Source organism: Suncus etruscus, chromosome 1, assembly GCF_024139225.1.
Source record: "Suncus etruscus isolate mSunEtr1 chromosome 1, mSunEtr1.pri.cur, whole genome shotgun sequence".
Taxonomy (NCBI): Eukaryota; Metazoa; Chordata; class Mammalia; order Eulipotyphla; family Soricidae; genus Suncus; species Suncus etruscus.
The window spans coordinates 154049423-154314586 of record NC_064848.1 but is presented as its reverse complement, the minus strand read 5'-3'; the positions used below and the strand labels follow the sequence as shown (position 1 = coordinate 154314586).

The following is a 265164-nucleotide window of genomic DNA, read 5'->3' as shown; positions in this document are numbered from 1 at the left end:
TCCCAGCTGTTTCAGGGGCTTTCACTTCTTTGCAGTACTTCAGGAAGTATGTAATGCTAGGAATTAAACCAAGACCTGCTGCATTCAAGACAAGCATCTTTTTTTTTTTTTTTTTGGTTTTTGGTTTTTGGGTCACACCCGGCGGTGCTCAGGGGTAACTCCTGGCTGTCTGCTCAGAAATAGCTCCTGGCAGGCACGGGGGGACCATATGGGACACCGGGATTCGAACCAACCACCTTTGGTCCTGGATCGGCTGCTCACAAGGCAAATGCCACTGTGCTATCTCTCCGGGCCCCAAGACAAGCATCTTAACTTATTTTCTATCTCTCTGGCCCTACCATATTATTATCAATTCCTAAAACATATACTGATACTATATATATTATAAAAGACTGTATACTGATAAGAAAATTCAGATGTGTGTGTGTGTGTGTGTGTGTGTGTGAGAGAGAGAGAGAGAGAGAGAGAGAGAGAGAGAGAGAGAGAGAGAGAGAGAGAGACAGAAAGAGGTGCCTGCCCCAGAAGGAGGTTGGAGGGCAAGAGGTTGGGAGGACTTGCAAAGCTATAAATTTTCCTCTCAGTACCGCTTTTGCTGTGTCCCATACGTTCTGATAGTTTGTGTTTTCATTGTCGTTTGTTTCCAGGAAATTTTTTATTTCTTCTTTGATTTCATCTCGGACCCACTGGTTGTTCAGTAGTAGACTGTTTAATTTCCAGGTGTTAAATTTTTCTTCTATGTCCCTTTGTAGTTCACATCTAACTTCAGAGCCTTGTGGTCAGCAAAGGTAGCCTGCAAAATTTCTATCTTCTTGCTTTTATGGAGGTATGTTTTATGTGCCAGCATGTGGTCTATTCCTGGAGAATGACCCATGTACTTTGGAAAAGAATGTGTATCCAGGTTTCTGAGGATGGAGTGTCCTATATATATCTACTAGGCCTCTTTCTTCCACTTCTCTTTTCAGGTCTAGTATATTTTTGTTGGGTTTCAATTTGGTTGACCTATCAAGTGTTGACAGGCCCGTGTTGAGGTCTCCCATAATTATTGTGTTATTATTGATATCCTTTTCAGAAGGTTGGGTTCAGTTTTTTGATCCATTTCGCCACTCTGTGCATCTTAACGGGTGCATTTAGTCCATTGACATTGAGAGAAATAATTGTTATGGGATGTATTGCCAGCTTTTATGTTGAAAAAAGGCTTTTGCTCTGCCTTTGGTGTATCCCACAGAAACAGACAGTAGCAGGTTAACACTGTTCATAGTTCCAGCTATGTAACTTCAAGACCCTTCCCAGAAAGTGCCATAGGTTTGAAGCTTTTTTTTTTTTTTCTTTTTGGGCCACACCTAGTGACGCTCACAGATTCACTCCTGGCTATGTGCTCAGAAATCACTCCTGGCTTGAGGGACCATATGGGACACTGGGGAATCACACTGTGGTCCATTCTAGGTTAGAATGTGCAAGACAAACGCCCTACCACTGGGCCACTGCTCTGGCCCCCTGAAGCACTTCTTTTTTTGGTGTGTGTGTGTGTGTGTGTGTGTGTGTGTGTGTGTGTCCACACTCAGCAGTGCTCAGCTTTGACTTCTGACTCTGAATGTACACTCCTGTATGTACACGGAGATCACTTCTGGAGCATCATATAGAATGTCAAGAATTGAACCGAGGTCAGCCACATGCAGGTCAAGAGGCTTATTTGCTGTACTATCACTCTGGCCTTTGAGGCACCATTTTTTTTTTTTTTTTTTTTTTGGTTTTTGGGTCACACCTGGCAGTGCTCAGGGGTTATTCCTGGCTCCAGGCTCAGAAATTGCTCCTGGCAGGCACAGGGGACCATATGGGGCGCCGGGATTCGAACCGATGACCTCCTGCATGAAAGGCAAACGCCTTACCTCCATGCTATCTCTCCGGCCCCTGAGGCACCATTTTTAAGAATGGTCAAAAATGCACCTCTCTCTCTCTAGGTATGTGTGTCTCCTTGGCTTGGAGAAATTAAAGCAATCTATACAGTTACAGAATCCTGCTTTGCTGTTAAATTAGATTTTGCTTCAAGAGCTCTAATTCAGAATATTTTTTTTTCTAATAATATTGGTATCTGCAGCTGCAAGTGACTTAGGAAAAATGGGAAAAGGAGAGGTGGCAGGTACTTTCCACTTTACTAACCTTGGTCACGAAGGAAGGGCTTGGGAGGTTTAGGACTGATTAAAGTCTGCGTTGAGCACCTGTGTGGCACAGACCTTACATCTCATTAGCTTTAAATGACAGTCATTAAACCATATCCACTTTATACCTGATCTACATTGCATGGAATTTATCAAGGCCACCTGCTTTTTTTTTTTTTTTTTTTTTTTGGGGGGGGTCACACCCGGCAGCGCTCAGGGGTTACTCCTGGTTCTATACTCAGAAATAGCTCCTGGTAGGCTCAGGGGACCATATGGGATGCCGGGATTCGAACCACCAACCTTTTGCATGAAAGGCAAACGCCTTACCTCCATGCTATCTCTCCAGCCCCCAAAATTTGGTTGGTTGGTTTGTTTGTTTTTGGTTTAGCCACCTGCTTTTTTAAGGTGTTATGAAACTCAGGCTGAGGTAGGAATTAAATCTTTAGACTTTCCTCCCAGTTCCTTCTCCAATTGGTCACTGAAAGGAATTTTAGGATGGAGACAAATAGTGAATAAGGGGGGCCGGAGAGATAGCATGGAGGTAAGGCGTTTGCCTCTCATGCAAAAGGTCATCGGTTCGAATCCCGGCGTCCCCCATATGGTTCCCCCCCGTGCTCGCCAGGAGCGACTTCTGAGCATGGAGCCAGGAGTAACTCCTGAGCACTGCGGGGTGAGACCCAAAAACCAAAAAAAAAAAAAAAAAAAAATAGTGAATAGGTAACTTTATTTCTAAATATGAAGGCAAGAGTGTTTTTGTGCTCAGGAGAGAACACAGGCTTTTCCAAAAATGGAGAAAGCCAATCACACATCCCAGGTAGAGCTAAGGTGAAACCCCCAGGGTGGAGAACATATCATAAATTAAAAGAATTATTTTATATAGACACAGATCAGACTTTGGGCAACCAAAAAACCCACACAGGATGGGGAAATGCATGTTTCCCAAATGCAACCCCTCATTATCAGCCCTCAAAGTCTTTTGCTAGAGTTGGGGTGTTTGTCAAAGGAAAAAGGATAGACTTTTATTAATTTTATTTTGCGATTTCCTTTTTTTTTTTTGTGCCACACCCTGTGATGCTCAGGAGTTACTCCTGGCTATGCGCTCAAAAATCGCTCCCTGGCTTGGAGGACATTTGGAACGCCAGGGTTGGAACTGAGCTCCATCTTGGGTCAGCTGCACGCAAGGCTAACACCCTACTGCTGGCCCCTGCTGTTCTCAATGTGACATTTGCTCCTGTAGTGGGTTAGCTTCATCCAGGGATTACAGCCATGCTCGGGGCCTGGACGTGTGCATTGACAGACTCCTTAGTTGGATCCTGTGCTTTTTTTGTTTGTTTTGTTTTTTGTGCCACAACAGGTGGTGCTCAGGGTTTTCTCTCTCTCTCTTTTTTTTTGTTTGTTTGTTTGTTTTTTGGGCCACACCCGGTGACGCTCAGGGTTACTCCTGGCTTGGGGAACCATATGGGACCGCCGGGGGATTGAACCACGGTCCTTCCTAGGCTAGTGCTGGATTAGGCAGACACCTTACCTCTAGCGCCACCACTCCGGCCCCAGGGTTTTCTCTTGACTCTGCAACTCTGCTGGCGAGCTTGGCGTGCCCTATGGAGATGCCAAGGATTGAAACCTCTGGGTCAGCCGCATGCAGGCAAATGCCCTACCACACTGTTACTATATCATTCTGGGCCCCATTTGTAGGGTCCTGTATTTCAAAGAAGGCCCTTTGGGACCTTTGGATTGGTTTAGGTTCCAGTGTCTTTCCAATACACAAAAGCCAGCGTCAGCCTATCTGCCTGTATACTACTATCAATACAAATTGTTTGAGGATCACAATTTGTTTCATGTTGTGTGTACTTAACTGACTCTAAAATACTGGCCTTGATGAGTCAGAGGCATTATGAACAGGAAGAAACAGTGCACGCTGGAGAAAAAAAAAGTGGAAACAGGGTCTGCGTAGTTTTACAGCGGTTGAGGGAGCTAGCCTTGCACACAGTGGATATGAGTTCAACTCCCCCAACTTCCTATCTGTTCCCCTCACCGGCCCTCTCCTCCCACCATGCGCAGTGCCAGGAACAGTTCTAGAATGTCGAGCCAGGAGTGACCCTCTTAGCATCACTGGATATGTAATCAAAACACAAACCAATAAACAAAAAACCCAAACAAGCAAAAAGAAATATAAAAGAGTAATGACTATTTATTGTCTGAACCCACTGTTTAAAATTCAGGGAACCATAAGTTCTTTAGTTTTAATTTTGTTTTTTTTGACAACACCCAGGTTGCAGCTCAGGGGTTACTCCTGGCTATGCACTCAGAAATCGCTCCTGGCTTGATGGAACCATATGGGACGGCAGGGAAATCGAACTGCGGTGTCCTGTCCTAGACTAGCGCGCCTTAACTCCCTGCTCCACGCTCTTTGGCCCAGAAAAAAATCTTAAATTCCTGCAAGGGGCACATGGTCTCCCTCTGGGGCCGCTCAAGCCCTTTTACACCGCTCGCCCCGCCCCTCCGGAAAGTAGAAAATTTCCCGGAACCCAGGAGCATGCTTGGGAGATGTAGTCTTTCCCGTTAAAGCCAGACGGGGGGTTGCGGACTTCATCAGTGCTCGTCGGGGTCGTCCGCACGTGGCTGAAGAGGCGGCGTCTGCAAGCCTGGTGATTGCGCCCTCTTTGCAAGGCGCTCTCCCCCCACCATGCCCGAAGGGCTGGTGGGTTCTCGCCGGCTGACAGGGTCCCGTCTGGATTCTGGGCTCCCGAGGTGCTCCGGGCTCTCCGCGCCCAGTAAGCGAGAGGAGATGCTGCTCTCCTGCGGGCAGTGGCGGCCGGCAGCGGCAGGAGGGGCAGCAGGGGCCCCTGGGAGCATCCTGCGGCCAGCCCTTACCACCGAGGCCGTGGAGCTGCAGCGCCGAAGTCTGCCCATCTTCCAGGCGCGGCGTCAACTGCTGGTGCAGCTCCGGAGCCTGGACAGCGCTGTCCTCATCGGTGAGCGGCGGGGCCTTCTTGCTTCGCCTTGCCTCAGTCCCGGAGAAGAGCTTGGACCCCGCCGCTTCTCACTCTGTTCGTCCGCAACGACCGACCTGATCAACCTTAGCTGTGATGCATGCATCCCTTGAGAGGCCCCGTGGGGGGGCAAGTCAGGCCAGTCAGCCGCCCCTTCCAGCCCAGAAGGCCATGACCGAGGTGTCAGGCAAGAGATTCCTCTGACATCGAAAGAGCAGAGGGAACTCGGGGGGCTTTGGAGTCTAGAAGGGTGGAGCTGTGTTTGGGAGAAGGCAGCGTGCAAAGTGGTCCCCCACAGGAGGAAAACTACAGCTTTCCTAATATATACGAGCCCAATAAAAATATAAGCTAGGGTTGAAAGGTAAGAGCTGAAATGTCAGTGGGGTCAAAGATGTCAATGAGAGATAGATTAAACGCAATCAGTGAGAGGAAAAGGAGAGGCTGAGAAATGGACAGATAGTCCCACGCAGAGGGGAGTAGTCGTGGAGGAGATTGAGAATGGAAAGCAGACTATAACGGTGTAGGAGAGGGGACCAAGAGATAGAGTTGGCCAGGAACAGAAAAAACCTAGAGTCAGGGGTTTCTCCTGGCTCCACGCTCAGAAATCGCTCCTGGCACGCTCGGGGACCATATGGGATGCCCGGATTCAACCATATACATTCTGCATGAAAGGCAAACACCTTACTTCCATGCTCTCTCTCTGGCCCCGAGGGATCACTTTTTGGGTTTTGTTTGTTTTGTCACACTCTCAGGAGTTACTTCTGGCTGTGCTCAGAAATCGCTCCTGGCTGGCAGGACCAGACCATTTGGGATGCCCGGATTCTTTTTTTTTTTTTTTTTTTTTTTTGGGGGGGGGGGGGGGGGCCACACCCGGTGGTGCTCAGGAGTTACTCCTGGCTGTCTGCTCAGAAACAGCAGCTCCTGGCAGGCACGGGGGACCATATGGGACGCCGGGATTCGAACCAACCACCTTTGGTCCTGGATCGGCTGCTTGCAAGGCAAACGCCGCTATGCTATCTCTCCCGGCCCGGGATGCCCGGATTCTAACCATCTCAGGCCCAAGAGGGGTCTCTACTGGGAGTTGTAGAACTTCAGATAGGCCCATGGGGAGATGGGTACAGATGATAAAGTGCAAAAGAAAGAATATGGATTGATGATAGTGCTGATGATCTGGAACATTTTGTCCTCACTGCACGATTGGGTTATTTTGCTTTAGGCAGAAGAGAAAAGTGCTGAGAGACATTGATCCAAGTTTGGGGTTTTGCCTGCTGGGTTCATCAGGACAAATGCATAATAGTTAAATTTTCAGTCTAAATTCTGGCTAGGTCAGGAAGGATGAGCAGTCAGGATTTTTTAATGAGAGAGGGGTGGTAGCAAGGGAGGGAAAGCATGTTCAGTGTTTTTTTTTTTTTTTTTCATTTTGGTGTTTGAGCCACACCCGCTGAAGCTCAGGGGTTATCTCTTACTATGTACTCCTGCCTTGGGGGACCATAAGGGACATGCGTGCAAGTCAAATGCCCTACCTCTGTGCAATTGCTCTGGCCCTTAGCATGTTTAAAATAACTGAGTTCTCTGTTCTAATTAGGTAGTAGGGAATAATATAGGATGATCACTGTATGCATGATGTTTAAGTACGTGGAAGAGACAATTAGATACCTGTCCACCAGGATTTAAATATTGCGATATATTGGTTCTTTTCTTTTCTTTCTTTTTTTTTTTTTTTGGTTTTTGGGTCACACCCTGCTGCAGCACTCTGGGGTTATTCCTGGTTCTTTTTTCTGTTGTTTTTTTTTTTCTTTTTGTGTCACACCCAGCAGCACTCGGATTACTCCTGGGTCTATGCTCAGAAATCGCTACTGGCAGGCTCCAGGGATCATATGGGATGCCGGGATTCGAACCACCGTCCTGCATGCAAGGCAAATGCCTTACCTCCATGCTACTCTTTGGCCCCAGGTTACTCCTGGTTCTAAGCTCAGAAATTGCTCCTGGCAGGCTCGGGGACCGTATGAGATGCCAGGATTCAAACCACCATCCTTCTGCACGCAAGGCAAATGCCCTACCTCCATGCTATCTCTTGGCCCCACTTACATTGTTTCTAATGGTTTTTTTTTGTTTGTTTGTTTTTGTGGTTTTTAGGTCACACCCGGCAGTGCTCAGGGGTTATTACTGGCTCCAGGCTCAGAAATTGCTCCTGGCAGGCACGGGGGACCATATGGGACACCGGGATTCAAACCGATGACCTGCATGAAAGGCAAACGCCTTACCTCCATGCTATCTCTCCTGCCCCTGTTTCTAATGTTTTGCTTTTAGGAAGAAAGTTGAATACTGTGTGTTTTCTGGGGATCAAAACCAGGATTCACACATACAGGGTATGTGCTGCTATACTATTAAGCCACATCCCTGTCTCAAAAACATCTTTGAAGCTATATATGTTTTTACTATATCCTTGATATCAATTTCTTCAAAGGGAGCAAGTCTTTTCAAGATTTTTTTTCTTTTTTTTCCTTTCTTTTGTTTTTGGTTTCTGGGCCACACCCGGCAGTGCTCAGGGGTTATTTTTGGCTCTGTGCTCAGAAATCTCTCCTGACAGGCTCGAGGGACCATATGGGATTCTGGTCTGTCCCAGGTTCACCACATGTAAGGCAAATGCCCTACCATTGTGCTTTCTCTCTGTACCCAAGATTTTTTTCTAATAAAATTTGACCTTTTGAGAAACAATTCCAATTGATTTTCCACCAGTAACATATATCATCACTACCATTATTCTGTGTCTTTGTCAACTTATCTTTTTCTTCCGCTTTTCTTTTGTGGTGAGGGGGGAAGTGGCTACTAGGAATCGTATCACAGGGCTCTTGTGATACCAGGGACTGAATCCTACAAAGCATGTATACCAGTACTTTCAGACATCTCTCTGGTTCCATTCCTCCTGGCTGTTATTTTTTTGGTGAAATGTGTTTTGCTTGCAATGAAATGAAGTATTTTTTGTTTTTTTTTTTCTAGGGGAAACTGGCTCTGGGAAGACGACTCAGATTCCTCAATACCTCTATGAAGGAGGCATCAGCCGCCAGGGCATCATTGCTGTGACCCAGCCTCGTCGTGTAGCTGCTATCTCTCTTGCTACTAGAGTTTCAGATGAGAAAAAAACTGAACTTGGGAAACTGGTATTTAATCTACTTTGCTAACATTCCCCTTCCTGCCCCTTACTTTACTTTTGTCTATATTTTTGCTTCTCTTTTTTGGGGGGTCCATACAGGTGGTGCTCAGGGATTACTCTTGGTTATTTGCTCAGGAATTACTTCTGGCTGCTTCAGGGGACTGTATGGGATACTGGGGAATGAAACCCCAGTTAATGCATGCAAGGCAACTGCTCTATCTGCTGTACTATTGGCTCTCGTCCCAGCCCCCTACTTTTTATATACATACAAGCTGCTTTCTTTTTCTTTTTCTTTTTTCTTTTTTTTGGTTTTTGGGTCACACTCGGCAGCGCTCCTGGCTCTATGCTCAGAAATTGCTCTTGGGGGCCGGGCGGTGGCGCTAAAGGTAAGGTGCCTGCCTTGCCTGCGCTAGCCTTGGACGGACCGCGGTTCAATCCCCCGGTGTCCCATATGGTCCCCCAAGCCAGGAGCAACTTCTGAGCACATAGCCAGGAGTAACCCCTGAGCGTTACCGGGTGTGGCCCAAAAAACAAAAAAAAAAAAAAAAAGAAAAAAGAAATTGCTCCTGGCAGGCTCAGGGGACCACATGGGATGCCGGGATTTGAACCACCGACCTTCTGCATGAAAGGCAAACACTTTACCTCCATGCTATCTCTCCGGCCCCTAGAATGCATGTTTCTGAGGGAACAGATCAACATCAGTGTTGGTCTTGTTCACTATGATAATGCAAGTGCCAAGCATGGTGCTGGATACTTAGTTGGTGCACAGCAAGTATGTGAAGAATGAATAATTTCTTCTCAAAGGTCGGCTATACGGTACGCTTTGATGATGTCACTTCAGAAGATACCAGGATCAAGTTCCTGACAGATGGTATGCTTCTTCGTGAAGCAATCTCAGACTCCTTGCTTCGGAAGTACAGCTGTGTCATTTTAGATGAAGCCCATGAACGGACAATTCACACAGATGTGCTCTTTGGCGTGGTGAAAGCTGCACAGAAAAGGCGAAAGGAACTGGGGAAACTACCTCTCAAAGTAGGTAGAGCTCTGCTTAAGAACATAGCCTTGTGTTTCCTTCTCAGTGTTTTCTTCTTTACCTACTCTGTTTTAGGGTTATGAAGAAAGATAACTGGGATGGTAGTAGCACAGGCCTCTTCCTCTGCTATTACTAGGATGTGAGAGAAGCACAGAAAGTCTGGTCCCAAGTTTTCTGACCCATCTTCCCTAAATCTCTTTATAGGTGATTGTGATGTCAGCTACGATGGATGTAGACCTATTCTCTCAGTATTTCAATGGTGCCCCTGTCCTCTACCTGGAGGGTCGGCAACATCCAATCCAGATTTTTTACACCAAACAGCCTCAGCACGATTACCTGCATGCTGCACTTGTTTCAGTCTTTCAGATCCATCAGGTATGGAATGGGGGTACAAATGCATGAAAGGTTTGTTCAGTTGACATTGCTGTTGGTAGAATATTCAGCTCTGAAAAGAAAAGCTACTGTATGAAATTACTTTGTAAACTCTCTTTTGAAGATCTGAGGAGGTGAGTTTATTTAACATGCCAAGTTGTTTTGTTTTATTTTGTTTTGTTTTTTTTTTATTTTTTTGGGCCACACCCGTTTGATGCTCAGGGGTTACTCCTGGCTAAGTGCTCAAAAATCGCCCCTGGCTTGGGGGGACCATATGGGACACCGGGGGATCGAACCGCGGTCCTTCCTTTGCTAGCACTTGCAAGGCAGACACCTTACCTCTAGCGCCACCTCTCCTGCCCCCCATGCCAAGTTTTTAATCCATATTTATAATATCTCAAATTTCCTTAAAAAAAAAAAAAAAAAGAGGGCCCGGAGAGATAGCACAGCGGCGAGATGCGGCGTTTGCCTTGCAAGCAGCCGATCCAGGACCAAAGGTGGTTGGTTCGAATCCCGGTGTCCCATATGGTCCCTCGTGCCTGCCAGGAGCTATTTCTGAGCAGACAGCCAGGAAGTAACCCCTGAGCACCGCCGGGTGTGGCCCAAAAACCAAAAAAAAAAAAAAAAAAAAAAAAAAGAAACATAGAACCTGGGAGATTACTTACAGGGTTGAAATGCATGTATTAGAACCTCAAGTGGAATTTCCAGTACTCTGTAAACCTGTAAGCACCTCTGAAAGTGACCCCATCTTTACTACTGAGCTGAGAGTAGCTCCTAAGTGTGGTAGTTGTAGCACTGTAAAAACAGAAAGTAAAAAAATTGAGAAAAATAATTGAACCCTCCAGACCCTTTTCTCAGCTTAACGAAAAAAAAATTACGCATGTTAGAGCTGTGGCTTTTGTAGTTTTTAATTATAAACTCCAGAAAGAAACATTCTTTTCTATTTATTTGTACTATTGCTCCAACTCTAAGAAGCAAATTTTATATTGCAACCAATACAATAGATATATAACCATATGTTTTGCAGGTGTCAGAGCCTGAGTTCAGTCCTGACACTGCATGGCCACCAAGCACTGTGGGCCTGAGTAATGTACTGTTTGACGCATCTCTTATAAGACAATGAAGCCAATTAACTTTTAGTCTCAAATGGTTCTCTAGCCACAGTGTATTTTTTAGTGAGTTTTTGGGCTTGGAAGCATGCCTTGTTGTGCTTAGAATTTACCGTATTTTTTGTACCGTAAGATGCACTCTACCCCACTCCCCCAAATGGGGGGAAATGTCTGTGAGTCTTATGGAACGGATGCCGCCTGGAGCTGAAGCCTGAATGCAGGGTCCCCCGTGCCTGCCAGGAGTGATTTTTGAGTGCAGAGCCAGGAGTAACCCCTGAGCACCACCAGGTATGCCTCAAAAACCAAAAAACAAACAGAAAACAAACTGCATCTTATGAGCAGGTGCATCTTATAGAGTGAAAAATATGGCACTTCTATCTCTGTGCTCAGGAATCACTCTTGGCATGGCTAAACCATATGGGGTTCTGAGAATCAAACCCAGGTTGTTCATGTATAAAGTAAGCATCCTACCCATTTTATTTTTACTCCATCCTGAAACTACTTTTGTATGTATCATTTAATAAAGTCTTCTTTATCTGCATAATGACATTTTTGCTTTTGGGCCACACTCAGCAGTACTCAGGGGTCACTCTTGGCTCTACACTCAGAAATCACTCCTGGCAGGCTAGGGTGGGTTGCCAGAGATTGAATCTGGGTTGGCCAGATGGCCAGATACAAGGTAAATGCCCTACCTACTCTCTGGCCCCCTTATTGGCTGTTTTTTTATGTGTGTTTTTTTTTTTTTTGGTTTTGGTTTTTGGGTCACACCTGGCAGCACTCAGGGGTTACTCCTGGCTCTAGGCTCAGAAATCACTCCTGGCAGGCTTGGGAGATCATCTGAGATGCTAGGATTTGAATCACTATCCATCTGCATTCAAAGCAAACGCCCTACCTCCATGCTATCTCCCCAGCCCTTTATTTGTTTTTTTTTTTTTTGGTTTTTGGGTCATACCCAGCAACGCTCAGGGGTTACTTATGGCTCTATGCTCAGAAATCGCTCCTGGCAGGCTCAGGGGACCATATGGGATGCCAGGATTCGAACCACTGACCTTCTGCATGCAAAGCAAACGCATTACCTCCATGCTATCTCTCCGGCCTCTATTTGATTATATTTTGGGGACCACACCCATTGATGCTCAGGGGTTACTCCTGGCTATGCACTCAGAAATCGCTCCTGGCTCGGGTACCACATGGAATGCTGGGGGATCAATTGCGGTCCGTCCTAGGTCAGCGCATACAAGGCAAACATCCACTGTTGTGCCACCACTCCGGCCCCCCCTTACTGTATTTTTTATATTTTCTTGTTGCTAAAGTAAGTTGGTGAATTTCCGTAAAAATTTTCTTAGTTGGGGTCAGAAAGATAATTCAACAGACTGAGCTTATGTTTTGCATGCAGGAAGCCCATCTTCAAATCCTTGGTACTGCATGGTTCCCTGAGCACCACCTAGAGTCATCTAAATACAGAAGAATAAACAAAATTTTCTTTATTGATACATTTTGTGGGTACACACCCAAGGAGGTATATAGGACTAAGGACTGAACACAATGGCACACATACAAGATGTTTTTTTTGGGGGGGCAGGGTTGTCACACCCAGCGGTGCTCAGGGGTTACTCCTGGCTCTGTGCTCAGAAATTGCCCCTGGCAGGCTAGGGGGACCACATGCGATGCCTGGATTTGAACCACCATTTGTTCTGGGTTGACCGTCTGCAAGGCAAATGGTCTATCACTGAGCTGTCTCTCCAGCCCCACTGGCAAGATTTTTGATCTATTCTTTTTTTTTTTTTTTTTTTTTTTTTTTTTGGTTTTTGGGCCACACCCGTTTGACGCTCAGGGGTTACTCCTGGCTATGTGCTCAGAAATCGCCCCTGGCTTGGGGGAACCATATGGGACGCCGGGGGATCGAACCGCTGTCCGTTCCTTGGCTAGCGCTTGTAAGGCAGGCACCTTACCTCCAGCGCCACCGCCCGGCCCCTGATCTATTCTTTGAGCCACATCCCTCACCTTTTAATTGTTTTAGGTGGGCTGTCACAGTATTCAAGGTTTACTCCCTATATGGTACTCTGGAGTTACTCCTAGTAGTACTTAGGGGCTTATGCAGTGTTGAGAGGGCTTACCTTATATTTGGTAATTCTTGGGGCTTACCCCTGATTCTCTGCTTAAGGATCACTTCTGGCAGTCCTTGGGGGACCAAACATGGTGCTAAGGATCTAACCAGGATTTACACATGCAAGATGAGCACTTGAACCTCTGTACTGTTTCTAACTCGTTTTTCTAAAATTGCTGACTTGGGCTAGAGAAATAGTGTCGTGAGTAAGGTGCTTGCCTTTATGTGGCTGGCTGGGTATGATCTTTGACAACCCATAAGGTCCCCCGAGTCTTGCTAATAGTGATCCCTATGTGCAGAGTCAGGAGTAAGCCCTGGGCACTATTGTATGTGCCACCAAAACAAAACAGAACAAGCAAAAAAATAAATAAACATAGCTGACCAGAGTTAGAGAGAGCTTAGTGAACTCAGGTTAATTTTTTTGCACACAAGGGACCTGAATTCAATCCCCTACACCTCAATCATCACCATAAAACAAACAAACAAACAAAAAATCGTATCTAACTCATCGAAGAAATACATTGTGTATTACTTGGGTAGCTATTTTTCCAAAGGGGACATTAATGTTCAGTTGCATGTGCATCTCTGCATTTATGCAGTTAAGATAAATAATTTTGGGGTCAAGGAGATAGCTCAGAGGGCTATTTTTAAAATGCATTCTTTACGGGGCCGGAGAGATAGCATGGAGGTAAGGCGTTTGCCTTTCATGCAGGAGGTCATCGGTTCGAATCCCGGCACCCCATATGGTCCCCCATGCCTGCCAGGAGCAATTTCTGAGCCTGGAGCCAGGAATAACCCCTGAGCACTGCCGGGTGTGACCCAAAAACCACACACACAAAAATAATAAATAAATAAATAAATAAATAAATAAATAAATAAAATGCATGCTTTATACTCAAGAGTTGATATAGTGAATTAAGCACTTGCCTATCAGCTGACCTGGATTCGATCTTTGGCATCCCATATGATCCTCTGAGCACTGCCAGAGTGATTACTGCATATAAACCTAGGAGTAGTGACACTGAGCATCACAGGTGTGACCAAAAAACAATAAATAAAAAATAATTAAATGGGGCCCGGAGAGATAGCACAGTGGTGTTTGCCTTGCAAGCAGCCGATCCAGGACCTAAGGTGGTTGGTTCAAATCCCGGTGTCCCATATGGTCCCCCGTGCTTGCCAGGAGCTATTTCTGAGCAGACAGCCAGGAGTAACCCCTGAGCAACGCCGGGTGTGACCCAAACCCCCCCAAATAAATAAAATAAAATAATTAAATGAAATACATTCTTTACTTGCAGGAGGCCTGGGTTCAGTCCTTGGCACTGCATGTTCCGTGGAGTGCTGCTGGGCATAGTTCTGAAACATCAAACCTGTAAGTCCTGAGCACTACCTGGTGTGGCCCAAACTGGTCACTAGGAATGATCCCAAAGGACCATCCAAGTAGAAAACCCTAAACGGGGCCAGAATGGTGGTGCTAGAGGTAAGGCATCTGCCTTGCACGTGCTAGCCTAGGACGGACAGTGGTTCAGTCCTTGTGTCCCCTAATCCAGGAGCTATTTCTGGGCTCATAGCCCAGAGTAACCCCTGAGTGTCACTGGGTGTGGCTCAAAAAAACCAGAAAAAAAAAAAAAAGAAAACCCTAAACACTGCTACTGCCCTATCCTCCACCCCTTCAAAATAAAAAGGAGGAAGAAAGAAAAAGAACTCTGGGAAACGGCCAATGATCATTGTTTTGTTCTGTGCAATCTGTTGACATTTGCTAATAAAACTTTGCCATTTTCATAGGAAGCCCCTTCTTCTCAGGATATCTTGGTGTTCCTTACTGGTCAGGAGGAGATTGAAGCAATGAGCAAGACATGCCGGGACATTGCAAAGCACCTCCCAGATGGCTGTCCTTCAATGCTGGTTCTTCCTCTCTATGCATCCCTACCCTATGCACAACAGCTTCGTGTCTTCCAAGTGGCCCCAAAGGTGAGTGTACTACCTCATCTCTCCATCCCTGACCCTGGAAATGGAAATCAGTGGGACTTAACTTAAACTGGACTATAACTCTGCCTATCCATATAATGTCCACAGGATAAAAAGGTCAAGTATCAGATGCTTTGACCAAAAAGCTGCCAAAATATAATGTATAACTACAGATAAACCTCTTCTATAGTAAGAAAAGGTAAGTAGTGGTAAGGGAAAGAGAAAGAATAAAATGCAAACACTGAATGCTAAATGAGTAACATTTCTAAGGTTTCATGTCAACAAACTTTATCAGTAATACCAGTTATTTGGTGTCCTTGCTAGGCCAGGTACTTTGCTAGTAACTTTTAACATCTTTTGTCTTTCATCCTCTTTTTTTTTTTTTTTTTTTTGGTTTTTGGGTCACACCCAGCAGCACTCAGGGGTTACTCCTGGCTCTGGGCTCAAAAATTGCTCCTGGCAGGCTTGGGGGACCATATGGGATGCCGGGATTCGAATTACTATCCTTCTGCATGCAAGGCAAATGCTCTCTGGCCAACTTTCCATCCTCTTAAGAATAGATGTAGTTTTCATTTTGTAGACATTGGTATCCTGAGTAGTAAAGAAATAGCTGCTCCAGTACAGTAAATAACAGACAGGGCCAGGATTCTAACCTATATCTGTTTCTGAATCATGTGCTTAATCTTCTATATTTCATTGTTTCAAAATAAGCTTTATAGATTAGATGGGATGGGTCCAGAGCACAGCTGTAGGGTATTTTTGACCTGGGTCAGACCCAGGTATGATCCCCAGCATCCCATATGGTTCCCTGAGTCTGCCAGGAGCTATTTCTGAATCCAGAGCAAGGAGTAACCTCTGAGCACCCCTGCATGTGCCCCAAAAACAAACAAAAGCTTCTGAATTATATGCATTTCATATGGATTTTTGTTTTTGTTTTTTACTCTCTTTTTAGGGCTATCGCAAAGTGATCATTTCAACCAACATTGCTGAAACCTCCATAACCATTACAGGAATAAAATACGTAGTTGACACAGGCATGGTTAAAGCAAAGAAGTATAATCCTGGTGAGAATTTGTAGCTCATGAATGCCTTTTTGTTTGTTTGTTTTTGTTTTTTGTGTCACACTCGCAGCACTCAGGTCCTGGATAGGCTGCTTGCAAGGCACCTTACCGCCTGTCTCTCTGGCCCCATGAATGCCCTTTTTTATGTATACCAAGCACCATTGGATTTCCTAAAGTTCTAGTTTCTCAAATGAACATTTCATTTTTATAACAGATTTGGGTGACAGGCTTCATACTTGAGGATATTCAGATATTAGGCTAAGATAAAATGACTTGGGCACAAGAGGCAAGCTGGAAAGGGTTCAGGGTAGCAAATTTTGCAACTGAGGGTATGGAACTCCCTAGAAGTTGAGAATATATTATCTCTAAAGAAAAGGTCAGTCTGAACCACATCAAAGGCTTCATCAGAAATATTGAAGCATGACTGACTGAACCTCTCTCTTCTATCTTAGGAAAGAAACATCCCCTAGGCTAGACTAATACATTATTTTCTGAGGATAAACTGAGGGGGTCTTGCTTTACATTCATGTTTCTTTTTTTTTTTTTTTTTTTTTTTTTTTTTAGCTTTTTGGGTCACACCCAGTGGTGCTCAGGGGTTACTCCTGGCTGTCTGCTCAGAAATAGCTCCTGGCAGGCACGGGGGACCATATGGGACACCGGGATTTGAACCAACCACCTTTGGTCCTGGATCGGCTGCTTGCAAGGCAAACACCGCTGTGCTATCTCTCCGGGCCCTACATTCATGTTTCTTATCTTCACTCTTTTGTTTTGTTTTCGGGTCACACCCAGTGGCATTTGGGTTACTCCTGGCTCTGTGCTCAGAAATCACCCCAAGCAGGCTCAGGGAACCATATGGGATGCCAGGAATCGATCTACTATCTTGGGTTGGCCGCGTGCAAGGCAAATGTCCTACCACTGCACTATCTCTCCGGCCCCATACCTTCACTTTATTCTACAGAGGATCTGATTGCTCCAGGATATATTTAATTGAAATGCACTTCTGAACATTCGAGAGTGTTTACTTTTACTATGTGTCTCTTGGTGTTACAGCATAGAAGGGACTTATTGAGTGCCTGGAACAGAACCCTCCTTTTTCAGGACAGTCTTGACAAGTGTACTTCCTGGACTCATTTGTCAAAGTTGTGCCCATGTGTGCTACTAGCCCAAGCACATGGCGCCTACATCTCTCTTCTTGAGATGTGAACTTTTCTGCTTTCATGTTGGGTTGTATACCAAAGCTCTCTCCACCTTCAGAGATGCCCACACTCTCTCCTGAATGTATTACTGTTTCCCCTTCTTCTCTTCTCATCCCCTTTAGCCTATCCCCTAACCCCATTTACTTCTATAAAATAGGAGAGTAGGTATATCGTACAAGGGATTACTTTATTAGTCACTCATTGGTCAACCATCTTGTTGCACACTTGCCTGGTTTTAGAACAGAAAATTTTGAGTCCTGGGAAACACTTCAGTGCAGCAAGCAAGATAAGCAAGCAGGAAATGGAGACTTAGGGGACAAATGGCAAGGATGCCCACTTCGGTGTTGGGCAAAGTGGAGTGGCTTTCACTCTATGATCTAATTCCATGCCTCTACTGGCCCCTGATACAAGCTGATTTTTTTGCTTTTATTAATAGATTTCACACAATATTTATTGTAAGCCTTTTTGTTTTACTAAAGAGTTGTTGGGGGGGGGGGCGGAGAGGTAGCCTGGAGGTAGGGCTTTTGCCTTGCATCCAGAAGAATGGTGGTTCGAATCCTGGCATCCCATATGGTCCCTCAAGCTTGCCAGGAGCGATTTCTGAGTATAGCGCCAGGAGTAACCCCTGAGCACAGCCAGGTGTGACCCAAAAACCAAAAAAAAGAAAAAGAGTTGTCTGATCTTGAGATTTTTAATTTAGTCTTGAGATTTTATGGATTCATATGTTGTGGAAAGAATCACTGGTGAACACATAAAGAATGCTCTATTGATCCACTTTGTTCACTGTTTCGGTGATGAGCAGATTACTAACATGGGCTCTTTTCCTTCCAGATAGTGGCCTGGAGGTATTAGCTGTGCAACGGGTGTCTAAAACTCAGGCCTGGCAACGCACAGGACGGGCTGGTAGAGAGGAAAGTGGCATTTGTTATCGGCTCTACACAGAGGATGAGTTTGAGAAGTTTGAGAAGATGACTGTACCGGAGATACAAAGGTCGGCCTTAGAAGCATCCGTGCACTTGCCATTTGTCCCTATATCTCCTTTTCCTGCTTGCTTATCTTACTTGCTGCATTTTTGCTAAAACTCCCCCCTCTCCCTGCCAGTGGACAAGCTGCCTTATGGACGGGGAATCAGGGACAAGTGAATGATTCACTTCTTTCACGTTTTGTAGGTGTAACCTAGCAAGTGTGCTGCTGCAGCTCCTAGCAATGAAAGTCCCAAATGTCCTCACCTTTGACTTCATGTCGAAACCCTCTCCAGGTAAAGGAATCTTCGGTGCTGTGGCAGACATGTGAATAGGCAAAAACAGCAAATGACAGTTCAAAAAAAGTGCTAATTTCCTTTTGCTTAATTTTTATTTAGTGGATACTTGAACTAAACATCCCATAATCATAAAAGGATGAATTCCTTTTTTGTTTTGTTTTTGTTTTGTTTTGTTTTGTTCATAATACTCTAACAATCTCAGGAACTATATAGGGTGCTGAGGATCAAATCTGAATCAGCCATGTACAGGGTAAGCGCCCTGTCTTCTGTACTATCACTGTGTACCCTATGTAAGGTGAGTTTTGCTATTTGCACCATCCCCCTATAGAAATAATAGCTTCTATAGAAACTCATAATTGGAGTTCTTGACTACAGGAGACAATGAAGATGGTAGAAGTTGAGAGGCCCAATAGGATTTTAGACAACAGACGTTACCAAAACTTTACTTTTGCTAATAAAATACGAAAAGATTAAATTTCTTTGCTTTGGGCTGAATATGATTGGTTCCTGTTCTTTAGTTATGGGGTGTGTGTGTGTGTGTGTGTGTGTGTGTGTGTGTGTGTGTGTGTGTGTCTGTGTGTGCAGAAAAAATAATGGGTTTTTTTTGGGGGGTGCCACATCCAGTGTGTGTGTGTGTGTGTGTGTGTGTGTGTGTGTGTGTGTGTGCAGAAAAAATAATGTTTTTTTTGGGGGGGTGCCACATCCAGTGGTGCTCAGGAGTACTTCTGGCACTCTGCTCAGTGATCACTCCTGGCAGGATAGGGGAACCATGTAGGATGCCAGGAATTGAACCTAGCCAGGCCACATTCAAGACAAGCACCTTATCTACTGTAGTATCTCTTGGCTTGCCTGCTTTATTTTCTAGCTTTTGGGCCACACCTGGCAGTACTTTGTGCTTTACTTCTGACTCTGCTCAGTGATCATGCCTGGTGGGCTTGGGGGACAATATGGAGACTGAACTTGGGTCAGCTGCATGCAGGGCAAGCTTCCTACTTTCTGTACTATTATTCTGGCCTCTTCTATACTTTATTTTTTCTTTTAGTTACTAAGTTCCTGCATACATGGAAAAATATTTATATACATACAAACACATACTATATATGTATGGTAGTGAAACCAGCAATATGTACCCATTAGCAGTGCATTTGACTCCCTTCCAGCTGTCCTCTGATTTACAACCTCCACATCTTTTTTTTTTTTTTTTTTTTGGTTTTGGGACACACTCGGTGGTGCTCAGGGGTTACTCCTGGCTGTCTGCTCAGAAATAGCTCCTGGCAGGCACGGGGGACCATATGGGACACCGGGATTCGAACCAACCACCTTAGGTCCTGGATCAGCTGCTTGCAAGGCAAACACTGCTGTGCTATCTCTCCAGGCCCCAATCTCCACATCTTGATTGTTATTCTTTTGCTTTTCTCTAATGTTTATTTTATGCCTGTGTATTCCTAAACTATGTATTGTGTTAGTTCTTTTTGGCGAGGGAGGTCACACCCGGCAGCACTCAGGGGTTACTCCAGGCTCTATGCTCAGAAATCACTCCTGGCAGGCTCTGGGGACCATATGGGATGCCGGGATTCGAACCACTGCCGGGATTCGAACCACTGTCCTGCATGCAAGGCAAATGTCCTACCTCCATGCTATCTCACCTGTCCCTTGTGTTAGTTTTTCTTTGTCTTTTTTTTGGTCTCTTTTTTTTTTTTTTTTTAAGTTTTTGGGTCACACCCGGCAGTGCTCAGGGGTTACTCCTGGCTGTCTGCTCAGAAATAGCTCCTGGCAGGCACGGGGGACCATATGGGACACCGGGATTCGAACCAACCACCTTTGGTCCTGGATCGGCTGCTTGCAAGGCAAACGCCGCTGTGCTATCTCTCCGGGCCCATTGGTCTCTTTTTTTTAACCACACCCGGCGATGCTCAGGGGCTACTCCTAACTTTGCTCAGGATGCCTTCCTGGCATGCTCAGGGGGCCATGTGGGATGCCAGTGACCGAACTCAGGTCGAACGCGTGCAAGGCAAGTGCCCTACCCGCTGTTCTATCGCTCCAGCCTCTTTATCTTTGTCTTAATTTTTTAGTAGCCTTCTCTCCCTTCATGGTTTATCTTTATTTGTGTGTGTGTGGTGGGGAAAGGTTTGGGCCATACCTGGCTGTGCTCAGCAATCACTCCTGGCAGTGCTAATGGGACTGTATGTATTACCAGGGAATGAACTCAGGTTTGCTGCATGCAAAGCAAATTATCTCTCCAGCCCTCATCTTGTTTTCTGAGGTTTATTTGTTTTGATACAGTTTTCAGCACTAAATACTATTTCAGTATCTTTCATTTAATATATATTACAGATCATTTCCTTTTAGTATGTACATATTTATTATGCCCAGAAGAATATTTTTTTATCCTTTAGTAGATACTGCATTTGCATGTTTAAAACACAAAGGGTTTGGAGCCTTTTTTTTTTTTTTTCAGACATGCCTTGCACATGTCTGACCTAGGACGGACCTGGGTTTGATTCCTGGCATCCCATATGGTCCCTCAAGCCTGCCAGGATCAATTTCTGAGCACTGCCAGGTGTGGTTCAAAAAAACAAACAATAAAACCCTCAAAGGATATGGGGAAAAACACCTTCTCACCAGGTGCCTTTGAGATACCCGCTGTTTCCACCGTTGTTTGTATGCGTCTGGAGATACTAGTGCCTGTGACATTCATAATATACATTCATAGGGGCCGGTGAGGTGGTGCTAGAGGTAAGGTGTCTGCCTTGCAAGCGCTAGCTAACCGCGGTTTGATCCCCCAGTGTCCCATATGGTCCCCCCAAGCCAGGGGCGATTTCTGAGCCCTTAGCCAGGAGTAACCCCTGAGCATCAAATGAGTGTGGCCCAAAAAACTAAAAAAAAAAAATATATATATATATATATATATATATATGTGTGTGTATATATATATATATATACACACATTCATAAATTACTGGGTTTATGTAATTTACATTTGCCCAATTTATAGGTCATTATTTCAAATGAGAATAGAAGATCAGGGAGATAGATAGCTGAAAAAGTTGAATGACTGGGCCAAATTGAATCCCTAGTATTCACATGTAAGGCTTAACAGAGCTGGGCCCAGGATTTAAGTACTCAACTCTCAGATTGGCAGGCCAAGGCATTCTAGAAGTGACCAAGGCTCTCTGGGAACTGCTTGCATAATCTCCCCCACTTCCTCTCAAATAAATAAAAGGGAGTTGAACAGAATACAGTGATATTATTAACCACTTTGTGAGTATATCATGGAAGAGTGTGGTTTTGATCTTTGCTGTTTAGAATGATAAGAAATCCCTCTAAAGTATTGGACTAATTTCATCTTCTTCCATTGTTGGTTTTGGCTCCTTGTGTTTCTTTTTCTTTAGATCATATGCAGGCGGCCATTGCCCAACTGGACCTGTTAGGTGCTCTTGAACATAAGGATGAACAACTTACCCTGACTCCAATTGGAAGAAAGATGGCGGCTTTTCCCTTAGAACCCAGATTTGCCAAAGTAAATGATGCCCTCCCCTCACTTTCCTTTATGTATATACAGGTTAGCAATCCCAAAGTAGATGGTGAAGCCCAGTGCTTCTAGATTAATCTTCTTTTATGTAATATCTAGTATTATTTTATGTTGTATGTGGGATTCAAACTCATAAAACAGTGAGCCTGACCTAAAAGGAATTTAGCAGGCACCTATGTGTTATACAAAAAATAAAATCATGTGGGGACCCGAGTGGTAGTGCAGCAATAGGGCATTTGCCTTGCACGCAGCTGGCCCAGCATGGAACTCAGTTCAATCCTCGATGTCCCATATGGTCCCGCAAGCCAGGAGTGATTTTTGAGTGCATAGCCAAGAGTAACCTCTGAGTATTACCGGGTGTGGCTCCAAAACCTAAATAAATAAATAAATAAATAAATAAATAAAACAGAATCATAGTTACATATACAGTGAAGATTTTAGAAATACCTGTACAACTCCTTAGATGAAAGTTGCAAAAGCAATGTAGTATTCAGAGCCAGAAAAAAACTTGACTTACATGGTTGTAAATTTTGATTTGCAGACTATCCTCCTGTCCCCCAAATTCCACTGTACGGAGGAGATACTGACCATTGTATCCCTACTATCTGTGGACAGTGTTCTCTATAACCCTCCTTCCCGGCGGGATGAAGTACAGGGTGTTCGGAAGAAGTTCATATCCAGTGAGGGGGATCATATCACCTTGCTGAACATCTACCGGACCTTCAAAAACACGGGCGGGAATAAGGTAAAATGTGTCCTTGTTTTACTTTCCTCAAATGATAAACTCCTTTTAGGCAGGTGATATAAATGCACCTTTGTGACTGGAGCCTCTAAGCAATGACAAAATAAAAGCCTAATGTCATTTCAGAAATGTATGTAGAGAGGGAACTGTTCAAGAAAGTTAAATATTTGGTGAGCCAATTTCTTAGCTGCAAAATGACTTCCTCCCTACTGGCAGTTTTTTAACTACAAAAAGACACCCCCCCCTTCCCTCTTTTATTTTTTTTTTTTGTTGTAGTAGTTTTTGCTGGTGAACTAGGATAATAATGGAAGTATATTTTTTCATTTAAGTCAATGCCTTTGAGCATACCCGGTAGCTACCGCTCAGGGGTTACTTCTGGCTCTACACTCTCAGAAATCACTTCTGCAGGTTTAGGGGACCATGGATACTGGGGATGAACTTAGGTTGGTCAAGTGCAAGGTAAATGCTCTATTCACTGTACTATTGCCCCGGCCCTTCAGTTCCACTTTTAGAAGTTGTGAGCATTTTGTTTTATTTGCCCCAATTTATGATTTTTTGGTGCTGTTGTTTGGATTATTGGGGGCCATCCAGTAATGCTCAGGGCTTATTCCTGAGTCTGTACTCAAGGATCCCTCCTCTAGGAATTGAGGGACCATATGGAGTACCAGGAATTGACTGCTAGTCTCTGTCCCAATTTAAGAAATTTTAGATGGGGTCTCCTTAGCAGCAGTACTCAAAGACTTGAAATCCTTTGATAGCAATAGTCAGCTCAATGATACACAGGCTTATTGGTTCTTTTTCTTTTTTTTAAGGCTTATTGGTTCTTTTTTTTTTTTTTTTTTAATTTTTTTTTTTAATTATGAGAACAAGGATGCAAAGAAAGAGGACAAGGTAAAGTTACAGTGGAAGGACAATCCATAACGTAATTCTCAGAAGTCCCCTTGCTGATATCTTAACTTTGAAATTTCATCCAAAGAACATTAAGATAAATAAAACAGAATCCATGTACAATTACTTTGTCCCTCAAGTCCCCAGATTGTAACACACTATAATATTTCTTTTTTTTTTTTTTTTTTTTTTTTTTTTGGTTTTTGGGCCACACCCGTTTGACGCTCAGGGGTTACTCCTGGCTATGTGCTCAGAAATCGCCCCTGGCTTGGGGGGACCATATGGGACGCCGGGGGATCGAACCTCGGTCCTTCCTTGGCTAGCGCTTGCAAGGCAGACACCTTACCTCCAGCGCCACCTACCCGGCCCCATCACACTATAATATTTCTTAACAGCACACAAGGCAATCTAAAGCCATAAAACTTACATAACTCCTTAAACATTACAGGCATAGCATTTTTTTACATTTCCATATTCATGCATATTAGCTTAAGTTAACCTCAAATCTTAAGTGGGTTCTTTTTTTTTTTTTTTTTTTTTTTTTGGTTTTTGGGTCACACCCAGCAGTGCTCAGGGGTTATTCCTGGCTCCAGGCTCAGAAATTGCTCCTGGCAGGCACAGGGGACCATATGGGGCGCAGGGATTTGAACCGATGACCTCCTGCATGAAAGGCAAACACTTTACCTCCATGCTATCTCTCCAGCCCCCCTTAAGTGGGTTCTTTTTAAGGATTAGAGTCAAAGGAGCACAGTAAAAATGGTGTTAGAGTGGCAATTGTTGTTTGCATAGGCCCACCAAAATATGAGGGACATGGAAAGAAATAACCTTGGCCTAAATACAAAAAGACCCGACCCCTGAAGGTTCCTGGCACAAGACCAACTCTAGGCTCCAGGCAAGCTAGATCATCCAATCCAAGACATTGTCTGTAGTGCCAACACACTTTTATTTTTCACACAGTCTCTGTTGTTGGTATCAAGCTTCTGTATTAAAGATCCTGGAATCTGTATATCCTACATTGAAGTCAGGATGTGGAGCGTCCTCTGGTTTCACCTCACAATCAAAGGGAAATGCAGGGAGCCCTGTCCTGTAAGCAGGTCGTTGTTGTTGTTAAGTCTTCTCAGTGTTAATGGAAGTCTCTTTTGAGCAGAACAATGTCTGAGCAGTGTAGAGTCTTCCTTGGTAGAGGATTGCTTCCAGGTGATGCTATAGACCAGCCTGGATGTTTTGTGGATGGCTTCCCTGGTTCAGGAAAATGCCCTTTCTTCTGAGGTCTGTGCCAGGTCGTTATGTCAATGTTCAGGGTGTAAGGTCCCTTTGCACTATAAGATTTGTCTGTTCCAATCTCTATTAGATAGGATCTTATTTGTATGTATAGTATTTTCCCATTTTTATGTGCCTATGCAAAAAAGGAGCGATGCCACGTGGCGTTCTTGGCGCATATGGGGGTGATAAGAACAATTCCAACGATTCCCATGATATGGTTCAATCATAAGCATTAATCTGGGGGACTCTTTCTCTAAGATTCCTTGTTAAACAGCTCAAAAAGAGAAGATAAAAAGTGGTTAGAATCGTCACTATATAAGACAACATTTAGTAAGAATTATAGCTGTCAGAGAAAAAAGACAAAATATTCTAAAGAAATACGTGTCCATTTTATGTATCTTGAAACAGTTTGGGGTTGTTACACACAATACACGGCTTTGGTCTGTGATAAGGCTTGTACACTATTGAAGTTAAAAAGAGTAATGTAGGGGCCGGAGAGATAGCATGGAGGTAAGGCGTTTGCCTTTCATGCAGGAGGTCATCGGTTCGAATCCCGGCGTCCCATATGGTCCCCCGTGCCTGCCAGGAGCAATTTCTGAGCCTGGAGCCAGGAATAACCCCTGAGCACTGCCGGGTGTGACCCAAAAACCACAAAAAAAAAAAAAAAAGAGTAATGTAGATTAGAGAAGTTTGGGGGGGTTAGAGAGTAAATGAATAAAAAAGAGCTTTGTAGGAAAGGGCACAATACAAAATGAAGATTCTGGATACTTAAAACATAACATAAGAATAAGGAATACTCTTAATACATGAAGTACACGCGGGGGCTCTCGGTTCTGTAGTTTTTGGATGCATAGGGAGGAATTTCTCCCCCCCTCCCCCCAGGGCCCAATTAACCAGGCATGGCCTTGAAGACCCACCAGGTTTGGGGGGATCTTGGTCCCCTGGACTAGGTGGTCAGCCCAGGGGGCCTGTGGCTAGCTGTCCTGCCCAGAGCCCCCAACATACCAGTCAAAGACCCAGAAATCCTGGCATGCGGAGTGTTCTGAGCCCAGCCATGCCTCTGTAGTTTTTGGATGCATAGGGAGGAATTTCTCCCCCCCTCCCCCCAGGGCCCGATTAACCAGGCATGGCCTTGAAGACCCACCAGGTTTGGGGGGATCTTGGTCCCCTGGACTAGGTGGTCAGCCCAGGGGGCCTGTGACTAGCTGTCCTGCCCAGAGCCCCCAACATACCAGTCAAAGACCCAGAAATCCTGGCATGCGGAGTGTTCTGAGCCCAGCTGTGCCTCTGTAGTTTTTGGATGCATAGGGAGGAATTTCTCCCCCCCCTCCCCCCAGGGCCCGATTAACCAGGCGTGGCCTTGAAGACCCACCAGGTTTGGGGGGATCTTGGTCCCCTGGACTAGGTGGTCAGCCCAGGGGGCCTGTGGCTAGCTGTCCTGCCCAGAGCCCCCAACATACCAGTCAAAGACCCAGAAATCCTGGCATCGGCTTATTGGTTCTTAAGAGTATCAGTACAAATTTGGTGGAGTACAGGGCCCTATAGATCTGCAGGCCTTGTGTATGCATGTGCTGTACCACCTGCTTATATATACAACAGTTTGACATCCTTCCTCCCTTATATAACCACAATCCTTGAGTTGATGCCTGTTTCCATGGGTCATCGCATGCTTTTATTTCGCATCTATAAATATTACATACTATAGGGGCCGGGAAGGTGGTGCTGGAGATTAGGTGTCTGCCTTGTAAGCGCTACCAAGGAACGGACCGCGGTTCGATCCCCCGGCGTCCCATATGGTCCCCCCAAGCCAGGGGCAATTTCTGAGCACATAGCCAGGAGTAACCCCTGAGCGTCAAATGGGTGTGGCCCAAAAACCAAAAAAAAAAAAAAAAAAAAAAATATTACATACTATAATCAAATATTTTTTATACTACCTATTCTTTGCAACTTGTTCTACTTCCAGAACTGTAAAAAACATATGTATGGGTGCCATTATGCACAAGGGAGAATTTCTCAGGACCCATTTCCCTGCAGTTCTTTAGGTCTTTGGGATGCTGCATCCTGCTTTACTGGGTTGACACTTGGCTCCCCAAAGTTGTAAACACCTCTTTTTTCTCCTAATGATATATATAAATTTCCATTTCTACCAACCTTCCCAGTTTTTTGTTAAATGCCTTTGATTTTTTTTTTTTGCCAAATTGATGATGTAAAATAGTCTTTCTTTGGACTACACTGGAACCAGAAGACTAACACAGAGGCTTAAATACAAGCTTTAAATGTATATGGTTAAGCGTACAAATTTTTAGTGTTTCACATGTGCTCAGATTGATCCTGGAAGTTCTGCTTTTGAGCCTGGAAGCTCTGTAGTTGACATCTTTTTTTTTAAATAGTATCTTTATTTAATCACCATGATTACAAACATGTTTGTAATTGGGTTTCAGTAATAAAAAGAATGCCCCCCTTCACCAGTGCCACATTCCCACCACCAATACCTCCATCTCCCTTCTCTCCCAGTGTAGTTGACATCTCTGATTTTGACTACACTACAGCCGGTTGTTTGTAAGCACCATAGAAAGTGGTGTGATCTCCTGTAAGTCCTGCAGTTAGATACAGCGTGCCATGGCCAGGAAATGTGACCTTTGATAAACACATGTGTAGCATCGAAATCATAATTTGTGTGCTTCAGCTAATAGTGTCAAGCAATTGTGTGCAAGAACTTCAGCTAAAAGAGTGCAAACCTTGATGAATGAACACTGGCCAAGAGTGCAGTTACCCCACTGCAAGCGCCACTGCTGAATATGTATATGTACTATTGCCAGGTGTGTGCGATCTTTTGTCCTTACAACATCATGAACAAAATCAAGTTCATAAAGGGGAGAATCTAAAAATTTAAAAATGAATAAAGTGAATCTTTAATAAATAAACTACATTGTCATGATGTCTTAAAAATCTTTTTTTAGGGGGATCAGGCCAAACCCAGCTGTATTCAGGGCTTCTGCCTGGCTCTGTGCTCAAGGATCATGCTTGGTAGTGTTTGGAAGGTCATATGCAGTGCCAGGAATTGAAATGAGGTTAGCTACATGAAAGGCAAGTGCCTTATCCCCTGTACTATCTCCTTAGACCTACTCAAGAATCTTTATATATTAGGCTGGGAATGATAGAAAAACCAGTAGGGCATTTACCCTGCACGTGGCCAAACCAGGTTAGATTCCGTTCATCCTACATGGTCCTGAGCCTTCCAGAAATAATTTCTGAGCACAGCCAGGACCCTGAGCGCCACCAGATGTGGCCCAAATACCCCCTCCTAATCTTTATTTAGTCCATTAGTCACCTTTTATGAGTTTTCCTTTTTCTTTGTCTCTTCTCCCCTCCAATACTAGATTGTTGTACTTTTCCCAGAGATTCATAGCTTTTTTTTTTTTTTTTTTTTTTTGGTTTTTGGGCCACACCCGGCGGTGCTCAGGGGTTACTCCTGGCTGTCTGCTCAGAAATAGCTCTTGGCAGGCACGGGGGACCATATGGGACACCGGGATTCGAACCAACCACCTTTGGTCCTGAACCGGCTGCTTGCAAGGCAAACACCGCTGTGATATCTCTCTGGGCCCTCATAGCTTTTTTTTTCCCATAAGGACTATTCCTCAAAACAGTCAGTGCAGGGATGCTGGACTGAAGGTTTGCTGCTCAGGCCATCATCAAGGTGCTTGGGCTCAGAATGCTCAGAGGCTTCCAGGAACACAGTTGATGGTACTCTGGAAACCATGCAGAGCCAGGAATCAAACTCAGGGCCTTACAGATGTGAGACATGTGTGAGTTATCTCCTTAATTCACGCATGTAATAATAGTAGTAATAGGACTATATATATTTTTTTTTTATTTTGGTTTTTTTGGGGTCACATCCGGCGGTGCTCAGGGGTTACTCCTGGCTGTCTGCTCAGAAATAGCTCCTGGCAGACACGGGGGACCATATGGGACACCGGGATTCAAACCAACCACCTTTGGTCCTGGATCGGCTGCTTGCAAGGCAAACGCCGCTGTGCTATCTCTCTGGGCCCAGTAATAGGACTATAATAGGACTTTTCTTTTTTGCCACACCCAGCAAGAACTTACAAGTTACTCCATGGCTCTATAAGGTGGACATGCTCCCAACAGTACTGGGGGAACCATGTTGTGCCAGGGATTGAAGTTGGACTGGTCACATGCAAGGCAAGCACCTTAATTCCTGTACCAACTCTCTGGCCTTTGGAGAATACTTCTTCATTGGGTGTAATAATTCAAATATCCTAGCCTGTAGGTAATAATAAAGAAAAATTTTAGCTAAATTATTACAATTCATGGGTCCAGAGATATAGCATGGAGGTAAGGCATTTGCCTTGCTTGCAGAAGGTCAGTGATTCGAATCCCGGCATCCCATATGGTCCCCTGAGCCTGCCAGGAATGATTTCTGAGCTTAGAGCCAGGAGTAACCCCTGAGGGCTGCCGGGTATGACCAAAAAAACAAAACAAAAAATAAATTATTACAATTCATGATTTTTTTAAAGCATGTTTCATTTCTCGTGCCAACTGAAGTTTCCTTTTGACATCAAATATACATCCTAGAAATTAATTTTTTCATGGAAATGAGAGGATTGTAATACCTTTGTTTGTTGGGTTGGCCACACTTGGTATGTTTCACGACAGGCTATTACTCTTGGGCTGAGTTCCAAAAGTGCTCAGAGAACCACATGATACTGGTGATGAACCCAGACCTTTTGCATTTCAAAGCAGGTAGTCTACTCTTTGAGCTATCTTGCCAGCCCTAATACTAATTTTCTCTTATTCAGGATTGGTGCAAAGAGAATTTTGTTAACAGCAAAAATATGATGCTGGTAGCTGAAGTTAGAGCACAATTGAGGGACATCTGCCTAAAGGTAATTATTTTTTGTGTTCTGTGGGAAAGGACTAAACTGCCATGTTTTTCTAGGTGAATTTTGTTTGTTTTTGTTTTGGTCCAAATCTGGCAATGCTGAAGGCTTATTCCTGGCTCTGCACTCACAGTTTACTCCTGTTAGGGATTGGGGGCCATATGGGAGGCTGCATGCAAGGTAAGCCTCTTATCTAGTCTTCTATCTCTCTAGCCCTTAGGTGAAAATGTTTTAATTATCTTGCTTTGGGGTTCACTCCTCATGGAATTTTGGGAATTGAGCCTAGGTCTCTTGCATGTATAGTAGTTTTTTATGTGCTCAGCCCCTTGGAGCTATTTCTCTGAACTTATTTTCTTTTTATTTTATTATTTTTGCAGTGACAGGTGAAGAATTCAAAATCTATACAGATATGCCTAAGATCTAATATATTCAGAAAAAATCAGGAGGGGAGATATAGCATCTGTTCAGATGAGTAACAATTTGAATAGCTAGTAATAATTATAGCAATCAAAATAATTGATGAGACAATTATAAAAACACTTTATATTTTTAAATATGAAAATATAATTTGCCTTTACAAAATTAATTATTATTTTCCACTTTACTAATGAAACTAGAGATTAAGAAAGTTAACTGGTAGTTTGTCCTGGGATATAACTAGTGAATGCTGAACATGGCAGCTGGAAGGAGTCAGACCACTAGTTAGCAATAGGACTCCAGGACTTACTGGTGGTGGTAAAAACTGAACTACATCTTATCTCCTCTCACTTTTCCTTACTTCCATTACCCTCTTTTATGTTTAGGAAATATGAAGAGGGGGAGAGAGTTCTAAATATGAAAGGAGAGAGAGAAAGATTTCTTTAAAAAAAATTATAAAGAATTGAGGCTGGAGTGATAACACAGTGGTAGAGCATTTACCTCGCACGTACCTGACCCAGGAGGGATCTCGATTGATTCCCGGTGTCCCATATGATCCCCCAAGCCAGGAGCGATTTCTGAGCATCACTGGGTGTGGCTGAAAAACAACAACAACAACAACAACAATAAAAACCAGAAAAAATTAAAAAGAATTAAGAAAAATTAACGGGCCCGGAGAGATAGCACAGTGGTGTTTGCCTTGCAAGCAGCTGATCCAGGACCAAAGGTGGTTGGTTCGAATCCCGGTGTCCCATATGGTCCCCTGTGCCTGCCAGGAGCTATTTCTGAGCAGACAGCCAGGAGTAACCCCTGAGCAATGCCGGGTGTGGCCCAAAAACCAAAAAAAAAAAAAAAAAAAGAAAAGAAAAATTAAGAAGAATTACATATTGAGACTGGGCAAACTTCAGAATATAATGCTCAGCTACATCTTGATGAAATCAAAAGCATTTAAAATTTTTATTTAAACCACTGTGATTTACAAAGTTATTTGTAGTTGGGTTTTAGATATATTATGATGTTTTAGACCTATTCCCACCACCAGTGTCAACTTCCCTTCAGCAATGTTCCCAGAATAACTCCCATGCCACCCCAAGCCTGTCAGCATAAAAGGCCTGTTTTAAATTTTGGATGTTAAAGTTTAGGTCGTTCAATTTCTTTCCTTCACCTCCCTATCCTCTGGGGCCTACAGTGTTCCCGACAATCCCTATTTAAACCATTGCATTTGAGGGGCCAGAGAGATAGCGCAGTAGGGTGTTTGCCTTGCACGCAGCTGACCCTGGACCAAAGGTAGTTCAATTCTCAGCATGCCATATGGTTCCCTGAGACTGGCAGGGGCAATTTCTGAGTGCAGAGCCAGGAGTTAAACCCTGAGTGTCACCGGGTATGACCCAAAAACAAACAAAAAAATCCCAAAATAAATAAACCATAGCAGTTGAGATGAAAAGCATTTATCAGTCCAGGCATAGCTAATTGCAAACATCATATATACTTAAATATAAGCCGACCTCCCCTAATTTTACCCTAAAAACTCAAGTATATATAGTAATAAAATCCCTTGTTCCATCTTAAAGGAAAAGGGTTAGAGATAGATTTGGGACCTCTGAACAGGAAGTAGTCAAGCCTAGGGACCAGAAGAAGCTTTTCAAAGCCAGGAAAATTGGGTATGCTCATCCTCTTGTTTTGACTCTCCTCTATGCTTCCTTTTCTTTTCACCTTCTGCCTCAGCTTGCAAGACTATTTTTTCCTTCCTTCCCATCCAAGAGACTAACTGAGATTAGTAAGACTTCCCATGTTGGGCCACTAAGTAGTGGGAAGAGAGTATCTGGCCCAGCATGGATCATGCATGTATCCTACACCCATCTGCAAGGCCATCGAAGCAAGGGTCTGGAGCATGCAGAGTGACTGCTGACTTCTCAGCTCTAGTGCTGAGGATGTTAATTCTCCTAGGAGCATACAGGCAGAGGTAGAGCCTTGCACAGACCTGGGGGAGAAAAGGCAGCCTATTTTGGAGGGCCTCAGGATGGTGAGAGTGGCTCATTCATTGCCGGACAATTTGAAGTTTACATTATTTTGTCAGGGCTGGTAGAGACAGTTAGTACTTTGTTTTCCCTTTTCCATCTCTCTGCTGGATTTTTATTGCCACGACCAGAGTTGTGGTGCTCTAACATTTACAGATTTCACCAGGGATCAGCATCATTTAGTCGTGGTTCTTGAATACAACTGACTCTGGTACAACTGGAAATCTCATGTGGGCTAGGATAGCAGTAGGATAGCACTTAATACTATGTGGCACTGAAATTGAACTCAAGGCTTCATATTCACAAGGCTTCCACACTTTTGGCCACAATGCCATCTCCTAGCTTGCTAGAGGGTTTTTGTTTTGTTTTGTTTTGTTTTGGGGCCACACTGGGTGGCCCTCATGGGTTACATCTTACTCTGCACTAAGAAATTACTCCTGGCAGAGGACTATATGATGCTGGGGATTGAACCTAGGTTGGCCACATACAAGACAAACACCTTACCCGCTGTCTTATCACTCTGACCTCATTGCTAAAGGTTTTTTGATGGATGAAGAGTGATTGGGGTTGTGCTTAGGAAGATTAATTTGGCAGCAGTGCATGAGATGAATTGGGGGTAAAGGGGAAAATGAAGTACTGTCAAAGTGGGAGAGTAAGCTCTTCCTTCTTCTGAGGATGGTGTACATTTCGATGAAAAAATAGGATATCGGGCCCGGAGAGATAGCACAACGGGTTTGCCTTGCAAGCAGCCGATCCAGGACCAAAGGTGGTTGGTTCGAATCCCCGTGTCCCATATGGTCCCCCGTGCCTGCCAGGAGCTATTTCTGAGCAGACAGCCAGGAGTAACCCCTGAGCATCGTCGGGTGTGGCCCAAAAACCAAAAAAAAAAAAAAAAAACAAAAAGAAAAAAGAAAAAATAGGATATCAGAGCCGGGGAGATAGCATGGAGGTAAGGCATTTGCCTTTCATGCAGAAGGTCATTAGTTCAAATCCCAGCATCCCATATGTTCCCCTGAGCCTGCCAGGAGTGATTTCTGAGCATGGAGTCAGGAGTAACCCCTGAGCGCTGCCAGGTGTGACTTAAAAACCAAAAAAAGAAAAAGAAAAAAATAGGATATCAGGTCACCCAACTTACATGAGGTTTAATAGTTGATATAATGTACTCTATCCTGTTTCTTTCTTGCCCTAAGTATTCTTTCCCTATTTTTAATTGCCCTTCTTAAACAAGAAGTGTCTCTTACTCCGCTCATTCTCATCCCTAAGGCTTTTGAGGTAGTACCTGTGAGTATCAATATTCATTTTATTGGGATTGGGCTGGCATTATGGGTTGCCTTCTAACTACAGTTGCTCTAAATATTATATAGATACAGTTGCTCCAAATAAGTTACGGTGCTGAGAAATGTTTATGACGGGGGTATTTTTTATTTCTCCTGTAACAGATGTCATTACCAATCATGTCATCCCGGGGAGACACAGAAAATATTCGCCGCTGCCTGGCACACAGCCTCTTCATGAGCACTGCTGAGCTTCAGCCAGATGGCACCTATGCCACCACAGACACCCACCAGCCAGTGACCATCCACCCCTCGTCTGTCCTTTTCCACTGCAAGCCAGCCTGCGTGGTGTACACTGAGCTGCTCTATACTAACAAATGCTACATGCGAGACCTCTGTGTTGTGGACGCTGAGTGGCTATATGAGGCTGCCCCCGAGTACTTTAGGAGAAAGTTGAAGAACACCAGAACCTGAGCCATTCCAAAATGCTGCCAGAATTGTGGGTGCCTGGACATTGAGACTACAGCTGTCTTTGTATCAAATTTTCAGGTTGGCAATTAGAGAAATCCGACTAAATTATAAATTCCTAAAACCAAATTATATAGATGTAACTTAACATTTATATCTTGGAACCTAAAATTATGCTGCTTCTGCAAGTGGGAGAGCATGCTTTGCATCCTCTAGAGATCCAGAATCAGTACCTTGCATCATTTGGCCCTCGGGGCACTAATGGGAGTAATCCTTGAGCATGGAGCTGTGAGTTATCCCTGAGTACTACCAGTTGTCTCCCCCCCCCCCAAAAAAAAAAAAAAAAAAACTAAAATAGATGAACATTATTTTTGGTTCTCTTTGGGTGACTCATTGTTTGAGTCTGTTTCCACATCTGCAAAATAAGGGTAATAATACCTAAAGTGTTGGGGTGATGGGGCTAGTGATATATTGCAGCAGGAAGGGCACTTGCCTTGCATGTGGTCAACCTGGTTAGATGTCCAGTATTTCATGTGTTCCCCCTGAACCCTGCTGGGAGTTAATTCCCTTTTTGTTTTTGTTTTTTTTTGGGGGGGGGGGAGGTCACACCTGTTGGCACTCAGGTTATTCCTGAATGCGCACAGAATTTGCTCCTGGCAGGCTCAGAGGACCGACCATATAGGATGCCAGGAATCGAACCTCTGTTCCCAGTTGGCAGAATGCAAAGCAAACATCCTATCACTGTGTATTGCTCTAGCCCCAGGGAGTTATTTCCTTAAATAGCCAAGAGTAAGCACTGGGTGTGGCCCAAAACCCAACCCCCCAAACAAAGGGTTGGAGTGATGCCGTTTAGAGAACCCAGTGGAAAATGACCAGTGCTACGTATATATAACCGATATAAATAAATATATATATAAATAAATAAAATAAGTATAAATATATATGTGTGTGTATATATATACATATATATATGTTTTTGGGCCACACCCGGTTATGCTCAGAGGTTACTCCTGGCTATGTGCTCAGAAATTGCTCCTGGCTTGGGGGACCATATGGGATGCTGGGGGATCGAACTGCAGTCCATCCTAGGTTAGTGCTTGCAAGGCAAATGCCCTACAGCTTGCACCATCACTCCAGCCCCCCAGTAACTCAAGATAAACATACAATGAATTCTGAGCCTTTATACTGAATACTAAGCTTCCTATATATTGAGAATCGAGAACAGCAAACGCCTCTGAATTCTTTTTTTTGTGGGGGGAGGGCCAACACTCGTTTGACGCTCAGGGGTTACTCCTGACTATGTGCTCAGATATTGCTCCTGGCTTGGGGGGACCATATGGGACGCCGGGGGATCGAACCTTGGTCTGTCCTAGGCTAGCACTTGCAAGGCAGATGTCTTACCTCTAACGCCACTGCTCCAGCCCCTGAATTCTTTTTTTTTAAACTTCATTGATTGGTTGCTGGCCCACACTATTGGCGCTCAGGGATTACTTCTGGTTCTGTACTCAGAAATCAACCCTGCCATGGTGGGGACCATATGGGATGTTGGGGAATCGAACCCTGTTCTCTCCCTGGTCTGCTGCATGCAAGACAAATGCCCATCTGTCTCTCTGGCCCCATCCTGAGAATTCTTAAAGTTAGAGGATTTTTGTCTGGTTTTGTTTTGGGATCACACCCAGTGGCACTTGGGTTACTCCTGGCTCTGCACTCAGAAATCGCTCCTGGCAGGCTAGGGGACCATATGTGATGCCGCGATTTGAACCGCAGCCCCTCCTGGGTTGGCTGCATGCAAGGCTAATGCCCTACCACTGTGCTATCTCTCTGGCTCTATAAAATTAAAGTTAGAGGATTTTTTTTAAAGGGACCATAGGAGGTCACAGGGCTCAGACAGTGTCCTTTCATCTATTTTTTATGTATATCTGTATGTTTTTTAAATAGAAAATATGAGAAATTTTGATAACAAGCAAAAGAGATTTTTAAAATAGAGAATATTTACCCTATATATAGAAAATTTAAAAACTCTGACAACCCCACAACATACCTTGTAAGCAGGAAGCAGCTTGAAAACTTCATCGACCTGGTAACCTAAAGGATCAGTTTTTTACTTTCTTGATGTAGGTATAGATTTTATAGACTTAAGAAATAACTATGTTCCCGATATAAGTTGTTTTATTTGGAACTTTCAAACTAGCACTCAAGAGAAGCAGAAATGCAGCTGGCTTGAAGACTTGCAGAAGACAGTCAACTGAGGTCTAGCTGAGGATAGCTCTAGACTGGACTTATATAGGACTTAGATGAACAATACTGAAGATAATTCTCCAGATCGGAGTTATTCAAACAATGCTACTTTGTTTAGATAATATTTTAAAAATTATTTTAATAAATACAAAAGGAAGAAATTTTATAATGTATTTAAGGGGATTACTGTCAATGCATCTTTAAGGGTTGATTATACCCCCCCCCATAATCACAGTTGGATTGGGACACCCACTCACTCCCACCACCTTAACAGATAACTGTCCAGATATAAAAAGAAAAGCCCAGCAGTTAAAATGGGAGTGGGCCAAGGAGGAGAGCCTGCAGTCCAGGCTTAATCCACAGCTCCCAGCCTCCCTGCCCTGACCTGGCTTAATACACAGACTAAGCAACATGCTTGCTCCGCCTTTTCTCTTTCCCTCTGCATGAAATAAAACAGTTTGGACCTTCAGCTATTGGCCTCCTCCAGGCATTCACTCTCGATCCCCACCCACCCCAAACTTCAAGAGATGCATTGCATTAAAAAGCAACTTTAGGGCCCAGAGAGATAGCACAGCGGTGTTTGCCTTGCAAGCAGCCGATCCAGGACCAAAGGTGGTTGGTTCAAATCCCGGTGTCCCATATGGTCCCCCGTGCCTGCCAGGAGCTATTTCTGAGCAGACAGCCAGGAGTAACCCTGAGCACCGCCGGGTGTGGCCCAAAAACCAAAAAAAAAAAAAAAAAGCAACTTTATTACTTCTCTCTGTGTATCTTTCCTTGGGGGGGGAGGGTTTAGGACCACACCTAGTGGCGCTCAGGGATTACGCCTGGCTCAGCACTCTAATCTCAGAAAACCCTCCTGAGATAGCACAGCAGGGTAGGGTGTTTGCCTTGCAAGCAAGCATCCTATCCAGGATGGATGGTGGTTCGATTCCCAGCATCTCCTATAGTCCCCGAGCCTACCAAGAGTGATTTTTTTTTTTGTTTGTTTTTTGTTTTTTGTTTTTGGGCCACACAGGCGTTGCTCAGGGGTTACGCCTGGCTGTCTGCTCAGAAATAGCTCCTGACAGGCACAGGGGACCACATGGGACACTGGGATTTGAACCAACCACCTTTGGTCCTGGATCAGCTGCTTGCAAGGCAAACGCCACTGTGCTATCTCTCCGGGCCCCACCAGAAGTGATTTTTTTATAATTATCTTTATTTGTTTTTTGTTTTGTTTTGTTTTTGAGGCCACACCCATTTGATGCTCAGGGGTTACTCCTGGCTAAGCACTCAGAAATTGTCCCTGGCTTGGGGGGACCATATGGGACGCCAGGGGATCAAACCGCAGTCCTTCCTTGGCTAGCGCTTGCAAGGCAGACACCTTACCTTTAGCGCCATCTCGCCGGCCCCATAATTATCTTTATTTAAACACCGTGATTACAAATATGATTATAGTTGTATGATTATAGTCATGTAAAGAGCACCCCCCTTCACCAGTGCAACGTTCCCACCACCAATTTCCCAGATCTCCCTCCTCCCCACCCCCCCACACCTGTACTCGAGACAGGCTTTCTACTTCCCTCATTCATTCACATTGTTATGATAGTTTTCAGTGTAGTCATCTCTCCAACTGCACTCATCACTATGTGATGAGCTTCATGTTATGAGCTGCACCTACCAGCCCTCATTTCTCTTGTTTCTGAGATACTGTTAAAAATGTCTTTCATTTTTCTTAAAGCCCATAGATGTGTGAAATCATTCTGCATCTTTCTCTCTCCCTCTGACTTACTTCACTCAGCATAATAGATTCCATGTACATCCTTCTATAGGAAAATTTCATGACTTCATCTCTCCTGACGGCTGCATAGTATTCCATTGTGTATATGTACCACAGTTTCTTTAGCCACTCATCTGTTGAAGGGTATCTTGGTTGTTTCCAAAGTCTGGCTATTGTAAATAGCACTGCAATGAATATAAGTGTAAGGAAGGGATTTTTGTATTGTATTTTTGTGTTCCTCGGGTATATTCCTAGGAGTGGTATAGCTGGGTCGTATGGGAGCTCAATTTCCAGTTTGTGAAGGAATCTCCATTATCGCTTTCCATAAAGGTTGTACTAGACGGCATTCCCACCAGCAGTGAAAAAGCGTTCCTTTCTCTCCACATCCCCACCAGCACTGCTTGTTTTCCTTTTTTTGTGATGTGTGCCAATCTCAGTGGCATGAGGTGGTACCTCATAGTAGTTTTGATTTGCATCTCCCTGACGATTAGTGATGTTGAGCATCTTTTCATGTGCCTTTTGGCCATTTGCCTTTCTTTTTCAAAGTGTCTGTTCATTTCTTCTCCCCATTTCTTGATGGGGTTAGTTGTTTTTTTCTTGTATAGTTCTGTCAGTACCTTGTAAATTTTAGATATTAGTCCTTTATCTGATGAGTATTGGGTGAATAATTTCTCCCACTCAGTGGGTGGCCTTTGTATTCTGGACACTATTTCCTTTGAGATGCAGAAGCTTCTCAGCTTAATATATACTAGACCTGAAAAGAGAAATGGAAGAAAGAGGCCTAGTAGATATATATAGGACACTCCATCCTCAGAAACCTGGATACACATTCTTTTCCAACGTACATGGGTCATTCTCCAGGATAGACCACGTGCTGGCACATAAAACATACCTCCATAAAATCAAAAAGATAGAAATTTTGCAGGCTACCTTTGCTGACCACAAGGCTCTGAAGTTAGATGTGAACTACAAAGGGACACAGAAGATAAAATTTAACACCTGGAAATTAAACAGCCTACTACTGAACAACCAGTGGGTCTGAGATGAAATCAAAGAAGAAATCAAAAATTTCCTGGAAACAAACGACAATGAAAACACAAACTATCAGAACATATGGGACACAGCAAAAGCGGTCCTGAGAGGAAAATTTATAGCTTTGCAAGCACACATCAGGAAGGAAGAAGGAGCATACATGGATAGCTTAATGACGCAGCTTATAGAATTAGAAAATGATCAACAAAAGAAACTAAAAATAGGGAGACAGAAGGAAATAACAAAGCTGAGAGCAGAAATCTATGAAATGGAAACCCAAAAAACAATCCGAAAGATCAACGAAAGCAGAAGTTGGTTCTTTGAAAAAATAAACAACGGTTCGATCCCCCGGTGTCCCATATGGTCCCCCCAAGCCAGGAGCGATTTCTGAGCGCATAGCCAGGAGTAACCCCTGAGCGTCAAACGGATGTGGCCCAAAAATCAAAAACCAAAACAAAACAAAAAAAAAAAGAAAAAATAAACAAGATTGATAGACCATTGGCAAAATTCACAAAGCAAAAGAGAGAAACTTGATAACGCATATTAGAAATGAAAAGGGGGAGATCACTACAGATACTGCAGAGATTCAAAGGGTATTCAGAAAATACTTTGAGAAACTCTATGCCACTAAATATGAGAACCTGGACGAAATGGATAAATTTTTGAACTTATATAACCTTCCACGGTTGAATAAAGAAGATGTAGCATATCTAAACACCCCCATCACTATATCACTATTGAGGAAATTAAAACCGTAATCAAAAATTTGCCCAAAAACAAAAGCCCAGGCCCTGATGGATTCATGAATGAATTCTTTTAAACCTTTCTTTTTTTTTTTTTGTTTTTTTTTTTTTTTTTTTTGGCCACACCCGTTTGACGCTCAGAGGTTACTCCTGGCTATGCGCTCAGAAATCGCCCCTGCCTTGGGGGGACCATATGGGACGCCCGGGGATCGAACCGCGGTCCGTCCTACGCTAGCGCTTGCAAGGCGCTCAGGGGTTACTCCTGGCTATGCGCTCAGAAATCGCCCCTGGCTTGGGGGGACCATATGGGACGCCGGGGGATCGAACCGCTGTCCGTCCTACGCTAGCGCTTGCAAGGCAGAAACCTTACCTCTAGCGCCACCTTCCCGGCCCCTCTTTTAAACCTTTCAAGAGGAACTACTACCAATCCTGGCCAGGCTCTGTTTTTTGTTTGTTTGTTTTTGGTTTTGGGGCCACACCGGCTTGCTCGGGTTATTCCTGGCTGTCTGCTCAGAAATAGCTCCTGGCAGGCACGGGGGACCATATGGGACACCGGGATTCAAACCAACCACCTTTGGTCCTGGATCGGCTGCTTGCAAGGCAAACACCGCTGTGCTATCTCTCCGGGCCATGGCCAGGCTCTTTTATCAAATCGAAAAAACAGGAACACTTCCAAATAGCTTTTATGAAGCCAACATCACCTTAATACCAAAACCAGATAGAGATGCTGCCAAAAAAGAAAATTACAAACCAATATCCCTGATGAACACAGATGCAAAGATCCTAAACAAAATCCTGGTGAACAGGATCCAGTGCCTCATCAAGAAGATCATTCACTTTCATTAAGTAGGTTTCATCCCAGGAATGCAAGGATGGTTTAACATCCATAAATCTATCAACATAATACACAGCATAAACAACAAGAACAATAAAAATCACACGGTCTTGTTGTTAGTCCCGCCGTATCAAGACTGTCCCGGATAAAGTTTGTTTCCTGCAGCTGTTGTGAAGAGCTGTGCCGTTTCTATGTCGGGGATCAAGGGTTCAAGGCTGAATGAATGGTATCTAATCACCTGAGGTCTAAGTTGATTCCACATGACATATTTTCAAGGCAGGAGATATCCCCATATTGTAAACAACTATGAGTTCCTATCTCTAGTAGATAGGAGCTCTTTTTTTTTTTTATATGTAAGATTTCCCCTTTACTTAGTGTGCCTTTGCAGGGGGAAGTGGTGCTACATTATAATGTCTGTATATTTGTGGGTGGATTGATGGGATAACCGAAACAGGTCACATACCCAAAAATGAGGGGAAAAAAAAAAAAGGGAATTAAAAATGTATGTGCTCACCAATATATATGTAGGACAATCATTTAAAAAAAGATAAATAAATTAAAAACAAAACAAAACAAAAACAAAAAACAAAACAAAACAAAAAAAAATAAAAAATAAAAAAAATAAAATAAGTTAGCGAAGTTTTTAAGGAACCAAAGTGGTGCAGAGGACTACCTTACATTTGGGGGAGAGCAGGTAAAGAGGTGGTGTATTACAGGTTTTATGCCTATGTTGGAAGTACAGTTTTTCCCATTGTCTTTTGGGTTTTTCTTGTGGTGTGTGGGTTCCCAGGCATCTTCCTAACACATCCCCTGACCTTCTTCAGATTGTTAAAAATTTGCAGCAGGGAGGTCTTGGAAGAGTTCTTGCATTAGGGATACTTTTGAACCTAGGCCCAGTTTCAAGGAACAGTCTGCGTTAGGGAGAGTTAGTAGGGAGGGCCTCGCAGCATGAGTCCACAGGGGAGTTGGCTGTCTTTTCTTTCAGGAGACGAGGTGTGGGTTTATCTGGGTGTCCCCTCGCCTGGGTGCAGGGTACTGGTTCGTTGGGTAGGAGGTCGATCTTGATGCCTAATAGAATAAGGACTGAGGGTGAAGAGTTTTAATATGGTGGGAGAGCTGGATGGGATTGAGGGGTAAAGGGATAGTTGGATTTCCGGAGGGGAGAAAGGGGAAGGTATATGGGAAGGGTATGAAGGAAGAGAAAATACCTTAGAGAGAAAGGGGGAAGAGAAAGGCCCAGCTCTAACATGTTATCCTGACAACGAGGAAAATGCGAACATCTTGACCTTAGAGCAGATTAGCCTACCTTACCAACTAACGACAAGACAAAACCAGAAGTCTTGGCACTCTTTGGTAAGTCCAAAAACCAAGATCGGGATTTGCAGGTGACTGGCTGCAAGAACCACGACCAGACTGTATACATCTTGGGACCAATAAAAAAGCCCTAGTTTAGGGCTTGAACTATGACCTGCACAATAATCATGATCCCCAGTCCCAAAGGTCCGGCAGAGACAATTGTAACGGAATGGGGCTTTTGGAAGCACAAAGAAAGACGCTATCCTAGGTGCCACCCTAGGTTCAGTGCAAAGACCAAGATCACCAACCACAGAAGATGGATTAAAATGACACTGAGGTAACAGAACCTCTAGAACCACAAAGACTGACTTCATCATAAGTCCCACCTCAGGATCTGTGCAGATACTGAGACCTCTAAACATAGAGCAGAAGTCTTCCACACACCAAAAAAAAAAAAAAAAAAAAAAAAAAAAACACCATCGGGAAAGTAAAGGATCCTGATCACGAGCAAAGTCTAGAGTTGATCCCATGACAGTATGCTCCAAGGACAGAGAAACCCCATATCTCTTAGGCCAAGTGAATTCCTTTTCGAATGACCCCAATATTTACTGTGCCTGGGCAGGAGGGAAAAAACAAATACAAAAAGCACAAAATCTTGGTTATTTTTTATATAAATATATATATTACCTTTATTTATTATTGTTATTATTATTTTTGATTTATTTATCTATTTTGGTCGATTTTTCTGTTTGAGTGCGATTATTGAAAGTGTTGTCCCCAATTATATTTATTTTTTTTTCTTTCTTCCTTTCTTCTCTTTTGTTATGTGCTATACCATGTTTCTTAATGCAAGACCATGGCGTGATTTTTTTTTTTTTTTGGGTCACACCCGGCAGTGCTCAGGGGTTATTCCTGGCTCCAGGCTCAGAAATTGCTCCTGGCAGGCACGGGGGACCATATGGGGCGCCGGGATTTGAACCGATGACCTCCTGCATGAAAGGCAAACGCCTTACCTCCATGCTATCTCTCCGGCCCCTCATGGCGTGATTTTTGTTTGTTTGTTTTAGTTTTAGTTTTTTTTTTTTTTTTTGATTGTTTGTTTTGTCTGTTCTTTGAGGTGCTTATCGAGATAGCTGGAGCCCTCAATTCATGGGAGGACTGCCCTGGTTTGTCTCTAAGGAGGCGAGATTGGGGAACAGGTGACTGGGCTGCTAGAGCAGTTCACATGATCTGTGGTGGTTATTCATTGAAAATGTACCTCATTATATCTGCTTTTGCTTTTCTTGGGCAGCCCTGTCAGCCAACCCACCAGCTGTTAAGCAGTTTACAAGTAAATGCAATTTTTTTTTGTTAAAAAAAAATCACACGGTCATATCAATAGACGCAGAAAAAGCATTTGATAAGGTTCAACACCCATTCTTGATCAGGAGTGATTTTTAAGCACAGAGCTAGAGTACCAAAGGTGTGACCCTAAAAGAAAAAGAATAAAAGAAATCGCTCAGGACAGGCTCGGGGCGATCATCTGGGATGCAAGGAATCGAACTTGGATCCTTCCAGGGTTGGCAGCATGCAAGGCAAATGCCCTAGCGCTGTGCTATCACTCCAGCCCCTGTCTCTCCATGTAGTAAATTTCAGTTAGCTACTTTGGGGTCCCTTGGTGGGCCCTAACAAATTAACTACTGTAGAAGTTTTGGGTGGGAGGTTACATTGTTTTTACCTCCTGGGCTGGTTTCCTCTGTTAAGCTTCATTTCCACTATGTGGACTCTCTTGCCATCTCTAATGAGAGGTTCGTAAAGAAGCACTCACCTAAAGATTGCTGTGCTTCTCAGCACAGTTCTCTACCCGTGTTTTCAGGAGACATGAAATTTTCTTTGTACATATTGATTTCTATCTTCTGATTCTTTAGATTGAAGACTCAGGAAACTGTCCTACTGGCTTCCCTAATAACTGTACCGTTTTTCTTTCAAATGTAAGGAATAAATGTTGCCTCATTAGCCATTCCTTGGCAGGACCTCTTGTTAGAGACCTGTTGGGGGTGGGTGAGGGGTGAGACAGTTGGTCCTAGAGAGCATTGTCTTCATGCTTCCACCATATTCTTGCATCTTATTTCTTCTCTGATCTATTTTTCCTTTGGGAGTTGGAGGTCAACCTGATTTTGTTTTGTTTTTTGTTTGGTTTGGTTTTGGGGCCACACCTAGTGGCGCTTGGGGGCAGGCCTCTGGTAGGCATCATATGGGATGCCAAGAATTGAACCAGTTGCCTTCCTGGGTCAGCTGCATACAAGGCAAACACCCTACTGTTGTGCTACTTCTCCAGCCCCATTTTATTCCTTCTTAACTTCAGTTAACTTTTTCCAGACTTCAGTTTCCATATTAATCAGAGGGAATTAGAATATATCTAGAGTCTTTTTCCTGTTCCCACATTTTGTGAAAACACACATTTTTTTCTTGACTATTATAAAAATATTTCCGGAGGGCCAGAGAGATAGCATGGAGGTAAGGCGTTTGCCTTGCATGCAGGACAGTGGTTTGAATCCTGGCATCCTATATGGTCCCCTGAGCCTGCCAGGAGTGATTTCTGAGCCTAGAGCCAGGAGTAACTCCTGAGTGCTGCCGGGTGTGACCCAAAACAAAACAAAATTTCCCCAGAAAAAAATTGGAAGAGGGGTTGGGGTCACACCCGGCAATGCTCAGAGCTTACTTCTGGCTCTGTGCTCAGAAATCACTCCTGGCAGTCTCAGGAGTGACATATGGGATGCTGGGAATCTAACCAAGATGCATCTTGGGTTGGCCGCATGAAGGCAAACACCCTACCACTGTGCTATTGCTCTGGCCCCAGAAAATGTTTAAGAAAAATAATTTAGGGGCGGGCCGGGCGGTGGCGCTGGAGGTAAGGTGCCTGCCTTGCCTGCGCTAGCCTAGGACGGACCGCGGTTCGATCCCCCGGCGTCCCATATGGTCCCCCAAGAAGCCAGGAGCAACTTCTGAGCGCATAGCCAGGAGTAACCCCTGAGCGTCACAGGGTGTGGCCCAAAAACCAAAAAAAAAAAAAAAAAAAAAAAAATAATTTAGGGGCCAGAGAGATAGCACAGCGGCATTTGCCTTGCAAGCAGCCGACCCAGGACCTAAGGTGGTTGGTTCGAATCCTGGTGTCCCATATTGTTATTAATTATTTAACACAAGACCATATGGTCCCCCGTGCCTGCCAGGAGCTATTTCTGAGCAGATAGCCAGGAGTAACCCCTGAGCACTGCCGGGTGTGGCCCAAAAACAAAACAAAACAAACAAAAAAAAATTTGAGAAATGGCGATTATGTGCCTCAATAAATTTTCTAAATGTTTTCTTCGTCAAGTAAAACTAACTTTGGAATAACATATGATCCCCTTTAGTTACTGAACAGTTTATGACTATGTGTATTTTCTTTCTTTCTTTTTTTTGGGGGGGGGGATTTTTGGGTCACACCCAGCAGTGCTCAGGGGCCACTAGTAGCTCCACGCTCAAAAATCGCTCCTGGCAGGCTCGCGGGACCATATGGGATGCCGGGATTCGAACCACCATCCTTCTTCATGCAAACACCTTACCTCCATGCTATTTCTCCAGCCCCATTGTGTGTATTTTTTGAGAAGATAAATGTGACTGATTTAAATATAAAGCATCTAAGTAGCTGTAATGCTTCTGAACAGCAATGTATTTATCATTATCACATGATAGAATTTTAATATGATAATATTTAGTTGAGCTTTTTCAAAAGTTATTCGAAATATAGGTGCTCAGGGATTGAATCAGATTGGAAAACTCATTCTAATTCTATGTATTACTTAAATAGAAATATATATATATACCAGTAAGCATTTGAATACATATATTTAACAACCATGCTTACAAACATGTTTGTAGTTGTGTTTCCGTCATAAAAAAGAACACCCCCCCCTTTACCAATGCAACCTTCCCAACACCAATGCCCTCTTCCATCTCCCTCCTCCACCACCCCTTGCCTGCATTCCAGACAGGCATTCTATATCTCTTACTACCATTGTCATGTTAGTTGTCAGTGTAGTCATTTCTCCAATCTGTAGCAAGCTTTATATTGTGGGCCGGACCTTCCAGCCCTCATCTCTATTGTTTCTGTGTATTATTACAATAATTTTTTTTTAGTTTTTTTTTTGGGGGGGGTCACACCCAGCAGCACTCAGGAGTTACTCCTGGCTCTACACTCAGAAATCGCTCCTTGCAGGCTCGGGATTCGAACCAATGACCTTCTGCATGAAAGGCAAACGCCTTACCTTCATGCTGTCTCTCCAGCCCTGAACCTTTTTTTAATATATAAACATGTTATAGATAAACAACTGCAGAGGATATACTTTATACTTTAAAGTATATATGCTTTAAATTTAAATTTTATTAAAGTTCAGTATAGGCTGGGGAGATGGCACGAAGTGCATGTTTTTGCATGAGGGAATCCCCAGATTCAATCCCTGGCACTGTTATGGTTCTCCAAGCATTCTGGGTGTGCTCCCTTTCCTCCTAAAAGTAGAGTGCTTCAAGATACTACAGTATAATCTTTTTTTTTTTTTTTTTTTTTTTTTTTTTTTTTTTTTGGTGTTTGGGTCCACCCGGCGGTGCTCAGAAATAGCTCCTGGCAGGCACGGGGGACCATATGGGACACCGGGATTCGAACCAACCACCTTAGGTTCTGGATCGGCTGCTTGCAAGGCAAGCACCGCTGCGCTATCTCTCCAGGCCCTACAGTATAATCTTGAGCTACTCTTTTTTTGTTGTGTTGTTTTGTTTTGGGGGACCATATCTGGCAGTGCTCAGGAGCTCCTGAGTTCAGGAGTTTTCAAGTAGAAATTACTCCTGGCAGGCCTGGGGGACCATATGAATTAAACCAGAATTGAACATGTCCAACGTAAGCCCCCCTCCACTACTATCACTCTGGCCTAGAGCTATTCTTTTGTCAGTTGGTGAAATCTCTGATGGTGTAATACTTGTTTTTTTGTTTGTTTGTTTGGTTGGTTGGTTTTTGGGTTTTGGGCCACACCCAGCGGCACTCAGGGGTTATTCCTGGCTATCTGCTCAGAAATAGCTCCTGGCAGGCATGGGGGACCACATGGGACACCGGATTCAAACCAACCACCTTTGGTCCTGGATCGGCTGCTTGCAAGACAAACGCCGCTGTGCTATCTCTCAGGACCCGTAATACTTGTTTTTTATTTTTTTTTATTTTTTTTTTTTGGTTTTTTTTTTTTTTTGGGGCCACACCCTGTGACGCTCAGGGGTTACTCCTGGCTATGCGCTCAGAAGTTGCTCCTGGCTTCTTGGGGGACCATATGGGATGCCGGGGATCGAACCGCGGTCCGTCCTAGGCTAGCGCAGGCAAGGCAGGCACCTTACCTCCAGCGCCACCACCCGGCCCCATACTTGTTTTTTAATCTGTAAATTCCTTACCTGAGTGGATCACTAGCTTCCGTAGCAGCTTTGTGTAAATAAATATATGCACTTCAATCAGATTAATGCTGCAATGTTTGTCTTAACTATGATAAGGAATTTGAAATATGCAAAGCAACATAGATTTAACAAAAAGGGGAAGAACTTCCAAAACTTAGAGTTTTTTTGTTTGGTTTTTGGTTTTTGAGTCACACCAGGCAGCGCTCAGGACTTACTCCTGGGTCTACATTCAGAAATTGCTTCTGGCAGGCTCGGGGGACCATATGGGATGCCAGGATTCAAATCACCGTCCTTCTGCATCCAAGGCAAATGCCCTACCTCCATGCTATCTCTCCAGCCCCAATACACTTAGAGTTCTTGAAATAAAATATTCTCTATTTCATGGACTGCTCTAATAGTATAGTGGGTAGGGTGTTTGCCATGCACACGACTGACCCTCAGATCCCAGAAACCTCATATAGTCCTTATGCCCACCAGGAGTGATCCCAGAGCACAGCCAGGAGAAAGCCCAGAAGAAAACACTTTCCCCTTACTTTGTACCAAAACCATAACTGTCAAGCAACAGTGTGTGTGAGGGGGGGGGGTGATAGGTGGGAGGAAAAGAAGGACCAGAGGTGACAGGGACAGGGATGGAGGGTCATAAGTACTTTGGTGGTAGTGATACACAGTAACTTAATTTTTTTATTTTGGCCATATCCAGTGATGCTCAAGAGTTACTCCTGTCTCTGTGCTCAGGGGTTACTCCTTAATTCTGCACTCAGAAATTACTCTTGTCAGATGCGGGGGACCATATAGGATATTGGAGCTAAAATCTGGATTGGTCATGTTTAAAGGTCTAGCCCTGAACAGTAACTTTTTACATCAAAATTATAAATTTGAACATTATTTTATATTTTAAAGCACAAAATTGGGGAAGCTAAAAGTGGGGGTATCTCTTCATGTTGCATATCTACAAGGTAAGAGACTAATGGAAACAAGGTTTTTCCTTGTGGTGATTACTGATTATATACTATGATGTATAAATCTGTTTAATCCAATAATAATTGCTTGGGTCTGGGACAGCATTGAAATATATCTGTACCAGTTGGGAAGCAAGGCTTTTATATTTCTTTGATCAGAATATTGTAATTTACAGGAAGAAAAAGAATAATCAATTTGATATAGTTTTTATTATGAGTCTGTTCTTAGTGAAATAGACCTAGCTATAGATACATCAGCGCTTGTATTATGCTCAATTTGTACATGAGTGTCAAATCCATTAAAAAAGAAATCTTGGACATGATGTTTGTGGCTACTTTCTTGGGTCTCCTTTCCCTTGCTCACTGGAATGGTGTTTAGAATGTTTAAACTACATTAAATATTTTTTTTTATTTTTTCCATTTGAGGTGTGTTCTTGTTACCTTATTTATATATTATACATGTACTGGTAAGGCAAAAAATTTGTCTTTTTTGTTTGTTTTTTGTTTGTTTTTGGGTCACACCTGGCCATGCTGAGAGATTACTACTGGCTCTCAGAAATGGCTCAGAGGGCCATATGAGATACCGGGATTCGAACCACCGTTCATCCTGGATCAGCTGCTCGCAAGCCAAACGCCCTACTGCTGTGCTATCTCTCTGGCCCCCTTATTTCATTTTTTTGGAGGGTCACAGCCGGCAGCACTCAGGGGTTACTCCTGGCTCTACGCTCAGAAATTGCTCCTGGCAGGCTCTGGGGGCCATATGGGATGCAGGATTCGAACCACCATCCTTCTGAATGCAAGGCAAACGCCCTACCTCCATGCCATCTCTCCGGCCTCCCCTTATTTCATTTTTAATGGGGGGCATACAGTGATACTAGAGGACATTCTTAGTGCTGCTGGGGAGAGATGCCATGAAGAGAGAGCATCTGGTGATCAAATGGTGCTCCCTCATGCGAAGCATACCCACCAACCACTGAGTCATTTTCCAGACTTAGGAACTTGGCATTTTGTGGGGATGGGGTAAGGGTAAGGGGTGGGGAATATAAACAGGGACTTGACTTGCATTTCAAGATTAAATTCTATACCTGTGGCCTAGAACCTTGTCACCCCTTTTCTTCCCACTTCCCATTCCACTCCATTGATTCTTTGCAAAATTGATGTAGGCCACTTCTTGTTTCAGAAAAATGTCCTGGATAGACCCCCAGTCATCCCCTCTTCTGCCCCTGGCCTCCAAGCCTTCCCTGGGTGCCAGCCCAGGTGGCCAGAAAAGGTGGGTGTCAGGTGGTCCCTCATGGAGGGGCTCCCAAGCTTTCCCCACCCTTCCCCCAGCACTAGGGTGGGGAGAGCACAGGGAGGAGGGCGAGAGGATCCTGGCTTCTGGTTCTCTACCGAATCCTTTCTTGATCTGGAGGCTAGCTCTAGCTGGCATGGGGTTTGGGGAGACCCCATGTTGAAGGCTTTCTTTCTAGCTTGGGGTTGCTGTGAGCCTTGATAGGCTCCCAGCCGTCTCCTCTTCTGCCCCCGGCCTCCAGGCCTTCCCTGGGTGCCAGCCCAGGCAGCCAGAAATGGTGGGTCCTAACTTGGGGTGTGCTGAGATTTGCTCAGTTGTACTAAGGTAGTCACTGGCAATTTCTTACCAGTCTACATGTTCCAAACAGCGCAGGGGCTAGCGTTCCTGGTCGCACAGTATATATTAATAGTATTCCCTATCCTTAAGTTATGTTTTGTGTATGTAGAATGTCCATTTTGTATTCTGCCCTTTCACACACCACTACAAAGCTCATTTTTACTCCCTAACTCTCTCACCCCCAACCATCAGTACCCCACATTTACCCTTTTTAACTTCAGTACCACACAGTCCTAATCACAGACCAAAGTGTTGCACTGGATTTAACAACACCCAACTATTTCAAAAGACATAAAATGGACATGTATGTCGTTTGAATATTTTATGTGTATTTTCTTTGACAGCTATAACTCTTATTAAATATTCTCTTATACAGTGACGATTCTACCCACTTTTTATCTTTTCTTCTCTTTGTGAGCTTTTCAATAAGGAATTTTGGTGAAAGAGTCCCTCAGTTTAATGCTTATGTTTTATCCATGTCATGGGGTTGTTTTACTTGTTCTTGCGGCGCCCATATGCACTGATAACGCCATGTTGCATTGTTCCTTGTTTGCATAGGCACATTAAAATGGGAAAATACTATGCATACAAATAAGTCCTTATCTAATAGAGATTGGAACACACAAATCTTTTTTTTTTTTTTTTTTTTTTTTTTTTTTTTTTTTTTTTTTTTTTTTGGTTTTTGGGCCACACCCGGTAACGCTCAGGGGTTACTCCTGGCTATGCGCTCAGAAGTCGCTCCTGGCTTGGGGGACCATATGGGACGCCGGGGGATCGAACCGCGGTCCGTCTCCTAGGCTAGCGCAGGTAAGGCAGGCACCTTACCTCCAGCGCCACCGCCCGGCCCCGGAACACACAAATCTTGTAGTGCAACGGGACCTTACACCCTGAACATTGACATAATGACCTGGCACAGGCCTCAGAAGTATGGGTCGGGGCTGGGAAGGTGGCGCTAGAGGTGAGGTGTCTGCCTTGCAAGCGCTAGTGTAGGACGGACCGGACCGGACCGCGGTTCGATCCCCTGGTGTCCCATATGGTCCCCCCAAGCCAGGGGCAATTTCTGAGAGCATAGCCAGAAGTAACCCCTGAGCGTCAAACGGGTGTGGCCCAAAAACCAAAAAAAAAAAAAAAAAAGAAGTATGGGCATTCTCCATTCACCTCTGAACCAGGGAAGCTATCTACGAAATATCCGAGGTTGTTTATAACATCACCTGGAAGCAATCCTCTACCAGGAAAGACCCTACCGCTGCTCTGACATCGACCTGCTCAAAAGAGACTTCCCTTAACACTAAGAAGACTTGACAACAACAACGACCTGCTTACAGGACAGGGCTCTCTCATTGCCCTTTAATTGTGAGGTGAAATTAGAGGACTCTCCACATCCTGACTTCAATGTAGGATATGCAGATTCCAGGATCTTTAATACAGAAACATGATACCACAACAGAGACTGTGTGAAAAACACCACTTAAACGTTTTTTTTGTTTTGTTTTGTTTTGTTTTTGGGTCACACCCGGCGTTGCTCAGGGGCTACTCCTGGCTGTCTGCTCAGAAATAGCTCCTGGCAGGCACAGGGGACCATATGGGACACCGGGATTCGAACCAACCACCTTTGGTCTTGGATCGGCTGCTTGCAAAGCAAACACCACTGTGCTATCTCTCCGGGCCCACCACTTAAACTTTTGAGGTTAACTGACCAGGGGTCTCAAACTCGTGGCCCGCGGGCCGTTTGCGGCCCTCCGTACAACATTTTGTGGCCCTGCCCTAGAGGAATCTTTTTTTGTTTTTTTTTTGTTTTAATTGTTTGGGTCACACCCTCCAATGTTGAAGGCTTACTACTGACTTTGCACTCAAGGATCACCCCGACTTTGCCTCCTGCGGCCCCCAGGTAAATTGAGTTTGAGACCCCTGTATGGGAATGTAAAAAAATACTATGCCTTCAATGTTTAAGGAGTTACATAAGTTTTATGGCTTTAGATTGCTTTGTGTACTGCTAAGAAATATTAGAATGTACTACAATCTGGGGACTTGAGGGACAAAGTAATTGTACATGGATTCTATTTTCTTTTTCTTAATTTTTTTTGGGGGGGTTTTTGGGCCACACCCTGTGACGCTCAGGGGTTACTCCTGGCTATGCGCTCAGAAGCTGCTCCTGGCTTCTTGGGGGACCATATGGGACGCCGGGGGATCGAACCGCGGTCCGTCCTAGGCTAGCGCAGGTAAGGCAGGCACCTTACCTTCAGCGCCACCGCCCGGCCTTCTTAATGTTTTTTGACTGAAAGTTCAAAACTAAGGTATCAGCAAGGGGACTTCTGAAAATTCTGTTTATGGGTGATTGTCCTTCCACTGTCACTTTACCTTGTCCTCTTTCTTTGCATCTTTGTTCTCATAATTAAAAATTAAAAATTAAAAAAAAGAAAAAAAGAAAAATGCCCCAACAAATGTGAAAGGCTGTAGGATAAGAAGGTGCCCCTGTAATTTTAGCTCCTGCCTTTCAGGAATTCCTCTTCTGCTGGAGGTTAGATTACTGGGCGGCAGCCAGGTTGAAAACTAACTTTGTGCTGAGACAAAGAAGACTAGGACTCTACCTTGCTGAGTGAGCTAAGTGTATTGCACAGTAGAGAGGAAGGCCTCTTACAAGACTAAGGGATCAGTTGGGGCCAACCAAAGTTTTCCCAGGAGTGTCTGAAAGTCTGCTTATTTGGAAAGCATAAGACACTGGAGAGAACTGATCCCAATGTATAAGCCAGCATTGCCTGCCAAGTCTGGGCCACTTTGTCTCGGAACATCCGACATCAGCCCTTGAGACTTCGGGAGCCTAACCCGGAGCTACCAGCAGAGGGCGCGGCCCTCCATTCAAACCTCTCCCGGAAGCGCGGGCCCGGAAGCGCGTCGCTGGGGCGGGACTTCCGGCGGAGCTCCTTGTTCCCCCCCGTTCCGGCCAGTTTCGCCCTTCGCGCTCGCACGTGCTCCCGCCGCCGAGATGCAGGCTCTGCTCCGCTGGGGGCCCCGCGCCCTGGGCCCCGCCGCCCTCGGCCTCCGCGCCGCCGCGCCCTCCGCGCCCCTCCGGCAGCTGCTGCCGCCCGCGCCTCGGCTCTGCGTCCGGCCTTTCGGGCTGCTCGGGGCGCGCGCGGGGTCGGGGCGCAGGCTCGACCTCCTGCGGCCTCAAGGACCCTGCGGCTGCGGCTGCGGCTGCGGCTCGCTGCACACTGAAGGTGGGAGCCGGCCGGGGCCGGGTTAGGTGGGAGCGTGGGCCTATGGGACGCGAACCTGGGGGCCTGGCGGCTCGCCGGGCCTGGTTCTCTTGGGTGGGTTGTTGGCAGTGATCAGACGACTTGGGCGCTCACATGTTCACCTTCCCCAAAGGCTTCATTTGTGGGGACAGAGGCGATCAGGCCCCACGCCTTCTTTACCCGTAGTGTCTCGACGAGGAAACTCTAGGAGACACGGTCGTGCTTCTTGAAAGGAAGGCAGGCTCATGTCTGCATCCGATCAGTGATTCGATTGCTTGAATTTACTTAGCCGAAAATCAAGCTCCACTTACAGGAACGAATGAAACTGAAGCTTAAAAGAAATGAACTAAGGTTAAACTCCTAGAACAATGAATAGGATTAGAAAGCAGCCCAACCCTAGCTTTTGGGCTGTAGCATCTAAGGTCATTTGTCTTTTTCTGTGCCCTGTGGGATTTATGTTTTAGGAGATAAAGCTTTTGTTGAATTTTTGAACGATGAAATTAAGGAGGAAAAGAAGATACAGAAACACAAGTCCCTCCCCAAGATGTCGGGAGGATGGGAGCTGGAAGTGAATGGAACCGAAGCGAAATTAGTGCGGAAAGTTGCTGGAGAAAAGTAAGTACTGGATAGAGAGGGCCTGGGGACAAGGTGATCGTATTTGTGTGTTAAAGCAGGCACTTTCAGATATTCAAGAGAGAGCATTCATGTGGATCACTTCATTAGCACACTACTTGGTCATAGGTTGGTTACTAAGAAAATGGAAATAGAAACAAAAAAAAAAAAAGGAAGTAGCACAAAGGTATGTGCCTTCCTAAGGCAGCAGACCTTATGGGGTAGCCATGCCTACATAAATTAAAAGTAGGCATGCAAATTCAGAAATCCTAGGGGCTGGAGAATTAGCATGGAGGTAGGGCATTTGCTTTGCATGCAGAAAGATGGTGGTTCAAATTCCGGCATCCCATGTGGTCCCCCGAGCCTGCCAGGAGCGATTTCTGAGGACAAAGCCAGGAGAAACCCCTGAGCACCACCGGGTGTGACCCAAAAACAAAGAAATTTCAGAAATTTCTTATAGTACTAATACAGTCAGCTTGTTCTCTGGCTTTACCCCAGGCCTCTATCTTTATGGTAAAGCAAGCTGACTGGTCTCTGATGTTTAGGTAAAAATGAAAGATATGGAAGTCATGTAACAGGATACTGTTAGAATTTAGATAGGGATATAATAGGTTGACTTACATGTGTGAGGCTGGGTTCAGTCCTGAGCACTGCCAAGGAAAAATGTAAGATGGCACCAGAGTATAGCACAGTGGTTAGGGCGTCTGCCTTGCATGCAGCCAATCCAGGACGGACCCCTGCTTGATTCCTGCCATCCATATGGTCCCTGGAGCCTGCAGGAGCAATTTCTGAGTGCAGAGCCAGGAATAACCCCTGAGAGTGGCCAGGTTTAGTGACCGCCCCCGGAAAAAAAACCAAAACCACCAAAAAACATGGGGAGTTTGGGACCTATTTCAATTGTTTAAGTTTGTGAGTTGTACATTTTGTAAAATAGAGTTCTGACACTTTTCCCAGGAGTACAATTTTCTAGTATATAGTTGTGTATTCTAAAACTTTGCCTAAACTGTTTTTTAGGGTAAGCTATGTCCAGTTTCCAGGCAGATTGCTCAAGTAATATAGCACATGAAAAGCATATATTAGGGGCCGAGAGATAGCATGGAGGTAAGGTGTTTGCCTTTCATGCAGGAGGTCATCGGTTCGAATTCCTCCCATATGGTCCCCCGTGCCTGCCAGGAGCAATTTCTGAGCCTGGAGCCAGGAATAACCCCTGAGCCCTGCCGGGTGTGACCCAAAAACCACAAAAAAAAGAAAAGAAAAGAAAAGCATATATTAGGCCCTGAATTTTATTTCATATTGTGGAGTGTCTCCACCAGTCCCAATACTGCCTAGCTTAGCATGTCTGGAAGTGGCCCTTATTAAAAATTAAAAAAAATGTTTTTCATGAAATAACTACTTTTCAATGCAGGAATTTAGCTTATCTGTTGCAGATGAGGTAAACTTTGTGGCTGGATCACAAATCAGAAATCATTTTTCCTATGGGAAGATATAGAGGGCAACTGCTGAGAATACATGCTAGAGTAGCATAGCCCAGCAGTGCTAATTCCAAGTCTCACCTCACTAGAATTAAGACTTGAACTTTGGTTTTTTTTTTTTTGTTTTTTTTGGGCCACACCCGCTTGACGCTCAGGGGTTACTCCTGGCTAAGTGCTCAGAAATTGCCCCTGGCTTGGGGGGACCATATGGGACGCCGGGGGATCGAACCGCAGTCCGTTCCTTGGCTAGCGCTTACAAGGCAGACACCTTATCTCTAGCGCCACCTTCCCGGCCCCAAGACTTGAACTTTGGAATGTGGTTTGTCATATTGAGGATTCTTGTGCCAGTTATCATTGGTTGACATTTTTGGACTCCATTGTGATTATTCAACTTCCCATTAGTACTCTGAAGAATGAGTCTGTATCATATTGTGATAGTGATCTGTGGCATATTGTTTTTTGTGAAGTCTTTCCTGGGCCTTCCTCAACTGATCCTTCTTGTCATCTAATACTTAGTATTCCAGTGCTTTTCTTCCCTTCCCAGGGGTGACTTTCTTTTCTTTTTTCTTTTTTGGCCACTCCCATTGACGCTCAGGGGTTACTCCTGGCGATGCGCTCAGAAATCACTCCTGGCTTGGGGTGGGGGAGACCATATGGGACGCCAGGGGATCAAACTGCTGTCCATTTTATTCTAGCACTTGCAAGGCAGACACCTTACCTCTAGTGCCACTACTCCAGCCCCAAAGGGTGATTTTCTGATAATGTAATGGAGTCTTCTGTTTCATCACTGTCACAGAGGATGAAAAGACCAGGGTGATATTTGTGGTCATGCTCGGGAAAACTAATGGTTACAGGTTGACAGTGAGCCTAGTATGCTGATAGGAAAAGCTCAGTCTTAAGTATATTTAAGATGAATGAGTTTGACTTCCAGTGACTGGCAAATAGGCATTCTTTCAAGCCTAGTGGGTTGTAGGCACTATACTTTAGTGGAAACTGTCAGTAATTTAAACGTATGACTAGCCAGGAAAGAGACATTTTTTCCAACTAAGTGTTTTGCTTTTTGGGTCATATGCAGTAGTGCCAGGTATCCAACCTGGGTTTCCAGCATTGAAATATATTCATTAACTCTTCTAGCTATTTGCCAGCACCCTCATAATAAGCTTTGACTTTTGGGGGAGGGAATTAAGCCTCTGTGCTCAGGGATCATATCTGGCGGTGCTTGGAGTATTATCTGTGGTGCAGGGAATTAAACTTGGGCTGGTTATATGCAAGGAACGCTCCTTGCCTGGTGTAATATCTCTCTTGCTCTCCGATATGCTTTATTGGGGCTGGAGTGTTGCATGCTAGCTTTGGTCCCCCAAATCTTGAGGACTGACTGGTCCTTGGAGTCCAGCTGCAATAGAAGGCTTTGTTTGAGTCTCCTTTGAGGAGAGTGGATACACGGGTGGAGAAATATGAAATAAATGAAACCACACAAATGACTTGTGTGGGGACCCAGGCTCTGGCAAGGATGTGACAAATTTAATCTATAAACTAGGAGTTTTATAAGGAGTCAAAGCCAGTCATAGGTTTGAGAAGAATGTTTACAATTACAAAGCAGAGTTTGACAGTAAACTATACATTAAGCTATGGGTGTGAGCAGTAAGAATTCTGAGCTATGGGCCGGAGAGATAGCATGGAGGTAAGGCGTTTGCCTTTCATGCAGGAGGTCATCGGTTCGAATCCCGGCGCCCCATATGGTCCCCCGTGCCTGCCAGGAGTGATTTCTGAGCCTGGAGCCAGGAATAACCCCGAGCACTGCCGGGTGTGACCCAAAAACCACAAAAAAAAAAAAAAAAAAAGAATTCTGAGCTATGAAGGAAAGGGTCACAACTCAAGACAGCTCTTTGCAAACTAACTAGATGCAAAATAAGGGATTAGTCAGAAGTAGAAAAATCTAGGAATACTATCCTTACTAGGATGGGCTCTATTTTAGAGGTCAAGTGAAAGAAAGAGCTAAATCCACTACTAAGTCAATAACCCAGGCTACAAGGACATTTTGAAAAAGAGAAAAATACTGTCTTTAATTTGGTGATAAATTATCTAGGTAAGGGGGTTTTAATCAAAACTATGTTTTGCCAGTGAATATCAGTGAAAGGGATAATTCATTTTAAGGCCAAATAATTCGAAGGGAATATAATATCAGTATTATAACATGAATCAGAAATATCTCTTCAGAAATTCCTCAACTCTCCATGCAGGGGCACAAGCATCCGCAGTAGGCCTTTTGAGGAATCTTGAGAGATTTTCTCAGTTTTACGTTCCAGGGAAATCTGGCGATATGTCTGGTGGGTCTACTGAATCCCTCTTTAATAGAGTTGCCTATGCATGGCCCAATACTGGAGCTATCTGTAGGACATTTGCCTTGCACAAGGCTAACCTGGAATGGACACTGGTTCAATTCCTAGCGTCCCACATGATCCCCTGAGGCTATCCATATACTGTATTTGCCGTATTTCCTAAAAGTCGGGAGTCATATTATATGCTGAAACTTGTTCCAGCTTCAGGGACGAGTGATCCGCACCCCTCTTACTTTTAAGAAGTAACTTATTTTTAAGGCTTTTAGGAAGTTTTTCATGGGTTGAAGGGTCGTCTTATACACTGGCAAATACGGTATATATTTCCCAGTACAGAGCCAGGAGTAACCCCTGAGCATAGCTGGGTGTGGCCCAAAAACCTAAATTAATACATGTTTTTAAAAAATAGCCAATATACTTTATTTTGTTTGGGACCTTACCTGGCTTGGCCCTGGTTTTGGGCTTGCCCCTGGCTCTGTATTCAGGGATCATTCCTGGCAGCCTCAGGTAACCATTTAGGGTGTTAGGGATCAAATCTAGGCTGGCTGTATGCAAGAGGTCCTATCACCCAAGACCCCTGTTTAATCAATCATTTTTTAAAATAAATTAATACTTAAGTTTTTGTTTTAATCTGACTGTTGTATTTTTTGCCTTTTTAGGATCACTGTCACTTTCAACATTAACAATAGCATCCCGCCGACATTTGATGGAGAGGAGGAACCTTCCCAAGGACAGAAGGCAGAAGAACAAGAGGTTAAGTTTATACTAAGATTATTACTGGGGCCGGGCGGTGGCGCTGGAGGTAAGGTAAGCCTTACCTGCGCTAGCCTAGGAGACGGACCGCGGTTCGATCCCCCGGCGTCCCATATGGTCCCCCAAGCCAGGAGCGACTTCTGAGCGCATAGCCAGGAGTAACCCCTGAGCGTCACCGGGTGTGGCCCAAAAACCAAAAAAAAAAAAAAAAAAAAAAAAGATTATTACTATGTGGGGCCGGAGAGATAGCATGGAGGTAAGGCGTTTGCCTTTCATGCAGGAGGTCATTGGTTCGAATCCCGGCACCCCATATGGTCCTCCGTGCCTGCCAGGAGCAATTTCTGAGCCTGGAGCCAGGAATAACCCCTGAGCACTGCCGGGTGTAACCCAAAAACCACACACACACACACACACACACACACACACACACACACAATTACTATGTTTTATCAACTGGAAGGGAGAAAAGGCATTGTTACTTTATTTTATTTTTTTGGTTTTTGGGTCATACCCGGCAACACTGGTTACTCCTTTGCTCTGCGCTCAGAAATCACTCCTGGCAGTCTCGGGGGGCCTATGGGATGCCAGGAATTGAACCCGGGTCTGTCCTGGGTTAGCTGCATGCACGGCAAATGCCCTACTGCTGTGCTATCTCTCTGGCCCCTATTGTTATTTTTTCTTTTAAAAATTCCTCTAAAGGGGGCCGGGCGGTGGCGCTAAAGGTAAGGTGCCTGCCTTGCCTGCGCTAACCTTGGACGGACCGCGGTTCGATCCCCCGGTGTCCCATATGGTCCCCCAAGCCAGGAGCAACTTCTGAGCACATAGCCAGGAGTAACCCCTGAGCGTTACTGGGTGTGGCCCAAAAACCAAAAAAAAAAAAAAAAAATTCCTCTAAAGGAGCCCAGAGAGATAGCACAGCAGTGTTTGCCTTGCAAGCAGCTGATCCAGGACCAAAGGTGGTTGGTTCGAATCCTGGTGTCCCATATGGTCCCCCATGCCTGCCAGGAGCTATTTCTGAGCAGACAGCCAGGAGTAACCCCTGAGCACCACCAGGTGTGGCCCAAAAACCAAAAAAAAAAAAAAAAAAAAAAATTCCTCTAAAGGGCCAAGAGATAGCATGGAGGTAGGGTGTTTGCCTTGCATGCAGAAGGTTGTTGGTTCAAATCCCGGCATTCCATATGGTCCCCTGAGCACTGCCTGGTGTGACACAAAAACAAAAATTTCCTCTAATGGTACAGGAGAAAGAAGACAAAGGAGAACCATTCTTGGGAATTTACACCGAGAATATCTGCAGAACAATAATTTTGTCATCTTCAGTACCAGTATTGTGTGCTCTTCCCCCCCCCATGGTGTTGAATAAGTTCTTTTTTGGGGGGGGGGGGCCACACTTGTTTGATGCTCAGGGGTTACTCCTGGTTAAGCGCTCAGAAAGGGGATCGAACCGCGGTCCTTCCTTGGCTAACGCTTGCAAGGCAGACACCTTACCTCTAGCGCCACCTCACAGGCCCCAAAAGTCAGTTTGATAATTATATCACAGTTACTAAATGTTAAATTTCCTGGCATGGTTGGTACTTGTTAAACTTCCTGTGTTACTGTTATTCATTAAGCTTAGTGATCTTACTGTCACATCAGATTTGCTGTGGTCCTACTGGGCTAACAATACTATACAATTTGGAGGTGTTTGCTTACTTGGCTGCACTCCACTAACAATGGAGCTGGAACGATTTGATGGCTTAGCAGCTTCATAAGGTTCAGTTTCTGGAGCTGGGCTGTTTCTGTTAGAGGGTGTCCAGTTTTGCTAGGGGTGGGGAAGCTGTTGTAGAAAAGGGGAATCTGCGGTCAGAGTGGTAGCGCGGTGGTAGGGCACTTGCTTGCAGCCGCTGAGCCAGGATTGACTCCGTTCCATCCCCTGCATCCCATATGGTCTCCCAATTGAAGAGCGATTTCTGAGCACATAGCCAGGAGTAACCCCTGAGTGTCACTGGATGTGGCCCACCTCCCTCCCCAGATAAAAGAAAAGGGAAATCTGCTTCCATTCCAAGAAGGTCCCAGAGCCTAGACCAGTCTAGCTGGGAATGTTCAGTGGTATCATGTTCTTTTTGAGATTAGTTGTGGAGCTTGCTCCAGCCCACTATATCATTTCCCTGGTCTAGGAATATTAGCTACTAGCCATCTCCTGATCACTTGGTCTATGATTTCATAATGGAAAGGAATTCAACCTGACTTAGGTCTTTCTGTGATAGGCTGTTTGATATTGAAGATCATAATTTGGAATGTTCTAAAAATGTTCCTGACAGGTTGTTGTCTCGTGACTTGAGGATAGAAGGTAGCTTCTTGGTAGGTTTCTGTTAAAACCATTCCAAAAATCATCTCCCTCATATTAATCAGCTCACCATCAAATATGAACACTTTGGGACCGGAGAGATAGCATGGAGTTAAGGCATTTGCCTTGCATGCAGAAGAAGGATGGTGGTTCGAATCCCAGCATCCCATATGGTCCCCCAGACTGCCAGGCGTGATTTCTGAGCATAGAGCCAGGAGTAACCCCTGAGTGCTACCGAGTGTGACCCAAAAACCAAAAAAGAAAAAAAAAGAACACTTGTATTATTAGATAGAAGCACTGACCTTTAGTTCTGGGTTATATAGAGCTGGAAAGCTGGAAAGCTCTTGGAGCTTTGGGTGTTTTTAGGTGGGGGGGGCCTTTGGCTGTGCATGCAAATATGTGTGTCTGTACATATATTGGGTTTGGGGTCACACCCGGATGTACTCAAGGTTTGGTAATAATCACTCCTGAAGTACTCGGGTGACCATATGGATGACAGGGATTGAACTCAGGTCAGCAGTGTACAAGGCAAGTGATCTACCTGTTGTACTGTTATTCCCACCCTGGTAGGAAGCTATTTCAACACCCACCATTATCAACTTTCTGTCATAACCTAGGTTCAAACATACCATAAACTATTAAGTACAATAATGTTACTATTTATAGAACATTCACCATTTCAAGGTGGAGGGTCTTTGGACTTAAGGAGTTTGGGTACCATTTCTAGGATTCTTCACCAATCAGGTACAACTTGAGGATGCAGTGCTGCTTTGCCTTCTTGGTGCAAGGGGAATGCTCAATCCACCCAAACAGCACTTGAAAACCTCAAAGTGTGTCAAAGGATCTTGTGCCTCAACTACTTGTAAGGACCTTACCCCCTTTCCCCAACATATTCTGGCTTTTCAGATTAGGCCAGTTTTTTTTTGTTTCTGTTTTTGGTTTTTTTTTTTGTTGTTGTTTGTATTTTTGGGTCACACCCAGCAGCTCAGGGCTTACTTCTCGCTCAGAAATCATTCCTGGCAGGCTCAGGGGATCATATGGGATGCCAGGATTCGGACCACTGTCCTTGTGCATGCAAGCCAAATAAATGCCTTACCTCCATGCTATCTTTCTGGCCGCTAAGCCAATTTTTTATATGAGCTATTAAATGGCTTTAGTAATAGTAAAAAGATTTCTTTTGGGGGGGGTTTGGCCACACCCGGTGACATGTGGTGTGGGGTTGGCCACTTGCAAGGCAAGCACTCTACCTCCATTTGTCCTGCCTCTCCTGCCTTAAAGACTTTAAAAATCACGGAAAATGGGGCCAGAGAGATAGCATGGCGGTGTTTGCCTTGCAAGCAGCCGATTCAGGACCTAAGGTGGTTGGTTCGAATCCTGGCATCCCATATGGTCCCCCGTGCCTGCCAGGATCTATTTCTGATCAGATAGCCAGGAGTAACCCCTGAGCGCCACTGGGTGTGGCCCAAAAGTATTAAAAAAAAAATCACTGAATATGGGGCCAGAGAGGTAGCATGGAGGTAATCTGTTTGCCTTGCATGCAGAAGGACGGAGGTTCGAATCCCGGCATCCCATATAGCCCCCAAGCCAGCCAGGAGCGATTTCTGAGCCTACAGCCAGGAGTAACTCCATGCACTGCCAGGTGTGACCCAAAAAACAAACAAACAAAAAAATCACTGATTAGGGGCTTGAGCAATAGCACAGCCGTAGAGTGTTTGCCTTGCAGGTGGCCAACACTGAATGGACCCTAGTTCGAATCCTGGCATCCCATATGGGCCCCCAAGTCTGCCAGGAGTGACTTCTGAGCACCACTAGGTATAACCCATAACAACAACAAAATGACTGAATAATAATTGAATTGTGGTGACTGTCAGACTTCCAGAACAGAGATCTTAAGGCAGCTGAACTGTTAACATTGGCATATATTGATTTGCTCTTACTTTTCCAGCCTGAATTGACTTCTACTCCAAATTTTGTTGTTGAAGTTATGAAGAATGAGGGCAAGAAAGCCCTTGTGCTAGATTGTCACTATCCAGAGGATGAGGTATGTAGTGTGAATGCACTTAGCCCCTGGTACTCATAAAGATAAGGACTACTGGGAATTTTCCTGGTAGTTGATCCCAAAATTTTAACAACTAAAATTTTCAGAGAACTTAAAGTTGGGAAAGAAGTGGAGGAATGAAAGAGGAAGCCTAAAATCTGATGAAATCTAGGGGACGGAGTAGTGACCGGTAGGGTGTCTGCCTTGCCAACACTAAGCTAGGTCGGACCATGGTTCGATCATCTGGCATCCCATGTGGTCCTCCAAACTAGGGGCGATTTCTGAGCAAAGAGCTGGGAGTAACCTGAGTGTCACCAGGTGTGGCCCAAAAACCAAAATAAACTCATGTCTTTCTTTGCATGATTCTGGATTATCCTGGAAAAATTTATCTGTTTCACCAAATACTGTTGTTTTCAGGTGGGGCAAGAGGAGGAAGATGAGAGTGACATTTTTTCTATTAGAGAAGTGAGTTTTCAATCCACTGGTGAATCTGAATGGAAGGACACAAATTATACACTCAATACAGATTCCCTGGACTGGGTGAGTATTTGATAATGAAGTGCTTTGGGCAGGGGAAATGATTCAGTGCATGTAGGAAGCCTAGGTTTGATCCCTGGCCCCCTACTAGATGTGGCCCCAGAACAAAAAAGTGGGTGTGCTCTTGGGCTTTATGAGGCTGTCTTTTTTTGCTTGTTTGTTTTTGGGCCACACCCGGCATTGCTCATGGGTTACTCCTGGCTGTCTGCTCAGAAATAGCTCCTGGCAGATTTGGGGAACCATATGGGACACCAGGATTCCAACCAACCACCTTTGGTCCTGGATCAGCTAAGCTGCTGTGCTATCTCTCCAGGCCCGAGGCTGTCTTAACCTTAGAGACAAGCATTAGTGAATTAAATGTTGTAGCTTTCTTTAACTAGTAAAACTTTCTTTTTACAGACTCTGTATGACCATCTAATGGATTTCCTTGCTGACAGAGGAGTTGATAACACATTTGCAGATGAATTGGTGGAGCTTAGCACAGCCCTGGAGCACCAAGAATATATTTCTTTCCTTGAAGACCTCAAAGGTTTTGTCAAGAGCCAATAGAGCAAAGATGACACCTTAAGGGCTGGAGCAATAGCTGGAAGCCTTCCTCAAGGCTTAGGAACCCCAGCTGAACCCTGGCTTTCCATAGGATCACCTGAGCCTGCCAAGAGTGATTCCTGAGTGCAGAGCTAGGAGTAACCTGAGAGTCATTGGTTGTGGCTCAGAAGCAAAGAAAGATAATACCTTAACTTTATGGCTAGCTTTGGCCAGTGAACATGTAATTTGAAATGGTTTTCATCCTTATATCATGGAAAGTAATTGAAATTTAAATTATTTCTGTTCCCCTTTTATTTGCTATTCATTTGTTCTCTACCAGTCTTATTTCTAGATTTTTATATAGTGTAATTATGAACAATACAACTGAATTTTATTTCCTCCAAGATACTTGTCTTTTATTTTTCTTCATTCTTCCACTGTAATCTCTTACAAAACACAGATAGCAGAGAAGTTGGGAAATATTTTTTCTAGTTTTTAAGCCCAAGTTTTTTTTTTTTTAATTTAAAGGAAATATATTATATAGTTGACACAATTGATCATAATACATTTGGTTCAGGAAGAACAAAGGCAAAGTTATTTTTAAAAAGTTGACTGAGGGGGCTGGAGAGATAGCATGGAGGTAATGTGTTTGCCTTACAAGCAGAAGGTCGTTGGTTCAAATCCCCGGCATCCCATATGGTCTCCTGAGCCTGCCGGGGCGATTTCTGAACTTAGAGCCAGGAGTAGCCCCTGAGTGCTGCTGGGTGTGACCCAAAAAAACAAAAATAAAAAAAACTGACTGAAAGGTATTAAAAAAAAGTTGCGAAATTTTTATTGCAAGTTTATAGGGGTTGGAGAGTTTTTCAGTGGTAAAGTGCTTGCCATACATGCAGCCAATGTGGGTTTAATCCCCCGCAACACATCCCTGAAGCTCCACCAAGAGTGATCAGAGTGATCTCTGAGTGCAGAGACGTGAATAAGCTGAATATAACCCAAAAGCCAAAAAAGAAGTTTGTGGTGGTGGTTTATTTCTCAGATGGAAAGTTGTTTCCAAATCAGTAGAACCTTGTAAATCAGTGTTGGCTTTAGATGATAACAGACCAAATGTCACAAGCCTAGATTTAAATAGAAAGGAATTAAGTTGTATTCCATCATAAAATTAACAGTGAATGGTTAAAAACTAACCAATAACATTCATTAAATAGAATTTATATACTTACCTTGCACATTTCCAACCTATATTTGATTTCTAACACAAATATGGCCCTGAGCAGAGCTATCTATGTCCACCCTCCCAGGACTCTGCTTCTCCCCCAAAAGCCTACATACAAGATGATGCTTAATTCAGTTACGATTATAAAGTAATTCAGTGGTGGTGTCATGATCCATTGGCAAGCCTAGCTGCTCTTGGGCTTTTCTAGACCTTATCTTGTAGCCTCAGAATAACTGCCTTTGAAATGAGCAACAGCACTGTCTTCCAACTAAAGTCAAACCCCAGATATGAAATCAAATGTCCCCACCTCATAGGAAACCAATGATCAGAAAGACTAACTTTTTTCCTTTTACAATTTTGGAGGACCAAACTCAGATGGAATCAGAATTTAGAACCTGTTTTAGCATACATTCCTTTGTCATCCCAAAGTTAGCTAATTGGGGCTTTGAGGTCATACCCAGCAGTGCTCAAAGATCACTTAGCAGTGCTTCAGGGACCAACTTCGTGAAGTCTTGCACATTCCCAGTATCACTCATACAAATGTCCTTTGTTCCTAAACATTTCAGGTTTTTATTAACCCCCCAACAACTGCAGTGTTTAGGAGTTGGTTATTTCTGGCTCTGCACTCAGGAATCATTCCTGGTGGTGGGCTCAGATGACCATAATGGGATACCGGAGATAGGACCTGGATTGGCCATGTGCAAAGCAAGTGTCTTACTTACTGTACTATTTATTGTTCCAGCCTCAATAATCGAAGTTTTATGGAATATATCTTGTGTAGTCACACTTGTCTATCTCATCCTTGACTGAATTACCCTATTGTCTATCACTGAATCTTTATTTTTTTTATTTTTTATTTTTTTGGGTTTATGGTTTTTGGGTCATACCCAGCAGCCCTCAGGGGTTACTCCTGGCAGACTCGGGGGACCATATGGGACGCCGGGATTCAAACCAATGAATGACCTGCATGAAAGGCATGGCCATGCTATCTCTCTGGCCCCTATCTCAGTACATATTAACCTGATTCTGTGACTTGAATGAAACACTGGAACTCAATAGCATTACAAATGGCTACTTCTAAAGAACTGAAATGTGAGAACTTGCTGAATGTTTATTCTAGTTTTTTACCTTTGCCATGGTACCTCCTTGACCCCCAGTCTCCCATCCCATTCCATCCCCATATGGTCACTCAAGCCTGACGGAGTGATCCCTGAGCACAGAGCCAGGAGTAAATTTTAAGAGTACTGCCAGGTGTGGTCCCTAAATCAAAATAAAAAAAAAACCTTGTCCTTTTTTTTTTTTTTTTTTTTTTGGTTTTTTGGGTCACACCCAGCAGCACTCAGGGGTTATTCCTGCTCAGAAATCGCCCCTGGCAGGCACGGAGGATCATATGGGATGTCGGGATTCGAACCACAGTCTTGCATGGAAGGCAAACGCCTTATCTCCATGCTATCTCACCGGCCCCACAAACCTTGTCTTTTACAGATGGCCCAGCCACAACCCTAGTCATGAAATCTCTCCTCTGATTCCCCTAATACAGGTGCAGATTTTTCATCAATTCACTTTTTTAAATTTTCCCTTAGACCACACTTAAGCAGTAGTACTCAAGGTTTACTCCCAAATTCTGCACTTGGTTCCTGAATGCCCACACCAACAGACACACCTTTCCCCCATCCATCCTGCAGTGAGTGGTGGTGTGGCTTCGGGTTGGGGGAGTTTCTTCCTCGCCCTCCATGTTTCCCTCAGCCGGCCCCACATCCCACTTCCATTCCTGTGTCTGGATGTGAGGGGCCCTGGCTGGAACATCTTGCGTCACCTGATGGACGGACGGCGCTACGTCTTCACCTGGTGGCCGCCTTTCTTTTGGGGGGGGGGGCACAGGGAGGTGCTTAGGGCTCTGAGCTCAGAATCGCTCCTGGTGGGGCCAGAGAGAGATAGCATGGAGGTAAGGTGTTTGCCTTTCATGTCGAAGGACGGTGGTTCGAATCCCAGCATCCCATATGGTCGGTCCCCTGTGCCTGCCAGGGGCGATTTCTGAGCATGGAGCCAGGAGTGGCCCCTGAGCACTGCTGGGTGTGACCCAAAAACCAAAAAAAAAAAAAAAAAAAAAAATCGCTCCTGGCCGGTTCAGGGGACCATATGGGTGAGATGCTGGAGATCGAACCAGCATCCATCCAGGGTCAGCCATGAGCAAGGCAAACGCCTTACTGCTGTGCTACCACTCCGGCCTCATGTGGCAGCTATTTTTTTTTATGGCGCCCTGTTGCCGAAACTCCTCCGGTTGGCTGACGGCAGCGATGTGGTAGAGATGCCCACTCTGGCTAGACTAGAAGGTCAGCGTCACAGTCGACGTCGGTCCCGTTGTCATGACAGAGTCAACTGGGTTCAATGACGGGGACTTGTATCCGCAGGTAAAAGCTGGGCCTGTCCTTTTACTTTGGGAGCCTGCTGGCAGGGGGGTGGGGATAGGTGGGTCGATCAGCACTGCACTGGTTGGCCAATGGAGTTCGGGTCAGCAAGTCAAGTGTCCTATCCTCTGTACTATCTCCAGCCCATTAATTCATTTTCTAACATTCATTCTACTCACATCATCAGATTGTCACTGCCTGGGTTCAAGCCCTCAACTTTCCCCACAATATTAGGAACATCTCTAAAATGTTTCTTAATCAAGATCTCATTATTTCCAGCTACTGAACTAATCTGGGGTTCATAGATATAGAATACATGTTCCAATGCAACACTTTCTATATATACTATACTATTTTCTCTCCAGTTATTCCCCCCAAAATCATATCGACAGTATGAACCCTATTTTATACCTTACAGTCCACTTTAAAATTTTTTAAGGGGCCAGAGCATTAGGGCGTTTGCCTTGGAGGCAGCAGATTCAAGACTGTCCGATCCCTGCAGGTCCCCCAGCCAGGTGCGATTTCTGAGCGCATAACCAGGAGTAACAACCCCTGAGTGTCACCAGCTGTGCCCCAAGCCCCCCCCCAATTTTTTTTTTTTTTTGGGCCACACCCGGCGGTGCTCAGGGGTTACTCCTGGCTGTCTGCTCAGAAATAGCTCCTGGCGGGGCTGGAGAGATAGCATGGAGGTAAGGCGTTTGCCTTTCATGCAGGAGGTCATCGGTTTGAATCCCAGCGTCCCATATGGTCCTCCGTGCCTGCCAGGAGCAATTTCTGAGCATGGAGCCAGGAGTAACCCCTGAGAACTGCCGGGTGTGACCCAAAAATCACAAAAAAAAAAAAAAAAAAAAAAAAGAAAAAAGAAATAGCTCCTGGCAAGCACGGGGGAACCATATGGGACACCAGGATTCGAACCAACCACCTTTGGTCCTGGATCGGCTGCTTGCAAGGCAAACGCCGCTGTGCTATCTCTCCGGGCCCCCCAATTTTTTTTTTTTAAAGAAGTCAATATAGGGGCCGGGCGGTGGCGCTGGAGGTAAGGTGCCTGCCTTGCCTGCGCTAGCCTAGGACGGACCGCGGTTCGATCCCCCGGCGTCCCATATGGTCCCCCAAGAAGCCAGGAGCAACTTCTGAGCACATAGCCAGGAGTAACCCCTGAGCGTCACAGGGTGTGGCCCAAAAACCAAAAAAAAAAAAAAAAAGAAGTCAATATAAATGTCTACTTCAGAAAAATCCTACTGCAGAGGTGGAGTGGTGGTGCAAGCGGTAGGGCATTTGCCTTGCATGTGCTAACTTAGGATGGACCTCAGTTCGATTTCACTGGCTTCCCATATGGTCCCCCAAGCCAGGAGCGATTTCTGAGTGCATAGCCAGGAGTGGCCCCTAAGTGTCACTGGGTGTGGCCCAAAAAGCAAAAAAGCAAAAAAAATCCTACTACAAAAATATGACCTAAAGGACAACTAAAAAAATAAACAATCTTGATCTGCAAAGGAAATTCTCTTTTCTGAATTCTCAAGGGTCGTTTTCCTCTACAGCTCTTTAAGAGTGCTCATTACTTGTTTTCTGTATTTTTTCCAACACCAACTCTAGACTTGAGCTCTAAGAGATAAGGGATTTTTGTTTTGTTTTGTGATCACATGTGGCAGTACTCATATTCCTGGCTCTGTGTTCAGGAAGATAACCTAGGTTGGATATTTGCAAGGCCCTACCCTCTGTGCTATCGCTTTAGCCCCACTTCAAAACATTTCTTTTTAGGTAAGGAGCAAATTACACATTGAGAAAATGTAATAAATATAGAAATATTTTTTAAAATAATGACAATATTGCTTTAAAAAATATTTACAGGTAAACTGCATTTAAAAAGGACCACGAATGAACTCAGTAGGAAACCAGTTTTGAATTTCCCAAAGTACAATCTTTATAATTTCAAAGTTCCCTAAACCTTAGACATAGATGTTGTCTATAGCCTTTGTTTGGGGGACTATCCATGGTTTTATGCTTTGGGGATTGCTCCTTGTAGCACTTATGAAGCCTATGCAGTGCTAGGGATTATATTCCAATCTAGGTGAATTCCTTCTAGATATAGAGAATGTGTTCAGTTCAGTGGACCCATTTTCCTGATCCCATATTCTTTTTTTTTTTGGGGGGGCACATGCACCCTGTGACGCTCAGGGGCCACACCCTGGCTATACGCTCAGAAATCGTCCCTGGCTTGGGGGACCATATGGGACCACAGTACATCCTAGGTTAGTGCTTGCAAGGCAGATGCCCTACCTCTTTTTTTTTTTTTTTTTTTTTTTGGTTTTTGGGTCACACCCGGCAGTGCTCAGGGGTTACTCCTGGCTGTCTGCTCAGAAATAGCTCCTGGCAGGCACGGGGGACCATATGGGACACCGGGATTCGAACCAACCACCTTAGGTCCTGGATAGGCTGCTTGCAAGGCAAACGCCGCTGTGCTATCTCTCCGGGCCCGATGCCCTACCTCTTGTACCACCACTCTGGGCCCCATAGATTTTTCTGAATTACTAATATAGTTTTGTTTGTTTGATTTTGGTTTTTGGGCCACACCCAGTGATGCTCAGGGGTTACACCTGGCTATGTGCTCAGAAATCTTTCTTGGCTTGAGGGACCGTATGGGATGCCGGGGGATTGAACCGTGGTCTGTCCTAGGCTAGTGTGGGCAAGGCAGATGCTTTACTGCTTATGCCACACCACTCCGGCCCACTAATATAGGTTTAAGATTAATCTAGGATTGTTCTATATTAGTGCATGTGGTTCTGTTCTCTCGGGCCTGAATTGTCACTGGAGGGGCTAGAGACTAGCTTTTATTCTCTGATGTGTCATTGAAGAAGAGGCAAGTTGTATGTTGCTCTGCTTAGCTTCTTTTCCTGCATCCTGCAAAACTGATTACGAAATGATCTATTGGGATGTTATGAATATGAAAGGATTTGCTGAATCAAAGACCAATAATGCTAGTCAAACGAGTAGGTGGTACGGCAGTCTTCCTAATTCCAGATTAATGGTGCTTCTATGATCTTGTGCTTCTTTGATTCTTTTTTTTTTAATTTTTTTATTTTTAATTATGAGAACAATGATGCAAAGAGGACAAGGTAAAGTTACAGTGAAAGAACAATCGCTCATAAACAGAGTTCTCAGAAGAAATCCCCTTGCTGATGCCTAAATATTGAACTTACAGACAAAAAACATTAAGGGGCCCAGAGAGATAGCACAGTGGTGTTTGCCTTGCAAGCAGCCGATCCAGGACCTAAGGTGGTTGGTTCGAATCCCGGTGTCCCATATGGTCCCCCGTGCCTGCTAGGAGCTATTTCTGAGCAGACAGCCAGGAATAACCCCTGAGCACCGCCAGGTGTGGCCCAAAAACCAAAACCAAAACCAAAACAAACAAACGAAAAAAACCATTAAGAAAAATAAGGCAGAACCCATGTACAATTACTTTGTCCACAAGTCCCCAGATTGTAGGACATTATAACATTTCTTAGGAGTACACAAAGCAACCTAAAGCCATGAGATCTATGTGACTCCTTAACTTTGAAGGCATAGAATTTTTATATATTCATGCACATACATAGCTTCTTTGGTTCTTTCCTCTTTCAGAGATTGATAAGTCTTACTGTTGAACTCATGCATTCTTCACTTTTCTATGAAAGTTAATTTCCTCAGAAAGTGAACTTCTTACAATTCTTATTGTTTTTTGGTCATACCTGGCAGTGACTATTCCTGGTTCTGTTCAGAGTCATTCCTGGCAGACTCGGGGGACCATATGGAGTGCTGGGGATTGAACTCAGGTCAACTGCATACAAGGCAATTGCCTTTTCTGCTATACTATTGCTTTGCCTCCCAATAAACTTTTAAACACTTATATCTAACACTTATTTCTGTTCAGGTAGGAAAAACAAAAACTACTGAGTAACTCTTTTAGATTGAAATCTATTACTGCATTTCATAAGAGGCTTACCAAACAACTCATGAGAAGACAGGGTTTTCCTTCTGTTTCTTCAATGACAGAAAATTTTGGTATATGAGGACAGTGTGTACTGTGTTCACTTACAGTGTCCTCTAAATAGGCACGAAGTTTCTGTTCTGTCAGCTCTGGAGACTAAAAATAAGAAATTAAGTTATGGAGCCTGAGTGGTGGTGCAAGCCGTAAGGCATCTGCCTTGCCTGCACTAGCCTAAGACAGACCACAGTTCAATTCCCCCAGCATCCCATATGGTCCCCCAAGCCAGCCAGGGCCAGGAGCAATTTCTGAGTGCATAGCCAGGCCATGGAAATAATTCAAAGGGCTTGAGTGCATGCTCTTCATGTGGGAACCCAACGTTTGATTCTCCAGCACCATCTGGATCACAGGAAGCAAATTCTGAGCTCCCACCCCAAGTACTGCTGGTGTGACCCTTAACCCATCTCCCAAATAATAAACTAAGAAAAAACCAAAACAAAACAGAAAGGTACTTGGGTTCATGAATATGCTCCAATGATCAAACTCCATCTATCTTTCCACCTTAACAAACCCGCATTATATTTCTGCATAAAATGATTGCAGCAGGTACAGTCAAAGCTAGAGGTTACTTTCTCCCTCTTGTTTCTGCAAATATATTACCAAATACAACATTTCAGTCCTAGATCTGTTTGTGTTAACAATTTGTTAGCATAATTTAATCATCTGTTAATGGAGTGAAATAAGAGAATGAAAAGAATTAAAATCAAACATTTTGGTGAGTGTAGGGAGGGTGTCATACCTGGCAGTACTCAGGGTACTCCCTCTTAGCTCTATGCTCACGGCTCACTCCTGGTGGTGCAGGGGGATCATACATCGTGCCAGGATTCAAATCACAGTCAGCACTACAAGGCAAACGCCTTAACCCATGTATTTTCTCACTAGCCCTACTTTGCTATTTTGGAGTCACACATGGTAGTGGTGCTTGGGAAGGCCCTTAGTAGGCTTGGGAACCATGCAATGGTGGGAATAAAACCTGGAGTTCTCAGATGTAAAGCATGCACTCCAGACTTTTTTTTTTTTTTAATGTTAAGTAGATTACATAGGAAAATAAAACTTATTTAGTTTTATTTATTTATTTAGGGGCTACACCCAGCAGCACTCAGGGGTTACTACTGGCTTTGCTCTCAGAAATCACTCCTGACAGGAGTGGAGCAGGCTTGGAGGAGCATATCGGATGACAGTGATCGAATCCAGGTTGGTCCAGGTCAGCCTCGTAACAAGGCAAAAGCTCTACCTGTTGTGCTATTGCTATTACTTTTTTTTTTTTCTTCCGTAAAGCTAGCCATTCAAGTCAGAAAGATAGTACAGAGATAAGTTGCTAACCTTGCATATGGCCAACCTGGGTTCAATCCAAGCATCCCATATAGTTCTCAGGAATGGTTCCTGAGTGCAAATTCAAGAGTAACCGAGCATCAACAGGTATGGTCCAAACCAAAATAAAACTGTTGCATTATGTTAAAAAAAAAATGAAACCACTAGAATACTTAGCTCCTGAAGCACTTTTTGGTTGTTTTTTTTTTTTTTTTTTTTGTAGTGGAGGACCCCGCTAGTAGTGCTGAGACCCATCCTAGTGGTCCTAGGGAGAACGTGTGATGCTGGGACCAGATGTCCCAGGTTACTTACTCCTGGTGATGTTTTGGGATGCCAGGATTGAACCTGGTTGAGTGTGTACAAAGCAAATGCCCTACACACAGTACTATCACTCTATCCCCAGAAATTGTTCCTGGCAGGCTCGGGGGACCATATGGGATGCCGGGATTTGAACCACTGTCCTTCTGCATGCAAGGCAAGTGGCCTACCTCCATGCTATATCTCCGCCCCCCCCAATTTCTATATGTATGCATAAATACATATGAACATTTGTATATACATGTTTATTTTTATTTTTTTTTGAGGGGTTATACCAGACAGTCCTCATAGGCTGCTCCCAGTGGTGCATGCAGTTCCAGCGATCAGTTAAGTTCGAACCATTTAGTCCACTTTCTTTATCCAGTATTTTAACATCTCTAATACTGAAAGTATGAATAAGGAATGGAGCAATAATGCAGCAAATAGGTCACTCCTCTTGCATGTGGCCAACCTAAATTTTATCCCTGGCTTTACATACTGGTCCAGAGCCTGCCAAGAATGATCCCTGATTGCAGAATCAGGAATAAACCCGCTAGGTGTTATCCAAAAACAAAAAACAAAGACACCTGAGTAAGTGTCTTCCACATAGTTTCACACATGGAAAAGCTTTTGAAGATCAGAATCAAGCCATATAAATTCTAGATGAGTTTTCCATTAAAGAAAGTAAGTAGTGGTACATTAACAAGTTTATCAGGGGCCAGAACAATGGTACAGTGGTTAGGACATGTGGTTAACCTAGGTTTGACCCCTGATATCCTATATGGTCCCCTGAGTCCTCCAGGAGTATTCTTGAGTACAGAGGAGGTACACCCCTGGGCACTGCTAGGTGTATCCCCCAAACAAAACCTAAACAAAACACCAAGTTAAACAACTTGGATCTGGGAAGTTGGGTGAAGAATACCATAATTTTCATTATGTTGGCTTTAAAACCTAAAGCCAAAACCTAAAACACTAGGATATTTTAAAACTGTGAACTGAACAATTAATATCAAATGAATGCAAGGTTTGGAAGACATGCACAACATGCTACTGAAGGTTTAGAAAGATATATATAAAGATACAGAAATTTGAGGCCGGAGAGATAGCATGGAGGTAAGGCGTTTGCCTTTTATGCAGGAGGTCATCGGTTCGAATCCCGGTGCCCCATATGGTCCCCCATGCCTGCCAGGAGCAATTTCTGAGCCTGGAGCCAGGAATAACCCCTGAGCACTGCTGGGTGTGACCCAAAAACCAAAAAAAAAACAAAAAACAAAAAATGATACAGAAATTTTTTCATATAAAGAAATCTGTTGTTAAACACTTACATGAGAGGGGATGTATAAGCCACACTGACACATGACCACACCATTTGTTATCCTCAGGTTGTACCTAGAAGCAGAATTGCAATCACAAAACATCATGGGCAGGGCCTGGAGAGATAGCACAGCAGCGTTTGCCTTGCAAGCAGCCGATCCAGGACCAAAGGTGGTTGGTTGGAATCCCAGTGTCCCATATGGTGCCCCGTGCCTGCCAGGAGCTATTTCTGAGCAGACAGCCAGGAGTTGCCCCTAAGCACCGCCGGGTGTGACCCAAAAACTAAAACAAAAACAAAAACAAAAAAGAAAAACATCATGGGCAACAGACCTGGAGCCCCAAATCTTTTCAGCAACAATTTGTATTTTCTTTTGGTGGGGTAGGAATTCCACTCACCTTTGAGTGAGTGTGGGAACCAATAATGCTGAAAAGGTTTTGAAAAATTCTTACTTTGTACATACAGGACAGATGAGGGAATTTGTTTCCCACTCAATCATTATGATGTTGAAACACTTCTCATCAAACTGCAAGCTCTTTTCATATTCACTGATGATAGACTGTTCTGCAAGATAAAGGAGAGTTAGAATGCTTTACCATACTTCATCTTGACTGTTTTGTCTTCATCTGGACTGTCTTGTCAAAGGCAAGTGCCCTACCCTCTGTACTATCGCTCTGGCTCTGCTTTTCACTTTTAAAGACATTCTCCATGGAGGAGAAACATTTAAGCAAAAATCACTAAATATTCTTGTTTGGGGCCACACTTAGCTGTGCTAAGGGTTTACTCCTAGCTTATACTCAGGAATCACTCCAGGCAGGTTCGGGGAACTATATGGGATACTGGATATTGAAGCTGGGTTGACTGTGTGCAAGACAAGCAACTTACCCATTGTACTACCCATCTGGTCCCTAAAAATCGCTAAATAATTAAAGTGCTATAAGGCTAGCTTTACTTGGGGCTGGAAAAATGGTACAGGTATTGCATATTGTATATGGAAATCTGATCACTGCCAAAGGTCACTTCTAAGCACTGAATCGCTAAGCACTACTAGGTTTGCCCACACACCACTACGCCCCCCCCCCAATTAAAGGCTAGATTTATTTTAGATTCCACACTTCCTGTATTTCTTCTTTGTGTAATATAAGGGGTGACGCTGTAAGACAAAGATACAAGGAGACAATGTTCACAGATGTCTGGAGTAATAGGAATAGAGATATAGATATCTAGTTATGTACTCTATCCATAAGATGACAGGATTGCTATTACCTGATATTTGTCCCTTTGCTTTGTTGCTTTAACTATCATGATGTCTATGGTTCACAGATGCATGGCTGTGGTACTCACATATTTACTTGTGGTACTTGCATGGTCAGCTATGGTATTTATCAAGGGTTTCACATTTTATAGTGCTTGCACACAACTCACCAGGGATAAAACACATTTTGTTTTGAGGCCGTATCTGGTGATGCTCAGGGGTTACTTCTGGCTCTGTACTCAGGAATTACTCTGACAGTGCTCAGGGTACCATAGCCAGGAATCAACCCAGGTCATCTGTGTGCAAGGCATGTGCCCTACCCACTGTACTATTGTTCCAATTCCATTGGGTCAAACATGATACACCATTTTTTCCCCTTATTTATTTATTTTGGTTTTTGGGCCACACCTGGCAGTGCTCAGATGTTACACCTGGCTATCTGCTCAGAATAGCTCCTGGCAGGCACGGGGGACCATATGGGACGCCAGGATTCGAACCAACCACCTTAGGTCCTGGATTGGTTGCTTTGCAAGGCAAACACCGCTGTGCTATCTCTCCTTTTTTTCCTGTTGGTTTTTCAATGCCCACTGTAATGCCCTGAGATTATATCAGGTTGGCAGTGTACAAGGCAAGCACTTTATCTGCTATACTATACTCTAGCTTCACTTGTAAACATTCTATCTGAAGTAATTATCTGGGGTGCCTATGATACCCATGCATAGTGTTTTTTTTTTTTCTATTTAGATTATGTGCTCAGAGTACCATGTAGAACTGAACATGGGTTAGCTGTGTGCGAAGCAAGCACCCTGCCCACTGTACTATCGTTCTGGCCCCAACTCATGCATATTCTTGCTCAGGATGGCACTCTTGCCAAGTTGCCTCAACATCCTTAAATGTGGTGCTTCACACACAACTAGATGTAGTGCTCTGGAAATCACATGCATTGTCCTGGTGTCTGGAATTCCTGATAGTAGAGCTGTCAAGAATATACATGGTTCTTCTGGACAAAAAAAAAAAAAAAAAAAGAATATACATGGTGCATGTGAGTGGCATCAGAGATGGAATTCACATTAGCAAGGCAGGCACTTTTAGCTAATAAACTATCACCACAACTATTATTAAACTATTAATAAAGATGTACTATAGTACCCCATAAAATAAATATGGAAACTATATACACAGTATTTGTTTTGTTTTTTTTTGGTCACACCCGGTAGCACTCGGGGGTTACTCCTGGTTCTATGCTCAGAAATCGCTTCTGGCAGCTCGGGGACCATATGGGATGCCGGGATTCAAACCATTCTGCAAGGCAAACACCCTACCTCCATGCCATCTCTCCGGCCCCGACTTTCTTTTCTGGCCACATCTGTTGGTGACTGGGGGTCACTCTTGGCTTTGTGGCTGGAGAGATGAGGAGTTGTTCCTCCTTGAGCTCAGAAAACCCTGTGGTGCTGGGGATTTAATTCAGTTTCCTCTGCAAAGTATATACTCTGCCCATTGAGTTTATCTCCAGCCCCTCTACTAGTATCACAGAGTATTCATAAGAGGAAAGATCACTGAGTGAAATTTGAGAAGATTTGGCACACTTAGGACATCCAAAATATTACAGTAAAAATAGTCTTCTACTTTTTTTGGGGGGGGGCGGGGGGGGGGTCACACCTGGCAGTGCTCAGGGATTACTCCTGGCTCTATGCTTAGAAATCGCTCCTGGCAGGCTCGGGGGACCATAATGCAATGCTGGGATTCGAACCACCTTCCTTCTGCATGCAAGGCAAACACCCTACCTTCATGCTATCTCTCCGGCCTCTAGTCTTCTACTTTTTATTTTATTTTAATTGGCTGGATAAAACAAGGTCAAGGCCAATTTTGGTTCATATCTCTGGCATCCTAGATGGCCTCCTGAGCACCACCAGGAATAGCCTCTGAGCACTACACAAACAGCAGCAACAGCAAGAGCAACAACAACAACAACAACAACAACAACAGAGTTTGCAGTAATTCAATTTAAGATGGATATATTAAAAGGGAAACTAAAACTAAATCTGTTTAAATAAAGGTCAGCATTAGAGTAGTTATGATATAGGATGTAAGGATTACCCTAGTCACCTTGATCAAATAGTTCTTGTTGAATCTTCTCAAGCACAGTCAGATCCATTAGCTCCTCCAACTGCAAGGAAAAGTATGGACATTCGACTCTTAAACTTATAATCAGCCAAAATGTCTCCAATTATCCATACTTAAAGACTGGCTTGAAGAACCTAGATTTACTAGAGGTAAATCAGTTATTTTTTTGATAAAGGGGTTAATATGGTTATACTGAGTTAGCAAATGATTAAAGTACCAGTTACAAATTAATAGAAGCAAGTTTGGGGGATAAAGTAGTAGCTCAATATGTGGTTTTGATAAAGCTATATGTCCACTGAAAGTTCCTAATTTCTGTAAATTTTATTTTGGGTTTCTCTAAGTGGAAACAAAACTTACCTTGTCAGGCTTATGAACTCTAGTTGTGATTATATTATACAACATTTGATATATTATAGGTATATTGAAGGTATTACAACATTTTAGAGTGTCCCCTTTTTTGGGGGGGTCACACCCAGCAACGCTCAGGGGTTCCTCCTGGCTCTATGCTCAGAAATCACTCCTGGAAGGCTCGGGGGACCATATGGGATGCTGAGATTCGAATCACAAACATTCTGCACGCAAGGCAAACACCTTACCTCCATGCTATCTCCCCAGCCTCATTTTAGAGTGTCTTGATGTTTTCAAAGTAATTCCCATATTTCTTATTAACATTATTTTCTCCTTTTACCCATTTTATAAATGTAATAAGCAAAACAAAACCTCTAAGTGGCAGAAATGAATCAAGAGTCAATAGTGAAATGAGGACCAGAATACTTTTAATCTAGTCCCTATCCTGAAACACAGTAAATAGTTTTTCATCCACATCTACTTCCCAGCACTTAGTTTAGAGTCATTTTTAAAATTCTTAGCTTCTTTTTTTTTTTGCTCACACCCGGCAGTGCTCAGGGGTTCCTCCTGGCTCTATGCTCAGAAATCACTCCTGGCAGGCTCAGGAGACCATATGGGATGCAGGGATTCAAACCACCATCCTTCTGCATGCAAGGTAAACACTTTACTGCCATGCTATCTCTACGGCCCTCCTTTTTTTGTTGTTGTTTGCTTGTTGACGCTCAGGGGTTACTCCTGGCTATGTGCTCAGAAATTGCTCCTGGCTTGGGGGACCATATGGGTCATGGGGGATTGAACTGTGGTTCGTCGTAGGCTAGCACTTGCAAGGCAGATGCCTTACCTATAGTACCACTGCTCCAGTCCTGAATTAGCTCCTTTTTTAAAAAGAAAGATTCCTAATCATACCTAAGAAATAAAAATTTTCATGGGTTGACCCAGGAAGGAAAGTAACTTTCTCTTTCTTCATAAGTGATTATAAAGCAATAAGCCAATAATGTGGTATATAAGAGTCACTAACCTAGAAGACAGTCTAAACAAAAATAGGAGAACCAGGATTAAAGGTAGTCAGAATCAGGGCTGGAGAATAGATGAACTTAGGTTAGGGCTTCTTTTGTTCGTTTGTTTTGGACCTGGTGACACTCAGGGGTTACTACTGGCTACGAGCTCAGAAATCAGTCCTGGCTTGGGGTCCATATGGGGTGCCGGGGGAATTGAACCTCTGTTCATCCTAGGTCAGCTGCTTGGCAAGGCCCTACCGCTGTGCCATCGCTTTGGCCCCCAGATCAAGGCTTCTTAAATCTTTTTCCAGGCCAGAGAGACAGTACACTTTCCTTGCTGTGGCAGGTCCAACCTGGCAGTCCATATGGTCCTCCAAGCACCTTTAGGAATACCTTAAGTACTACTTGAGCATAAAGCTAGGAGCAAACTCTGAGAACCTCTGAGTACATCCCCCTTGCCTTCTCCCAAGGGAAAAAAAACTTTTCTACTCATGACCCTTTATTTCTGAGGAATGCAACATGGGCAATTGCTGCTAGAAGCACCTGGGATTCAGTATGTGACTGATCTTGAATTGACTTTTGTTAGTTGCACATTCAGAAATTTCCTACTTTTGTCAAATCTTCTACAACTGCCTCATTCAGTATGGGATCCCAAACAGTTTAAGAAGGGAGGGCTTAGAGGGGTTTGGTAACCAGATTTAGAGAGGATAAGAAGTAAGTATTCCTGGTGTTACAGAACCCTCACTAAAAATACATATCACAATCTGACCTGTGCCAAGGACTCAGGAGCACTCTCCATTGACTGCAAAGCCTTCCATTCTTCTTCCATCACCTCTTGCACTAGAAGAGCATCCTGCTTTCTCTCTGGCATATTGCCTCTAGCCTGGCGATAATGGCTCAGGAGCCTGTCCCGGCTGTTTTTCATTCTCTCCAGGCATCGCTTGGAATAAGGAGAAAAATGAGCTCTTTTTAAAAAAAGGTAATTTCATTAAAAAATAATACTCACACATTAGTTGTTAAATAGTTTTAGATTACTTCTTTAAAAGGTAATTCCATTAAAATATTCTTAGGCTGGGCTGGAGCGAAAGCACAGCGGTAGGGTGTTTGACCTGCATGCAGGTGACCCAGAATGGACCTGGGTTCGATCCCTGGTGTCCGATTTGGGTCTCCAAGCCAGGAGCGATTTCTGGTGCATAGCCAAGGGTAACTTTTGAGAGTCACCAGGTATGGTCCAAAAACAAGCAAACAAACAAAAAAACAAAACCAAAAATAAACATGAGCTATTTGTTAAAAAAATTAATAGAAACTTACACGCACAAAATTTCAACTGTATCTTTTATTTACTTTTTTTTTTGGTCACACCCGGTTGCTTTCTGGGGATACTCCTGGCTCTAGGCTCAGACACCACTCCTGGCAGACTTGGGGATGGTATGGGATGCCGAGATTCAAACCTCAGTCCTGGGTCGGGCACATGCAAGGCAAACACTCCACTGCTGTGTCATCTCTCTGGCCTCTCAACTTTATCCTTAATTAGTTATGTCTGTATATTCCCTCCAGTCCATATTCACATTGTAGATAGGATCATGCTTTATTACTATGTTTTCAGATGACCATATTTCATATTCTTTCTTAAGTGTCAATTTCCTTAACATCTGGGTGAAAACGTTCAAAGTCACCTGTGCAAATATGGGACATTTAGGTTGCTTAAAAATAATTGCTATTCTATAGTTATGGGTAAGTTCTCTTTCTATACAATGGTTCTCAATGTGGGGCAACTTTCTTCATTAGAGAACATTTATCAATGTCTGAGACAATTTTTGGGTTGTTAAACGTCTAGTTAACAGAATGAAGTAGGTAGAGAACAAGGATGGTGATAAATTCTAAGATGCGTTGGATAGTTTTTAGGGTAATTTTCCCTGCCCTCTTTTACTTTTTATTAATTATGTCATAGAGTTACTACTTCTGGGATTCTGGGAGTAGATTAATAATATATTTTGGGGGAGTGGGAGTTTGGGTCTCATCCAGGGATGCTCAGAGTCATTCCTGGTGGTGCTTGGATGTTCTGGTTTTTGGGTCACTCACACCTGGCTGTGCTCAGGGGTCACTCCTGGTTCTATGCCCAGAACTTGCTCCTGACAGGCTCGGGGGATCAATATGGGATGCAGGTATTCGAACCACTGTCCTACTGCATGTAAGGCAAATGCCTTACCTCCATGCTATCTCTCGGGCCCACAGGCAGGTAATATTTCTGAGGCTTTCAGGAACTACGCTGAGTTCAGTTCCGTTCAGAAGTGAAGTAGGAGGCAACACAGTTAGACTTACTGAGGCTCCTCTGGAGCTCAATAACATCTCTCTGTGACATATTTTCCTTTCATTTCCCCTTTTCCTTTTCTTTCTCCAATTCACCACCAAACCCTTCTTCTTTCTTTTCCGTCTGTGTCAGGATCGAACTTAGTCTCTCTCTTTTTTTTTTTTTTTTTTTTTGGTTTTTGGGCCACACCCTGTGACGCTCAGGGGTTACTCCTGGCTATGCGCTCAGAAGTTGCTCCTGGCTTCTTGGGGGACCATATGGAAGCCGGGGGATCGAACCGCGGTCCGTCCTAGGCTAGCGCAGGCAAGGCAGGCACCTTACCTCCAGCGCCACCGCCCGGCCCCAGTCTCTCTCTTTTTTCGTTTCTGGGCCACACCCGACGGTGCTCAGTTGTTACTCAGGGCTAACTCCTGGCTCTGCAGTCAGAAATTACTCCTGGCAGGTTTGGGGGACCTCATGGGATACCGGGAATAGAAACTGGGCCAACCCCGTACAAGGTAAACGCCCTACTTCTGTGCTATCTCTCCGGCCCAGGATCGAACTTCGTTGTAAAGTTATCTTGCATCAAGTTCGTCTATAAAGTGCTTCCAACAGGCGTGCTTGGAAGGCGCAGAGTAGTGGTCATCACCAGAGTACACATGACAAACAAACCCGAATGCAAAATCAAGGGTTCCTGGGCCAGCCCAAGCTAAAATAAACCCGAATCCAAAATTAAGGTCCAGCAGCTCTGGGAGGAGACAGGTTGGCGCCTGGGTTCCAGGTCTCGGCGAGGTGGACACCTGCGTGGAAGATAGCGGTCCCCGGGATGTAATAAGAGACGGACGAAAACCCAAGCACAGCTCCCCCAATTCCGCACTCACTCGTCTGAAAGTTTCTTTCCAAGGCGGCGAGTTCCCCGTTTTGTACAGCGAGCGATGCTGAGAGCCGGACGGTTCGACCATCTCTCACCGCTGGAGTGGACGACAGGAAGTCCCGCCTCGAGAATCGCAGAGAACTCTGGGAATTGTAGTTTCCGGGGGGGGAAAAAACACAAGAGCAGCTGCTGAGCCAAAAAATTTGTGAAGCGTGGACTTCCGGTTCGATGGTCCCACACAGGGATAAATTAAGGAAGCCGAACATGGCTCACTATAGTGGTGACATTTCTGAATGAAACCCAACCTGGATGAAGGAAGGTCAAGTGTTGTTTTGTCATCCGTGCTTGGGGGAAAACTATGTGGGAGTTCTCGCCCTAGTCAGGGGGAAGAAAGTTTGTTTTTTCGGGGGCAAGTTTGAGACTAGTTTTACCAACGGTTTTCTTTCAGGTCATAGCAGACTTTCACAGGCTAAGCCATTTTTTTTTTTTTTCGAAACAAGACACTCTGCGTTGATCTCCCGTCCCGAAGGCTGCACGACTAATTGAACACTTGCGAGGCTCAGCTCAGGCGAGGACCAGCCACAAGGAGGCCTCCGCTTCCCAACTTCCGTCAGGTCGGCCGCGCGCTTCCGGCCCCGCCGCTCGCTGATTGGTGGAGCTCGCCGCCGGCCGGCCGGTGATTGGCGGCGCGCAGGGCGGGGCGTGCCGAGCGTTCCGCGTGAGGCGCGCAGTGGCCAAGATGGCGGCCGCGGAGAGCGAGAGTACCGCTAGCGACGGCGAGGCCTGGCAGGCCTGGCTCCCCGACCACGTCGTGTTCTCGCGGCTGCGGGAGGGCCTGAGAAGCCGGAGCCCCGCCGAGGCCGACAATCCCGTTTCTTCCCCGCCGCCTTCGCCGTCCCCACCGACGCCGTCCCCGTTGCTGACCAAGAATCTGGTCTTGGGCCTGGGCGGGGAGCTGTTGCTATGGGACGAAGCGGGCGGCGCCTTCCTCGTCGTCCGCCTTCGGAGCCCGGGCGGCGGCTGTGACGAGCCTTCCCTCGCCCAGTACCAGGTACTTGCGGCGCCGAGACCGGGGAATGGGATGCTCCGCTGCTTGGCGGCTTCTTCGGCCGTTCTTTTCTTTGGGGATTGGGGTGACACCGGGAGACCGTTTGTGTTTGTTTTTTTTTTTTAATTTAATTTCATTTAATTTCATCTTGACTTTTGGGTCACACCCAGCAACGCTCAGGGGTTCCCAGGCTCTACGCTCAGAAATTGCTCCTGGCAGGCTTGGGGGACCACATGGGATGCCGGATTCGAACCGCCGTCCTTCTGCATGCAAGGCAAACACCCTACCTCCATGCTATCGGCCTCAGCTTAGCACAAATTTTAATTTTTGTTGTTTTTTGTTTTGTTTTGCTTTTGTTGTTGTTGTTTTTGTTTTTGGATCACACCCGGCTGCGCTCGGGTTCCTCCTGGCTCTATGCTCAGAAATCGCTCCTGGCAGGCTCGGGGACCATATGGGATGCCGGGATTAGAACCAATGACCTTCTGCATGAAAGGCAAACGCCTTTCCTCCAGGCTATGTCTCTGGCCCTATACTTTGTATTTTTAATCACAGCAACAACTTTCAAAATGCAACCTGTAGCTTGTTACAGGGAAGCAAAGACTATTCGCCTACTGGTCTATCAGTATCAGCTTTTGATTATTACTAGTGATCTAAAAAAAAGATTGAATATTTTTATATATCAAACCTGCGTGTTTTTTTTTTTGAGATACACTGTCAAAGTCAAGTAGAAATATGATGCAGCTTGAGAAGATAGATAAGAGCCACTGACAGAAGAAAAAAGTTTGATGAGAATCAGTGAAGAGCAGCAAAAAACAAACCACAAGCCAACTAACAAATACAGTACAGTCAGTAGAAGTTTAACATTTCAGAACCGTCTTTCAGAAAAGATTTAGCTTGGAGTGATACCCTATGCATAAAACCTGCCATTTTAGTATTCCTGAAAGTGCAAAGAAAAGGAAATAGTTACGAGAAAAATAAAGGGAACTGAGAATAGAAGTGTGATTTTTTTTTTTTTAGGGTTTAAAAAAATTTTTTTTAAGATTTTTAGACAAAGCTTTTCACAACTGCCTAATATTATTACTTTTTCATGCATAAAGCATTTTGCATACGTCTACATAGGTAAAGCTGCATTTATATGTTGCAGAAACTTTTGATATCATTTTCCACAATTTTTGGGAAGGGGATGAGGGACTTAAACCTGGTAGTGATAAGGGTTTACTCCTGAATCTGCTCAGGGATCTTCTCAGGCAATGCTCAGGCAGCCATCTCTGGTCCTGGGGATCATATCTAGGTTAGCTGTGTGCAAGGCAAGGTCCTTGCCCTCTGTACTTTTCTTTCCAGCTTCCTACTATACAATTTTTAATGTAACATTAAATATTTTGGGTTATTTATTTATTTATTTTTGGTTTTTGGGCCACACCCGGCAGTGCTCAGGGGTTACTCCTGGCTGTCTGCTCAGAAATAGCTCCTGGCAGGCACAGGGGACCACATGGGACACCGGGATTCGAACCAACCACCTTTGGTCCTGGATCGGTTGCTTGCAAGGCAAACACCATTGTGCTATCTCTCCGGGCCCTCTTATTTGTTAATTAAAACAGTCTGTAAGTTACCAGTTTGCTAATGCTAAAATGACCAAAATGATCTCAAGTAATTCACAGTTGTATATGAGGAGCATTTAAAAAAAGTACAACAGGAATAGTATTATCTAGAGTATTTTACAGAAAAATATTGAGTGTAATGCAGAAATGATTAGCCCTTGCCAGCAGATCAAATATATTTTATTAGGAAGGTGCAAAGAAGGTGAATCTCTCTCTCTCTCTCTCTCTCTCTCTTTTTTTTTTTTTTTTTTTTTGGTTTTTGGGTCACATCCAGCAGCACTCAGGGGTCACTCCTGGCTCTATGCTCAGAAATCGCTCCTGTCAGGCTCAGGGGACCATATGGGATGCTGGGATTCGAACCACCGACCTTCTGCATGAAAGGCAAATACCTTACCTCCATGTTATCTCTCCAGCCCCCCCCCCTTTTTTTTTTTATGATGGTGAATCTCTTAAGAGTAAGTTATTCTGGGGGCCAGAGTGATAGCATGCTTGCATGCTGCTGACCCAGGATGGACCCAAGTTCGATCTCTGGCATTCCATATGGTCCCCAAGCCTGCCAGGAGCAATTTCTGGGCACAGAGCCAGGAATAACCTCTGAGCACTACTGAGAGTGGTCCAAAAACCAAAAAGTGGGGTGGGGGGCAGACAGCATGCAGCTGACCTAGGACAGACTGCGGTTCGATCCCCTGGCATCCCTTATGGTCCCCAAAGCCAGGAGCGATTTCTGAGAGCATAGCCAGGAGTAATCCCTGAGCATCACCGGATGTGGCCCAAAAAAACCATACACACACACACACACACACACACACACACACACACACACACACACACACACACCAAAGAATATGTTATTCTGGGCCCGGAGAGATAGCACAGCTGCGTTTGCCTTGCAAGCAGCCGATCCAGGACCAAAGGTGGTTGGTTCGAATCCCGGTGTCCCATATGGTCCCCCATGCCTGCCAGGAGCTGTTTCTGAGCAGACAGCCAGGAGTAACCCCTGAGCACCACCGGGTGTGACCCCCCCCAAAAAAAACAAAAACAAAACAAAACAAAAAACCAAAGAATATGCTATTCTCACTCTGTGTCCAGTTATGGAGGGAGGTTGACACTGGTGGTTGGAAAGGCCCTATCTGAAATTCAACTATTAAGGACTCTGTAGAACACAACTGTTTCAATTAAAAAAAGAAAATAAAGAAAAAAATACATTATTCTCAACTTGTTACTACAGTGTTTAAATAAAGTAATTAAAGAAATGTTGAGGGGCCTGAGAGATAGCATAGCCATAGGGCATTTGCCTTGCATGCAGGACTGATGGTGGTTTGAATCTTGGCATCCCCTCCCCTATGGTTCCCTGTACCTGCCAGGAACAATTTCTGAGTGCAGAGCCAAGAGTAACCCTGAGCACTGCCAGGTGTGACACCCCCCCCCCCAAAAAAAAAATGTTGAGAGGTCAGAAAGGTAGTACAGAGGTTAAGGAGCTTGCCTTGCAAATATCAGCCCTGATTTAATTACTGTCATCACATCAAGTCACGTATGTCAGGAGTCATCTTTAAGTGTAGAGTCAGTAGTAAGGCCAGAACACATAGGGTATGTTCCTTCTAACACTAAAAATCAAAGACTAGGGGACCAGAGAGATAGCACAGCGGTAGGGTGTTTGCCTAGCATGCAACCAATCCAGGACTGATGGTGGTTTGAATCCTGGCATTGTATATAGTCCCCCATACCTGCCAGGAGTGATTTCTGAGCACAAAACCAGGAATAAACTGTGAGTGCTGCCAGGTGATCAGAAGCCAAAACAAAGAAACAGAAAAAAAAAAAACCCCAAAGAATATAAAATTGGTGAGCTGAAAAAGAAAATAAGGGCAGTGCAGGAAGAGTTATACAAAGATAAAAAGCATTATAAAGTATAACGCAAATTAGACTGATCAGAGTGTAAGCTATAGTGGGAATTTTTTTTGTTTGTTTATTTGTTTGTTTTTTTTGGTTACAACCCGGTGATGCTCAAGGGTTACTCCTGGCTATGTGCTCAGAAATCGGTCATGGCTTGGGGGACCATATGAGACACCTGGGAATCTAACTGTGGTCCTTCCTAGGTCAGCCACTTGCAAGGCAAATGCCCTACCGCCAGCGCCATTGCTTTGGCCCTTAAGTGGGAAATTTTGGGGGGTGGGGTGGGGTCACACCTAGCAGCACTCGGGTTACTCCCGACTCTACCCTCAGAAATCGCTCCTGGCAGGCTCTGGGGACCATATGGGATGCCGGGATTCGAACACCTTCCTTCTGCATGCAAGGCAAAGGCTTTACCTCCATGCTATCTCTCCAACTCCCAAGTGGGAAATTTTAAAGAATTGTTTGAATTACCTGGATGCATCCTAACCATAAAAAGAAAATTATATTTAATATTTATCAGGATAGATCCATCTCATGCATTTAAACAGTTCATTTTATTTTATTTTTATATATTTTTTGGTTTTTGGGCCACACCCGGCGGTGCTCAGGGGTTACTCCTGGCTGTCTGCTCAGAAATAGCTCCTGGCAGGCATGGGGGACCATATGGGATGCCGGGATTCCAACCAACCACCTTTGGTCCTGGATCGGCTGCTTGCAAGGCAAACACCGCTGTGCTATCTCTCCGGGCCCTCATTTTATTTTTTTAGTGAAGCAAGATAGTTTTATTTTATGAACAAAACTTAGAAAGAGGGAGAAAGAAAGGAATACATGTTCATGAGAGACTATATGAGTTTGATACAGTGAACAAGCAATGAGACAGATAAGTAAGATACACATTCAAGGGGGAATAAGGGCTTGAAGAAATAGCTTTAATGTTCAATTTTTTGTTTATATATTTGTGTGTGTATATATATATATATATATATATATATTTTTTTTTTTTTTTTTTTTTTTTTTTTTTTTTTTGTTTTTTGGTTTTTGGGCCACACCCGGCAGTGCTCAGGGGTTATTCCTGGCTCTCTGCTCAGAAATAGCTCCTGGCAGGCACGGGGACCATATGGGACGGGATTCGAAACAACCACCTTAGGTCCTGGATCTGTGCTTGCAAGGCAAACGCCGCTGTGCTATCTCTCCCGCCCCATGTGTATATATATTTTTAATTTTAATTGTTTTTTTGGGTGGGCTTATGCTTAGCAATGCTCAGGACTTGCTTCTGGCAGGCATGGAAGACCATATAGGGTGCCAGGGATTCAAATTCAGGTTGGTCACGTCCAAAGAAAGTCCCTTATCTGCTAGACTATCGATCTAGCCACTGAATGTCCCTTTTATTTTATTTTATATTATTTATTTTATTTTATTTTATTTGGGTGTTGGGCCACAACTGGTGGTGCTCATGGGTTATTCCTTGCTTTGAGCTCAGAAATTGCTTCTGGCTGGCTTGAGGACCATATGGGATACTGGGGATCAAACTTGGGTCAGCCATGTGCAAGGCAAACGTTTGCCCTACCCAACATGCTACCACTCCGGTCCCTACACTCCCTTTAAATAGTTAAAAATATTTCATTACACACCAAATCTAAAGCCAATGACAACAGAATCGATAACCCAATCTACAACAAGCTAGACAAAGAAGGGACCACTTATGCTAGCAGTATGGGGGGGTAAGGGAGGGGGATATGGGATGCATGCTGGGAACAGGTGGGAATGCCCTGGGTTCAATGCTGCTATGTACCTAAAATATTACTGTGAAAGATTTGTAATTCACTTTGGTCACAATAAAAATTATTAATAAAAATATTTTATTACAAGTGTTAGCACTTATCCAAGATGCTTCTTTATAGCAGTTATGGAAAACTAAAAATTCATTTTTTATTCAAGAAAAGTAACTCACAAATATTTACATTTTAGCATTTTAATCAGTTTATTTTAATTTCTAGAAATTGCTTTGCATAAATCCGCCTCTGTTTGAAATCTATCAAGTCTTGTTAAGTCCAACACAACATCATGTAGTACTTATAGGAATAAAAGGACTTATGGTATTGGAATTACCTAAAAGATGGGGGAAGAATTCTGAATTTGAAGGTGGAAAATCAACAGTAAATTGTAGGTAAGTTGCATTTTCCTTTAATCTTTATCTGTATATTTTGTACACATAATTGTCAAGATCAGTTTTTTTTTTTTTGGCCACACGGTGACCCTCAGGGGTTACTCCTAGCTATGCGCTCAGAAATCGCTCCTGGCTTGGGGAACCATATGGGTGGCAGGGGATCGAACCACAGTCCATCCTAGGCTTGCGAGTACAAGGCAGACACCTTACGACTTGCTATGGCCTCAAGATTTTGGGGGTTATGGCCACACCTAGCAATGCTCAGGAGTTATTCCTGGCTCTTCACTCAGAAATCTCTCCTGGCAGACTTGCAGGACATATAGGATGCTGGGGACTGAGCCCCAGGTAGGTCCCTAGTCAGCCATGTGCATGGCAAACACCTTACCCACTGTGTTATTGCTCTGGCCCCCAATTGGTGGTTCTTAAGGTATGTTTCTGTTAAAATAAGAGTACTTCAGAAGGGGCTGGAGCTATAGAACATTGGTAGGGCATTTGCCTTGCATGCAGCCAACCCATGACCAATCCAGGTTCGATCCCTGGCACCCCACATGGTTCGTTGAGCCTTCCAGGAGAGATTTCTGAGTGCAGAGTCAGGACTAACACCTGAGCGTTGCTAGGTGTGGCCCCTTAAAAAAAAAAAAAGAAAGTAAGAGTACTTCAGAAATATTCTTATTCAGAAGTACTTCAACAAATTGACTGCTTCTATTTTACTTCTCCTGGTTCTGGGAATTGAATTCGCTGTCTCACCACAGGCAAAAAAAGTGTTTCACTAATGAGCCTGAGCCATATTGGTTTCTTACAATGTTAATGTTTATTATATATGTGTGCTTTTACTTTTTTTTCTTTTTCCCCCCTAACACACTATACTTATTGATGGTTTTGAATCTAGTTCATTTGTACAATAATTAAAGTTCCCTGGAAATACATTTTTTTTTAAAATTTTGTTTTATTGAAACAATTGTGATATACAGAGCCCTTCATAGTTGAATTTCAGATATACAGTGAGTCAGGGCCAGTCCCTCCACCAATGGACCAGAGTGCATCCTACATCCTATATCATCACCCTTTGCCTTCTGGCCAGCCAGTATAAACAGGCCCCTTTAAGTTTAGATTGTTAAAATTTAAGTCCCTTGATTCTATAGTCATTGACTTTGGCTTGGATATTTAGTTCTGTCCTTATTTGTTTTCCCCAACAGTTTATTCGAAACCACTTGGCCCCTGGCCCCAGCCTTTTTTTATTCTTTTTTCTTAGTTTTACAGAAAAATGTGGGAATTTGTGGTAAAGCAAATCCCCCGTCCCATATGGTCCCCCCAAGCCAGGAGCGACTTCTGAGTGCATAGCCAGGAGTAACCCCTGAGCGTTACCAGGTGTGGTCCCCCCCCAAAAAAATAGACATTATTGTAATAATGCCCAAAGATACTAGAGATGAGGGCCGGAAGGACCGGCTCATGATATGAAGCTTACCACAAAGAGTGATGAATGCAATTAGAGAAATAACTATACTAACAACTATCATGACAGTGTTAAATGAGTGAGAGAAGTAGAATGTCTGTCTCGAATACAGGCAGGGATGGGGGAGGAGTGAGATGGGGAGCATTGGTGGTGGGAAGGTTGCACTGATAAATGGGAGGTGTTCTTTTTATGACTGTAATTCAACTATAATCACGTTTGTAATCATGGTGCTTAAAACAAGATACTATTTTAAAAAATTAAATTAAAAACAAAACGAAATGGAGATCCTTTCCATGAAGCATCTTGCCATAAGACCAACTACAGGCTTTGGGCATATTAAGTTGTCTAGTCTCAAAGTCTTTTTCTGTGGTTCCAGTAAAAGTTCTTCACAACCACAGTTATCGCAGTCAGGTTTCTGTAGTTAGAGATCCTGGTTTTTGTACAGATCCTATGTCGAAGTCAGGACCTAGAAAATACCTTTAATTAACATGTCTAATATGTTCTTTGTAGTCTCTTTTTAGTATCCTGAAATTTACATGTGGAATTAGGGTTGGAGTGATAGCACAGCAGGTAGGTCATTTACCTTGCATGTAGCCAACATCCCCCGAGCCTACCAGGAGCAATTTCTGAGTGCAGAGCCAGACGTAGTTCCTGAGTACCTCTGGTGTGATCCCAACACTCCCTCCTCCTAAGTTTACATGTGAATTAAAAAATTAGGGACCGGAGCCATAGTATATAGCTGGTAGATATTTGCTTTACATGCGACCAACCCAGGTTTGATCCCTGGCAACCCATATGGTCCCCCAAACACTGCCAGGAGAAATTCTTCAGTGCAGAGGCAGGAGTAACCCCTAGGAATTAGTGGCTGTGGTCCCCAAAGAAACAATTTTTTTTAGCAATAATTATTTCTAATTGTTACTTTAACACCATGATTTACTGAGTTCATAATATGATCATTTAAAGCACTAAACCAGGGGTCTCAAACTCGCGGCCCGCGGGCCGTTTGCGGCCCTCCGTACAACATTTTGTGGCCCTGCCTTAGAGGAATCTTTTTTTTTTGTTTTGTTTTGTTTTAGTTGTTTGGGTCACACACTTCAATGTTCAAGGCTTGCTATTGACTTTGCCTCCTGTGGCCCCCAGGTAAATTGAGTTTGAGACCCCTGCACTAAACGTTTAAAACACCAATCTCACCATTAGTATATCCTCCTCCACCAGTGTCCTCAATCTCCAACTCAGCCAATATCCTGCCTCTGTGCTGGCACAGATTTACTTGATATTGCTCATTACAACACAACGACAAAGTAGAATTACCGTATTTTTTGCGTATAAGACAACTCCCTAATTTTGCAGTTAAAACATAGGTTTAGGCCTATATTCGCTGTATCAGACAGAACGTTCCTGTGCTGCAACTGTATGTACCACAGTGAGCCAATTACAACAAGCAAAGGTTCAAAGGTTATACTGTAATAGACTTCCTCTCTGACTCTGGCCGATCTGAGCAGGCTTTTGATAGTGTAGATTCGGGTCCAGAACATTGTCTAATTTCCATGCATAAAAAGCCTGCTTGGATTGGCTGAGTTAGAAAGGTGGTCGAGCAGCCTTGCAGTGATTGGTCCCTTATCATAGGCACCTTTTCTGGCAATTCCCTGGTGGCGTCAGTTAATCTCCCTTACTACATGAACCAAACAACACCCCATCCTCGGACCCTAGCACTGATCCACCAACATGGTTAGCTGGGTTTTGCCAGAAGTGGCCCCCAGATCTCCTGAGTGTACTGTTTGGGAGCCCCCAAGAAAGAGATTTGGAAAATCTGCGGCCTGATTTATTTTTTTTCATTTAGCGGCATATTGAAACATTTTTCGGGATATATTCGGTGTATAAGATGACCCCCGATTTTTGGTTGACATTTTTTTGTTTCATAAGTCGTCTTATGGGCCCGGAGAGTTAGCACAGCGGTGTTTGCCTTGCAAGCAGCCGATCCAGGACCAAAGGTTCAAATCCCGGTGTCCCATATGGTCCCCAGTACCTGCCAGGAGCTATTTCTGAGCAGACAGCCAGGAGTAACCCCTGAGCACCGCCAGGTGTGGCCCAAAAACCAAACAAACAAAAAAAAAAGTCGTCTTATACGCCAGAAAATATGGTATCAAAATCTAGATCACACAGGTCACTTTGAAATGATTGTTCTCTCTCCATGGTGTTAATAAAGTCTAAGGATTTATTGGGCTGGTTGGTATTAGGTGAGGAGCTTCTGTAATACTGTTTAGGCTCCCTGAGCTTGGTAGATTACTATGTAAGATGGAGGTGATACACATTCTCCAGAGACAGTAAACAGAAGGTTTAGGCTCCATCCATAGGAAGGAAGGTTTTGAGCTAAACAAGCTCCCCATGCACAGTCTAAGGGCTTTTCAGTTCTTTTTCCAAGGCCTCAAAGCCAAAGATTCCTACAGCTTAAAGTCTCCTTCCAGGGCAGCTTCAAATACCCTGCTGGACACCTCCAGCTTTCTCATCTCCTTGCTGTAAAGAATGCATTTCATCTCCAACAAGTCTGTCCAGCAAGTGCTTTTCCAAGCATTGCTCCAACTATTCTCATTTTGGTCTGGCCATGATGATTTTGTAAAAGCCCAGGTCCAGACCCCAAATATCTGCTCTTTGAAACACAGTGGCAGCAGCAGGAGGGGCCAATGGCATCCTGCTTTTACTTATTTTCTTCGGATCTTTGGAATGTCATTGGAAGTCAGGCCATTTTTGTCAAGTAAGAAGGAATAAGAATTGGTGGGATGGGGGTGAGCCACACCTAGCTCTACACTAAAAGATTGTTCTTGGTGGGGCTCAGGAAGACCGTATGGGATGCCAGGGATCAAACCAGGGTTGGCCACGTGCAAGGCAAGTGCCCTACTCACTGTGCTATCTTTCCAGCCCAAGAAATAAGATTTTAGTATAGCTCTTCTTTTTTTTTGGGGGGGGGGTCACACCCGGCAGCGCTCAGGGGTTACTCCTGGCTCTACGCTCAGAAATCACTCCTGGCAGGCTCTGGGGACCATATGGGATGTTGGGATTCGAACCACTGACCTGCATGCAAGGCAAACACTTTACCTCCATGCTATCTCTCCGGCCCCTAGTATAGCTCTTCTGAAAAATTATTATTATTACTGAAGTAAAGCAGGTCTATTTAAAGAAACCAGAGAAAGGTGATAAGAGGGCTGTACATATTCAGAATAGAATATGGACTTCTTCAGATGGAAAAGGTGAGGTTATACATCCCAGGTTGAGATGTAGGCCAATTTCCAGCATAGAGAATGAGCCTTGTTATTTTTTAAATACTAGTCCTGGCTAGTAGTTGGGGGGTGGGGAAGCATGTGTTACTAGAGATTTAACTTGTTCATATCATGCACTCTATATTTGGGCCACATCCCCAGATAGTTTTCTCATAAATATAAGTTTACTTTTTAATTTCCCTTTTTGGAAGGGGTAGGGAGTCATGCCTGCTGGTACTCAGCACTTAAGGTTCACTCATTATGTTTTGTTGGATATTGAACTCTTGTCAGCTGCATGCAATGTAAGCCCTCTTGCTCTCTCCAGCTCTTTAGGCCCAGTCTTCTAAATGTACTTATTTTCAAAATAGGAATGGTAATGTCTGCTCTTATTGTTCCTTACAAGGTTACAAAAAGAATCAAATAAAATACTATATTGTGTAATACTAAATACTAAAATTGTGTAATTTGGTTAAAGGTATTCAAATTTAGAAAACAATTTTAATTTTTATTCTTGGATATTAGTTGAATAGATGGTTGAATATTAGCATATTTGAAATAAATTGGGGGTCTGGAGAGAGTACAGTAGGTAAGGGTGCTTGGCTTGCATGTTGCCAATTTGGGTTTGATCTCTGGCAACATATATAGTAGTCTGAAACCTGCCAGAAGTGATTCCTGAATATAGATGGGGGAAAAAGTATAGCTAGGCAAAGGGGCAGAAGAATGATGAATTGACAGGCTATAGATTTATTGTGATTACCATTGGTAAATAACAAGAAAAATATGATCACTTTGACCCAGAATCATGTAACTATGAATGTTTGGTTCCATTGCTACTTGAGGGCCAATTAAATGAGACATTGATGGGTTGAGAGGAAGCTTATTGTCAACACCAACAGTTTGGCAGATGCTGAGTTCATTCTCAAAAATACAATCTTATCCTCATGTTTAACAAGAAGGGTTTTCTTTTAGAAAGCAAAATGAAAAAAAAACAAAGGAAAGGAAAGTGAAGGAAAGGTGAACAGTGTTAAAATAGTATTTTCTTTAGGTTTTTATTGAACTTCAGCAAAGATGTTTTAGATAATTATTTTTATTTTTAGTACGACTCCAATTGCTGAGAGATTTTTCACCAGTTCTACCTCTCTGACTCTGAAGCATGCTGCCTGGTATCCAAGTGAAGTGCTGGATTCCCACATAGTGCTATTAACATCAGACAATGTAATAAGGTAATATTTTTTTTTCAAATTAAAAAAATATATTATTTGAGGCAGCACTGTTAATGATAGGGTTTCATGCATATGTTCTAACATCACAGAGTGTCCTAATTTTCTCCACCATTAAGAAAAGTTAATTTAAAGAAAAAATACACCTAAGAAAGGGGCCGGAGAGATAGCATAGCGGTGTTTGCCTTGCAAGCAGCCGATCCAGGACCAAAGGTGGTTGGTTCGAATCCCGGTGTCCCATATGGTCCCCTGTGCCTGCCAGGAGCTATTTCTGAGCAGATAGCCAGAAGTAACCCCTGAGCACCACTGGGTGTGACTCAAAAACAACAAACAAACAAAAAAACAAAAACAAAACAACAAAAAAGAAAAGTTAATGTTTATCTTTTATAGTTGTATGAGTAGGAAGATTGTTTTTTAGCTAACAAAACCTCTCCCATGCTTTCCAAAAGTTGAAAGGAATTTGTTATAAAGTTTTTGTTTCATCTTTTTTGGTTTGGGGCCACACCCAGCAGTGCCCAGAATCACTTTTGGCAGATTCAGGAAACCATATCTGATTGTGGAGATCAAACCTAGGTCAACTGTGCAAGGGCAGACCCTACTTATTGTACTGTCGCTTTAGCCCCAGAATTGGATATATATTCAATATATAAAAATATATTTTCCTTTAGGGTATATGGGAACGGGATTTTATGGGTTATACCTGCCTGTGCTGGGGACTACTCCTGGCTTTGTGCACAGAGGTCACTCCAGTAGTGCTTAAAAAACTCTGGGAAACAAACCCAAGTAAACTATGTGAAGGGTAAGCACTTTAACCACCTACTATCCAACCCAATTTCTTTCTTTTTCTTTTTCCTTTTTTTTTTGTTTTAGTATTGCCTGGCACAGAACCCAGGGCCTCATGCAGGCAGGTTTTCTACTTCTGAGCTGGTGCCCCATTTAGAACTTCTCAGTTAAATTTGTTCCATTATCAAAAAGATTGAAAAATATTTTAGCAAAAAAATATTATTTTGCAATTTTATGCTTCCCTTGTAAAAAGAAATATGAAACGGTAGTGTTTCTTTACAGAACAGAAACATGTATAGGTAATAGACTTCATGTTTCTTTTTTAATGTTCAGATGGTTGATATATAATGTAAGATTTTTTTCTCTAATGAAATAATAAGCAGAAGGATACTTATAATGAATGGAAAGGAAGCTGGCAAAATTAGTAGTAGTGGTGAGGTGACCAGGTAAAAATGAGTATGGCTAAGTATGTAAGAAGAAAAAAATGTGGGGCCAGAAAGATAGCCTGGAGGTAGAGCATTTGCCTTGCATGCAAAAGGACAGTGGTTCAAATCCCGGCATTCCATATGGTCTCCTGAGTGCTGCTGGGTGTGACCCCCACCCCCACACCCCAAAAAAAGAATTTTGAATGTGTGTGTGTGTGTGTGTGTGTGTGTGTGTGTGTGTGTGTGTGAGATCAGGGCAGAAAGTACAGTAAGCATGACACCTGCATTGTACATGGCAAACCCAGGATTGTTTTTTTTTTTTTGGTTTTTGGGCCATACCCATCAGTGCTCAGGGGTTCCTCCTGGCTGTCTGCTCAGAAATAGCTCCTGGCAGGCACGGGGGACCATATGGGACACCGGGATTCCAACCAACCACCTTTGGTCCTGGATCGGCTGCTTGCAAGGCAAACGCCGCTGTGCTATCTCTCTGGGCCCCACAAACCCAGGATTGATCCCCAGCATCCGTAGAATATAACCTGAGAGCACTGACGTGTGTGGCCTTACCTGCCTCAAAAGAAATCTGTCTAAATGGCTTGCCGTGTCTGGTTAACCTGAGTTCAGTGCTGGGATATACCACATAGGATATTTCTTTCAGTCTTCAAGAAAACCTTTCTGCTACTGTTAAAAAAACAAATGAAAATGAAGTAAGCTTCTTTGTTAGCAATAGGTACAGATCATTGGCAGACAAATCAGTTTGAAATTTTAGGTAGGAAAATTTTCAGCTGACTGTATGGAAAAGAAAGGGAAATGTGGAAAAAAGAGAATTTTAAGTGCTGCTTTTCTTTTCTTTGTTAGAATTTACTCTTTGCGTGAGCCCCAGACACCTGTGAAAGTCATTGCACTTTCAGAAGCAGAAGAGGAAAGTCTAATACTCAATAAACGGTACATTTTTATTTGTATTATGAAGCTTGGGTGTAGGGATTAGGGGAGTGTTTGGCCACATCCATTTTTCAGGGACTATTGTTTGCTCTGTGCTCAAGGGTCACGTCTAGATTTTGCTTTGGGCACCATATGCAGTGCCAGAGATGAAACCAGGGTTGACTGCATACAAGGCAAGAAACTTGCCCTCATACTATCTATTTGGCCCTGTATCATTAAATTATTTTAACATTTGCTTATTGAAATCATAGTGCAATGGACACCTGCTCTATACCCAGGAATCAGGTCCTTGGGGGTGTTTGGAATTGAACCTGGGTCATCTGTGTTTATAAGGCAAGCACCTTATCTACTGTATTATGTCTCCAGCTCTTGTTTAGTTTATTTTAAAATGTGGGCCGGATAGATAGCACAGTATTAGGGCGTTTTCCTTGCAAGCGGCCAACACAGGACTGATGTTGGTTCGAACCCAAGCATCCCATATGGTCCTCCATGCCTGCCAGGAGCGATTTCTGAGCACAGAGCCAGAACTAAATCCCTGACTGTCACTGTGAGTGGCCCAAAAATCCAAAGAAAAAAAAACCAAAAAACAAAAAACAGGAGGGAGAGGAATATTGATAGTCTGAACTGGAGCATGTTCCTCCACGGAGATTTTTATTTGTTTCAGCTAAGGACTCTACTTGAGGTTTTTTTCCCTCCCTTATTGCTTTAAAGAATTCATCTTTCTCTTTGTTGTTTGTCATTTGGATTACTATATGTCTTGGTGTTGGTCTGTTAGGGTCTATTTTATTAGGGACTCTTTTTTGACTTTTGGATTTGTACAGGTGTCTCAACACTTACCAGAGGGTGGGAGACTTTTCTGCTGTTATTTTCCTTACTACTTGTTCTTCCCCTTTCCCTTCTTCCCCTTCTGGTATTCCTACAATTCGTAGGTAGGTTATTTCTTTTGTCTTTGTTCATTAGATACCTGATATTTTTTTTCCAATGTTTTATCTCGTTTTCTTATTGATTTCCTTGTCATTGTTGGTTTGTAGTTTTTCTTCAAGTTCCTCTAGGTCTAGGTGTTTTTCCAACTGTGTTATTCTGCTATTATGGCTTACTACCATGTTTTTTATTTCCCTTAATTCCAATTGTTCGCATTCTCTTATCTTCTGTAAAAGTTCTTCTTTGAGTTGGTTGAATTGTTCATCTATAGATTTCTTGATTTTGCAAGCTAGTGATTCATTGATTTCTGTTGCTAAGCCATTCATTGCCACTTTTAGGTCCTCATCTATTGGGCTCTTGCGTTTTGGTGGACTTGGAAACTTACTAGGATTTCTCTTTATTTCCCCAGCTGCTAGTGTCTTCCTTAGTTTACCCATATTTCTTTACATTTGGTGGTTTTGAATGTTGAAATTTTGGGTTGTTTAATAATGTGATCTATGTACTGGTTGTATTAGAAGTGATTGAAGGTATATCCAATTTTGAGTTTATTTTTTCTACCTGAGTGAGCTTATCTATGTATGATAGAGGTATTACAGGCTACTTAATTGTTTTGCTGTTCTGTATTATGGACTGTGGATTATCTGAGGGAAATGAGTGTTAGGTCTGGGTTGCCTAGACCTATATGTTATAATTTAGAATGTCTCTACACATCCATGCGGTCTGGGGGTTTGTTGCTAGGGGGCGAAGCACAGACACTCTGGCCTGAGGTCTGGGAGTCCTGGGGGGAGTTCTTTTGGTCTAGTGGTAGGGGGCAGGGCGCAAATGAACCTGGCCTGCGGTCCGGGGGTCTGGGAGTGTTGCAGGAGTTTTCGAGGTCTGGGTGTAGGGGGCCTCTGCTAAGGACTCTAAAGTTGTCACATATTTTTTTCCCCCTTGGTGGGGGTTCTTGTTTTTAGGGACACACCTTGCGGTACTCAGGTTATTCCTGGCAGGCTCGGGGACCATATGGATTACTGAATATTGAACCCAGGTTGGCAATGTGGAAGGCAAATGCCCTACCTGCTATGCTTTTGTTCAGACCTGATATTTTTTATAATAATAATAATAAAGTAATAATAATAATTATTTTATTATTATTATTTTAGTATTTTTGAGTTGCTTTTCCTATCTTGATGCTGAGTTTGCTTCTGAGCTGAAGCATGAAATCAAACCCATGCAAAGCAGGTGTTCTACTGAGTTACATCCCCAGCCAGTTACTAAGTTCTAATCTCAGCTTCTCAACTTTACTATTTGTCTCTGTGGCATCTGGACCAGTTATTCAGTTATACTAAGCTTCATTTTTCATGACTTTATTTCTTTATAATACAAATAATGGTCCTGGGAATGGAGCAATATCACAGCTAGTAGAGTGTTTGCTTTGCACACTGACTCGGATTCAATCGCTGGCATCCTGGATAGTCCTTTGAGTCCGCCAGGAGTAATTTCTGAGCTCAAACCCAGGAGTAACATCTGAGTACCACTGGGTGTGGCTCAAAAACTAAACAAAAAATGAGCCTCATTTTAGCTCTTTTTCACAGAATAAATGAGATTTATTTCACAGACTAAATGCATAAAAAATGCTTGAAGGAGATGGCTCCAAGGGTTGGTGTACTTGCTTTACTGTTTAGAGTCCCTAATTACGTTCTCGGCACTGCATGATCCCATGAAAAACTTAGAGTGACCCCTGAGTATCATGCTGTAATACTACTAGATGTGGCCAACAAACAAAAGAACAGGAAAAACTTCCCATGTGTTTTGACACAAAGTAAGTACTCCTTAATTCAGGGGTCTTCAAACTACGGCCCGCAGGCCACATATTGTGTTTATTCCCATTTTGTTTCTTCACTTCTAAATAAGATATATGCAGTGTGCATAGAAATTTGTTCAGAATTTTTGTTTTTACTATAATCTGGCCCTCCAACAGTCTGAAGGACAGTGAACTGGCCCCCTGTTTAAAAAGTTTGAGGACCCCTGCTTAATTGATAGCTAATGATAGCCATTAAGTTCCAGTTAAATTCTTTTATTTTCATCATTTTTTTTCTTTTAGTTTCAGGGGTTCTTTTATTCTAGTTTGTTGTTGTTGTGTTTGCTTCTTTTTGGATCATACCCATTAGTGCTCAAGGGCTTACTTCTGCCTCTCCACTCAGGTATCCCTCCTGGTGGAGCTTGGGGAGGATCATCTAGGTTGCTGGGTATTGAACCCAGGTTAGTCGTGTTTGAGGTAAGCACCATATCTGCCTCTATTCTCTAGCATTTGAGATCCCTTGTTTTTTTTCTCTCTTGATACTATATATGGAAAAACAGATATGGTACATATCAGACCTCTTAATATTTGAATCTAATTTTATTTTAACTATATTCTTTAATTTTATTAAATTGATTAATATACCATTTTAGATAACAGTTATTGAAAATTTTATTTTGTTTATTTATTTATTAGGGGTTAATCCTGGCTTTGCGCGCTCAAAAATCACTCCTGGCAGGCTCATCAGGCGTGGGGACCATATAGGATGCGGGGAATCAAATCGGGGGCGGCTGCATACAAAGCAAACACCCTACCTGTTGTGCCATTGCTCTGTCCCTGGCCAATTTTAAAATATAAAATAGTGTTTTCTGGAGCTAGCAAGATAGAACAGTGGGTAAAAATTGCTTTCCTTTTATGTGGCTGACCCAGGTTCAGTCTTTGACTCCCCATATTAGTGTCTAAAGCACCACCAGGAGTGATTCTTGAGTGTAGAGCTTGGAGTAAGTCTTGAGCATTGTTGTCACACATCCTGGTGTGTGATAACACACCACCAATAACCCAGAACAAAATTGCATGTTCTGTCATTTGCCATTCCTGTTTATAAAGTAATCTATAATAAAGTTAGGAAAATTTAATGAAAAATTATTGGGAAAATGAAATATTTTGTAATTTCCTATCGTCTATCCTCAGTCTTGCTATTAGGCTAATACTGTCAGTATATCAAATTGTTCTACCTTCCTACTCTCCACATACCATCAGTTTTCAAAAAATCTTTACCATTGCCTAAAGAGCCTATCAGCCTGCCTCATCACTTTCATTTTTCCTCTTGTGTCCTAACTTTCTGAGCTCTAGCTCTGTCTGTTCCTCAGACATTTGTTGTGTTCCCATGTTAGAGCATCTGTCTTATTTCTTCCATCTCCCAAATATCATAGGCTTGTTTCTCCATTTCCTTCAGATATATGCTAAGATATCACCTGGCATTCCATGACTACTTAATATAGCATTTTGATCAATATCCTTTATTATTTATAAAAGTGGTTCCTTTTTTTTATTTTTTTCAAATTGTGGAGGCTAATTTTAGTAGGACAGGAATCTGACTGGCATGTGACACTGGGAATCAAACTCAGAACCTCACACATTAAAGACATGTGCTAGACATTTGATCATATCCTTATGCCTCTTATACTACTTTATTTTTCTTTATGACATCATTTTTGGATGTTTTGTTAGGTATTTATTCTGTTGTTAATGTCCTTTCATTGGATGGCAGGGCCGTTATCTGATTATATTCTTTATATCTAGAATTTAGAACTAGAACTGCTAGGCACAAATTAGAGTTTAGTAAATTCTCATGCATTCTACTGCTTGAGATAATTATTGATATGTGTCGGGGCCGGAGAGATAGCATGGAGGTAAGGCGTTTGCCTTTCATGCAGGAGGTCATCGGTTCGAATCCTGGTGTCCCATATGGTCCCCCGTGCCTGCCAGGAGCAATTTCTGAGCCTGGAGCCAGGAATAACCCCTGAGCACTGCCGGGTGTGACCCAAAAACCACACACACACACAAAAAAAATTATTGATATGTGTATACTTTCTCTTTTTTTTGGTGTATGTCGGTTTCTGTATTTGTATATTTAAATTATTTCATATTTAAGGGCTAGAATGGTAATATATAGCCAGTAGGGCTCTTGCAGATAACCTGGGTTAAAGCCCTGACATTCCATGTGGCCCCCTGTACATTATTACCAGAAGTAATTCTTGTGTGCAGAATCGATGATAAGCCATGAACACTGGTGGGTGTGACTTAAATAATTTAAAATAGTAACTTAAATAATGTGAAATAATTTCATATTTAAGTGCCATTTTAAACACTGGTGATGGGAATGATGCACTGGTGATGGGGGGTGTTATTTACATGACTGAAACCCAAACACAATCATGTTTGTAATCAAAATATATATTTTATAAAATATTTTATAAAATATATTTTATAAAATATAAAAAAGGTGCCATTTTAATTTTATGATTTCTTTTTATCAGAACTTCCCAGTGTCTTAATGATTTCATTATTGTAATGTTTTATATTTTTATTCCATTGAATACAAATTCCCATTCCTTTTGTTGGACACTTCATTTTCTGTTTAGTAAAGTTGGTTTTTAAATTTCTTTCCAGGAGGGCATATACTGCATCTATGGGAGAAACAGCAGTTGCATTTGACTTTGGGCCATTAGCAACCGTCTCAAAGAATATGTTTGGACAAAAAGGCAAAGAAGAAATAGTGGCATACCCATTATATATCTTATATGAGAATGGGGAGACTTTTCTTACATATGTTAGTCTGTTACACAGGTAAGTTAATGAGCTATCCCACTTAAGGTTGAAACCCGGCTTGAATTGCTGGTATTGTTATAGTTAAATTGAACTTTGTGTTTTTGAGTTTGTGGTATTTGATGCTTGGCTTAAGTGTTGAAGCGATAGTACAAGGGGTTGTACATTTACCTCACACGTGACCAGTCTTTACAATCTTTACACCTCATGTGGTCTTCCGCGTCTCACCAGAAGTGTTCTCTGAGTACAGAGCCAAAGGTAATACCACTGAGTGTTGCTGGATATGGTCCCAAAACAAGCAGAAAAATTGTGGAAAGTTGATAAAGATCATTTGATCTTTCTTTATATTATTTGCTTAGATAATTACTCAAGACGACTTAATTTCACAGTCAACTGAGAAATGTATTGTGTTTATGATATATAATTGATATGATTAAGGCACCTTGGGAATAGTTGGTTGCATTTTGTTAATTTGGTATCTTATATATGAGGAAAACTAGGTATATATATATATCGTGCTTGTAAGTATCCAAGAAAAGGTAATTTTTCATACCATATTGTGATACAAGACTTTCGAAACCAGGTCCAGAGCAGTAGAACAACAGGTAGGGTGCTTGCCTTGCCCGTGGCTGACCGGGGTTTGATTACCATATAGTCCCCTAGCCTTGTCAAGAATGGTTCTTGAACTATGAGCCAGCACCACTGTCTGTGGCCCGCCGTCTGTCCCTCCGTACTCCCAAATAAAACAGCAGAAACTCATTGGAAGAAGAGGTTCTAACTGAAGAAGTAAAGAAGTTGGGGCCCGAGAGATAGCATGGAGGTAAGGCATTTGCCTTTCAGGCAGAAGGGCGGTGGTTTGAATCCCGGCATTCCATATGGTACCCCGTGCCTGCCAGGAGCGATTTCTGAACATAGAGCCAGGAGTAACCCCTGAGCGCTGCTGGGTATGACCCCCAAACAAAAAAGAAGTAAAGAAGTTAAGAAAATGTTTATAAAGAGTCTAAGGTCATGTGGGATATAAAGTATAGAATGTTGGATTAAATGAAGCACCAAGAAAGATTAGGACTGCTTTCGATACAAGGGCAACATAAAAGAACATGAAAATAAGTTTCAGTTATCATTGATGTTCATTGTCTTGGCATTTGGGGCTAGAGTAGAGGATTCATTTAGGGAACATTGTGTGATAAAGCTTAGAGGAAGAAGAATTGAACATTAATTAAGGAATGGGAAGTCTTTGCTGTAGGAATATGGTAATAGAAAGCCAGTGATAGTTTCTAAAGAGGAAAACGATAAAGCCATGGGGACCAGAGAGACAGTACAATGGTAGTGTTTTCCTCACACGGGTTCAAGCCCTTGCACCACCTGTGGCCCCCCAACTATCGCCATGAGTAATTCTGTGTTTATTTTTTGGGGGGGGGGGTCACACCTGGCACGCTCAGGGGTTACTCCTGGCTCTATGCTCAGAAATAGTCCCTGGCAGGCATGGGGGACCATATGGGATGCCAGAATTCGAACCACCAACCTTGTGCATGAAAGGCAAACACCTTACCTCCATGCTATCTCTCCGGTTCAAATTCCGTGTTCTTGACTCCACTAAGGAATCACTTTCAGTAGTGCTTTGCGACCATATGAGATATTGGGGATCCAACTCTGATTGACTATGTACAAGGCAATTGCTCTACTTCCTGTACTATCTTCCCCCAACCCCCCATCCCCCATTTTTTTTTTTTTGGGTCACATCTGGCAGCGCTCAGGGGGTCACTCCAGGCTCTACACTCAGGAATCGCCCCTGGCAGGCTCGGGGGACCATATGGGATGCCAGGATTCGAACCACCGTCCTGGACACAAGGCAAATGCTGCCTTACCTCTTCCATGCTATCTCTCTGGCCCCTACCCCCATTTCTTTAGTGAAAAAGTACAACTGTGTTATGAGGAGGAAACTGGGGCAGAGACTTTTTTTTTTTTTTTTTTTTTTTGGTTTTTGGGCCACACCCAGCAGTGCTCAGGGGTCACTCCTGGCTGTCTGCTCAGAAATAGCTCCTGGCAGGCACAGGGAACCATTTGGACACCGGGATTCGAACCAACCACCTTAGGTCCTATATCGGCTGCTTGCAAGGCAAACACCGCTGTGCTATCTCTCCGGGCCCGGGGTGCAGAGACTTTTAAGGGAGCTGATGTGGAAATTTAGCCTAAGGTTTTGAACTTCAGTGATGTAATGCAAGAGGAGAGATGAATGTTAGACACTTTAAAGGAAGGATCATTAAGACTATTAAAACAGTTAATAAACTAGTTTGAAGATGTGACTCTATGGGAAAAGTACATGCCTTGCTTGCATAGGTCTGGTTTTGAGCTCTAGCACTGTAGGGGTCAAAAAAAGATAATTGCTGTTTGAATAAGAAAATTAACAGAAGGGCCGGAGCAGTAGTGGAGTGTTACGGCGTTTGCCTTGCACGCGATTGACCTAGGATGGACCACAGTTTGATACCCCGGCGTTCCATATGCCCCCACAAACCAGGAGCATTATCTGAGTGCAGAGCTAGGAGTAACCCCTGAACACCTGTGTGGCCCAAAAACCAAAAATAGAAAAGAAAAGAAAATTAACAGAGGGGTTGGAACAATAGCACAGCATGTAGGGCATATTTGTCTTGCATGCAGTTGACCTGGTTCAATCCCCAGCATCCCATATGGTCCTCTGAGCTCTGGAGTGATGTCTGAGCTCAACCAGGAGTAAGACCTGAGCACTGCTAGGTGTGGACTAAAAACCAAATAAATAATTTAACATAAATTTTGATCTCAGAAATAGCATCTCAGTTAGGGGGAACTCATTTATTTTTATTTATGCAACTCATTTATTTTTATTTATGCAAACTAAATTTAACATGATTGAGCCGGGGCCGGTGTCTGCCTTGCAAGCGCTAGCCAAGGAAGAACCATGGTTCGATCCCCCGGCGTCCCATATGGTCCCCCCAAGCCAGGGGCAATTTCTGAGCGCTTAGCCAGGAGTAACCCCTGAGCATCAAACGGGTGTGGCCCCAAAAACAAAAAACAAAAACAAAAAAATAACATGATTGAGCCAGTAATGTGAAAATATTTTTGAAATACAGTTGAATAAAAGCAATGGAAAGAAGATGATAGCAAAAATAAGTGGGGAAAGCACTTGTTTTGATGAAAAGTTAAGGTCGAGAACAAGATTTTGTGCTTATTATATGGGATTTGGTGCCATATCTTGCAGTGCTCACAAGCTATTCCTGGCTTTGTGCTTAAGGGATCACTCCTAGCTGGGGAAACCATATGCTATTCCAGGGATTAAACCAGGATTGATTGCATACAGGTAATATTTTTAATATCTTAATATCTTTAATAATTCCTTCAATAGCTCACTGGCTCTATGATTTTGTTTGGTATCATATTTTTTGTTTTGTTTTGTTTTTGGGCCACACCAGCAATACTCAGGGATTATCCTGGCTTGCACTCAGGAATAAATCCTGGTAGTGATCAAAGGACCATCTGAAATGACAGACACTGAGCCTGGGTTTGCCATATGCAAAGCAATCACTGTACCCTGCTTGCTATTTTTTTCTTTGTAACTAGAGAGGTATAAAGCCTCTCTGTATTATATATAATATATATTATCTTTATAAGTAAAGTAAGGCTAGAGAGAGAACATAGCGGAAGGGCATTTGCCTTGCACGTGGCCAACCGTGGGACCGAATTGGGTTTGATCCCAGGCATCCTATATGGCCCCCTAAGCTTGCCAGGAGTGCATTTTGAGCACAGAGCCAGAGGTAACCTGAGTCTGCCGGGTGTGCTTTCCCTCCAATAAATAAATTAGCTCAGCTGATATTACTCAAAGCCCACTCTGTCAAAAGATGGGTTGAAGGTAAATTTTGTGTTATACAGTTTCTTGTCTGCTTTAATGCCATTTAATAATAACTGTGGTATGGTATGATGTTCTCCAGGCCTGGGAATAGATACAATAAATATATACTTAGATCTGCTTGATTTAGAATCTTGATAGTAAAATAGTAATACTCAAGTTGGGACCTAAACAGTTCATTTGACAAAAAGAGTAGATAAGGTTCTAGGAAAGAGGAATAGGCAGAATGAGAAAGATGAAAGCTTTTGACAGGTCAAACATTGGTGAGTAGCCTCCTTGACAGAACTATTGCGTGCATTTCACATATGGTTTCTCAGAAGGCTGTTGTGGTACTATTACCTTCTTTATTCTCCTCCCCCTACCACTTGTCCCTGCTTTATGTCCATACTGATGTACCTGTAACCTTATTTACATCTTCATCCATCTTGATCCAAAAGTTTTATTTTACCTTGAGGTTTTCCTGAACATATATACCATTTTTCCTTGTCCTTATTTTAGTCCCTCATCATTGTATGCTTAGCTCATTCTCTTAAATCTTCAACTGAATCTTACTTGGTTCCCTCCATGTCATGCCACTATAGCCAGATTAGTTTTAGGCTTTGTGTCCCATTACCCTTGATTTAAACCTCTGGTGACAAATTGTCATTCAGCAGATAGACTTTGAGCATTTTAACATGACATGCTAGACTGCTTCATAATTCAATTTGTAACTTCACATCCCATTATACCCATGCATAATTCCCTTCCTGTATCATGTCTCTAATTCTGTTTTTTTTTTTTTTTCTTTTTGGGCCACACCCTGTGACACTCAGGTGTTACTCCTGGCTATGTGCTCAGAAATCGCTCCTGGCTCAGGGGACCATATGGGATGCCGGGGATCAAACCAAGGCTCGTCCTGGATCGGCCATGTGCAAGGCAAACGCCCTACCACTGTGCTAGTGCTCCTGCTCTCCATGACTTTAATTCTTTCAGGATATTATCTATATTCTTAATTTTGAGTGTTTATTTACCACCTTATCCCTATTGATACTGTTGAATAAAAAAAAATATTTTTTTGGATTTTTGGGCCACACCCAGTGACGCTCAGGGGTTACTCCTGGCTATTCACTCAGAAATTGCTCCTTGATTGGGGGACCAGATGGGATGCTGGGGATCGAACCATGGTCCCTCCTAGGCTAGCACATACAAGGCAAACACCTTACTGCTTGCACCAGCGCTCTGGCCCCTGAATAATATTTTTAAACATTACTTTTTAGTTTTCTGTGTTGCTTTGATTTTTGTTTATTTGGGCCACACCTGGCAGTGCTTGGGTTACTCCTGACTCTATTCAGAAATAGCTCTTGGCAGGTTCAGGAGACCATATAGGATGCTGAGGAATAGAACCCGGGTCCATTCTGGGTCGGTGGCATGCAAGGCAAATGCCCTACCACTGTGCTATTTTCTCCAGCTTCCTCAGTGTTGTTTTGTAACTCAGAGAATTTCTTAACATAGTATGGCTCCCCCAAACTAACAACTTTTAGATTTTGAGTCTTTTCACTAGACTAAATACATGTATTTATCTAATCTGATTAGATATGTGAGTTGAAATCCTGAAAACAGCTGTTTTTTTAGAAAAAAAATTTTTTTTTTTTTTTTTTGGTTTTTGGGCCACACCCAGCAGTGCTCAGGGGTTCCTCCTGGCTGTCTGCTCAGAAATAGCTCCTGGCAGGCACGGGGATCATATGGGACACCGCGATTCGAACCAACCACCTTTGGTACTGGATCGGCTGCTTGCAAGGCAAACGCCGCTGTGCTATCTCTCCAGGCCCTTTTTTAGAAAATTTAAAACTTGTCACAGTATAGGTAGTAGTTTCTATTGTAGTAAATTTCAACTACTGCACTGTTTTGTATATTTTATTTTTTAATTAACATTTTTTTAGTATTTGGTATTTCAGGTGAATAAATTCTTTGTTGAGCGGCCTCTGGGGGAATATTGGATTCACCTATTCAATAGAAGCCAGTATCCACTCTGAGCTGTAATAACCATATTGATCATCATATGTTGCAGTATCCCCTGAAGGGAAAATTTTATCTCTCTTATTTAGTTCTTGAAAGGTAGAAATCGAACAAAAATATGAAAAAGTGGAGACATTCAGAATTTATTGATTTTTAAATTTTGGGTTTGGTAGCTAGAAAGAGATGGTGGTTTTTTTTTGTAGGGGAGGGGGGTTAGGGTCACACCCGGCAACGCTCAGGGGTTACTCATGGCTCCATGCTCAGAAATCGCTCCTGGTAGGCTCGGGGGACCATATTAGATGCCGGGAGTCGAACCCCTGACCTTCTGCATGCACAGCAAAACGCCTTACCTCCATGCTATCTCTCCAGCCCCAGAGATGGTGTTAAAAAGATTTTTATGGGACAGTTATATGGCTTCATGTTAGAGCTAATGGAGGACCTTGTTCTGATTCCTGGAACTGCCAAAAAAAAATAGTTTTAGTATGATGAGCATGTTATTATTTTCCAAATATGTTTTTTTTTTTCTTTAGCTGTGGAAATATTGGAAAGTTGTTAGGACCATTGCCCATGCATCCTGCAGCTGACGATAACTATGGTTATGATGCTTGTGCTATACTCTGCTTACCTTGTGTCCCCAACATCTTAGTGATTGCTACTCAATCAGGAATCCTGTATCACTGTGTTGTATTGGAAGGGGAAGAAGAAGATGACCAAACAGTAAGTCAAACCATTTGTTTTTATCATCTAACACTTGTAGTTCTTGCTTCTTTACAGATGTATATTTCAGAGATCGCTCAATGAGCTGTGCATATAGTTTGCAGATCAGGTATGCGATTTTAATTTTTGCTACTGAGAACAACCCCAGAGCACCTCCAGGTATGGATGGCTTCACTTTCTTTTTGGGTTTTTGGGTCATACCTGGCAGCGCGCAGGAGTTATTCCTGGCTCCATACTCAGAAATCGCTCCTGGCAGGCTCAGGGGACCATGTGGGATGTCAGAATTCGAACCAATGACCTTCTGCATGAAAGGCAAACGCCTTACCTCCATGCTATCTCTCTGGCCCCATTTATTTATTTTTTTTATTTTTATTTTTATTTTTTTGGTTTTTGGGTCACACCAAGCAGCGCTCAGGGGTTATTCCTGGCTCCATGCTCAGAAATCGCTCCTGGCTGGCTCAGGGGACCATATGGGATGCTGGGATTCAAACCAATGATCTTCTGCATAAAAGGCAAATGCTTTACCTCCTTGCTATCTTTCATGCCCCTTTTTTATTTTTTATTTTATTTTATTTTATTTTTTTTTGGTTTTTGCTCTGGTCCTCCCCCCCCCCCTTTTATTTATTTTTTTTGATTTTTGGGTCACACCCGGCAGCGCGCAGGGGTTATTTCTGGCTCCACGCTCAGAAATCGTTCCTGGCAGGCTCTGACGACCATATGGGATGCTGGTATTCGAACCAATGACCTTCTGTATGAAAGGCAAACGCCTTACCTCCATGCTATCTCTCCGGCCTGGCTTCACTTTAAAAAAAAATTATAAAAGATTTAAATTGGGCCAAAGAGGTAATTCAGAGGGCTAATGTGTATGCTTAGCATGGTAGATACCATGGTTCAGTACCCAGCAACACATAGTCTCTTAAACACTGTTGAGAGCTGTCCTTGAACATATCGTCAGAAGTAGCCCCAGAGCACCACATAGTAATGCAACTAAATGGAAAGAAGTTAAAAGATGCCCTATTTACTTGGTTCGCCAAACTGCTCAATTCTTTTTTGAATTCTATATTGCAGTTTTTAGTGATAAAAGACCTTAAATTACAGACTTAGCTCATCTTTAAACTTGTTTATATTTTCCAAAAAGAAGTGTTATTTTCTCATTTGCATATAACCAGATATTTCCTCAGGATTAGATTGAGGGGAGTGAGGCACTGGGAAAATCATATTGTGTATAGTGTTAGAACATTGTATGCTTGAGACTCTATCATTAACAGTGTTATAGATCACAGTGCTTAAAGTAAAGGTAGGGGGAGGGGAAGGTTGGTTTGGGCAGAACTGTTAAGAGTACTAGATAGATCAAGAAGAATTTGAAAGCATTCTTATTAATCTTTTCTTTTGGATTTTGTTTTTGTTTGTTTTTTGGGGGCCACACCTGACTGTGCTCAGAGGTTACTCCTGTCTCTGTGCTCAGAAATCGCTCCTTGCAGATTCAGGGGACCATATGGGATACCAGGGATCGAACCAGGGTCTGCATACAAGGCAAACGCCCTACAATTGTGCTATCACTTCAGCCCCTTTTCTTTCGTTTTTAATTGTGCATGTTTTCAGATGAATGTGAAAGATCAAAATAACAGTGCTTTTTTTTGTTGTTTGCAGTCAGAAAAGTCTTGGGATTCCAAGGTTGACGTCATTCCTTCTTTGTATGTATTTGAATGTGTTGAGTTGGAGCTTGCCTTGAAGTTAACATCTGAGGAAGATGATTCCTTTGATTCTGACTTTTCTTGTCCAATTAAACTTCATGGGGGTAAGTATTCACATCCCATTATAGTTATACTAAAACTGTCATAGACTATTCTCATGTCATTGATTTGTTCTATGGTCAGCCTTTAAACAGTTGACAGAGTTCTTTTGTCCTTTCAATCACCACATTTGTGTCTAGGTCCAAGAAAGATGAGCATATTTCAAAAAACTGAAGTAGTAGATTTTGTTGGTTTTTTAACTTTGGCAGTGCTCAGAAGCTACTTCTGACTCACTGCTCAGTGGTAACCTCAAATAGTCTTTTTAAGACACTGTGTGGTGTGCTCGCTTCGGCAGCACATATACTAAAATTGGAACGATACAGAGAAGATTAGCATGGCCCCTGCGCAAGGATGACACGCAAATTCGTGAAGTTCCATATTTAAAAAAAAAAAAAAAAAAGACACTGTGTGGTGCTAATGATTTTAGCTGGAGCTCCAGCTCTTTTGAATTCTCTGGCTCCTTAAAAACTGTCTTTAATTTCATATTTTCTTGGATTTATAGAACTTGTATAACTTCATATTTTACATCTTACTTACTGTAACAAATATTCATTAATGAGGCCAGAGAGATAGTACAGTAAGTAGGGCATTTGCGCACTACCAAGCTGGGTTTGATCCTCATCATTCCGTGTGGCTTGTTGAGCCCACCAGAGTAATTCCTGAGTGCAGAGCCAGGAATAATGCCTGAGCACCACCAGGTGTGGCCCCAAAACAGAAATAAAAAATAAAACATATTGGCAATTATACTAAAGTCATTTTTAGTGTCTGTGCTGTAGGAATGCATATTTTTAACTTTTTTTGTTTCTGGTTTTTGGTATAATAACTAGCCATACTTGGGCTACTCGTAGCTCTGCACTCAGGAATTAGTCCTCGCAGTGTTATAGGGGAGGGGAGGTGTCATATGGGATGCCAGGGACTAAATCCAGATTGACTGCATTGACTTGCTGTACTATCTCTCTGGCCCGTATTTCAACAATTTTATGTAAAGAGATGTGTGCAAACATGTTTTTTAAAGAACTACTTATTTTTGGATGTGGGGATGGTGTCACATCCAGTGATGCTCAGGGGTTACTTGGGTTACTCCTGGCTTTGTGCTCAGAAATTACTCCTGATAGGCACGGGAGAACCATATAGGATGCCTAGGATCGAATCTAGTGGGCCACTTTCAAAGCAAACACTCTACACACTGCTATCGCTCCGTTCCTTTTTGATGTGTGTGCACGCGTGCGTGTGTGTGTGTGTGTGTGTGTGTGTGTGTGTGTGTGTGTGTCTGTGTGTGTGCGCGTGTGTCACAGTTCTACAACTTCTTTCTTTTATCCACAAATGTGTTTAGGGAATTAGGGTTGACGAATTCTTTGTTTTCTAATTACTACCTTTATATGACAATCTATTTTCAGATCCTAAGTGTCCTTCAAGATATCACTGTATTCATGAAGCTGGTGTACATAGTGTTGGGCTAACTTGGATTCATAAACTTCACAAATTTCTTGGATCAGGTGAATTAATTAAGTGTATTTATTAAGTGTATCACATATTAAAAAGTATTTTGGAAAAAAAATGTATTTTGGAGGGACCAGAGCGGTGGTGCAAGCCATAAGGCGTCTGCCTTGGCTATGCTAGCCTAGGATGGACTGTTTCAATTCCCCGGCGTCCCATGTAGTCCCCTAAGTCAGGAGCGATTTCTGAGCACATAGCCAGGAGTAACCCCTGAGCATCTCCCAAGTGTAGCCCAAGAAACCCCACCCCCAAAAAATAGTATTTTGGAGGCTGGAGTAATAATATAATGAGTAAGGCATTTATTTGCCTCGCACATGGCTAACCCGGGTTTGATCTTTGTCATGCCATGTGCTCCTCGGTGTCGGCTAGGAGTGATTCCTGAGTAACAGAACCAGGTGTAATCCCTGAGCACTTCAGATGTGGCCCAACCCCACATCCTGTCCTGGGGCGTAGGATCATGGCACAAAAGAATAGAGCACATGCTTTGCATGTGGTAATCCCAGGTTCTATCCATAATATTCCATGTTTTCTGGGAACACTTATATGTATGGCCAAAATGAAAAGGGGTTAGAGGTTGATGTCTAAGGTCTGGAGTATGTGCTTTGTATCTGGAGGTCCTGGGGATTGATCCCTGGCACCATTGTTCTGAGCATGATGAAGAGCTATCCTTTAGCACTGTGTTAAATGTGTCCTCCAGTTCCTCTCCTCTACACTCCATCCTCAAAGTTTGGAATAGAAGTGGTAGAAAGTCAATGAAATTAGATGTTGATTCTTTGAAGGACCAATAAAATGGCCAGATCTTTAGCTTAGAAGACTCAGATTACTACAAGTATGAAAAAGTGAGATGTTTCTATTGATCTTAGAAAAATAAATATTGGGACCAGAGAGATAGTACAGCGGTAAGGCCTTTGCCTTGCACACTACCTACCTGGGACAGACCTGGGTTCGATTCCTGGTATCCCATAAGGTCTCCCAAGCCTGCCAGGAGTGATTTCTGATCGAAGAGCCAGAAGTAACCCCTGAGCACCACAACCCGGCCCCAAAAACACAACAAAAAAAAGATAAGAGAATACTGTGCAAAGCTGTATGCCAATTAGATATCCTATGTGAAAGTGAAAAAAACTATCAAAACTGACTCAAGAATAGAAGATTAGTCTATAAAAGAAAAAAGCTTAAGAAGCTACCCAAAAAACCAAACTTCTGGCAGAAGGCTTTATATTGATTTATTTTTTGCTTTTTGAGCCATACCTGGTGACTCTCAAGGGTTACTCCTGGCTTTGGGGGGGCCATATGGGATGCTAGCTTAGCATGTACAATAAATATAAAGCCAGAGCGGCCTCTTTATTTTTAATTAAATATTTATTTTTAATTAAAGAAATACTCTTGCAGTGCTGGAGATTGATCCAAGGATTTCATACATTCAAAAAGCAGACACTCTTGCTGAGCCTTGATCCTGCCCCTAATGACTTTACATTTAAAGAATTAATAGCAGTTCTTTACAAGGTCTTGTGAAAGAAGAGGAAAAACTAACTCACTGTTCTACAAGGTCTGATACAAGAGACATCTAAGGAAGGAAAATTTAGATAAGTATCTCATGAATGTAGATACAAAAAAATCTTGACTTGGGGCTGGAGCAATAGCACAGCAGTAAGGTATTATCCTTGCACGCAGCCAACACAGACAGAGGTGTTTTGAATTCCGGATCCTATATTGTTCCCTGAGCCCTGAGCATCTCCTGGTGTGATGAAAAACCAAAAAAATTAATAAATAAACTTCACTAATCAAACGAAAAGACAAACCAAGACTATGACACGGTTTATGCACCATAACAAAATGGGATTTATCCCAAGTATTCAAGTTTAGTTGAAATTATATTGTACCATATGAATAACGGACAAAAATGTTATGATCATCTTAATAGATTGAGTAAAAGCACAAAAGAAAATACAGCATTTCATATTTAAAATACTTGGCAAGTAGTAAAATGGATTTTTTAAATTTTTTTTCTGGGTTTTTGGGCCACACCCATTGATGCTTCAGGGTTATTCCTAGCTTTGCACTCAGGATTGCATGGTTTTCCTGCATACTCCTGATGGTTTTCAGGGGACATCTGATTCCAGGTAAACCACATACAAGGCAAGTGCCCTATCAGCTGTTATTTGGCCTCTAAAAGGATTCTTTTTTTTTTTTTAAATATATAAAATTTTTATTTAAGCACCATGATTACAAAAAGCATGATTGTAGTTGGGTTTCAGTCACAAACAGAACACCCTACTTCTCCAGTGCAACATTCTTACCACCAATGCCTCCCCTTTCTCCTTCCCAACCCCTGCCTGTATTTGAGACAGGCATTCTCTTACTAACTTGGATTGTCATGATAGTTGTTAGTGTAGTTACGTCCCCAACTACACCACCACTCATTGTGGTTAGCTTCATACTGAGAGCCTTCCTTCCAGCCCTCATCTCTGTTGTCTCTGGAGATTATTACAATAATGTCCTTATTTTTTTTTTTTTTTTATCAAAACCCATAGATCAGTGAGACTATTCTGTGTCTACCTCTCTCCCTCTGATTTATCTCACTCAGCATAATAAATTCCATGTACTTCCAGTATAGGAAAATTTCAGAAAGGATTTTTTTTTTTTTTTTTTTTTTGGTTTTTGGGCCACACCCGGCAATACTCAGGGGTTATTCCTGACTATTTGCTCAGAAATAGCCCCTGGCAGGCACGGGGGACCAAATGGGACGCCGGGATTCGAAACAACCACCTTAGGTCCTGGATTGGCTGCTTGCAAGGCAAACACTGCTGTGCTATGAAAGGATTCTTAAATTGGTAGTGTGCTTCTATGAAAAACTCACAACTAACACTATAATTTGTGGTAAACATCAAAGTGCTTTTCTTATTTTCTACATGCTGCTTAATAAATTACAACAAATTTAGTAACTGAGAGTAATATAGCCAAAGAAATAGTTCAGTGATTAAGGCATTTATTTGCTTGTGTACTATTGACCATAGTTTGAATCCCTGGCACTGCCTCTGGTCCTCCAACACTGTCAGGGTTCAGTTCAGAGTGAAGAGCTAGCAATTGCTCCAAGCACCTGAGTGTGTACCCACATATTTTTACAAATTAAATTAAAAATATTAATATAAAATTATATAAATTTGGTCATACAGTTCTGTAGGTTAAAAGTCTTAGAATGGGGATTGGAGCACTAGCACAGCGGTAGGGTGTCTGCCTTGCATGTGTCCAACCCTGGATGGATGGGTGGATTGAATGGATGGACCCTGGTTCAATTCCCTGCATCCCATATGGTCCTTCGAGCCTGCCAGGAGTGATTTCTGAACACAGAGCCAGGAATAAGTCCTGAGCACAGCTGGGTGTGGCCCCAAAGCCCCCCCCCCCCCCAAAAAAAAAAGGTCAGAATGTTCTTGCTGGCAGAACACTTTCTGTTTCGTAGTCTTAGTTTTTGTCTTGCTTTGTAGCCCCTTTGTTCATCATTAAAGCCTGCAGATAGTTATTCTTACCTTGTACCACTTAGACCTGAATCAATTCTGGCAGCTTCGGGGACCACAGGATTGAACCTGTGTTGGCTGCATACAAGGAAAGCACCCTAACTATTTTGGGGGGGTTGGGTTTTTGGGCCACACCTGGCAGTGCTCAGGGGTTGTTACTGGTGGCGCTCGGGTTATTCCTGGCTCTGCAATCAGAAATCGATCCTGGTAGGTTCAGGGAACCATATGGGATGCTGGAGATCAAACCTGAGTCTGTCCCATATCATCTACAAGGCAAATGAACTACCCACTGTGCAATCATTCTAGCTCCTTTTTATTTTTGGATGTACTATCTTTCTGTTTTGTGTTAAGTTTTGTTTTGGGGCCACACCCAGCTGTGCTCAGGGGTTACCCCTGGCTCTGCACTCAGAAATCATTCCTGGTAGGCTCGGGGGACCATATGGGATGCCAGGAATCAAACCGAGGTCTGTCCTGGGTCAGCTGCGTGCAAGGCAAACCCCCTACTGCTGTGCTATCTCTCCAGTCCCTGATGTATTATTTTTTTTGGCCCCTCACTGAGACTTTTTTATGCTTTCCTCTTTGAATAACTTAGTAATAACCCTGGTGTTCCAGACTATTTCAAAGATACCTGAAGGCCAGAGAGATACTACAGAGAGGCAAGTGGCAGATACCACCCCTTTAAGTCTATGCATATGGTCACCTAAACACTGACAACAGTGATCTCTGAACACAGCCAAAAGTATCTCCTGAGCATCCCTGGATGGGACCCATATTATCCCCAGCCCCTACCTACCTTCAAATAAGATCTGTAGTTTATATTCCCTTTGCCTTGGAGCCTTGCATATTCATAGATTCGAGGGATTTGAATGACAAAATATAAACATCCTTCGGGGATCTCTTTTGTACTTATTACATTTCATCCGACAGGTTTATGTGTGACCCATAAGCAAAATACATTTGCCTTGCAAACGGCCGATCCAGGACCAAAGGTGGTTGGTTCGAATCCCGGTGTCCCATATGGTCCCCTGTGCCTGCCAGGAGCTATTTCTGAGCAGACAGCCAGGAGTAACCCCTGAGCAATGCCGGGTGTGACCCAAAAACCAAAAAAAAAACAAACATTTAACTTACAATGATTATAGTAACAGACTTCGAAATCTCACTTGAATTATATGAATTCTAATTCCTCAGAGTAAAATTATTGATTATAATTGACATAGGGGTAAAGTTTCCAATTATTTATTTCTAAAACAGTGATGAGATTGGATATAAGTATATAATTGCAGGAGCCCGGAGAGATAGCACAGCAGCATTTGCCTTGCAAGCAGCCGATCCAGGACCAAAAGTGGTTGGTTCGAATCCCGGTGTCCCATATGGTCCCCCGTGCCTGCCAGGAGCTATTTCTGAGCAGACAGCCAGGAGTAACTAACCCCTGAGCACCGCTGGGTGTGGCCCAAAAACCAAAAAAAAAAAAAAAAGTATAATTGCAGATCAAAATGGGAGAAATTGGAAATAAAAGGAAATGATGAGTCACAAGCAGTATTCAAAATTCAAGTTCTATAAGTCTTTTCTTTCTAAGTAATCACTTTAGGAAACATGGCATTTGTGTGTAGTTGGTTAGTTTTATTAACATATTTTATATTTCCTGCATATAAAATATTAGAAGTATTTTTGTTTGTTTTTGGGCCATACCCGGAGGCATTCAGGCATTACTCCTGGGTTTGCACTGAGGAATCACTCCTGGCAGGATTGGGGGTAGGGAAAGTGCCTATGGGATGCTAGGAGTTGAACCTGGGTCAGCCTCATGCAAGACAAATGTTATCACTGCAGCCCCAGAATTTTAGAAGTTTAACTGCTCTCAGTTATAAATTCCTCAAGAACATTTTGAATTCCCATGAGAATTCAATCTTTATATCAGACCTTTACTTTGGTGGGGGTACCCCCAGTGATACTCAAGGGGTTACTCCTGTGTCTGCACTCAGAAATCACTTCTGACATGCTTGAGGGTACCATATGGGATGCTGGAGATCCAAGAAATCCAAGTTGCGTTGGTTCTGGGTTGGCTGTGTGCAAGGCTCCAGCTTTACTTTATAACATCTTTATTGTGTAGTCTTATCTCTGGTTTCTGAGAAGACTGAAGGTTCTAAGTCATACTCTTATTCTCTTAGAGCTGCTTATGTGACTAAATATTCTGACCTTGTGATCTTTCTGGGATAGTAGGATTAGGGAAATAAATTAATGCTTGTACCAGTGAATTTTCCTCTAAAACATGCTTCCTGGACAGTTACTTTCTTATTTTAATGTTTTGGGGTTTTTGCCATTTTTTGGTGTTCCTTTATAGATGAAGAAGACAAGGATAGTTTACAGGAACTTGCTACAGAACAGAAATGCTTTGTGGAGCACATCCTTTGTACAAAACCATTGCCATGCAGGTAAGACATCTCACACGATTATGCAATTCACTAATTCAGACACAAATACATGCACATAGTTTAATTACAATGGGAATGATTAAAACTTGAATGTTAATTATAAACATGATACTTTACCCCTAGATATTCATTGAAAGCTCTCCCTTGCATCAAAACCACTTCATATAAGTCTTCTGGAAGCTTGTTTCTCCATTGATATCCTCAGTTGGCTTTGTTCACTTAACTACTTTTTTGGTGTGTTTTGAAAAAAAATTTTTGTTTTGGGGCCACACCTGGTGGTTTTTAGTACTTTTTTCTGAGCTTTGCACTCGGGCACTTTTGGCAGAGCTTGTGGAATCATATGGGTGCAAGGAATTGAACCTGGTTGATTGAAGAATGCCTAGTGGATACTCAGTAAGTATATTTGATGAATGTAATTAGGGAATTTATTTAGGATGACTCCCAGGTTTTTACGTAAAACAAATGTATAAATGAGGTACCCTTTGGAAAAATAGTGTCAGGAGCCAGGTATGTATTAAACAATTAGAATACCTGTCAAGGCATCTATCTGTGAGGCCATGGGTTCAATTCCCTGTCTCACACATATACATTCTTTCTGCCCAATATCTCATATAAAGGAATATAGACAAATATAGATTTGGGAGCATAGAAAATGCATTAATGGAAACACTTAGAATTTCTTTTATTTTTAAGAATTTCTTGGGGCCGGGAAGGTGGCGCTAGAGGTAAGGTGTCTGGCCTTACAAGCGCTAGCCAAGGAACGGACCGCGGTTCGATCCCCCGGTGTCCCATATGGTCCCCCGAAGCCAGGGGCAATTTCTGAGCACATAGCCAGGAGTAACCCCTGAGCGTCAAACGGGTGTGGCCCAAAAACCAAAAAAAAAAAAAAGAATTTCTTAAATTTTTGTTTCTTATTTTATATTTATTCAAATGGTAGGTGCACCCTGTTGTTAGTCTGGGTAGGTTTTTTTTTTTTTTTTTTTTTTTGTGGTTTTTGGGTCACACCCGGCAGTGCTCAGGGGTTATTCCTGGCTCCAGGCTCAGAAATTGCTCCTGGCAGGCACGGGGGACCATATGGGACGCCGGGATTCGAACCAATGACCTCCTGCATGAAAGGCAAATGCTTTACCTCCATGCTATCTCTCCGGCCCCAGTCTGGGTAGGTTTTTGACTTTTGTCCATAACCTGCCATTTTCAGGGGCTGTTCCTGGCTCTATGCTCAGGAGTATTTCTGCAGGTGCTTGGGGGATTATCTGTGTAAGGGATCAAATAAAGACTCCACTGCATACAAGGCAAATATCTTGTCTCCTATAATATCTCTCTTGCCCCAGTCTCCCTCCCCCCCCACCCCAACTTTAATTGTAAAGTCTGACATGTAGGTCTGGAGTTTGGAAAGGTCTAGACTAGTACAGATGTAAAAGTTGTAAGCGAGAAACCATGACCTGGTGAAGGGAAGTTACTTAGCAAAAGACTTAGGATGAGAGAATGAGTGAAAGGAGATCTGAGTACAACTTTGAGTAGAAGCTTCGAAGTTTATTTGGCCTATTGCCCCCTCTTCTTTGTTTCCCCCAAGAAAGAAAGTGACTCCAAAATTACACAAGGTTTCCCTAAATTATTCATTGACTCCCAGTGTGTGTGTGTGTGGATGGAGCCTGCAGTCATTGGGGTCAGCAGGGGTCTCAAACTCCATTTACTTGGAGGCCACAGGAGGCAAAGTCGGGGTGATCCTTGAGTGAGTGCAAAGTCAGTAGTTAAGCCTTGAACACTGGGGGTTCTGACCCAAACAACTAAAACAACAAAAAAAAAAAAAACAAAAAAAGATTCCTCTAGGGCAGGGCCACAAAATGTTGTACGGAGGGCCGCAAATGGCCCGCAGGCCGAGAGTTTGAGACCCCTGGTAGGGGGTGGTGAACATACTACCCAAATACTGCTTTTGAGTAATGCTTTCTTAGAAGCAGTTAGTGGAAAGGAGACGAAGCCCAACAAATAAAGAAAACTTTAGCAAAGGCTGCTTGAGGGATTGAAGAAGTTGAGGAAAGAATCATGTCAAAAAAGGAAATCTTTCAAAGGGGCAGCAGATCATCTCTGAACACTGATTCCTTTCTGTCCTGTCTCTTCAGAGCACTTACATCTAGTGCATTAGGCACATCTTCTAGTTGTTGTTTCTCTTAAATTGATTTATTTTTACTTGTTTTAGGACACAGTAGTGCTTGTTCAAGGCTTATTACTTTTGGTTTTGTGCTCAGGGAGCACTCTTATTGGGTTGGTGGGGGCACACACCTGGTGGTGCTCATGGGCTTATTCCTGACTTCACTCAGGGATCACTCATATTGGGGCTTGGGGTACCAGGGACTGAATATAGCTATAGTGCCCTATCTACTGTTCAATCACTCTGTTCCCTCAAACCTATTCTGTGTAGGGGTGCATATTAACTGAAACTCTCATTTCTATTCCTAGTCTACACGGAAAAATATACAACTCTTTGCCTTCCTTAACCACCTTCACCTTTAGCATAAGGTATTTCCTGTTTTAACCTGAGTCCCCAAACAGCCAAGCCAAGGTCTCATATCTGCTCTTTCTTAATAAACCTGCTTTCCTTATGGAATACCTATTCATTCTTCTGTTCATAGACTCACTCCCATCTTCTTAACTATAATGGTTTATGGTTGTGATTTGTATATGTGTGTGTATCTTGGTGGTTTTGTTTTTAGGGCTCTACTGTGCAGTATTCAGTGGCTTTGCTTAGGAGTCACTCCCAGTTGTGTTGGGGGACCATGTGGTGGCAGATATCAAGCTTGGATTTATCACGTTTACCTAAAAACCATGTACTTAATGCATTAAACTATCTTTCTAGGCCTGCTGTGGGATCTGAGGTCAAGAATAGGTTTAGGCCACACCCCTAGTTCTGTGTTCAGGGTTTACTTTTGGAAGTATTGGGGATCATAAGCAGGGATGATCTAACTCTTACCATCTGTACTATTTCTCTGGCCCATAATAATGGCTTTTTTCTTTTGTTTTGTTTTTGGGTCACACTGGCAGCGCTCAAGGGTTATTTCTGGTTCTTCACTCAGAAATCACTCCTGGCAGGCTCAAGGGACAATATGGGATGCCGATAATCGAACCCAGGTCCATCCCAGGTTGGCTGAATGCAAGGCAAACATCCTACTGCTGTGCTATCACTCCAGCCCCAATATATATATATATATATATTTTTTTTTTTTTTTTTTTTGGTTTTTCGGGCCACACCCGTTTGATGCTCAGGGGTTAATTCCTGGCTAAGTGCTCAGAAATTGCCCCTGGCTTGGGGGGACCATATGAGATGCCAGGGGATCGAACCGCAGTTCTTTCCTTGGCTAGCGCTTGCAAGGCAGACACTTTACCTCTAGTGCCACCTTGCCAGCCCCCCAATATGTTTTTTTTGTTTGTTTTTGTCTTTTTTTGGTTTTTGGGTCACACCCGGCAGTGCTCAGGGATTACTCCTGGCTGTCTGCTCAGAAATAGCTCCTGGCAGGCACGGGTATGGGGCACCGGGATCCAAACCGATGACTTCCTGCATGAAAGGCAAATGCCTTACCTCCATTGCATTTTTTTTTTTTTTTTTGGTTTTTGGGTCACACCCGGCAGTGCTCAGGGGTTACTCCTGGCTGTCTGCTCAGAAATAGTTCCTGGCAGGCACGAGGGACCATATGGGACACCGGGATTCGAACCAACCACCTTTGGTCTTGGATTGGCTGCTTGCAAGGCAAACGCCACTGTGCTATCTCTCCGGGCCCTGCATTGAATTTTTAATGTTCAATTGACTCAAAAGTTGTGAATGAAGAAATGCAGTGATTTAAATGGGGCTTGTTGAGAATACCCTAGCCCCAGAATAAAGTGAGAAGGAAAAATACTGAGTAGGGGAGGAGAAAGACACATATGAAATGGTAGGTGATAGGGGCTAAGGGGTCTCAGGTGAATTGGTGGTGTTAAGAAAACAGAACTGGGGGCCCGGAGAGATAGCACAGCGGTGTTTGCCTTGCAAGCAGCCGATCCAGGACCAAAGGTGGTTGGTTCGAATCCGGGTGTCCCATATGGTCCCCCGTGCCTGCCAGGAGCTATTTCTGAGCAGACAGCCAGGAGTAACCCCTGAGCACTGCCGGGTGTGGCCCAAAAACCAAAAAAAAAAAAAAAAAAAAGAAAGAAAACAGAACTGGTGGCCAGAGAAATAGCATGTAGGTAGGACATTTGCCTTGCATGCAGGAGGACAGTGGTTCAAATCCCAGCATCCGATATGGTCGCCCCCCTCCCCCATGCCTGCCAGGGGCGATTTCTGAGCGCAGAGCCAGGAGTAACCTCTGAGTGCAACTGGGTGTGACCCCTAAAAATAAAAAAAATACAAAGAAAGAATAGAACTAAAAATCCAGACCAAAGTCAACAACAATGAAATCATGAGACCCAAACTTAAAACCAAACTTTACAAAGTGCCTGTTACGATATGGCGGCTGGGGCAGGGGTGGTGGCATGGGATGGACTCTGGGAATATTGGTGAAGGGAGGTTGACATGGTGGTCCTGAAACATTGTATGTCTAAAACTGAACTATTGGTGATTTTGTAAACCACAGTGGTTTAAATAAAAAATAAAAATAAAGATATTGATCAACAGTTTCTGATCATCTAAGTACATTGGTCTTTGGGTTAGGCATATCATATAGCAGACCTGTGTGTGGACAAGATAATTTACCAATTATCAATCGCCAAAACCAAAGAGTTTTTAATTCAGTGTACAATTACAGTGAACATCTTGAGGTAATGCATTCTTTATATAGCTTTTAGACTGGTAGATGATAGATTGTTTCATTGATCTAAGCTCTGTATTATAGATTTCCACATCACCACCTTCGAGATTCCTGTAGTGTAATATTCCAGGCAGTTTGCCCGGGACTTGGAAGTTCTTGAACTTCAGCAAGTCTCTGCTCTTGGTACCATTACATTTGCTGCTTTGTACTGACACTATCTCATTGTTTTTCTAGGAAATCAGCTCCTATACGAGGATTCTGGATTATCCCTGACATTCTGGGACCAACCATGATCTGCATCACTAGTACCTATGAATGCCTCATAAGACCTTTGTTGTAGGTACCAGTTTTTATTCTCCCCATAATTTCTGCAAAATCTCAATGGGAAATGCTTTTATTAACAAACTTGAAAATGCATTGTTTATGGGCTGCAGGAGTATTATGCATTTTGCTTGCATGAGACAAACCTGGCTTTAATCTCTTAACAGTGTGTAGGGCAGCTTCCCCTCTTCTAATGTTAAGTGTGGCTCCAATATATTCTTTATAATTATTTATATTTTGGCTTTTCATTTATTTGTTATTTTTGGTTTTTGGGCCACACGCTCAGGTTATTTCTGGCTCTGTGCTCAGAAATCGCTCCTGGCTTGGGAGACCATATGGAATGCCAGGGATTGAACCTAGGTACGTCCTGAGTCAGCTGCTTTTAAGGCAAATGCCCTACCACTGTACCATCGCTCTGGCCCCTTGGCTTTTTACACTTGGGAGTTGGAAAAGAAAACACATTAGGTTTTGGCTTCTCACTTGGGAGTTGGAAGTATTGTGAGTGTGGGTATTGTTCTTCTACGATGTTTTTTTTTGTTTTTGTTTTTGTTTTTGATTTTTGGGTCACACCCGGCTACGCTCGGGTAAATCCTGGCTCTATGTTCAGAAATTGTTCCTGGCAGGCTCGGGAGGACTATAAGGGATGCCGGGATTCAAACCACCGTCCTTCTACATGCAAGGCAAACGCCTTACCTCCATGCTACCTCTCTGGACCTTCTTGCTAAGTTTTAAGTGTAAAAACAAGTATTGAATATTGAATTTCATATTATTAATCGACTTAATTTTTTTTTATTTTTGTGCCACACCTAGTGATGCTCAGGAGTTACTCCTGGCTATGCACTCAGAAATCTCATGGCTTGGGGCCAGAGAGATAGCATGGAGGTAAAGCATTTGCCTTTCATGCAGGAGGTCATCGGTTCGAATCCCGGTGTCCCATATGGTCCCCCGTGCCTGCCAGGAGCAATTTCTGAGCCTGGAGCCAGGAATAACCCCTGAGCACTGCCGGGTGTGATCCAAAAAAAAAAAAAAAGAAAAAGAAAAAGAAAAAGAAAAAATCTCATGGCTTGGGACCATATGGGTCACCAGGGAATTGAACCGTAGTCCATCCTAGGTTAGCATGTGCCCTAATGCTTGTGCCACCACTCTGGCCCTACACTTAATTTTTAAGCTCTGTGTGCTAGGATCAGAAGTAATCCCCTTTAAATCCCCTCTTAAAATCAGGAGACATACAATTATGTAAGCCTAATACTATTCCACTATTACAGAAGAAATGGTTAGAGGTCAAGTCCATAGTATTCTCTCCTATCATCAGAACATCTTTCTAAGTCTAGTATTACATATCCCATGTTCTAGAATAGGACTTGAGAGGTGAGAGGTAAAGACAATACTGAGGCCACAAGTAACATAAATTGGGCTTCAAAAACATGTAAGCTCTGGCCTGGAGAGATAGCACAGAGGCGTTTGCCTTGCAAGCAGCCGATCCAGGACCAAAGGTGGTTGGTTCGAATCCCGGTGTTCCACATGGTCCCCTGTGCTTGCCAGGAGCTATTTCTGAGCAGACAGCCAGGAGGAACCCCTGAGCACTGCCGGGTGTGGCCCAAAAACCAAAAAAAAAAAAAAACAAAACAAAAAAAAAACAAAACAAAACAAAAAAAAAACAAAACAAACATGTAAGCTCTGAAACTGATTGTTCCATTCCCCTTAAAGCACTTATATTAAATTATATGGCAGTTTTCTTAGTACTTCTAGAAGACTCTTCTGCATTGTATAAGTTCAGAAATAGGAATAAGCTACCAACTGTTTAATATTATATACTCTTCCCTCCTCTGACCCTCCAGCAGTCTCCTAATTATCAGTTCACAGCTTACAGACACTGATTTCAGTTTATATTAATATGGAGAAATTTTCATGCTCCTTGAAATTTTGTAAGGAATGCTATTTAGAAAAATACAATTTTATATTATAAGAGACTGAAAACTACAGAAAGATTAAATAGAAAACTCAAAGTCATTCAAAGTACATGGTCTTCTTATCTGATGCAGCATTTTTTTTATTTTAGCATGCTTAGTTTTCGTTTTCGGACTGCACTTTGTGCTCAGGGATCATTCCTGGTAATGATCATCTATCTATGTGCAAGGGTGCATCTCCAATTCTTCAGCATGTTTCTACAAAGCCAATATGCCTCTTGTAAAGTAGAAACTAGTTATTTACTTCAAACTAAAAATAGGAATCTCAAAGTAAAAAATTATACTTCCTAAATATAATATATTCAGATACTTTCTTTTTATATTCATTTTTTCTGCCACACCCAACAGTGTTCAGGGCTTACTCTAGGCAGGTCTCAGAGAACCATATGATGTGCTGGGAATTGTACCTGGGTCAGCTGTATGCAAGGCAAGCACCATACCCATTGTTTGATCTCTCTGGCCCCAATCTAGTTACTTTCTTTTTTTGTCAAATACCCAAAATACTGCAAAATTGCCCATATTATTGCCTAACAAACTCTTTGGTTTGAATTATTGGATTCAAATCAAGACTTACTGTGCTGGTGGAAGTTTGCAACTTCAAGCTCTTTCTACAAATATCAACTGGATGTAATTTTTAGAAATCATTCTATATAGGAGTGTGGTAAAGCTCTTGACGTCACATGGCCAACTCATAAGGTCCTTGAGCCTGCCAGGAATGACCCAAGTGTAGAGCCTGAAGTAAGCCCTGAGCATCCTCGGTGTGGCTCAAAAACAAAACAAAAACCTCCAAAATAAAAACAAAAGGAACACTCAGTCTTCACTCAGTCGTTATGTGGAGCTTTTTTAAAAAAATTGTGTTACTGAAAACAAAACCCTAGGGTATGACTATTATATGGTAGTGACATTTATACAGTGAAGTATGTGTGCAGTGATGTTGCATTTTATCAAATCTAAACTCTGCCTAGCAAACTAGTTATTTTGTAGCAATGGCTCTTAAAAGATTCACAGTTTTATGCTGCCTTGGTTGTTTTCAGAAGAAACCTAGTGAGTTAAAAATGCATTGATATAGAATAGTAGAATTAAGGGATAAACTCCTACAAAAGTGATCTTTTCAAGGTGCAGATGCATTCTTTTATGTTTATAAAAGTAACATTTTAGGACTGAAGTGTCTGTATAGCAGATAGTGTGCTTGTGATTAAGCTTTGATCCCTAGCACCTCCTAAGGTTTGCCAATCCCTGCTAGGAGTAATCCATGGAGAGCCAGGCGTAAGTCTTCAGCATATCCTGATATGCCCCAATAAGCCCAAATAATTAAATGTAACATTTTCTAGTTTCTTATATTATCAGATACATTATGTACAATATATCGTAAGAGTAAATGGTGGGTTTCATTTATTTTACAGAAGCACTGTTCATCCAGTATCTCCTCCCTTGCTTTGTACACGAGAAGATAGAGAAGTGGCACAGTCTCCCCTCCGTATTCTGACTGAAACACCAGATTCCTTTGAAAAGCATATCAGAAGTATTTTGGAACGTAGTGCTGCAAATCCAGCATTTTTGAAGTATGAGATTTGTAGAGGGGGGAGAGAGATAGGTTTTGAGAACTGGTTGCTGGGCTCAGAAATCAGTGGGCTTATAGCACATGCTTCATGCATGGTACAACATAGTCCTCCAAGGACTATCAGGAGTCACACCTGATTTTTGAGCTGGGGTTAGCCTGGATATTATCCTGAAATGTAGAATTAAAAATAAGCCCCATGAAAATCAAATGAGAAAAACAGGTCGCCTTTCTGCCTTCATAAATATTGTTCATTATTTGTTCTCAATTTCTTTTTACTATGTTGAGTTGGGAGAAATATGTTGAGTCAGAATATTGAAGGAGAGAAAAAATATGGATAGAGGCACGTGATTGTGATAGTATTTACAATTATACTCAGCTAAAGAGCATAATAGCAAAATTTATTTTACGAAAAGATCATCTGAAAAAGATCTGGCTCCTCCTCCTGAAGAATGTCTTCAGCTCATCAGCAGAGCCACCCAAGTGTTCAGAGAACAGTACATTCTTAAACAGAATCTGGCAAAAGAAGAAATTCAGCGGAGGTAGGATGACTTTTATTTTCATACCATTAATCTGGCTGATACTGTTTAATAGCCTAGACCTTGCTAATTTTTTTCCTTTTGCTCATGAAGGGTTGAATTATTACAGCAACAAAAAGAAACACAATCAGAAGATCTCAATAAGTGTGAAAAGGAGAGGTAAGTACCAAAACTAGGTGGAAAAAAAAAACAGTAGTTCACTCAGTTTTTAAGATGCTGAACCACATTAGTTAGCTTCACTATCAAGGTAGATCACAAGAGTCTTATTTTCTGTGCCAATAGAGCAGAACTACAGAAAACGGCTAAGGACTTAGCTGAAAAATATGAGGAAGCCAAGGAAAAACAAGAAGATATCATGAACAGGTCAGTGGATTGTTTCTTACTCAGGTACTACTAGTACTAAAGACTATAATACTGGCACTGGTAAGGACCTACAGAAAGTATTCATGCGCGTGCCCACAAGAATTGAATTGTTTTTCCTTTGCTCTCAGTTACTAGGGAAGACAGTGGGGAGTTTTTGTTGTGGTTGCATGCTGTGGAGCCCTCCCCCACAGACGGATTCACTTTAGTTATAATTTATTTCCCCTAGAGACTAAGCTGTTGCTTGCTTTTTCTAGGATGAGGAAAGTACTTCACAGCTTTCACTCTCAGCTTCCAGTTCTCTCTGATAGTGAGAGGGACATGAAGAAAGAATTACAGCTGATACCTGATCAACTTCGACATTTGGGGAATGCCATCAAACAGGTAAGATACAAGCCGACTAAATTCAGTACTGTGGATATTTCCTTTTTTCAGTGCGAGGAATAGAACCCAAGGTCTGATATTGCAGGAGCTGTACCACTGAGCTACATTCCCTACCAGATCCTTTTTTTTTTTTTTTAAGTTTTTCTATAGAAAATAATTTTCTGACATAGATAGGTAGGGTGATAGGAAGTGATAGCACAGCGGTAGGGCATTTGCCTTGCAGGCTGCTGACAAGACCCAGGTTTGACCTCTGACATCCCATATGGTCCCCTGAGCCTGCCAGGATTGATTTTGAGCATAGAGCCAGGAGTAACCCCTGAGTGCTGCTGGGTGTGACCCAAGCCCCTCCCCCCAAAAGAGAACTGGCTTACAGTAAGAAAAGGGTTTATGATAGGGGATTTAGGTCAGGGAAAGGTACAATATGATATTGGTAAAAGAAAGTAGTCACTCTGAAAGGGAGAGAAAGCTGAGAGAAAATAAAAGTTGAGAGAAGGGTGGGACAGAAACTTTGATGGAGGGATGTGGTCACTGGTAAAGATGAATTGGTATTGGAGCATTGTATTACTGAAGCTCAATCATGAGTAACTAATTCACAGTGATCCAATAAGATTACATTAAAAAAGTCCCCCAAGGGGCCCGAGAGGTACATAGTAGTAGGGCGTTTGCCTTGTAAGCGGCCAACCCAGGACCAATGGTGGTTCAAATCCCAGCATCCCATATGGTCAGTCCCCCTGTGCCTGCCAGGAGCCATTTCTGAGCAAAGCCAGGAGTAACCCCTGAGTGCCACTGATGTGGCCCAAAAACCAAAAAAAAAAAAAAGTCCCCCAAACAAAAATATGTCACAAAAGATAGCGCAGTTATATGTTGTTTGTTACTTAAGGTTACAATGAAAAAGGACTACCAACAACGAAAGATGGAGAAGGTACTGACTCCTCAAAAACCCACCATCACTCTCAGTGCCTACCAGAGAAAGTGTATTCAATCCATCCTGAAAGAGGAGTAAGTAATTCTGCCAGTCAGCTGTTATTAGTTATTACTTATTCCCTTTGCAGTAAGCCAAAAATCAACTGTTCTTTTTCTATATAAGATAACTTGATATTTGTATGTCATGTAATAGCAGGAATAAGGAGCTATATGATAGGTAAGAACTTTAAAGAGATTAGTATATGAGAGGATCAAATGACTTTTTGTAATACGATTTTTTTTGTGTGCTTAAGATAGTCCCCAACCAAAAAAAAATACTTCCATATACAAAGTACATATATAAACTTTATAAAATATTAAGCAAAGGAAGAGAAAGAAATCTAGGTAATTATTTAAGGAATGTGTCATTATAAGGAATTAAGATTATCTTTGAGAATTGGTAGCTTTTTTGTTGTTGTTGTTAAGAGACTTCGGAAAGATTGCCTTAAGATTGCCTTAAGATTAGTTCTTGAGGGGCCGGTGAGGTGGAGCTAGAGGTAAGGTGTCTGCCTTGCAAGCGCTAGCCAAGGAAGGACCGCGGTTCTATCCCCCGCATCCCCTAGGGTCCCCCCAAGCCAGGGGCAGTTTCTGAGTGCTTAGCCAGGAGTAACCCCTGAGCATCAAACGGGTGTGGCCCCCCCCCCAAAAAAAAAAGATTAGTTCTTGAATCTTTTGGTTTTGGTGCAAAGATTGAAACCAGAACCTTACATGCAATTCGATGATGATTTTAAGAGTGGCAATATGGTTGTGTGTGTGTGTGTGAGAGAGAGAGAGAGAGAGAGAGAGAGAGAGAGAGAGAGAGAGAGAGAGAGAGACCTTACATGCAATTCGATGATGATTTTAAGAGTGGCAATATGGTTGTGAGAGAGAGAGAGAGAGAGAGAGAGAGAGAGAGAGAGAGAGAGAGAGAGAGAGAGAGAGAGAGAGAGAGAGAGAGAGAGAGAGAGAGAGAGGGGATGACGAAGTGTTTTGTAGCTGTGGTGATAGTGATGAAGAAAAGGTAGAAATCTGGAAAATAAGTTAACAAGTTGTCATGATAAATAAAGTATCTAAAGAGATGGTAGTTACTTTCCTGATCAGGAAAACTAAAAGCTGTAAATGAGAAAGCACTTTCCTTTGGTATGTGTTGAGTTTTAGGGGATTTAGGAAAAAACCTTTCTCTTTCCCAAAAAGTTACACCACTGCAAATTGTGTAGTAAGGCACCGATACTACCTGAGACATTAAGTTAATTTTAGCAAAGCATTTCTAAGATTTCCAACATCATTTTAAATCTTAATAAAATTATAATGGTTGTTGTTTTCAAAAGTGAACGACTTTATCATTTTCACAGGGGTGAACATATAAGAGAAATGGTGAAACAAATCAATGACATCCGAAATCATGTAAACTTCTGACACCATGAGGAATTATTTACATCGTTGAAATTAACAAATGAAAGCTTAAATTCATATTGTAAACATATAGTATTATCTAATTTATAAAGAGGAATTTTGGATGAAGTTTTGTGTGGTGGTTCATTATTCTTTATACTTTGTTTTATAATTATACAATGGGTGCTTTCATTTACACACTGGAGTATTGAGCAAAGGCTTAGGATTACAATGAATAAAGTTTGAGGGGTCGGAGCGATAGCACAGTGGTAGGGCATTTGCCTTGTACATGGCTGACCCAGGTTTGATTCTCGGCATCCCACATGGACCCTCAAGCCTGCTTGGTGTGACCCCCCGCCCAAAAAAAAGTTTGAGATTTACAGCTGCACACTTCCTGACCTCCATGAACTCTTAAAAATAGCAGTACCTGATTCTGAAGAGGGACAGAACCCTACAATTCAAAGGAAAAGTCCACACAATAATACTAGACAGCAGCTTATTTTAATCCGAACACTTTCTTAAGGACACTCCTCAGTACAATTAAAGAGTTACATCTGAAATTTTCTTTGAAGCAGAGTTCAAGAACCACAGTTGCAAGGTCTAGCTCACTCAATCGTCAATATTTACCTTTCAGAGCTGAGTTTAGCTCTATCCTTAGTTTCTAAAGTATAATTTAGTGGGTACCGGGTACAGGTAGGACTTCAAAGAAATAACTTGTATCAGTATGTGACTCAAATCAGTTTTATGTAGCTTTAAAAATATTGGGGAGAGAGAGAAGGGCTTAGTATAAAAGGTAAGGTGCTTGCTTGCCTTGCATGTGGTTGATCCTGGTTGATCCCAGGACCACTATTCCCCAATCACTGCCATGGGTCATTCCTGAGAACAGAACCAGGTGTATCCCTGGAACCAAGGTGTGGGTCCAAACCTCTCTACCCCTTAAAATTATTTCTTGCAGTGCTAAAGATATATGTAAGATATGCATTTTACCATGGAGCCATACCTGCATTGAATTCTGAAAGGTAATATGAACCTGTCTACAAGTGGCTGAGTAACTACCAATGAAAAGCAACATGGTTAGGTAGATTACAGGTAAGAAGTAAATGAAGTTAGACATGCATGAGAACATGTATACAGAAACGCTCATGAAACCCAGCGTTTTCTAGAAGTTCGAAGGCTTACCTTTTGAGTCATTTCTCAAAATCTTTTTTTTTTACACCGAAAATCCAGTTGAAGCAACAGGAGAATATTACAACAGTTCCGTTCTTAACAGAAACTAATGATTAACAAAACCCAGTTTTAATTTGGGATTTTGGTGGCTTGGGGGTGGGGTGGAAGCAAATCCAAGGATAGTCAGGAGTTAATCCTAGCTCTGCACTCAGGAATTATTCCTGGTGGTACTCAGGTGACCATATGGAATGGGATGCAGAAGATCAAACACAGGTTTGCTACATGGAAGGCATGCCCTACTTATTGTACATGGACTTTATTTTTATCTAGGAAATATTTTCTCAAGTTGGTTCATTCATCAGTTTGGATCTATCACAAAGAAAGAGTAGTAATAGTTCTTTAATCTTGATTTTTTTGATCTGTATATGAGAAAAACATCTGCAAATTATCTACTCAGACCAGTTCTCTGTTTATGAAGATTATGAATTATACCCTGACTTGACAGCCAATTTTAAGAATCTGAAACAAATTTGCTTGAGAGATAAGTAACTAGCTTTACTTAACTACTAGCTCACTGCTAACATCATTTAAATTGATGGTATTTTGGATCAATACCCTGTAATTCAAAAGAAGATGTTTCCTTTATCTAAACCAATAAACAACACAAAGAGACTTTAAACCATTAAAATGTCTCATGCATACTAATAAGCCACATGCTAATTTTCATAATCAGTTATTTTAAGATCTTAATCATGATGCAAGACTACAACAGTAACCCTGGGATGCTATGTAGTCCTTAACATTTGTTCTACAAAATAAAAATAACTATTTTGAGCGCTCTTCCAATTGATCTACTTAATTCCCAAAGTTCCTTCAAGTATACTGCTATAATCAACCACAAAGAACTTGATACCAACAATTTTACTTTGAACCATCTATGTGACTTACAGTGCAGCTTTCCACCGGTTATTAGTACTGCAGCAGGTACTAAATGCGAATCCAGTCATTGTGCTTTTTTGCAAAACCTCGTAAGGCAAAAACAAATAGTTGAAAGTTTTCTTCACAGAGGACCAGGAATCTTACACTCACAGAAATGACAAAAGCGTATTTCCAAGCTGATGAATATACCAACTGCTTTACACTGGTGAAGAAAGGTGGTGGTGTACATTCGATGACTAAAACCCAACTATGAAGATTTTTGTAACCACGGTACTTAAATAAATTACTTAAAAAAAAAAGAATTATTAAACTCCAAGACTAAATTATAAATGGGTACGGGTCAAACCTATTTAGCAATTTTATATTTGGCAATTTTGAAATAGTACTCAGACTCATTACTGGAGCTGGAAATAAGCAGAATCAGGATTTATATTAGAAGTTATCAGAGACAAACTTGTTTATTTTTTCCACTGATCTAGTAACTGACAACTTCAAATGAGTGGGTGGTACTAGCCGAACACGGTACCTGGGTGCCCATAAATCCAGGTAGCTGAAAAAAGTGCTTCCAAAGTTTCTTGTGCTTTTCCTTTTAACTCCAATACAAAAAGCCTCACCCAAAATTTCAGATTCTCATAATTTAGTTTTTAAATTGCTTGTCTATGGATGTCTTGGTCTCAGACAAGATTCAGTAGCATTTAAGGGCTTCCAACATAAGATAAAATTGTGGAAAAAAGCAAAAAGCACTGAGCTAGAAAAGACAGTCACTAGCCATTGGCTTGCTCTCAGACTTTCGTATTTTAATATAAAATATTCATACAGCCTACTATATTTCCACTAGCTGAATACTGTTATTGATGGAACTCTAGTCAACTGAAAGATTTTCTCTTCCAATATCAATGAACAAAAAGTTTTAAGTTCAAACACTATTAGATGTTGCTTTAGGGTAGGGAAATGTTGAATAAAGCAGGCAAGGAAACAGCATTTGATCCATCTTCAAATCAGATCACATGAGCTGAAATCAAGCGTAGTCTTATAATTGTTCATCTTCAAAGGTAATTGGTAATTTTGTTGCAAATTTCCCTGACTGCTGTTCCTTCCTGTCCTGCAGTCTTCTCCAACTAGAAATAAACATTTCTTCAGTCTTGTACGTGTGTGACTTCTTCAGTTAAGAGTTAAATAATAATTAATGTTGTTCTAAAGATGAGTTAAAAATCCCAAGTGCAGGCTAATGCACTACAATCAGGGTGTCATGTTTCAGGGAGTTGATTAATATCTGTCAGTTTGGTATCATTAAGAATTGCCCGAATTCTTTCCAAGGAGTCTGCTTGCCGGATCCTCTCTAACTGCACCTGGGAAAATACAGTAAGATTAAATGATGATGGACTCTGCTTACGATTCTTGATTTATTTTGATTAGTTTAGCAGAGATGGAACAGATTAACATCAAATAGTCATTTCAAAGAAAGGAGATGGCAAGTATAATTCAAAAGCAATTTCCCAAAGATTTTGTAGTAGACCTTATTAGTATAAAGTACTGGAACTATGAACATGAATGAAATGAGAAAATTCCTGAGAATCCCCGGTGAATTTGCAAGGGAGTCTTAGCACAATATAATAAATGTTGCTGTAGGGCCGGAGAGATAGCATGGAGGTAGGGCGTTTGCCTTGCATGCAGGATGGTGGTTCGAATCCCAGCATCCCATATGGTCCCCAAGCCTGTCAGGAGCGATTTCTGAGTGTAGAGCCAGGAGGAGTAACCTCTGCCTGAGTCCTGCTGGGTGTGACCCAAGAACAAACCCAAAAAAATGTTGCTGTATTTGTCAAACACTATGACAGTATGGGAATCTGGGAGAAAAACACACAACTTGGGGACCAAGGGAAGGTAATTGGAAAGGACAAACAAGTTAGGTCTTAAAAAGAAACAAGGAGAGTAATGAAATAAAGCTTCTTAACAGAAACCATATGTGGTCAAGAAACAAGTCTTGTTTTTTAAATAAAAAGTGAGGCATTTATTTAAGAACAGGCCTGGTTGAGAATGGTCTACTTGGTATGCCAAGTAGTTAATACTCAAAAGAAGCAAAAACAGGCTTAAACGGAAAGGAAAGGGGTCTGAAGTAGGAACCTTTAAATTGAACAGCCAGATATATGGGGCCAAAAAAGAAGTAATCATAGTCTCTAAACTTCAAGCTACTGTTCAGTGGTCATGTTAGGGATTTTGAATTTTGCCTAAGTACAAAGACCCTCTAAAAAGCCCCAAATGCTTTGGGAGGTTCCCCAAATAGCTCACCTGAAGGGTTTGAGAAAGCTTAACAAAGTCTCTCTGGACTTGTTCACTGACATCTAGTTCTGTCTGTAATCTCTGGGCTTTGTTTTTCTCTTCAAACATTAGTTGTTCAACAGTAACCTGAAAATGTAAGTTTGGAATGAGAATGTCAAAGAGCCCTGGGTTAGAACCACTTAGGAAATAAAGATATTCAAATACCAAGCATCAAAGTATATGTACTTAATATTTCTAAAGACTATTCATTCTCCTTCATAGCTAAAGGATGCAAATCCTAAACTATCTCTTCTAAGAACAAGATGGAATTTAGTGTGAAAGCCAGAATAAAATAATGAGTGATGATGTACCTCCTCCTCTGCCCAACATCCTCACCTCCAGCAATCTGGTGACAGTAATAAATCATAAAACATTGTTTTGTTGTTTCCTCTGCTAATCACAACTTTCCTGAGAAAAGCATCTACCAGGAAAATTCTCAATAAAGAAAAATCAGCAGGGCTATGTTTGTTTGTTTGTTTGTTTGTTTTCCTTTGCCTTTTTTGGGGGGTTGATGGTGTCAGAACCGGTGATGCTCAGGAGTTATTCCTGGTTCTTCACACGGGAACTATTTATTGGTAGTGCAATAGGGTCCATACAGGATGCCAGGGATCAAACCCAGGTCAGCCTCATGAAAGGCAAGAACCCTACCTGCTCTACTACTGCCCCAGCCCATTTCTAAAAACAGTTATACTGTATACCATTTCAGTATTTTTACACTTAAAAGGATCGACTACACAGCTATAGGAAATTTCCCTGCCAATTTGTCTCATACACCATTTTATTCTAATTGGATTAAACAAAATTCAAGCAACAAATACAGACTAATCAAATTAATGACTCCTTTTAAAGCCTAGCTTCCAGCTATGCGCAGTGCCAAGTTTAGCTCATGCCCTTTTTATTTATTTTTTTATAATTTTTTCAGGTTTTTGGGTCACATCCGGCAGCGCTCAGGGGTTACTCCTGGCTCTACGCTCAGAAATCGCCCCTGGCAGGCAAGGGGGATCATATGGGATGCCGGGATTCGAATCACCATCCTTCTGTCCCAGCTCATAACCTTTTAGCTCAATGCCTAACATATTTACTGGCCTAACAAAGGTCTGTAGAGCTGTCAATGTGTGCAAATTTGTCTCAATTTGAGATCAATTGATACCTGTAAATAGCAAGATGTGCCAACTTTAAAATATATTTAAAATATATTTTTAAAAGGCAAGATCCCCATTCTTAGGCTTTTTAATTAACGTATATACTCAAGAAGTATAAGCCGAGTTTTCCAATTATACTCGGGTCATACAGGCTATTTGATTTGGTGCTCATGCACTGAATCAAATACATGTAGTCTCCAGTCGTCTTCTCCCATCTGCTGGAGGGGGGAGGGGTGCTTCAGCTTAGTCCACAAGTCGTGGCTGACCTGAAGAGGTAGGCAGCTGAACTAAACTGTATGCTACTGAACTATTTAACCCACAATATTCTGCGCTTTGTATGGGACTGACAGCAATGATGATGATATCTGCCAACTAAGTGATGATGACAATGTCTGATACCCTCACATCAGATACAGCTGAAGCTCTGTTTGGACATACAATTGAGGAGGAGTAGGAATCTAGTTTTGAAGGATTTTAACCTTTGTGATTTAGCTTGATTGCATGTTAAGCACTTTATTTGAAGTTTTAAAGTTATTGTTGCTAGTTTATAATTTTTCTTTAGCAATTAATATTAAAAACATTCAACCTACTATTTCCTCAATTATTCTAATTGCTTTGGGTATATATTTTTATTTTTGAAATTTACCAGTGACTCCTGCATTTTCCACCTTGGCTTATAATCAAGTCACTAAATTTTCCCAGTTTTTAGGGTCAAAGGGGGGGGAACTGGCTTATACTTGAGTATATACAGTAAATCAACAACAAAAATATTACCTGCAGCCACAGTACATTGGTTAGGGTGCTTGCCACCTGGGTTCAATCCCTCCGTGTGTGTGTGTGTGTGTGTGTGTGTGTGTGTGTGTGTGTGTGTGTGTGTGTGTGTGTGTGTGTGTGTGTGTGTTGGGTCACACCCACATTGCTCAGGGGTTACTCCTAGGGTGCTTGCCACCTGGGTTCAATCCCTCCGTGTGTGTGTGTGTGTGTGTGTGTGTGTGTGTGTGTGTGTGTGTGTTACCTTAGAAGCAGTTTCTTTCTTTAGCTGTTCTTCCGGTTCAATCCCTCCGTGTGTGTGTGTGTGTGTGTGTGTGTGTGTGTGTGTGTGTGTGTGTGTGTGTGTGTGTGTGTGTGTGTGTGTGTGTTACCTTAGAAGCAGTTTCTTTCTTTAGCTGTTCTTCCAAAGTAATTTTCATCTCCTGAAGGTTCTCAAGCTGTTGAGACTTCTCTATTAATGTGACTTCCAACTGTGAAATTAAGAAGGAAAAACTATAATGAAACTACCTAGAGAAGACTATAATCTAAAAAATTATACTCAAACTCAATGCCTTGAACACAGGTAATGCTTGTATATTCCCACCTTTAGATCTCTTTTGATATATTTATTCATCATGACCTATACTTTCTCCTTCATGAAATACTTTTTCTGTTTCTTTTGTTTTTTGCATCATACCCGGCAGAGCTCAGGGGCAACTTCTGGCAGGCTCAGGGGACCATATGGGATGCCAGGATTCAAACCACTGTCCTTCAGCATGCAAGGCAAATGCCCTACCTCCATGCTATCTCTCCAGCCCCTCTTACATGAAATACTTCAGTTTCTACTATGTTTTAATATCTGGGATCAAGAAATCAGGGAAGGCATATAAATAATGGCAGGTAAACATGGAGAAAAAATGTTTAATCCTGTTGGTATGTTGAGAAAGACTTATTTGGGGAGAATGTATTTTATAATAAAGATAAAAAATGTTAAGTGTGGGGCCGGAGAGATAGCACACACAATGGTAGTGTGTTTGCTTTGTACTCAGCTGACCCAGATGGATACAGGTTCAGTTCCTGGCACCCTATATGGTTCCCCAAGCCTGCCAGGAGAGATTTCTGAGTACAGAGCCAGGAGTAACCCCTGAGCATCACTGGATGTGCCCCCCCCAAAATAAAAAAAATGTTAAGGGTAAGGGAGGGGAAGGATCAATAGTACAGTGGATAGGATGCTTGCCTTGCACACTACTGACCTGAGTTTGATTTCCAGCATCCCATATGGTCCCCCACAAGCACTGCCAGGAGAACCCCTAAGCAATGCTAGGATTGGTGTGTACAAGCCCTCAATTTTTTTTTCTTTTTTTTTTTTTTTTTTGGTTTTTGGGTCACACCTGGCAGTGCTCAGGGGTTATTCCTGGCTCCAGGCTCAGAAATTGCTCCTGGCAGGCACAGGGGACCATATGGGGCGCCGGGATTCGAACTGATGACCTCCTGCATGAAAGGCAAACGCCTTACCTCCATGCTATCTCTCCGGCCCCACAAGCCCTCAATTTTAAGAGTAAGGAAAAAGGTGATTAGGACGAGAAAGGCAGGTACCTTCAAAAGAGTGAATAGCATGCATAATAAATGAGTTGAGAGGCCAGAGTGATAGTCCAGTAGGTAAAGTGTCTGCCTTGCATGTAGTCTACCTATGTTGTTTTTGACCCACATCCGGTGATACATAGAGGTTACTCCTGGTTCTGCACTTAGGAATCTCTTCTGGTGGGCTCAAGGGACCATATGGGATGCTGGAATTCTATCTCCACCAACCCCATATGGTCCCCTGAGAACAGAGCCAGGATTAAACACTAAACTGAATATACCCTGTAAATCAGGAAAGAAAATGCACGTGCATGCGTGCACACACACAAATTATATATATATATAATTTATATTAATATAAAACATAAATAAATTAATATAAATATAAATGCCTCTAATGCCTGGTCTCCCTGTCACCCAGACTATATGGAACTTCATGGTTATTTGAGCCATATCACAGCATAAAAAACTAGAGAACTGGGGCTGGAGCAGTGGTTCAAGTGGTAGTGCCTTGCATGCACTAACCTAGGATGGACCTCAGTTCGATTCCCTGGTGTCCCATATGGTCCCCCAAGCCAGGAGGAATTTCTGAGCCAATAGCCAGGAGTAACCCCTGAATGTCACTGGGTATGGCCAGAAACCAAAAAACCAAACAAAACAAACTAGAGAACTGTCAGTTGTTGTGATCTAAAACTCAAAGAGAAAAAAAATGAGTATAGGAATTGGTGATTCTGCTTACCCTACAGTGTGGTATGCTAAGGCTTTGGAAGCTAACACTGACTGTGCTCCAGTGAGTGTGTGAAGCTGATGAGATGGTTCAAATTGTTAAGAGTGCATGTTTTACATGTGGAAGCCCTGGGATCATGGATCCCTAACCACAACTGAGTAGGATGAAAAAGCAAATAATTAAAATAAGAAAAGAAATAAAAATTTGAGTTGGGGTATAAAGAGAACCAATGATTTTTTTTTTTTTTTTTTTTGGGCCTCACCCGGTGGTGCTCAGGGGTTACTCCTGGCTATCTGCTCAGAAATAGCTCCTGGCAGGCACGGGGGACCATATGGGACACCGGGATTCGAACCAACCACCTTTGGTCCTGGATCGGCTGCTTGCAAGGCAAATACCGCTGTGCTATCTCTCCGGGCCAATGAATGTTTTTAATTAGGATGTGACTTCATTATTTGTAAAATTTTTTTGGTTTTGGGGCCACACCTAGAAATGCTCATGGGTTACTCATGATTCTATGCTCAGGGATCATGGTATATGGGATGCTGGGCATTAAACTTTGTCAGCCACATACAAGGCAAGCACCCTACCCTTGTACTATTTCTCTAGCTCATTCATTTATGATTTTTAAGCTTATCATGACTTCATTATGAAAACTAACTGGAAGATAAGTTTTTGAGGAAAAATAAAGTTAGAATGTAGGGTAGAAGAACTGAAGTGGCAAAGTGACTGGAAAGAATGGAGCATAGCATTGCTAGCAATTTCTGTCAAGGCAATCTTGATAGTAAAGCAGTAGAGACTGAAGCCAGATGATTGTAGGTAGAAGGGTGACAGGGAGACTAGGCAGTAGAAGCATTTTATATATGTGTATACAATTTACATTTATTTATAGCCTGATTTACAGGCTATATTCAGCTTAGGGCTTAATCCTGGCTCTGGGAACTGTAGCAGCTATACCATCTCTATGGTCCCCTGGCTACTGAAGGATAAAGAAATATATACTGGTAGCTTGAGAAGTTATTATCCTAAGAAAAACTTTTATCCTCTTAATAGTAAATACCTCACTATACTTATATTTAATAGAAAAGACTAGTTAAGAAGTTCAAGTTCGGGGCCGGGAAGGTGGCGCTAGAGGTAAGGTGTCTGCCTTACAAGCGCTAGCCAAGGAACGGACCGCGGTTCGATCCCCCGGCGTCCCATATGGTCCCCCCAAGCCAGGGGCGATTTCTGAGCACATAGCCAGGGGTAACCCCTGAGCGTCAAACGGGTGTGGCCCAAAAACCAAAAAGAAAAAAAAAAAAGAAGTTCGAGTTTGGGGCCAGAGAGATAGCATGGAGGTAAGGTGTTTACCTTTCATGCAGAAGGTCATCGGTTCGAATCCCGGCATCCCATGTGGTCCCCCGTGCTGGCCAGGAGCAATATCTGAGCACGGAGCCAGGAAAAACCCCTGAGCACTGCTGGGTGTGACCCAAAAACCACAAAAAAAAAAAAAAAAAAAAGTTCAAGTTCGGGGCCAGAGCAATAGCTCAGTGGTAGGGCATTTGTCTTGCACGCAGCTGACCTAGAATGAACCTTGGTTCAATTCCTGGCATCCCATATGGTCCCCCAAGCCAAGAACAATTTTTTTTGGGGGGGGTCATACCCAGCAGCGCTCAAGGGCTACTCTTGGCTCTATGCTCAGAAATCACTCCTGGCAGGCTTGGGGGACCATATGGGATGCCGGGATTCAAACCACCGTCCTTCTGCATGTAAGGCAAACGCTTCACCTCCATGCTATTTCTCCAGCCCCACCAAAAGCGATTTTTGAGTGCAGAGCCAGGAGTAACCCCTGAGCATCAACCGGTTGTGGCCACACACACCCCCAAAAAGGGGGAAAAAAAAGAAGTTCAAATTCAAGGTTCACAATCAAACAGAAGCCGTAGAAGAAGCTTGAAATTGATTTGAAGGAGTCAGACTTTCTGCCTGCTCTCTACCACTCTAAAGTGACGCTTCCCTTGGGCTGACATCAATGGGCATACTGGGTAAGGCAGAGGTCCTTCCTATTTGTTGGATCCCCACAGCCTCCACAACCTGGTCTTCAAGCTGCACCATATTGAGAGCTCACACTACAATTCCTGAAGCATACCAACTGTTTATGTGGCATGCTACAGATGTACCAAACAAATCACACACTGTTCATAGTTACGTTTCCTATCATTCAGTGAGGATGCGCTGAGACGAGAGCAATTCATGGCCTAATTTCACAGTATCTTCCAGAGGAAGTACACAGTCATTTCCAGCACATCACAGACACTAGAAAACCTATGAGGGAAAGTCGTAGGAAGCCCACCAAGTTCAATGAGTAAGAACAATATGACTAAAGACATAACACCAATCAGCTCAATAAATTCTGTCAGCATCTTTGATGAGGATGTTCAACTAGCTCAAAAAAACCATGGCACAGGTAGTCAGCAAAGCACAAGAAAGTGTAAGAGTTGAAGTGAGGGGACAGAGAGAGATATAGTGGACAGGGTGCTGACCTGGGTTCAATCTGCAGCATCCAATATGGGTCCTCAAGCCCACCATGAGTGATATCTGAGTGCAAAGCCAGGAGTAACCCGAGTACTACTGGATGTGGCCCCCCAAAAAAACAGTAGAAGTGAGAAAACTGCAATCAGAAATGACAGAAATGAAAAGCATGGTAGGTCGATATTAAAAAACTCAATAGAAGCTCTGAACTGCAGAATAAGTTACTGAGCAAAAGATCAAGGAGATCCAAGGTGAGGAGGAAACCATTAGAAAATAGTCTGAAAAGAAATGAACAGCATACCAGAGAACTATGAGGTGAGTTCAAGAGGAATCCAAGAATCACTGGAGAGAGAGATGTGGTAATTGAGTGGTCAGAGAGGCCTGGTCTTCAAGCTGAGATCTCTGGAGCTTTCTCAGGATGGGGGTAGGCAAAGTTCTGCCCTGCCAAAAGGACCAGCGCTCTGTTCACCCCCCAACCTTCTCTTATATTCAGTTCCACAACTAATCTTAGAGAGAATCTATGCTGTTTAATCATCCCAGGTGTACAGTTCTTGGAGCACACAGCTGCATATTTAGTGGAAGGACACCTCCAAATTTCACAGTAATAACCTTTCAGTAAGAACATAGCAGGCTCAATTACACATAAGGACTTAACCACTTAGTGAATCTTCAATGACTTTCTTTAGTAACACAATATTAAGTATCGTAACAAGTAATATAAATCATTTAGATAGGACCAAAGTGGTAGTACAATGGAGAAAGCACTTGCCTTGCATGCAACAAACCCAGTTCTAATCCCAAGCATCCCATAAGGTCCCAAGTCCACCAGAAGTGACATCTGAGAGCCATGCCAGGAGTAAGCCCTGAGCTCAAAATAATCTTGTGCTTGCTAAGAAGGATGGCATGGGAGTGGGAGGTAAGCAAATTGGCCACAGTGGTAGAGGGAAGGTCACACTGGTGGTGGGCTTGGTGTTGGAACATTGGATACAAAACAACTATTTTGTTTCGTTTTTGGGTAACACCTGGCAGCGCTCAGGGGCTACTCATGGCTCTACACTCAAGAAATCGACCTACGGGCCCGGAGATATAGCACAGCGGTGTTTGCCTTGCAAGCAGCCGATCCAGGACCAAAGGTGGTTGGTTCGAATCCTGGTGTCCCATATGGTCCCCCGTGCCTGCCAGGAGCTATTTCTGAGCAGACAGCCAGGAGTAACCCCTGAGTACCGCTGGGTGTGGCCCAAAAACCAAAGAAAAGAAATCGACCTGGCAGGCAGCAGGCTTGGGAGACCATATGGGATGCTGGGATTCGAACCACAGTCCTGCATGCAAGGCCAACACTCTACTGCTGTGCTATCACTCCCGCCCCCAGGAGCGATTTCTGAGTACAGAGACAGGAGTAATCCAGAAACAAAAAAAACAAAACAAAACAAAAAAGATTTATTTAGGAAAACTTCAAGACACGTTCTTCTCAAAGTAAAAAAAATACATATTGGGGACCAGAACGGTAACACATTCAGTAGGGCATTCAGTATGCAGCCAACCCGGGCTCAATCCCCGAGCACTGCCAGGAGTAATTTCTGAGTGCAGTCAGGTGTGCCCACAAGCACCTCTGGATGTGTCTCCAAAAAAGACAAACAAAAAAAATCCATATTAAGACAGAATACCGAAAGCAGCAAAATCAAGAAAGAAACTTACAGGGGGGCAGGAGAGAGAGCATGGAGGTAGGGCATTTGCCTCACATGCAGAAGGACGGTGATTTGAATCCCGGCATCCCATATGGTCTGCCGAGCCTGTCAGGAGCGATTTCTGAGTGTAGAGCCATGAGTAACCCCAGTGCTGCCGGGTTTGACCCTCGCCCCCCAAAAGGGGAACTTACATACATAGAAAGGTCCATAAGATGTACAGCAAATCTATCAAATGAGACTCTGATCCAGAGAGTATGGAAGGACAGAGTACAAAAATTTAATGAAATAGAACACCTCGTCAAGAACACTTTATCCAACTAGACTGTCATTCAGATTTGAAGGATTGATACAGAGCTTCATGGGCAGGCAACAGTTTAGGAAATTCATAATCTTGAAACTGATTTTGCAAGAAGCATTAAGAGCTCCTTTAAAAGACAGTAAAGGCTAAGTATGTGGCACTGAATATGGCACTCAGTAACGGCACATTATGGTTGTCTTCTACAAGATTAAGAAAAATCAGGGGCCGGCGCGGTGCCGCTAGAGGTAAGGTGTCTGCCTTGCCAGCGCTAGCCTAGGATGAACCATGGTTCGATCCTCTGGCGTCCCATATGGTCCCCCCAAGCCAGGAGTGACTTCTGAGTGCATAGCCAGGAGTAACCCCTGAGCGTTAGCGGGTATGGCCCAAAAAACAAAATAAATAAATAAATAAAAATAAAAATAAATTAAAAAACAGCAATCATGGGCTGGAGAGATAGCACAGCAGTAGGGCGTTTGTCTTGCACACAGCCGATCCAGGACAGAAAGTGCTTCTAATTCCGGTATCCCACATGGTCCCCTGTGCCTCCCAGGAATAATTTCTGAGCCTAGAGCCAGTACTAACCCCACTGGGGTGTGTCCCAAAAAACCAAAAGAAAAAAAAAATCCAGCAATCATTACAAATTGATTTTCATTGATTAATTTTCTTTTCTTTTTTGGTTTTTGGGTCACACCCGGCAGCGCTCAGGGGTTACTCCTGGCTCTATGCTCAGAAATCACTCCTGGCAGGCTCAGGGGACCATATGGGATCTGGGATTAGAACCACCGACCTTCTGCATGAAAGGCAAATGCCTTACCTCCATGCTATCTCTCCAGCTCCCATTGATTATTTTTTTAATAATGTCACTTGCCATTCCTTTAAGTTTTGTTGAGACAAGTATTTATAATATATAATATGTATATATAATATATATATACACACACACATATATATATATATATTTTTTTTTGTTTGTTTGTTTGCTTTTGGGCCACACCTGGTGATGCTCAGGGGTTACTCATAGCTTGGGGGACCATATTGGACGTCGGGGGATCCAACCATGGTCCATCCTAGGCTAGTGCACATAAGGCAGACACCTTAGTGCTTGCGCCACTGCTCCAGCCTCTATAAAATATATTTGTATATGCCTTAGGGGACAGGTTGAAGATAAGGGTCTGGGAGAAAGCTTGGGGACATTGGTGGTGGGATTAATGTTGGAACACTGTGTGACTGAAACGAATCTATTATGAACAAATCTGTAAACCATCATATTTTAACAAGTGAATAATAAGATGTTAGGGATTAAAATAAAAAGATATGAGGAACTCAGTTAAAGCATACATTAACAGAAATTAACATTAACAGAGAAATATTATTTGTTTGTTTTGGTTTTGGGGGCACAGCCAGCAGTGCTCAGGGGTTACTCCTGGCTTTGCACTTAGAAATTACTCTTGGCAGGCTTGGGGGAACAATATGAGATACTGGAAATTGAACCTGGGTCTGCTGGTAACAAGGCAAATACCGTATCTACTATGCAATCGCTTCAATCCCCAGAAATCAAAATTATTATTTTCTGAAGAAAGAATTTAGGGAAGGCTGAGAAGAAAAGTAAATAAGCCAGGAAACTGCTACAGGGATGCAAAGCCAATGTTATGAAAGAGAAGATAAAGTGTTGTCTGTAATAATCACTGTAAAAAATGTAATGGGGACAACTGAAGACAAATGGCTGGCCAGAGACATAGCACAGCGGCCAACCCAGGACAAATGGTGGTTTGATTCCCAGCATCTCATATGATTCCCCAAGCCTGCCAGGCGATTTCTGAGTGCAGAGCCAGGAGTAACCCCTGAACACTGCTGGGTGTGACCCAAAAACCAAACACCAAAACAAAAAAAGACAATGGCTGACTAGAGATAAAGGTCACTGCTTCAAGAGTAAGGCTAAGTTATGGAATGTGTCCATTTATCAAGTGTCTTATATAAGAAAACTCTTGAGGGGACCAGAGAGATAGCACAACAGTAGGGCGATTGCCTTGCATGCAGCAGATCAGGAAGGACGGTTGTTCGAATCCCAGCATCCCATATGGTCCCCTGTGCCTCCCAGGAGCAATTTCTGAGCCTAAAGCCAGGAGTAACCCCTGAGTGCTGCTTGGTGTGACCCCCAAAACAACAACAGCAACAAAAACCCAAACTTGGGGCCAGTGAGGTGGCACTAGAGGTAAGGTGTCTGCCTTGCAAGCGCTAGCCAACAAAGGACCACGGTTCAATCCCCCAGCGTCCCATATGGTCCCCCTAAGCCAGGGTCAATTTCTGAGTGCTTAGCCAGGAGTAACCCCTGAGCATCAAACGGGTTTGGCCCAGAAAACCAAAAAAAAACCCAAAAACAAAAAACCCAAACTCTAGGGGCCAGAGTGATAGCATAGCGGTAGGGCGTTTGCATTGCACGAGGCTGACATAGGACAGACCTGGGTTTATCCCATATGGTCCTTGAGCTAGGAGCAATTTCTGAGCATATAGCCAGGATTAACTCCTGAGCATCACTGGGTGTGGCCCAAAAACCAAAAAAGAAAAAAATGAAAAAACTCTAAAGCCCTAGCAGGACTGGCCAACAATAGAAAAATTAAAGAATGAGCAAGAGAACTGTAAGCATAGTAGGAAAACATCTTTTTTTTTTGGGGGGGGGGGGTTGGGTTTTGGGTCACACCTGGTGACGCTCAAGGGCTACTCCTGGCTCTGGGCTCAGAAATTGCTCCTGGCAGGCTCGGAGGACCATATGGGAAGCTGGGATTTTAACCACCATCCATCCTGAATTGGCTGCATGCAAGGCAAATGCCCTACCGCTGTGCTATCTCTCTGGCCCCAAACATCATTTCTTATCTGTAAAAGATTCTGTATATATTCTTATTATAGCTTTTCATATATATCATATCACAATAGCTTGCATTGCCTATCTTGCTACAGTGGAACTTCCAGTAATATACTAGTCTTCCCAATACCTACTTTTGTCCATGGCTTTTTTGTTTGTTTGTTTTATGTTTTGGGGTAGCACTCAGGGGTTACTCTTGGCAGGCTGGGGGTGGGGAACCATGAGATACCAGGAACTGAACCAGGTCCGTCCTGGGTTGGCCACATACATGCAAGGCAAACACCCAACTGCTGTGCTATCTCTCCAGCCCTGTCCATGCCTTCTTAAACTTTTCTCATTTTGTCTCCCTTTTTCACCTGAGGAATACTACACAGACAATTATTGCCAAAAACATCTTCAATTCATTACACATTCAAGTTTGAAATTACTTTCTGGTTTTTTCTTTTTTCTTTTCTTTTCTTTTCATTTCATTTCATTTCATTTTGGTTTTTGGGCCATACCCAGTGGTGCTTAGGGGTTACTCCTGGCTATCTGCTCAGAAATAGCTCCTGGCAGGCACGGGGACCATATGGGATGCCGGGATTCGAACCAACCACCTTAGGTCCTGGGTCAGCTTCTTGCAAGGCAAACACTGTTTTGCTATCTCTCCAGCCCCACTTTCTGTTTTTTTTTCAAATTTATAAACCTCTAACTGTTGCCAATTTGGGGTCAGAAAGATAAAACTTTCAGTTACTGCCCCATAGTTTAAAAAGTCAGGTTTTAGTCAACATATGGCCTGACAAAGCAGGTTAAATAAATGCTCTCATCTTATATAATCATGTCCTTACTGTTTTGTTCTATTCACTCTGAATGGAATTCCTTAAAGACAAGGACTATGTCTATTTTATTTTATTTTATATTTCTTTTTTTTTGGGGGGGGGGGGCCACACCCGGTGACGCTCAGGGGTTACTCCTGGCTATGTGCTCAGAAGTCGCTCCTGGCTTGGGGGACCATATGGGACACCGGGGGATCGAACCGAGGTCCGTCCAAGGCTAGCGCAGGCAAGGCAGGCACCTTACCTTTAGCGCCACCGCCCGGCCCCTATTTTATATTTCTTGAGTATACTACAGTAGAATTCAATAAATAACAGTTTTTAACATCCATTTGAAACTCAAGACACTCACCTGTCGTTTTTCTAATTTTATTCTTTCTAATTCAGCTTTTATGCTAGAAATAGAGGCTAGATGAGAAAAAAAAGAGGTAAATATTAGCATTTATTATTATGCATTTTGAATTATTTTTCACAAGCTCAATATATTTATTTAGGTTTTTTTTGGGACCATTCCCAGCTGTGCACAGGGATAACTCCTAGGCCTACATTTAGGAATCACACCTGGTGGGCACAGGAGACCACATGGGATACTGGGGATTGAATCTTAGCTGGCTGTGTACAAGGCAAATGCCTTCCTGCTGCACTATTGCTTTGGCCCCAAGCTCAATTTTTTTTTTTTTTAAAGAAGTCATACATGGACCAGAGAGATAGCATGGAGGTAAGGCTTTGCCTTTCATGCAGAAGGTCATTGATTTGAATCCTGGCATCCCATATGGTCCCCCAAGCCTGCCAGGAGTGATTTCTGAGCGTGGAGCCAGGAGTACCCCTGAGTGCTGCCGGTATGACCTCCCACCCCCCCAAAAAAAGAAGTCATACACACATAGCAGTAAGAGAATGGAAAATTCAACTAATTGTTTTTCTGAAAATGTCACCCATCTTACGGGAAGTGGCCATAAGATCTCCTAAAAAAAGATTTTTAAGTTTTTTGTATTCATAATTATTGGATATATTAGAACATCTAAAAAGCTGAATTAATTCTGAATTATTTTCTATTTTTCCATATTCCACGACCATATATTATTAATAATTAAAATTTTATCTAGTGCCTCAAATGGTAAATAAATTACATCATCCCTTTTATAATCACCTATTTCTTCCTTGCAGTTTTCTATTTCTAGCTGCAGAGTTTCTTCAAGATTTTCTTTTAAACACTGCTCTGCTTGAATCTGTTCTTTTAGGAAAAGTATTTCAGCCTTCAGCTTTTCTTCCATGTGGTCCGCTGCTGTCCGCATATTAACAATGTTCTCACGGTATTTTAATACTAACTCCCGGAGTGCCTGGATTTAAGAAAGAAATGATTACTGGGTTTGTAAAGATGACAGAAAATATAAAACAAAGCAAAAGATCTTCTGCAACCAGAATTTCCTAAGTTTTAAAAAGGTAAAAAATTTAGATTTTGAACCCCTGTCCAAGTCACTTTGAACTATGAGAGTCTTGATCTTGTCATATTGATATTCAGTATGTTTTAGAAATGGGACATTTCTAGTCACTATGTACTGTGAACCATCTACTTTTCAAAAAAGCAGAAAGACAGAAAAATAAAAATATTAATTGACTTTGTAAGATGAAAATCATCATGAACAGCTTAGTAATGTCTGCTATAACCTGCTTATACTTGAAGCTGGAAAATAAGACTAAAATGGCTGAAACTCAGAAACAGGGGCCGGAGAGATAGCATGGAGGTAAGGTGTTTGCCTCTCATGCAGGAGGTCATCGTTTCGAATCCCGGCGTCCCGTATGGTCCTCCCGTGCCTGCCAGCAGCAATTTCTGAGCCTGGAGCCAGGAATAACCCCTGAGCACTGCCGGGTGTGACCCAAAAACCACAAAAAAAAAAAAAAAGAAACTCAGAAACAAGTATTAACTCTTTTTTTGGCTACACCCACTGATACTCAGGGGTTACTCCTGGCTATGTGTGCAGAAATCACTCCTGGCTTGGGGGAACCATATGGGGCGCCAGGGATTGATTCAAGGTCTGTCCTGGGTCAGCTGCATGCAAAGCAAATGTTCTACCACTGCACTATCGCTTTGGCCCCCAAGCATTAACTCTTATGAGGGTATATTTTATTTACTTATTCAAAGATTTTTTTTGAACATCCACCACTAGTAAAATATTAGGTCAGAGGCACATGTGGCAACGAATGCCTTACTCTCATGAACAAGTGTTTTTCTACAATAAATTCAGTTAAAATAATGTTTTCTTTAACTTTTGGTTATTTCCTTTTTTTTTTAAACAAACTCAATTTTATTCTAAGCTCTGAAATAAAAACTGACAAAAAACAAAACAAAACAAAACAAAAAAACTGGGCTCTCTTCGAACTGGAGCAATAGGGCAACAAGTAGAGAGAGAGCCCTTGCCTTGCATGTGTTTAATACCTGGCACCCTATATGGTCCTTCTAGCACTGCCAGGAATAATTCCTGAGTGCAGAGCCAGGAGTAATCACTATGCATCACCAGGTATAACTCAAAAAACAAAACAAAACAAAACAAAATTGTACCTCAAAAAAACTATTTTTCAAAAACATTTATAGCTATTTTAGAAAATATACTTGTTTACTATATTCTTTCATATGTGTAAAAATAAGTTACCTCTATTGAATCCGGGAGAATGAAGTCTTCTGCTTGCTGTAATGAGACATGCAAGCTATGCTTACCCTGAAGACTGTCATTATCTTTCTGTAACCTCCCCAGTTCTTCCGAAACCTGTTCCCGTGACTGCATCAACACTGCCTAAAATAGAAACATACTAATAACAGCCAAAAAAGGCAAATTATATCAGCTGATATTAGAGTAAAAGAAGTCCAAACTAAATGATGAATTAGAAGGAACTTTATTACAAAATAAAATTCTGGGTGCTAGAGCAATAGTACAGTGAGTGAGGTGCTTGCCCTGTGTAAAAACCTGTGTTTAATCTCTGGCAACTCATAACCCTGAGTACTACCAAGAGTGATCCTTGAGTGCAGATCCAGGAGTAAGCCCTGAGCATGGTCAGGTGTGTCCCCAACATATACTTTAATAAAACAGGACAAAATAAAGTTCTAGAGTTTTACTAAAAGCAAGCACAGGGGCTGTAGTGAGAGCACAGTGGTAGGATATTTGCCTTGCACATGCCTGACCCAGGACAGACTCAGGTTCAATCCCGGCATACCATAGTCTCCCGAGGCTGCCAGGAGTGACTTATGAGCGCAGAGCCAGAAGTAACCTCTGAGCACTGCTGGGTGTGGCCCCAAAACAAAAAAAACAACAACAAAAACAAACAAAAAGGTAACCATGGAAGATTAATTTGCAGCTTTTGCATATACGTAAGGGAAAGACAATGAAATAAGTATCTGTGCTTATTCTCTACTCTTTTTACTAACAGCTTAAAAGTAATGACTCTTCTTCCTTCCTATACATCTTTCACTGAACTATGGAAAGACCAGTGTCTCTAGCTCAGCAGAAGTAGCTAACACAATCAAAACCTGTATAAAATGAAGCATGTACTTCAAAATTCCTTATTTCCTCATGCATGCATCAAAGAGAAAGGAGGGAAAGGGAGGCTAAATAAACAATTTATTGAAAGGTTTCATCAGCAGATTAACAAGCTGAGGACTGAATCAGTGAGCTTGAAGTTGAAGTGCAGAAAACCTAGAGACAACAGAAGTTAAAGCCTTAAAATAATCAACAGATGACAAGGAGAACTTAGGGATGAATTCAAGAGAAACAACACAAGAATCACTGGGGTCCCAGAGAGCCAGGAAAAAAACTCCCTATGAAGAAGTAATAGTCAAACATATCACTCCTGAATTTTCAGAAGTGGAGAACACATTAACCCACATCCTAAATGCCTGAAGAGTACCAGCTAAAAGAGACCCAAATAAAAAACCTCCAAGGCACATCAGAATGATGAAAACTATAGAGATAAACACTGAAGACAGCAAGAATAAAAAAGGAAATTACACACAAAGGAGCATCCTTAAGATTTATAGCAGATCTGGGGCCGGAGAGATAGCATGGAGGCAGGGCATTTGCCTTGCATGCAGAACGACAGTGGTTCGAATCCCGGCATCCCAGATGGTCCCCTGAGTTTGCCAAGAGTGATTTCTGAGTGTAGAGCCAGGAGGAACCCCTGAGCGCTTCCAGGTGTGACCCAAAACGAAAAATAGAAAGAAAAGATTCATAGCAGATTTACTAAAATAAACAGTCTGGGCCCAAAAGTAGTGGTAGAATATAGTGAAAAAAAACTCAACGAATTCAATGCCTCACCAAGAATATTTCCCCCCAGCCAGACTCTCCTTTAGATTTGATGGATCGATGCAAAACTTAACAGAAAAACAAAATCACAGGAATTTTATAGACTCGAAACCACCTTTAAGAGAACTAAAGGGGTGCTCGCTTCGGCAGCACATATACTAAAATTGGAACGATACAGAGAAGATTAGCATGGCCCCTGCGCAAGGATGACACGCAAATTCGTGAAGCGTTCCATATTTAAAAAAAAAAAAAAAAAGAGAACTAAAGGGGCTACTTTAAGATAAGACAAATCCAGGTGTAGAGGCGCGTGTGGTGGCGGCGCGCGGGACACAGGGATGCCTGGCCGGTAGGTGCGCGCGGCGCGGGCGTCATGTCCAACAACAAGGACAACTTCGATGGAGACGACTTTGATGATGTGGAGGAAGACGAGGACCTCGAAGACCTGGAGAACGTGGAGGAGGAGGGCCAGGAGAACGTGGAGATCCTCCCATCCGGCAAGCGCCCTCAGGCCAATCAGAAAAGCATCACCACGGCTTATATGACTAAGTATGAGCATGCCCGCATGTTGGGCACCCGCGCCCTGCAGACAGCGATGTGTGTGCCCCCATGATGGTGGAGCTGGAGGGCGAGACCAACCCTTTTCTCATCATCATGAAGGAGCTCAAGGCCCGCAAGATCCCCATCATCATCCGCAGCTACTTGCCCGACGGGAGGACTGGGGCGTGGACGAACTCATCATTACTGACTGATCCCTGGCCCCTGAGCACAATAAACTGCTTCCCCCCCCCCCCAAAAAAAAAGATAAGACAAATCTCACAAACACACCAAATTTCTGTAGAAAGACGGCATGAAACTTCACTGCAATAGTCTCTATCAGTGTCAATGAACTAAACATACTAAGAGACACAAAGTAGCAGGATGGATTAGAAAACTGAACCCTAATATTCTGCTACCAAATTCTGCTATGTTTAAATTATCAGAGCAAACAAAATTAAAGTCAAAGGGTGGAAGACAATTCTTCAAGCAAACCCTCTCAAAGAGCTAGATGGTCATAATAGTATCAGACAACATAGACATCAGGCTCAAAAAGGTTGAGAGAACAAGTAAAGATCAAGGGACATATATATCATAAAGAACTCACTTGAGGAACTGAATGATACTGAATGATACTCTGACCAGCTGCCCTATCCTCCCTATCCTTTCCTTTCTGGAAGTTTCTTTTCACCTCAATAATTATGCTACATGATTTATCAAAAGTAAGTTAAAGGTTTAAGTCAGAAAGTAGGTGTAAAAAATAGCATCTTTTGATACAATCTTGTCTGTTACTAATGTTTTATAGGCCTCAAGGCATATAACCATAACTATTTTGGCCAAGAAACTAAAATCATATCCAAAAAATGATAGAACAAAAAGGAACATATATAAAAGAATTTATTTAAATGTTAACTTACCATTTGTTCCTGTACATCCCTTTTTGCTTGGGAAAATCCCTGCTGTAATTCTTCAAGTAAAATTTCAGATGCTTGGGCTTTTAGGACAAGTGCAGATATCTTAAAAGAATAAAATACATTTTTCTATGTAGAAAACAGTTGCAAAACTGGTTATTTTAAGAGCAGCTCTTCTATCGCCTGACCCTTAACACTCATAATGTCACTTTATTAGTTCATTTTAACCCATTCAACACGTATTCAATGTATTCAACAGATGAATATATATGAACAAAGGTCTCTCTCTCTCTCTCTCTCTCTCTCTCTCTCTCTCTCTCTCTCTCTCTCTCTCTCTCTCTCTCTTTCTTTCTTTTTTTGTTTTTGGCTTTTGGGTCATACCCGGCTGCGCTCAGGGGTTATTCCTGGCTCTATGCTCAGAAATCGTTCCTGGCAGGCTCAGGGGACCATATGGGATGCCAGGATTCGAACCACCAACCTTCTGCATAAAAGGCAAACGCCTTACCTCCATGCTATCTCTCCGGCCCCACAAAGATCATTCTTTAAATCTCTAGACACAGATATTAATCTATGTATCAACACTGTAAACATTACACTTCAGCTTTAAAAGTGGGGCCAGAGAGAGGTGAAGAGGTAAGTTGTTTTCATGTCGATGGTGCTGGTTCAGTCCCCAGTACCAACTATGGTCCTCAAAGTGAGGCCTGAACAGAGAATAAAAGCTCAGCTAAGTGTGTCCACATCCCCTGAAAAATGAAAGATGAGACAGATAGTTTAGGGGTTAGGGATCATGCAAGGCATGCACTGATTGTTTCTGATCGAACCTGAGTCTGTCCCAGGTTGGCCGCATGCAAGGCAAGTGCATTACCACTGTGCTATCACTCTGCCCGCTATCCCTGCCCGCTACAGTGTGGTTTTGTTGCCTTCTCCCAAGCTCTGCTACAGTGGCCCTGATGATCATCTCCACCCACCATTACAGGGCTCAAGCAGAGCCATACACAGACCATAAAATTGAATTATCTGGGGGCCGGAGCAGTGGTGCAAGCAGTAAGGCATATGCCTTGCTGGCTAGCCTAGAAAAGACCGTGGTTTGATCCATATGTTTCCCCAAGCCAGGGGTGATTTCTGAGTGCATAGCCAGAAGTAACCAGAGCGTTACTGGGTGTGGTCCCAAAACCAAACCAAAAAAAAAAAAAGAAACAATTGAACTGTCTGGTTCAGTTAGCTGAGTATTTACAGCAGTGGCCCTTGGTCTCTGTACACCTCTTAGGCATCACAAATAAAGTTTAAAAATAAATAAATTTTTTATGAACCAGTTACAATCATAATATTTGTGTGAAATAAAAGTTATTTTTAGAGATTATGAGGAGGGAGAGGGAAAGGGAATGAGAGATTTAACTGAGAAAGAACATGAGATGGGAGAGAGTTAAGAGTAAATTCTATTCTAGGGATCAAAGCAATAGCACAGCAGTAGGGCTTTTGCCTTGCATACAACCCACTCAGGATGAACCTGGGCTCAATCCCAGGTGTCCCATTTGTCCCCAAGCCAGGAGTGATTTTTGAGCACATAGACTAGGAATAACCCAAGCATCACCAGGTGTGGCCCAAAAACCAAAAACCACAAAAAAAAAAAATTCTATCATAAACTGAAAGAAGGAATTACATATCTCAGGTTCAGGATGAGATGTCCAAAATACAGAATGCACTGCTATAATCTTCTAAATTTTCTACTAAAAGCAATAAACATGACTTGCAATGCAGAACTCTAGATTTCTTTGAATTAACCGTCCTTCTTTCCTTCCCTCTCTCCTTTTTTCCTCCCTCCCCTTCCCACCCTACCCTTCCTTTCCCTTCCTTTCCATCCTCCCTCCCTTGCTCCCTTTCTTCCTTCTGTTTTGGGTCACACCAGCAGATGCTTAATATTTACAAAAATCACTTCTTTTTTTTTTTTGGTTTTTGAGTAACACCCGGCAGTGCTCAGGGGTTATTCCTGGCAAGCACGAGGGACCATACAGGATGCTGGATTTGAACCAACCATCTGTCCTGGATTGGCTGCATGCAAGGTAAATGCCCTACTGCTGTGCTATCTATCTCTCCGGCCCCTACAAAAATCACTTCTGGCAGTACTTGAGGGACCATGAGATGCTGAGAATTATTTTTTATTTATTTTATTTGGTTCTGAGTTGTGGTTCCATACCTGACAGTCCTCAGGAATAAGGATGGATTCTGGGAGAACTCAAGGGGTCTCTGGTGTCAGAAATTAAACTCAGAGCCTCACACTTAGAAAGTACATACTCGGGGCCAGGCGGTGGCGCTCGAGGTAAGGTGCCTGCCTTACCTGCGCTAGCCTAGGAGACGGACCGCGGTTCGATCCCCCGGCGTCCCATATGGTCCCCCAAGCCAGGAACGACTTCTGAGCGCATAGCCAGGAGTAACCCCTGAGCATCACCGGGTGTGGCCCAAAAACCAAAAAAAAAAAAAAAAAAAAAAAAAAAAAAAAAAGAAAGTACATACTCTCGCTCTCCTTCCTGGGAGCCGGGAGTCTAGCAGGAGGAGGTTTGGCAGGCCCCCGCCATGCCGGAGGCCTGCTTGGCCAGGCCTAGGCGGGGTGCGGGACTTGGGTAACCCCAGCACCGCTCTGCCGCCTTGCTCCAGATCTCCAGGGCTTCCCCGGGCCACACGCCTGGGCAAGCCGGTGAGTTGGGTCCCTTGGTGGAGCTTGAAGGTACCCTAGGCCTTCCCCCACTATCCATGCGGCTCCTTAGGGAGGGTCTGGGTGGGGCTCTGAACTTCTGGTCTCCCAGCTTCTTGAAGGATCTCTCCTTCCTGGGTGCCGGGAGTCTAGCAGGAGGAAGTTTGGCAGGCCCCCCGCCATGCCGGAGGCCTGCTTGGCCAGGCCTAGGGGGGGTGCGGGACTTGGGTAACCCCAGCACCCCTCTGCCGCCTTGCTCCAGATCTCTAGGGCTTCCCCGGGCCACACACCTGGGCAAGCCGGTGAGTTGGGTCCCTTGGTGGAGCTTGAAGGTACCCTAGGCCTTCCCCCACTATCCATGCGGCTCCTTAGGGAGGGTCTGGGTGGGGCTCTGAACTTCTGGTCTCCCAGCTTCTTGAAGGATCTCTCCTTCCTGGGAGCCGGGAGTCTAGCAGGAGGAAGTTTGGCAGGCCCCCGCCATGCCGGAGGCCTGCTTGGCCAGGCCTAGGCGGGGTGCGGGACTTGGGTAACCCCAGCACCCCTCTGCCGCCTTGCTCCAGATCTCCAGGGCTTCCCCGGGCCACACGCCTGGGCAAGCCGGTGAGTTGGGTCCCTTGGTGGAGCCTGAAGGTACCCTAGGCCTTCCCCCACTATCCATGCGGCTCCTTAGGGAGGGTCTGGGTGGGGCTCTGAACTTCTGGTCTCCCAGCTTCTTGAAGGATCTCTCCTTCCTGGGAGCCGGGAGTCTAGCAGAGGAGTTTTGTCTGGCACTGGTAATCTCTGTCCAGTCTACATTTTCAAAATCGCACAAGAAACATTAATAGTACTCTCACAAGAAACATTAATCGTACTCTCACAAGAAACATTAATAGTACTCTCACAAGAAACATTAATAGTACTCACTATCATTGAATTATGTTTTTATGTATGCAGAATGTCCATTTTGTACTCTGCCCTTTTGCATACCCCTTCATAAGTTCATATTTCTCTTTAACTTCTTTAACTCCTATCATTACTCCTTTTTTCCCTTTCTAACTTAAGTACTGTTGAGTCCTAAGTCACAGACCAAAGTGGTGCCCTAGAGTTAACACCCACCCAACTATTTTAAAAGGCACAAAATGGACACATATCTTTTCAACATTTTATGGGTGTTTTCTTTGACGGCTATAACTTTTACTAAATACTTTCTTATACAGTGATGATCCCCCCCCATGTTTTTTATCTTCTCTTTGTGAACTGCTCAATATGGAATTTGGTGTGAAAGAATCCCTCAGTTTAATACTTATGTTTGAACCAAGTCATGGGTCTTGTTGGAAATGTTCTTATGCCCCCATATATCTGATAGCACCACGTAGCTTTATATCTTGTTTGCGTAGGCACACTAACATGGGAAAATACTATACATACCAATAAATTCTTATCTAATAGAAATGGGAACACACAAATCTTGTAGTGCAATGAGACCTTATACCCTGAACATTGACATAAAGTCCTGGCACAGGCCTCAGAAGAATGGGCATTCTCCATTTACCCCTTGATCTACAGAAGACATTTACAAAACATCCAAGGTTGTATATAACATCACCCGGAGGCATTCCTGTACCAGGGACGACCCTACAGCTGCTCTGACATCGATCTACTCAAAAGAGACATCCCTTAACACTGAGAAGACAACAAGAACAATGACCTGCTTACTGGACAGGGCTTGCTGTATTGCCCCTTTATGGTGAGGTTTGTCTATACCATCACCTGGAAGCAATCCTCTACCATGGAAGACCCTACCACTGCTCAGACATCGTCCTGCTCAAAAGAGACTTCCCTTAACACTGAGAAGACTTAACAACAACAACCTGCTTACAGGACAGGGCTTCCTGCATTCCCCTTTCATGGTGAGGTGAAATGAGAAGGCACTCCACATCATGACTTCAATGTAGGACATGCAAATTCCAGAATCTTTAATACAGAAACATGAGACCAACAACAGAGACTGTGTGATAAGTGTGTTGGCGCTACGGACAATGTCTTGGAGCGAACGATAACTTTCCTGAGGCCTAGAGCTGGTCTTATGCCAGGAAACTTCAGGGGTAGGATCTCTTTGTATTTAGGCCAAGGTTATTCTTTTCCATGCCTCTCATATTTTGGTGGGCCTATGCAAACAACAATTGCCACTCTAACACCGTTTTTACTGTGCTCCTTTGACTCTAATCCTTAAAACGCACCCACTTAAAATTTGAGGTTAACTTAAGCTAATATGCATGTACATGGAAATGTAAAAAATACTATGCCTCTAATGTTTAAGGAGTTACGTAAGTTTGATGGCTTTAGATTGCCTTGTGTGCTGTTAAGAAATATTATAATGTGCTACAATCTGGGGACTTGAGGGACAAAGTAACTGCACATGGATTCTGTTTTATTTATCTTAACGTTCTTTGGCTGAAAGTTCAAAGTTAAGATATCAGCAAGGGGACTTCTTCTGATAATTATGTTATGGGTGATTGTCCTTCCACTGTAACTTTACCTTATCCTCTTTCTTTGCATCTTTTGTTCTCATAATTCATAATAAAAATTATAAAAAAAAAAAAAAGAAAAGAAAGTACATACTCTCACAAAAGTCCCATCCTCAGTCCCCAAATCTTTTGAATTCATTTTAACATTCTTTTTGTAGGGGTGGGGGCACATCAGTGACCCTCAGGGGTTACTCCTAGCTATGTGCTCAGAAATTGCTCCCGTCTTGGGGAACCACGTGGGACACCGGGGGATCGAACCAAAGTTCATTCTGGATAAGCCACGTGCAAGGCAAATACCCTACAACTGTGCTATCACTCTAAGCCCCATCTTAACAATCTTGAAGGATATTAATGTGTAGTGACTTACACATGATCTAAACAGTTTAGATAAAGGGTCTCAAACTCAATTTACCTGAGGACCGCAGGAGGCAAAGTCAGGGTGAGGCAGGGCTGCATAAGGGATTTCACAAAAAAAAAAAAAAAGTCCTCAAACGTTAATTTTAACAGTGTTAATTATTTCTTCTGAACATGAATAGGACGTTGAGTGAAGATCATGAACAGTTCTTCTGAACATGGCATCTTTTGCCTATTCCTTGCTGCCAGAGACTTGACAGTGCTTCTTCTCACAAATCTGAACCACATTTGGCTTTAGAGAGGAAGCAGTTGAGACCTTCAGTATGGTTTGAAGATGATCATCAAGTCTAGACCTGTACTTTGACTTATTGAAGTTCAATGTGGAGAATAACTTTTCACACAAATATGTGCTCCCAAAAAGGCACATGGTGCGCTTGCGCATTCGGGAAAGCTCAGGGAAGCTGGGGGGCAATTCTCTCAAAAATTGCACATGCATGTCTGCTTTTCCACTAATCTCCCTGAACTTGGCTTTGAGATCAGAGTTGCACTGCAGGTCAATGAGCTCCATTTGAAGCACAGGAGGGGTATCTTGTACATCAAAGGAAAAGGGGTCCACAAAAATTTGGCAAGTGGCTCTGTGCTTTTTTGAAGTCTGCAAATCTTTGATCAAATTCCTTCTCTAGCTTAAAAATAACATCAACATATTTCTCACCACTGAATGGTATGCCTGCATCCACAAGTTCCTTGCATGCTAGGAAATGGCAAAGGTTTGTCTGAGAGTTGGGATTTCCATAACACAAGTTTTGTGGAGAATGCTCTCACGTTGTCATAGGCAGCACTGATAAGCTGCCCCGGGCCTTGTAACATCTTGTTTAGTACATTCAGCTTATGTGTGATGTCAACAAGAAAAGCTAAGTCCATGAGCCATTTGTGATCACTCAACTCAGAAACAGCATTCCCATCCTTCTCCATGAAGGCTTTCACTTCTCTCAATTCAAAAATTTTTTTCAGGACATTTCCCCTGCTGAGCCAATGTAGCTTGGTGAAATAGAGCACATCTTCATATTCTGAATCCATTTCTAAAAATGTACGGAACCTCCTGTGCTTTAAGCCCCTGGATCTGATTTGGTTGATGCATCACATTGTCACAGGGCAGGCATTTACTACAAAGGGCCTGCGGATGGAGAATGCAGTGAAGAGCAATGGCCTTCTCTACACCCTCCACTTCAAGTTTTTTTTTTGAACAAGTGCCACCAGTCCATTTTTCCTCCCTGTCATCGATGACGCTCCATTGGTTATTATTCCAACAAACCTCTTCCATGGCAAACCTGCATTCTCAATGGCATCACTCAGATGCCGAAATATCTCATTAGCAGTGGTCTGGCCATGCATTGGAATTATTGTGAGCAGCTCCTCTGTCAATTCAAAATTGCAATCAACACCACGGACAAAAATTGTGAGCTGCGCAGTGTCTGTTACATTTGTGCCCTCGTCAAGAGCAACTGAGTATGCATCAAAACATTTGGCTTTCTCACACAAATGATAAATGTCACTTAAATGTCAGAAATGCGCTCTACCACAGTGTTGGCAGAAAGGCTGATTTTGTTAAACTGACCTTTCTTTTCCGGACAGATAATACTTGCAGCCTGTAACATGCTTTTTTTTTTTTAACAAACTCTCCTTCTGTGAATGGTTTCTCTGTTTTAGCAATCATCTCACTAACCATGGAACTAGCTTCGACTGATGCAACATTCTCTTTGGTTGCTTTCTTGAAGAAGTCTTGTTGCCTCATTAGACATGCTTTAAGACTGGCACCCCGTTTGGCTCTCTCATTTCCTTGATATTTTGCACATTCCTCAGCATATTTAGTTGAATAATGGTGTTTCAAGTGTATTCCTTGTGCACTGCAACTTTCTCTGAGCAAATAAGACATGTGGGGATGCCCCTGTGCTCAACAAAGAAATACTGCGTCTCCCACTTTTCCTGAAATTGTCTGTGCTCGTCATCAATCTTTCTCTTCACTGCAGGCTTTGATGAAATCATGATGAAGGTATGACAAAATCTAATTCTGTAATAAACTTCTCTCCCATAGGCCTCCGATAATGCAAGGGACAGCGGGCAGGAGCAGTGGAAATGACGTCTGCGCTAGGTGCAAAGCATTCGTGATTATTCGCTTACTAAATATTTGCAATAAAAAAATCGCATTAGTAAGAAAAAAATCGCAAAAAAAAAAAAAAAAAAAAGAAAAAAGAAAAAGAAAAAAACCTCAAAAAAACCTCATTAAACATTTGCATACCCTGAACGGAACTGCTTGGGGTATGTGGATGTTTAATGCGATTTTTATTTTACCAAATAATCGCGAATACTGCGATATTTGAAGGCCGGCCGCGGGCCACAAAATGTTGTACGGAGGGCCTCAAACAGGTGGGCCGCGAGTTTGAGACCCCTGGTTTAGACATTAAAAAGTTATTGTTGGGGGCCGGGCGGTGGCGTGGAGGTAAGGTGCCTGCCTTGCCTGCGCTAGCCTAGGACGGACCGCGGTTCGATCCCCCGGCGTCCCATATGGTCCCCCAAGCCAGGAGCGACTTCTGAGAGCATAGCCAGGAGTAACCCCTGAGCCCGGGTGTGGCCCAAAAACCAAAAAAAAAAAAAAAAAAAGTTATTGTTGGGCTGGGAAGGTGGCGCTAGATGGACCACGGTTCGATCCCCCAGTGTCCCATATGGTCCCCCCAAGCCAGGGGCAATTTCTGAGCGCATAGCCAGTAGTAACCCCTGAGTGTCAAACGGGTGTGGCCCAAAAACCAAAAAAAAAAAAAAAAAAAAAAGTTATTGTCAGGGGCCAAAGTGGTGGCACAAGTGGTAGGGTGTCTGCATTGCACACGCTAACCTAGGACAGACCGCGGGGTTTGATACCCTGGCATCCCATATGGTCCCCCCAAGCCGGAGCAATTTCTGAGAGCATAGCCAGGAGTAACCCGTATGCATCACCAGGTATGGCCCCCACAAAAAAATTGTCAACCCAACTATAATGTTTGTAATCATGGTGCTTAAATAAAGGCATTATTTTAAAAAAAAGTTATTTTCAGGACCAGAGATAGAGTACAATGGATAAAGTGTTTACCTCTAATTGAATTTTAATCCCTAGCACCTCATATATTCCCCCAAGCCCCACCTGAAGTGATCCCTGAGTACAGAGCCAGGAGTAATCCCCAAACAGCTGGATATGGCCCAACAATCTATCAAATGGGCCAGAGCGATAGCACAGTGGTAGGGCATTTGCCTTACACGAAGCCAACCCAGGACAGACCTTGGTTCAAATTCCTGTATCCCTATATTATCTCCTGGGCCTGCCATGAACGATTTCTGAGCGCAGAGCCAAGAGCAACCACTGAGCGCTGCACGGTGTGACCCCACCCAAATCGATCAAACAAAATAATTGTTGTGTTCCAGAAACATGGCTAAACAGGATAAGTGCATGTTATACATGCAGGAGGTTTGATCACCTGCACTGCAAGGTCCCCCAAGGACCAGTTAAGTGACTCCTAAAACAGAGCATGAGTCACCCCTAAACATCACCAGGTATAGGCCTCAAGCCAAACAATATATAAGATTATGAAAATTATGTTTAGTAATGGCAGACCAATAATACAAATCAACCGCCCACTGAAAAAATAGAAGAAAACAAAAATATAAAGACTTAGACTTGAAGTATTGGAGATTTGAGTACAATATTCAAGACAAATTTTCCTTTTAAATCCTATGCAGGGGGCTGGAGCAATAGCACAGCAATAGGGCATCTGTTCGATTCCTGGCATCCCATTTGGTCCCCTGTGCCTGTCAGGAGTGATTTCTGAATGCAGAGCCAGGGGTAAACCCTGAATGGCGCCAGGTGTGACTATTCCTCCAAAAAAAAAAAAAAAAAAAAAATCCTGTGCAAAGGATTTTTCTTTCTGTGAAAGAAACAGATATGACACTAAGAAGAACAGTGTTTGAGAGGCAGTTGAAAATAAAAAAATCCCTAATGGACTCTTGAAAAACCTCTGGACTTTGGAGTCGAACCCCAAAGGGTCATGAAAATGATGTAAAACAACTCAAACTCACAATTTCAGATAACCTCAGTCCCTATTACTAAGATTAAAGTGGTTCAGAAATGTTAGTATTAGTAATTGCCTGCCTCTTGTGAGGAAGATGGAGCTTTATTATTTCAACAATTTTTTTACTTATCTAACTCTCAAGTAAAAGCGACCAGGTTAGGGGGGTCATTGGTGGTGGTAATGTTGTACTGGTGAAGGATGAGGATGCTCTTTTTTATAACTGAAACCCAACTACAAACATGCTTGTAATAAAAATAGTAATCAAAAATAATAAAATTGTTAAGGGGGGAATATAAGTAGCTAAAAGTGTGGTTCAAATGGTAAAGCAGATGCTTTGCATGTGCAAGGTCCTGGACTTAATCCCAGACCATAGGGTTCCCCAAACAAGATCTAGAATGGCTCTTGTAGCCCAAGTACCACTGGGAATAGCTGGCCCCTAAATAGTGGCTGTTTAGTTAACCCCGACATCAACAAAATAATTAAAATTAGGGGCCGGGAAGGTGGCGCTAGAGGTAAGGTGTCTGCCTTGCAAGCGCTAGCGTAGGACTGACCGCGGTTTAACCCCCTGGTGTCCCATATGGTATCCCCAAGCCAGGAGTGATTTCTGAGCACATAGCCAAGAGTAACCCCTGAGCATCAAATGGGTGTGGCCCCCAGTCCCCCCCCAAAATTAAAATTAAAAGCTAAAGTTAGGGGGGAATATCTGTAATTAGCCAAGATGTAAATTATTAGACATATACCTTATTTATTTACTTTTTTGGTTTTTGGGTCACACCCGGCAGTGCTCAGGGGTTACTCCTGGCTCTCTGCTCAGAAATCGCTCCTGACAGGCTCGGGGAACCATATGGGATGCTGGGACTCAAACCACAGTCCTTCAGCATGCAAGGCAAACGCCCTACCTCCATGCTATCTCTCCAGCCAATAGACATATACTTTTTTTTTTTTTTTTTGGTTTTTGGGCCTTACCCGGTGATGCTCAGGGGTTACTCCTGGCTGTCTGCTCAGAAATAGCTCCTGGCAGGCACGGGGGACCATATGGGACACCGGGATTTGAACCAACCACCTTTGGTCCTGGATCAGCTGCTTGCAAGGCAAACGCCGCTGTGCTATCTCTCCGGGCCCCATAGACATATACTTTAAAACAAATATACTTGGGGCTGGAGTGATAGCACAGTAGTAGGGTGTTTGCTATGCATGTGGACTGACCTCAGACCCTGGTTCAATTCTTTTTTTGTTTGTTTTTTTTGGGCCACACCCGGCGGTGCTCAGGGGTTACTCCTGGCTTTCTGCTCAGAAATAGCTCCTGGCAGGCACAGGGGGACCATATGGGACACTGGGATTTGAACCAACCACCTTAGGTCCTGGATCAGCTGCTTGCAAGGCAAACGGCCGCTGTACTATCTCTCCGGTCCCTGGTTCAATTCTTATCATCCTATATGGTCCCCTGAACCTGCTGGGAGCCATTTCTGAAAGCAAAGCCAGGAGTAACCCGACTGCTGCTGGGTCTGGTCCAAAAAAACAAAAACAAAAATTAAATTAAAAACAAAAACGAAACAAATATACTTGGGCTGTTAAAATATTTATGTAAATGTGTTTACTTTTATTTGAAGTTTTGAGTTTGCACTCAAGAGCCATGCTTACTGGTATGAAAGAGGCCATATGTGGTAATCGAACAGGGTTAGTTGAACACAAAAGTAAACACTTTTTACCCTGTATTATTTCTCTGTCCACTGTTCAAATATTTATTTTTGGGGCCACACTGGTGGGTTACTCCTTGTTATGTACTCAACAATCACTCCTGGGACCGAGCAATAGCACAGCAGTAGGGTGTTTGCCTTGCATGCAGCCAACCCAGACAGATTTTGTTCGATTTCCGACAACCCGTACGGTTCCCCGAGTCTGCCAGGGGCAAGTTCTGAGTGCAGAGCCAAGAGTAACCCCTGAGCACCGCCAGATCTGACCCTCCACTTAAAAAATAGCTCCTGGCAGACTTGGAGGACCATCTGGAATGCTAAGGATCGAACCCGGATTGGTCTTAATTCAGCCAGTGCAAGGTACATGCCCTACTACCGTGCTATCACTCCAGACCTCTGTTCAGATATTTAAAGAAAAAAACTGCGAATGCAAACACTGAAAAATAAATCAATGAAAATAAACTGAAAATGTCAACTTAAAATTTCATTAGGAACCTTGGGAAAACTGTGGTACTGCGAGGCTGATTTTAATCTCTGGCACTATAATATTTGGCTATACAATATGTATGAGTATCATAAGTAAAAGTATGCAACAACTAGCTAAGATTGCAACCACATATGTATGACTCTGGATAATTATCAAAATAAGGAAGAAGAGAGAAAAAAATTTTAAATCACAGTAATTTAAATTTTTTTCCAGTGGATATATTTAACAAATTATATTCACTTGATAAAATATACAAGAAGATATCTGTTGAAAACGGTCTCTGCTCTGCTGAGGCAGGCAAGAATCACCCAGCCATAACATCTCAGAGGGCAGGTCAGCAAGATAGGCTGTCTCTGCCCACGAAGGGGGAGCTTGATTCCTGTCATATGCTTTGGAACATGGGAGGCATTTTAAACAGCCTCTACCCTGCTCCCGGTTTGGCTCCAGGAGATAGTCGTGAACCACGCCAACAATAATATCTCCTGAGGGCATGTCAGCAAAGTAGGATGTCTCTGCCCAGTGTTTGATTTGGGGGCAGAAGTGTCTGTGGTTTCTTTAAAAGATGGCTAGAAATAGGGCCATACAAGAAATTCAAAACAGTTTGAAAGGGATAGGCGGGCTCTTGCCTCCAAATTCTATTCGCCAGAGCACTAGATATTTGAAGTGCACAGGACGAGAAAATCAACAGCTGATATTCCCGCCTTTTGTAGCTCCAGTTGTTTGAACCTACAGGGAGGTGATTTACTTAAAAGCAGTGGGGCACAGAATATCACATTCCTCACCAAACACTTCCCATTATATCAATACTGTTATGTTATTATGAAGTATGTAAATGTTTCACCTTTTTAATTGGAACCACTGGGTTAAAGCACCCAGAACTAAACCCCACTGATGTTCCAATCTGGATTCCCTAGCAGTCAATCCATCCACAAGACAAAATGAGAAGCTTTTTAGTTGATGAACAGTTGAGACTGGGATACTTTGAAATCTTTTTCTAATTGGAATTCTCCAGTATTTGTTATTAAGAAACTATCAGGTAGCTGGAGACTTTTAACTGATTTAAGGTCTGTAAATTCTCAGATATTTTTTGTTTTTTGTTTTTCGGCCACACCCGGCAGTGCTCAGGGGTCACTCCTGGCTGTCTGCTCAGAAACAGCTCCTGGCAGGCACGGGGGACCATATGGGACACCGGGATTCGAACCAACCACCTTTGGTCCTGGATTGGCTGCTTGCAAGGCAAACGCCGCTGTGCTATCTCTCCGGGCCCAATTCTCAGATATTTTTAATATGTAAGATGCAGAATAGCTTACCTTCACTGGTAGCCATTTCAAGAGACTGGCTTTTGATAGTAATTGACTTAAAGAGAAGTTTTTATAATATTTCTATACATTCAAAGGACAGAAAAAGATTTGCCTTTTTATTTCCTTTTCTTAATAACAGGGCCCCTATGTAGGGATCACAATGGACAGCTTTGCTTCAAGGCATGGTGAATTCGTTGATGTGGTTTTACATCCAGCTCCTAAAAAGTTTCCCCAGGTATAATTGATGCATTACATAGATGACATTTTACTGTCAGCTCAGACTCACAAGGAATTGCAATTATTTATGAATTTATCATCAGCTGCTTTCAGGGTGCTGGTTTAATTACAGCCACAGAAAAAAATCCAGACTTTGCCTTGCAGGCAGAAGGTCAGTGGTTCGAATCCCAGCATCCCATATGGTCCCCTGAGCCTGCCAGGAGCGATTTCTGAGTGTAGAGCCATGAGTGACCTCTGAGTGCTGGCGGGTGTGAACAAAAACCAAAAAAAAAAAAAAAAAAAAAAAAAAAGAGAGAGAGAAAAGAAAAGAAAAAATCCAGACTTTTGGGGCCGGGCGGTGGCGCTAAAGGTAAGGTGTCTGCCTTGCCAGCACTAGCCTAGGACGGACCGCGGTTCGATCCCCCGGTGTCCCATATGGTCCCCCAAGCCAGGAGCGACTTCTGAGCGCATAGCCAGGAGTAACCCCTGAGCGTCAAATGGGTGTGGCCCAAAAACCAAAAAAAAAAAAAAAAAAAGAAAAAATCCAGACTTTCCCTCCACTTGAATACTTGGGCTTTGTATTGGAGTATACTTTAGTGTGTCCCCAAAGATTTCTATTCATTAGAAATATCTAGGACTCTTAATGACTTTCAAAATCTCTTACATGACATAAATTAGATCCGTCCTTCCCTTGGGATTCCAAATTCAGAACTCAGCAAGTTATTACTTTAGAAGGAAATCTGGATTTAAATAGCCCTAGTATTTAACTCAAAAGGCACAACAGGAATTAGATAATTTTCATGCACTGATTACGAAAGTCCTATCTTTCCATGTTCAACTGTCTGGGCCTATAGAATGGGTTTATACACAATAAGCAACTTCGCACATATGTGCCCTACTTGGAATTGATCTCTGCTCTTATCATCAAGGCAAGGCTCAAAACAATTTTATTATTAGGTTTTGATCCTGAAATAAGTGCTGATTCTAAAAAAGGAAATAACATGTATATTACTTCAGTGAGAACCTTCAAAGAAGCACTATCTGATTTTTCAGGAGAAGTTTCCTCCTATTATCCTGTTGGAAAGGCTTGGGACTTCTTTGAGAGGATACTTTTTTTTTTATTATTATTTTTGGGTCACACCTGGCAGCGCTCAGAAGTTACTTACTCCTGGCTCTATTCTCAGAAATCGCTCCTGGCAGGCTCAGGAGACCATATGGGATGCTGGGATTCAAACCATCAGCCTTTTGCATGTAAGGTAAACACCTTACCTCCTGCTATCTCTCTGGCCCCTCATAGAGGATACATTTTGTGATCTCATCTATTATCTGCTCCTCTACCCCTGATGCACCTGTTTTACATTGATGGTTTGTCATCAGGAAAAGGCAATATTACTTGCCCTTCTCTGGTCACAACAGTGCATACTAATTACAAGTCTGCTCAACAAGTGAAACTTTTTTTTTTTTTGGTTTTTGGGTCACAGCAGCACTCAGGGGTTACTCCTGGCTCTACGCTCAGAAATCGCTCCTGGCAGGCTTGGGGAACCATATGGGATGCCGGCATTCGAACCACCATCCTTCTGCATGCAACTCAAACGCTCTACCTTCATGCTATCTCTCCAGCCCCACAACTTACTATTTTAAATTATTTATTATCTCATGTTTCAGAGCCCTACAACGTAGTAAGCAATTCAGCTTACGTAGTAGGATTGTTCCCAAGCATAATAACCACCTCTTTAAATGCTCATAACCAGCATGTTCAAGATTTGTTGCAGCAATTATAAGCCCTTCTACAAAAATGTTCTGAGCCAATGTTCTTCACTCACTCAAGAGCCTACTCTGGCATCCAAAGGACAATGGCTTTAGTGAATGAAACTGATAGTCAGGCCATGACAATATTAGTTGCCTGCAGAAGAACGTGCAGTGCCCATCTTTAGCATGTCAAATATTATATTCCATGTAAGCAAGCCAAATAGTTGATACATGTACCATTTGTGCACTCTTGAAGAAAAGAACACATGTAGCTGGGGCTAACTCGCAAGGATTACAGATTAATAAATTGTCAAATAGATATTACACATGTTGTCTTTTTCCCCAAAAATCCTACCTGCGGGCCAGAGCAGTGATGCAGGTGGTAGGGCATTTGCCTTGCACATGCTGTCCTAGGACAGACCGAAGTTCGATCCTCCAGCATCCTATATGATCCCCCAAGCCAGGGGCAATTTCTGAGTGCATAGCCAGGAGTAACCTCTGAGATTACCAGGTGTGGCCCCAAAACCAAAAAAAAAAAAAAAAAAAAAAACCGCACAAAAATCACAAAAAACAATAAAACCCCACCTTTGTGTGGTGGTACATATGTATTCCCATTTTATATGGGAAGTTCCAATTACTTCAGAATGAGCTAAAGCAGTTTGCACCTTCATGATTCAGTGCTTTTCTGCTATGAGTATCCCCAATCCATAAAGACAGACAATTAACTGGCCTCACCAGTAAAACTTTTCAAGCATTTTGTAAGAAATGGCAAATCAAACATACCACTGGCATCCCTTATAATCCGCAAACACAAGCCATAGTTGAAAGAGCTCACAGAACTTTCAAGAGTCAAGCTATTAAAACACAGAGGCATTTCACCCACGGACATTTTATTTTTAACACTATCTTTACTAAGGGAGCCGGAGAGATAAAACAGTGGTAGGGCATTTGCCTTGCAAGCAGCTGACCCAGGACCAACGGTGGTTCAAATCCTGGCATCCCATATTGTTCCGTGTGCCTGCCAGGAATGATTTCTGAGTAGAGGGCCAGGAGTAACCCCTGAGCGCCGCAGGGTATGGCTCAAAACAAACAAACAAACAAAAAACACAAAAAAACTATTATCTTCACTAAACTTCTTAAATTTAGCTGCAAAAAAATACTTTAAAGATGTTCAGGATAAAATAAGTCCAATTAATTCACCTATTTGCATAATAATGAATGGATTGCTGGTAACCTCATTTGAGAAAAAAAAATATGCCCATGTTTCTAAAAATGGCAACCCTGCCAAGAAACTTTGGGTTCCAATATACCTTGTAAGAAGCAGGGTTCTCACAAATATAAAGACTCAAGACACAAATGCATAAGAGTGTAAACCTTGGGGGCCAGAGAAGTAGCACAGAGGTAGGGCATTTGCCTTGCATGCAGAAGAACGCTGGTTCAAATCCCGGCATCCCATATGGTCCCCTGAGCCTGCCTGGACCGATTTCTGAGCGTAGAGCCAGGAATAACCCCTGAGCGTTGCCAGATGTGAAACAAAAACCAAAAAAAAAAAAAAAAAAAGAGTGTAAATCTTCCCTCAGAACCAACACAGATTATTCAAAAAATGTGGACAGAAAACAAACTATGACCTTAACAGGTAACTGGGATAATAAGATGACACCACACTATGAGGCAGAGACTATCAGGTATGGAAATGACCAGTTCCAGAATCTTGATTCTGTAAATGAAGGAACTGGCCCTGCTCTCACAGAACTTCGTAATTTAGGGAACACTTGTTACATGAACTCAGTGCCTGTATAATATTACCCATATAATATATGCCTGTATAATATTCCAAGTTTGACTGATTACCACCAGAACCAGTATAAGAAGGACATTAGCAGGTCAAATTTGTTGGGACATAAAGGCAAGGTGGCAGAAGAATTTGGTCAGATTATAAAAACCTTATGGGCAGGACAGCACAGGTGTATCAACCCAAAACACTTAAGGATGACTATTGGAGGGGCCGGAGAGATAGCATGGAGGTAGAGCGTTTGCCTTGCATGTAGAAGGATGGTAGTTCGAATCCCTCCATCCCATACGGTCCCTCGAGCCTGCCAGGAGTGATTTCTGAGCGAAGAGCCAGGAATAACCCCTAAGCGCTGCCAGGTGTGACCCAAAACCAAACAAGCAAACAAAAAATGACTATTGGAAAGGTAAATAATCAGTTTGCAGGAGAGTCAACAGGATACACATGAACTACTCCTATTCTTGATAGAGGGTCTTCATCAAGACTTGAACAAAGATGATATACAGAATAGACATATAGAAGAAAGTAGAGATCATCTTGTTGACTCAAAAAACAAATCTTGGCAGTTTAATGAGTCTATTATTGCTCTTTTCCAAGGTCAGCTTAAATCTACAATTCAATGCCTCCATCTGCCATGAAGACTCTCAGACATCAGAGATCTTTGCTCATATATCCTTGCCTTTGACATCTTCAGATAAATGCAGGTTGCAAGATTGCTTTAAAGTGTTTTTTAAAGAACACAGCAGGATTCCTTAAAAAGGACAGAAATTTGGGGCCGGAGAGATAGCATAGAGGTAAGGCATTTGCCTTTCATGCAGAAAGTCATTGGTTCAAATCCTGGCATCCCATATGGTCCCCGAGCCTGCCAGGAGTGATTTCTGAGCGTGTAGCCAGGAGTAACCCCTGAGCTTTGCCGGGTGTGACCCGGCACACAAAGGACAGAAATTGAAAACTACCACCTGTGCTCTTAATATATTAGAAACAATTCTTCTACGTTGGCAAGAAGATGAAAAAACTACAGACCTACGTGAACTTCCTTTAGAAAACTTTGATCTAAGGGGCTGGAGAGATAGCATAGAGGTGGGGCTTTTGTTTTGCATGCAGAAGGATGATGGTTCGAATACCGGCATCCCATATGGTCCCCTGAGCCTGCCAGAAGCGATTTCTGAGCATAGAGCCAGGAGTAACCCCTGAGCACTGCCAGGTGTGATCCAAAAACCAAAAAGAAAAAAAAGAAAAGAAAACTTTGACTATCACAGTACACTATGGACTTTAAGAAGAACCATGAGGAATATATATTATTTTCTGTTTTAAAGTCTTAGTATATGTGCTGCCGAAGCGAGCACTTGTTTTAAAGTCTTATTGTGAAATGGAAAAGGGTCATTTGCACAGCTTATAGTAAAAATACACCAAGAAATGTTGGTTTAAATTTGATGATCAAGAAGTTTCAGAAAAAGCTCACTTGTCTATAAAATCCTCAGCAGCTTATATTCTTGTTTGTTTTGTGTTTTTGATCCTTTGGTCTGTCTTTGTTTATGTGTAGCGCCACCTTTATGTATAAGGTGGTTTCTTTTTTCCCAGGAAGATGATGCCACCGCTGCCACAGCAGTCACACTGGTGCTTATGGTACCACTCTGGTATAAGTTTGAAGAATCTATATAAATCAACTCAGCTGGACTTGCACAACACCATTAGCATGTGAACTGCTCAAGGTCCTCTTCAATGGCTCATCCTACATGAAGTTCTCCTGCTCTATGTTATCATTCTAGCAGCTGCTGCTGTTGGGAGTCACTGGAGTCTTTGAACTGCGAGTCATCTCAAAAAAGAAGGCAGACACACCACTCTTACCGACATGTTCTCAGTGGTCTATTTCTACCACTTCATTTCACCACAGACTGTTGTTCACAACTGCTTTCAGCTTTTGAGAGATCCTCGGATCTAGGACAGTTACCAATCTGTGAAGGCTGCGAGCCTTTTTTCACACTCCACAAGGCTGTATTGCGGACTGAAGTTGGGATCTATAATGTATCTACCCTCCTCAAACTATCTTCAAAAGATTTAGGGGATATAATGTATACCCTCTTTGTACACTTATTTGGGGGGGCATACCCAGCAGTGCTCAGGAGTTACAGTATATAAAAATCTATAAAAGAGATTAAAAGATATATTTGAAGCAAAGTAAGAACATAAACTTTTCAAAGCAAAATAGACAGCATTGCCTCTTCAGAATTTTTTTAGACAATCCAGACATCTTCATTGGACCATATGCTTAAAACTTTCACTAACCTGGTGGCTTGAATCTTCAGTGCTCTGCTTTATAAAGTCTTCCAGTTCCTGTTTATCTTTCAATGTCTTCTCTAACTGATCATTTGCTTGCCTTAGCATCACCTGTAGTTTTTTGACCTATACATTTTAAAAGATCAATTAGAAAGAGGAACCAAAATTCTTACATAAAGTATATTTCATAACTCCAATGATTCCCTCCCACAATAATTTTAAAATATAGTGGGGGGTTGAAATCCTAGCAGTGCTTGGGGGTCTGGGTGTTGCTCTCTGTGATACTTGGTCCAAAAATGTAGACCTGGGGCTGGGAGAGATAGCATGGAGGTAAAGGCGTTTGTCTTGCATGCAGAAGAATGGTGGTTCAAATCCCGGCATCCCATATGGTCCCCCGAGCCTGCCAGGAGCGATTTCTGAGCATAGAGCCAGGAGGAACCCCTGAGCATCACCGGGTGTGGCCACCCTCCCCCCAAAGTAAGTGCTTTTGGGGCCGGAGCAATAGCACAGCAATAAGGCGTTTGCCTTGCACGTGGCTGACCCAGGACCAACTTGGGTTTGACTCCCAATCTCTGGCATCCCATATGGTCCCCCGAGCCAGGAGCTATTTCTGAGTGCATAGTCAGGAATAACCCCTGAGCATCACCGGGTGTGGCCCCAAAAATCAAACCCTCCCCGCCAAAAAAAGTTAAGTACAGCAGCTGATAAAGGTTTGATCCCCAGCGCACATATGGCCCCTGAGCACCACCAATAATAATTCCTTCGATACAGAAGATACAGATACAGGAGTAACCACTGGCACCTCTGGGTGTGGGCCCCAAAATCATAAGAAGAAAATAATGACAACAGCAATTTATTTCTTTTATTTTTATTTATTTATTTTTTGGCTTTTGGGTCACACCCGGCAGCACTCAGGTTACTTCTGGTTCTATGCTCAGAAATTGCTCCTGGCAGGTTCGGGGGACCATATGGGATGCCGGGATTCGAACCACTGACCTTCTGCATGCAAGGCAAATGCTTATCTCCATGCTATCTCTCCAGTCCCACAGCAAAAATTTTTAAGTGCTTTATGTCCTGGATCCACTAACTGGATTCCTGGATCCTGGCTACCGTAACTATATGCTCTATCTATGTTTCTAATCTACAACTCATACTAAAACTACGATTTTTCTTTTTTTCTTTTTTTTTTTTTTTTTTTGCAGAAGAAGGAACTATACCAAGTAATGCTCAGTACTTAACTCCTGTCTTTGCTCAGGGGTCACACCTGATGATTTTCAAGGGACCATATGGTTACCAGGGAGTGAACCTGAATCAACTCTGTGCAATGTAAGCTCCCTACCTACTATCTTTTGGCGCCTAAACTTTTTTCTTTTTTTTTTTTGTTTTGTTTTTGGGTCACACCTAGCAGTGCTCAGGGGTTATTCCTGGCTCTATGCTCAAAAATCGCCCCTGGGGACCATATGGGATGCTGGGATTCGAACCACCGTCCTTAAGCATGAAAGGCAAACACCTTACCTCCATGCTATCTCTCCGGCCTCTAAACTTTTCTTTCTAATAAAGTAAAATTCAGGGCTGAAGTGATAGTATAGCAGACAGCATTTACCTTGCACATAGGTAATCTGGGTTCAATCCCTGACACCTTATTTGGCACCCCAAGTCTGCCAGCAGTGATCCCTGAGCATAGGCAAGGAGTAACCTCAGTACTATTAGATGTGCCCACCCATCAAAAAATATTTTCTTTTTTTTTTTGGGTTTTTGGGCCACACCCGGTGACACTCAGGGGTTACTCCTGGCTATGCGCTCAGAAGTCGCTCCTGGCTTGGGGGACCATATGGGACGCCGGGGGATCGAACCGCGGTCCGTCCTAGGCTAGCGCAGGCAAGGCAGGCACCTTACTTCTAGCGCCACCGCCCGGCCCAAAAGAGGTTTTTTTTTTGGTTTTTGAGCCACACCCAGCGGTGCTCAGGGGTTACTCCTGGCTGTCTGCTCAGAAATAGCTCCTGGCAGGCACGGGGGACCATATGGGACACGGGGATTCGAACCAACTACCTTTGGTCCTGGATCCGCTGCTTGCAAGGCAAACACCACTGTGCTCTCTCTCCGGGCCCCCAAAAATATTTTCAAATCAAATTTCCCTATTTAAAACTCCTAAGTGCTTCTGAAGTCTGGTAAAATTTAAATCCCTTCAATCACCCCCTTCCATAAGAGATTTCATCATGACCTTTCCTTTATAGTTTCTTCTCATTTTTTATTTGGCATTTTCTCTCTCTTTATCTCTCTCATCACATGAACTATATCTATATTTCCTAGAATACATCATTTTTGTTCACAACTTCTTTTCTTTGTACATCTTTCCATTCAACATCCTTCTTCCATTTCTTTTTCTTGCCTTTATTCTAGCCTTGAAACAAATAGTTTAAGTATGATTTTCCCTGGTACACAATTAAATTAAATGTCGCTATTCCTCCTCTAATTCTAAATGTTCATAAAAAGAAATAAACATATTAAACTTGATAGCTTGGTTGGCCACACTGACAGTTCTTTATGGACAGGATTACATTTTCTCAAACTAGTTAGGACACAGCAAAAAAAAAAAAAAAAGTACAAATGAAGTATCAGTAAAATGACTACTGAATCAATTAGGGGATACAAGGCAATCAATTTCCACACCACCTTAGCAGATGTCAACTATATTACTTTCACAAATAGCTTTAGAAATAAACAACCAAGAGTTCATATACTGATTAGTAATCAAGCTTTTATTCAATTAGTTAATAGTCAATCTCATCTTCCTAAATAATCACATCTCAAAGTATCTATACACTCATGGCAAACTCATTTTTAGGAGTTGGACATAAATGTTATGTTTGAGGCAAGAGCCACGCTGAACTATGTGATTCTGAGCAATCATCTAAAACAAAGGTGCACAAAATGTGCTTTTTTTTTTTTTCCAAAATATGGAACACGTCATGAATGTGTGTTATCCTTGTGCGGGGGCCATGCTAATCTCTGTATTCCAATTTTAGTATATGTCGAAGCGAGCACCACAAAATGTATTTTCAATGTAACTGCCACTGCATGTGCTGGATTATTTAATATTTAACAAGGTGGACTGAATTCATAAAGTAAATGGAAAGGGGAAAAAAAAAGCCAACAATTCTGTACCATCAATGAAAACTCTTAACAGCTTACCAACTTGGCATATCCAAAAGAAACTCACCTGATCTCTTGTTTCAGCCTCCTGAATCTGAATTCCTTGTAATTGTTTTTCATAATTAGAACACATATCGCAACGTCTACCAAGTTTATTTCCAGCATTATGTACCTGAAGGGACCAAAATTACCTTTTTTTAATCAGGCAGAACAAAATTTGATAGCATCTCTAGGAGGAACACATGCATATACTGACCTATGCTACTCTGTGGAGAACTTAGTTAATACTTTCTTCAGGGACTTAAGGAACAGTTACACAATAGAATATTCTAGGGTGCTGAAGTGTAGTACAGCAGGCAAGGTGCTTGCTTACCTTGCATCCAGCTGATCTGAGTTCCCTGGTACCCCATATGGTTCCTCAGACCCCCTGGGAGTGACCTTTGAACACACAGCCAAGTGTGGGCCCAAAACAAAACCAAACCAAAAAAAAAAAAAAAAAAAAAAGAAGGATATTCTAAAAATTCATGAGTTTCAAAACAAAGTATAACAAGAAAACAAAAAACAAGTTTTTTTCTTTGTATTTTTATTTTTTAAAATTATTTTCGAAGTACTCAGGGTATTCCTGTCTTTGCACTCAGGTGGTGGTGGAACATATGTAGTGCCTGGGACCAAGCCATAGCATGTTGTTTCTGGTTCCTCATTTATTTGTTTGTTTTTAAACAAGGGGGCCTTACCAGTTGGTCCCCTGGTTATAGTTCTTTGAGGTACCTCCTAGCACAGGGACAGTTAAACACAAAGCAAGCATAAGATACACAGGGCCAGAGGAGCAGTGGCGCAGAGCGGAAAGGTGGCTGCTTTGCTGGCGCTAGCCTAGGACGGACCACAGTTCGATCCCCCAGTCTCCCATATGGTCCCCCAAGCCAGGAGCGATTTCTGAGCGCATAGCCAAGGGTAACCCTTGGGCATCACTGGTTGAGCTCCACAGGATGTGGCCAAACTAGCACTCATTCCCTAAAAATCTCCTGCAAACCATAATTAGGCTTTTTTTTTTTTAAATACAAGATGATTGCTCCAAATTCAGAGATGGCACTTTATGCAGAGAAGAACCATATATGATTAGCAAGCTAATTTTCATCTCTGCCATTATCACTGGGAATAGTCAAAGCACAATATGACAAAGTCTAGACAATAAAATCTAACATTAACATCTAGTTACAGGCAACTCAAGGGACTAATTACTGAAAGAACAGGATAATTCCAGAACTATCCAGAACTCTGCAAAGTGAACGAGAGAGAAAAAGGTCAGGAAGATAATTCACCTCTTTTTGCAGGAGATTCCATTCCGTTTCACTGACTAAGCGGTAACCACTGGGGGATACATAAGCACTTTCCATACCCTGGGTCACACTGGAGAGAAGAGATGCTGTCTCTTCTTGTTCTGGTGTCATTGCCTTGATTGCTTTTTCTTGATCTTTGGTTAACATAAATCCACTTGGCATTTGTAGTGACCCAAGGGAGGCAGTATCAAAGTTTTCAGATACTGAATCTGCTCCTACCAATGGTCCAAAATCCGATTCGTCCAGGTTTCCAGCAGATTTTGCTTTGAAGTTATGACCTAAAGCTTTGGGTTGCAGTGAGCCTGAGGTTCCCAAGCTGTCTGTAGACTGTGCTCTTCTGAGTCCATCCTTAAACATGTCATTGTCCGATTTATTGAATGGATCTCCAGACGGCAAAAGTAAGTCTGCATCCAAAGAATGAACTGAACCATGCATGCTATCTAAATGTTCCTGAAATGTGAAAAAAAATGTGAAAATAAACACCCAAGTTGGACAGCTTTCTATTCTCAAATAGAAAACTACCATATATTAAAAGTATTATCCCATATTACACATGATGAAAATTAGCATGCTATCCTCCTATAGTCATTAAACAATTATTTAGTCTTTTCTATGTCAGGCTCTAGGCATTCAAAATTAATGAGCAACCTCTGACCTCAAGATGCTCATAGTTTCATTAAAAAAAAACAGTGTGCTATTAAAAAGACAGAATGGAGCTAAACATCGACTAAATGCTATGAGACGGAAGGAGAAGAATTTGGTCTAGAAATAGGAAAGGTTTCCTGAACTTTACTGCTGAATGCATGTTGAATACAAGGTATTTGTTTATATTCATCTGATGAAGGAATTTATTAATTTTTAATATTGGGAGTAATTTATCATTTATATTATTACAATATTAATAACACTAATTTCAAACCATGACTAGCATGCTGCAGGCAAATCAGACCATCACAGACAAATTTGCAGAATGAAAAAAATGACCAAAAGAGGGCCAGAGAGATAACATGGAGGTAGGGTGTTTGCCTTGCATGCATAAGGACGGCAGATCGAATCCCAGCATTCCATATGGTCTCCTGAGACTGCCAGGAGCAATTTCTGAATGTAGAGCCAGGAGTAACCCCTGAGCGTTGCTGGGTGTGACCCAAAAAACGAAAAACCAAAAACAAACAAAACCCAACAACAACAACAACAACAACCAACAAAAAACCTTTATACGGGGCGGCGAGGTGGTGCTAGAGGCAAGGTGTCTGCCTTGCAAGCGCTAGCCAAGGAAAGGACCAGGGTTCGATCCCCCAGCGTCCCATATGGTCCCCCCAAGCCAGGGGCAATTTCTGAGCGCGTAGCCAGGAGTAACCCCTGAGCATCTAACGGGTGTGGCCCGAAATACCAAAAAAAAAAAAAAAAAACAAAAAACCCAAAAAAAAACAAAAACCTTTATACTCTTAAACTAGAGAACCTAGAAGAAATTAATAGATTCTTAGAGTCAGGTAATCTCCCAAAGCTGAATGAGAATGAATAGAAAGCCTAAACAGACCAATCACAAGTAAGGAAATTGAAATTCATTTTTAATTGTAATTAATAATCTCCCAAGAACAAAAATTCTGGCTCAGATGGACTAGTGAGCTCTAACAAACTTTTAAAGATTTTTACTCCTTATGCTCTTTCAAAACATCAAAGACACAAAAATCCTTTCTAACACTTTCTATGAAGGTAGCATTATATTAATACCCAAAACTGACACTTACAAAAAAAATTTTCAGATCAATTTACTCAATGAACACCAACGCAAAAATTCCTAACAAAAATCTTAGCAAACCGAATCCAACAACAGATCAAAAATAATCATTCACCATGATCAAGTGGGACTCATCCCAGTTATCTAGGGATGGTTCATCACATGCAAAACTTAACATAAAACGCCATATTAATAAAAGGACAAATAAAAATCATATGATCAGGGGCCGGGAAGGTGGCGCTAGAGGTAAGGTGTCTGCCTTGCAAGCGCTAGCGTAGGACAGACCGTGGTTCGATCCCCCGGCGTCCCATATGGTCCCCCTAAGCCAGGAGCGATTTCTGAGCGCATAGCCAGGAGTAACCCCTGAGTGTCAAACGGGTATGGGCCAAAAACCAAAAAAAAAAAAAAAAAAAAAAAAAATCATATGATCATATCAACTGATTCAGAGGAAGCTTTTGACAAAATCCAACATCCATTTATGATAAAACCCTTAACAAAATAGGGATAGAAGAAACTATTGAAGAGTAATGGCTATCTATAACAAGTCCACAGCTAATATTCTTTTTCTTTTGTTTGGTTTATGGGTCACACCCAGCAACGCTCAGGGGTTACTCCTGGCTCTACACTCAAAAATCGCTCCTGGCAAGCTTGGGGGACCATATGGGATGCTGGGAATAGAACTACCATCCGTCCTGGATCAGCTGCATGCAAAGCAAAAGCCCTACTGCTGTGCTCTCTCTGGCTCTACAGCTAGTATTGTTTTGTTTGTTTTGTTTTTTGATTTTCGGGTCACACCCAGCAGCACTAAGGTTACTCCAGGCTCTACAATCAGAAATCACTCCTGGCAGGCTCGGGGGAACATATGGGATGCTGGGATTCGAACCACCATCCTTCTGCATGCAAGGCAAACACACTACCTCCATGCTATCTCTCCAGCCACAACACAGCTAGTATTCTTAATGGTGAAAAACTGAAAGCATACCCTTTGAGATTAGGTACAAGGCAAGGTTATCCACTGTCTCCAGTTTTATTCAACATAGTATTTTCAATATAATATTATATGTCCTAGCTACAGCAACCAGGCAAAAAAAACAAATCAAAGGGAAATAAATTAAAAAAGAAAAAGTAAAGTGATCACTATTTGCAGATGACATGATTTTATACATAAACCCTAAAGAGCCCACAAAAGCTCCTAGAAACAATAAACCAATATAGCAAAGTAGCCTGCTACAAAGTCATATACAAACATGAATCACATTCTTATACACAAATAATAAATTAGGGGAGAAAAGATCAAGGAGTCTATTCCATTTAAAATAATTTCCAAAAACATCAAGTACATAGGAATCAAATTAACAAAAAAAGAGGGAGATCTATACAATGAAAACTTCAAAACACCTATGAAACAACAGAAAATCTTAAGAAAGCAAAAAAAAGTCCCATGCTCATGGACTGGAAGAATCAATACTGTTAAAATGACTATTCTATCTGGCAGTGCTTGTGGGATCTATGGGATGTTTGGAATCAAACCCAGATTGGCCATGTGCACCCTAGATCCAGCCCCATTCGACCAATGCAAGAATTACTTAAATTTTCTACTTCAAGTATTTCTACTTTATCCATTCCCAATAACTGAAAATATTCTAACCTCTCCATCACAAGCTCTAAAGCATTATCACTGTTTCTGGACTTAAAATCCAATATTGATTAATAAAACACACAATCTTTCCTTCAGATTTACTCTTTTAAAAGTTCACAAGATTAGGGGCCGGGCGGTGGCGCTAAAGGTAAGGTGCCTGCCTTGCCAGCCCTAGCCTAGGACGGACCGCGGTTCGATCCCTCGGTGTCCCATATGGTCCCCCAAGCCAGGAGTGACTTCTGAGTGCATAGCCAGGAGAGTAACCCCTGAGCGTCAAACGGGTGTGGCCCAAAAACCAAAAAAAAAAAAAAAGTTCACAAGATTAGTAATATTAATTATTCATATCACAGTATTTTGTAAATATTATTTTTAAACTCAAGTGTTTTAATTTTAGAACCACTGGGGAATAAAGGTAGAGACAATTAAAATGCAACATGCTACTAAAAACCCTAGGATACTATAAAAACAAAATAAGTACACTAACATGTATGAGAAGCTAAAACTGTTAATATCATCAATATACCAATTTAAACTGCAAAATTACTGTACCTCCTCGTTTGATAACTGGGCTGATAATTCTTCTTGAGTCAAAGCACATACAACTGGTACTTTCACTTCTTCCTCAACATCTGGTTTTTTTTTATCCTTTCTCTTAATAAGTCTTTGTTGTTCATCTTCGTCCTATATATTACAAATAAAAAAAATAATTATACAGTTAATCTACAGTTCCCTAACTATGCAAAACAAAGAGAACAGAGTTTTATGATAAGAAATAAAAGGCAAAGGAAAAAAAAAAAGAAAAAGAAATAAAAGGCACTTAATTTTTTTTTTTTGTTTGTTTGTTTTTTTGGGCCACACCTGGCGGTGCTCAGGGGTTACTCCTGGCTGCCTGCTCAGAAATAGCTCCTGGCAGGCACGGGGGACCATATGGGACACCGGGATTCGAACCAACCACCTTTGGTCCTGGATCAGCTGCTTGCAAGGCAAACGCCACTGTGCTATCTCTCCGGGCCTGGCACTTAATTTTTTGTTTTGTAATCATGTCTAAGGTTATCAGGTAACAGTACATTTAAATTTTTGTATTATTTTACTGTTATTTTTTGAAGAGCAGGCAACATAGTTGCAACTGTTAACATTTACTGATTTTCATGTACAAAGTTGTTGTACCTTCATAACAGCCCAAGTGCTCAGACCCCTATACCTCCATCTCATGTTATCTTCTAGTTAGTTCTTTCCTTCCACTTCACTATCCCACTGCTTGGTAATCTTAGTTCTAAAATCAAAAGGCTAAGGGTATGTCCTCATTCAATATCACCTGTTTCCTTGTTTTATTTCTCTAAATACCACAGATGAGTAAAACAATCTATTGGTCTTTTCCCTCTGACTTATTTCATTTGACCTGATGTTCTCCAATCCATTCAATTTGTTTATAATGTCATAGTAGTCAAAATAAAATCTTTTTTTTTTCTTTTTTCGTTTTTGGGTCCCACCCGGCAGCACTCAAGGGTTATTCCTGGCTCCACGCTCAGAGATTGCTCCTGGCAGGCTCAAGGGACAATATGGGATGCCGGGATTTGAACCACCATCCTTCTGCATGCAAGGCAAATGCCTTACCTCCATGCAATCTCTCCGGCCCCAAAATAAAATCTTTTAATACTAAAGACACAAAGTATGAACTCTAGAATACAAAATAAATTTGAAAACAACTTTCTAAAATATGCAGTATGTGAAAGACAAAAACAAAATAAAGCAAAGTATCCTCTTCAAATGATACAAGAAAATTTACTGAAATTTTCTTCAAATTACTGTAAAATCAGGAAAAGGTTTTAATAATACATTCATATAAAGATACATATTAAAATATTATGTGAATGATTGGAGATTATGAAATTATTCACTCAACAGAGATGAGGTAGACAATTTTAATGTGTGCCTCCACCAACAGTTTAGTGTGGAGAGACAAATGCACAATTACAGTACTGTACAAATATGTGTAAGGTTCTAGGAGAAAAAAAAGGCTGGTTTTAACTGAAGGCGCTAGAAAAAAGTAACAAAGAAGGTAACACTCCAGATGAAAAAAAATTGTTTCTGTTTTGTTTTATTTTGGGGCCACATCTGGCAGTGCTCAGTGTTTACTCCTGACAGGCACAGGGGACCATATGGGATGCTGGGGATCAAACTCAGGTGGATCTTGTGCAAGGCAAGAGCCTTGGAGCCACTATAGTATCTCTCCAATCCTTCAGATGAAAATGGAAGATTCAGGGACCGGAGAGGTGGCACTAGAGGTAAGGCATGCCTTGCAAGCACTAGCCTAGGACAGACCAAGGTTCGATCCCCGGCATCCTATATGGTCCCCCCAAGCCAGGGCCAATTTCTGAGCGCATAGCCAGGAGTCACCTCTGAGCATCAAACTGGTGTGGCCCCAAAAAAACAAAAACAAATTGAAGGTTCAGCAAGATGAGTTTGTTAACTGTATGGAAGAAAACAAACAAAAAGAAAAGCAGGTAAAGGAGCACAGAAGAGCAGACATCTGAGGGATTATATTAGAAGTGAGGTACAGGGCCGGAGAGATAGCATAGCGGCGTTTGTCTTGCAAGCAGCCGACCCAGGACCTAAAGTGGTTGGTTCAAAGCCCAGATCCCATAAGGTCCCCCATGCCTGCCAGGAGCTATTTCTGAGCAGATAGCCAGGAGTAACCCTTGAGCACCACCGGGTGTGGCCCCCAAAATAAAAAAATAATAATAATAAGAAAAGATAAAAAAATAAAAAAGAGAGGTACACGAAGAAGTGGGAGGTGATTAAATTAGATTTAGATCAAATCTCAGATTCGCCTTTAGTCCCTTCTCATTTCAAGAGTTTTCCTGGTTTTTTATTTTTGCTTGTTTCTATGATTTTGTTTTAAGAACTTCATGAGATAAATACATATAAATATAATATATATGTATATATACTTATGAAGATGCCATAATTAAGAAACAAAATAAATTTTGAAAGGAAGAAATTAATAAACAACAAAAATCTAACCTAGGTCCTAAAAGATCATTTTAAATATATATATTTTGGTTTTTGGGTCATCCTGGCAATGCTCAGGGGTTACTCTAGGCTCTCTGCTCAGAAATCACTCCTGGCAGGCTGTGGGGACCATATGGAATGCCAAGTTTCAAACCACCGTCCTTCTGCATGCAAGGCAAATGCCTTATCTCCATCTTATCTCTCCGGACCCGTTATGATGTTTTGCAAACATGAACAGTGACAAAGAATATTATCTACAATATTGTTTTAAAGAGAATTTAAAAGGAACAATCTACAAGAAAACCAACTTTTGCACATTTGTTAAATACATGCTACCAGAGATTGCTGCTATAGAAAAATACACAAGATAATGTTTGTGAGAAAAATCATTTATAGGATGGGGCCGGAGAGATAGCACAGAGGTGGGGTGTTTGCCTTGCACGTGGCCAACCCAGAACAGACTGTGGTTCGATTCCCGGCATCCCATATGGTCCCCCAAGCCCTGCCAGGGGTGATTTCTGAGCTAGAGCCAGGAGTAACCCCTGAGCGCTGCCGGGTATGACCCAAACAAAACAAAACAAAACAAAAATGATTTATAAGATAAATACATTATGCTGCCAGTTGCATAATCTTCATAAACACACATATAAGCACACAGAATGGCTTGAAAGACAATGTCTAAATTACTTATGATAACAAAATTAGAAGAGCTACAGAAAAAGCCTTTGAAAACTGGAGCAATGTCATACCTCCAGCACTGTCAGGAGAGACCACTGATCACCCAGCCACAAGTAACTTAAAAAGGACAAAAAGGCAGTTACTTTGTGAAGAGTGAGATGCCAAAGACATTTTCAATTTATCACCATATTATTCCATTTTTTTACATAACATAAAGCATTTTTAACACGATGAATATTTGTGTTATGTAACTTAGTATCTAGATATTTGTTTTTGTTTTAGGATCACAACTGGAGTTGCTCAGTTTACTCCTGGCTCTATGCTCAGGGATCATTTGTGATAGTACTCAGGGGAGCATAACTGGTGTCAAGGATTATACTGGGGCCAGCAGCATACAAGGAAAGCCCCTTGATTCCTGCACCATTTCTCTAGTCCCTTATATACATATTTTTTTGAAAATGCATACCTGGCTATACTATACTCAGGGCTTACTCCTGATGAAGTTTGGGATTTGATGCTACATTTGATGCTGGGGATCAAACATAGCTGGCTATGTATAAATCCAATGCCTCACATGATACACTTTCTCTCCAGATCCCTTAAATATTTAAATATATACATATATATTTTAAAAATCACTAGAAAATGAGATTTAGGGTATACAGCACTGTAGACACCTCCTTTTTCACATCACTTGGCCTCTCTATCCTTACCCTATTCCTTTTAATTAAGACTTTTACTTAGGAAGGAATTTTTACATTTTAATTAGAGAGATTAAAAACTAGGGTCAGACCCAGCAGTGCTCAAGAGTTAATCCTGGTTAAGGGGCTCAGAGGTTATTTCTGGAGGTGGTCAAAAAAATGTGTAGTATCAGACTGTACCTGGGAAGGCTGCCTGCTAAGTATGCAGTTGCCTTTTGAACTATCTCCCCAACAATTAACAAGCCTTTAGAGAATTGTCACAAGAGATCTAGCCTCAATTAATACAATTCAGAGCCCTGCAAGAACTGAAACCAATAAAGAAGGACTTTCTCAGAAATATGCACTGTTGAATTCCATAGCCACTGGAGAGGAACATTCTTAAATCACCTTTCTCCCCAATCAAGACATTTCTTAAGTTGAAAGACAAAATTCCTCAATGCAACAATTATAATGTCCTTTGTTGTTTGTTTTGTGACGACACCAACAATGCTCAGGGGTTACTCCTGATTCTTAGGAATTATTCTTGGTGAACATCCTACCCACTTAACTATTGCTCTGACAACTACAATGTGTTTTGAATGGGACATATATGCTTCAGCTTATATAAATCTCTAGTACACATAAAATATACAATAATACACATAAAGTATACAATTCACATGAGGTGATAACTAACTAACCAAGTCCTATAAAACTACTATTATTTGGGCCTGGAGAGATAACGCAGCAGCATTTGCCTTGCAAGCAGCCGATCCAGGACCAAAGGTGGTTGGTTCGAATCCCGGTGTCCCATATGGTCCCCCGTGCATGCCAGGAGCTATTTCTGAGCAGACAGCCAGGAGTAACCCCTGAGCATTGCCGAGTGTGGCCCAAAAACCAAAAAAAAACCAAAAAAAAAAAACCTACTATTATTCACCTGATCTTTCTTCTTCAATTCTTCAACTTGTCGGAGCTGTTCTGAAGTTAGCACAATTTCCATCCGCTGCATGTCCCTCATTAGCAGACGCTGAGATTCCAAAAACTGGTCATTGGCCTTCTGCCACGTATGCTTTAACTGGTTGTGCTGTTGTCGCTCTTGCTCCAAGAGATGACAAACTATATAGAAATCCCCCAACCAGAAACACTGACTTTTAATGGTAGACAATTTATTCATATAAGATTACGAGATGTAAGACAAATAAAGTATGCATGTTTGACTTCCTGGCTCTGACAAGAACCTAGGAGCACATCTTTGACCAAGGCAGGCCACAAATTAAGCATGGTCTGTTCAAGTATGTTTCTTAGGAGTATGTGAAATGTTCCCCACCACCACCACCACCACCACCATCAATGTGTTAAAAACTATTTTTTAGTTTGTTTTATTACTGGAATTATTCTAACCCCTTAAATATTTTTCTAATAAACTCTCAGATACTTTCCATATATTTGACTTGGCACTTGACACTATTTCAGAAGGGCTAGCATTTAAACAAATATTTAAACAAGTAAGTCAAAAAATATTCCTACTTCTTTTGGAAACCTTTTGAGAGTCTGGATATTTCTGATATTATCAGAACATTTGAAAAATGTTTCCTAATCTAAAGAGTCATTCAGACTTGGTTATTTTTACACCACTTTATGAAAATTTTCTCTAGGTGTATATTTTAATCCTTCCACCAACCCCCCCCCCCCCCACACACAAAGACAAGTGTGTTAAAGATATATACTGTCAAAATATACTGTCTACTTCGGCTCTGTGGTCATATCACTCCAAATGGAATGTCTGACTGAATCAAAGTCAGGTTGGAAGAGTCCTAGGCTAGTGCCCAACCTAGTGTACCTGCTCCAGGGCCCCAACTGCAAAGTTTTAACTGAATTGTTAACATTTAACATGGTGAATTATGTTTGTTTTCCTTTTTAAATGGGGGATAGAAAAGGGCTGGGTCGGGGCCAGCGAGGTGGCGCTAGAGGTAAGGTGTCTGCCTTGCAAGCACTAGCCAAGGAAGGACCCGGTTCAATCCCTGGCATCCCATATGGTCCCCCAAGCCAGGGGCAATTTCTGAGCGCTTAGCCAGGAGTAAGAACCCCTGAGCATCAAACGGGTGTGGTCCGAAAAACCAAAAAAAAAAAAAAAAAAAAAAAAAAGGGCTGGGTCACACCCACTGGCTATTACTTACTCCTATATTCAGGAGTGACCCCTGGTCAGCAGGATCCTGTGTGGTGCTGGGGATTTGAATGAGAGTTGGCTGGATGAAATTTAAATGCCTTAACCCCTGTACTAATAATTTCTGGGCCTGGTATTTTTGAAATTTATTTGATTAAACAATATCAATTTTATTTAGAATTCTCTTAGTAACTTAAGATATAAAATATAGGGGCCGGGCGGTGGCGCTAGAGGTAAGGTGCCTGCCTTGCCTGCGATAGCCTTGGACGGACCGTGGTTCAATCCCCCGGCATCCCATATGGTCCCCCAAGCCAGGAGCAACTTCTGAGCGCATAGGCAGGAGTAACCCCTGAGCGTCACCGGGTGTGGCCCAAAAACCAAAAAAAAAAAAAAAAAAAGATATAAAATATATAGTATATATTTACCTTCATGCAATTCTTTCCTCAATTTCTCAGCATCTTCCTGTAAAACTGATTTTTGAGTATTCAAAACTGCTACATACATCTCTAGATCAGTTCTACAAGATTTTTCAGCTTCTAGATAATGATTCAGTTCTTTAACCTGAAACAAGATATAATTCCACTGAATAAATATGTTCATATTTATATATTTATAATGAAATTTAACTCACAACTTCCATTATAAAACACGTTACATGCAAATAACATGAGTAACACTAGAATAATATAGTTTAGTAATGTCAATAAGTTGACATTTACACAACATTTTTGCAACCTGCTTTTCAAAAGTGTAAATCCAACCTGCATTTCCAGAGCAATACTTAAGATTAGCTTATGTATTTCATTCCCAGTAAATTCATACTGCCCCCCCCTTTTGGTTTTTGGGCCACACCCAGTGGCACTCAGGGTTTCTCCTGGCTATGCACTCAAAATCGTTCCTGGCTTGGGGGACCATATGGGATGCCAAGGGATCAAACCACGGTCCGTCCTAGGCTAGCGCTAGCAAGGCAGACACCTTACAACTAGTGCCACTGCTCCGGCCCTCAATACTGCCTTTTTATCAAAAGTTACTACTTTTTGAATTTAGTAAAGGTAAAATGATGGAGTGGGGTTGGGGAGTAATAGCATAGTAGTAAGGCATTTGTCTAGCATGTGGCCTTCCCAGGTTCAACTCACAGCATCCCATATAATCCCCTGAGCCTGCCAGGGATAATTTCTAAACAAACAACCAGGAGTAATCTGAGTGCCCCCAAATAGCCCCAAAACAAAACAAAACAAAAAAAAGGTAAAATGTCAGACCATATCCTTAATTTCTGATAAGGTATAATCTTTTCTCATTCATGACTATTCTAGATTACCTCAGTTGTAAATTGTTTCTTCATACAACTTTTCTATTAAACCATTTGTCACAGACTTCATTTTAGTATTAATTTTGGTGGGGCAGGAGTGATAGCATAGTGGTAGTGCATTTGCCTTGCATGCTGCCAATCCAGGACGGACCCAGGTTCAATACCCAGCATCTGATATGGTCCCTGAGCCTGTCAGGAGCGATTTCTGAGCACAGAGCCAGGGGTAACCACAGAGCACAGCTGGGTGTGGTCCAAAAACTGAAAACAAAACAAAACAAAAAACCCCAAAAAACTTAAAAAAATATTTTGAATGAATCCAGAGCAATAATGTAGTGAGTATGAGTTGAATTGTATGAGATTGACCCAGCTTCAATCCTGGGCAACCCAAATGACCCTAAACCCACCAGGAGTGATCCCTGTGCACAGCTGTGTGAGGTCCAAAAACAAAGCAAAAAATAAATAAACTTAATTTTGGATACTTTTCAAATATTTATGAATAATAATATATTCAGAACACTCTATAGTTTCTCTTTTCATCTACTTATTTTGTTTTTCTACAGTATTTAGGAATGCTCATGGGTTACTCCCAGACTTTGCTCAAGAGTTGCTTTTGCCTTTGCTTGGGGGACCATAATGAACCACAGATAGTGAGTCTAGCCTTTTACTCTAAAAACAAACACTTAGCCCATTGGGCTATCTTTCTAGTCTTATTTTAGTTAAGAAAGTTTTATGTTTTATTTTATTGATTCCGAGCAAATAGATAATAATGCTTCATAACCTTTGAGGCCTCCAATTCTTTAATCTTGTCTTCAGCCTCTGTTAACTTATCTTTCAAAGCTGCAATTTCCTTTTCCATGGGCATCACAACAGATCGAAGTTTTTCAGCATCCTCTTGAGCCTAAGGTTAAAAAAAGAATTAAATGTTGCAACTTTCTGACCTACAGCTTTTTTTTCTTTAATATAATTTTTGAAACAATTGTGATTTACAAAGTTCTTCATAGCTGGATTTCAGTGTCAACCTCCCTCCACCAATGTTCTCAGAATGCACCCTTTACCACTACCCTCTGTCTCCTGGCCCATTTAAAGTTTAGATTGTTATGGTTTGAATCTCTTGATTCTATTGCTGTTGACTTTGGCTTGGATATTTAGTTCAGTCCTTTTTTATCTTCACCAAATGTACTTGAGACCACTTAGCCCCTGGCCCCATCCTTTCTCTCCCCATCTTAATTTTATAGAAAAATGCAGAAATATGAGGTAAAACAAAGCAATTTGTGCCTACAAAGCTCTAACACGCACACTAATTAAAGTCAACACAGCAAAAACTTTGCAATCACAAAATTGTACCTTGTCTAACTTTTGTCTATTTGTTTTGTTTTGGGGTCACACCCAGTGATGCTCAGGACTTACTGCTAGCGTCAGGGACAATATTGAATGTCCAGGATCAAAGCCCACGTCAATCAGCCTACAAGATAAGCATCCTGATGTGGGACAACCTCTGGCCACAGAATCATGTCTAACTTTCAATGCTGTGCTACTGGCCAGGGATGTAGCCTGGCAATACAGCGCATGCCTTTATTCTTATAAAGTCCTGATATGGTAGGATTTCATATATAATACTTTACCTACCCTACCACCTTTCAGCAACACCTCCTCCTCCTGGATGAACACTTTCTCCTCTGCTAATGATACTGTCCCCTCCTTGTCCTATTCCCTGGCCCACAAAGTGGCATGTTTCCTACTATCAGTTCGCATGTTCTTTGTTTCTATTGTCTTACAGTATTCATTAGCCTACTAGCATGTTTCTTTACAAATCATATTTAGATTCTTTTTTTTTGGGGGGGGGTGTCACACCTGGCTGCACTCAAGGGTTACTCCTGGCTCTGTGCTCAGAAATCGCTCCTGGCAGGCTCAGGGGATCATATGGGATGCTGGGATTCAAACCACCATTTTACTGCATGCAAGGCAAATGCCCTACCTCCATGTTATCTCTCTGGCCCCATATTTAGATCTTTTTAAATTAATTTTCATTGAGCCACCATTAGAAACAGTTACAAAGTTCATCAGTCATACAATATTCAATACACATCCCTCCACCAGAGCACATTTTCCACCATCAATGACCCCATTTCCTTGCTGCCCTCAACCCAATCCTCTCCCCTGCTTCCCTCTTTAAATTATTTTCTTGTCCCAGCCCTGCCCTTTTTTCTCCTTTTAGACACTGTGAATTGCAATATTGTTACTGAAGGGGTATCATGCATATCACTTTATCTTCTTTTTGTCCTGAGTGATTATTTCCAACTATCATTATCATAGTACCTTCTCTACCCTAACTGTACTCCCCTGCTAGTTGTGGCCAGTTTCTTATTATGAACTGGTCCTCCTGGCCCTCGATTTTTAAGGTCCCACAAATTATTTGATTTTATGTCTATCCTTCTCCCTTTGACTGATTTATCTCAGCATAATCAACTCCATATCCATCCATATATACTAAACAAATTTCCTAATAGCTGCATAGTATTCCATTGTGTAGATGTACCATGTTACTTGTTCATTCATCTATCTCGGACATTTGGACAAGAACTGGATGCTGAAAGGAGGTCAAGTAATACCCCTTCAGTAACAATATTGTAAACCAGCATCTAAAAAATAAAAGAAGACTGAAAGAGAGAGAAAGAGAAAGAAAAATGTCTGCTACAGATGCAGGCAGTAGGGAGAACAAGAAGCAAACTGAAGATGTTGATGGCAGAAAATGTACACTGGTGAAGGGATGGATATCAGATGCTGAAACAATCATGAACAACTTTGTATTTAACTCTATCTCAGGGTGACTCAATTAAAATTTTATTTTAAAAAGTCAAGATCTGAGTTAAGATGTAAAAAATAATTTTTTTTTTTTTTGGTTTTTGGGCCACACCTGGCAGTGCTCAGGGGTTACTCCAGGCTTGCTCAGGGGACCATATGGGATGCTGGTATTTGAACCACCGTCCTTCTGCATTTAAGGCAAATGCCTTACCGCTGTGCTATCTCTCCAGCCCCAATTTTTTTTAAGCTTTAAAAACAAATAACTCCACTCAACATAGTCAAAGCATTTACCTCAATTTCATACCAAGTATCATATGAAATGGTGGAAAACTGAAAGCCTTCCCTCTAAGATCAGGCACCAGACAAGGTTGTCTACTCTCACCACTACTACTCAATATAGTACTGGATATTCTTGCAGGGTAATTAGGCAAGGAAGAAATATTAAGGGCATCCAAATAGGAAAGGAAGAAGCCAAGCTCTCATTGTTTGCAAATGACATGAATTTTTTTGAAGTAAACATTCACTTTCCAACCTAATTATTTTATCTTATTTAGTCATGTAAAATTATAGTTACTCACTATTAGGTTTCATATATACAATGTTTAAACACCAATCCCTTCACATACGTCTAACTTTCTTCCGCCAATATTTCTTTTCCTCCACCATTTGCTTCCCACTTACCATCTGTTTCTAAAAGGAAGTTTAAATTTTTATTAAATGTAGTTTTTGCATTGACTAACAGTACTGTTACTGATAAGGCTACATACACAACACTTTACCACCTTCCAGTATCACATCCTTCTCCTTGCTGAATGTTTCACTCCACCATAGACATTGCCCCCCCTTCCTGTCCTATCCCCCAGCCCCTTCAAGTGGCATGTTTCCTACTGAATACCAGTTTTCCTGTTCTGTGTTTCATTGTTCTTGAAATATTCCATTATATTTATTTGTATCCTGCATTGAGAAAGATCGTTCTGAGTCTATGTCTAAAGAGAAAGAAAAAAATTTAATTCCACCGGCACAGGACAGCTGCATACAAGGCAAATCCCTGTTTTTTATATGCTATTGCACCTACCTGTGTCAATGGAATCTCATATGGTCCCTTGAGCATCACCAGGAATAATCTAAGTGTAATAATAAGCTAAGTGTAGAGCCAGGAGAAATCCCTAAGCATCGCTGGGTATGGATGAAAAAAAAACAAAACAAAACAAAAAACTACATACAAATTTACATACAAAGAAGCATCAGATTTACAACAGCTTTATCACAAGCAACTCTCAAGGCCCAAAAGCAGTGATGAAATAGTGACAAAACTAAACAAAATAAATGGCTAAGAATACTTTACCCAGCCAGATTTTTTTTCTTTTTCTTTTTTTTTCGTGTTTGGGCCATACCGGCAGTGCTCAGGGTAACATTATTCCTGGCTCTCAGGACAACAACTCAGGAATCACTCCTGGTGGGCTCAAGGGACCATATGGGATACCCGAAATCAAACCCGGGTTGGCCTCATGCAAGCAAAATGCCCTCCCCACTGTGCTATTGCTCCAGCCCCTAAGCCAGACTTCCATTCAGTTTTGAAGAAAGGATATACAGTTTCACAGATAAACAACATCTCAGAAAGTTTACAGTTTCTAAACCAACTAAAAGAAGAGCTGAAGGAAAGGCAGACCCAACAAATACACCAAACTCCTACAAAAAAATGACACTAAATTCCATGACAATCATCTCTTCCAATGTCAATGAACTAAATGCCATTAAGTTAAGAGACACAGAGTGGAGCCGGAGAGATAGCGTGGAGGTAAAAAGCGTTTGCCTTGCATGCAGAAGGTTGGTGGTTCGAATCCAGCATCCCATATGGTCCTCCCGAGCCTGCCAGGAGCGATTTCTGAGCACTGCTAGATGTGACCCAAAAACCAAAAACCAAAAAAAAAAAAAGGACACAGAGTGGCAAAATGGATCAGAAAACCGAATCCAACATTTTGCTGCCTGCAAAAACATATCTGAATAGTCAGAGCAAACAAAGACTCAACACAAAAGATAGGAGGATAATCACTCAAGCAAGCAATTCCCTTAAAAAGGGAGGGATGGCCATACTAATATCAGATAACACAGTCTAGGCTAAAAAAAAGGTTATAAGAGATGAACATTTCCTACTAATCAAGGGATATGTATACCAAGAAGAAATCACACTTCTAAACATATATGTACCCAATCATGGGCCAGCAAAATACTTTAAAAAACTGCTGATAAACTTGAAGAAAGACATCAATAGCAACAACACAATAATAGTGGGAGACATCGATACCACCTTGTCACCCCTTGATAGGTCAACCAGGCTAAAATTTAACATATACTGGCTCTAAAACACGAAACAGTTTAAAAACACTGAAAAAAAATATATAGAGAGAGAGAGGCCTTCATCCCCAGAAAACTAGGTTCACATTCTTCTCCAATGCACACGGGACATTCTTCAAGACAGACCGCATGTTGGGCAACAAAACATACCTCCACAAAATCAAGAGTATAGAAATTGTTTCTATTATCTTCTGATATAACAATGTGTAGCAGGAAGCTATATAATAGAAAAATCAGCAGTAGAGAAACTCCAAACCTTTAGGGGGTCAAGGAATCTGAGAGAAGTACAGATAGTAAACTGAAGAGCTCTTAATGCAGATTATCAGAATGCTGATTCCACCCAGGGAATATCCTGAGGGCAGGAGCCCTGTGTACAGTTTCCTATTTGTCATCCTTCCCTGAAGGAAGACAACCTTTAGAGATTATACCTTAACTCTCCTCATTTCTGACATTCCTTTATGAAATTATAAACCCCCTTAGGTTTAGTTAGCATTAATTGAGAATGCTTGTTATCTACCCTTCTTTCTATGACTGATTATTGCTGAATAATAAATATCCAATAGAGGAGGCAGTTGGGGCTCTCTGTCCATGAGTCAACCCCCTAACCCCCTATGTTTTCTTAATTTCATGGAGACTCTACTTCAGACCTATTCATATGGAGCTGGACTCCAGCAGTGATGCACTGAAAATAGTGGTGAATTACAGACATGGAGAAATAACTTTAAAACCTGGAAATTAAACAGCTCTAGAAACCTGGAAATTAAACACTGAATAACCAGTGGGTCAGAGTGGAAATCAAAAGATTCCTGGAAACAAGCGAATATGAAGACACAAATTATCAGAATCTGTGGGACACAGTAAAAGCTGCATTGAAAGGAAAATTTATAGCTTTACCAGTATTTCATCAGAAAGGAAGAGGCCTATATGAATAACTTAATGGCACAGTTGAGGAAATTTGAAAAAGAGCAACAAAATGAGCCAAAAGTACGTAGGCAGAAGGAAATAATAAAACTTAGAGCAGAAGGGGCTGGAGCTGTGGCACAAGCAGTAAGATGTCTGCTTTGCACATGCTAGCCTAGAACGAACCGAGGTTCAATCCCCCGCCATCTCATATGGTCCCCTAAGTCAGTAGCAATTTTTGAGCGCATAGCCAGGAGTAACCGCTGAGTGTCACCAGGTATGGCCCCAAATCCCCCCAAAATAATAATAAATTAAAAGTAACTATCAGAGAAATGAAAATTAAAACAAGAATGTATCACCTCAGGGGCTGGAGCAGTGGCACAAGTGGTAGGGTGTCTGCCTTGCACATGCTAATCTATGACAGACTGGTTGGATCTGCTGGCGTCCCATATGGTCCCACAAGCCAGGAGCAATTTCTGAGCGCATAGCCAGGAGTAACCCCTGAGTATCATTGAGTGTGGCCCAAAAACCAAAAAAAAAAAAAAAATAAAAGAATGTATCACCTCATGCTAGTGAGAATGGCTCCATAAAAAGAACAAAACAACCAGTGCTGACATAGACTTGGAGTAAAAGATACCATCATTCACTGCTGGTAGGAATGCTGACTGGTTCAAATCTTTTGGGAAAATAATATGGACACCTCGAAACAATAAGAATTGAGGAAAAAAAAAAAGAATAAAAAAAGGGGGCCGGTGAGGTGGCGCTAGAGGTAAGGTGTCTGCCTTGTAAGCACTAGCCAAGGAAAGGACCAAGGTTCGATCCCCCGGCGTCCCATATGGTCCCCCCAAGCCAGGGGCAATTTCTGAGCGCGTAGCCAGGAGTAACCCCTGAGCATCAAACGGCCCAAAAAACAAAAAACGAAAAACAAAAAGAATTGAGTATATCTCCTAGGAATATACCCTAGGAACACAAAAGCACAATACAAAAATGCCTTCCTCACACCTATATTCACTGAAGCACTAGCCAGACTCTGGAAATAACCAAGATGTCCTTCAACAGATGAATGACTAAAGAAACTGTGTTACAGAGCCGAAGAGATAGCACAGCAATAGGCGTTTGCATTTCCTATTCAGAGAGAAAAAAATTGCACTTCTATGTTTATTGCAGCACTATTCACAATAGCCAAAATCTGGATATATTAGAACAGATTGCTGCATAAAGAAATTGTGGCATATGGGGTCAGAGCTATAGCACAGCAGGTAGGGCATTTGCCTTGTATGCAGCTGACCTGGGTTCGATTCCTGGCATCCCATATGGCCCCTGAATATGTCAGGAGTAATTTCTACAGAACCAGAAGTATCCCCTGAGTGCTGCTACATGGTGAGGGAGCGAGGGAGGGAAGAAGGGAAGGAGGAAAGAAGGGAGGGGGAGGGCGGGAGGGAAGGAGGAAGGGAGGGAGGGAGAGAGGGAGGGAGGGAGAGAGGGAGGGAGGAAGGAAGGAAGGAAGGAAGGAAGGAAGGAAGGAAGGAAGGAAGGAAGGAAGGAAGGAAGGAAGGAAGGAAGGAAGGAAGGAAGGAAGGAAGGAAGGAAGGAAGGAAGGGAGGGAGGAAGGGAGGAAGTGAAGAGAGGGAAGGAAGGGAGGAAGTGAAGGGAGGGAAGGAGGGACGGATATATACACAATGAAATATACTACTCAACTATAATAAAAATCATGAAATTTATTGCTATACTGATTGATCTGGAATCATGTTGAGTGAAGTAAGGCAGAGGAAGAGGAACAGATACAGAATGATCTCTCGGTTATATAAATACAAGAGTGGAATAACAAACAGCTGAAGATAACAGAGCCAAACTGTACAATTAGGGATAAATCATGGTAGAGGGCATGGTGTGAAAATATTCTATGTATGAAATCCTATCAAAGTATTATAAATCAGTACCAAAAAATATAATAAATAAATGAACATATCTATGTATATAAGTAGGTGCTATAGAAAAAATATGAATGATTAATAAAGATAGAAGAGGATAGGCAATCAAAGTATTAAATATTGTCATCAGTGCAGACCTCAGGTAATAATAATATCTGAACAAAGATTTGGAAGAAATAAGTGTTAGCCATACTTCCATCTGGAAGAAGAGCATCATTTTATCTGGTACAGTATTTCAGCCTGTATTTTATCTGGTACAGTACAGTATTTCAGCCTGTGTTTAAATAATTTCTTTATTAGGAAACAAAAATATATTAGGCCAGAGAGACAGCACAGTGGTAGAGTGTTTGCCTTGCACACAGCCAACCCAGGACAGACAGTGGTTCAAATCCCAGCATCCCATATGGTCCCCCAAGCCTGCCAGGAGTGGTTTCTGCACAGAGACCAGGAGTAATCCGAGTGCCTCCTGGTGTGGCCCAAAAACAAACACACACACACACACACAATCCGAGTGCCTCCTGGTGTGGCCCAAAAACAAACAAACAAACACACACACACACACACACACACACACACACACAATCCGAGTGCCTCCTGGTGTGGCCCAAAAACAAACACACACACACACACACACACACACACACACACACACAAAAGGGGAAAAAACAGAAAAAGGAAACAAAATATAACTTGTGACCTTCAGAAATATTAAAAATATCTTGCATTTGGTTCAACTATTCCTACAAATAAAATATTCCTTCATACCTTTTTCATCTCATTTTCTAAGTTTTCCTCCTCTTGACCTTCAGACAGCCTTCTCCTCAAATCAGCTATTTCCCTTTCTGCAGATTCTCGATATTGTGCCCACTGTGTTCGCTCCTGCTCCAGTCTAAGGTGAAACTGATGCTCATAGTCCCGAACTGTTTCTACAAAACACAACCCAATATGTCATGTTTAAATTCTTAAAGAAAATGTCAGCACACTAAAATGTAAAAAGTACTAAGAGGTCAAACCTAATTTCTAGATATGTTACCATTCATTGGGGGAAAAGATTAATATTTCCTTTTTTATTATGTGTAGAAACTTTGCAAAGAGCTTTAAATCACAGCCTCATCCTCACAATAAACTTATGTCACATAATATTTTACAAATTAGTAAAGATGAAATATCCTGGCCATATTTGATAACCAAAAAGCAGAACTAGATTTCCAACTCTAAAACCTATGTTCTTTGGCACTATGCTGTAGCTTCTAAGACAATACAACTTGACGGTCCAGTTCAACTATCCAGAAAAGAAAAGGATTTTTTAAAATATCTTACTATAACACAATACTCTAAATTGAGACAAATTCTATAACATCTTTATGAATCATATATGACTTTATCTTAATATAATCTTAAACATCACGTAATAAATACTGTTGGCTATACATTATTTGTATATCTTTTCTTCATACTAATAAGACCTTAATTGTTAATTAAATAATTATATTTTTGTTTCTTTTGTAGTTATGTGAATTAATGCATTCCAATAAAGTGGGAGCTCTATGATTGATATTTCTTTTTTTTTTTTTTTTTTTTTTTGTTTTTTGGGCCACACCCTGTGACGCTCAGGGGTTACTCCTGGCTATGCGCTCAGAAGTTGCTCCTGGCTTCTTGGGGGACCATATGGGACGCCGGGGGATCGAACCGCGGTCCGTCCTAGGCTAGCGTAGGCAAGGCAGGCACCTTACCTCCAGCGCCACCGCCCGGCCCCTGATTGATATTTCTTAAAAAATTTTCTTTTCTAACATATATATTGGTTTTTGGGTCACACCCAGTGACGCTCAGGGGTTACTCCTGGCTATGTGCTTAGAAATCACTCCTGGCTCAGGGAACCACAATGGGACGCTGAGGATCGATCCTAAGTCGTCCTGGGTCAGCTGCGTGCAAGGAAAATGCCCTACTGCTGTGCTATATTTCCGGCCCCTTTTCTAAGGTATATTAAAGGAGAAGCAATAATTTTTTTTCAATCACGGAACAATATGAAGTTGAAAACTAACATGAAACAGGAGGATAAAAGGAGCCTTGGATACTGGCGACATTATGAAACTGTTATAGCCATCAATAGACTATCTACTACTGGCTTTCCAGTTCTATGAGAAAAATGAAAAGCTGGGTAAGTTAGTTAGTCAGGATTATTTTATGAGGGGGCTTAAGAGACAGTACAGAGGCCACAACCTTTCACACCATCAACTCAGATTCCAGCCTCATCTGGGCTTTTTCAGAGCACCACAGGAGTGATACCTGAGTATAGAGCCCAGAGTAAGTCCTGCACCACCAATTGTGGCCCCAAATCAAAACAAAAAAGAAATGGGGTAGTCATTTTGTTGACTCCTTACAAAGGACACTAAGGCAATGACACACAATTGCAAAGATTGCCTACACTGACCCCCCCCCAAAGTCATCATTTTTTCACATTTTTGATACTAACAAAATAATTCCAAAATGTCCTGAATAAATTGATTCAGGAGTCAACTTATTAAATTATCATCTTCTCAGAAAAGTAATTAAGCAGTAGTACCACCAACAACAAAATAACTACTTTAGACAAAAGAACACAAGCCAGCAGTCCATAATGCCTATTTGTAGCACACAGATCTTTCTGCCTTATTGAATGCAGTAAGGATTTCTGATAGAAATGTGATGTTTTTTCCCTGAAAAATATAAAAGATATGAGGCTGAAATAAATAGTACAGCAGATAGAGCATTAGCCTCGTATACAGAGGACTCCGTTTCAATTCCTGGCACCAAATATGGTCGTTGAGTCCACCAGAAATGATCGCTGAGCACAGAGCAAGGAGCAAACCTTGAACACCTTTTGGTGTAGCCCCCAAAAAGCGAAAGAGAGCAATACAGGACTAGAAGGGAAATAATTAGTTGGAACAAATAAGTGTTAATAGTAACCTGACAATTTCTTTACACAGAAAAATTCTCCAGTTCAGCACAATCCCTGTACCCACACATTTTATTATTTGGTATTTAAAACACTGATAAGAAAATACACTTCAAAGCATGGTTTTAAAATGTATGACTACAATTCTTTTTTTGTTTTGTTTTGTTTTGTTTTGTTTTTGAGGCCACACCCATTTGATGTTCAGGGGTTACTCCTGGCTACGCTCTCAGAAATTGCCCTGGCTTGGGGGGACCATATGGGACACCGGGGGATCGAACCGGGGTCCTTCCTTGGCTAGCACTTGCAAGGCAGACACCTTACCTCTAGCGCCACCTCACCGGCCCCTACAATTCTTGTTTAATGTATCATTATTTAACTATTTAACTAACAGTATTACCATCATATTTCTGCATTATTAAATTTGTTACTACAGATTATGAAGCCCATGTATAGACTCATTGGCTTCACTTCTATTTTGAAATGATAAAATATATAATTTTAAGATAATATAAGAGAAATGATAACAGAGTATACTTTTTTTTTTTACCTTTCATAACAGCCTGAAGTGAAGCAACTTCTTCTCGCCACTGTCTTTTCACTTCATCTATTGCTTCTTGTTTGGTATTCTCAGAAACTGTGGCAATGGCCTTAATATTCTCCATCTCTGCTTGGGCTTCCCATAGCTGTGTCCGTAGATGCCCTAAATCATCTTGTGCAGCTTGTAACACTGCATTTTGTCTCTTCAAATCCTCTGAGGGAAAAAAAAAAAAAACAACTTTATATTAACAAGTGTTTTGTTTTTAAACAGACTGCCATCTTTTTTTTTTTTTTTTTGGTTTTTGGGCCACACCCGGCGGTGCTCAGGGGTTACTCCTGGCTGTCTGCTCAGAAATAGCTCCTGGCAGGCACGGGGTACCATATGGGACACCGGGATTCGAACCAACCACCTTTGGTCCTGGATCGGCTGCTTGCAAGGCAAACGCTGCTGTGCTATCTCTCCGGGCCCACAGACTGCCATCTTAATGAGAAAAAATGCACTAAATTTATAATGTTACTGTTCTATTTTCTTTACACCTAGCAACACTCAGGAATTATACCCAGGGAATAGGATTTGGGAGTTGTTTCTAGTCCTTTAAGTTATCTCTCTGGTCCATAATGCTAACATTCTAGTGAAGAAAGTAACAATAAATATTTTGGGGTATTCTTTTAATCAAAGAATCTTAACTTACAAGTTACTGATAGTTGAATTTTAGGCATATAATATTTTAACATGAATCCTACCACCAGTGTCAGCCTCCCTCCATTAGTGTTTACATAAAAAAATAAAATAAAATTTATGAAAGTAGGACTGGCTATTACAAATCTATTATCTTACTATACAGTAATAGTTTAAAACTAAACTTAGGCTTTCACTCTCTAGTGAAATATGCTTGATCTAATTACTTAACCTTTCTGGCTTTAGTTTCCAGATCTAAAAAACAGATGAGGGGCCGGAGCGACAGCACAGTGGTAGGACGTTTGCCTTGCACGTGGCTGACCCATGATGGACTTCAGTTCGATCCTTAGCATCCCATATGTTCCCCCAAGCCAGGAGCAATTTCTGAGCACATAGCCAGAAATAACCCGAGTGTCACCAGTGTGGCCCAAAAACAAAAATAAAAAAATAAAAAAACAGATGAAAATATCAACCACAGAGGGCTGGAAAGATAGAACAGCCAGGAAAGCATTGCCTTATACACTTGATGAACCTGAGTTCAATTCTCAGCACATAATATGGTTCCCTGAACCAAATATATTTGGTAGGTATGTATATTTGTCAAGTATGATCCCTCTGTGCAGAACCAAGATTAAGCACTGAGCAGATCTGGTTGTAGCCCCAAAACAAAACAAAAATCAAAAAGTCCACTTCACATGGTTGTTTTAATAAGAAACTTTTTTTCTGTTTTTGTTTTTGGGCCATACTGGGTGGCGCTCAGGTATGTATTCTTGGCTCTATGCTCAGAAATCATTCCTGGGAGGTACAGGGAACCATATGGGATGCCGGGATTCAAACCAACGTCGAACCTGAGTCAGCCGCTTGCAAGGCAAATGCCCTACCACTTTGTTATCTCTCCAGCCAAACAAAACATTTTTAAGTACAGTATCTTATAGAGAATATTCAATAAATTACTTAGAAAGAGTAATAACATGGCAGTTTACTAGATCTAGGCTTGTTTTTATATTAAGATTAACTTCTCAGTACCCATTTACTAACACCTCTTTTTCTAGAAGCAAAATAGTTTATTTAACTAGAAATAGAAGGAGAGAGAGACATAAATGTTCAAGAAAGAACACAAGCTCTTTTCAGGTGGAAAATGTGCCGTTTACCTTCTTTTAAATATTAAGTAGATTTGATATGCTTTTTTAATGATTTGAGCCTATGTGGGACCTGTTTGATTAAACTGACATCCATAAAGATAAACCTGGGGCTGGAGAATACAGAAGATAAGGTGCTTGCCTTGCACACAACCAACCTTGGTTCAATCCTGGTACTACATGTGGTTCTTCTGATTCCCACCAGAAGAGTTCCCTCAGTGCAGAGCCAGGAGTAAGCCCTGTGCACAACCAGGTATGTCCCCACTCCTCAAAAAAGATTAATTTACCTACATTATACTTAGATATTTATACTTTTTTATACTTATACATTATACTTATAATGGTCACTTATATGCAAAAAAGAATAGTTCTACAACCAGCAAATCTGAAATCCTTGGTTACCTAAGTTCCTTCTACATAAAATAGCACAGCATATGCTATATAATCTTTGTACAACCTCCAATATGCTTTCTTTCCTCCAATATACTTTAAAATGTTTCCATTAACACCTAACACAAGGCTTAAAATTTTTATACCATATTGTTTAATGAATAATAAAAATATTTAAAAACAAAGTTTGGGATCAGGAACCTGTTCTTAGGGGACCATGTGGTACCAAGAATGGAGCCCAGGCCACCCACATACAAAGCATATACTTCAGTTCATTGAACTGTCATTCCAGGTCCATTTTTCTTTTGATTAAATGAAATATTCTAGGATCACAGAGGTAGCATAGAAGCTAAAGTATTGGTTTGCACTGCAGTTTAATCCATGGCATCACATATAGTCAGGAGTGATACCTAAGCATAAAGTCAGGTACAGCCAAAGTTCCACAAAGTGTGATCCAAATCAAAAACAATATTTTAAGTATCCTGGGCATTAACCCTATTTTCTGTGCAAGAAATTTTGTTTGTTATCTGTCTCAACTTTGTTTTATGTATCCTTTGCCATCTAAAATCATGACTTTTTTTTTTTTTTTTTTTTGAGGCACACCTGGCTTTACTCAGGGGTTACTCCTGGCTCTTTCCTCAGAAATCTCCCCTAGCAGGCATAGGGGACCATATGGGATGCTGGGATTCGAACCACCATCCTTCTGCATGCAAGGCAAACACCCTATCTCCATGCCATCTCTCTGCCCCCAAATCATGACTTTTTGTTTTGTTCTCTGAGCCACACTTAGTAGTGCTCAAGACTTCCTCCTGGATATAGTGTTCTGCGCAAGGCAAGTGCCTTACTCCATTATATTTCTCTGAACCCATAAAAGTACTCTTTACATATACAAAGTTATCAATTTACTTTGCTGAGCACAATAATAGAATCATTTGGTCATAATTAAAATCTAATTCTATGGGCCGGAACGACAGCACAGTGGTAGGGCATTTGCCTTGCATGCAGTCGACCTGGGACAGACTAGGGTTCAACTCCTGGAATCCCATATAGTCCCTAGAACCTGGCAGGTGTAACTTCTGAGCACAGAGCCAGTAAGCTTTGAGTACTGCTGGGTGTAGCCCAAAAAGAGAAAAAATTCTACTAACCAGCTACGTAACTAAGGTAATTATGAGAACTACATCTCCTCACCAGGTTAGTGGCTAACAACTTTTTTCTTTGTTGTTGTTTAGGCCACACCAACTGTGTTCAGGTATACTCTTGGATCCATGCTCTGAGATCACACCTGGCAGGGTTCAAGGAAACGTATGTGGTGCTAGAAATTGAATTGGGGTTGGAGCATGCAAGGCAAATATCTTAGCCTCTGTGCTTTCTCTTTGGCCTCTGACAACATCTTTCTATATGAAAAAAAATGTATTTGAAAATATAATGCGTGGGCCCGGAGAGATAGCACAGCGGCGTTTGCCTTGCAAGCAGCCGATCCAGGACCAAAGGTGGTTGGTTCGAATCCCAGTGTCCCATATGGTCTCCCGTGCCTGCCAGGAGCTATTTCTGAGCAGACAGCCAGGAGGAACCCCTGAGCACCGCCGGGTGTGACCCCAAAAACAAAAAAAAAGAAAGAAAATATAATACGTACTTAAACAAAAAAATAAGCTGTAAATACATTTACTACAATTGTAATTTTTGCAATTGTAAATTATAAATTACAATTTCTTACGATTACAGGAATTAACCACTTGATAGTCTGTTTAAAAAAATACCAAGATGGGGCCGGCGAGGTGGCGCTAGAGGTAAGGTGTCTACCTTGCAAGCGCTAGCCAAGGAAGGACCACGGTTCGATTCCCTGGCATCCCATATGGTCCCCCCAAGCCAGGGGCAATTCTGAGCGCTTAGCCAAAAGTAACCCCTGAGCATCAAACGGGTGTGGCCGGAAAAACCAAAAAAAAAAAAAAAAAACTAAAAACAAAAACAAAAAACAAAACCCCCCCAAAATACCAAGATTACATTTTAATGATATAATGAAATCATTAAAGAAATATTTACCAATGCATTGGGGAAGGTGTTGAGTTCAATCCCCAGCACCTCAAAGGAGGAAAAAAAAACAAACAAAAACCAATATTTTTACTCTCTCTGTATCAATTTCCCATCCGTTTCTATACCACTATTAAATTCTAAGGGTCAGAGAGATAGTTTGATTCCTGGCACCACATATGACACAGAAGAACAATCAGGACTAATGCCCTGACCATAGTGTGAGAGGTAACTCCTGACCACTGCTGGGTGAAGCTCAAATCTACTACCTCACATAAATATCTTGAAAGATGCCTAAGAAGAAGTATTAAGTGTGTGTGTCTGGAAATGACTCCAAAACTGAGTAAAAACAAGTACATGAATCCACAAAAGAAAGTATGTGTGTATAATGACCTGGCACAGGCCTCAGAAGAAAGGGCATTTTCCATTTACCCCTGAACCAGGGAAGCCACCCACGAAACATCCAGGGTTGTCTCACCTGGAAGCAATCCTCTACCACGGAAGACCCTATCACTGCTCAGACATCGACCTGCTCAAAAGAGACTTCCCTCAATACTGAGAAGACTTAACAACAACAACGACCTACTTACAGGACAGGGCTCTCTGCATTGCCCTTTAATGGTGAGGTGAAACGAGAGGACGCTCCACGCCCTGACTTCAATGTAGGATATGCAGATTCCAGGATCTTTAATACAGAAACATGATACCAACAACAGAGACTGTGTGAAAAATAAAAGTGTGTTGGCACTACAGACAATGTCTTGGATTGGACGATCTAGCTTGCCTGGAGCCTAGAGTTGGTCTTATGCCAGGAAACTTCAGGGGTCGGGTCTCTTTGCATTTAGGCCAAGGTTATTCCTTTCCATTCCCCTCATATTTTGGTGGGCCTATGCAAACAACAATTGCCACTCTAACACCGTTTTTACTGTGCTCCTTTGACTCTAATCCTTAAAAAAAAAACATTTAAAATTTGAGGTTAACTTAAGCTAATATGCATGTACATGGAAATGTATAAAATACTATGCTCCTAATGTTTACGGAGTTATGTAAGTTTTATGGCTTTAGATTGCCTTGTGTGCTGTTAAAAATATTATAATGTGTTACAATCTGGGGACTTGAGGGACAAAGTAATTATACATGGATTCTGTTTTATTTATCTTAATGTTTTTTGGCTGGAAGTTCAAAGTTAAGATATCAGCAAGGGGGCCGGGCGGTGGCGCTAGAGGTAAGGTGTCTGCCTTGCCTGCGCTAGCCTTGGACGGACCACGGTTCAATCCCCCGGCGTCCCATATGGTCCCCCAAGCCAGGAGTGACTTCTGAGCACATAGCCAGGAGTAACCCCTGAGCATCACCGGGTGTGGCCCAAAAACCAAAAACCAAAAAAAAAAAAAAAAAAAAGATATCAGCAAGGGGACTTCTTTTGAGAATTATGTTATGGCTGATTGTCCTTCCACTGTAACTTTACCTTGTCCTCTTTCTTTGCATCTTTGTTCTCATAATTAAAAATTTAAAAAAATTAAAAAAAATAAGTTATGTGTGTGGTTTGGAAGATAGTGCAAAAAGCTAGTATACATGCTTTGTATGTGAAAGACCTGGGTTCAGTATCTGGATCAAAATGGCTCTCTGAGATACATTTCAGGTCCAAGGAAAGCTATATTATTTTTATTTGTAAATTATAAAGATTTGCAAACACTCAAAAGCTGTGAGTATAGTGCATAAATCCCTTAATATATATAATTAAGATTTTCTATCACTATATATTTCAATACCCTTTTTATTTACAGAAGTATTTTAAAATGAGTTCCAAAAACCATATCATTTAACATACTACATATAAAGCTCTAAAACATGCATGATTTTGTTTTTTTTTTTATATAAAGTGTCATTCAAAAAAAACCTAAATTAACTAATATAATACTCAATATCTGTAGAAACATTTTTATAACTGTGAACCAGAAAGATAGTACAGGGGTTAGGGCACAAGTATCTTGTATGTGGCTTGCCCAAGTTTGGTCTCTTTAGCACTACAGTTTGTGACTCCTAAGCACAGAACCAGGAGTAGTTTCTGAGAACTGCTGGATATGGCCTTTTTTTTTTGGGGGGGGGGGCCACACCCGGCGATGCTCAGGGGTTACTCCTGGCTGTCTGCTCAGAAATAGCACCTGGCAGACACGGGGGACCATATGGGACACCAGGATTTGAACCAACCACCTTTGGTCATGGATTGGCTGCTTGCAAGGCAAACATCGCTGTGCTATCTCTCCGGGCCCTGGATATGGCCTTTTAACAAAAACAAGCAATTTTACAATTATCAGTAAAAAATAATTTTTTTTTGGCAGACTTCTTTGAATTAAGATCCAGGATCAAGGAGATACTACAGGAAGGTAAGCATTTACCTTGCCATCTGGCCAACCCTGGCTCAATCCCTAGCACCACATAGTCAGTTCACTGAGGATACTGCCAAGAACAGACCTTGAGCAGCACTGGATGTGATCCAATCCCACCTCCACCATTCAAAAAAGAAAAAAAAAATCCAAGCTAGATTGAGGCACTTTGGAGCAAGGTAGAGAACTCGAAAGGTCCCAGTGATACTGGGATCCCATGCTGATACTCTCCAGCATGGCAGTATCAGGTGTGATTATGGAGGCCCAAAAGAGAAAAATTTCTATTCCCAAAAATCTGACCTGAGTTCCAACCCTTGGCATTGCATATGGTCCCAGAGGCCCATCAGTGTGCAGAACCAGGATTACAGCCAGGTGTGGTATCCCAAAAAAAGAGAAAAAAAATCTCATTTGTATATGATAATACTTTAACAATTACTTCAAACAGAGACAAATGCAAATTAAAATGAATATTTTAATTTTAATCTTCACCAATTTTTAATAGTATTATTTCAATTTAAGAACAGAAACTACAGAAGTAGAGATACTCAACAGGTTACGCATACAAATTGGGGGCTGGAGAAATAGCACAGAAGTAGGGCTTTTGCCTTGCATGCAGCTGACCCAGAATGAATGATGGTTCAAATCCCAGCATCCTATATGGTCCCTCAAGCCTGCCAGGAGCAATTTCTCAGTACAGAGCCAGGAGTAACCCCTGAGTGTCGCCACTGGGTGTGATCCAAAAACAAAACAACGAAAGAGAAGCCAGAGTAGTAGAACAAGCCGTACGTGCGCTAGCCTAGGACGGATGGCAGTTTGATCCCCCAGTGTTCCATATGGTCCCCCAAGCCAGGAGCGATTTCTGTGCACGTAGCCAAGAATAACCCATGAGCATTACCGGGTGTGGCCCAAAAAGAAAAAAAGAAAGTAAACAAGTCAAGTGTAGAGCATGTGCTATTATTTACCATTCTGGTTTCCTTCACAGTATTATTCTACACTACAATGACTGATGCATACGCCTTTCATGTGGCTGACAACAATTTGATTCCCAGCACAACATATGTCTCCTTAGTACTAAGGAGTACCTAACTCTGAGCACTGACGCAGTTACCCTTGAGCATTTTCAGGAGTGGACCAATTACCCCCCCCCTCCAATTAACACAAAATATCACTTAGGTCCAGTTTCACTGCTTAACTTAAGTAAATCATAAGTCGAGTTTCACTGATAGTAAGTACTCACATTGTACAACCATTATCTAGGACTTTATTTTATAGAACTGTCAACTAAACCATACTTCCCTCTTCCTCCAAGCTCCTACCAACCACATTCTAATTATACTTCTATCAATTTAATTATTCTAGATAATTCAAATAAATGGAAACATATTATTTGTCTTTTCTAAACTTATTTCACTTTTTTTTTTGGTTTTTTGGGCCACACCCATTTGATGCTCAGGGGTTACTCTTGGCTAAGTGCTCAGAAATTGCCCCTGGCTTGGGGGGACCATATGGGACACGGGGGATCGAACTGCGGTCCTTCCTTGGCTAGCGCTTGCAAGGCAGACACCTTACCTCTAGCGCCACCTCGCCGGCCCCCACTTTTTAAGGACCATTTCACACTTGAAAACTTCTGGTTATGAATGCTTTAGCTCCTTGATTCAGAATTCAAATAAAAGCAGAGTGGTAGGGCATTTGCCTTGCATGCAGCTGATTCAGGACAGAGGATGGTTTGGATCCCAGCATCCTATATGGTCTCCAGAGCTTGCCAGGAGCAATTTCTGAGTGCAGAGTTAAATTAACCCCTAAGTGCCACCAACAGTGACCCAAAAACAAAAACAAAAAACCAATTAGTTGATATGTACTTTAAGTCTCTTATTATATACACTTCTGCTCTATCCTGCAATGATTTGTCGAGAAAACTATTTTGCAGGGCAACTCAGTCTTGATTTTGCTAACAACATACTCAAAGTTTCTTTTTTGTTTTGTTCTGTTTTGGTTTTTGGGTCACACCTGGCAGCGCTCAGGGGTTACTCCTGGCTCTATGCTCAGGAATCACTCCTGGCAGGCTCAGGGAACCACCTGAGATGCCAGGATTCGAACCACCGTCCTTCTGCATGCAACGCAAACACCCTACCTCCATGCTATCTCTCCAACCCCCATACTCAAGTTTCTGTCTGTAAATCTGATACCACGTTCCATTTATTCAGGTTGTGTTGTTCCTCAATACTGTTTCTTTATCTTTCTCCTACAAAGATCTTACAAATCCTTTCTTATTCATAGGGCAAAACATTCTTTTTGCTTCAAATTTTTCTTCTATCTTCTAATTACTGGCACAAAGAAATAGTCTTTCTTTAACACTGATCTTCAATCTAACAAAATTGATAGTTCTCTCTTTTTGGTCCTGGCACTACTCCTGGCTCTGAACACAAAGATTGCTCCTGACAGTGCTGGACGAGTGAACCTAAGTCTCATGCATGCAAAAAGCAAGCATCAGCGAACTGAGTTATCTCTCATGAAAGTGATCAATTTTCCTGACCAGGTAGGAATTTTCTTCAGATCTATATCATTCTGAGCTAAAAATCACTGGTGTAGATTCTTTTCATTCCTTTATGTTGACAATTACAGACTTCATATGGGGGGAGGAATGAATATCCTTTTTTTTGGTTTTTGAGTCACACCTGGCGGCACTCAGGGATTACTCCTGGCTCTACGCTCAAAAATCGCTCCTGGCAGGCTTGGGGGACCATATGGGATGTTGGGATTCAAACCACCATCCTTCTGCATGCAAGGCAAATGCCTTACCTCCATGCTATTTCTCCGGCCCCGGGATGAATATCCTTATTTTCCAACTTTACAATGTTTTTTGTTGTTGTACCCGAAGTATCAAAGGATGCTATGATTATGACTGGCAATCAAATATTGGAGCCTCAAGCCTCAATGAGGCAAAAAACAGGCATTCTCTCCATGAATCATAAGCCCAGGGTAAAAATATCTTACCTTGTTTCACTTTTATCTAGATGTATTTTTAGGGGAAATATTAAATCTTCTTGTTTCACCATTAAGTATAGCATAAAATAAGTGTTGCTTTTTTTTAGGGAGGGACCCACAGTTGGCAGTGTTCAAGGACTATAGGTCAGGGATCAAACCCAGCTTAGCTATGTGCAAGCCATATGCTTGCTGTACTATCACTCAGGCCCCATAAAATAATGGTTCCTAACAGAAAATTTTCAAAGGCAAAATCAGGGCCCTTCTATTTCTTTCTTTTTTTTTTTGGTTTTTGGGCCATACTGAATGATGCTCAGAGGTTACTCCTGGCTCTGCTGCACTCAGAAATTGGCCCTGGCTTAGGGGACCACATGGGAGACTGGGGGATCAAACCGCAGTCCAACCTAGGTCAGTGTGTGCAAGACAAAACACCCTACCACTTGGGTCACCACTCTGGCCCTCAATTTCTACTAGACTACTACTAAATATTGGATTTTATTTAATGTACTTTTTTGGTTTTTTCATTTAACATGGTGATAATAAATTGCATCAATAGATATTCTAGGGGCCGAAGAGGTAACATGGAGGTAGAGTGTTTGCCTTGCATGTAGAATGGTGGTTCAAATCCCGGCATCCCATATGGTCCCCAAGCCTGCCAGGAGCGAGGGAGAGGATCAAATCTCAGGTCTCACATATGAAGCATGTCCGTTACCACTGAGCTTTATTTTGACCTTCATATACCTATTTACTGATTTAGTTTCTTTCATTATTGGTTTATCCAAGTCTTTCTAGGAGGTAAACTATTTTATCAAGTAAATGCAAGTTCATGATTATTACATTTTCTTTGTGGATTTTTTTTTTTTTTGGTTTTTGGGTCACACCCGGCAGCACTCAAGGGTTACTCCTGGCGCTGTGCTCAGAAATCGCCCCTGGCAGGCTCGGGGGATCGTATGGGATGCCGGGATTCGAACCACCAGGATTCGAACCACCGGGATTCGAACCACCGTCCTTCTGGTTTGCTGAAAGATATAAAACAAAGGACTCTGTACACATCAAAACTATGTTTATGCACTTATCACCTATGACAATCATAAAAGACTAGGTTTGTGGATGGAGCAATAAAATAGTATAGCAAGTAGGATGCTTGCCTTGCATGTGGCTGGCCTATACAGTCCCCCAAGTCCCACCAGGAGTGATCTCTAGGTTAAGACACAGGATTAAGCCCTAAGAACTGCTGAGTATGACCTAAAAATAAAGACTAGCTCTGTACTAGGTTTCAGAGTAGATATAATTATTTCAGAAGAAGTCATTAAATTTATTTTCATTGTGATACAAGCAAACAGCCAAGACAGAAATCAACTCAACACAAATCTTTAGGGAGAAAGGGGATGTAGCATACCCAGGAATGCTTAGGACTTATTCCTGGCAGTGTTCAGGGGACCACATTTAGTGCTAAGTTACTGAACCAGAGTGAGATGCATGCAAGACATAGAGTCTCCTGTACTATCTCTATAGCTATTGTATTTTCTTTAGAAATTATACCAAGAATCACATTATTTCTTTTGAATTTTTATTAAAATTATTCTCTATGATTATCTTAAATCCGTTGGAAACTTCAAATGATAAAGATGCAATAGTATAGTTATAGATGATTTATTGTTTCTAAATATATTCAAGGTTACTCCTTGCAGGCTCGGGGACCATATGGGATGCCATGATTCGAACCACCGTTCTTCTGCATGTAAGGCAAACGCCCTACCTCAACGATATCTCTCCGACCCCTCAAGGAAGTTTTTAAAATACCAAATGAGTATTTTTTTAACTCACCCACATTCAATAAGAGATAATTATAGATAAAACTGTAATTGGTAATATAATCCATTTAGGAACAGGAGGTTTGGTCATATATATATTTTTTAGAATTTTGGTTTTGTTTTTGGGGCCACACCCGTTTGATGCTCAGGGGTTACTCCTGGCTAAGCGCTCAGAAATTGCCCCTGGCTTGGGGGGGACCATATAGGACACTGGGGGATCGAACCATGGTCCTTCCTTGGCTAACGCTTACAAGGCAGACACCTTACCTCTAATGCAACCTCACCAGCCCCATATTTTTAGAATTTTATAAAAAACTGAAACTCATAATTTCAAAAAATTTGGATCAAGAAGAGAGTTCAAAGAGCTAGAACACATGCTTTACATGAAGAAAGTCCAGGTTTGATCCCTGACACCCTAAACACTTCTAGGGGCAAATCCCTAACACTGAACCAATATTGTCTGAAAGAAACAAGAAAGAAAAGGGATAAAAAAAAAAACATAGTACAGGAAGCAAAATACTTGTCTTGCATGTGGTCACTTGGCTCAACCTTAGCACACGATTCCCCGAGCACTGCCAGGGTCACCCAAGTTCAGAATCAGTACAGTCTTTGAACACTGCTGAGTGTGACTGAAGTCAACTCCACCATACCATCCCACCCCACCTGCCAAAAAAAGAGAAAAAGAATATTAAAAATAAATCAAGAAAAATCTGAACAATTTTATTTTGTAACAAGATAAGTAAAACAACAAATTTCAATTTACTAATAAACAAAAGCTCAAGAAAAATCAAGTTACAAAATTATCAATACAAAAAGTATAAAGAAGGGGCCGGGTGGTGGCGCTGGAGGTAAGGTGCCTGCCTTGCCTGCGCTAGCCTAGGACGGACCGCGGTTCGATCCCCCGGCGTCCCATATGGTCCCCCAAGAAGCCAGGAGCAACTTCTGAGCGCATAGCCAGGAGTAACCCCTGAGCGTCACAGGGTGTGGCCCAAAAACCAAAAAAAAAAAAAAAGTATAAAGAAAAAAGGATCTCATTTATCTCAAAAATTGAATTGATATTCCAATAATGCTGTAACCTTATACATATGTATTAATGGTATTACAGCTCAAGAATTTTAAATGGACCAGAATATAGCTCAGGGGTAAAATACTTGCCTTGCATATCTGAGGCCCTATGTTCAATCCTGGCACCAAAAAATAATAAGCAAGATGCCTCAAAAATTCAAAGTAGGGGGGCCCGGAGAGATAGCACAGCGGCGTTTGCCTTGCAAGCAGCCGATCCAGGACCAAAGGTGGTTGGTTTGAATCCCGGTGTCCCATATGGTCCCCTGTGCCTGCCAGGAGCTATTTCTGAGCAGACAGCCAGGAGTAACCCCTGAGCATCGCTGGGTGTGGCCCAAAAACCAAAACAAAAAAAAAATTTCAAAGTAGGGGCCAGAGCAATAAGGAATTTGCCTTGCATGCAGCTGACCCAGGTTCGACTCCCAGCATGCCATATGGTCCCTCGAGCCTGCCAGGAATGATTTCTGAGCGCAAAGCAAGATTAACCCTGAGCAATGCCAAGGAATCAAACCCAGGACTTTATATATGCAAGGAAGAATGTGTGCCTGGCAAAAATTTATACTTTATTAAAAATAGAAATTATTTTGCATGCATCCTAACCTCTAGTATCTTGCATAGTATCACTATGCCTAGTCAGGAGTACCAACTTTCCCAGTTTATTGGCATGATAACAGAACAAAATGGAACCCTCCTGTATGCCATGAGAAAACCTTATCCCACATTATATACAATCCACAAAACTTTCTAAACCAGAGCTAGAAAGATTTTCTTTTTTTGTTTGTTTGTTGTTTTTGTTTTTGGGCCATACCCGGCGATGCTCAGGGGTTACTCCTGGCTGTCTCCTCAGAAATAGCTCCTGGCAGGCACGGGGGACCATATGGGACACCGGGATTCAAACCAACCACCTTTGGTCCTGGATCGGCTGCTTGTAAACGCCACTGTGCTATCTCTCCGGGCCCAGACTCTTTTTTTTTTTTTTTTGGTAGAAAGATTTTCTAAGGCAGAGCTATAAAGTCTGTAAGACATAAGAAAGAACCCTATAGAACAATGAATTAAAACTTGACCATAATTCACAGTAAGAATTATGAACCATTCTTTTTTAGTTTATTTAAATAAAATGCATTACATAGTTGACATAACTGATAATAATACATTTGTTTTAGGAAGACCAGAAGCATCATGATTTAAAAAAAAATAGAAAACTGAAAGAAAAACTGAAGAGATGGAAGAGAAAGGAAAGAATATTTTTGAAAATTATTGAATCACAATGAATTCAATAAAGCACTAGCAGAAAGATTAGTAAGCTCTTCTTTTTTTTTAAGAAAGGATAAGAGTTAAAAAATAAACAGTAATAATGGTGTGAGAGTGGCAATTGTTGTTTGCATAGGCTCAGTAAAATATGGGGAAAATGGAGGAAAAAAAAGTCTTGGCCTAAATACAAGGAAACCTTATCCCTGAAGTTTTCTGGCACAAGACTGACCTTGGAATGAACCATGAACCATTGGTAAAGGGACATCTGACACTTGTAGTGGGTTTGGAATTAGAATACTGAATGTTCAATGTTTAATATTAAAGTTCTATACATTCATGTATATATGAGTGAAACAAAATATTTTGAGTATATACTTTTAGTATGTGATTTTTCATTTTATTCCTTTACTGAAACTGCTGAACACAACACATTCGATTCTGTTATTTATCAATGTTAGTGGCTTGCAAACACCACACCGACAGAGCAGTTATCAAAATGAGGTAGTTATATCCTTGGGAGTATTCAAATATTGTTCATGTGATTCACGGACACATTTTACATTAAAGGAGTCCATCTCTAGACTAAATGCACCAGTTAAAAGATACCGAGTTGCAAAATGGATAAAAAAAAAAGCTGAATCCAACATTCTGCTGCCTACAAGAAACACATCTGAATAGTCAGAATAATAGACTCAAAATCAAAGGTTGGAGGACAATCCTCCAAACAAACAACTCCCTTAAAAAAGATGGAGTGGGGCCGGATCGATAGCACAGCGGTAGGGTGTTTGCCTTGCACGCAGATTCAGAATGGACAGCGGTTCGAATTCTGGCATCCCATATGGTTCCCCAAGCCAGAGTGATTTCTGAGTGCATAGCCAAGGAGTAACCCCTGAGCGTCACCGGGTGTGGCCCCAAAACAAAACAAAGCTGGAGTGACCATATTAGTATCAGATGGCACAAACTTTAGACTTAAAAAAGTTATAAGGGACAAAGATGGACAAGACAAATCAAGAGATATATACAACAGGAAGAAATCTCACTCCTAAACTATATGCACCCAATGAGGGACCAGCAAAATATTTAAAACAGTTGTTGACAAATCTGAAAGAAAACATAAATAGCAACACAATAATAGTGGGAGATCTCAACACTGCCCTGTCACCCTTTGATAATAGGTCAACCAGGCTTATACCCAACAAGAATACCTCTAAAAGGACTGAGTTTTACAGCTCTGACACTTTCTGGCCACTGAGCTGGTTCCTGCTACTGCCACCAGGAAGTCCAGGCATACTAGTATGCCCAATCCAAGTCCTGGGATCACGAGACAAGGGCTTGGGCTGCAAGTCCAGACACAGTAGAAGCATCCATCAAGGCATGATGCATGAAGGAAAAGAATTGTTCTGAACTATCATGAGAATGGTAGTGAATGAAAGAAATAGATTGCCGGCTTCAAATACAGGCAGAGTGTCGGGGAGGAGGGAAATGGTGGGCATTGGTGGTTGGAAGGTTGCACTAGTGAAGGGGAGTTTTCTTTTTTTTATAACTGAAACCCAACTACAAACATGTTTGTAATCATGGTAATGAAATAAAGATATATTGAAAAAATATGTTTTGATTTATCAGTACTGGATAGGGATGTGGCTCAGCAGCTGATGCAAGCCATATATGTGTAAGGCCCTAGATTCAATTAGTAGCACTGTAAAAAAAGGGGGGGGAGAGTGAATATTGGCAATGATAAAGTTTCCATATGTCAAATGTTTCCTATACAAAATTAAAATTTTGGGTGTCTCAGACCTGTGTTTCATATAAAAAAACAAACAAACATGTACTCTACCACATTGAGCTACATCACTAGCCCTAAAACAAAAAATCTAAAGTGAAAATGTTTTATGGGTGGCATTTTTTTTGTTTTGTTTTGTTTTGGGGGGGTCACACCAGCAGCGCTCAGGGGTTACTCCTGGCTCTACACTCAGAAATCACCTCTGGGGCCGGTGAGAGAGCATGGAGGTAAGGTGTTTGTTTGCCTTTCATGCAAAGGATGGTGGTTTGAATCCCGGCATCCCATATGGTCCCGAGCCTGCCAGGAGTGATTTCTGAGTGTAGAGTCAAGAGCAACCCCTGAGTGCTGGAGGGTGTTACTCCAAAACAAAAACAAAACAACAACAACAACAAAAAAAAACAGAACAAAAAAGAAATTGCTCCTGGCAGGCTAGGGACCTGGGATTTGAATCACCGTACTTCTGCATGCAAGGCAAACACCTTACCTCCATGCTATCTCTCCGGCCCTTATGGGTAGTATCTTATGGAGTCTGTAAACTTAAATATCAGATGATCAGTATCCTTAAGCAACAATTTTCAAATTGTGTCCCTGAGCTAGAAAATATTGCATTTGCCAACTATTAGAAGCAGAGAGGTTGGAGAGATAGCATGGAGGTAGGGCATTTGCCTTGTATGCAGAAGGACATGGTTCGAATCCCAGTGTCCCATATGGTCCGCCAAGCCTGCCAGGATCGATTTCTGAGCGTAGAGCCAGGAGTGACTCCTGAGCACTGCCAGGTGTGAACAAAAAAAAAAAAAAAAAAAAGAAAGAAAAAGAAAAAGAAAAAAAAGATAAGAATAGAGCACAAGCTAATATGTAAAATGCCCTGAGTTTAACACCTGCACTACATTCTCCCTCCTTTCCCTGGCATATACTCACATTTAGCACCACTGGCTATGGCACTAGTGCCCTACATAACAGGCAGTAATGGTTACTATTTAAAAAAAAAATAAGCAAAAATCAAAACACTAATAAAACATTGGTTTCTAATTCAGTAAGTCTGAACAGTATCTAAAATTTTTCACTTCTAACAAACAGCCCAGATGAGAATGGTGCTAATATTGCTATTCCACAATCACACTTTGAAAAACACTGGTCTAAAACACTACTGAGGGGTTCGGCAATAGCTTAAAGGTCAGGTATGCTTGTTTTGCAGCATGCAAAAACCCAAGTTCAATCCCTGGCTCTACATGAATCCCCAGCACCACCAAGAGCAGGCACTGAGCACCTCAACCAATGGTCTACCTACAAAAATAACCTAGATCATTGTGGAAACTATACAGATTATTCATAGAGCAATATAAAAATGTTCCTTTCCCTTATTTTTAAATTGACTTCTCTTAATATATTCTCTGTATGTTATATATACTCTGTATAAATATACTGTCTTGGGGGGGGGAGAACTGGTGATTCACAATGTATATATTCCTCATTAGAAGTTTAATGACTTATTGAGTCTTACACCTTATGTGTAAGCACCTACTCAGAGTTGGCCTCATGGTAGTTACTGCACAATATTTATTGTTAAGTAAAAGAACATTTGCTGGACAAATCCCATGAATTGCCAGTTTTAATAGACGTGACTAAAACTCATTGTACTGTTGCAATCCATAGTCAGGACTGACATGTATAGGGCTATCTTTCAAGTATCAGTCACACTGATAACCTTATACTAGGACTCTGTAGTCTCACCACTAAGATCAAAAGATATGGAAGGTCAAGACACCCCCCCCCCCAAAAAAAAAATGATGGCCAACTCTTCTCATATAATCAGGTAATCTGGTCCAGGCTGAAAACCCTTCTCAGAATGGATAGGGACAGATTCTCCTTTTTGACTAACAGCAAAGAAGCTCAATGCCACACCCAATACCCTCTGGTAGAAATGGCCCAGCTCCCTGCCTGAACTCAAATTATATAAGTAGCTGAATCTTCTCAGGTGCAACCAGACTACAGGCTAAAAACTTTGGGGTATTCTTGGTATAGAGATGGCCAAGTTCCCCCCATGCTTATCCCTCAGAAAACCCAGCAAACTCCACCAACACTCACCATCTTTCCAGCAAAAAAACAAACAAACAAACAAAAACAAACAAACAAAAAAAAAGGCACAGTTCCTCTCCCAAGCTTCAAAAGAAAATAACTGGCCAGAAGGCACAGCCACTTACAGTCAAATCTGACACATTCCAAAAGATACAATCCAGTTCCACACTTAACCTTATCAAACTATCAAGCCAGAAAATTTGTTCCAGATCTATAGATCCCAAACCACAAGACACCCCAATATTTCATAGTAGTATCATTCCAGTAGGATCATAGCAAATCTGATGGGAAAGTTATATTGAGACCATCAAACTAAGTGAGCCTAAACAGTAATACACAGAAGGATCAACTAGCACAAACCAAAACCCAGTAAATTTGTAGACAATGGTTTTAGAAACACCTTAAAGAGATATAAAAATTTCAAACTGACCCTTTTAATCTAAGTTTGGCTAATTCCATTTGCCTTTGTGTTGTAACAAATAATGTGAAGTAAATTTGTTCATGCCTGCAAGGGGCCAGGGTAGGTTGGTGGGTGGGAAAACTGAGGACACAGGTTGTGGGAAAGTCACATTGGTGGTGGGATTGGTGCTTAAAGATTTAAAGATTGAAACAACTGCATTATGAATTTGGTAAGTTTATAATAAAAAAAAACTTAATATATAGAAAAATATGAATAATGAAATTTCAGTTTTTCCAAGTTTATTTACAATCTTTATCTCTGAAGTAGGCTTTTATTATCCAGAGTAAGTACATACAAAATCAGGTTTATTCAATAATAAATAGTATTGTATGACTCAGAACTTGGCATTTTAGCAAAATTTTAGTATTGGGGTTAGCAGGGAAATTCATGAACTTACCCTCTTTAGCCAAATATAACTCCTTAAATTTTGCTCTCTTTTGGTTAAATTCTTGCTCAAGCTGCTGCTGTGCACGTAAAAATTCTGCATTAATTTTTTCCAATTCTGCTACCCGTTGCTGAAGAGAAACTGAAAAAAAAAATTAGTTAACAATACCTTTTATTTATAAATTGATACATGAGTAAATTCCAGCTTCATATTTCCATGTATAAAACAAATAGTCAATCATCTCCTGAGGATCCAATATATTCTATGAAATTGTAATTTAAAAATATTTAAAATAATTAAAAAAAATTTAAAAAGCACTTTTGCTAGATTTAGTACAAAAAATGTGAATGAATTTTGTAAGTGAAACAATGCAGAAACAGAGAATTTTTTATTTACAGAAAATTTCCTAGAGGAGAGTATAAAATTTTTTGAGGAAGGTACCTAGTAGTGGGTGAGGGCTACTCCTAGCTCTCTCCTCAGAAGTCAGTCATTCCTGGCATAGCTGGGAAAAACATTTGGTGCCAGGAATCAAACTGGGGTCACTTGCTTATTATTAGATCCTATGTCCTCTACTCTCTCTGGCCCCAAAGTTTTATTTTTTTATTTTTGGGTCAGACCCCGTGGCACTCAGGAGCTACTCCTGGATCTGTGCTCAGAAATTGCTCCTGGCAGGCTTGGGGAACCATATAGGATGCCAGGATTTGTGACAATTTGTTAAAAGAGTCATAGAAAACTAATTCAAAAGACTAACTACAATGAAGTAAAGCATCATATACATAAATACTCATTAATTAAATACAGGTGTGCCTGATGATATAAAATAGAAATTTTAAGAACATGCCTAAATAAAAATGGGAAGGCAGGGGCCAGAGGGATAGCAAAGTGGGTATGGCATATCAGTGGGTAGGGCATTTGCCTTGCATCTTGCTGACCCGGGTTCAATCCCCAGCATTCCAAAGGGTACCCCCGAGCCCACCAGTAGTGATTTCTGAGCTCAGAGCCAGGAATAACCCCTAAGTGCTACCAGGTGTAACCCAAAAACCAACAAAAAAATTAAAAAAGGCAAAACATAAATCAGTTGGAATGTTAAAATAAAATTCACAAATTCATAAAATCCATATGATCAAAAATAAAATATACAACCGCCCCCCAAAGTATAACCTGACTGGTTGGGATGAAGATGTGGATCAGTGGTAGAGCATATGTGAGTTCAATTCTTAGCACGGGATGGTTTGCCAGAACTACGTGAAACAACCACCCACCATCATACCCAGAGTAGTCCTTGAATACCACCTGAAGGTGATCCTAAAATAAAAATAAAATCTAATTCTTCACTTTTTAAAGATGCTAAGTATTTTGAAAACTGGTAAAAGGAAAAGTATAGTCTAAAAATGCTGCATACCGTGCATGCATGAGGCATTAAGACTGACCTGTCACTGCTAACTCACTAACAGAAAAAAAGGATAAAAATTATCAAACACTTATTAGTTTCTTACAAAATATATTTTGGGCAGGGTTTCTAAAAGTTTTTTTCACTTACGTTGTATCCTTTTGCCCAAGAAAAATGTAAGGTAGGCAACACTGACAGAAATGCCTCAGATTCATCACCTAATTGATTTTCAATGAACTTTTGGTCATGGATGTTCAGAAACTTTTATTATTGGCCAGTTTTCCACAACTATCTCCATTCACTTAAGCTACTCAATAAGATGTTACAGTTTAAATTGGGCTTTAAAAAATTAAAATATAGAAAAAATTTTCTTTATAAAAACACTATAGTTAAAGAAGTAGAGTAGTTGCCTTGCATGGAGCTGAACTAATCTGACCTGAATTCCATCCCAGCATTCCATATGGTCCACCAAGAGGGTGTTTTTGTTTGTTTGTTTGTCTGTAACATAACAATTCTAGTAGAACAAAAACAGAAATCTGAATATTCTTTTTTTTTTGGGGGGGGGGGGTTGGGGCCACACCTGGTGACATTCAGGTGTTACTCCTGGGTATGTGCTCAGAAATTGCTCCTGGCTTGGGGGACCATATGGGATGCTGGGGAATGAACTGAGGTCAGTCCTGGATCACCCGTGTGAAAGGCAAATGCCCTACTGCTGCACCATCACTCTGGCCCCGAGAGTTACTTTTGAATGCAAACAAAATAAACAACAAAACCCCACCATAGTTAATAAAAAACATTTAGGCAATGATCATCAACAGTCCTAATAGTTCAAAAAGAGAAGTAAGCAACATTATGTTCCTCCTAAATCAGGCTTACTAATCACTTTTCTTTAGTTACCGTAAAATTTCAAAGCTATTTCTGATTGGATTCCAAGCATCAATGTTTCAATGCCAATCTCTTCATCAGTGCCCACTCCACCCCCAATTCCATTTGCCTCCCACTTACCAGCCTGCTTCTACAAAAAGCATTTTTAAATAACCAATTTTTTTATAATACCATATAGCAAAAGCACGCAACCAAAAACAATAACTATATCGGACCATTACTTTAGATCTAACTTCCAAGTCAAAGAAAATAGGAGAAAAAAAAGACATCTAGAGAAAATAGGAAATTCCAGGTGTAAAAATTTTATAAGATTCATTTCTTTAACAATTATAAGATAAAAAAGCAATAGAGGATATTTGGCTCTTATTCTGAATAATGATCATGATCTAAATAAACTCAATTTTATTTCTTTGGTAGGGGGGTCACATCTAAGGTTATTGGATATTCCTAGATAGGTACTAAGAGAATAATCCTGGCAAGTGTTCAATGGGCCATACAATCAACATTAGACCTCCAGCATCCAAATTATGCACTACTGCTCTTTAAATTAGATTGCTGGCCCAAGAGAAATTATTTGCAGTGCCATGGTCTCATGCAGACAAAGCATGTGATTTATACCTAAGCCAAATTTATTTATTTATTTATTTTTGGATTTTTGGACCACACCCTGCAGTGCTCAGGGATTATTCTTGGCTCTACACTCAGATATCACTCCTGGCAGGCTCAGGGGACCAGATAGGGTGCTGGGGATCAAACCTGGGTTGGCCGTGTGAAAGGCAGGTGCCCTCCCTGCTGTGCTATTTATTGATCCAGTCCCCCCCAATTTTTTTTATTTTTTGCTTTTGGGTCACATCCAGTGACGCTCAGGGGTTACCCCCTAGCTATGTGCTCAAAAATCACTCCTAAATTGGGGGAACTTATGGGACACCTGAGAATCCAACCACGGTCTATACTAGGTCAGCTGCATGCAAGGCAATCGCCCTACAGCTTGCTCCGCCACTCTAGTTCCAACGCAAAATTAATTTTTTTTGTTTGTTTGTTTGTTTTTGGGTCACCCGGCAGTGCTCAGGGGCCATTCCTGGCTCTATGTTCAGAAATTGCATGACAGGCTCCGGGGACCATATGGGATGCTGGGATTCGAACCACCGTCCTCCATCTAACACAAACGCCTTACCACTGTGCTATCTCTCTGGCCCCCCAAATTTAATTTTTAAAAATGATTTCATAAAGAAATTTCAACACTGAATATTGCGATTATAAAGAATTATTGTTTACTGGTTTTAGATGTTAAATAACTTTTATTTCATGTAGGTCAGAGAGTACAGTGGGTAGGGCACTTTCCTTGCACCCAGAATTGTATTCAATCCCTGGAAGCATATATGGTCACTGAGGTCAGGCAAGAGTGATACCTGAACACAAATTCTAAGCCCTCAGCACCATCAGGTATACCCATCCCCATACACACATGAAAAAAAGGTTGAAACCAGGTTATGTCTAAGATTTGTATTTTAAAACCAGGAGAGGTAGCGGGGGGAAAAAAAATCAGACAAGATGTTTATTGATGAACCAAGACTGGTCCATCAATATTCTGGCAATAGGGCCCGGAGAGATAGCACAGCGGCGTTTGCTTTCCAAGCAGCTGATCCAGGACCAAAGGTGGTTGGTTCGAATCCCGGTGTCCCATATGGTCCCCCGTACCTGCCAGGAGCTACTTCTGAGCAGACAGCCAGGAGTAACCCCTGAACATCGCCGGGTGTGGCACAAAAACAAAACAAAAACAAACAAAAAATATTCTGGCAATAATGGCATAAATAAGGTGTGGCTCTACATAATATTTTACTTTTTTGTTTGTTTGTTTTGGGGCCACAGCAGCAGTACTCAAGGGTTACTTCTAACTCTGTGCTCAGAAATTGCTTGTGGTGGGCTCGGGGGGACCATATGGGATACCGGGAATTGGATCCATCCAAGGTCTGCTGCATGCAAGACAAATGCCCTACTGCTGTAGTATCTCTCCGGCTCCCAATATTTGACTTAATTGTTTAAAAAGTTCCATATAAGATGGGAGTATTACCCATCAAAGTAAGGCATATGGTTTTCATATATAAAGCCCTAAATATAAACCTGGCACAACAAAGGGGAAAACATATATATTAAAAGTGTCATACAGGGGCTGGAGAGATAGCATGGAGGCAAGGCGTTTGCCTTTCATGCAGGAGGTCATCAGTTCGAATCCCAGCGTCCCATATGGTCCCCCGTGCCTGCCAGGAGCAATTTCTGAGCATGGAGCCAGGAGTAACCCCAGACAGAGCACTGCCGGTTGTGACCCAAAAACCACAAAAAAAAAAAAAAAAGTGTCATACAGAGCTAAAACAACAGTATAGAAAGATAGAGTGCTTACCTTGCACATACTAACCTAGGTTTAATACTCAGTACCACATGAGACACTCAAGTCCCACTAGGTGCGATCCTAGAGCCCAGAGCCAAGAGTAAGCCCTAAGCTCCATTGAGTGTGAAAAAAAATTAAAAAACTAAAAAAAATAATATCTAGAATTTAAAGTGTCATATAAAAAAACTCTAAAACTTTTATGAATAAATTCTTTTAACCTACACAGTGCTCTGTGGACTGAGTTAGGATCAAATTAAGGGTCCTACACTCAAAGCATGAGCTCGAGCTCTTTAGCCTTCTTTCCAGCCTTTAAAGTTATTTCTATTCTTTTCTTGGGGGGGGGGGCACACCCGGTGACACTCAAGGGTTACTCCTGGCTATGAGCTCAGAAATTACCCCTGGCTTGGGGGGCAATATGGGACACCAGGGGATCAAACCATAGTCCATCTTGGGTCAGCTGCGTGCAAGGCAAACACCCTATTACTGAGCCATTGCTCCAGCCGTTATTTCTTCTTCTTCTTCTTCTTCTTCTTCTTCTTTTTTTTTTTTTTTTTTGGTTTTTGGGCCACACCCGGCGGTGCTCAGGGGTTACTCCTGGCTGTCTGCTCAGAAATAGCTCCTGGCAGGCACGGGGGACCGTATGGGACACCGGGATTCGAACCAACCACCTTTGGTCCTGGATCGGCTGCTTGCAAGGCAAACACTGCTGTGCTATCTCTCCGGGCCCAAGTTAACTACTTTTAAAAAAGTTAACTAATTCAGAGCCAAAGAGCAATAAAAAAGCAAGTAGTGTGCTTGCCTTTCAATAGGCCCAGGGCTTGATCTCTGGAACCCCATAAATTGCCTGAGCCCTGCCAGGGAAGAATAAATCCTGATCATCACCAGGTGTGGTCCCAAAACAAAACAAAACCAAAAAGTTGGGGCTGGAGCAATAGCACAATGGGTAGGGCATTTGCCTTGCACACAGCAACTCCAGCATCTCATATGGTCCCTGGAGCCTGCCAAGAGTAATTTCTGAGTGAAGAGACAGGAGTAGTCCCAGAGCACCGCAGGGTTGGCCCCAAAATCAACCAACAAATAAAACAAAAAGTTCACTTTTTCTTAGGGTTGGCCCCAAAATCAACCAACAAATAAAACAAAAAGTTCACTTTTTCTTAGAGCCAGAGAGACAGTACTTGCCTTGCATGTCATTGACCGAGTTATTTATAGATATATATATATATGAATATATGTGTATGTATGTATGTATATATATGTGTGTATGTATACACACATACACAGTTCTTTATTCTAACAGAAAATCTAAAATGTAGAAGTAGTTCTTTACCAAAAAAATTTTCCACTGGGATTATAGTACAGTGGGTAAGGCACTTATTTTGACTTTGCCAGGTTTGATGCCCAGAATCCCATATGATCCTGAGCACCACCAGTAATGATTTCTGAGTGCAGAGCCAGGAGTAACCCCTGAGCATTGCCAGGTGTGGTCCAAAAACAAAAGTTCCCCATAAATAAGTAATAAAAATGTTATATTTTATTTATAAAGGAAGTTCAATGATTTGTGAGCATTTTAGAAATATGAAGGTCAGGGGCCGGAGAGATAGCATGGACGTAAGGCATTTGCCTTGCATCCAGAAGGATGGTGGTTCGAAATGGTTCAAATTCCGGCATCCCATATGGTCCCCTGAGTCTGCCAGGAGCTATTTCTGAGCACAGAGCGCTTGCCGGGTGTGACCCAAAACAAAAAAGAAATATGAAGGTCAGATACACAAAGATGAATCATATTTTGGGGGGGGGGGGTCACACCCGGCAGCACTCAGGGGTTACTCCTGGCTCTGTGCTCAGAAATCACTCCTGGCAGGCTTGGGGGACCATATGAGATGCCAGGATTCAAACTAACGCCCTTCTGCATCTAAGGCAAATGGCCTACAGCTATGCTCTTTCTCCAGTCCTCCAAAGATGAATCATACTTAGTAAATAGCTAACCTACTTTACATGTGAATTTAAAAAACCTACTTTACATGTCTCTGAAAGATAACTTTTTCATTGAGTAAAAATTTCAATTTCAAAAATAATTTATTTTCACCAAAAAAGAACACTGATGTTAATATTAAGGATTATGGTGTATGTGTGTCTCAATTAAAGCTAGAAAACAACCAAGTAATAACTGGAATGACTAACAAGTAATAAACCAGAGCCTATGAGAGCACAGTGTCTGGAATTAAATTAGAGTCTGAATCCTAATTCAGCATTCTCAAATTGGTCTCTCTCAATTTGTAAAAAAGAGGAACTAAAAGAGAAGTTGGACATGAGATGAGTAATAGAACCTTGCATGGTCCTAAATTCAATCCCCAGCTCTCCATGCCCCTTAGTACAGACAAAGATAGTTTTGGTGAACCCTTCCTGCAGTACCACCATACATGTTTTACAACAACAATAAAAACAAAGTGTGGACTACATAGTCTGATCATCTTAGAGTAGAATTGCAGAAGGACTACATGATACGTACTTAGCTCTTGAGTATTTGGCAAATTATTTAATGCAGTGGTTCATTAAATTTTCAAAATAAACCATAAAGTAAGTATAATCAAGCTCATTTAAATAAATGGAAATATTTTGAGAGATTATCGTAATTTGTTTGCTAATAATACAATAAATGTCAAGAGAGATTAAAACACTGAATATCGGGGGGCCGGGCGGTGGCACTAGAGGTAAGGTGCCTGCCTTGCCTGCGCTAGCCTAGGATGGACCGCGGTTCGATCCCCGGCGTCCCATATGGTCCCCCAAGCCAGGAGTGACTTCTGAGTGCATAGCCAGGAGTAACCCCTGAGCGTCACCGGGTGTGGCCCAAAAAAACAAAAAACAAAAAAAAACAAACAAAAAAAAAAAAAACACTGAATATCTTGGATCCAATTCCATTGCTAATTTCCCTGCAATTCTAGACACTTAGTAGAAGACCAATTTAATAGATTTATGCATAACACAAGCATGTGTTAACAGGTAAAATTCCTAATCTTTCCATCCCACAAGTGGGAATGTTGGAGGAGATCTGTACCAAAAACTAAATACAGGACTCACACATGAGGTCTGGGCTCTAGAGCTGAGTCAGGCATATAACTTGTTCTCTACTGATAACTTTGCTTAACTCCCCTGAAATTCATGGTCATAAAAAAAAAAAAAAAAAAAATCTAGACCTGGAGCCAGAGCAATAGCACAGCAGGTAGGGCGTTTGCCTTGCAGGTAGCCAATCCAGGACGAACCTTGGTTTGATCCCCGGTGTCCAGGAGTGACTTCTGAGTGCATAGCCAGGAGTAACCCCTGAGCGTCACCGGGTGTGGCCCAAAAAAACAAAAAACAAAAACAAGGGGCCGGGCGGTGGCGCTAAAGGTAAGGTGCCTGCCTTGCCTGCGCTAGCCTAGGACGGACCGCGGTTCGATCCCCCGGCTTCCCATATGGTCCCCCAAGCCAGGAGCGACTTCTGAGCGCATAGCCAGGAATAACCCCTGAGCATCACCGGGTGTGGCCCAAAAACCAAAAAAAAAAAAAAAAAAAAAAAAAAAAAAAAAAAAAAAAAAAAAAACAAAAACAAACAAACAAAAAAAAAAAACACTGAATATCTTGGATCCAATTCCATTGCTAATTTCCCTGCAATTCTAGACACTTAGTAGAAGACCAATTTAATAGATTTATGCATAACACAAGCATGTGTTAACAGGTAAAATTCCTAATCTTTCCATCCCACAAGTGGGAATGTTGGAGGAGATCTGTACCAAAAACTAAATACAGGACTCACACATGAGGTCTGGGCTCTAGAGCTGAGTCAGGCATATAACTTGTTCTCTACTGATAACTTTGCTTAACTCCCCTGAAATTCATGGTCATAAAAAAAAAAAAAAAAAATCTAGACCTGGAGCCAGAGCAATAGCACAGCAGGTAGGGCGTTTGCCTTGCAGGTAGCCAATCCAGGACGAACCTTGGTTTGATCCCCGGTGTCCAGGAGTGATTTCTGAGTGCATAGCCAGGAGTAAACTTCTGAGCGTCACAGGGTGTGGCCCATAAAGCAAAAAGCAAGAAAAACAATCCACCTAGGGACAAAGTAATTGTACATGGATTCTGTTTTATTTATCTTAACGTTCTTTGGCTGAAAGTTCAAAGTTAAGATATCAGCAAGGGGACTTCTTCTGAGAATTATGCTATGGCTGATTGTCCTTCCACTGTAACTTTACCTTGTCCTCTTTCTTTGCATCTTTTGTTCTCATAATTCAAAATAAAAAAATTAAAAAAAAAACAATCCACCTAGATGTGGAGTGTTTATCTTTGTATGTAAAGCTCTTAATGATCAATTAAAGGATAAATATCAACTTTTTAATGGTTGAAGGTCAAAAGACAAATCATTTTCAAAATATTTCCAAGTAACAACAGAAATAAAAAAATACAAATCTAAACAAGATTTTTTTGTCCACAAAAATTTAGCTTGCTCTTTTATAGATTTATTTTTTAAATTAAAGATGTCACTGTTACCATCCTTATTTTTCAACTTGAAGGAAATAAACTACAGTAATTATAAATAATGATATACTGGACTAGAGAAAAAGTAGTTAAGATGGAAACAACCAAGATGCCCTTCAACAGACAAATGGCTAAAGAAACTGTGGTACATATACACAATGGAATATTATGCAGCCGTCAGGAGAGATGAAGCCATGAAATTTTCCTATACATGGATGTACATGGAATCTATCATGCTGAGTGAAATAAGTCAGAGGGAGAGAGAGAGAGAGAGACACAGAACAGTCTCACTCATCTATGGGTTTTAAGAAAAATAAAAGTCATTTTTGCAACAATTCTCAGAGACAATGAGAGGAGAGCTGGAACTTCCAGCTTACTTCACCACAAAGAGTGGTGAGTGCAGTTATAGAAATAACTACACAGAGAACTACCATAATCATGTGAATGAATGAGGGAACTGGAAAGCCTGTCTGGAGTACAGGTGGGGGTGGGGTGGGATGGAGGGAGATTTGGGACATTGGTGGTGGGAATGTTGCACTGGTGAAGGGGGGTGTTCTTTACATGACTGAAACCTAATCACAATCATATATGTAATCAAGATGTTTAAATAAAGGAAAAAAAAAGATGTTGGCTCAATGGGGCTAAAGAGATAGCACAGCGGTAGGGCATTTGCTTTGCATGCAGCTGACCTAGGACGGACTGCATGCAGTTCGATCCCCTGGTGTCCCATATGTTCCCCCAAGCCAGGAGAGATTTCTGAGTGCAGAGCCAGGAGTAACCCCTGAGCATCACTGGGTGTGGCCCAAAAACAAAAACAAACAAACAAACAAAAGAGATGGCTCTAATTCCACCAACCTTGCTTCAAATATTCAGTGCATACATATGGTTCCCCCAGAGCACAGGGCCAGGAATAGCTCCTGAGAAATCAATGGGTGAGTACCATAAATAAAATTCAAAAGATGTTTTTTTCTCTGTAGTTTATGATACTTTAACATCATGAGAGAGTTGCAGCATGGAAGGTTAGATTACTCCTTGTGGCCTAGCAACTTCCTAGATTATAATAAATAATTTTCCAATGAATAAGCCTATCATATACAAACCAACCAAGCCCATACCATTATCCCTTTAACTCTTACACAGTAATCCAATATTCTATCCATCCCTAAATCATCCAAAAGCCAGATATCAGACAACTAGAGATTCCCCTCCAGAGACCAGAGAGCATCAACTTATTCATCCTATGATGCCTCAAATTTGCCTATTATATATCGTCACTCCCAATTTCTTCCCAAGGAAATCACAATAAAGATTCTACTCTAAATTATGCTTTCCCCACGCTTCAGTTATCTCCTTTTTTTTTTGGGGGGGGGGCCACACCCGGCGGTGCTCAGGGGTTACTCCTGGCTGTCTACTCAGAAATAGCTCCTGGCAGGCACAGGGGACCATATGGGACACCGGGATTCGAACCAACCACCTTAGGTCCTGGATCGGCTGCTTGCAAGGCAAACACCGCTGTGCTATCTCTCCGGGCCCTCAGTTACCTCCTTAATACTTCCCCCAACAGTGTCTGTCTCTGTCTGTCTGTCTCTCTGTCTCTCTGTCTCTCTCTGTCTCTCTCACACACACACACACACACACACTCTTTCAAGGACAGCTGCCTCTGGGTTTATTAACATACAAAACCTAATTAAATATATATATATATATATATATATATATATATATATATATATATATATATATATAGGCGGCTGGAGAGACGAGCATGAAGGTAAAAGTGTTTGCCTTGCGTGCAGAAGGTTGGTGGTTCGAATCCCGGCATCCCAGATGGTTCCCCGAGCCTGCCAGGAGCAATTTCTGAGTGTAGAGCCAGGAGTAACCCCTGAGCGCCGCCAGGTGTGACCCCAAAACCAAAAAATATATATATATTATATATATATGTATGTATATATTACATTAAAGTCATTCCAGCTGGCAGGAGGACTTGGAAGACTCTCCAACCTCTTAGCCCCAACATTCTGAATACTCTTTAACCAAGCAATTCTACTGCAAAATTGGTTCTAAGGTAGTAAACAGTAAATATATGTAAATATAATTGCAAGAATGTCCATTTTAAATGTTGATAAGCTTCAGTTAAAACAGTTTAACATTAGCAAATCAACAGGATGGTTGCCTTGCACGTCACCAATCTGGGTTCAATCCCCAGCATCTCAAATAGGCGAAGTCAGGGAGGAGCAATTTCTGAGTACAGAGCCAGGAGCTAAACCTGAGTGAAGCCAGATGTGGCGCATGTGCACACACACGCACACGCGCGCACACACACACATACACACATGCACACCAAAAAGACCTAAAATAATCTCAGTAAACTACAAATGAAAGCAACTAAAAAGAGAATATGGGAAACAAAGTCTGTCAAAAGGATGACCCATGTATATATATTTATTTTAAAAAAATCAGAAGTGAGGGCTGGAGAGATAGCATGGAGGTAGGGCATTTGCCTTGCATGCAGAAGGACGGTGGTTTGAATCCCAGCATCCCATCTGGTCCCCTGAGCCTGCCAGGAGCAATTTCTGAGCCTGGAGCCAGAAGTAACCCCTGAGCGCTGCCAGATGCGACCCAAAATAAAACAAACAAACAAAAATCAGATTACAAAGGGAAAAATTAGAAATGATAGTACACTTGCCTTGTGTGTATGAGGCATGGGTCCAGTCCCCAATACAGAGAAGAAAAAGAGCTTGAGCAAGGTAAAAGGCAAGAAAAGAAAAGGAATTATTTCCAGAGACTGATGAGATAGATCAATGGGCTAAGTGTGCACTGCTAGGGGTAATACCCAAGCAAAGAATGAGGAGTAGCCCCCAAATACTATGTATGGCTCCAATTAAAAACAGTATTTCCAAACAGAAAGTAGTAAAACAAAAATAAAAATCTAAGCTAGTAAGAAAAAGGTAGAAAGTAGAGGGGCTGATAGATCAGGTAGGGCATTTGACTTGGGTTAGCTCCCCAATGCGAAGTTAGGAGCAAGCCCTGAGCATAGTCAGGAGTAGCTCCAAAACAAAACAAAAAAAGCAGAAAGCAAAGAAAGTAGAAGTATAAGAACTTTACCTTAGGACATCCTTGAACATTAAATCAGTCTTTAATTTCTTTCTGAATTCGTTACACATCAAAAACTTTATTCATTCAAGAGGCTAAAAAAGTGTAAGCTCTGGGGCCAGAGAGATAGCATGGAGGTAGGACATTTGCATTGTATGCAGAAGAATGGTGGTTCGAATCCCGGCATCCCATATGGTCCCCAAGCCTGCCAGGAGTGATTTTTTTTTTTTTTTTTTTTTTGGTTTTTGGGCCACACCGCTGACGCTCAGGGGTTACTCCTGGCTATGCGCGCAGAAGTCGTTCCTGGCTTGGGGGACCATATGGGATGCCGGGGGATCGAACCACGGTCCGTCCAAGGCTAGCGCAGGCAAGGCAGGCACCTTACCTCTAGCGCCACCGCCCGGCCCTAGGAGTGATTTTTGAGCATAGAGCCAGGAAGAACCCGAGCGCTGCGGGACGTGACCCAAAAACAAAAACAAAAGTATAAGCTCTATGCCCAAGCATGCCCCACTCTCCCCCCATGTATGCAAAAAAGAAAGTAATAACGTGCAAATAGGCATGTAAGCACCATAAACACCCTTTGGTGAGTACAACCAAAGTGTACTTATGTACCACAGTTAAAAGAGCATGATCCCTAGCAGCCTGACACCTGATGCCCAGCAAGTACAATTAAAGAAATACAACCTCCAGTGAACAGAGCTAATCAATAAGCACTACAACCTCTACTTGCTTACAACTGAGCACCGCAACCAAACAAGCCTGCCCAATCACATCATCATAATTCTAACAAAGGGAATAGAAGGGAACAAAAATGGTGTCTTGAAGCTAGAAAGAGAGCTCAATAGACTGAAGCACATAATTTGCATGCAGACAGCTAAGGTTCAATCCTTGGCACCATCAAGAGTGAGTACTTCCCTAACACTGAATCTGGATGATCTACTAATCAGTGCTGGATGTAGTCCAAAAACAAAACATGAAAAAAAACCTTTAAACAGCATATATCGTATCATGACTTTACTCTTTTGAGGGAATGAAGGGGATTTGGGGACATAGCCAGTGGTGCTCAGGGATTACTCTCAAGAGACAAGTGGTGCCAGGGATTGAATACACATGGTTCTTGCATGCAAAGCATGTATTCTAACCATGAGTCCTCTTATTGGCCCAGTGAGTTCACTTTTAAATCATGAAAATACAGAGCCAGAAAGAGTATATAGATTAAGACATTTGTCTTCAATGTGGCCAAACCAAATTCAATATTCTCAGCACCACATATGATCTGAGCACTGTCAGGAGTAATCCCTGAGACAAGACCCAGTAGTAAGCCTTGAACACTGCTAAGTGTGAAGGGAAAAAAAAAGACAATAAATAAATAACAACAAAAATCAATAAATAAAACTTTCTTTCTGGTGGGAGAGGGGCCATATCTGGTATTGCTCGGGGGCTATTTCTAGTTATCTTCAGAAATAAACTCTGGAGATGCTTGAAGACCATATATAGTGCTGGATATCAAACTGAGGTCAGCTACACCTTACATCCTGTACAGAATACCAAGTTTTTTAAAAATCTGTAAAATCAGGGCTGGATCTATGACTCAGTGATATAGCATATACCCTGCATGTGTGAGGCCCTGTGTTTTAATCCAGGATCACAAAAATAAATAAAACCTGGAAAAGCATTATGCCAGATGTTTAACTGTACAGTACTTATCTCTGAGGGTTGAATTTATAAGCTCAGGGCTTTTTCTTTTATATCATACAGGGCTTTATCATTTATTTTGTTACAAAAGAAATTTTTGTTTTGTTTTTTTGGGTCACACCCGTTTGATGCTCAGGGGTTACTCCTGGCTAAGCGCTCAGAAATTGCCCCTGGCTTGGGGGGACCATATGGGACACTGGGGGATCGAACCGCGGTCGCGATCTTTCCTTGGCTAGCGCTTGCAAGGCAGACACCTTAACTCTAGTGCCACCTTGCCAGCCCCACAAAAGAAAATTTTGGGTTTTTTTTTTTTTTTTTTTTTGGGGGGGGGGGCGGTTTGGGCCACACCCGGCAGTACTCAGGGGTTACTCCTGGCTGTCTGCTCAGAAATAGCTCCTGGCAGGCACAAGGGACCATATGGGATTCAAACCAACCACCTTTGGTCCTGGATCGGCTGCTTGCGAGGCAAATGCCACTGTGCTATCTCTCTGGGCCCTACAAAAGAAATTTTTAATGACAAAAATCTAATTTGTAAATTTTTCATAATGTTTACAATACAGTATTGGTGACCTGAGAGATAGTACAGAGTTAAGGCATTCTGCCTAGCACATGGCAGATCCTGTGTTCAATCCGTGGCACTGCTAATAGTCTCCTGAGAACAGCCAGAAGGGATTTCTGAGCACAGTCAACAACACAGCCAGGTGTGGCCCCAAAACCAAAAAAGAGCATCAAAGAATAGAAAAATACATCAATTGCACAGAATACTGAGCTGAGAAATAGAACCACACAAATAGTCAACTGATCTCTGACAAAGGAGTTAAGTAACTCAATGGATAAAGGGTAGTCTTTTTAACAAATGCAGATGGAACAACTGGATATCTCTAGACACCAAAAATGAAAAAGAAAAAAATTAATCAAAATACAGATCTTATACTTTTCACTAACACCACAACTGAATCATAGTCGAAATGTAAAATGCAAATTATAAAATTCTGAAATCATAATGAAGGAAAATTCTGTATATGCATAGCAATGACTTTTTAGATACAGTATCATAGCTATGATCCATAAAAGAAATAATTATGTTGAATTATTAAAATGTAAAACTTCTGGGCCGGGAGAGATAGCACAGCAGTGTTTGCCTTGCAAGCAGCCGATCCAGGACCTAAGGTGGTTGGTTCGAATCCCGGTGTCCCATATGGTCCCCCGTGCCTGCCAGGGGCTATTTCTGAGCGGACAGCCAAGAGTAACCCCTGATCACTGCTGGGTGTGGCCCAAAAAAAAAAAAAAAAAAGTAAACTTCTGCCCTGCAAAAGACATGTCGAATAAATGAGAAGACAAACTGCATACTATAAGAAGATATTTGTAAGACATATCTTAAAAAAAATGATTTCGGGCCCGGATAGATAGCACAGTGGCGTTTGCCTTGCAAGCAGCCGATCCAGGACCAAAAGGTGGTTGGTTCGAATCCCATATGGTCCCCTGTGCCTGCCAGGAGCTATTTCTGAGCAGACAGCCAGGAGTAACCCCTGAGCACCGCTGGGTGTGGCCCAAAAACCAAAAACCAAAAAAAAAAAAAAAAAAAAAAAAAAAGGCAACATAGGGCTGGTATAGGACTCACGTATAGGCTCAACAATAGAACATTTGACTTGCAAGTGTATGAGGTGATTGTCAACACTGCCAAAATAATTTTCTTCCAAATAACATATTAAAAAGCAGCATATTATATGATTTCATATTATATGATTATATGATTTCAACTCCATAACACTCTGGAAAAGGCAAAAGTAAGTACACAAAGACTAGTATCAGGGGTTCAAAGAGATAGCTGAATAGACTAAGAGTATGCTTGACATGCAGGCGGCCCAGATTCAATCTCCAGCACCACAAGTCTTACCAGGCATGCTCCCACCAAAAAAGTTAGTGCTGGCCTTTAGGATTTAGGATGAAAGAAGGATACATAGGTGAAACTAATGCCAGAGTAATTCCTGGGTACAGAGCCAAAAGTAACCCCTGAGCATTGCCAGGTATGACCCCAAAAACAAAAAAAAAGTAGAACCTCTGTGAAGGTACACACTTGCTTCCTTGGAGTAACTGAATATAACAGAGGTTACATACAGATTTCTTATTACTGAGTTTTCTCTATCACTCCCCTCAGCCTTTTTCCTCTTTGTCTTATGTTTGTTTTGAGGAGGACGAGATTATCCTTGTCTCTCTTCTCCACTTGGTACTCAAATATCTGATTCCAACCAATGCAGTCAGTTCCTCAAGAAACCTAGTAGTACTTATTTTCTCAAATTTTCTGCCAGTAGTTCCTTCAGGACCTACAATGGTCTCTTAAAAACAATCCTGACTATGGGGCCACTAGCACAGCCTTATATGTCTTACATGCGGCCAATCGGAGTTCGATCTCTGGCATCCAATATAGTCCTCTGAGCCTGCCAGGAGTAATTTCTGAACATAGAGCCAGGAGTCTGAGCAATGCCAGATTTGGCACAAAAACAAACTAACAAAAACAAACAAAATAAGCCTGGTTGGGCCAGAGTGAGAGCACAGCAGGTAGGGCAGATGCCTTGCTCATGGCTGACCCAGGGTCGAGTCCCTGGTTCCATATGGTCCTGGCCCCACCTAGAGTGAGCCCTGAGTGCAAAGTCAGAAGTAAGCAATAAGCAATAATTTTTGGTGTGGGCACCAAAAATTTCTTAAAAATTAATAAATAAAAGTAAGCTTGATTTATTTTTATATTAAGCAGAAAATGATGATGTTTAAAACTAGATGGGGGGGAAGAGATAGCATGGAGGTAAGGTGCTTGCCTTGCATGCAGAAGGTCGGTGGTTCGAATTCTGACATCCCATATGGTCCCCTGAGCCTGCCAGGAGTGATTTCTGAGCATAGAGCCAGGTGTAACCCCTGAGTGCTGCTGGGTGTGACCCAAATACAAAACAAAACAAAACAAAACAAAAAAAAAAAAAGAAAGAAAACTAGATCAGGGGCCGAAGAGGTGGTGCAGTGGTTAGTGTGTTTGCTTTTTCACGTGGGTGATCCAGGATGGACGTCGGTTCGATCCCTGGCATCCCATATATATAGTCCCCCAAGCCAGGAGCAATTTCTAAGTACATAGCTAGGAGTAACCCGAGTATAACCAGGTATAGTCCAAAAGCCAAAATTAATAAATAAATTTAATTTAAAAAATAAAACTAGATTACCTAAATCTTTTCTCTCACTCCCAGTTCAAAATGTTTGTCATTTCTTATTAGTAACATTCTCTTAAAATCTGTAACTGGGATCATTTTATCCAAGTCTTAGTCTTTGTAGTTTTAGCTCTCCTTTTATTCCTCCCAGAAAATGTCTTTAGTCTGCCTAATAAGCCACTGTTTCCTGTTATAAAGCTGCTTTTTCTCAGTATACTGAGAATCCTTGCCCTGTTGGTTCTGTATCACTTTGTGGAGTTAATACTTACATTTCTCACAAGAAGTCCAGTGAGTTTTATCAATTTGTAATTACATGTCATTATTTCTATTTGTTTTTGTTTTTATTTATTTTATTTATTTATTTATTTATTTTTGGTTTTTGGGCCACACCCGGCGGTGCTCAGGGGTTACTCCTGGCTGTCTGCTCAGAAATAGCTCCTGGCAGGCATGGGGGACCATATGGGACACCGGGATTCAAACCAACCACCTTTGGTCCTGGATCAGCTGCTTGCAAGGCAAACACCGCTGTGCTATCTCTCCGGGCCCTGTTTTGGTTTTATTTTTGAGGAGGTCACACCCGGCAGCGCTCAGGGGTCACTCCTGGCTCTACACTCAGAAATCGCTCTTGGCAGGCTCAGGGGACCACATGGGATGCCAGGACTCAAACCACTGTCCTTCTGCATGCAAGGCAAACACTCCACCTCCATGCTATCTCTCTGACCCATATTATTTCTATTTGTATACTTTTTGTTGTTTTAGGGTTCACAGCTGGTAGTGCTTGGGGCCCATTGTTTTCCCTTGAACATGTATCACACTTTTCTCTCTTTGCTTGCTTTTCCTCTCTGGGGAAGCCCATGTTGTCCCTTAAAAACTTTCCTCTATCTCATCTTTTAAAGTATGTTTTGTTCAATAAAAATTACCTTGCTTCATTAAAATAAAAAAAAGGTATGACAAGTGGAAAATTTAAACAGTCCATTTCTAGAATAAAATTGGACAATGATAACAGACAAGAATCAGTCTGACAAGGGAATGTGTGTGGGAATAGGAGGGAACCCTGAGACATGGATACTGACACACTGGCAGTGGGTGTGGTGTTTGAACAAAAAATGTCTTAAATTCTACAAATAACTATTGTATATCATGGTATAGGAATAAAAACTTTTTAATCTTTAGAGGTTAAAAAATCATAGAGAAAATCAGATACCACTATAAATCATTACTAAAATGTCTCAAAGAGAAATTTCTGTTGTTTTGTTTGGGAGCTACACATGGCAATCTTCAGGAGTTACTCCTGGCTCTGAACTCAGAAATTAATCCCAATACCATATAGGATGCTGGATTAGACACATGCAAGACAAGAGTCCTTCCTGCTATAGTATCTCAAAGGTAATTTCTTTTATTGATTGATTCAATCACCGTGAGATAGATACAGTCACAAAGCTGTTCATGATTTGAGTTTCAGTTATACAATGTTTAAGCACCCATCTCTTGAACAGTGCCCACTTCCCTCCACCAATGTTCCTGGTTTCACTCTCACCAAACCAACCAGCCACTCTGGCACATACCTTTTTCTTTTAAGCACTGTGGTTTGCAATACTGTTACTGACAGTGAATATCACTTTACCTCTTTACCTCTTTTCACAACCCTGTTCTTGTCCAGAGGATTCTTTTCCCCAATCATTATCACAGTGGTCTCTTCTCTGACCTAATCGTACCCTCCCCAATGTGGCAAACTTTCCACTAAGGACCAGTCCTCCTGGCTTTCATTCCTATGCCTGGGTATTGTTCTTCTATGTTTCTTTAAATTCTCAAAATGAGGGGCCGGGAAGGTGGCGCTAGAGGTAAGGTGTCTGCCTTGCAAGCGCTAGCCAAGGAAGGACCGCGGTTCGATCCCCCGGTGTCCCATATGGTCCCCCCAAGCCAGGGGCGATTTCTGAGTGCATAGCCAGGAGTAACCCCTGAGCGTCAAATGGGTGTGGCCCAAAAACCAAAAAAAAAAAAAAATTCTCAAAATGAGTGTGATCATTATTATGTCTGATCCTTTCTCTGACTCACTTCACTCAGCGTGATACTCTCCATGTCATCCCTAACTGTTGCATTGTATTACACTGTGTAGATAGATATAACATAGCTTCGTTATCCATTTGTCTGTTCTTTGGCATTTGGGTTGTTTTTACATTAAAGCTTTTGTGAATAATGCACAATGAACAAAAGAGTGCAGATGCCTTTCTGGCTCTGTGTTTTGGACTCTTAGGGTATATTCCCAGAAGTAGATTTAGTAGAGCATACGGAAGCTCAATTCCTAGGGGTTTTCTTTTATTTTGTTTTAAATTTTTATTGTGATCAAAGTGAAAAAATATGGAACACTTCATGAATTTGCGTGTCATCCTTGTGCAAGGGTCATGCTATATCTATAAAGCTATCTCTATATCGTTCCAATTTTAGTATACGTGCTGCCAAAGCGAGCACAATTCTTTGTTTTTTGAAGAATGTCAATACTGTTTTACAAAAAGGTTGGATTAGTCAACATTATCATCAGCAGTGAACAAAGATCTCAAAGGAAATTATTAAGTTAATTTATAAAATATTTCAAAGATAGGAGCCAGACAGTTAATACAAGGCTCATTTTGCCTTGCTCAACACCAAGTACCCACATGGGTCACTCCTGAGCAGTCACGAATAGCCTCTGTGGGGCTGGAGTATAGTACAACAGGTAGGGTGTTTGCCTTGCACACAGTTGATCCAGATTCCATCCCAAGCAACCTATGTGGTCTTCCAAGCCTGCCAGGAGTGATTTCTTTTTTGTGTGTGTGGTTTTTGGGTCACACCCGGCAGTGCTCAGGGGTTATTCCTGGCTCCAGGCTCAGAAATTGCTCCTGGCAGGCACGGGGGACCATGTGGGACACCAGGATTCGCACCGATGACCTCCTGCATGAAAGGCAAACGCCTTACCTCCATGCTATCTCTCCGGCCCTGCCAGGAGTGATTTCTGAGCAGAGTCAGGAGTGACCCTGAGCATCAACCAAAAAAAAAAAAAAAAAAAAAAGAATAGCATCTGAGCACCACTGATGAAACCTGAACCACCCACTCTCATCCCCATATCAAATTCAAAGACAGTTCCATCCTCAGGTGTCAGGTAAAATATATATAATTACCACGTCCTTATTCTTTCCAGCACTCCATACAATACTAAGATTTGGAATCAATCTTGATCTCCAATGACAGATTAGCAGATCATGAAAATATATATATTTACAGTGGACCACTTCACATATGTAAGGAATGATAAAAAAAAAAATCACACAATTCACTACATCATGGAACTGGAAGATATCATGTTAAATGAAGTAAGCCAGAAGGATAAATACAGAATGATATCACTAATATGTGGTAGTCAGTATAACAGGATAACGGAGATGCCTAGATCACCCTTGACCCCAGAGTATGGGGGTGGGGAGGAAGAAACACAGTAAAGGAGGGGAGAAAGAGAGATGAAGCAACTGCAGGTGACTGGGTGAAAGGAGGTGTGGGCAGGGACAATGGGGATTAGTACTTTGGTTACTTTTCTCCTCTAACAATGCATATAATTTGTTTAGTATCTGTTCTTCCTGTACTAGGGAAAGATTAGTAATTAATGTACTATACTTATATATTAATTCTTCACTAATGTACTCTAAGTAACTAGACTTGAGCTTAGCAAGTAGTAGGCACTAATATTTGCTAACTAAATATTACACATGTGTCTGTAGGATTACCTAATGTCCAACTGATATACTAAGCTATGAAAGGGGACTACATTTTGTTCATCACTATTATTTCTTAGCGTGTTAGTTAACTTAAGAGTTGGCATAGAATAAGCACTGTTATTTGAAGTATATAATGCTACTTTAATATAAAGTTAAAAAAAATTTTTTTTTTTTTTGGTTTTTGGGTCACACCCAGCAGCGCTCAGGGGTTATTCCTGGTTCCATGCTCAGAAATCACTCCTGGCAGGCTCGGGAGACCATATGGGATGCTGGGATTCAAACCAATGACCTTCTGCATGAAAGGTAAATGCCTTACCTCCATGTTATCTCTCTGGTCCCTGAAATTAAAAATTTTAAATAACTGATGCAGGGTTTTTAACTTATGCTGGGCTTATAAGACTGTTGGGTAAGTACACCTCTAATACTCTGTTGACACTGATAACTTTTCTTACATTAATTAACCATCAAAATTTAAACCACTCAGGTACTGAAACGCATAGCACAGCTACAAGGGTGTTTGCCTTGCATGCAATCAATCCAGGTTCAATCCCTGGAGATCCCATCTAGTACTCCAAGACTGCCAGAAGTGATTTCAGGAGTGCCACTAGGCATGGCCCCAAAATAAACACAAACCAACAACAAAAGTTAAACCACTCCAAACTCCTACTTTTTAATTCAGCAGTCTAAGAAAGTATAAGTATAGCACTGCTTATAAAATAATGTTAAAGGACTGAAAAAAAATCTATTTGTCCATGACAGAAAAACAAATCTTGTATGGTACAAGTATGTAATAAAATAATTTCTTTAACAAAGAATAATTTATTGCAGAGATGGAATGTACTCCAGGATTTAATAAATAGACTACAGAGCTCTGGCATTAAATAGCCCTGATTTGAATCAAGGCCTACCTAGCACCTCGCTGTGGAACTTGAAATACTTCACTATGCCTGCTTCTTCAATAAAACAGGATTCCTAAATGTTAATAATGCATCTCTTCTGAATAAAGGACTTCCTGAGAATACATGTAGTATTATAGCATACAATAATGCCATATTATCATATGGGGTTTTTTTTTGAGGGGGGGGGTCACACCCAGTAGCGCTCAGGGTTTTACTCCTGGCTCTGCACTCAGAAATTGATCCTGGAAGGCTCAGGGATCAGATGTGATGCCAGGAATCAAACAGGAATCCGTCCTAGGTTGGCCACGTGCAAGGGAAACACCCTACCGCTGTGCTATCTCTCCAGCCCTAACCATATAAATTAATAAAATATGTATGAAAGTAAATAAGCTGTAGCACCTAGGTATGTAAATGATATTCATTTCAGAAATTAATGGCAGTATTTATGAAATGTTTCAGTCAAAAATGACTGAAAACTTAATAGTGGTTACTCTGGAAGACAGGAAAAGACAAGATTCTTTTTTTTTTTTTGTGGCTTTTTTGGGTCACACCCGGCAGTGCTCAGGGCTTATTCCTGGCTCTAGGCTCAGAAATTGCTCCTGGCAGGCACGGGGGACCATATGGGGCACTGGGATTCGAACCGATGACCTCCTGCATGAAAGGCAAATGCCTTACCTCCATGCTATCTCTCCAGCCCAAGACAAGATTCTTAACATACATACATTTTTAGGGCCAGAGAGATATAGTACAGCAGGTAGAGCTCTTGCCTTACACGTGGTTAACCTGGTTTTGATCTCTGATACCACTTCTGGTCTCCTGGGATGCCAAAAATGATCCCTGAACAGAGAGCCATGAGTTAAGTCCTAAACACAGCCAGTAAACCACCACCACCACCACACATTTTAATGATAAGACTTGAGATTTTTGTTGTTTCAGATTTTTATCTTCTCCAGGTCCATGTTAGGAAATTACTCCTAGCTCAGAGCTGAGAGTATTCCTAGAAGTGCTCAGGGAATCTTGTATGAAAGGAATCCAAACTTCCCATCTCTAGCACTCTGAAACTAATCTCCCATCTCCAATAATAGGATTTAAGAAGGCACTACTTAAAAAGGAAAATTAAAGTAAAATTAGAGCAAAAGATTAATGCCAGAAATCAAATGCTAGCCTCACATATCCAAGAGGCACATCTTCAGTCCTACAAAACTGTTGATTTCCAAGGTAAAATAACTAAAATTTGTTTGGCTATGAAAATTAAATTGGAAGGAGATATCCTTCCTGAAAAATAAGACTAAGCCCAGGGGCACTCCTGGGGATGGTATCTGGCCAACCCGGATGTAAGGTTTAATGCTCAGGAGGATAATGCAATGCCACTTTGGTCCAGTAGTGCTAAGGGCAGTAAGGCCACCCCAGCAGTACTAGGGGTCTGCTAGGGCTCCATCTGGCAGGGCTGGGGGTTTAGGGTTGGAGACATAATAGGCATGAGGTGCTGGAGATAGAGAGCTAAAAGATCCGGAGTATCATTTTTGCATGCAAGATCCCTGAGTTTACAAGTCTTATTTTGCTGGGGGCAGCACATGATCCCCAGCACCACAAAACAACAACTCAGGCTCCCAGATATTGAATTTTGCATGCAGCTAACCCCAGCTCAGTGCCCAGTTCTGACTAGTTCCCCAACCCCTCCAGAAGTCTAATCAGCAGGAAGTAACAACTGAGCACCACTGAGTATGGCCCCAAACCCCCTCCCCAATGAAAAATATAAAAAGAAATTTTGGGGGGCCGGAGCAGTGGCACTAGAGGTAAGACATCTGCCTTGCAAGCGCTAGCCTACGATGGACCGCAGTTCAATCCCCCTGGCTTCCCATATGGACCCCCAAGCCGGAGCAATTTCTGAGCACTTGACCAGGAGTAACCCCTGAGTGTCAATAGGTGTGTCCCAAAAACAAACAAAAGAGAGTGAGAGTGAGAGAGAAGAACGAGAAATCAATTAATTAATTTTGGGGCCAGAGAGAGAGCACAGCTGGTAGAGCATTTGTCTTGCACACAGCAGACCTGGGTTTGATATCCGGCATCCCATACAGACCCCAAACCTTCCGGGAGTAATTTCTGAGCACAGAGCCAGGAGTAACTAACCCCTGAGCACCACCAGGTATGGCTCAAATATTAAAAAATATATATTTTTGTCTTTCAATTTATGCCTAAAAACAATTCTTATTTTCTTCTCTTCTCTTCTCCTCTCCCTCTCCCTCTCTTTCTCTCTCCCTCTCTCCCTCTCTCCCTCTCTTTCTCTCTTTCTCTCTTTCTTTCTTTCTTTCTTTCTTTCTTTCTACTCCTGGCTCTGTGCTCAGAAATATCTCCTGGCAGGCATGGGTAACCATATGGGATGCTCCAGGCCCTAAAAACAATTCTTAACCTAACAAATTGAGATGAATGAGATGAAAATATACCTTTGAACACACCAAGGGGCCCCAGCGATAGCACAACAGTAGGGCATTTGCCTTGCACACAGCTGACCCAGGACGGACCTGGGTTCAATCCCTGCTGTCCCATAATGTCCCCCAAGCCAGGAGCGATTTCTGAGCACCTAGCCAGGAGCAACTCTTGAGCATCACCTGGTATGCCCCCCCCCCAAAAAAAAAGAGAAAACACAAACGGCCCAGGTGTGGTCCAAAAACAAACAAAAAAATGAACAAAGCTAAGCAGTACTTTTATCATTGTCATTTTTTTTGCAGTGCTGAGCAACATTGAACCTAGGACTTTACGCAATCCGAGTGTTCTATTGAGCTATAAACCCGGCATTTGCTCCAGTTTGAAAATCAGCAAGGTTAGACATTCAAGGAAATTAAACTCAGTAAAACTAAAGTGTTAAGTAGACTTCATCCAAAGAGAAACTATATCCCCAGATGAACATCTAACACTCAGACACAAAGCACTTAAAAATTCCGTCTCTATTTGTAAACAGTAGCTGTTGTTGCTCATTTGCTAAACTATTTAAAAATAAAGAATGCAATACATGCAAATTAAATCTCACAGTAGAGTCACGGGATTTGGAAAAAAAAAAAGGAGAATAAACCTTTACTAAGAATAGCCAAAACTACAAGATTTCCTGAAGCTAGTTTTCCCCAGCCTCTTTCAAGTGCTTAGTCACTTCTGACTATTTACCAAAAAAAAGACCACTTCAAATCTCGAAAAAGGCAGAGAATTTTGATTCCAGACTGTCATGTCACCTGAGCTATCCTAGACATTTGTTTATATGCAACTCAAGAAAAGGTAGCCACCAATTAAAAATCTCTACCAATCTAGAGCTGAACCAGAATTCATGAGAACTCCTTGTATTCTGACTGTCAGTAACAAAGAAGGGTTTGTGTGAAACCAAAGTTTTCTTCTCTGACATCAAATGCAGGTAAGAATTAAAAGAAGCCTGAAAACACGCTTCCTCTCACACAAGATAATCACACAAAAATGTGTATCTTTTCCTTTAGGTATAGGAAACACATTCTTAAACAACTCTAGTGGCCTTTACCAACACACCCAAGTAATTTAAGAAAACCTAAAACTAGAGGCTAAGAGACTTTTTGGAGTAAACTTTCAGGAAAGTAACTAACCCGTAAGTCTGATAGCATTGTTTCAGGTTCCCAGAGGCCAGCGTCAAGTTTTCATTAAAGGCTATTTTAAGAAAACCCTAGAGAAAGTCAAGTTTTTAAGTGGCCACTATGTCCCCAGCTCTATAGACATATCCCAATATCCTACTCACACTTAAGATATCAAGCAAACACATTGTTCATTGAAATACACTGAAAATCTTTCTCTAATTAATTAAACAGTGGGACCCTGACAAAGACCAGAGAGCAAGTCTGGAAAGAAAGATGTGGTGGTTCGTTCTCTCAAGTAGAATTCGGAGCGTTCCCTGAGCATCATGAAGAAGTCTGGTAAACCACCTGGATGGTTTAGGACAGGACTCATTTTACTTCCCAAAATACAAAAATGCTATGAAAGACAAGTGTTTCCTTGACCTCGACCTGATCATTCTACACAAATGTACCCAGAGTATTACTATCTATAGTTTCACCTTTATATTGCTATATTCTTTTTCATAAGTGAGAATATATATATAATTTTGTAGTCATTTGCTACAAGCTTGCTAACGAGAGATCCTGTTCTTGCTTGATCCTTCTCATCGGGCCATACCGTCCTTCCCAGGAAGCTGCTGAATCCAGTTATTCGTGAGAATCAGTTATGGCCCCAATTAGTTTTGGGCACAAACCTGGATGCACGGCGCTCGGCCACTAGGATTTGGGTGGGAAGGTCACGGTCACGCACACAGACACAAGATCCCCAAGATCCACGCACACACACCCAATACACACACACGATCCCCAAGATCCACGCACACACACCCAATACACACACACGATCCCCAAGATCCATGCACACACACCCAAGATCCCCGCAAGCAGCACACACACGATCCCCAAGATCCATGCACACACACCCAAGATCCCCGCAAGCAGCATACATCACACACACACACACACACACACACACACACACACACACACACACACACACACACACAGCACAGGACCCCTGCAAGCGGCGCTTTGCTGCACGCACAGAGGCGCAGGCTCCTGCTCGGCTTCTCCACTCGCTCCCGGGGGGCGGAAGCACGTGCGGTCCCGGCTCCCCGCGCCCAGACCCTGCGCCGCCCGGCCCGACCCGCCCGGCGCCGCCCGCCCCCACCCACCCCACCCCCACGCCGCCCCGGCCCGGCCCGGCCCCGCGCGCTCCCGCCTCCGCCCGCGGCCTCGCCCGGGAACTCCCGCCTCAGGCGCCCTCGCGACCTCGGCCCGGCAGGCCGCGCCCGCCCGCCCGCCCGCCCGCCCGCCGCGCCGGCCATGGTGGGCGCCTCACCGTCAGGCTGCGGAGCCGGGCCCGGCTGCGCCATGGCCCGGCGCGCCCGCCTCGGGGAGCGAGCAGGGGCGGCGAGGAGGAGCCCGGGCTCCGGGGGGGGCTCAGCTGGCGGCGCAGACGTCGACCGAGTCGCCGCCGCCGCCGCCGCAGCGGGAGGAAGAACCGCTAAGGCCGGAGCCGTCGGCGCCGCCACAGCCGCGGGCAGAGACGGACCCGAGCGCCGACCTCCGCCTCCTCATCCTGACAGCGGGAAATAAGCGGTGCGCAGGCGCGGGGGGCTGGGCGCACGTGACCGCTCCCCGAGGGAGGGCGGGGCCTCGCTCGCTCGCCCGCCTCGCCCGCCTCGCCCGCCTCGCCCTGCACCCGGAGTCCAGGCTCCGGGGACCAGAAGGGAGGCCAGACGGAGGGCGCCGGGGAAGGGGACAAAGTCCTCTTCGGGACCGTTCTTGGTCTCCCACTCCGGCTCCGAGGCAAACCACAGAAAAGGGGGAAAAAATACCACCGAGGAGCCCGAGGGTTAAAGGAACCTACATTCAGCCTCTGCCGGCCTAGTTTAGCTGTGTGTGTGACCTTGGGCTAGTCATTTTAAATCCCAGTGACTCTGTCATTCATCTGCCAGAAAGCTAAGGGTGTGTGTGTGTGTGTGTGTGTGTGTGTGTGTGTGATAAAAAGAAAGAAATTGGGGCCGGAGAGATAGCATGGAGGTGGGGCAATTGCCTTGCATGTAGAAGGTAGGTGATTCGAATCCCGGCACCCCATATGGTCCCCCGACCCTGCCAGGAGTGATTTCTGAGCATAGAGACAGAAGTAACCCCTGAACTTGGCGGAAGGAAGGAAGGAAGGAAGGAAGGAAGGAAGGAAGGAAGGAAGGAAGGAAGGAAGGAAGGAAGGAAGGAAGGAAGGAAGGAAGGAAGGAAACTGTCTCCTACTCACTTTGTTAGATACCGACTACAATATGACTTGAGCATGCCTAGAGTAGATGTTGGGCATAAAGCCAGAAACAGTTTCTGCATCTAGGAAGGGGATAAGGAGACGTGGAAGTGATATGAAAACTGTATGCTCTGCAGTTTGAGTCCCCTGGGGCCCAATGCCCCTCGCTAGGATTTTTATTCTGGGGGAACTAGTGTCCAGAATTACATCCCGATATGCCTTTAGGCCTTAACCTGTTCCTCTGGTTCATTCTTTCCAGCCCAGAGAGTATGGGCATCCTACAACTGGCTAAAGGAAAGCTGAGTGTGTGTGTGTGTGTGTGTGTGTGTGTGTGTGTGTGTGTGTGTGTGTGTTGTTGTGAGGGTGGGGGTGGGCGGGTCACAGCACTTAAGCCTTTGGTCTCCTCTGTCCACAGATTGCTGATAACAGAACACAGGCTGGAAAAGAAGACATTATCCATGGGTCAACAGTCCAATAGTACTGAGGCTCCTCTCATCACTTCAGACAAGTGTATGAATCTGAGGATCCAGAAATTCAAAGTTATATATTTGTCAAAATAGAAACATAGAGTGTTAGATTACACCTTAATATATCTAAAACAAAGATCATCCCTGGTTCCTTTGTTTATTTACAACTTGGATTTACCCCCAAAACAGAGATTGTCTTACTTGTAATCCTGGTTGGGACTGGCTCAGGATAGCCTGAGATATCTGTCCTTACACTGTACTTACTGCCCCACCACCCTCAGGGGTGGGTCTCTGTACTCAATAAAAATGACAGTTCTGGCAGACAGAAGGTAGGAAATATGAGGTAGAAGACTGCCAAACTATACGTGTTTTCACCTCAGCCTGATTTGGAATATTTCTTTTTTGTTGTTGTTTTTTGTTTTTGTTTTGTTTTTGGGTCACACACGGCAGGGCTCAGGGGTTCCTCCTGGCTCTATGCTCAGGAATTGCTCCTGACAGGCTCAGGGGACCATATGGGATGCCGGGATTTGAACCACTATCCTTCTGCATGCAAGGCAAACGCTCTACCTCCATGCTATCCAGCCCCCTTTTTTGTTTTTTGTTTTGTTGTTGTTGTTGTTTTTGGGCCACACCCGATGATGCTCAGGGTTATTCCTGGCTATGTGCTCAGAAATCGCTCCTGGGGCCCAAGCGATAGCACAGCAGTAGAGTGTTTGCCTTATAGGTGGCTTACCCAGGACGGACCTGGGTTCAATCCCCTGCGTCCCATATGGTCCCCCAAGCCAGGAGCGATTTCTGAGCACATAGCCAGGAGTAATTCCCCTGAGCATAACCTGGTGTGGCCCCAAAACAAACAAACAAACAGAAAAAAAAAAAACATCGCTTCTGGCTTGGGGCACTATATGGGACGGCAGGGATTGAATCTAGGTCTGTTCTAGGTCAGCCACATGCAAAGCAAACGCCCTACTGCTGTGACCAATGCTACGCTATCACTCCGGCCCCTGGTTTGGAATATTTCTTGCGCAACCCTGATTCAGACTCATTCACCTGGGGTTGGAGATACAGCACGTGGAGTGATTTTACAATAGAGTATATTAACGTTTAACAGGGCTGGAGTTCTTACTTAAGGGTGTCCAAAAAAAAAAAAAAAAGAAAGAAAAAGGGTGTCCAGAGTTCGGTACCAGCTCTACATGGTCCCAAAGCACTGCAGGGTCTAGCCTGAGTCCTGCTGAACACATATCTCGGGATTAATAAGGTACCTGTTTCCTTGAACCCACCCCCCCCCAAACACACACACACACACACACACACACACACACACACACACACACACACAACCAGAGACCGGAGTGATTTTTATTTGAGAAGTGACTGGGCTGGGGTCCACACTAATAAGTGTTCAGGAGACATTCCTGGCACTGCACTCCCCTTGGTAGTGCTTGGGGCATTATATGACATGCTAGGAATCTAACCAGAAACAGAAAATGCAACACAAGCACCTAAACCCTGAGCTATCTTTTCAGTCCTGGATTTGAGTATATTTTTGTTTTGTTTGAGGGCCACACATGACTTTACTCAGGGCTTATTCCTGGTTCTACACTCAGGGCTCACTCCTATTGGGCTCAAACAACTATGTGGAGTACTGGAGAGCAAAGCTGTTTCAACCACATTCAAGGCAAGCACCTTACCCACAGTACTCTCTTCAGCCCCCACTGATTTCAAATAATTTAGCTAAATTGCATAATTGTATTTTCATCTCACATTCTGCTAACACTGGAGAGGTACTACAATTCAGACTTGAGTTTTTGAGCAGTTAGTAACTTCTGATGACTAGTATGTGTCTGATGACTGGTAACATTTTATATCTGAATGATTTTCTTAGGTCATGCTTGGAAATGAGACTTTTGTCTAGTATGGTATAGCCCAAGGCATCCTCTACTTCAGGGGCCTCAAACAATTTACCTGGGGGCTGCAGGAGGCAAAGTCAAGGTGAGGCAGGGCCGCATAAGGGATTTCACACACACACACACACACACACACACACACACACACACACACACACACAAAGTCCTCAAACGTCATTATTAACAGTTTTAATTATTTCTTCTGAACATGAATAGAATATTGAGTGAAGATCATGAACATGGCATCTTTTGCCTATTCCTTGTTGCCAGAGACTTGACAGTGCTTCTTCTCACAAATCTGAACCACATTTGGCTTTAGAGAGGAAGCAGTCGAGACCCTCAGTATGGCTTGAAGATGATCATCATTAAGTCTTTGACTTAATGATATATGATATACTTAATGATATACTTGGACTTATTGAAGTTCAATGTGGAGAATAACTTTTCACACAAATATGTGCTCCCAAAAAGGCACATGGTGCACTTGAACATTCGGGAAAGCTCAGGGAAGCTGGTGGGCGATTCTCTCAAAAATTGACCATGCATGTCTGCTTTTTCACTAATCTCCCTGAACTTGGCTTTGAGATCAGAGTTGCATTGCAGGTCAATGAGCTCCATTTGAAGCACAGGAGGGGCATCTTGCACATCAAAGGAAAAGGGGTCCACAAAAATTTGGAAAGTGGCTCTGTGCTTTTTGAAGTCTGCAAATCTGTGATCAAATTCCTTCTCTAGCTTAAAAATAGCAACAGGGGCCAGAGAGATAGCACAGTGGTGTTTGCCTTGCAAGCAGCCGACCCAGGACCTAAGGTGGTTGGTTCGAATCCTGGCATCCCATATGGTCCCCCTGTGCCTGCCAGGAGCTATTTCTGAGCAGATAGCCAGGAGTAAACCCTGAGCACCGCCAGGTGTGGCCCAAAAACAAAACAAAACAAAAAAAAATAGCATCAACATATTTCTCACCACTGAATGGATTGCCTGCATCCGCAAGTTCCTTGCATGCTGGGAAATGGCAAAGGTTTGTCTGAGAGAGCTGGGATTTCCATAACACAAGTTTTGTGGAGAATGCTCTCACGTTGTCATAGGCAGCACTGATAAGCTGCCCTGGGCCATGTAACATCTTGTTTAGTACATTCAGCTTATGTGTGATGTCAACAAGAAAAGCTAAGTCCATGAGCCATTTGTGATCACTCAACTCAGAAACAGCATTCCCATCCTTCTCCATGAAGGCTTTCACTTCTTCTCTCAACTCAAAAAATTTTTTCAGGACATTTCCCCTGCTGAGCCAATGTACCTCGGTGAAATAGAGCACATCTCCATATTCTGACTCCATTTCCTCTAAAAAAAAAAAGCATGGAACCTCCTGTGCTTTAAACCCCTGGATCTGATTTGGTTGATGCATTTCACAACAGACATCACATTGTCACATGGTAGGCATTTACTGCAAAGGGCCTGCTGATGGAGAATGCAGTGAAGAGCTATGGCCTTCTCTACACCCTCCTCTTCAAGTATTTTTTTTTTTTGTGGTTTTTGGGTCACACCCGGCAGTGCTCAGGGGTTATTCCTGGATCCAGGCTCAGAAATTGCTCCTGGCAGGCACGGGGGACCATATGGGACGCCGGGATTCGAACTGATGACCTTCTGCATGAGAGGCAAACGCCTTACCTCCATGCTATCTCTCCGGCCCCAAGTATTTTTTTTGAACAAATGCCACCAGTCCATTTTTCCTCCTTGTTATCGATGGCGCTCCATCGGTTATTATTCCAAAAAACCTCTTCCATGGCAAACCTGCATTCTCAATGGCATCACACAGATACCGAAATATCTCATTAGCGGTGGTCTGGCCATGCATTGGAATTATTGTGAGCAGCTCCTCTGTCAATTCAAAATTGCAGTCAACACCACGGACATAAATTGTGAGCTGTGCAGTGTCTGTTAAATCTGTGCCCTCGTCAAGAGCAACTGCAAAGCAAACTGCAAGAGCATCAAAACATTTGGCTTTCTCACACAGTTGATGATAAATGTCACTTGACATGTCAGAAACGCGCTCTGCCACAGTGTTGGCAGAAAGGCTGATTTTGCTAAACTGACCTTTCTTTCCCAGACAGATAATACTTGCAGCCTGTAACATGCATTTTTAACAAACTCTCCTTCTGTGAATGGTTTCTCTGCCTTAGCAATCATCTCACTAATCATGTAATTAGCTTTGACTGATGCAACATTCTCTTTGGTTGCTTTCTTGAAGAAATCTTGTTGCCTCATTAGATATGCTTTAAGACTGGCACCTGCTTGGCTCTCTCATATCTTTGATATTTTGCACATTCCTCAGCATGTTTAGTTGAATAATGACATTTCAAGTTGTATTCCTTGTGCACTGCAACTTTCTCTGAGCAAATAAGACATGTGGGGATGCCCCTGTGCTCAACAAAGAAATACTGCGTCTTCCACTTTTCCTGAAATTGTTTGTGCTCATCATCAATCTTTCTCTTCACTGCAGGCTTTGATGAAGTCACGATGAAGGTATGACAAAATCTAATTCTGTAATAAACTTCTCTCCCTTCTCTCCCATAGGCCTCCGATAATGCAAGGGATAGCAGGCAGGAGCAGCGGAAATGATGTCTGTGCTAGGCGCAAAGTATTCGCGATTATTCGCTTACCGAATATTCGCAATAAAAAATCACATTAGTAAGAAAAAAATCGCAAAAAATCGCATTAAACATTTGCATACCCCGAACGGAACTGCTTGGGGTATGTGAATGTTTAATGCGATTTTTTCTTACTAATGTGATTTTTTTTGGGGGGGGGTTTGAGTCACACCCAGCTGTGATCAGGGGTTACTCCTGGCTGTCTGCTCAGAAATAGCTCCTGGCAGGCACGGGGACCATATGGGACACCGGGATTCGAACCAACCACCTTTGGTCCTGGGTTGGCTGCTTGCAAGGCAAACGCCGCTGTGCTATCTCTCCGGGCCCACTAATGTGATTTTTATTGCGATTATTCGGTAAGTGAATAATCGCAAATACTGGGATATTTGAAGGCCGGCCGTGGGCCACAATATGTTGTATGGAGGGCAGCAAACAGCCCGCGGGCCTGAGTTTGAGACCCCTGAATTAGAGTGTTTTATCAAGACATTGTCATAATGAGCACTGTATATGGTATCCAGTATGATTGAATACCGAGGTTTAAGATTAGGGTGTCTATTCTTTGTTTCCCAGGGCCACTTAGGATAAAGAAGCTGAAGGGTTATTTTATACCTGGTAAAATTAAGGCATTAAAACATATTGTTAGTATTCACTACAGTGGATGTCCCAGTTGCAATCATATTCTGCACCTGGTTCTGTGAATAAATACATTAGGATATTATTATAGACCTTTGTAATTAGAGGTTGATTACATACCTATTTACTCTAGACCATTGTTTTGATTGTTGCTGGTCTCTTTATATTCGTGATTTTGTGTTGCCCCCCCTTCCACTTCATTTGAACACTTCTCGTTATATGCTGACATCTGCAGTGTTTGGAGTTTCTACCTTTCGACCCTTGTATCTGTTCCTGTAGTATTATACATATATACAGTATATATTCTAAATACCTCAGAAAAGTGCTATTATTCTATATTTATCCTTCTTATTCTGGCTTACTTCGTTTAACTTAATATTTTGAAGATCCATCCATGTTGCTGCAAAATCCACGATTGTGTCATTTCTAACTGCTATGTAATATTCCATTGTGTATAAATACCACATCTTCATGATCCACTCATCTGTTGGGCATTGAGGTTGGTTCCAAATCTTGGATATTGTGCTGATGGCTGCAATAAATAGTGGAGTGCATACATACTTTGGGATGAATATCCTTCCAATTTGGAGATAAATACCCAGAAGTGAGATTGCTAGGTCATATGGCAGCTCAATTCTGAGTTTACTAAGCACCCTCCATACTGTTTTCCATAGGGGTTGGACCAGGCAGCATTCCCACCAGCAATGGATGAGAGTTCCTTTCTCACCACATCCCTGGCAACAAAGATTGGACCCATTATTTTTGATGTGTGCCATTCTCACTGCTGTAAGGTAGTACCTCATTGTTGTCTTGATTTGAATTTGCCTAATTATAAGTAATGGTGAGCTTATTTTCATGTACCTCTTGGCCATCTGTCAGTCTTCCTTGGAAAAGTGTCTATTCATTTCTTCTCCCAATTTTTCTATGGCTTTATTAGGTTTTGTGTGGCTCATCTTTCTGAGTGTTTTGTATATCCTAGATATCAACCCTTTATCTGATGTGTCGAGTGTGAAAATTTTTTCCCATTCTGTTAGCTGTCTTCTAGTTTTAGCTAGAGTTTCTTTTTTCCCTGCAGAAACTTTTTAGTTTGATGTAGTCTCATTTATTTAGGTTTGATTTAGGTTTCTTGCTATTGACAATCCATCATCAAAGACTTTTTTTTTGAGGTATAAGTCTTGAAGTGTTCTTCCTATTTTTCCTCAATGAACTTTATAAATTCGGGTCTGATTTCAAGGTCTTTGATCCATTTTGAGTTGACTTTTGTGTAGGATGTTAGGTATGGATCAATCTTTAGTTTCTTACAGGTGGTTGGTTATCCAGTTATTCCAACACCATTTGTTGAAGAGATTGTCTTTGTTCCATTCCAGGTTCTTGGATCCTTTGTCAAATATTGGTTGACTGTATATTTTGGGGTATATCTCTGGAGATTCTGTTCTAATCCACTGGTCTGATATTCTGTCTTTGTTCTAGTACCATGCTTTTTTGATGACTACAGCTTTATAATAAAGCTTCAGGTTAGGTAAAGAAATGCCACCCAGTTGTCTGAGGGTCCAGGGTTCAGGTCCTTGTTCGGGTGCCAAAATGTTGAAAAACATATTAATTATAGAGTCCTGGATTGTTGTGGAGGATGGTGAGATGGAAGGAGGGGCCTTTTTCTGATGGTCTGGGTCATACGCCTGCAACTCCAGCTGGAGGTCACAGGGCGGGGACAAGAAAATCTTCCACAGGCAGTCAGGTTTCAGGAGACAACAACTTTATTAAGGCCCTAGCCACCATGTGTGGCTCCTAAGCGTTTAACCTTTTAATCATGCTCTCATCAGCTGCCCTGACATCTCCCTGTTTCTACCTACCACCTCTCTTGCTGAATCCTCTTTCCCTCCTTTTTTCAAATCTCTCCCAATCTATCCTCCTGGTGAACAAAATAGAGAGCCCAAGATGTGGGCAGGTCTGCTTCTCAAGGTGAGCAAAACAAAAACAGGAAGTTGGAGGAGGGGAACAACATCTCCTTATCCCTACCTGTTCTCCACCCAAGACCACTGGTCAGAGAGATTTCCCTTGCTTGTTCCATAACTTGCCAATCTGTCAGCTCATTCTGCTTGCAGCTTGTTAGTGTTGAAAAATTCCTGAACATGTTTTATCTCTTTGGTATGGATTATTTCGTGTATCAGCGTTGCCTCCAGTCCCCATTCCTTAATCCCTCTGGAATTATGGTGTGAAGGTTTCTCTTTTTTATTTTATTATATATTTTATTATGTTTTTATTTAGAGCATCGTGATTTACAAAGTTTATCACAGTTAAGTATTAGACACAATATTTAAGCGCCAATCTTACCACCAGTGTCAACCTCCCTCTACCAATCTTCCCAGAATTCATCACATACCTGCTGTTCCAGTCTGCATTATAACAGGTACCTATTTAACTTTGGTTGTTTGGTCTAGTGGTTTAATTGTTGTTGACTCCATGGTTAGGATATTTCATTCTGTCCTTCCTTACTGTCACCAATGTTGGGTTTTTTTTGTTGTTTTGTTTTGCTTTTTGTTTTTTGCCTTTTTGAACCACATTTTATGAAGCTCAGGGGTTACTTCTGGCTATGCACTCAGGAATTACTCTTGGGAGATAATATGGGACACCGGGGGATTGAACCACGGTCCGTCCTAGATCAGCTGTTTGCAAGGCAAATGCCCTACCGCTGTGCTATCACTTAGCCCCCCACTTTGTTTTTGTTTTTGGGCCACACCTGATGACACTCAGGGGTTACTCCTGGTTATGCACCCAGAAATTGCTCTTGGCTTGGGGGGACCATATGGGACACTGGGGGATAGAACCACAGTCGGTTCTAGATTAGGGTGTGCAAGACAAGCACCCTACTGCTGTGCCAACACTCCAGCCTTTTCTTTTTTTTAATTTTTTAAAAATTATTTTTTGTAAAGTCACCATGATATTAAAAAGTTAGTTATAATTGAGTTTCAGGTACACAATATTTCAATGCCAATTCCTTCTCCAGTTTCCACTTCCCTCCACCAATGTGCCCCCAACATTTGCCTCCCACAAGTCTACAAGAGACTTCTTCTAGAAGCAGAGGCTTTTTTTTTTTTTTTTTTTTTTGGTTTTTGGGCCACACCCTGTGACGCTCAGGGGTTACTCCTGGCTATGCGCTCAGAAGTTGCTCCTGGCGTGGGGGACCATATGGGACGCCGGGGGATCGAACCGCGGTCCGTCCTAGGCTAGCGCAGGTAAGGCAGGCACCTTACCTTTAGCGCCACCGCCCGGCCTTATCAGAGGCTTTTTAAAGGAGATTTTAAAAATAATATCTTTATTTAAGCACTGAAGAAATGTTTTTTTTTTTTTTTTTTTTGGGGGGTTTTGGGCCACACCCAGTAACGCTCAGGGGTTACTCCTGGCTATGTGCTCAGAAGTTGCTCCTGGCTTGGGGGACCATATGGGACACCGGGGGATCGAACCGCGGTCCGTCCAAGGCTAGCGCAGGCAAGGCAGGCACCTTACCTTCAGCGCCACCGCCCGGCCCCTGAAGAAATGTTTTGTAATTTTCTTTATATAGGTCTTTCACCTCTTTAATTAAGTTGATTTCAAAGTACATGCTTTTCGAGGCACAATTGTATGTGTAATTATTTTTTGGTTAATTTCACTTCTCTCTCTCTCTCTCTCTCTCTCTCTCTCTCTCTCTCTCTCTCTCTCTCTCTCTCTCGGAAATCATTCCTTGTAAGCACAAGGGGCATGTGGGATGTCAGGATTCGAACCACATCTGTCCTAAAATGACTATGTGCAAGGCAAACACCCTACTGCTATGCTATCTCTCCAGCCCCCTATTTTCTTCTTTTTCTGAAGATTTTTCCTCAAGATTTCTCTTCATGAAGGATAGAAAAAGTAGAAGGAAGAAAAGTGGATGGTTTATGCTATACCTGGCAGTGCTTTGAGCTATTCATTTCTGATAATGTTTAGCAATCTATGTGGTGCCAAGGATCTAACCTGTGCTCTTTCATACAAAGGAGGTACTCAATATTTTGAGCTATCTTTCTGGCATCAAACAATGCTTACATTGTTTGTTAATACTTAGAACTGGATATTTCTTTGTTTAGGGAACTGTTTCTGTGCTATCTAGAATGTTTAGCAGTATCCCTGCTCTCTACCTACTATACCAATAGCACCTTGCTAGTAATGAAATCTTTGTCTCCCTACATTCTTTTTTCCCAATTTCAAATTTTTATTATAATGCTGTGAATTGTCAAGTTGCTCATAATACAGATGTTTCAAGTATTAAATGTTCAAAAACCTAAGTCCCTAGCTTCCCAATCACCACCCTAGTATGCCCCCTTGAAGGTACAAATTTACCTCATATTGTTTGTTACAATGCAAAGGCAAGTGAATGTATCCAAACTTAGATCAGCAAGGGTCAATTTAAAATAATTGTTATATCTCTTCATAGTATTATTAGAGTCATTGTCTAGGATTTACTGGGTTGTGTTTTGTACTAGTTGAGCCTTCTGTTTTATTGTTTACACTCCTTGACTTGGTGATCTCAATGAACTGTGATAATGGTGATGGGTGGGGTTGGGATATGCAAGTGTCTGGAGACTTGCCCCCAGCCCCCATTCCAAGAATTTTCAGTTTTCAGCCAGTTGTCTGGTCTCACCTGAGAAGGCTCAGTTACTCATATTTGTGAGATCAGTTGTGGAGCTGGATTTCTGACTATGTTGGGTATGACTGTGGGCTGCTATGGCTTCAGGCAGATAGGAGATTCTTCCTCCAGCCCTTCTGTGAAGATCCCAGAAATTTCAGCCTGTACCAAACTATCTGTCTTTCTACATTTTTTAAATTTACTTTTCTTTTCTTTTTTAATTTTTTGTTTTTGTTTTTGTTTTTGTTTTTTGGGTCACACCTGGCAATGCTCAGGGGTTCCTCCTGGCTCTAAACTCAAAAATCACTCCTGGCCCCCCATGCTAAACTATTTTAGAGAGTAATATCATATGGTTGAAACTTGCTTCAAATGGTTGGGCAAAAATAATTTGCTTATAGCTGAGTGAAAAATAGGAAGAGAAAGAAGTAAGGGAGAGATAATGAGATTAACACAAAAAATCTTAGCAAAATGTTAGCAAGCGATGTTTCATGGGAAAAATATTTGAATGCTCACCTATCACACTTTTAAGTAAGCTTGAAATTTTTCAAAATGAAAAACAATTGAGGGCCATGAGTGATAGTTTAATAGAACTGGTCCTAGTTTGATTCCTAGCACTGTATGGTCCCCCAAAACTACCAGTAACCTCTGAACACTGCCATATGTGACCCCAACACATCCAATAATAAGATTAAAAATAAATTTATGAAAAAACAAAAATTTAAGTATAGCAGTTGGAAATCAATAAGGAAGAGAATGTAGATAGAGAAGAAAAGACTTCTTGTTTGGGAGCTATGTCTTTTTTTGTTTTGTTTTGTTTGTTTTTGGGTTTCACCAAGCAGTGCTCAGGGGTTACTCCTGGCTCCATGCTCAGAAATCACTCCTGGCAGGCTCAGAGGACCTTATGGGATGCCGGGATTCGAACCAATGATCTTCTGCATAAAAGGCAAACACCCTACCTCCATGCTATCTCCGAGAAGAAAAGACTTCTTAAGAAAATATTTTGGGGAAACCAAGTTGAGAAGATAGAAAAGAATCAGGGGATTATGAAGACTTGGAAAACTGAAGAAAAAAGTCTCAAAAGTAGCCACACTGCTGCAAAGTTCAATATGATGCCAACAAAAAACTCGAAATGAACATTGGCTTTGGCAAGATATAGGTCATTGGTGACTTTGATAAAATATGAGGACAAGAGCCTGATTGAAGTGGTTTGTAGCAAAGTTGGGTGTGAGAGAGAGCTAAAGGCAAGAACAGACCATTCAATTGAGTTTTATTTGGAGAGGGAACAGAGAAATGAGACAAGAGTTTAAGAGGACATGAGGTGGAAGTGTTTTGCTTCTGCTTAAAAAAGGTGAATATAAGAGATACAGTAGGATGTAGAAGAGGGAAGATTATAGAAGTAACATCTTTGAATAGGTAAGAAAGGAGAGAGTAGAAGGATTGCACTGTTGGAAAGAGGAGATAGAGGGGCTAGAAAGATAGTACAATAGGTAAGGCACTTGCCTTGCTCACCCAGGTTGGACCTCCAGCACTACACATAATTCTTTTTTTTTTTTTTTTTTTTGGGCCACACCCTTTGACGCTCAGGGGTTACTCCTGGCTATGCGCTCAGAAGTTGCTCCTGGCTTGGGGGACCATATGGGACGCCGGGGGATCGAACCGCGGTCCATCCAAGGCTAGCGCAGGCAAGGCAGGCACCTTACCTCTTGCGCCACCGCCCGGCCCCTTACACATAATTCTTAGAGCCCCACAAGGAATAAGTCCTGACTACTACCAGGTGTGACCCATAACCAAAATCAAAACCCAAAAAAAGGAACTATAAATCTTCTGTTTTCTCAGAATGCATCTGTTTTCTTGTGGATCAACAAACACCACTGAGATGAGGAGATGTTGGCGATCACAGGAGAATAAAATATAAAATGTCATCTCAGAGAGTAGAAAAATAATAATAGAAAAGGGAAGAATAAAATGAACAGAAATGGTTCAGTTCCATGACTGAACTCAAATCATATAAACTCAAATCATATGAGCAACTGAACTTTCTTAGGTGGGACCAGACTATGGACTGAAAACCCTGGATATTTTCTGAATGGGGCAGGCCAAAAACACCACCCCCACCACAGGAAAACCCAGGAGCTTCTGCCTATGTCTGATATTCCTGGCAGAAAAATGGTCTAGCTTTTCTACAAAAATCCAAAAGAAATTAATTGCTTCCAACTCTTCCTAGGTAGTCTGATCTGGCTTGATTCCCCTGGGGCATTCTTATAATGGGTGGGGGCAGATTCCCCTTTCTATCTGAATGCACAACAGCCTATCACTACACCCTATACCCCTGACAGAAATGACCTAGCTTCACAACTTAACCTTATCAAAATGTCAAACCACCTAATTTGTTCTAGATCTATAGATCCTGGGCTTACACAGTAGCTGGTAATGTGATTCCTGAAAATGTTATAGTACTATCAGTCCAGTAGAAAATATGATGGGAAAATTACATAGTAATCTATCAAGCTCAGTGAACTTAAATAATAACACAGCAGACTCAACTAGCACCAACCACAGTCCAGTAAATCTTTAGACACTGACAGTCATTTTTGTATTAAATATTAATTATAGACTCCTAGTGGTGAATGAATGGATGGAGGGGCCTTTCTCGGCCCAACCCGGTGCCTGCAGCCCCTATGACCTGGCGGGTCTGTTGGTTCAGGATAATGGTGAGGAATTGATCCACAGGCAGTCAGATGAAGTTTCAGGAGAAATCCAGCTTCATTACAAGGTCCTAACCACCATGTGCATATTCTTCACATGGCCTCTAAACTAAGCAGCCTCTCTGCATCCATCCTGTCTCTGATCTTCCTTGCTGCATTTGCCTTCCCTTCTCCCCAGGCCACTCTTAATTACCAACCACAGACCCCTCCCTGCTATGAAAGGGTCTCACCATCCAGGTAAGATTAGCATTTGGCTTTGGGGAGGGGTAACAATGTCATGGAGAGATATAGCAATTATTTCAAATTGACCCTTGTTGATCTAAGTTTTGATAATTTCATTTGCCTTTGTATTGTAACAAACAATTTGAAGTAAATTTGGTTGTGTCTGTAAGGGGGAAGACTAGGGTGATAGATGAGAAACTGGGGACACTGTACTTCTGGAAGTCCTGGCAGCCACATTCATGCCCTACAGCTGCTGCCATATCCACATTAGCCAACTGCTAAAGATTAATTTTATTCTCTAAAAAGATTTAAACCAAGCTGCAAAAACTTATGAATATACCAGTCACTTAATTGAAAACTGGGACACTCTTTTTTTTATTTCGTTTTTGGGTCACACCTGGTAGACATGTACTCTTTTTTTTTTTTTGGAGGGGGCACACCCAGTGCTGCTCAGGAGTTACTCCTGGCTCTGAACTAAAAAATAAACAGAGCCAATGGCAGTCATCAATGACAGTAATGGGGATGGTGGCTATATATTTCCTTTCTGGCAATGGCAGTGGTCTCTTAGCAGAGTCAGTGGAGCATGTACATACCCCTCTGGGATTTCTATGGGTATCTTCATGAGGTGAGTTCAGTCCTGTGATTTTGGTTGGTTACATTTTAGTTGTTTTAGGGTCATACCTGGCAATGCTCAGGAGTTACTCTTGGCTCTTTGCTCAGGAATTAGTCCTAGTGAGACTTAAGGGACCATATGGGATGCTGGAGATCATGACTTGCATGTCAGCCATGAGTTGAGGCAAGTGTACTAAATTTTGGTTGTATCTTAACCACACAACCTCTCCTTGCAATTCTCTGAGCTAAGATCTAGGCAATGTAAATTACTTTTCTTATAAAATGATTTCAATTATTAAACTATTATTATTGAGTTTATTAAGTGGACAAATCTATTTTCCTATGAAAAACATATTTCATGATCTAGAGCAAATATAAATACAGTATTTCACAAGTTTTATTTTTCTATTTGAAGCATTGTGGTTAAAGGTTACATATCTGTGAGATTAAACAGAAACAAAACCCTCTTGTACTCTAATAGATGACCATTTCATCAACCACTTTAGTTCCTTCTCCTTGAATGCCAGTCAACACCCTCAGAGGAACTGTCATTCTGAGGACAAGGAAGCAAGCAGGTGTATACTTGAATCATAGATCAGTTCTTTGGTGACATTGGCTAGTTTCCCAAAGTGTTACCTTTTTCTTCCTTCTCAGGTTAAGAAGGCAATAACAAGCACAACACTTGCACTCATATAATTTTGGCAGAAATGTATTTCCTTTTAACTTTCTCATCAGATAATCTAGTCAATAGTTTATTTTAATTTTAACCAAGGATATATTAAAGTTTTGAATTTTATATAATTTTGAGTTGCCATTACTAGTAATAGCAACTCAAATTTTTTTTTTACCTTTTGGCTAAAACTAGCAGATCATTATTAAGTTATAGAGATAAGATGATTGTGGTTTTCCTTTTGATTGTGCAACTTAGCTCCTTTCATGATTACTTTATATCAATTCTTCAGCATAGCTTTTTGTTGTTGTTGGTTTTTGTTTGTTGTTGCAGGGGTCTCAAACTCGCGGCCCGCGGGCCCTTTGTGGCCCTCCGTACAACATTCTTGCCCTAGAGGAATCTTTTTGTTTTGTTTTGTTTTGTTTTAGTTGTTTGGGTCACACTCCCCAATGTTCAAGGCTCACTACTGACTTTGCACTCAAGGATCACCCTGACTTTGCCTCCTGTGGCCCCCAGGTAAATTGAGTTTGAGACCCCTGTTTTAGGGCCTCAGGGCCACCAGGGCCAGAAATTGCTCCTGGTGGGTTCCGGGGACCATATGGGATACCAGGGTTCTAATGTGGATTGGCTGCGTGCAAGGCAATGCCCTACCAGCTGTGCTATCACTCCAGGTCTCCAGCATAGCTATATCTTGAAAGTTTTGGAGAAGATAAGCAGGAGAATCTGATATGTATGACATGTACATTTCAGTCTCATTTTCCTAATCTTAGCTCATTACTCTCTCCTGTACCCAGAAATTCCCTCCTTTGCTACGTTAGTTTTTATTATTACTTCTCATTTTTCAGATGAAGGAAGCGAATCTCAAAGATTTTGAATTTGAAGTCACTTGATATCAAGTCTCTAAATTCAAAATTTAAAAAAGTTATTGCACACCATGATTTATAAGGCTATTTATAGTTGCGTTTCAGACATCCAATGTTCTGACACCAATCCCACCACCGGTGCTAATTTCTCCAGTCTGCATTCTTTTTTTTTTTTTTTTTTTTTTTGGTTTTTGGGCCACACCCTGTGATGCTCAGGGGTTACTCCTGGCTATGCGCTCAGAAGTTGCTCCTGGCTTCTTGGGGGACCATATGGGACACCGGGGGATCGAACCGCGGTCCGTCCTAGGCTAGCGCAGGCAAGGCAGGCACCTTACCTCCAGTGCCACCGCCCGGCCCCTCAGTCTGCATTCTGGTCATTATTTCCTCTGAGGTACACAAGCTTATTAGTTTTATTTAGCTCCATTTGTTAATCTATGCTTTTACTTGCTTGCCTGATGGCATTTGATCTTTAAAGATGCCTCTAGCTTCAATGTCATGGAGAGTTCTACTTATATTTCCCCTATGTGATTTATGTATTCAGGTATGACATCTAGGTCTTTGATCTATTTAGATTTGACTCTTATATATGGTGTTATAAAGAGGTTTTTGCATGTGGCCAACCTGCTTTTCTAACATCGCTTAATGAAGAAGCTTTTCTTGCTTCATTTCATATTTTTAGCTTCTTTGTCAAAGATTAACTGATTATATATCTGATGGTCTAGATTTTTTATTCTAGTCCTTTGATCTGAGGGTCTGTCCTTATTCCAGTGCCACACTTTTAATTACTACCACTCTTCTTTTTCTTTCTTTTTTCTTGGGGGGGGGCACACCCAGTGACACTCAGGGGTTACTCTTGGCTATGTGCTCAGAAATCACTCCTAGCTTGGGGGACCGTTTGGGGGATCTAACCGCAGTCCGTCCTAGGCTAGCACGGGCAAGGCAGACACCTTACCACTTGTGCCACTGCTCCAGCCCCTAATTACTGCCACTTTTATAGTTTGAAGTTGGGAAAGTGATGCCTCCCATTTTCTTTTCCCCAAGGATTGATTTAGTTATTTGGGAGGTACATTGTACTATATACATTTCAGAAATATTTGACCTATGTCTTTGAAAAATGCCAGGTATATCCTTATAGGGATTACATTTAATCTGTATAATGCTCTGAAGAGTATTTCAGTATTTCATTTTGACAATGTTTATCATCTCACTTCATGAGCTGGCTTTATGTTTTCATTTTCTTATAAAAGAGCTCAAAGACTAGAGGAATTTCCTAACATATGGCATTAAGTATGCATATGGTTGCCTTCTACTAGATTAGAAAGGTTAAAATATGTAGCAATCAATGATCACAAATTTACTTTTTGTTTGTTTTGGAGAACACCCAGGGATACTAAGGAATAACTCCTGGCTCTTCACTTGGAATTACTCTTGTCAGTGCTCAAGGGACCATGAGGGATGCATACAAGGCAACCCTATCTGCTCTACGATATTATCGATCAGGACCAAAAATTAACTTTCTTTCTTTTCTTTTCTTTTCTTTTCTTTTCTTTTCTTTTCTTTTCTTTTCTTTTCTTTTCTTTCTTTTCTTTCTTTTCTTTCTTTTCTTTCTTTCTTTCTTTCTTTCTTTCTTTCTTTCTTTCTTTCTTTCTTTCTTTCTTTCTTTCTTTCTTTCTTTCTTTCTTTCTTTCTTTCTTTCTTTCTTTCTTTCTTTCTTTCTTTCTTTCTTTCTTTCTTTCTTTTAGTTTATGGGCCACACTGGGTGATGCTCAGGGTTTACTCCTGGTTATGTGCTCAGAAATCGCTCTTGGTTTGGGGGACATTATGGGACACTGGGGATTGAACCCAGGTTCATCCTGGGTCAGCTGTGTGCAAGGCAAATGCCCTATCGCTGCGCTATGGCTCCCTCTTTCCCCAAATTAACTTTTATTGGTTTATTTTATGATAATTTCACTTCCCATTCCTTTAAGGTTTGCTGGAACAAGTAATATAAAACAAATTTGACATATATTTGACAAGGGAACAGATTGTGTGGTGGGAGGAAGATTGGGAACAGTGGTAGAGGATAGGGGACATAGGTGGTGGGATTGGTGTTGGAACATTGTATGCTATTATGAACAATTTTGTAAATCATAGTGTCTTAATATTTTAATTAAAAACTCAAATTTACAAAATAAAAAATCTTTGTTAAGCTTAATATAATGATAATTTTATGTATGCTTTCTTTTAAATGTTTTATAGGGGCCGGAGAGATAGCACAGTGCTGTTTGCCTTACAAGCAGCCAATCCTGGACCTAAGGTGGTTGGTTCGAATCCTGGCGTTCCATATGGTCCCCCGTGCCTGCCAGGAGCTATTTCTGAGCAGATAGACAGAAATAACCCCTGAGTGCTGCCGGGTGTGGCCCAAAAACCATAAAAAAATTTTTATAATTGAAATTTATACAAAAACATTTATTTGTTTTTTTGTTTTGTTTTTATTATTTTTTAATTTTTTTATAAATTATTTTTATTTAAACACCGTGATTACAAATATAATAGTAGTTGTATGAATATAGTCATATAAAGAACACCCCCCCTTCACCAGTGCAGGATTCCCACCACCAATTTCCTGAATCTACCTACTCCCTACCCCACCCACACCTGTACTCGAGACAGGCTTTCTTTTTCCCTCATTCATTCACATTGTTATGATAGTTTTCAGTGTAGTTATTTCTCTAACTGCACTTATCACTCTATGTGGTAAGCTTCATATCATGAGCCGCACCTACAAGGGAAGATGGGGAGAATAACGGTTGGGACTGAGGCAGTAAAATATTAGAAATGAGATTCGTAGGGCAGTATCAAGGTCACAATACAAGATGGACGTTATGGATATATAAAATATATGCATACAATACTATCAATAGGAAAACAAGGAGAAAAAAATTCCAGTGACTGTCCCAACATAAACCAGTGCTAGAACGGCCTGCCTTCCTCCCAAAGCGCATTCCCATTAGTGTAGGGAGAGGTAGGGGGGAAGCCTGAGGACTACTAAGAATCCACCTGAACCCACTTCTGGCCATCTGAGCTGGCACCCAGGGAAGGCCTGGAGTTAGGGGAAAAAGACAAGGATGGCTGGGGGCCTGCCAAGCCTCCCAGTACTCCCCAGACCAGGGAGAAGGGCACCGGTATGGGGCCTCCCCAAACCCAATACCTGGCAAGAGCTGGTCTCCAGAATCAAGGAGGAAACTGGAAGCCAGAAGTCTGCCTGCCCTCCTCCCCATGCATCTCCCCGCTGGAGTATGGAGGAAGAGGGGAGGCCTGAGGACCACTAAGAGTCCACCTGAACCCACTTCTGGCCATCTGAGCTGGCACCCAGGGAAGGCCTGGAGTCAGGGGAAAAACACAAGGATGGCTGGGGGCCTGCCAAGCCTCCCAGCACTCCCCAGGCCAGGGAGAAGGGCTCCTGTATGGGGCCTCCCTAAACCCCATACCTGGCAAGAGCTGGTCTCCAGAATCAAGGAGGAAACTGGAAGCCAGATGTCTGCCCGCTCTCCTCCCCATGCACCTCCCCCCTGGAGTACGAAAGGAGGGTGGAAGCCTGAGGACCACTAAGAATCCACCTGAACCCACTTCTGGCCATCTGAGCTGGCACCCAGGGAAGGCCTGGAGTCAGGGGAAAAACACAAGGACGGCTGGGGGCCTGTCAAGCCTCCCAGCACTTCCCAGGCTAGGGAGAAAAGCTCCGGTATGGGGCCTCCCCAAACCCCATACCTGGCAAGAGCTGGTCTCCAGAATCAAAGAGGAAACCAGAAGCCAGAAGTCTGCCCGCCCTCCTCCCCATGCACCTCCCCCCTGGAGTACGGAGGGAGGGGGAAGCCTGAGTACCCTTAAGAATCCACCTGAGGGCCCGGAGAGATAGCACAGCGGTGTTTGCCTTGCAAGCAGCCGATCCAGGACCAAAGGTGGTTGGTTCGAATCCCGGTGTCCCATATGGTCCCCTGTGCCTGCCAGGAGCTATTTCTGAGCAGACAGCCAGGAGTAACCCCTGAGCAATGTCAGGTGTGGCCCAAAAACCAAAAACCAAAAAAAAAAAAAAAAAAAAGAATCCATCTGAACCCACTTCTGGCCACCTGAGCCGGCACCCAGGGAGGGCCTGGAGTCCAGGGGAAAAAGAGGGTTAGGCTATGGGGCCTGCCAAGCCTCCCAGCACTCCCCAGCCTAGGGAGAAAGCCTCTGGCATGGGGTCTCCCCAAACCCTGTGTTTTTCTGATCTGTTAGTTCAGTGTGAAAATTTCTTTTTTTTATTTTAAAAGTAAATAAAAAATTTTATTTACTTTTGGGTCACACCCGGCAGTGCTCAGGGGTTATTCCTGGCTCCACGCTCAGAAATTGCTCCTGGCAGGCACGGGGGACCATATGGGACGCCGGGATTCGAAC

General features: G+C 42.2%; 5 protein-coding genes, 2 non-coding genes and 3 pseudogenes across 7 annotated transcripts; 6 read left to right on the top strand and 4 right to left on the bottom strand.

Annotated features, from left to right (window-relative positions):
- Nucleotides 1-5035: 5035 nt before the first annotated feature.
- DHX33 (DEAH-box helicase 33) lies at nucleotides 5036-34021 on the top strand. The gene is made up of 13 exons (XM_049774803.1): nucleotides 5036-5128; nucleotides 7457-7515; nucleotides 8147-8307; nucleotides 9105-9332; nucleotides 9538-9708; nucleotides 14704-14889; nucleotides 15839-15950; nucleotides 17975-18134; nucleotides 18313-18401; nucleotides 21797-21924; nucleotides 22478-22681; nucleotides 29650-29736; nucleotides 33605-34021. Exons 4-13 carry the CDS (start codon nucleotides 9174-9176, stop codon nucleotides 33911-33913), a joined length of 1605 nt encoding a protein of 534 aa, XP_049630760.1. The 5' UTR covers nucleotides 5036-5128; nucleotides 7457-7515; nucleotides 8147-8307; nucleotides 9105-9173; the 3' UTR covers nucleotides 33914-34021.
- Nucleotides 34022-52750: 18729 nt separating this feature from the next.
- C1QBP (complement C1q binding protein) lies at nucleotides 52751-64081 on the top strand. Its single transcript, XM_049775461.1, has 6 exons — nucleotides 52751-53059; nucleotides 53542-53692; nucleotides 58157-58250; nucleotides 62519-62614; nucleotides 63029-63151; nucleotides 63548-64081. Exons 1-6 carry the CDS (start codon nucleotides 52828-52830, stop codon nucleotides 63695-63697), a joined length of 846 nt encoding a protein of 281 aa, XP_049631418.1. The 5' UTR covers nucleotides 52751-52827; the 3' UTR covers nucleotides 63698-64081.
- Nucleotides 64082-64744: 663 nt separating this feature from the next.
- RPAIN (RPA interacting protein) lies at nucleotides 64745-82213 on the bottom strand. The gene is made up of 7 exons (XM_049776068.1): nucleotides 82129-82213; nucleotides 79727-79897; nucleotides 77594-77654; nucleotides 74685-74796; nucleotides 74246-74309; nucleotides 71271-71411; nucleotides 64745-64788 (listed from the first exon to the last, which is right to left on the bottom strand). Exons 1-7 carry the CDS (start codon nucleotides 82207-82209, stop codon nucleotides 64759-64761), a joined length of 660 nt encoding a protein of 219 aa, XP_049632025.1. The 5' UTR covers nucleotides 82210-82213; the 3' UTR covers nucleotides 64745-64758.
- Nucleotides 82214-82860: 647 nt separating this feature from the next.
- On the top strand, nucleotides 82861-130618 carry NUP88 (nucleoporin 88). Its single transcript, XM_049774406.1, has 17 exons — nucleotides 82861-83172; nucleotides 88655-88824; nucleotides 94629-94754; nucleotides 96815-96901; nucleotides 102276-102452; nucleotides 108834-109020; nucleotides 110671-110818; nucleotides 112211-112309; nucleotides 118161-118251; nucleotides 123261-123362; nucleotides 126718-126876; nucleotides 127289-127414; nucleotides 127505-127570; nucleotides 127694-127774; nucleotides 128029-128155; nucleotides 129036-129154; nucleotides 130450-130618. Exons 1-17 carry the CDS (start codon nucleotides 82861-82863, stop codon nucleotides 130511-130513), a joined length of 2241 nt encoding a protein of 746 aa, XP_049630363.1. The 3' UTR covers nucleotides 130514-130618.
- Nucleotides 111093-111197, top strand: LOC126025388 (U6 spliceosomal RNA). Its single transcript, XR_007501399.1, has one exon. It is a non-coding gene; the product is annotated as a U6 spliceosomal RNA (small nuclear RNA).
- Nucleotides 130619-133371: 2753 nt separating the features above from the next.
- Nucleotides 133372-244714, bottom strand: RABEP1 (rabaptin, RAB GTPase binding effector protein 1). Its single transcript, XM_049774319.1, has 18 exons — nucleotides 244465-244714; nucleotides 217778-217906; nucleotides 199346-199549; nucleotides 196629-196789; nucleotides 188654-188773; nucleotides 186992-187127; nucleotides 185340-185518; nucleotides 180582-180713; nucleotides 176638-177105; nucleotides 175386-175490; nucleotides 172175-172291; nucleotides 153015-153113; nucleotides 149920-150060; nucleotides 148419-148608; nucleotides 147624-147679; nucleotides 137196-137294; nucleotides 134882-134998; nucleotides 133372-133944 (listed from the first exon to the last, which is right to left on the bottom strand). The coding sequence occupies exons 1-18, from the start codon at nucleotides 244496-244498 to the stop codon at nucleotides 133843-133845; spliced, it is 2589 nt and encodes an 862-aa protein (XP_049630276.1). The 5' UTR covers nucleotides 244499-244714; the 3' UTR covers nucleotides 133372-133842.
- LOC125996257 (U6 spliceosomal RNA) lies at nucleotides 151698-151804 on the top strand. The gene has a single exon (XR_007491239.1). It is a non-coding gene; the product is annotated as a U6 spliceosomal RNA (small nuclear RNA).
- Nucleotides 151906-152362, top strand: LOC126011985 (DNA-directed RNA polymerases I, II, and III subunit RPABC2-like; annotated as a pseudogene).
- On the bottom strand, nucleotides 175117-175213 carry LOC126029760 (uncharacterized; annotated as a pseudogene).
- LOC126028166 (uncharacterized) lies at nucleotides 237264-237380 on the bottom strand (annotated as a pseudogene).
- Nucleotides 244715-265164: the final 20450 nt, after the last annotated feature.

Bases quoted from the DNA above. Each gene is read 5' to 3' on its own strand.
- DHX33 (XM_049774803.1), top strand. From the start codon at position 9,174: ATGCTTCTTCGTGAAGCAATCTCAGACTCCTTGCTTCGGAAGTACAGC. The intron at 18,135-18,312 runs GTCGGCCTTAGA...CACGTTTTGTAG, and splicing joins ACTGTACCGGAGATACAAAG to GTGTAACCTAGCAAGTGTGC. The intron at 22,682-29,649 runs GTAAAATGTGTC...TCTCTTATTCAG, and splicing joins AAAACACGGGCGGGAATAAG to GATTGGTGCAAAGAGAATTT.
- C1QBP (XM_049775461.1), top strand. From the start codon at position 52,828: ATGCAGGCTCTGCTCCGCTGGGGGCCCCGCGCCCTGGGCCCCGCCGCC. The intron at 58,251-62,518 runs GTTAAGTTTATA...TTACTTTTCCAG, and splicing joins AGAAGGCAGAAGAACAAGAG to CCTGAATTGACTTCTACTCC. The intron at 62,615-63,028 runs GTATGTAGTGTG...TGTTGTTTTCAG, and splicing joins GTCACTATCCAGAGGATGAG to GTGGGGCAAGAGGAGGAAGA.
- RPAIN (XM_049776068.1), bottom strand. From the start codon at position 82,209: ATGGTCGAACCGTCCGGCTCTCAGCATCGCTCGCTGTACAAAACGGGG. The intron at 74,310-74,684 runs GTAAGAATTTTT...TTCTGCTTCTAG, and splicing joins ATCTGTCCTGTATGTACAAA to GTACAACCTGAGGATAACAA. The intron at 71,412-74,245 runs GTAAGTGTTTAA...TCTTATTTTTAG, and splicing joins GCTTATACATCCCCTCTCAT to TCTCCAGAGCTGACAGAACA.
- NUP88 (XM_049774406.1), top strand. From the start codon at position 82,861: ATGGCGGCCGCGGAGAGCGAGAGTACCGCTAGCGACGGCGAGGCCTGG. The intron at 96,902-102,275 runs GTACATTTTTAT...ATTTCTTTCCAG, and splicing joins AGTCTAATACTCAATAAACG to GAGGGCATATACTGCATCTA. The intron at 127,415-127,504 runs GTAGGATGACTT...TTGCTCATGAAG, and splicing joins AAAGAAGAAATTCAGCGGAG to GGTTGAATTATTACAGCAAC.
- RABEP1 (XM_049774319.1), bottom strand. From the start codon at position 244,498: ATGGCGCAGCCGGGCCCGGCTCCGCAGCCTGACG. The intron at 187,128-188,653 runs GTTATGAAGCAT...ATCTTGTTTCAG, and splicing joins AAGAATTGGAGGCCTCAAAG to GTTAAAGAACTGAATCATTA. The intron at 177,106-180,581 runs GTACAGTAATTT...TTCACATTTCAG, and splicing joins CCCAGTTATCAAACGAGGAG to GAACATTTAGATAGCATGCA.